Raw genomic sequence first — 284,006 nt, 5'->3', positions numbered from 1 at the left:
AGCATTTAAAAATAAAATCTGTTTTCATGCAGCAAAAAGCTGCTCAGACACATTTTTAACTGCAAATCTTTCAAATTCAGAAATCTAATCTTTTCTCATGTTCTGTATTTTGTTCAGCTCTAAATCACCTTCAAGTCTTCATCACATCAAGCTTTTATCCACCTTTCCTATTTGAAACACTCTGACTTTTGAGACTTTTAACCCCCCCCCCGAGATTAATTAGAAATGTCACAAGCATGCAGAAAAGACAACATGAAAGGTGAGGATGGTAAACAGGTAAAGTTCAGTACAGGTGCAGGAAGCTAACGGAGCCACTGGACAAGAGGAGTAAGGAAAGAAGGTACAGTACCTGTAGGAAAGCTGCTCTGCCTTCTTGGTGAAGGTCTCCTGTTTAAGAGCTTTTCACTCTCCTCTCACAGGGGGATCCACCCCCCCACCCCCCACGTGGGATTAAAAACTGGTGGCCAATGGTAAGTTCAGACAGAAACCCTGATCAACCAATGGAGAGCCACAACAGCACCGACCGCTCCAGCTGAGCCATGATTAACCATGACCACCGAGGGTCCAATATCAGCGACCAGTTTGACCTTGATATATTCAACTGCAGCCACACACACACACACACACACTCACACACACACACACACACACACACACACACACAATCTCTTCCTAATACTCTACTACTGACACACACACTCATACTGTAAGTTTCTGTCAGACAACAAAATACAGACAAAACAAACGAAATGCAGACAAAACCGACAACAGCCAAAATCTTGGTATTTGGTTGTTTGTCTGTATTTCTGTATTTTGTTGTCTGTGTTTGTTTGTGTTGTTTGTTTTGTCCATATTTGGCTGTGTTTGGTTCTGTTGTCTGTATTTGGTTGTTTTGTCTGTATTTGGTTGTTTGTCTGTATTTGGTTGTTTGTCTGTATTTGGTTGTTTTGTCTGTATTTGGTTGTTTGTCTGTATTTGGTTGTTTGTCTGTATTTGGTTGTTTTGTCTGTATTTGGTTGTTTTGTCTGTATTTGGTTGTTTCCCTGTATTTGGTTGCATTTTGTTGTGTTTCCTGTCTTTTGTTATATTCGGCTGTGTATTTGTTTGCATCGTGTGTATGTGTGTGCATCGTCTGTATTTGAGGCACACCTCTGCAGGTGCTTGTTTTCTGCATTTGCTTGATCAGCTTGTTCATTTGCTTCCACTGCTTTTCCTGACACTCTGTGCATGCTGGGAAATTGGTGAATGTGTTTTCTTCATTTGTTTGTCGTCATTTATTTGCACATTTTATGGAGTGGCGGTGTGTCATCTGCCATAAAAACAATTTGCAACTGCATTACAATTCACACTTTTCGCTTTTATTGTGTGTAATTATCTGTACATTGCACAGAGAATGAATGCATGGAAAGTACAACAGCAATGTCAAATGATACAAAGCAGGGTCTTCTACACTAAAGGGTTTCAGATGTGAGGATTCCTGTGTCAAAGAAAACGAATGAACCTAATTAAACTTATTGACAGTCAACTACAAGGTTAACAGCAACGTCAGGGATGGGACATCATGCTAAAATCATGCTATCAAGTTTAGAGTCTAGAGACATTCTTTACAAATCAATAGTGCAAATATATCCACTAATACAGTCGATAGGGTTTAAAACATGAGCATGATTAAATAACCACATTGACGAGGAACTAATAATAATAATAATAATAGTAAAAGATGTGAAAGAAGCTGAACTGTCGGATTTGTAGCGTGTACGAAACCTTTTAGGCTGATTCTCTTTAAAAAGAGCCGAAACAAAGATGATGGAAAATCAGAATGTTTTGTACAAAATGAAAATTTAAAAAACTGAAACGACATCATTCATAGCAGAAACACTTCGACTGTCAAGAAAGATGAACAAAACCATACTTTGAATTTGCAGTAAGCATATTTTCAGATGTGGAACGCGTGTAAACGATACAGATCGTTGCTGCAACATGCAAACGCAACAAAAGAATCAATAATAAACAGAAACCTTTAGTGTCAGCAGACGTGAAAATGACCAAGTGGAGCTCGAGCAGATGTGTGAGCATCAACGCCACCGACACACAGCCGAGCCAGGAAGTGGAAGATAACGTGAGCGGAGCTGCAGCCATTCAGGAGTGTGCCCTCACACACACACACACACACACACACACACACACACACACACACATCACACACTCACACACTCACACACACATTACCGACCAGGCCAGCTGGGAAACTTCCCCGGAGCTGCCAAATGCTTCAGGTTCACTGCGTGGAAATCAGCTTCTGGCGATCACTGAAATTTGTTTGGGATCACGTACGACTAAAGCTCAACGTCAGCTGACGTAACAGGGCCTTTAAGATACTCCCCCACCTGATCCACCTGTTGAAGACGTCCCTCGAGACGTGCTAACACTCACAGCTCAGGTTAGAGCAGAAAAAGTTCAATCCATCCCTCTTAGGTTTGCTCATAGACGTGAAAAAGAGCATCTCTCCTCATGATCGCCACATCAACATGCAGAGACGTGCAAAGCTCGACAGCTCGCCAGTCACAGATGCTAAGCTCTGATTGGACAGCGGCTGTACGGAGGAGGGGTTTAGCGAAGGGTCGATGGTTTTGGTTTTACAGCCCTACATCTTCACACAGCAAACCCGCGGCTCAGCTTAGCCTCCGGGGAGCCCGAACAGGTCAATCGTACAGTAATGTAAATCTGACAGCGTTTATGTGCAAGACTACAGAGGCAGAGCGTTTGGTGTTTACAGAGTGATAGCAGCAGCAGCAGGTTACGCTCCAGAGCCATGCTCACAAGCTAACATGGCTGTTTCCAGTCATACCTGTACGATCGTATGGCAGAGTCGCGTTCGTCACACGGCTCATTCTGTTCACCAAACATACACGAGATGTTCATCCAAGGCACGTTTTCTCCTGAGCGTCCTCGGCGCGAACACGGGCTTTGCTTCATCAAACAACCCGTTTCATGACGGAAGAATCTCAAGGTGTGTTTAATCACGATTAACGCTGGAAGATAGAAAATGTGCGTGTGTTGGTTGGAATTAACCGGGTGGTACTCGGGGTTCGATCTTCAGCGAGAGCTCATAGAGGGTGTCTTCGTCCATCACTAGTGTCTTATCCAGGAGGAACTGAGTCACCTGCAGGGGCGGGACCACAGAGAAGACATTTCACATTTTAACAGCTTCTTATTGCAGAATTGATTTAAAGGTGCAGCAGCAGAGTGAACTCTGAGACACACCTTGGGCTGGTGCTCTATCCTGTAAGGTGCTTGCTGGAACTGGCGAATCTCACGGATGATATGAGAAATCTGAAAGAGCAGAGACAGAGCTGAACATGGACGTGGTCCACGGGCCGTCCGCTAGTCACTTAGCATTCTCGCACATACGCAGCTACAGTGACAGATTTATATTGAAAATTTGTGGTCATTTTTAACACAAAAGGTCATAGTTTTGAAGCAGATGCAGACAAAATGTCCCACCAAGATTTCAGCTATAGTGAGCTAGCTTATGATGTACGCTTGGTGACTACATACATGATATATAAGCTGAAGGCTAAAGCTAACAGGTCCCAGACAGAAAGACAGGAAGTGAAAGAGGAGGAGAACGCCGACACCAACAGCCAACTTCCTGTGAGTCAGGCTAAGAAAAACGTAAAGTCAGATTGTTATTTCTCTGTAGCTTATCTGTTTGGATGCTTCACGTCCATAAATGTTCTTTTTGTGATGTTTTCACGATGACTAAATGACGTATTTGTCAAACCTAATGCTACAGCAATGCTAGCTGGAGCTGTTGTTGTGTAAACGTAACCAAATCCAATAGGACAGACGTGCTAACGTTAGCAACAGAGCTGCTAACAAACACAGAGTGGGGATGTGGAGGTGCTCACTGTGAATCAAGCCATTTCTTTAAAGTAACCTCATGTAGCTCTAGTTAATGATGTGCTGTCTGTCCTTGGAAGTAAAGCTTGGTTACTGCTGCATGTAGGAGGCTAGTTAGCCTGACAAGCTAATGGCGGCAGTTTGTGCTTTTAATAAAAGACATGGAGCAGGGAAAGTTTTTATCTTTACCATCCTCATCTTGGAGAAGTTAACCAGGCCCTCCTCCGTGAAGTTGGGCGTCCCCTCCTCAATGAAAGCCAGGTCGGTGAGGTACATGCCCAGGTACGGGACACAGGGAGGGTTACAGCTGCACACATGAACACAGTTCAAGCATGAGACAGTTTGTAAACACTAACCACCCCATGTGTCTCTTTTAATGAGCGGTTCTTACTTTTTCAGAGTCTCTCGGAGATTCTTGAACCTCCCCTCTGAGGACACCGTCTTCTGCAGCCTGTCCATGAGTGCCTTCGTCTAAAAAACACACAGAAAAACCATCAGGAAGGTTTTGTGTGCAGAGAAAAGCTTTTCTTTCCCACGGCAGTGAAACGGATTCCCACCTGTTTGCAGACTTTGGCCCAGGTCTTCTTCAGCCTGTAGATGGCGCTGCGGTTCAGAGCGGACGTGATCTCCAGCACTCCGTTGTAGTTGTTGAGGCAGCGGCAGATATCGGCCACCGCGAGCCACTTCTCTATGGAGCTGGCCCTGGAGCCCACGTCAGTGTGGGTCATTATCTGAGACGCCACCAGGTTGCTCATCTGTGGCGAGAGGACGAAAGGGAGACGTCCACGTCACGTCAAACTGGGCTTTTTCATCTTGTAAGAAGATGTTCCAAACTTTATTAGGCACGCCTTGTTAATGGCGAAGCAACAGAACACGTCTCTATCAGGTTCAACACAAACTGGACATTTCAACCTTCATGAAGGACATCGACACCTGACACCTTTGCCTGTTAAAATCAATCACGTAAATGAATTCTGTTGACGGATTAACTGATTAATTCTTTCATTAGTCTGAGGTTTAACAAGGCAACATGATGGAGAGGCTGCTGGGTCTCACGTCATTGAAATGCTGGCTGGTTTTCATGATGTACGGCGTCCTCTCTGACTTGTCGACCTTCATCCAGCCCTGACCGAGGAACTCCCTGCAGGATCAGAGACAGAGTGAGACACACAGTACAGCCTGTCCACATGTCCTCACCTGCACTGACCAGCAGCTACACTTCAGTCTCTTCACTGCACAGCGGTGGAGGGTAACTAAGGACCATTTACTCAAGTACTACACTTTGTGTAAAAGCAATTTTGGGGTACAGATTAAAATACACAACAGTATATAAGGTACTTAAAATGAGCTGCACTTCAATCAAGTACAGCAACAACACAATGCTTCTGATACATTAAAGTACATTTGGCGATAACATTCTGAATGCAGGACTTTTACTTCCATTGGAGTACTTTTATATTGCATTACTGCTACTTTTACAATAGATACATAACTGGAGGTAGAGGTTGTGAGTACTTCCTTCACCACAGTCAAAGTGCCTGTTCAGCTGTAGCTGCAGTGTGATCTTTGGTAAATAAATAACAAATAGAGGAAGGTTGGTGATGTTTGATTTTACAGGAACTTAATTATTGACTAATTTAATAATTTAAGGAATAAAAATGTAATTCAGTACTGGAATATACTCAAAAAACATACAATGTAAACTCAGGTAATTATTCTTTTATAATTGGGAAGTTTATGCTTCATATGTTGAATAGCATGTTTGCCCTTTAGCACAGGACAGTGGGTGCTGTAGGGGCTGCAGCTCCCCCTGCTGGCCACAGTGGAAACAATCATTCTGCCCTGTTAAATGATCTCTGATAGAAATAATGTGAACAGTTTGGTTTCAGCTGTTTATTCTGTTGTGATTCAAGGATCATGAACAGAGTGTTTATTCTCTCAGTGATCATCATTTAATTCTATTGTTCTTTCTTTAGGTGGAAATAGTCTCTCGGCTGCTTCTTGTGATGCCGTGTGGGCGTGCGAGGTGAATACTGCGCTGGATGAAGTACTCACTCATAGGGAATACTCCTGAACACGATGTGATCCAGCAGCGTGATCTGTTCTGCCAGCTCCATGGCTGAGAGCGACTCGAAGCACTCAGCCTTTGGACTCTCTGCCTGGAAACACACGGCGACAGTTCGTCGGACAGAGTTTCAAAACGCCGTTTCAAAGATCCACACAGACACCGAGTCAAGCCCACAAACTGGGAATCCGCCTACGACTGTAAGACTGGGCCATCACAGAATTCACCACAACACACAGCAGCTACTGGTGGGCTCCATGTGAGCGTTACTCTTACCACGATGAAGTGCAGCAGGGGACAGCTTTTCTGTTCCACAACCAGGAGACACATTATTTCAACGACTGCTGACAATCTACACCAAAATCCTTCCTGTTAACTACTTTGTGATGGTAACAGCTGGAGGTACTGACCATCTGCAGTATGTCCTCTATCTTCAGCTGAGCGTCGTCTTGTTCTTCTTGAGAAAGGGCACTGAGGAGCAAATCAGACATGAACAAACATTTAATACACGATTTCTAACACGTTTCAGTGTTTAGAACAGTGTCGACAATCTAACTTCTCCTATGAAGACGGATTTATTTATGGATGTACTTGTGGAGAAATGTGCTCCATTATTGTGTATTTCATATGAAAAGTTCCAGGTATGACTGGACTTTTTATTTATTGAACTTTTTGGACTAACGTTCATGAATTCAACTCCTCCAGGATTAATGGATCACAATAATATCTGTTAAAGCCCAGTAAATCTGACGAGCCTCCATCAGATTTTATACCATAAAATATGTTTATACAGTATTATAGCATACTACTTATAGTATTATAATATACTATTTATAGTACTGTAATCACCTCCCAACAAATTAGCAAGTGATATACAGCAAGAGAAAAAGCATAATGTGGACAACTGATATTAAATACGTGGGATGTGTAACAAGTGACAGTAAACAAGAGATATGTCAATAATTAACTAATTAATTAATTAAATGGATGAATCTTTAACATTAACTTGACATAGAAAATGAATCTTGTTTAAGACTGTGGCTCCCAAAGTTTCTATTTTTATTTTCTTTAATTCACAGATCAATGGATGGATGGATGATGAATGGATGATGTTTTGGTGCAGGGACTCTCTGCACCTTAATATGTTGGTCGTTGCTTTCCTCTCCTGGGGCAGCAGGTCTGGATCTCGTAGCACCTCCTCCAGGAGACCGATGACGCCCATCTTCAGCTCCCCGTTCGTGTCAAAGTCCTGATGGATGAACACATTCAACACGTTTACAGCTGAGCCACAGCTAGAGATTATATTCAGAGTATTTCTGGTATAACAGGATCAATGTGGAGGAAAAAAAACACAGAAACTTGATCTGTTTGTTTTTATAGACAGATAGAGCTCCTTTTTCTTTGTCAGATAATAGAGATTTTCCTGATTTTAAATGAAGTTTCTCATAGGTTTTTAATTTTCTTTCTTAAAGAATATCAAGGGTTTTGTTATCAAACTAACTGCTGTTGAGCCCAAATGGACTCAGAGGAGTGTTTATCAATAGAAGTAAATACTAAAGTTCACTTTTCAGGCTACAGCGCCCAAAAATAGCATCTTATATAATCTTAAATGAAAACGTTCGTCCTTTTAGCGTCCCTGGGGAGGAGGCTGACCTTTCTGCATGCTTCCTGGGTGGGAGAAAAGACATGCAGAGCAAAGAGCACGTCCATCAGGGGAAGGAGTGACAGGAGAGGAGACACACAGGAGGCGACGGCAATGAAAACACACAAACAACACACTCTGTCAGGAGTCCTGTCCAGGTTCAGGTCTTCTGGAAACCTTGCAGGCTGCTGGGTGCAGGTAAAGACTTGCTCAGGAAGTCTTAAGGTGGTTTTGGACAGTATGGAAATGGTCCCACTCATCAAGTGGTAAGGATTTTAAGATACATGAGATTTCGCAGGTACTGGACTCACCTGGGAGTGCTTGGAGACCCAGTGTCGCAGCACGTTGAGGACTCTGTTGGTAGCAGCTCTCCGGATGATGAATTCTTTGTCGCAGGCTTTCTCTGAGTTACTAAACCCTGGGAGATGAGATGAAGGTTTAAGCCAACAATTTTACAACGTCTGAGGTCATCCTTGCCCTTTAGCTACCCGTGAAAAGCAATCACAACAGTTCCCTCCCACAGCTGTGCGCCCTTTGACCTTCGTGGCTTGCCGTGCTCACCCTGGGAGCTGCTATGTCCAGCAGCAGCGGTGGCGATCGCAAATGCTGAAGCTGGCGACATTGTGCAGCGAGAGTTCTCCCCCGATGTCACTGAGGGAACCAGAGATTTAAAAAATCAGCGTGAAACACGACGAAGAGGAACTGCAGCACATGCCGGCTCTGTGCGCTCACGCTGTACCTCCTGTCTGTCTGTAGCGGAGATGCCTCGGCGTCGAAGGCGAGCGGCAGGGAGACATGTCGCTCGGCTCGCTGATGGATGGTGACTCAGGAATGAATTTGTCCAGAGATACTGACTCCAGGACAGCTGTTAGAGGGAAGACAGACATGGCTTCTGTGACATGATGCAACATAAGTTCTCACTCTTCCTCTTTTACTGCTTTTCTGTGTGGTCAAGTGTCCCAACTCAAATTCTGTTACCAGGACAAACTTGTTGTAAATCCCTTGTTTCAGCCTGATGAGAGTCACCTGTTCGTGAGCAGGTGAGATTTGAGCATAATCTCAGCCCTAAAAGAGCTGCATAAGGCTGCCTGCTCTGCTCTGTTTGTGTGTTTCACTCACATAAAATGATACTTAAGAATAAAAAGAGGACTTTCACACCAATGTTAGAAATCAGTAAACAAAGCGAGCAGTGTCAGTATGGCGGTGTCAGAGGGCCTGAATACAGCGGACGCCGACGTGTCATCACAGCAGAGCTGCACTGTGTGTCAAAGTGAGATGCTGTAAAACGTTTTCCAGCAGAGGGAAGGTGACAGTCATGGAGGTAAAAGAAAGTATCAGGCTGGACTGATGTTTATCTGTCTGCACAGTGAACGATGTGTCCTGTAAGCTGCCATGCCAAAAACACGACAGGAAATCATCAAACTGTTGTCAAATCTCTCTGTAAATTAGCAGGCCAGGATAAGAATGATGTGGTGAGCAGGATATTCATTTAGCATTAAGAGTATTTTAGTTACGTATTTTGAGAGATGAGAGTGAAACAGGACAGTCAAGTTATGGACCATGAAGCCAAAACAACGAGCAGAAAGATGCTAAAGCGCTCAGCATGGCTGAGAGTCATGTGATCCATTCTCCCATCCATCCATACATCCATGATCCATACATCCATGACAGCTGAGTACAAAATAACACACAACACATATATATCTGTGACCTATACATACTGCGTCTGGATAAAAAGGAGCTGTCTAACCTGTGAAAGAGCGTTCATGCTGTTCATGTCTTTGGCTGTCGGGGTCACAGGTTGCTGTGTTTTGGTGTTTTTTGGAGGGCTCATTCAATATGTCGCTTCCCTCTTAGGAGGCGCTCCTGCTGCCGTGTAAGAGCTCCATTTATCTCTTCATTTTCTTTCTCTCCTCCCCAATTTGCTGCCTGTGATTTTCTGACCTAGTGCTCCGCCGCTGTTTTTATAGTGAACAAGCTGTCAGCTGGAGCCAGATGGTGATCTAAGAGCACGATTATACCTCCGTTGGGTAATGGTGACCCATTTATGCGTCTCACTCCCTCGTCTGTTTGGGTTGGCGGGCCACGATCAGTGATGTGTTGGAGTCGAGGATAATATTGGTGATGAATAAATCGTGTTCATGCGAGAGGAGTCTGAAGGCACTTAGCAGCACAGCTAATGCTCAGCATAAAGAGAAAGAAAAAAGCTTCCTAAACTCGGCGTGTTTTTAAAGCACATTTCATAACACTACAGCAGAGTGTGAGTCGACGCTGAGGCGTGTGCCCACACATGTGCTGATGTTCATACGGGCCTGACAGAGTGTGAATCATATGCTTTTGTGTTCAGCTACATACCCCTGCGGATGCTGCGCCTCAGCTTCCCACAGAAGGCGTCGAGGCGAGGCAGCTCCCCGCTGACGTCCTCCCCTGCAGCTGGGCTCAGCTCTGGGGAGCTGGGACCACGGCTGAGGTCCAGCGGGGCCTTGGTGCAGATGGGGGGCGGCGAGGACACCCCGGAGGCCTGGGGGAGGCTGGGGGAGCGCGTGGCGGTGGGTGGAGGGGAGGAGAAGCCAGAGGGGGGCCTGGTGGAGCCAGGAGGAGGGGAGGAGATGGAGGGACTGTGGCTGGAGGTGGGGGAGTTGGCTGCAGAAGAGGAGGGGGTGGTGGACAGGTCCAGGGCTCCTGCTTTCCCACTGATCGGGGAACTGAGGGAGAGCTTGCGGCAGTGGACAGGGGAGGAGGTGCGAGAGGGGATGGAGAGAGGAGGAGGTGAGGAAAACTTGCGGCACAGCCTGGGGGATTTGTTGTTCAGGGGGTCGGTTCCCCACGAGCCCTGGTTGGTGGCGAAGAAGAGCTCCAGAGACCTGAGAGACAGGAGAAGAGTTAATGTGCAGATCTGTCTCTGACAAACGTGGCTGCAAGTGAATCAGCTGTCCTGCTGCTGCCGGTGTTTACTTGGACTGGTCCAGTGCAAGCTGTGTGATCTTCAGACTGTAGTCAGGACAGAGGGACATGATGGACAGACGATCGCATGAATGTTGCTCAATCCTGGTGCAGTGACAGGAGGAGGAGGAAGAGGAGCGCGTGGCAGGGGTGAAGAAAGGAGGCGAAGAGCGAGGGGAGCAACAGAAAATGTGAAAATGGAAAGATGAGTGAAAACAGGAGCCATGAATGAGTGGGTTACACGAGGAGAGGGACGATGACGGTTCAGGAACGTACCCAGGTGGGACACTTAGTGACACGTACCTGACAGGTATGGAGGTGAACGGCTTCTTGTAGATGTCAGCCAGCTTGTCGATGACCACGGCAGCGGTGGTGAAGATCCTGTACGTGTGGAGGAAGGTGTTGAGGAAGTCGATGGAGAGGAAGCGCAGGTCTGTCAGGCGCTCCAGCAGACGCTCCACGCTGGCGTATCGGATCTGTGGGACCTTGCAGGAGTTGAGTGTCTTGCTGAAGCAAATGTCGACGTCGTCTTTGTGCAGTCGAGCATCGGACCTTAAAGAACAAATAACACGTTAAATCAATGTTCAGTCAAAGAAAAAGGCTGCCAGTGACTAAAACCAACAACGTCTGACTTCCTGTCTGTGGCTCTCAGCTCCAAGCTCATTGGCTCCTACTCCATAATTTCTTAAAACAGCTGCCCACTGTAGGACGGTGTGTGTGTGTGTGTGTGTGTGTGTGTGTGTGTGTGTGTGTGTGTGTGTGTGTGTGTGTGTGTGTGTTCATGGTGATGAAGGAACATGTCAGCCAGTGGAAGAGTGAGGCTCACTGATTTGTGTTTAATAGTTTTTGGACAACGATGGAGCTCTACAGCTCAGAGGAGGAAGCTCTATCAGACTGTGATGCACAGATCAAACGTGTTCGTGGAGCTACATTACACCTGTTACCTGTCCTATAATCATCAGTGCTTCAGTCTGAAATCTTGCTTTTTTATACACTCAGATCACCAGCAATCCTCTTTTCTTACTTGATCATGTGTGGCACAGAAACTTTGGAGTTCTCTTCAAACACGCTGGTCATCAGGCCGTTGCATCGGATGTTATCGATGCACTGAAGCAGAGAGCAGAGAAACATTCAGTTCACTTCAAATCGCCTCACCGAGCCTCTGATGCAGCATCAAACGGTCGCGCTCACCTGGCTGATATCGCTGGTCCACGCAGCCTTTTCCTGGCGAGACGGAGCCAAGAGGACAACGGAGAAGGACTGACCGTCAGGAGGCTCCACCACTATTTTAAACTCCAGGTGGCTGAAGCCCTGACCTGCGGCGTTGTCTGCAACGGTAAACACACGGTCCACGGCTCAGTCAGCAGGAAATGTTAAGGAGCAGGACATCTGGGTTTGATCTGGTGCAAAGATACTCACAGTCCTCATCGCTGGCGTCCAGTTCTTCAATGAGAGTGCACTCGATCAGAGACAACGTTCCTCCTTGCTGTTGGGGAAGTCAGATTTTTATTTGACTTATTTTATTATTCAGGTGAAGCACTTGGTGCATCTCTCTTTCATAACGTTTACGTCTTTTCGTGGATGTTTTGGCATGAACTGAATAAGTCGAGATTTGTTTTATGTGATGAAGAGTGAAGCAGAACTTGCATTGATGTAAGTTAAACAGCTTAATTGAACAGCCTGTCCGGATGCTTATTACTCCACTGTGGACAGGTGGGGCTGACCTTGAGCAAGTGAAGCTTTCCTCCAGATGTTCGAGTACAGATGAGGAAGTGTTTGGTAAACAGGAAACACTGTCGCTCTCCTTCCTTCCTCAGCGAGAGGGAGCCCAGGCGGACCTTGCTGAGCATGCCGCGCTCGCTGCTGGACGGCAGCTGGATGAGGGAGCCTGTCCGTGGAGTCACAGCGAGAGTGAGAGAAAGTGACGGAGCAGAGGAGGCAGGCAGGCAGGCAGGTGTGGAGGAGGAGGCTCACCTTGTCTGATGAAGGTCTGACTCGTGTCAAGCAGGATGTCGCAGCCCTCCACGATCATCCTCTCTATGGCCAGATTCTTCCTGATGTTCTCGGTGTCACTCACTTCGTCGTGCATCATCCTGACAACATGGCCAATCATCGTTAGCGTCGACAGCACCGCCATCTTTCGCCACACATCAATGAAACGTGCACACACTCACTTCGACAGCTCCTCCAGCTTGGACTTGGCAAATTCCAGACTCTTACGCTCCACATGCTCGTGAGGCGTGTGTGCCAGCAGCTCATGGAGAGTGATGATGTATCGTGGAATCTAAAATGCAGAATAAGAAGTTTACACATTTCTAAAAACATCACAATGAGACGTTTATCTGAAGCTGCTTTCTCTTAACATCAGCGGATGTGAAGCAGGAACGTGACCTGGAACATGGGATACGTGAGGAACGTCTCCAACATCCGGCCCTCACATGCAGCGTTGGACTCGTACTGTTTCAGCAGTTTGTCGAAGTCTCTGTTCTGCTTACAGTTTGCCAGAACCTGCAGGCTGTACTGGTGGTTACGCACAAACTCCTGGTAAATGTTCAGCATGGGCAGCAGGATGTCAAACAGGTCGGCTGGGCGAGAAAAAAGAAAACCTTGAGATGATGAAGCAAAGCAATGGGCGACCATTAGCATTCAGCTCAAAGCACCACTACTTTACAAAGATATCATAAGGTGAGGTGGTCATTAGGTGACCTGCCCCGCCTACCTTCACCCACTTTTCCCATCAGCCCTGAGTCTGGGTTCAAACCTGTTTCCCTAAAATCATTTTAAAAAGATCTGCAGTGACATAATATATAAAATAATCAGCAGAAACATGCAAACCTTATGAGCAGATGTGACTGTCAGCTCTGCAGTACTCACCCAGAACTAGCGTGGGCCAATTAGCAATCCGAGCTTTAAGACCTTGATGGAAGATCTCATGGAGAAACATGATGGTCTCACTGGAGAGACAGAGGAGTGGTCTCAAATCACTCCGAATGTGTTTCTTGCTGCAGGAAATTCATAGTTAAGCACACTGAGAAGAAGATGATTGTACCTGTTGAGGAATATGCTGCTGACGTCATCGTGGCTGATGGGAGGTTTCTTGGAGCTAGCGGCCATACGGAGCGGCCTGAGGAAACAGTTCACCAGGATGGAGAGCTGGTGGACATATTCTGTCTCTGCTTCTACCATGTTGAAGACAATCTGGTTCCGTTTTCTCATACTTTCAGCATGAGGGGAACAGATGTAGTCCTGGACGATGATCTTCCACTTCCTCCGGCACAGCCAGCCACGCATGAAGCTTTGCACCTGCACAGCCAGAGCACAATAGGCGTCTCTCTTTGGTCTTTTTTTCTTTGTTTCATGTTATTATGTGAAACCAACGTTTACCTTTTTGATCTTTTTTATATCTGGGTCTTCCTCCTCTTGGTTGCTCTGGTGAGGCTGCATCCTCTCCTTGGTTTTGTTCAACACTACAATCTGACACAACAACAGTCTCCGCGTGTTTACACTGGCACAGAGGTTACAATATTCATGACACCACTTTGGAGGTTCAGAAAAACAAACATCACATGATAAGGAAGTAAAGGTCTGGAGTCACTGGAGCCCTGCTGTGCTTTAAGTTAAGAGACACATGCGCTCTAAAGTGTATTCCCATCATGCCAGATGCATTTGCATGCTTTGATCTGCATGAGCTCCATCTGAGCGCCTGTCTGCGACAGTACGTGGATTTATGTATGCATGCACACGCAGATGTGGATGCACTCATGCATACCTCAGCTTTAAGTCTCTCGATCTCAGTGTCCTGGTCCTCCAGCTGAGTGCGAAGCTGATTGGCTGCAACCTTCTCAGTCTCCATGATCTGGACCAGGTGGATGTACTTCTGCATCAGGATCTCACGCTCGATGACGATGTCAGAGTAACTAACGGGACCATGGGAGAGGAGGACAGGAACAGCATTTGAAGTCGAGTGGGCGAGGTGCTCAGCACAAACACTGAGCTTCATCTGACCATCAGAGAGCTTCACAAACTGGGCCTCAATAAACAACCTGACGTCGTGTGTACATGCATACAGCACACAGTAAAATGTTATCATGCAAGAATAAACAGGTGGTTTGATGAGCATCGTGTTTACTGACGAAGGCTCGGATGAAAAAAAAGGAAAAACAGCAACAGAGAGGGAGAGAGCAGAGGAATGGAGGTCGAGTGGCGAGATCAAGTCTGTGATGTAACCAGTGCAGCAATACAGCTCCAGTGTGACCTAAATGTGAACCGCTGCGAGCAAAACACGTCCACACGCACACGCACACATTAAACAAATATGGGATAACACGTGGTAGTTATGTCAAAAAGCAGAAGCAGTTTGAGTCTCCAGCAGGTTATTAATTCATGAGTGTAGAATTACTGTACGTTGAACATGCAGGACTCTCAACTGCACGTTAGAAAATGAGAGGCTGTATTCACAAAGATCAAACCGACAGAGGTGGAAGAAGGATTCATATCCCAGTTGAGTACAAGAATCAGCAGTAAAAGTACCGTCAGTGCAGTAAAACGTCTCCTGTGACTGATCTCTGATTCGATGTGACATTGTTAATTTGTTCATACTGAAGCATCGATGTTAGAGCTGCTGCAGGTGGAGCTACTTTCAGCTGCTTCATATACAGTTAGCTAGTTTAGTCCAGTGTTGCCCAACGTCTTTCCTACCTGGCCTGCTGGATGAACTCCACCCACTCATTGCAGTCCGACTCCTCCTCTGTCCGGAGCTCCAGGGGTTTCTGTCCATCGTGGCCAAAAACGACCAGGAAGTAGTGCTGCGGCAGAGAAAAGAGACGCAAACATTCACTCCACTACATTTATCTTTAGTTAGAGGATTCAGATTAATAATACAAAACATAATCAACAAAGAAATGATGACAGAGTAAGATAACTCTTTATTGACCCCTGAGGGGAAATCCTCAAACTATCCAGCAGGATATAATCAAAATGAGCTCCACCTTTAGCTGCTGCAACATCAAATTGATGAATGGAGGCAGAGCCCAAAGGCACTACAACAGCAAACAAGAAAACTAACCCAAACCATGTAATCCTATGAGAAAAGCTGATTATTGAGAGATTAGATTGACAGATATCTTTTTCAAAATAACAGAGTGTAAATGATGTTTCCCAAAGCTCTGAAAAGCAGGACGTATTGTCACTGACTATTCAAGTATTAATACCATAATAAAGCAGTGGGATTACATCTTTTTATATACAATGTTTTATTAAATAGTCATACATTTTAAACACTGTCACATCAGATATACATAATGAGATGAGGTCTAATTCAGCAGCCTGACTTATTAAAGGGAAAATGAAGCATCGAGTGTCATTTATCCATCCTCACTTTAACGGTCAGTCATGTCTTACAGTATTCCTCCATCACTCAGTCGAGTCCATTTAGACACTAAACAATCAGAACAGAAGCATAAACGTCCACATCACCAACATAAACACACAAATCGATGCTACAAGTTCTGACTCAACCTCAAACTTAGTGCTCAGGACAGCATGTGGAGCCACGGCACTAACAGTCAAAGCAGCGCTGATGCCAACGTTTCAATCATGGCTTTGTTGTGAGCTCTGAGAGGATCAGTGCTTCTTGCCGCCATCATAGCTGCTGCAGCAGTAATGCTGTTGCATTATACTGCATTACTCTGCTCTCTTTGAGCTGTTGCAGTAACTCGATCCTTGCAGATCTGCATGTGACCAGATCGAGACGTGCAGAACTTTTGTTGTTCGTATGTGTACCAAAAAACACTCAGCAGCTATTAGCTTTTAGCTTTTAGCTGTGGAGCTCCTCGCTGGTGACTGACCGCACTGCCATCGGCTCAGCTGTGACTCACGGTTCATTACTCTCCCCTTAAAGGTGCACGAACATAATCCGGTCATAGTCTGATAACTCTGTCACACATAGCTGCCTGCTGGGCTGTTTGTACAGGCCTAGTTTAGTACCGTGCTGAACCTGAACGTAAGAGACTGAATGTACTACTGAGCAGAAATCAGTTCAAACATCTTGGCAGCTTCAGGTAGGTACTGGTACTCTACTGAACCCTGTTTCTGGCCTATATTTATATATATATATATATATATATATATATATATATATATATATATATATATATATATATATATTTAAATTGGTCTGGTGAATCTGGTGAGTCTGGTGAATTAGCCATTAGCAGATTGCAGCGCACCCATTCAGACAACCATCACTCAATTAACACTGAAGAAAACTTAAAAACTTCTTTTTTCTCTCATTTTTAAGCAGATTTCTGCACGTCGTTCTTGATGAACATCAGAGATAATGATATCCTCAGGAAGTGTAAGTCACACTGACTCTAAAAATACATGTTTCATGTCTGTGTGGTGCGATTTGACTGAGTTATGACTGAGAAGGAGATCGGTTTCTGACTCAAGTTCACCTCACGCAGTGTCTTTGCTTCCCCTTCAACTCTCCCCAAGTCCTTGGGAGGCTTCTGGCTTTCTCTTTTGACTGCTGAATGTCAGTGTCTACACCACATAGGATAGCTTCTCAATGGTTAAAATGCCCTCCTGAAGTTAAATAACAGAGAATATTTCATTACCCACCTCCCCAATCCCATCCAAACGAGGTGTCAGTCTGATTATCAGACTAATTTATTAGCTGGAGTGGATCACCTGGCTCAAAAGACAAAGACAGGTTGGTTTTCATACTGAATTATAATGAATAGAAAAGAGACACTCTGGAAAAAAAGGCTTTGGCTAATATTCAGCGGATCAGCGCTGACTGTTAACTTCCGGTGGACTGCTCCTGATCAGGAGGTGCGAGTACTCCTGCAGCTCTGCGAAAGGTCCGCGAGGCCATGATGCATCTGGGTCATTAACCCACATGGCCACCATGTCTTCATCGCACCATGTCCTACCACTCTGTCAAAACACATTAAGAGCAACGAGCCGTCATGTCACAGCAAGTCAGATCACCTCCAGCATCGCCGCACCAATATCAATGATCTAATTAAGTGGTTTACATGAGTGGCTCTGACAAGTCTTTGGATAGTAAAATGATAACGTTGACAGATGTCATCACCTTACTAACAAACGTGAAGCAATCACAGCAACGCGCCCTCACAGAAATACTTTTGAAATTTAACGGCAGGAAAACATAAACATGTATCTCCAAGACGCTGCGACGCAAAGCATCGAGACAACCTGCCACTTTTCTTCTCAAGACCGCAAATCCACCGGGCGAGTTTCAGAAGTGCAGAGTCTGTCTGTGAAGGACGACGCTTCATTCTGCACAGAGCAGATCGAGCCAAACAGGAAGTCAGAATAAAACACCCTGTGCAGACTCCCAATCATAAAACCAGCTAAACCATGGAACTACAAAGCCTACTTAACCACGGCAGAGGCACAACTGTCAAGGAAAAATGACCAAATCAGCAAAATTAGAGCAAGTGAACAAAATCAGGCAGGCAAATAAAGCACCCATAGCGTGACAGAAAGGTCCCAACGGGAACGAGAAACCTGCATCACAAACTTCATACACAACGATTAACGGACGACAAAGTTGAATTGGAAATTTTCATGCAATGCAAAATACTGTTAAGTTTTAATAAGCCAGTAAAACATTTGCCAAAGGTCACTGAAACTTGCAGGACTTGTTTTAAAGAAATGAAGTTATCATGATTAACAGCTCCTGCTGCAGTATTTAGGTTCAGAGACGTCAGTCATCTTAATCATCCATCCATCTTTTACATCCGCTCAACCTGTTCAGGACCTCTTGGACATCATGATCAGGGTATACATCATTTAAACAGTACATACATGCATGTGTAAATCTCCTGAACACACTGCCTTTTGATTTGCATGTGTTTATGCATGAATACCTTCCTACAGCCTGTATGTTACAGCGACAACGCAAATGGATGTTTTCAACCGTCTGTGCTCATTTCTGACTTTCAGAGTTCAAGTAAAGTACAACAGCTGCGTGAGTAAACATGAAGCAGTGCATAAACCATTCAAACACGGACCCACCCCTCACTTTGGGACACTTGTTAAACGGCCTGAAGACCGAGCCGCGTCCAGTTTAGCAGATACATGCTGTTAAATGGACATTTTCAGACCTTTGCTGAAGTAAAACAAAGACATACATCGCAGCGGTACCTCGCTGCATATTTATTTTTACATCATATCATAACATCTGAAAATATATGTGGCTTTGTGGCTGCCTGGGGGAGAAAGTAGGGCTGTATAGTAATGATGTAACGATAAGCGGGTGAGAGACACTTGCTAGCGTGTGCCGGCTACGGACCAGAGAGAGGCTTAAGGGCTTGTGTGTGTGTGTGTGTGTGTGTGTGTGTGTGTGTGTGTGTGTGTGTGCGTGTGTGTGTGTGTTGGGGGTTTACATAACCATGGAGGCTTGTACGGCTCCTCACATTGCTAATGCGGCTTCCCCAGCCACAAGCCTGCTTTAAGCTGGAGGATAACAATGAGAGACAGGCAGACATGGAGACAGACAGGCAGGGGGACAGACAGGCAGAGGCAGCTTTGAGGCCGGTCACTACGTCCAGCCGCTGAGCTCGGCTCGTCTGTCCGCCGCGCACAGACGCCAACATGAGAGCTGTTACCTGCAGCCAGCTCTCAGCGGCTGAGGCTCAGCATCGCTTACACAACAACACGGCTCGCAGGACGATGCTGCTGCACTTGAATCATCCGCTTCATGGACTTCACGGACAGCGTGGACTCGCTCGGTTGGCCCACTGTTAATTCCAGCAGCTTCTGCCACAGTGAATCTGTACTTTGTTTGTGTTAGACCCTGATTCTTCTCATCCTCCTTTATCTTATTTCAGTCAAGCAGCACACTGACATTTTCCTTCTTCCAGTCGAACAAACCAGCAGTCTGTTGCTTTTTCATCCACCTGCTGTTACGCTCATTTTCAATTTAAGCTTTAAAAAACCCGGTAGAAACAAACATTTCCATTGTTTTCTACACTTTTCTGCCACAGTTTTAGGTTTGACTGGCACTCTTTTACTCTTCTACAATGATACGACGGCCCCACCAGCTCTTTATCTCCATGAACCTGACATTCACAGTCGTGGTGAAATATCTTCTTTGATGAGATTCTGTTAAAAATGTGGTTTAGTTTTCATTTCTCCAGTTATTTTGCTGCACGTGTTGTTGGACTGGATGGCAGCACTGATTTCCTTTAACGCCATCAGCAGATGAACGTTTCCACTGATCAAATGAAACGTCTCAACGTTTCCTGGAAGGATTAACACAGAAATTAACACAGATGTTCATGGTCTCCAGAGGATGAACTCTAATAACTCTGGTGATCCCCTGACTTTTAATCTTTGTTGCTCTCGGTCAGTTTGTAAAACAGACGACATATCTTGGATCTCCTGTGCAGATTACATGAACTCACTGAGGGTTCACACCTTCAAAACACAGTTTGGTGAAAAGGACGTAAAGTGTTTTGTTCCACTCAGGTGGAAAAACCTGCAGCAGGACATGAAGATGGAGCGCCTCATTTCTCTGGCTGCAGTATTAAATGTGAAAGTGTACATCTTTAAGGTTAACCAGGTGTGTCACAGCACAGCACTGTGAATGAAGCATTGTGGCGCTGCAGAGACGCTCAGGCCTACAAACCATATTCTCCTGACAGGGGGGACACGCTTGTTTCCAAACTCCAGCTAAAAATACCATTTGCACTAAAATCACGACTCACATCACAGTAACTGTTAAATAATCACAACAGTATGGACATCATTCAGCCTGTTCAAAGTTTATCCAGTGCATCCACTGGATCATCCTCTCACCACTTTCATTTGCGGTTTTGTAAGTTTTAAAAGTTTAGCTGAATGTTTTGTTTTTGTTTTCATTGACCTACACACACACAGAATAAATGGCTGTTGCTAAACCACCATAACCACACAGTTTCCCCGACGTATGACTGTAAATTGGCTGTGAATGCTTTTAATTTATTGATTGTTTTGCTCTTATGTAACTCGACAGTTACATGCACTGTGCTGCTTAACAATGCATTTCTTCATCCTAATGAGGTCAGTGTATAGCACTGCACTCAGAGACAGACAGACAGACAGACAGACAGACAGACAGACAGACAGACAGACAGACAGACAGACAGACAGACAGACCCCATTCAGTACAGTAAAAGGCAGGCCGCAAATAGCACAGGTAGCAGCAGTGTGTAGTAGAGTCTGTGGGTGAGGTGCACTTGTGTTGACTTGGTATTCAGACAGTGACTGCAGGCAAAAGGACCAGCAAGGATGCTATTCTTAGCCGAGCACAGCAGCATCCCAGAGCACCGCCACATGTTAGCCACAAACACAGATACAGGCAGTACTACATGCTCACAGTCAACAATACAGAATCCTGCTTTAATACTCAGGAACACCTTAACGAGAGTTGTCACATTAATCCTTGATTTTAAATGAATTATTCTCATTTCAATACACATTTAAGAACTTGTTATCCCTGCTGTTTCTACCAGATTTTAATATTTCTCCATAAATCTGCTCTCACCTCATATCTGTGTTTGTACCGCGTTCAACTTCCTGTATGTACTTCCTGAACTGTCAACCCTCATCACCATGGACACACATCAGTCAGGTGGTGCCTGGGTGAGGATGGTGGCCTGTAGTGGGCAACACTGAAGCAGCCATTAGCCTGGATCTGTTAGCGAAACGGTGCTTGGTTGGGGTTGTACGCAGCGGTCTCTCATACTTTACGTGTCATGAATTATTAGACAAAAACTCAATTTGAGCAGATTTGAACAACAGAAGCTGTTAATCTACTCTCATCATCGCTTCCATGTCAGTAGGCCGCAACTAAACTGGAAAAATCTCTTCACAGACCGACCATGTCTGAAGATTAACACGTGTAGATTTGTGCACGGCTGATTTCTCTTGTAAGCTACAAATCAGACATTTGTTTCTCTTTGAAATAACCGACTCAGCACGATACAAGTGAATGCACAATAACCACAATTCACTGAGCTGCATCAGCTTTTAGCACGGCTTACTGTACATTTCCACTTCATTAGGCAGCAAACCACAGCAGTACATGTTATTATCACTCAGTCCTGTTCACATTTAATAGCCTGTTTAACTAATCCTAGACTCTAATAAAGGGGGGGACGTTACAAACAGCGTGTCCACAGGTTACACACAGGCTGTCCAGGTCGGCTCTGGCAGAAACTTCTATTATTTATTGTGACATGCACATTCAATTGCAGAGCCCATATTGACTAATATGATGCCAAAAATAAAGCCGCAGCAGTGAAACACTCTTCTGACAATTTATATTCCAGTTATTATAATTATATTCCAGTACGTAAAACGTTCCTACACTTTCATGAACGAAAATTTCTTTTCACAATCATTCAACCAGAGGACAGAGTTGTCCTTAAATCATCCTGTAACTGACGTGAACTTAACCAGAAAGGCATTTAACCACACAAAAGAGCAGTGAGTTAAACGGCAATGACGGACTAAAACTTCCTGTTGCATAATGAGGGTTAAACTAATATGGAAGCAAATAACAGCAAAAATAATTTACACTAGCAGCAAAGATTTTTTTGGGTTTACTATCCAAAAATGAGAAGCTGAAATTAAGCAAGTTAAGCGTAGTTTTTAGAAACTAGAGAAGAAATTATGCAAGGCAAAACTGGAACGATACAGTTTAAGGAGACGAGACTGTGCTCAGCAGAACAAAAGAACATCGAAGCATATTCAGTCTACTGAGATCAACATACTGATCACAGCCATGTTAATGAAGAAGGTTATTATGACCACACTCAATAATTAATGCTGCAGAGTATCTGTGAAGAGAGTGGACATCAAATGATCTGCGTTATCAGTTGCACCCGAGTGCTTTGATGCTCTCTGATGTTTTAGCCTGACTTTAATGTCGCTCCATTAAAAACCTGCCGTACACTCAGCCGGCCATCACAATCACAGCCTTCACCGGCTGGACATCAAACGATGACCGTCTGTGTAACAGCACCGCCGCTCACTGGAAACGTGCATGTTGTGTCTGCAACTACTTTCAGAATCGAAAGGATTTTTCAGGTAAAAATGTCGAGATTTGATGATTCAAGCTTCGAAAAAAAAAAAAAAAAGAATTTCTGATTTTGAATTCTTCAAAAAGTGCAAAACTAATGACATTCGCACCACTCTGGGTCGAGCATGCCGATGTTAGCATGTAGCTCAAAGCACAGCTACGCCTGATACCACGTTCATGTCTAATCTAAACTGTAATTACGAGCAGCCGAGTCTCCCACTGGGTGAAAGGAATCAAATATTAAAAAAATCAAATATAAAATCAAATATTAATACTATCGATTCAGCTCATTTCATAGGAACGATACGCTGCTTGTATCAGGTTTCACTAAAATGCAGAACACAACAAAAGCAGCTAATTTAGCCTCTTCACACCTTCGAGTGTGGCCACTGAGATCAACGACAAACTCTTCAAGGATGGTTGGACAACACTTCACTCAACTATATCCTCTACCAAAGCCCAGCCCTCAGTCTTATTCACTGAGTTCTTTGGAGGATGTTGAACGCAGCTTGACTGTCCTGTCCAGTCTGCTGACTGAGGACTAAACAGCAGCTACAGACAGGCCTGCAGCCCCCTGTGGCTCGAATGCCAAGCTGTCGTACCGCATGGTCGCAGCTTAACAGCACTGTCCTCTTCACCGTCCTTAGCTTCAGTTTGTGTGTGTGTGTGTGTGTGTGTGTGTGTGTGTGTGTGTGTGAAAGAGATGATTGACTGAATGTTCGTCCATGGAAATGTGTCCGTATGAAGGAGAAACAGCTGGTGAGTTAGATAAGCTAATCATGTTGATCACCCAAATAAAATGAACTACTGTATCAATGAAAGTATTTTAAAAGTGCAGGTAATATGGCAAAAAAAGTAAAAATGATTGTCCTGAAATGATCAATGAACTCATTAAAACCAACATGTTTTCTTGCCTCCAGCTTCTCCAGCGTTTAGGAATGAAGGTCCAACAAAAACACATATTTTGAGGACTTATGGCTCTTGGAACTTGTGTAAAGCAAAATTTTGCTATACTCTCACATTTCATAGACGGAACAAATGATCAATTGATCATAAAAATAATGGACTGAAGAACAGATCATTACAATAATCGCCAGTTTCAGTCCTGAATGAATCTAAGTCAATCATCTGGACTGGTATAAAAATGGTTTATATTTTGTTATTGTGGGTAAACCACTATAGATACAGGTCAGCTGACAAATGACTGCAATACAGAACCTCTTCTGTAAAAACGCTTTCTACAAACATCATGTCTGTCACTCAGTCTTTAAGCCTCAGTCTTTTCTTTTGCGGCACTTTGAATTTTTGTCACTTCTCCAGCAGATTGTTTCACTTGTTATAAGAAAAAAGGACCGTAGAGCTCTGCATCATCACATCGTTGCATTTTACAATCAAACTGACAGATTCTGCTCATTCTCTGAACGTCTGAGCTACGACACAAACAAACTGCTCTGTGGATGTGTGAAAGTGTAAACGCCAGATTACAGACTTACGTCCTCCTCTGCATCCTGATACCAACAACTTTATGTTTGACAATGGGATTCACCACACAGGTGAAATGTTCAGTAAATACACAGGGAGAGTGCACTTTAAAGGCCAGTAAATAATGAAAACAATGAAAAGTCATTTTGCATACAGGACAATGTGAAAGGCAAACTGCTCCTTAAAATTAGAGGTATCATTATGTAGTGTGGTTTTGGAGTAATGGCTGCCCTCCAGGCACGCTCCTCATTGAAATGACTGAAAAACCAATCATCTGCAAACAAGCAACCATGTGAGCGTTGGTGTTGGCTGCTGGGAAACGGCAAAAGTCAAAACAGTCAAATACCATCTCTGCTGATAGTACAGCGATTGCTTTCAACTGGGACTGATGGGAGTGCACAGACGTACAGAAGAGCAAAGGAAATTCAGTCAAACTGAATTTCTAAAGATAAAAATGACGGGGCACAAGTATCATTTGCAAGACCTCAGGATTAGCCTCTTATCTTACATGACGCTGACAGACTGGAGACAGGCTGAACCGAAAACATCAGGGTGGGGACGGAGGCTTAACTTGGTTTCACTTTCTAAAACAGCAAAGCCCTCCACGGGATTATTTGTTTTTCTCTGAACCTGCCCTTGTCTGCAGCCATGCTCTGGGGGAACTCCTGCATACCTATGTGACAAAGAGCTGTATGAACCTTTAGTGGAGTGAGCTGAGCAGACATCAGCAGCCGCTACGAGCATGACACACCTCAGTCTCCAACATGACCGCAGATGCTCGAGGTGCATAATGGGTGATAGAGGCGCCAGGTTTTGACAAGAATAAAGGATTTGTGGACTAAAAAAGACGATATCTCCGCATCAATTTTGATCATTTTCTTCTGAACTGTGCAGTGCTAAACCTGTGAGGTGCTCTTGCGTTGAGCTAACATGTTTAACAGGCATAATGTTTATCGTGCTAATGTTTATGAATTGGCTTTAAACACAAGGTACAGCTGAGGATGATGGGAATGTCGTTAGCTTTAAATCTTTAACTGTCAGACAAATTAAAAAGTTGACAAAGGCTTTAGGTGGAAAGTCAGAGGATCATCTGACTCAGCAGCAGAACGAGTTCACATGTGACCTGAAATTTGAGTTACAGAAGAACTTAATGACACATTTCAAGGCCCAGAAAACTTATGGATTTGGGCTGAGCTGGAAAAATGTGATGACACTATGTCCTAACAGGATTTAGACAGATTCGAATTATACTTTCGTACAAATATTGTACATAAGAAAAATCAGGCCTCCCTTTCTCTGACACCCTCTGCCTCCTGATCTTCATATGGTCTTTGCAACAGAAATGTCAAAACACAAACTCACAATAAAACTGATGGAGCGACAAAGAGACCAAAGCCCCAAACAATCGGACGGCAACACTTCAAAATTTAGCCTCAGCAATCGTCGAGTCAGCGCGTGTTCCCACGATCGTCGCCCCACCGAAGCGCGTGAGCAGATTAATTGTGACCACACTAAAACTGCGAATACACACGTCTGTGTTTTCTGCCTCTTCACACACAGCATGTGAAGTCATGACTGAGTCAGGGCGTCACAGGTAGCAAGCGTCCAACCGGGCGTGACAGATTACCTGCGTATCAATGAGAAGATTAAACTGATATAATCCAGCATGAATGAAGAGTGAAATAAACTGTGAGCAGAGAGGATCTGTGGGCCCAATGTGTAAAAGAGAACAAGCCTTTAACCACTGGAGTGCATTATGGGATGAAACACATCTTCACACCCTGCAGCAGCAAAACTGGAATATGGGTCATTTAAAATTAGCATTAGCTTTCGCAGAACAAATATTTTCATGAGGGCTAACTCTCTTTAAAACTAAATTATCAACAGAAACCTTCATGTCATTGCAGAGGACTCTGCTGTATGAGAGACGGAGCAGATGATGGGACGAGAGAAGAAAAGTTTCTGCTGCAAAACGTTAAGCTTTGTACATCAGACAAGTTCAGACGACGTCAGTAACTCGCACACGTTAACAGCAACGGTTTCAGGCTGAAGCTTCCAGCAAAGAGGATGAACGATAAGAAAAATAGAACAAGTGGAGCTCGAGTTTAGAGCGGAGAAGATTATTTGGTTAAAAAGCAAATATTTTGATCATCTTCTGTTATTTTTAAGCAGAAATGGAAAACATTCACTCATCCCAGCTTCTCAGATTTGAATATATCCTGATTTTCTTTATCCTCTGTGATGATAAACTTCATATTTTTGTGTTTAAGACTGTTAATCAGGCAAAACAAGACATGAAGATGACACAGATGGTCTTTCTTCTCTATTTTCTGACACTTTAACAATCAGATGACAAATCAAGAAAATAACCTGCAGACAAATGGATAATAAAAATAACAGTTAGTTGTAGCCCTGCATGAGTGGAGATTATCATAGATGAATGCTCACTGGACGTTGTGTTTAAGGACATCTTTGAGTGTCCAACAGAAACAGAAAGAGTATAGAGCGGCATAGAGTGTAAAATCCTTATTTCCATTAGTGACCAATCACACAATTTTTTCCTTGATTCATTCATGAATCATTTAGCCTAGAAAATGTCCATCCCAGTTCTCAGAGTACAAGGTAAAGTCTTGTTTTGTCCAGCCAAATGTCAAAAACCCAAAAGTTTTTCAGTTTACAATCATATAAAACAGAGAACAACTGAAAATCTTCATATTTGAGTCAGAAACAATCACTGTTGTCTTTTCTTGATTGAAAACTTACATCAGCATTAATCAATTATCAAAACAGTTGCCAGTTAATGTTCCGTCAACTAATAAATTAATCAAAATATTGATTCAGCGGGATTATTTCAGAAGGTGGTCTGCAGTTCCTCCACATACTGAGCAGGTTTTATACTAACTTTGCTCATATATCATGTACAGACAAACTTTGTTAGAACTGTGAATTATTCATATTTTCAGTGATTTACTTTGGCAGACTTAATTAAAAAGGCCCCAAAAGGAGTCAGGATAAATGACTGTAAACAGATGGATTCACAGGGTTATTTCTGACATTTTCTGATGTATAAATAGCAAACAGATATTTCTGACAACATTGAACTGTTCTACAATAACATTTTCAGTGATTATTACCAAATATTTATTTTTCTTGTATTTTGGGGTCCTGGTAGCTTTATACTTTGTTAAATTGATAAAATGTGAAGTCAGACTTGCAGCTGAGTTGGTGTCTGAAGAGTAAAGACTGTTTAAAAGACGAAACAAAGACGGAAATGAATGTAAGTCCAACCTGAGACTGGACTCCACATGTAATTAATGACAAATGAGGAAACATTATTTTTCAGCCGCCACCGTTTAATTAACCCCCCTCCTCTACCGGTACAGTCGCGCGGGACGCACCTGCTGTTTCTCCATGGGCTCCTTGCTGATGGCGGAGACCTTGGGCGCAGGTGCCCGCTCGCATGTGCATCCCTCCAGCAGGTATATACCGGAGGGCCTCGTGCTCTGGTCGTTCTCGAAGTAGAAGAGCACGTTCTGGTAGAGAGCGAAGTACTTCTCGGTCCAGCGGCTGTTCTCCGTGGTCTTCTTGCTCAGGAAGCCGCGCTTGGTTCCCTCTTTACGCGCAACCACCGACAGATACAGAGCGTGGCCCTCATTGTACCGCACGCCCTTCTGCATTTTATGTTCACCCGGATTTTGTTTTTATTTCGGTGCCAACTTCAAACAGTAACCCGGAGCATCACATCACATCACTGCCGGGCTGTCACTGCCGTTATTTTCAGCGGAGGCGGACCAGAGAGAAAGCGGTCAATGTCTCGGCTTGCAGGGAGAGTAATCCAGGCTTACCATGGCAGAAAAAGTTGGAGCGTCCGCGGCGCAGCGCACATCGCGCTCACCAGCTCGCCTCAGCGGGGCTTTAGCGCGGGCTTTCCTTCCGAGCACAGCCGCGGAAAACACTTCACGCTGCTTCCATGATGCTCCAAACTTTGGCGAGGAGTTACCGAGCGGTTTTCTGTCCGGGCGGTAAAAACGTATCAAAGCTTATCGTTCCGTCAGCAGCGCCAAACAAAAATAGATTCAGGGAACAGACGGTGAAAACAGAATCACGACGGAGATCAGCGGTAATCGGCTTTGACACCAACTTAAAGAGACAGGTCGCCGCAGCCCGCCGCGCCCCGCAGGAGCGCACGAGCCCAGGAACGCCCAGAGTGCAGGTGCGCAGGAGCGCGTGAGGGAGCCAGAAGTTTACCGGACAGGTGTACTTTGGTCAGCTGACCTCCAGTCCACCGCAGCAGATTTAAAGGGCATGTTCTCATTTTTCCAATTCCGTCTTAAAACAAAACTCATGTTTGTTTGTTTGTTTGTTTTAAGAGCTGAGAGGAAATGACTGGTTCACCGCTCCTCAGCTGTCCAAACTGGACACATAGAGAGCGCGGTGTGGGGTCGCAGGTTCTGGTCCAGCAGAGAGAGTCAAAACATTCAGAAGATGAGTGAAAACACAGTGTCTGCACAGCTGGACCATGACACTGGAATCACTTTGGGACGCTTAATCCACATTAACCACCTCATCCACAGTGTCAGGACAGGCCAGAGCTGGTTCATGATTTTACCATAAAGGATATTTAAGATTCAGCTGTAGATTTCAGATTTTGGCTAAAGAACCTGCGTCTCTCTCTGAAATTTAACAAATTAATCTTTCAAAATAAAAGCCTGTGCGGACCAATTCCGTTCACAATGAAATCATCATAGGGCTTGGCTGTGAAAACATACAAATATCACGTATTTCTACCTGCGATTTTCGACGAACTGTGGTGTTAAACACACACACACACACACACACACACACACACACACACACACACACACACACACACACACACACACACACACACACACACACACACACACACACACACACACACACTTGAAAGGTGGGCAAAAGCAGAAGTTTCTATTTTGGTAGATTGGTGTTATGCTTCAGATGATGGGTGTTTCTTTTGCAACGGTCATTCAGCCTGAAAGCACAAACAGATGTAGTGCTTTAACAGACACTCTGTGTGTGTGTGTGTGTGTGTGTGTGTGTGTGTGTGTGTGTGTGTGTGTGTGTGTGTGTGTGTGTGTGTGTGTGTGTGTGTGCGCGCGCGCGCGCGCATGGAGACAGATGTTACAGTATGCGTGTGTGCAGATACGTGTGTTTCTGAGCTAAGCTGCCACAGTGTTTGCCTTCACTTGTGTTCACATCCTGCAGGCGGCTGTATGTGATGTAGTGGTTGTGCATGGGGAGGGAGGGGTATTAAGCCTGTGTGCCCCCCCCCAGTCAAAGGGTCGGGTCAAGGTCCGGCTGTGGTCGGGGTCAGAAACATGCAAAAGTTCACGGCCTGCGGTCATCATGTAACAGATAACACACACACTCACACCATCAAAAGCCACAGTTTGACACACACACCATGCCAGTTTAATCTGTTAGGAAGCTTAGTATCAGTTTACTGTGATGAAGTCTAACCCGACTCTGTAAAGACACTGCTGGAATGTAACTAAGTACATTTACTCAAATACTACAAGTACTTGAGGAAGTAAAAGCACAACGTTAAAGCAGTACTGCAGGACTTTTACACGTAAATGAACGTCCGCTAGCCAGGTGGAGGAAGGTGTTTTAAATGAAGACTGCCAACTGAATATACAAGAGGACATTTATTTCAGTGCAGATGTGGCTAAAACACGCAGCCGCAGGCTAAGCTAGCAGCCCGCAGGTGGACCATGGGAGAATTTATGCGTCCAGCCTGTTGACACACCTACCTCCATGTTTACACTCATATTACAGACTGTTAGAAAGCTAAAATTCACGTGAACCCGCTGCTGCAAATTAATTTCGAGATGCAGTCACAACAGGAGGCACAATAAAGGCTAACAACAAACAAACAACCATTTTTAAATGACGCAACATTAGGCAACTCACCAGTTAGGCGTAGATCCATAACACTCCGACAAAAACGGTCTGGAAACATCCGCAAAGGTCCAGACAATCAACTGCAGTAAAGATATTTAGTCCAAAACATGATAATAATCCACAGAGAGGTAAACTAGTAGGCGATATGTCTGTCGTCTAAGTTTTTGTGGGTTTAATTTCTGGAAACTTCACAAACTGGCGCCATTTTTCCTCCAGTTACTTGGAGTTTTTACAGCTCACCGGACCAATCACGATCCACCATTTGAAGCCTACGAACAAGAGAAGCCAATAGCATTCTGAGTTGAATAGAAGGGCCGCCTTCTCTTATTTTGTATGAATATGAAACAACCGTTTTACAGAAGACTGACGCTTTGAATAGCCAATTAAATTCTACACACGCCAAAATGCCATTCAGCGTGTCATTTACAGCGCCAGCACCTCAAATCAATGATTTCAGTGCATGCATGTAGTCCATATAGTTCAAGAACAGCTGTCAAGTTACTTTGGTTATTCCTTGGTTTGGCATTTTAGGCTAATTTTGCTAATTATTTTCTCCATTAACCGATTGATTGATTGTTTGGTTTGTTAAGTAATGACACGTCACCATGTTAGTTTAGTCCAACCAACAGTCCAAACCTTCAAGTTATACATAAATTAAAATAATTAATAATCATCTGAGAACTTCAGCTCTACTTGTATATATTGTTCATTTAAACAAAATATCACATTATATGAGCTCTTCGTAAGTTCTGCATGTAAAAATCTTAATTCTTAGGATAAATAGTATCTGTATTTCCCTGTGTACTTAAGTACACTACTTGAGTAAAGTACTTAGATATGCTCCTGTTATTAACCATAGCCACAGTCTCTCTTTCTGTATTGGAGATGTGCACCATCATGAATGTATTCCAGGGTTTTGTGGACAAACAGGTTCCTCTAAAGTCTAAACCAAAGGGTTCACCACTGAGGTAGATTAACCTCATCCTGTCGTGTCCCATCAGTTCCAGAGCTTTAAAGGCCACATCTGATGTCCACAGGCAAACGGTGGAAATGCTGACAGATGAAAAAGTCTCATTGCAGCTTAATATCATCAGTGGGGCAGAGGAGGAGGAGGAGGAGGAGGAGCGCAGGGAGGAAAAATCCTGTGAGGTTAAAGAGAGGACAAGGACACGTTGCATCACAGCCAGACTCACATTGCTCACTTTCCACCGTTTCAGTCTGACAACCTGCACGTTTACAGAGCAGCGCGATCGCTCCGCCAGCTGTCGACAGCAGCATCCACCAAATACTCCAGCTGCTCCTTCCCAGAGCAAGAGGAGGTGCTCAGCGCTGAGGGAGCACTGTCTTTCTTCATTTAGTCTATTAAATAAGCAACTAAAGGGGAACTTTGTGAAGAATTGTCCTTTAAAACATGTTGGATAAGATGATGAACTGCGAGACAAGGCAGACATCTTTACAGCTGATGTCTCCAGAGCTCTGCAACCCACATCAAAGCAATCCAGATTTAAAGCAGAAAGATTTTTTGGCCACTTGAGGGCAGCAAACACAACACAGGCGTACTAATAGCTCATAAAGTTGCTGTGGAGAACATGTTTATCACAGCCTGCTGCTGCTAACGACGCTGATGAGAGACTAAACCAAAGCAAAGAGCTGAAGGAGATAAAAAACTCTTTAACACTGATTCACTGAGGATTCATCACAACCAGCGACAAATTAAACTTTGAGTTTGAAGCCAAATAACAAGTTTTAGTGTTTATAATGTTCACTTTAATAAACATTAGGTTCTTTTTCCAGATTTCAGTGCGATGGAGCAAATCTGAATCTGCGGCAGTGAAGACATGAACAGTTTTATTTGATTATGAGCGAGCGATGGGGCGCAGTGGGTGGTCTATGTGGACATAAGGGGCTTTAACAACAGCACTCTCATCTGTAGATATAGCCAGCACCGGATTATAGAGGATTACTATTACTGCGTGTCTGCCACCATGACCGCTGCACATAAATCACCAAACATCACTGATCAGGATCTGCATTGTTGGACTGCTTTTCTCTGCTGGTGTTCAGAAAATTTGAAATGCAGTTTTAATCAGAGTCTGTTGCAGCTTTTCTTATTCTGCACTTTAAACTCACAGCTGTTTCTGCATCTGTTGATGCGATCTGCTGCTCTGTCACATTAACGCTGCAGTCCTTCAGTCTGGGGGTCTGCAGGTGGAGTTATTGTCATTTTTCTGGGGCATTCATGAGAATAGGATTATTTCTCTGAGCAGTGTCCTCTTTGTCCTCGTGTGTTTCACTTCAACGTCGTGTCCCAGGACGCGTGATGCTGAAGCTGAGACGAATCTACACATCAGCAAATGAGGGAATGTCTCACAACAACAGTTCAGACCACAAACTAAATATGCAAATGAGCCGTTAAAGTGTCTCTAACTAATCTTTTCATATTAACAATTGATCACTTGATTTTACTAAAGTGTCAGCTTCACAATATGCTTGAAGTACAAGAAGTAAAAGCACCAATTTTTCAGTCCGTTTCAGAATAACAGATACTGTATTATTGGATTGTAATTATTGATGCATTCATGTGTGCATTCATTATCATAATGTCATAGTGGAATAGAAAGTAGAAACATAAGCCGAAAAAGGACATTTTCAAGTGCAAGTACCTCAAAATTTAACTACAGTACTGCAGTGATGTACATAGTTACTTTAGATAAAACCCTGCTTTTGCATTAGTGCGCGAGTAATGGTAATCTAAAATAAATGGTGCATTAATGGGTAAATATGTTAATAATTCCACCTGTTTCAATCAGACAAACCTGTTGTTTGGGGGTGGTTTGGGTCTTTTTGGGGGGACTTCTGCCTCCTGTGTTTCCCCTGTGATTCAAATAAGTTTCAGGTTATTTCAAGGAGAAGCTCACAGAAGCAAAAATGTTAAATAACTGTTCTGAAAAGCATCAGAAACAGGATATTGTTAGCTTAACTTCATGCAGCTTCTTCCTGATAAGCATCTGAAGCCAAATAGTCTCGGCCGGTGTTTCTAATGGCAACTGTGTCAGATGCCTCTCAGCGTGAAGTCCAACCTTCATGCTCTCTTACTGCTATGAATCAGCAAAAATGTTGTTTTAAATCCACAACGGAGTGTGTCTGCATGAATATTCTAATAACTAAACACATCACAGAGCTTCCATAAAGATGCTGGAGGAGCTGAGGACTCTTCATGTCCCGCTTTGTTCACGGGAAACTGGTCTCTTTGTCAAAGCAGGAAGCCGCTTTAGATCTGCAGCTCTGAGCACCGAATCTATAAAAAATCTCCAAATACAAAACTCTAAGTGTTCTTTTCCTGAGAGGGCAATCAAGCAGGTGCCTGGTTAGTCATGATGGCTAAACATACAGTCCCGTGGGTGTCTCCTGTTTCCAGCTGAGAGTACTTGATTTACATGAGAACAGAGAGAGTGCAGGTAATGGCTGTTGGTTTCGCTTCACATTCAGGACTCGAACGCTCTGCAGGGCTGAGCTGGGCAGCAGCTCTCAGCTTTTTATACCACAGAGGATCGTCTGCGGAAACAAAGAGCAAACACATGAATCATTAACTGCAGCTGTCACTCATTTGGCAAGAAAAGCAGCTTCTCCCAAGAAGCCCTGAAGATGAAGCAAGAAATAAGAGGATATGAAGAGACTTTCAGGCAGATGCAACGTTTCCAAAGCTGAGCAACAGGCAGCGACGAAGAACCGTTCAGATCCTTCACTAAGGTGAAAGCAGCACTGCATTCAGTATTATTAGTACTCAGAATCAGCAGTAAAAGTACTCGTTCTGCAGTAAAATGTCTCCTGTGTCTGATCTCTGATTCTATGTGACGTCATTGGTTTGTTCACACTGAAGCATCGATGTTAGAGCAGCATTTACTGTTGCAGCTGCTGCAGGTGGAGCTGCTTTCAGCTACTTCACATACAGTTAGCTAGTTTAGGCCAGTGGGGCCCAACCTAGGGGTCGGCCCCCTCCAAAGGGCCACCAGCTGAGGGGCCGTCAGATGATTAATGGGAAAGAAGACACACAAATCTGTTTCCTGTTTTTTGTGAAATACTGGATTATTTAGTTATTTCAATGAAACCATCTGAAAAGTTCTGAAAAGTGGAACCAACATTCCTCCATTTCCTGTCTGGCAAAAATGGCCAAAGAAGAAGAAAAAACAACTCATAGACATCTGAAACATGACAAGGAGTCCCAACTCGCATAATGTTATTATTGTTTTTAATCATAACATGAAAAGTAACAAATGACTAAAGATGACAGACAAATGTAATGGTTAAAAAGTACAATGTTTCCCTCTGAGTGGAAGAAATGTGTAAAACAGGATAAAAGTACCCCAAAATTGTATTTAAGTATAGCATTTGAGTAAATGTACTTAGTTACATTCCATCAGAGGTAACAGGTGATAACACCTACAGTAGTGCCTTTGACAAAATGATAAACAAATGTTCACAATGTTTACAAATGAGCACACGGTTGAATGAACTGCAGCAGTTTGAACCTTCATGAAGGAGGATTCAGTGCTGGACTGTCGTATTAGACTGTAGCAGGTTTACCGAGGTGTACCTAATAAACTGGCCACTCAGGCAAACCTTCCGTCATGGACATCACACTGTCCGACGCTGACATCTTGTGGTGGACGTATGAACTGCGCCGTGAAGTCAGTGTTTCTATGGCTACAGAAAAGTGATGGAAACCCCGTTTCATGGTGTGGACAGTTAACAGCTGGGTTAGAGACAGTCTGGACAGACGAGACGAGGAACACTGTTTTTTAATCATGCACCAAAGCATTTCATTCCTGCAGTTTAATTAAAGATCATCCGTCAGGTTCAGTTCACTTCCATGATCTGATGTCTGCTCTGCTCGGACTAACAAAGTGATGATTGATACTGCAGCAATTAAACCCTGTGCATGCGAAGCACACGCGCAGGATCTCATTCACACACAGGTGCACACACACTCCCACACAGACACGAAGCACAGTTACAACATGTGCCGTCACTCGGCATCCTTGATGGTTGTCATGGGGATGTCATTGATAAGGTGGACGAAATAATTTTCCTTTCTGCGCCTGATAACCAAAGAAAGTCCTGAGAGGCGGCTTCACAGCGAACAGGCCTTTGCTGAATCAGACCTTTAATGGAAAGACAAATGAGGCGCTGGGTTGCCATAGTGCCTCACCTTGTGCTTCTTCTGTCAACCTTCCTGTTCTACGTCTCTTTAACCCTCCACAGCTCGGCTGCTGCTGCTGCTGCTGCTGCTGCTGCTGCTGCTGATGATGATGATGATGATGATGATGATGGATTAACTGTTTCTGAGACCTGCCTGACGACAAGCCTGGATCACTCTCTCTCTCACACACACACACACACATACTTTGTCTGAGGAGCGAACACAATCTGAAAAACCTTGACTGCTGCAGCTTCTGCCTCCTCTGATTCACTGCCACACACACACACACACACACACACACACACACACACACACACACACACACACACACACATCTACTCCACACTGCCTGGTCACAGAGGACGTCAGTCGTAGATCTGCAACAGGGGAGTAAATGTCTGCAAGAGAGGACTGATCGCAGCTGACGGCCGGTGAGTAGTGCAGACGCACAGCAGGAAATTTATCACCAACATTTCTTCAACTCTCGTTTTTCTTATCGTCGCTCATCTTTTTGGTTTCTAACTCTGAACACATGGATGCTTTTAAGCTTTGTGGTGGCTGAAGAAGTGATATTTAACCCTGATGCATTGTGCTGTTTTTAATCATTTCTAACACATTTTGTGTCTTGGAGAGAGTGTTACACAGCTCTGACATGTGCACCCTAACACACGCTGGCAATGAGCATACATGCACACACACACACACACACACACACGCAGAGTGATGTCAGCGGGCTCTTATAGAGGATGAGTGTTGAGCTGAGCTTGTTCAGGTGAAGTGGAGTTCGGTATCCTCAGCAGGTTCGCAGTCTGCAGGCAGGGTGCAAACCAAACACTGCATCATACTGCACAAGTGTGGTGTGTGTGTGTGTGTGTGTGTGTGTGTGTGTGTGTGTGTGTGTGTGTGTGTGCGGTGCAGCTTTTAAGTGTTAGTGTGGAGGACAGAGTGTTTTTAATCATGCAGTACCACATGTCAGCAGAGCCGAACCAAAGTACACCTGAATGTGTTTTCTGTCACGGTTACTTCATGCATTGAATATCGACCACAGGGCTGATTCCAGATCTGACATTTGCGTTAGAGTCTGTTCTTGTTTCCCAGCAGGAAAATTAGAATAAATAAATTAGAGCAAAAACAGGAGAAGAGCTGAAATCAATTCTGTCGTATTTTACCTGAGTATTCACATTTTATGCTCATCTCCTCCCAACAAGAGGGAAGCATTATATTTTTACTGCACTGCATTTATCTGACATTTACTTTGCAGAGTAGTATTTTAAAACCTAAACAAATACTGAATGAAACAGCTCTAATCTGTTCCACCTCAAACAACTGCAGCATTAAACCGCTGTTGACATGCATCAGTAATGTGGGTTAGATTACATGTATGCTTTAAGTTAAGTTTGGTGATAAAATGTCAGAATTTTTTTGCAAAAGTACAGTTTTGAATGCAGCACTTTTACCTGGAATGGAGTTTTTGTAGTATCTAAAACTGCTTGGTTCACTGTTACGAGGTGAGATGCACTGATGAGGAAAAGCACAGAAGAAGAACCTCTCTGGATGACGCTATGTGGAAATCACATAACTTAAAACAATTCATCCTGAGGGGAACGTGAATGCATGAATCCATTCGACAGCGTGAGATTCATCCTCTGTGAACGACGAACATTTGAGTTTTATCCAAATACATGAAGTAAATGTTGAGGCGTGACACAGGATGAGTGAAAATTTTGACCAAAAAGACAAGAATGCAGCAGAGTTTACCAAGACACAACCAAAGTGTTTCAGTGACTGCAGCTCAAAGACGGCAACAGCATGACCGAATGCACACCACCTCCACGTCATCTGTCAAACACGGTGCAGGTGGTGTTTTGTCTTGGACATGTGTGCAAAGAGCTCAGTTTGTAGTCACTGCTGACGGAGCTGCAGGAAGAAGCAGAAGAAGCCAGAGCGCCTGACCGAGGACGGACGGCTGCAAACATGGCAGAACGTCTCAAGGCCAGGCGTGATTGATCATTGGATGCCTGGTCCCTGCGGTCCAAAACATCGCTGAGTGAATGTGTGTGTGAATGGGTGAATGCTGCCTTGTGTTTTAAAAGTGTTTTGAGCTGGCATACTTTTACCCATACTGAACATAAAAATAATTTTACCTTGCTGCAGTGGTGTAGACGTGCACTCCAGAGGGTGTCAGTCTCGTGGTGCGTTCCATTTGAACTGGGAAGTAGGAATTTTTTACCTAGAGGTCGGATTTCTGACTCAGAAAGTTGGAAGAATTTTACCAACACCAAGCTCAAAATCCAAGATGGCTGCTTCACGCGGGACTGAAAGCTGTAGTAATCTGTGTGTGAGTGTCAGCGCTCCTGTCTTATGTGGGTCTCAGTACAATCAGTTACTGCTGCGTTGTCATCAACTTGTTTTGCTAACGACGGCTAATGGTGGCTAAACTGGCTAGAAGTGGTCAGAGCAGGCACAGCAGAGGTTTACCTGGAGGCGGCCATCTTGGTTTTCTGACTTCTTGTGCTTGAACAGCTCAGGTGTGACATCATTGCCAGGTCTGATTTTCAAGGTGACGCAGCATTGGTACACAGTGACATCACTGCTGGGTGTGTGCAGCAAAACAACACTCATTAATTTTAAAAGGCTCCATAATTTCCCAAAACAGCTGCTCACTGTAGTTTTTATCAAACAAACGGGGGAAACAGTGCATTTGATTGGGACTAGTTTCAGTGGCGGATAAATCCACATTTGCCGTTTGTGAGTCAGAATAAATAAGTGTGTGTGTAGTTTTTGGACAAAAATGGAGCTCTATGGCTCAGTTCTTGTTTGTACAATTAATTTGTTGTTTGTTTTGATCTTTTATTTATCAAATTTACGGACAAAAAAAACAGAATATCACTTTAACCTTATTGTTTTTCCTTTAAATCAGATGTACTGGAGAACAGATGCTGGTTAAAAAACATAAAGCTGTGTGTTTTGTCATTTATTACCAGGTGGAAACTGAAGCATTGCTAATAGCAACACGTGCTATAAATACATGCTGAGTGATGCAGGCCAGTGATCATCACGTGATTTCAGCCAGTGCGGACTGAAGGCCACACATGTAATGAAGTAACATGCAGACGTACAGTATAGGATGCATTTCAACATGTATAGTCGGACATATTGTAGACATGATCTGTCTGTGTAATGTTTGATTGACGTGAAAAACTGAGTATTTTATATTATATTGTATTTTTCTAGCTTTTGAATCATTTTAAAAACCCTCCCAAAAGATGTGTTTTTCAGACTTGAGTTGAGACAAAGATGGCTACAACTCTTCTTATGATACTTCGTGTTCAGAGTGTAATTCGTCGTCATTACGGCACCATTTTGGTTGCTGCAGCAGATATAGTTATGCCCCCACACGAACGCACAAGCGACTACTTTGCATACCGCTGCAACATACAAAATAATACCTTTCCTTTTCAGATGTAAATCCTCGCCGTGCTTCAGTTTCATGAGCTGTGACTCATGCAGGAAAATGTCATGTCACTGTCTGAGACACTGCTAACTGCCACCTTATGTGGCCTAATAGAGAGAAGCAAGGACAAACAGTACAAAGGCTGATAGAAAGTGGTTGCCTCTGCTTGTGCTGCGGAGGATGAGCGCATGAAAAGGAGCCGCTGAATGGATCCAATATGCAAGCAAAAAGGACAAGAGCTCCATATGTTCTGCTTTCCCAAACCCCAAATTCACATACAAGTAGATTTATTGGTAAAGAAAACGGAATATAGAGCATATTTTTTATTTGAATCAAAATTCATTTGTTTTGAAACTGAAGCAATATCAGAATTGGTTGATGCACAGCAGAAATTCATGTACAGTATGGGTGTGTGCGTGTGATTTAGGAGAGGACATGGGATTTTCGTTTGTGTTTGTGTGTATGAGGCAGATTCATATTTCTTTTTAAGGAAAAAACATTCATGCACAAACAATGCATATTGTGTAACAGGCAGATAAAGGGTCAAAAAAGGAAAAAGGTCTGAAACAGTCCACACACTCAACACAGCCCTCCAGAGCAAGCTAACAATGTCAGGCTAACATCTACCTGCTGCTACTTGTGCTACCAGAAGGCTAGAATCTCAAAGACATGGCTTTGGTATGGCACAGGCTAATTTAGCCAAGTTAGCTTGCCTGGCTAAGCTAGCCCTGCTGAGCTTAGTAGCATCTCACGGGCACTGGCACCAGACAAGCACCCTCAACTCCTGTTGTCATTGCTGGCGTCATCATCAGCCACCCCAGAATGGCAGTGGACTTAAATTGAGTAAACATGCAGAAGAAATTTAGCAAAGGAAAAGAAAGCAAAAAGAACAAAGACAGGAGATAACACGTGGAAAAAAGAGAATAATAAGTAGGAAAGGAAGCTGTTGTGTTTGACCTGAGTATACACGTTTGCCTGATATAGAACTTTTCAAAGGTTGATTTTCTTATGCAGAATTTTAAAAGTATCTGTGTTTTCCACAGAAACCTGTCCTACTGTCTCCAAAACTGCCAGCAGGGACCAAGAGGGATGGAGGGAGAAGGCTGTAATCCCGGGGTAGCTATGGATTCCGGTAACCCCTTGCTAAGAGCGGTCTTCCTCCGTCGTCTGCGACTGACGCGACTGCTCCTGGAGGGAGGCGCTTACATCAATGAGAGCGACAGCCAAGGCCAGACGCCCCTGATGGTGGCCTGCAGGACCCAGCATATTGACGCCCAGAGCGCCAGCAGGGACAAGCTGGTCCAGTTTCTTCTGGAGAAAGGAGCAGACCCCAACATCCAGGACAAGGACGGTCGCTCTGCACTGATGCACGCCTGCCGGGAGCAGGCCGGCACTGAGGTGGTGTCTCTGCTCCTGGCCAGTGGGGCGGACATTAGCCTGGAGGATCAGTCTGGGACGTCAGCGCTGGTCTACGCAGTCATGGCAGGAGACTGGAAGGTTCTGAAGCTGTTGCTCGACACATGCAAGGCTAAGGGGAAGGAGGTGATCATCATAACCACAGACAAATTTCCATGTGGGAAACTGCAAGCCAAGCAGTACCTCAGCATGCCTCCTCTCAGTCCTATTGATCAGACGGACAAAACAACATCAGCAGCTCCTGCATCTCCCTCTGAAATTCAGCTTATCACCTCCCCTCAGTGCACCTCCTCTTCCTTACGTCCCCCAAAGCCTGTATTCTCCTTTAAAGAAGCCCAGTCCTGTGGTGTAAACTCACATCCATGTTCCCCGTCGAGGCTCCAAAGGCTGGGCCAGGCGGCGCCTTACGGACTGCAGCAGCACCTCCTGAGGTTGAACTCTGAGCCCTGGTTAAAGATCCCAGCGTCTCTGCTCGCCCAGCAGCCTCACATAGCCTCGTCTCAAGAAAACAGCGAAGACCTGGACCAAACTGAGGACCTCTGTCTCAGAATTCCCAAACTGGATGGGGACAGCAGCACAACTGGCACCTTCAAATGGCATGAAGGAAGACTGGCAAGGGACAAAGAACGAGAGGGAAATGAAAAGAACGAATGTGTCAAACACGCAGGACAAAAGATGTCCTTGCCAGGTCTCCTATCATCCCACTCTGCCTCCCACCCTAACCTCCATTCTGCAAACCTCGGAACAGATTCAATCACCTCCTCTTCCTCCTTTCCTGGTGGCAAAAATCTTGGCCCACCACTTCACAGCATGGCTTCGTCCAGCCTTCATAATATAATCCAGAGACGCAAGCTTGGGGCAGACATCTACAGCTCTGACCCCCAGCTAGCTGTGGACGTCCAGCATCTCCCTGAGGACTCCCAGCAGAGAGTAAGAGACCTTACAGATGGTAAGAGGCTGGCACCGCTGCGCTGCTCCAGCACTCTGGGCTCCAGAGAGTCACCATTGACCTCAGGCCCAAACAGGAGAGTTCTGTCGGGGTTCGAACGCAGAGGGTCTGGAGCCTTCTTGCTGGACCACAGCTCCCAGGCCCGACCTAGATCTCTGCCACCTCTGACCCTCAACTCTGCCAACTCCCCCGTCCTTAATGTTTATAGCTCCAGTGCTGGAGGTAGTTTCTGTGAGAAAGATCCTGGCCTAAAAGCGTTCCTTCCCTCTGCACCTCCTGGGCATCCCAAAGAGCTAACAAGGAGGATGCTGCTGAGGAGACACTCGATCCAGACTGAACAGTTCAAAACCACAGCTTGAAATTCAAGAGAAGTTCATTAGTGTGTTTCAGTGTGAAATGTTTTGTCGTGTGATGTGATGCAACCAAAGAAGAAAACAGAATATCTTCATTGATGTAACATGAAATCTGCAGGTACCTTCCTCTGCTTTGGTGTGCTGTGTGTTGTCACTGTGCATGTAGCTTCAATGTGTGAGTGTGTTTTACACCTCCTTAAAGCTGCTTTAAGAGGTTTTGGCCACTTGGGGGCAGCAGAGCAAACTGACAACACAACATCTGATACAGTCTCACCATATTAAGTCCTTTCAGATAACATGTCGACAAACAGTTTACGACTCTGGTCTCCTAAGAAAAATACTCTTCAGCTGCTAAATGTTCCTCCAGCTAGTCTCTGCTGAGTTTACTCAGTGCCATGCTGGACACATACGGACACGGAAAACAGGGTTGATGAGAGCAGAATTCAGGTTGACAAGCTACAGTAAGCTAAAGCTAAAGAGCGAAATCAAGGGGTTGGTAATTCTCTGTGGATTCATTTGACATTATCATGACCATTTGATCCATTGTTACTATAATAAACATTGATTAGTGCAGCTTTAAAGACACTATCTGCATGATTTTACAGTCTCTGGCACTGGCGCCCCCCAGTGGTAATATCAAAAAGTCACTGTGGAAGACATCAACAACACTGCTTCATTTTCTACGTCCTGCCATCAGAAGGTTTTGAAAGATGCTGCACTCAGAGAGGTTCAGCATTTTTTATTGTTAATTGTTTTTAACGCTCATTATTTGCACAAGTCGAGTCCCAAATACACGTCTGTGAAAATTCAATGTCAGCCACAATGTTTACTGTGTAAGAACAGCAACAAGATTGTGTAATAAATGAATTTATTATAATAAAAAGGCATCACAACGTAATGGATTCACTTTGTAAAAGCACATTTGAAGGTGTTTGTCCGTTATACAATTGATAAAGAAACACACCAGAACACACACGAGAACTTACTTCAATAAACTGCTAAAAACATTAAAAACATCAGTGATTCCCACATATTTACATGCTTATATTAAAAAGGAGGATTAAAAGATGGTAAAATACAAGCGTTTCGTGTCATTGTAGAAAGAGCTATTAAAAACAAACGGGGTTACGCATCAACGTGTATTCACTCCACGACCGAGTGGCTCAACTCCTGAACGATTTCAGATCGCAAAATAAATACATCTAACAGCGTCTGTGGCAGTGAAATACAAACAGAGGTACAATACAAAACAGACGTTGTTTTCTTTGCCATGTGTCTCATCAGCTCAGACGGGCTGCTTCCTTTTCTACAGTCTGTCGCGTCAGCCTCACACAGCAGCCAATCAGATTGAGTCCCCTCCGTCACCTGTTGGACAGGCGTCGGATCCTGGTGGAGCTGCTCAGGCCCTGCGGTCGTAGTCGCTGACCATCTTCTTGATGTGGTTCAGTTTGGACTTCAGGTATTTACACCTGCGCTTCTTCACCTGGTAATCTGGAGTCTGCGGCGATGACGAGAAGTTCATGAGCACAAAAAATAAGACGCAACGAGTACGAGTTAAAAATAATGTGCTGGAAAGTGAGTATATTTACTCAAGTACTGCAATGAGGTACTTTTACTTAAGGTGGGTATTTCCATCCTCTGTTACTTTATACGTTCACTCCACTTCATTTATCTGATACCTTGACTATGTGTTGTATTATTAATCAGCAAAGAAACTGATAAATATGATAAATTTACACATTACAGGTAAGAAAAGATCAACTTTATTGATACCGGGGGAATATTGAAGTTACTCAGCAGTATTTAAAGTAAAAAAACAGCTTTAACCTTTACCAGCTGAAAGTGATGAACACAATAATGCATCAATAATTATAATACAATAATAAACATTATTCGGAAAAATGAGCACTTTGACTTCCAGTAATTTAAGTATATTTTGATGCTGATACTGCTGATTTGTACTTAATTAAGTTTTTGAATGCAGGACTTCTACTAGTAAAAGAGTATTTTTACACTGTATTTCTACTTGAAGTTAAGAAAAGGACTGAGTACTTCTTCCACTAACCTTTTTCATGTTCTTCAGCCTGTTGTATTCATCCAAAGCATCCTGTTAAAGAAAGCATCGACAGTTTATCAGACACACAGTTCAGCATGGAAGTGGAACATCAAAATCTCACATTTTACAATATTTTTTATCTTTAAAGAGATTATATTTTTATCTTTAAAACTTAAAACTTTTGGCCACTTTGGGGTGAGAAGAATAAGCGTAACATATTGTCGCCTAATAAAGTTGTGATTGGAGACACAATCATTAATTTGGACTCATTGATTCTCTCTTTTAGCTCTGTTTTTGGTCTCCACCAGCTCTTCAGCTGCTTATTTGTGGGCCGTAAAACCAAAATAATGAGTTGAAGATGCTGAAATGCTCTGTGGAGCTGAGGCTGATCATCCTCTGTACAAACAGCTCCTTTCACTTCGCTCTCACCAGGTACTGTGGGCTGCCCTCCTGCAGATCGTCCAGCTCTCTGTCCACCTGGGACAGGTTCTTATTGAGGGCGTCCAGCTCCGCCTGCAGGTCTTTGTACTCCTGGTGTTCGCGGTCAAACTCACGCTTGTAGTCGCTGCGCTCCTGCTCGTTTGCTATGGGAGGAAATTCACTGTAGAAACACGAGAGGACAAAGAGAAATCAGAAAGAACACCTCTTTATGAATCTTTCTGGACTCTAAAGCAGCGTTCCTTTTCTGTCAGAAACACGCTGAAATAAATGATTTTGTGAAAAAGACTTTTAACTAATTAATATTTTTCCACAATGCAAAACACAATGTGGTCGTCAGAAAATATTCCAAATCAGCTCCACTTTGAACGCTGCCTACATGTTGATGCATAGGAGATAATTATTCAGTAATATGTTAAATACTTCTGATACTTCTGAGCTTTTAACTGTAAACTTGTAATAGAGTATTTTCACTGTGGTATTCCTACTGCAGCTGAGATGTGCGTCTTTCACTTCCCCCCACCTGTCAAAGTCGTTGTCGTCCAGCTCGTCTCCTGACGAGTTATAGTCGGTGTCGTAGTCTTGTCCGTCAGCGCGACGCGGCCGGCCTGCACGTCTCTTTTTGGGCCTTCCGGCCGAGCTGGCCACCTCCGAGTTGGTGCTGTAGGTTGGCGCCCCGTTCCGCAAAGGCAGGTGCTCTTCCACTGCAGGCCTGGGGGGCAGCAGCAGCCACAGGATTAATATTAGATTAATTCAACAGAACCAATTCATTACTGACACGAGGAAGACCTCACAATGATCGTAATTTTACCCAAAGGCAAAATAAATTCTGCAAAAAACTGCTGTATGTCTGGCAGATCTGCCCTCTCTTCACTTCCTGATGAGACGCAGCAGGAAGTAAAACACAGATACGGTGATTTATGATCGGCGGTTCATCTCGGATGATTAAACAGGCCAACAATGACTTCCTGTTTCCCCTCATTGTACTTTGTTCCCTAATCAGCACAAAAGTATGTCACTTCATTCCAGTGATGCAGGAAAAAGTGATTCATGAATTTCTTAATGAAACTGGGAACATTAATGACGGCATGAGAATAAACTTAAAACAAAAAACAGTCTGCTGAACTCTCCTGGTATCCGTCTTCTCCTTATAGAAAAACGCATAATAACCTGCTCCACATTTCTGCATGACAACAAGTTCCAGCAAGTTCTCTGACAGCAGCGATCCGAAGATCAGCCGAAAGCTGTGCCGCCTCTCCAAATTACAACTCCATACAGCATGTCCTGTACACTAATGGACCCAAAATCAGCTAAAAGAGAGAGAACACTGACTCCAAATAAACCTGTGTTTCCTGAGTGTAACTCTCTCTGCTGCCATCTGCTGTGCACTGATACACAGTACACACAGTACACACAGTACACACAGTACACACCGTCACTGCAGTTCATCACAGTAGCAGCTGCGCTCAGAATACTCACGGCAGCGTGTAGCTGTAGGGGGGTTTGTCGTAGTTTGTGCTTTCGTCGTCCAGGTGACTCCTGGAGCCCCTCAGCTTCTCGGGGTAGTCTGACATCGGGAGCACTTCAGGGGCAGCGGACACATCGTTCACCTTTGGGAGGTAATTCACACACATTTAGCACTCGAGTGTGTTAGAGCTGCAAGCAGATTAGCTGGCAGCTATTTCTATAATCAAATTTTAAAGTAAAAATGCCAAATATTTGCTGGTTCCAGGTACTGTGAGGCTTCTCTTTGTCAGACATGCTGGTAAACTGTTTGGGTTTTCAATTGTTGGTCGGACAAAACAAGACGTTTAAGAACTTAAAAGACAATTTCCACCATTTTCCCACATTTCATAGACCAAACTATCCATCAGTAATGAAAATAATGTTTAGCTGCAGCACTAAAACATATGACTTCCAATATCTGTTGTACCACAACAGAAATCTGATCCTTGTATAAGATACAGCTGCACACAAATAATGCAGAGTAAGTCGACGGGCGACTCCCTCCAAACAAACCTGCTGGATCTCTTCCAGCTCTGGTATGATAAGCCTGCATGGACTTGTCCTCGAAAATGTGAGACCTAATCAAGCTACGCCCTGCTGCACGCCTCCAAAACAGCATGTCTGTGCTGCAGGTGGCTGCAGAAACACAGACAGAATCCCACAAGCTCCAGTGAAAGAAATGCCTCTGGTTCCCAGTATCATGTTGCTCCTCTGCTGACTGGTGGGTTTCACGTTTAGAGCTCTGGTCCGACCTGTTCTTCCTCTTCATCGCTGCAGTGAACTCAGCTGAGAGGACTTTTGCTGTTCTGAATGTCATCATGACTTCCAGCTATTAACAAAATGAGTCACCTCCTCATCGCGACTCAAATATGTAAAACACTCCTGAAAATAGCTTCAGAAAGGATGATTCAGCGGGAAATAAAGCCTCAAGTTCGAACTGACAGGCAGGATTCTTAATTCTTTCGATTACACGACATGAAACTGTCATCTGTGCCACACCTTGAAACCAAGCATGCTGGGAAGGAGGCGCTCTTTGCTCCACACTTCCCCTCCCCCGCTCATAAACAAGCGACAGCAACCAAACAGGCTGAACCACTTCAGCTGATGCACACTCGAAGGCTGCACAGGTAAGCGCCTCACCTGAGGGAAGCTTTGAGGTTCAGCTCTCAGGTCTGGAGCTGCTTAATCAACAAGTCTGCCCACATTTAAATAACTGGCAACTATCTGACAGTGTAAGCTGCAAATAACGATCACCTCCTGATGATTTTTCTTCTCATTGATGCATTTTTTTGTCTATAAGGTGCCAGAAAGTAGTGAAAAACACCTGATATGATTCCACACACTATCATATCTGCCAAATACGAGCATCAGATCCTCCTGTAGGAGCAGCAACTGTGAGGCAAATCTGCCTTAAAATCATTATTTGACCATCAACACTGTCGCAGATGAATTTCCTGCCAATCACTGTGGCAGCTCTGCGAGTGTTAGAGTGAATCACGGAGCAAAAATGACAAATATTTCCAAGTGTGAGCTTCACAACTTCCATCGCTGAGTGTAAGATACAATCTGAAAGAACACAATAATCAGAAAAAGGAGAAGAAGAAGTCTTATATTATTCACTTCCTCATCAAAACCAGACACATGAATATTAAATCTGGAAGCATGATGGGCTTCAGGAAGGTGGTACATCTTCAGACTGAACGGTTCATTAATCGATTAAGAGAACCACATGAACGAAATAAAGCTGTTTGGTCTGTGAAATGTCAGAAAACCTTAAAAAAAATGGCAGAGGTGACGTATTTTTCAAGCAATGGCTGATCAATGAAAGGACTGATCGCTTCCTCTCCACGCCTCCGTCACTCACCCACGCCTCCACATCCCGCGGCGGCTCCATCTCGTCGATGACCTTCACTTTCTTCCACAAAATGTTGCTCTTGCCGTAGCTTTGGATTTTCTGGCGAGTCTTCAGAGCGAAGACGAGCATGATGATGAGAGCGATGCTGACCAGGAAGCCGAACACCACGGCGACGGCCTGAAAGGAGAGATGAGCAGCAGAGTCACCGTTAGAACAGCAGGTAAGAGGCGGCAGGAATAAAGAGGAAGTCGAGCGAGTGTGTTCACCTCCTGGGGCTCCACCACACAGTAGTGGTAAAGGTACTGGTTGACGAACACCCCTGAAGTCTGTGGTCGTTGGTACTGAGCGCACAGACCAGCAATCTGGCTGCCGTAGCCGGATCCAGAGGACTGAGCCATGGGGTTCACCGCTACCAGGTACACTATGGTGGCTATTAGCGTTAGCACCGCTAGGATGGCGCAGATGATCACCACAGCTAGGTAGAACCTCCTGCTTTCTGATAGGCTCTGGTGAGACACGATGATGATGAAGATGGCCAGGGATGCGATGAAGGTGATGGCTGCCATGGCAATCATGAACCCTTTGCCCTTCCGGGGGTCATTGTAGTTCCCTCCAATTCCTCCGTAGCCGTAGCTGTTTCCAGGTCCAAACGCATTGCCGTAGCCGGCGCCGTAGCCGGCGCCGTAGCCGGCGCCATAGCCATAGCCTCCTCCCCCAAAGTTACCCAGAGCTCCCTGGTTGTCCCACGCCAGCGTGGAGGCAACACAAGCAAATATGGCCACGCACATCACGATGACCATGATGGCCATGATCTTGAGGATGCCCGGTGGAGACGCCCAGCGGTAGAAGTGCTGGAACTCGTCGTCCGGGTAGTAGGAATAGGCCGGCTGGGGAGGAACGTTACTGCGAAGAGAGAGACAAGACAGGAAAAACATACTGAGACTGTTTCAGATGTCAAAAACATGAGTTCAGCAAAGGCCACGAGGACTCTCATCTTACACACAACTGAATACGGAACGGTGGAATTAAAAAAAAACACTGAAATTTTTCACTTTGAAAAACATTCTGTCGACTTTTAAGAGATCTGAGTTACATAAAAGTCTAAAATTTTGATTTTCAGAGCTATTTTGATCAGCTACAGGTAGAAAATTCAAGTGGCTGAAAGTCAAGTTGACCAATCAAGCCTGAATGGAATCCATCAATCCTACTGGATTAAAGCTGAAAACCCGAAACACTGAATTCGTGTAGACGGTTTTCAAAGCAAAATAAAATAAATGTATTTAAATTTGCAACATAAAGAATTCAGTAATGGCTACATTTCAATCAAATTCTCATGAATGTGGCCTTCCTGAGCTTCCGTATCAAGGGTGTTATCGTCACATGGGCAAACAAATCAAAGGTTTACTCACTATCCATCGGACTCGTAGGGAGGTGGACTCCCGTTGGGCCTGGAGGACATGTCTGCTGGATCTGCTGGATCTGCTCTGTGAGAAGAATCTGCAAGACTTCTGCTGTTAGGACGGATTTACTCATTGAGACATATTCAAAACTGATGATTATCTTCATTAATCTGCTGTTTATTTGTCTATAAAACATCAAAACATGGTGAAAAATGATCATCACGGTTTCACAGTTTAAGAAACGACTTCAGCCATGAATCCATTACACACAAAAGAATAAGTTCCTGTTTATTTTTTCACAGATCAATAAGTCGATTTATAGTTTCGGCTTTATTTGGAAGTCACAGCACAGCCACCATAAACCACTGTGACCTTTCAAAAGGCCATTTTCAGCAGCTGACAGCAGCCGGACAGAAACGTCTCTCCGCTTCAGGTTTGAGTCATAAAGTCTGAATTTTCCTGTTTCTTCCACTTTGAGAGACAGCCAACACGTCTCATTCATTATAATCCCGCAAATCTCACGCATTTTTCCTCTTTATTCTGACGGCATGGCAGCCGAGATGCTGTTGAGGAGATCAGTGGTTTAAATCCGACAGCTCACCTGTCTGTTCACAGGTAAAAAGTTATTCAGGATTCAGAACCAGAAACAGAAAGAAGACTCACCTGTCGCTCTCCTCTGCGCCAACTGTTTCACCTGAAACTGCTGCTGCTGATAAAAACAGAGCAGGCCACACCCAGGTGAGCTCCGGGCTCCGTCAACACGGCCCCGCCCCCGCACAGGTGTCACGTTACCGAACAACACCGGAAGTCCTCCGTCTTCAGAGAAATGCCTTGAATGCTTCAGTGAGTGAAGACGACAGACATTTAATGGGACAATCAGGGATTTTCAGGTGATTTTCTGATTCTGTCAAAGAAAACAGCAGCGAATTAATCAATCAATGGATTGATTGAAGGCTGAATCAATAACCCACAAATAGTTCATATTTAGTATTGAACTCAAAGTGTTTTAACACCTCAGGAAGGCTTTTCTCTGCATTAGTACGGCGTCCTGAGAGTGCCAAAGTGTAGTAAAGCTGACCAGACAACTCAAAAACATAAGTCAATACACTGATCAATAATATCGTTGATAAAATATTGACACAGAGGGAGGTGTCCGGAGAAATAAAACTGTTCGCACTTTGTACTTCAGTTGTCTTGTAACCTTCATCAGTCATTAGTTTCATTAGTCATCGCACTGCCTCTATGGATCGGCTGGATTTGATGGTTTTATTTATTTATCTATTTTAGTTTTATTATCTTGAACTGAAACGTTTGGATTCGTTAGTTTTTGCCTGTTAAAAGTTATTTTCTCTGAGAACACAAAGAGTCTGCTGCAGGGTCCTGTTCTATAACAGCTTTAATGTATTATATGATTTTAAATCAAGAGCACAAATCACTAAAATCACGTGCAAATGTATTTTGGTGGTTTTCTTCATTTCACCTCCTGACTTCTGTATAATGAAACTGGAGCATTTAAAGAAAATATAATAATATAGTTCTAAATATAGTTATATAATATTGATGATGTTGATGATGATGATATTATTTATTGACATCTTTTTTAACGTGTGCACAGACCAAGTAATATGTTTTCATTTATTAACTGATGGATGGTGAAGAAAAATATTCTCTTAACCAACTGGTTTGGAAATTAAAGTTTAACACTTTATTTTCCTTTTGAGTTATTCAACTAAATATTTATTGTGGCATCTTATTTCCTGATAACCCTAACCCTTTTTACTACATTTTTTTGAGTTTGGGAGTCTGAACTCAGATCAATATCAGTATTCAGAACTAAAAGTGAAATATTAAAAGTTTTGTCCCATCAAAAGTCCAAAACACAAATATTTATTTTTTTATTGTATGAAGATGAAGAAAAGCAGCAAATCTTCACATTTGAAAGTCTGGAACACGAAATGTTTTGGAACATTTCCTCTGCTGGTTTTAGCTCTGAGGCATTTTTTCCTCTCTGGAGTTTCATTTTACTTTATTCTGCTCAGTTTCACACAGCACAGCTGGCATTTCTTCCTCTTTTCCAGGAAAAGAGAAGTGTGAGTGTTGATGAGCGAAGGAAAGTGGGACCACAGACAGTCAGTACAAGCAGAACTGTATTCTGAGGACAGAAAGCACCAACTGATCACTTAAATTATGAAAGAATACGGACATTTACAGCGACATATTTACAATTACACTCGATGGCATTAGAAGAACGCAGAGCTCTTGATATCATTTCCATTCAATCCAAAGGTCCAGTGGTGTAAAGCAGATAAAATGGAGATATTTAGGCACTTTGGTTATTTCAGTGACTATAAAATACATTTAATCTATGAAATGGCAGAACAGTGTTAACACAAAACATGCGACATTACAAACAAACAGTGCTACAGGACATGCTTATATCCAGATTGAGACTTTTATCAAACAGTTAACGCACATAAAAAAGTGTGCAATTAAAACAATGCAAACAATCGTCACAGCAGTCCAAGAAACGGCGAGGAGGAGGAGGAGGAGGAGGAGGAGGAGGAGGAGGAGGAAGAGGAGGATTGGTCCACATGAGGCTGTGAAATGATCACGACTGACAGCAGGAACACAGCATCGTCTCTCCCACATTCACAGCGGATACCAGCGTCATTCTGAAATTACAGTGGTAAGGCCTCGAAAACAATCACAGTCACAGTATCTCTCACACACACACACACACACACACACACACACACACACACACACACACACTGTGTACGTTCAGCTCTTTGCATATTCAGACCATTTTAAAGGAGCAGTTTGACATGTTCACAAACGCGCTTTGTGGAGGATACGATGAGCTCGATTCCACTGAACGAACACAAAGCTGCAGCCGGGACACAGTTAGCTTAGCATAAAGACTGGAAACGAGGGGAAACAGCTAGCCGGGCTGTGCCTAACACACAGTAAAAACATGCATGCATGCCAATTAAAATTTGTCTTTCATTGGATGGAGCAGGCTAGGAGCTTCCCCTGCTATGCTAAGCTACCTGGCTAACGGACGTAGCTGCATCGTTATCCTGCAGACATCAGAGCGGTTTCGATTCCCTCGTCTCTCAGACAAGCGAATTTCACAAAATCTCAAATTATTCCTGTAAGTAGTGTAAAAACATGTTTCCCCTTTGCTTGTACTTTAAAACCACAAACAAACCGCTGACAGACGTCTGCTGCACAGATTTAACCGACGCAGCAGGCTGGAAATCCCAGTCTGGTCCTGACTGGAGCTTAAACGTCATGCTGATCTCCAGCTCTGCTGCGCTGTCAGTCACAGTTCTGTATTCGCGGCGTTCCCGGCGTGGAGTCCCGTGTTTAGCTGTATCCGTCGTTCCACTCCATGACTTTATCGTATTCTTGGATCTTCTGTTTGATGTGCGACAGTTTGCTCTTCAGGTACTCGCAGCGCTCCTTCTTCTCGAGGAAGGTGGGGTCCTGGAGCAGAGGGGAAAGATGAGATGAAGGTTTTACTCTCAGGCAAAAACGGCACTTTATTTTCAACTGTTCATTCCAAAAAATCTACTGAAAACACGTCAGCGAGCCTCGCTGCTGCTCTGGTTGACACGTTCTTCATCACCATGAACACACACACTGGAGTTTATTCCACACACACCGTCCTGCTGCCACAAACACTCAATACAGCACCAAATGAGGATTAATCCGCCGCTGAAAATAGTCCCAGCAGATGCTCTATTTCCAAATGTTTGAGTAACAGCTGCTGAAAACTAAAATGAAATATATAGTATAGTGCTTTTAAAGATTTGTCTTCAGTAAGAACCACTGAGAGCCACAGAACCACGAAGCAGGAACACGACAGACAACGCATGGACGGACGGCGGCCTCACGTTTTTCTTCCTCTGGTATTCCTGAAGGATTCTGTGGATGCGATCGACCTCCTGGAAAAAGACAAAGAGACGATATTAAACTCAACACGAGCACGAGCCGCAGTGATGCTGTCACGTCCACCTCCTGGATGGAGCAGAGGGGGAATGTGAGGGTGGAGGGGAAGTTCAGCAGGAAGCAGGAAGTGCAAACACAGGAAGTTACCAGACGGGAAACGAACAACAACAAGAGCGGGCGCAACAGATGAGCGATCAGTCTCTGTCTAAGAGGCGTCCTCAGGTTACGCTGATGGACTCACTGCACCATGTGATATGAACATATACGACAAGAGCGAGTGTGAAACAGATAAATATTTACAGATTAATATAAATGATGAGGTTAAAATGGTCCCGCAGCTCTGCAGAGACTCAGCATAAAGACGAGAGTGACCAATCACCATCTGGCTGGACGGGTGCTGGGGCAGCGTGCGCATCATGGCGTCCATCTCGTCAAACTTCTTGAGGGTCGCCTGCACCTCGGCGTGGAGCTCTTTGTACTCTGCGTACTGGTCGTTGAACACGGCTCGGTACTGGTCCCGCTCCTCGTCGGACCGGATGGTCGGGTACTTCCTGCAGAGAGGAGGTGGAGAATCACGCTTCAGTGACGGCGAGCAGTACTGCAGGTACTCGCTACTTCATACAATATACCATGAAAAGCAGTCAAAGACACGTATGTTTATTTCATGATCGAATGTAGGAATTAAAGCTGAATCGATCACAATCATTGATTTATTCTCAATTTCTGGTCAAAAGCGTCAAAGATTCGCTGGTTCCAGCTGCTCAGATGAAAGAATTCATGTTTTCTTTCCTTCACGCTGAATCTGCTGCCGACTGTTCAAACAAACTCGGGTGTGTTTGCCTGTTTCAGTGCGGCTTCGTTATCAGCTGAGACCGACCAATCACAGAGGAAGCAGCCAGCGATCAACACTCACGCGATGTAGTCAGGCAGGATGACGGGTTTGGGGATGTGTCCTGATGGGATGGTTCCCTGCAAAACCTTCGGTGGAACGGCTTTGGGAGCCGCCTGGATGGGAACGACCGAGGAGCCCTGAACCCGTTCTGGACCTTTGGCTGCAGGAGCCGAATCTGGAACCACCTGCAGAGACACGGAGACACAGAGAGGACGTCTGAGTGACTGCAGTTTGAGCCACGAGTGAAATGAAGAGCATCACAGGTCACTCACCAAAGACTGCGCAGCTCGCAGGCCGGACGGATGCATCTGCGCATACAGAGCAGACAAACATTTAGCATCTATTACACAGACTGGACATCATGTTTCTAACTCACTGGACGGGCTGCACAGTCTCTTTGCATATGCACCACACGGACGTTTGTGGGCTTAGTAAATGAACACATGAATGAATTAGCTTCATTTACGTTGAGCTCTTTACAGCAGAGTCATAAGACACAATGCAAACACACCAAAGCAGGCAGCTTCATACGAGGAAGATGTCGGTGAGCCTCGGCCTCACGCTTTGTTTTACAGTTTAACGACACTTTGCATCATGTGCCAGAGACCAATCATGCAAACTGAGGTCAGATGCATGTTTTAAAAATAACACATGATGTAACAGAGCTTCCTGCAGGAATATAGATGATCTAGTTTTCCACGTCATGAATTTTATTTCAGTCTGGAACAGGCGTGGTTTTAAAGAAAAGTCCTTGTGGAAGGTCCCGGTTCATAGCTGCAGTCTGATTTTCAGTCATCAAAGTGAAAGACATCCTCAGCCTCTCAGGACCAAACAGAGGACACTGAGGACACCGCAGCCGGCTGAGGTCTTACCTCCTGGCAGTACCTCTCCCTGTGCCTGCGAGCGGCTTCGTGCCTCCACATCTTCAGGCACACCATGGCTCCGATCAGATACACGACCATGGTGACGAAGAGGAAGATGATGGCTGCGGTCTGGCCGGCCTCGGTTCTGCAGAACGCACCGTTGATGCCATTGTTGAAGACAGGGAAGGAGCAGAGCCCTCCGCGGGTCGTGTCTCGCACGTAGACGATGCCTGGGAAACAAAAAGCATCGTTTTGGTCTGATATGTTAAAGATGTTTGTCTTTCAAATTTCTGATGCTTTCTATTCAAAAACAGAAGAAGAAGAAGAAGAAGAAGTAAACCTGAAGCTGCCTCTGAAGCGTGGTGCCGTTTAAAGCTGCGTGAAACTGAACAAACACAATAAATTTACTGGATTTAAAGGTTCTTCCTGTTCATTTTGGCCCTGAAGAGATCTGTTCCCAGATCAGTTTCACTGACAACAAACTCTCCGGCATCAGGAAGAGGTTCAAAGGTCAGTTTACACAGGAGGTTATGAAGAGAGCAAACGAAGCGCCTGGCTGCTGTTTGAAGACAGAAACCATCATTTTACGCAGCTCATGATTCTTTCCCTCGCGTCCTTTTGTTCTGCATGTCAGGTTTTAATAAACAAAAAACAGCTCAGTATCACGAGGATGCTGCACAAACAGCGTCTGAGCTGCTTCCTCTGGCACCCGACGTATGAGACGTCGCCACCCTTCCATCGCTCTGCACCGAGGCGGCGAGGACTCAGACGACGGAGCAGCAGCCCTGAAGCCAAAGTTAAGTCTCCGCTGAGTCTGCGGGTTTTTGCTCTGGAAACAAACAGCGAAGCCTTGATCTAAACCGGCTGCTAACGGTTAACTTGTGAATAAAGCCGAGCTCTCTGCGCGGACGCGGGGTGAATGAGTGTGTTTGCAGCTCTACCTGCCGCCATGTAGAGCACCGCCAGCACCAGGTTTATGGTGAACTCCGTCAGAGGCCACCAGGAGGAGTCCAGCAGGATGGTGCGGTAGTACATGGTCATCCCCAGCACCAGCACTATGACCGTCACCAGCCAGGCCAGCCCCGCCACCACCAGCACGAACGGGGTCTTGGGGCCGGTGTAGTAGCTCCCGCTCATGCCGGCGCCGTAGATACCCGGTCCAGGAGACGAGTAGCCAAACATGTTGAACCACTCGTTGTCTTTGTGGATGTAAGCGCAGACGCAGGCAAACACCGCCGCCCCCAGCAGGAGCTCCACACATCCCAGAATCCTCAGCAGCCCGGGCCAGGACTTCATGTAGGCGTAGCGCTGATGGTACTCCTCCACCCGCTCGCTGTAGGTCAGACCTGTGTGGTAGGTGCGTCCCGACACGGACTCGTGGGCGTCCCGCGGTTCCAGGAGCTCCTTGCGTGAGTTGTAGCTGCCGTTTGAGCCGCCATAAGGGTCGCGGTACGATCCAGGGACGGAGGGAGAGTGCGGAGGGGAGCAGCGCACCCCCTTGGTGGTGCTGTTGTTGTTGTTGTTGGAGGAGGAGGAGGCAGACATGGACCAGGGCTTCTTACTGCTGTGGTTACTCCCTCTGAAGAAGTTCTTCCACGAGTCTGGGATGAAGCGGTGGACCGGCTTGATGTCGAGGGCGGGGTCGTGGTCCGGGTCCGGGTCGGCCTCGCTGCCGCTGGGATCGAACTCGGGGCCCACGGGAGGCTGGTCCGGCAGAGGCGGAGGAGGGAGGGGGTCGGCGCTCTGAGCGTGGTGAGCCGCTCGCTGGTTGCTCAGCGGCCGCAGGTCATCGGAGTCGGTTCGCCGCAAAGAGCCCTGAGGAACCTGGTCATAGTGGGGCCCCTGGTGGACGCGCTCAGTGCGCCCGTAAAAGCCTCCTCCATAGGACATGAGGATGGTGATGGTCCCTGAGCGTCCGCACACACACACACACACACACACACACACACACACACACACACACACACACACACACACACACACACACACACACACACACACACACAGCAGTATTAAACCACAGCTTCGCTCCTCGACAGGAAACTGAAACTGAAGTCATTTTTCAAGCAGAAATGCGAAACATTTGCTGGTTCCAGCGGTTAAAAACGAGGATCTGTTGCTTCATAACATTAGAAATGAAGTTCGGTTGAACTTTTAAATACCAGACCAGACCAGCAGAGGTCATCAATAATGGAAACAACCTATTATATCTGATAATCTGTGACTGGACTCATGTTTCAGCTCTGGGTTAGATCATCTGCACACATCAGGATTATTTCCATATTGATGAATCCGCTTCCTTAATTCATCGTTTGGCATAAAATGTCAGGAAACAGAGTGAAAACAGTCCAAAATCCAAAGATTTTCCATTAACTCCCCCGTCAGACAGAAGCAACAGAACCTGCAGAAAATGTTTGAGTTTCTGCCTGAAAACGGACGATTCATCCAAAATCACCTCGTCATATGATCACCAGCTCTGACCAACAACGGCACTGAGAAGGCGAAGAAAGAGGAAAAACCAGAAGACAAAAACAAGTCCCCGACCCAGGAGACACTGGACAATATTCATGCAGCTGTGGCCGAACAATGAAAGCGAAGCACCCGAAGACACCAGAGAAAAGACGTTACCCAGCGTCCTCCATGCAAGCCCGGTCCAGAATGCATTTCTGTGCCGTGAGCCAATCAGAAGCTCAGACTCTGTCGACTCATCGAGCACAAAAACACACTCTGGACCTCAAATCAGCACGTCTCATTAAGGGGACGTGATCTGGAGAGGTAGAAGGTAAAATAACGGAGCCTGGATACCTTTCACACGCAGTCACTCAACAGCACTTACATGGGCCTGCAGGTCACAATCAAACCTGGTATGAACGCACGCGTCGACGGCTCACCTGCGAAGACAAAGGTGTGCAGAGCAGGTGAGTGTGTGCGTGTGTGTGTGTGCGTGTGTGTGAGACAACAACAACAAGGAGAAAAAGTGACGTTTTCATTGTTTAACTTCATTATTTAAAAGCTCAAAACCCAAATCAATTCAATTCACAGCGACATGAAAGTGTGAAAAGCAGCAAATCTTTACATGCAACAAACGACTTTAATGGTTCATCAATAATCAGATTGATTGATTGATTAAGGAGCTTTCATCCCGGAAAATAAAAGTAAACATGCACCGAATGCTCCATTGATTACTGATTTTCTAGCTGATCGATTGATCGCAGGATTCTGGATTCAGGACTTCTACTTCTCCTGGAGTACTTTCACATCACTGTACTGGTACTTTTACTTAAGTATTAGGATCTGAGTACTTCTTCCTCCACTGCTGCCGGCTCTGTCTGTACCAATGCATTATGATAATATGATAATATGATAATATTATTAAAATAAATATGATAATAATGTGAACGTTTACTAAAACATGTTTTATCTTAATAACATGAGTCTGTCCTGTAATAACACGCAGTTTTCTTGTATTCACACGCAGTATTCTTGTAATAACACGCAGTTTTCTCGTGTTTTCCGCGGCTTTCCGTCGTGGCGCAGCGTCCTCCGCAGCACCGGAGCGCTGCACTGAAGGAGGCCTCGCATGAGCGCTTCCTCCCCGCGGACCTGCAGCGGGCACACGGCCAAACACTGGCTCCAGGAAAGGTCTGCTGCCCGCTCTGAGCTGCCTGCTGTTCAGTCTTTACGGATCCTCAGCTCGTTTTGTGGACGTCAAACAGGCTGTAAGTCCGTTAAAGCTCCTCCTGAATGACTTTTGTCAAGTTGAAGCTCGTTACGGTGACGGAGGTAAACTTCACTGTTAGCGAACTCACCGGTCACTTTAGCTCCTTCCCCGCTTCAAAAGTTCACTTTCCACCGATCAATCGGCTCCTGATCGATTTCTAACGTGGCGCATTGATTAGCTGCTGTTTTTAGGATGGAAGAGAGGTCTGTGGTGGGCTCACCTCGCTCGCTCTTCTTCCTTCTCCTCTTCTTCTTTCTCCCGTTTCGGTAATATTAAACCACAGGTTTCCATCGGACGCGACCACGTGACCTGCCCATCCCTGTGACGTCAGCCCGTGGGAGGGGAAATTTACCTGTTTTCAAACAGAGTCTGAGCAGCTCACCTGAGGCAGACAACACCTGACGACCTGACTGTGCTAACCTGGGCCGGAAGTAACCAAGTACATTTACTCAAGTACTGCCCTTCAGTACAGCTCTGAGGTACTTTACTCACTGTACAAGGTACAGGTTTAGTTACTTGTTACTTTGCACATTTACAGTTAATCCACAATATAAATAAACTAACAAATGATGATGTATTATTACAGGTTAAGTAACGAGTGGTGGGACAAATATTCAGATCGTTTACTGAAGTAAAAGTAGTACTACACTATGAAAATACTCCAAGTTAAAGTCCATGTATTTAAGATCATTCCGAAGTAAAAGTACTTGAGTATTATCTGCAAAATGTACTGATGTGTCAAATATAAATACTCATTATGCCAAAAAAATGGTTCATTTGATGGTTTTAAGGACTCAGTGATCAATCAATCAATCAATCAATCAATCAATCAATCAATCAATCAATCAATCAATCAATCAATCAATCAATCAATCAATCAATCAGCAGATTTTGCATCATTTTCCTCTAACTGATCACGTTTGGAAGAATGAGAATGGTAAAGAATGAGAGGTACATTTGATCTTCTACAGATTAAACAAACGAGGTAAAACATGTTGACTGGCGAGCTTTAAAGCTGCTGGTTGGCCGTTTTTTGGACACAGGCTAGGCTAGCTGCTCCTGCTGGTTTCCACCCCTCATGCTAAGCTAAGCTAAGCTAAGCTAACTGGCTGCTGGTGCAGCCTCATATCTGGTCGATCGATCAGTCCTGTCAAAGTGTTTCTTTAATAATCAGCTGTGACTGACGAAGCGTTTGACGCATCGTTTAGTTCAACCAGCAGTGATTTGTTGTCGAGCTCGTTAAAGTAATGTTCACACCTGAAGGCGAAAACACTCACCTGCCTGCCTCACCTGTCCAACGCTGCGCTGTTTCACATGGAGGCTGCTGGAATCTCTATTATCACACATCAGCAGCTAAAATGACCTTAAAATGTGTGTTAAACACTTTCAGGAGCAGCTTTCAGATTTTAGATCCTTTCCACAGAGTATACACAAGAACACTTTACTACAACACGAGTACTTTTACTTGAAGTACTTTCTGCTGATAAATTACATACTTTTACTAATGCAGGATTTTTACTTGCAGCAGAGTATTTTCACTGTGTGGTACTTTTACTTCAGTGAAGGATCTGAATGCTCCTCCACCATCGATCATCTGTGGCGAGCGTCATGTCGGCCTGCTGAGCACTAGGTGGCGCTGTGTGGCTAAAAAAGGCAGCTGAGACATGACAGGATGACGGAAAAAGGTGAGTTTGAAGTATCAAAGTATTTCAGTTGTTACACCTTCCAGCATGTTAGCATTGACACTGTGAGCTCGTTAGCATGCTAACATCAGGTTAGCCTCTGAGCACGGCTGCAGCTTTAAGTCCAGACTGCAGACTCTTCGTCTCGTTGGTTGATTCATGGACTTCAGGTGTTTTCATGCGAGCTGATTGGATCCTTGTTTTTAAAAGCTGATTGTTTCCCTAACACGGGGGAGGGACTGTCCCCAGACCCCGGGGTCCCTGCAGAGCAGCACAGCGATGAAGAGGAGGGTGAGGCCTTTGTGCTCACGTCAAAGCTTCACTCCCACTGCTTTGTGCTGGAGGCATAAATTTAGTCCTCAGCGGCGTCCTGCTCGACAAACGTAGAAGAGAAATATTTTCCTCCTCCTGACGTCGACTGACTGGAACACCAGCTTCTAAGTTTTATTTCAGTCAGATTCGTCCTGATTAGATCAACCAGCTCCTCCATCAAACACGCGGCGTCCTCGTCTGTGTGAAGCTTTTAAGGCTCCGTCTGTGCGGCGTCACAGAGGTCAGAGGTCAGCGCGACTGGCTGCGTTCCCATAGACCTCCTCTTCCTTTGTTCACAGAGACGATGGACGGGGCAGAGCTTCAGCTGCTCAGGCTCCTTCAAAGTACCAGCACCAAAACATGCTCGAAGTACTAAAAGTAAAAGTATTCATGATGCAGAAAGGCCCATTTCAGAGTGTTAGATATATCTGAGATTAGAATTATTGATGATTCATGTGTTCATCATGAGTTCATGAAGCTGGAGCTCATTTTAACTTCTTCCAGCTGTCATCTTAATCCAGAATGATAAATGTAATTTCTATTAATATTCATAATCTGCAGAGTAACAAGTAACTAAAGCTTTCAGATCAATGCAAACACGCAAGTGAAGTACAAGTTCCTCAAAACTGTACTCGTGTAAAGCACTTATTGTTATTATCTCTGTTTTTGTTGGTTTGTTTTTGTTACATTATTGTTTCAGTTGTTGTTTTATTCATGTTGTTTTTCTGAGTTGATGCATAATTTTAAAAGTTCTTTTACTCAGAAATCAAAGATGTTAATGATTGTTGTTACTGAAAAGCTTAAAAGCGTTTTGAAATTTAAGTTACAGCCGACAAAATTTAGAATAAAAAACACTTTTTAATTGCAAAAAATAACATTTCTGGAGATATTTTCTGCTTCTGAATCAACTCTTAAAGACATTTCAGCCACTTTTCAGCCTCTCAACATTTTATTTTTTATTATTTTCAGGTTTCTCACTCGGCTGTTAAATAAGCTGAAAGGCTTTTTTTGCTAACTTTTACTGCTTCTTCGTCTCATCTTTATGCTATTTTCTCACTTTTTTTTTGGTTCATAAAGTCAGCTGGTGATATTTTTAATTAATCTTTTGTTTTTCCTGCTTAAAAACTGAAAGAAAACAAGAAAGAAGACAAGAACAAAAGAAGGAAAAGAAGAAGGTAAAAATCAAACACATCAGTCGTCTGACGCTCGTGAAATGTTCCCACATTTAATCTGAAATAAGAAGTTTCACACGTCATCAGAATAACACGTGACCTTAATCTGAAGTGTGAGCAAATACAGCAAGTACAGACAAAAACCGTGCACACACTCACTCACACACACACACACACTCACAGTACACATCTATTACCCGCTGACCGTCACCTGTGGTTCACAGGCGTCGGCGGACAGAAGGGGTGACGAACACACGTGAACGGCGTAAAATGCACCACGTTAAAATGGCTTTGAGGAGCGCTGATGTTCTTACGAGCCACTGAAGGAGTAACTCTGTGTACTTTTACACTTCAGCCCCCCCTCAGTCATTTAAAGACAGTAGCTGCGACATAAAACACGGGTCACAAGGGGATGGAGGGAATCGAAGCGAACTCATTTGTTGATCACGACACACGAACACAGTATCAATATACAGGATATATTGCATAAAGTTTGTCAAGTATTACTACAGCTGTGTTTCTACCGAGGGTAGGAGAAATGGCTTTTTAGGTAAAATCATCATCTGCATCCGTAACAGCGAGATCATCCAGCACGAGCCGAACCCACGAGATCCAGAGGAATGATTTCAAACAGGTTACACACTGGAAAGGTACGCCGACATGGAGAACACCTGCGTCCCGACACACCGGATCAGACAGGACGGAGGACGGATGTCTCTGAGACATGCACGCTGGTCCGCCTGTGTGCTGAGCCAGCGCCTCCTGTTCGCCGTTTCCACTACAGGAAGCCAACAAGTCGCCGCCGTCTCGGGCTCTGCTCTTATTTCCACTGTCCTCCGGCCTGGAGCTACATCAGCAGGCGACACTGACGCTGACCCTCAGAGCGACAGTGAGACGCAGCGGCTGTTGAAGGGAAACGCCAACGTATCGCTGTGGCCAATCAGTGAAAAGCACTTTTCCGAATGCAGGCTTCTTCCTCGTCAGTTATTAATCGTCTTTGAACACGTTGCTACATGACAGCGAAGAGGCTAAAACTGGAGTTGAAACAGCTCTTCACTTCATTAACGCTCTGCTGCTTCTCTTCCAGTTTCATGGACGTTTTCTTGAAAACTGTTTGTTTCTCGTCTGCTCTGAGAGCAGTTTCTCGTTGAGTTTTGTGTTTTTGTGTAAATCCCATCCAGGGATGAAGATGGTGAACTAGCGGAGGCTAAAAAGGCTGAGCAGCCCCAGTTTGTGCCTGTAATGTAACAACATTTCATCACATCAACACGGTGATACAACAAAGAAGTCTGGACTCTGTAAAACGGAATGAAGCTCAGAATCAATCATCAATAATCAAACTGTTCACTGACATCAGTTTCCTGAAGCGTCTCTGAGTCCATGTGTTCACAAAGAGGTGAACTCACTCCATCCTCTATGAACGTCTGAGCCTTTCCAGGACGCCCCTTTCATCACAGTCATGACGCTCTCACCTGTCACCAATCAGCCTGTTTACCTGTGGAACGTTCCAAACAGGTGTTTTAAACGTGCTGCTGCGTCTGATTCACAGTAAGCAGATATTTACAGAAACCAGTGAAGCTGATGAGGACAGAGAGTAAAAATCTGGTCTTTGTGCTGTCTTCAGCTGATCTTATGGATCAGCAGGCGATCACATTCTCCAGAGTCCAAACTTCAGATCTGAGCTGTACTTGAAGACATAAGCTGGGGCCGCATCGTTCCCCGAGTCACACATTAAAATGTCGTTACCCAAAAAAAAAACCCGTCCAGTGAGTCAAAGGCAGTGGAAACACGAGGCAGAGGTGAACAGCAGGTTCAGGTCAGAGGTCGCCGGCTTCCTGTAGTGAAAAGCTGCGTCTAAACATCCACGTTGAGCGAAACGGCGACATGACGAGGCGCGATATGACCGACTTTGACGAGAAGCATCAAAGTGAAGAGCTTTTAAAATCTGATAAATATGTTCTTCACATCTAACTCTAAAGATCCACATGAACTGATGTGTCTACAGTAAAGATACTACAGTAAGTACTACAGCATTACTACATCTGCTCCTCTACACACCTTAAGACTACGGCTAAGACTACTGATTGATCGTTGCATTGATTTCTGATCTCTACCGACGCCGGCTCGTGTTCTACGACATCAAAAATACTGCGATTGTATTGATCAGCTGATTAAGCTGCCGGCGGTTTTAATCTCTGTTTAAAGTCTGGATCACAGGCAGGTGAAGCCAATGAAATACTCTGATCTATAAAGTGCATTAAAGTGGAAAACAGCATAGAAAGAAACTGGTAACGATGATGAAAACAGCTGCTTTGACAAACATGGCTCCTCTCATGGCCGTCTTCCTCTAGTTTGACGGTGAAATAACAGCATCAAGAAGAAAATACTTAAAGGGTGATTCAGATTCCTCTTTAGGGAAAAGTCTTACTTTGTTCTTTCTCCTCCAGTTAAATAAAACACTAAAACTCACGTGTACATTATAAAACTTACAGCATACTGAATAAAACCGGAGCATCGGATCAAAGTGCCAGTGTTGTTGTTGTTGTTGTTGTTGTTGGTCAGGAGCAGAGACGTCTGCACCCGCCTCCTCATTAAACCAGCTGATGGAGGCTTTGCATTGCTTGCGTGGAGTCGTTTGGTGCGGCGGGGGTCCGGCAGATCCTCAGTAAGGGATCTGGTTCTGGTAATACTGCAGCATGTCGTACGTCTTGCTCCTGTGGGACACAAGAGGACGAGGACGAGTTAAACGGCAGCTTAAACGTCTCGTCCTGAGTGACGATCGGCTGCAGGTGTGCGGCTTCTCTCACCTGCTGCTGAGGAAACAGCTTTGGATGACTTTGATGATGAACGCCGCCGCTTCTTTCTCGCTCATCTGAGGATTAAACCGTCCTCTGGGAGAAAAAATGAAGCCCATTAACGTTCAAAGCGAAGGCAGGCGACGTTAAAATGGTACATGTGAACATTTAGAAGCATTTTCTGCCCTGTTTGCTGCTTATAGACTCCTCAGCTTCACCTGAACTCGTGTTTGTGACAGGCGTCTGCTGGACTTACTTGAGGAGTTTAATGGTTTGTCCTCTGAAGCAGGGCAGTCCAGTGTCCAGCATGAGGGTCACCAGAGAAACCACCGAGTCCATGTAGGGTCTTTGAGATCAGAGAGGAAGCAAATGACAGGAGAAGTGAGTGAGAAGCATTAGCCGGCTCTTTAAAAGCCCACCGCAGGCCTCTCTTACCGTACAGCCAGATATCCCCTGACGCACATCTCCATGAACCACTTGAAAGGCGTGGCCTCCATCTTGCCTCCCATGATCATCACCATCTCGTCCGTCAGCTTGATGTCGGGCTCCCAGCCCAGGTTACCGCCGGGGGAGCTCTCGAACATGAAGCCGAAGTCTGGAGGAAAGGCGGCACACGTGAGCACAGCGGGACTTTTTAACTGAGGCTAACGATTAGCGGCTAGGCGGCCTGCGTCTGTGCGTACCGATGTGGATGAGGTGGCCCTTGCTGTCCAGCATGATGTTGCCGTTGTGCCTGTCTTTGATCTGCAGCAGGAACAGCAGCAGGCTGTAGGCGGCCATGCTGCGGATGAAGTTATACCGAGCCTGTGGAGGGAAGAGAAGGACGTCACGGAAGCCTGATGAGAGGGCGAGCCTGACGAGCAAAAGGCTTAAAACCGTCAATCAGGAAGCTTTACGTCAACACGTCTGTCAGCGTGTCCGTCCTTTGAAAGACGGCTGACAGCGGACCCTCGCTCTGACAAACAGAAGTAAAAGGAGGACAGTGAAACCTTCTGGAAGGCGAGGGTGGACTCGTCTCCGTACTGGTTGCGGAAGTAATCGTACATCCCGAAGTCCGTCTGTCTGCCCAGCTGGTCTCTGGACTTGCAGTCCGGGATGCACTCGATCACGCCGCACTGAGGAAAGACGAGGACCCGGGTCAGAAAGGCGTGAACTTTAGAAATGGAGTATTATTAATATGAGGGAGTGATTGTCCAAACTACAAAAGTGAGGTGCAGGCTGTGAAAGAAGCTCATTGAACTGGACTCTGGAGGTGTGGATGACAGCAGGACTCACCCCCGGCGCAGTGGCCACCACCCTGTAGGGGAAGACGAACAGGTCCAGGCCGACCAGCTGGAAGATGTTCTTAAACAGGCCGATGATCTGCAGGGCGAGCATGTCCTGGAGGCAGAGACACAGGAGGGTCACGGGAGAATCTCAGACAGCAAACGAGCTGAGAGCAGCCGTCAGCGCTACCTGTCTGCAGTCATCGCCCACTTTAAAGATGGCCGCCTGCCAGCAAACCCTGCGCGACCCGTCTGGGTTGTCCTCCCCGTCTTCCAGAGAGTCGGAGGGGCAGCGGAGACCCTCCCTTTCCAGCTCACTCACCCCACAGCGCTTTACCTTGAACTTGGCCAGATACGGCGCCTTGGCAGCACTGTGAGAGACAGAGAAGATGTCCGTGAGACAAAGACGACGGGAGGACGGACGAGGCCTCGAGATGCACGAATGAAAACCGCCGTTACCTCTGCATGGGCGTTCCAGACTTGTAGTCGATGTCCAGCACGATGGCTTCAGGGTTACTGGGTAGATAACAGCCTAAAGACAGCAGGAGGAGGACAGAGGACAAAGGACAGAGGACGGAGGACAGAGGACAGAGGAGTCACTTCGATGTTGATTTTTTTTGTTTTAAAGAAGGAAATACTCACAAATTCAGGTTTTGTACTCAAGTACTGTGCTTCACTCTTTCTTCTTATGTTATTGTTTACTACTACTACAACTACTACTACTACTGTTTCTACTACTACTACTGCATTTCACTACAAATTAAAGAGTTTATAAAATATGTCTTATTTTAAAAAGTGAGGATAATCACTCAAATAATTTGAGATGATTTTCTCTTTCACTCGTTTACTGGTGTTTTTGTCTGTCTTTGGTCTCCTTGTTTTTGTTATCTAATGTTTTATAATGTCAAAATGCTGCACTGAGAGGCTGAAAAGCTCCCTCAGACCAGAGGAGGTTACCTGGCTGCACTTTGATATCCGACAGAGCTTTGAGACACGCCCGTTTCCTCTCCTCTCCCTTTGGAACGGGCCTGAAAATCAAAAACCAATCAGGATTTCCACGAAACCAAAACACTTCGCTGTTTGCTGACGATCTGTGGAGTAAGAGCGGAGGACGTACTTGAGGATGGCGGACACGTTGGTGATCTTGTTGAAGAAGTCGAACTCCCTCTGGTAGAAATCTTTGGCCGGACCCGACAGAGAACCCGTGATCTCCTCCACCATCTGCTCCAACAGCTCCCCGATGTCGGCTACGCAGATTAACGAGGCGTGAATAAATGTGATTACATCAGCTTCTTCGACTTAATTAGGCCTAATGAGGGTTTTCCCATCGGACAGGCAGAATAATTACACGTTAATCTGAACAGATACCACATGAACGCAGAGCAGCCAGAGATACGGCGAGCGGGAAACAGCCAATCAGCTCGTTTCATGTCAGGTTGTTTATATCAGTGATGACTGGATCTAACTGCAGTTTTAGAGTTTTGCTGCGCTGAGCGTCAGGGAGGGAACATACAGCCGTTCGGCTCCTGGATGTTTGCTCGGTTTAAAGCCGCTCTGCGTGTCCGATCGAGCCCCGCGCTGAGTTTTCATCACAGGCTTTGGACTCTGCTTCGCGGAGTCTGTACTCACGGTCTTTGTGGTGTCCCTCTTCGTCCATGAAGATGTTGGTCTTCATGTTCCAGATGAACTGGTGGGCGAGCAGCTGAGACTTCTGGGCCGCCCACAGGATGTACTCTCGCACATAACCCATCTGAGGAGGAGCGAGCATCGGTTCATCACGGCTGCTTCATATACGACGGCGAGAACATCATCGATCATGTGATCCTTTTCTTAAAGTCCCTCGTCTTCACTGGCATGTGTGTGTGTGTGCATGTGTCGTGTTTACCTTGTCGTAACGAAGAGCCTGAACGATCTGAGGAATGTAGAACAAGATGGCGTCCTGAGAGGAGAGAGGAGCAAACGTGAGTTTAACGGATTCTCCTGAAGATGCATTTCTCCTCAGCTGTTTGATGAGCGTGCGACTTACTGGAGGGAAGGAGCGCAGCACCTTCACCCCGTACTGAGCGGTGAGAGGATGAGGAGGGTACATGCTGCTGAAGTAGGACAGGCCGGTGGGCGGGTCCGCCGGAGCCCAGCACAGGATGTGGCTCAGCTCCGGAGAGTCGGCGTCGATGGTGTGCCACGTCACCAGGAACTGGGAGGCGAAACAGGCGAAGACTTACTCACTTCCACCAAAACTCGCCAGCCGAGCTTTACTGGACTCAGTGATCTCACCTTGACGGCCTCAGGTACATCGCTGACAGCGCCGGGGTCCAGCCTCACCAGCCGGGTCACTTCAGCAACAATGGCGTCGTTCTTAAACCTGAAGACGAAGCAGTGAAACGTAAACAAGGGAAGAATCGACAGTCTGAGGAGCCGCAGCTTCCAGGTTCAGTCCCACAGTAAGAAAACGTTTAGGCTAACAAAAGATGGCTGTTCAGCTAACGTTAGCTAACATTAGCCACCGCTTCTTCATCTTCTTCACACGGTGTCACTTTAAAGGGTGTTTCAGTGTGAAGGACCACCTCGTCGGTAGCTGCATGGCCAGGTAGGGTGCGATGCCCCAGGCCAGGTTGACGTTGTCCTTCCACTGCTTCTCCGTCAGACTGATGTATTTGGACCTCCAGTTGGCGATGCTGGTCTCCACAGACTGCTCCGTGGCGATGGCCAGCTCCTGGGTGGAAAGCGGGTTGTACCACGTCGTCAAGCGTTCGATCTCGCTGGCCTGGAAAAGACAGAGCAAGCAGCGCGGAGAGAGGTTGATCACGAGCAGCAGTGTTAAAACCAGAGACAGACGAGCCATTGTCAGCCCTCACCAGTAAGGCCAGCAGCAGAGTCCTGCGCTTCATGTAGTATTTGTGAAGCTGCGTCCCTCTGTTGCTCTTCTTGGACGTGCCTACGAGGAGGAGACAATGTTAAAACCAGTTTTTAGGCCTCAGTCTGCGTTCTGGTCTGTGTTTCTGAGCAGCTACTGCTCCAGTTCAAGGAGAAGTTTCTTTGTGTAAACGTTGTTCACATGCTGAACGTGAGCGGCACCTGATTTCTTGGATGCGGTGGACATGCCGCTGGACAGCGGGTAGGTGTTGATCCATCCCTGGCCGCTCTGCTGCGAGCGAGAGCTGGAGTCAATGTTGCTCCGGAGGTCGGCAGCGTTCATCACCGACAGGCTGTTCAAGGACGGGTCCTGGTTATCTGTTCACACGCAAACAGGTTCAGTGCGAGCACATCCAAACTGTAACTGCACTCTTTATTAACCAGTCTGAGTTTCTTAGAGTCACCGCTTCGACACAGAGAAAAACATCAACAGTATGATCGATGAAGAGCGAGATGAGCGGCGTCAGTTAGTCCTCTGCTGCTGTGATGGTCATGCAGGGAAACCCAGCGGGATTTACATGTAGGTAGAAGTTGCCTTGAACCACTGATACTGGGTCAGATATTATTTTGTCTTGTTAATGCGCGGGGGCTGGTAGATTAATCTGATCCAGGATCAGCAGTTAGAGGACCGGTCTACCTGAAGCGATTCGATGTGTATGAGAATGAGACCAAGTCTTTCTCTGGGTCATCGGGGATGAAGAGGAGAGGATTCTCTGGGGTGGAAGAAAAAACATTTTTCATTTGTAGTTTCTTCTTTTGAGGCGGATTGTTCGAGGAGAGGGGCAGACGGGTGGGCTGACATGATGAAGAATCATGCATCTTAACGCAGCTGACAGATTTGCGCTTTTCCTCACAGCTGCTAAACTTTAAGGGTGAAAAACAGATCGACTGTAAGAGTGTCAGGAGTAAGATGCTGAGACGTGGGAGAAAGAGGAAGAGCAAAGGCAGAAAGGAAACAAGAGAAGAAAGCTATAGACATAAAAAGCCAGGCTGGTGTCACAGATAGATGCCGGGATCTATCAGCAGCATCGTGAGGACAAAGCGTCAAATCTGACAGGCGTAATGAAACATGCCCCTGCTGCAGCGCAGCCCGAGCTCCACCGCTTTAGGCTTACTTAAGATCGATATCGGAGAAGTGCTGGACACGATAAGCGATCCAAATATCCCGGCAGAGAGCGTGCTCGGGGCTGGGGTAGTACCAAGCTCACCGGGTGGGACCAGGTGGCACGCTGCCAGGTACTTCTTGTCGGAGAGGATGCTGGCGTAGAAGCGGATCATGATGCTGATGTCCTCGCGGAGATGTTTGTCGCCTTGGGTGGGAAACTTCGGAGCCACGCTGCAGAGACAGAAAACAGAAAGATCACGTTTGATTTGCTTTCATGGTCCGTGTTTTTACTAAACCTTTGTGCATTTCAGATATTCTTTGTGAGATTTTAAGCGTTTGAACTGAAACGAGCCACGTCAGCGGCTCAGCGAGGCTGTACCTGACTGCTTTGAGCTAAATGCTAAAGTCAATATGCTAACATTGAGCATGCTAACGCTAATTAGCAGTACTGCAGCTTTCTATCAAACAAGCAGCATGAAGACGTCATGTTTTGTGACACTCAAATTATTAACTGATTAATTAAAGAAATACTCAGATTAAACGATGGGTTGCGTGAACAGAGTGTGTGTAGGTACCTGAAGTAATCAAAGGCTGTAGAATAGATCTTCTCTCGCAGCACATTTCTTACAGTTGCATTGGTGAGGACGTCAGAGTGGAGCAGAGCCAGACCGAGAGTCAGCAGCCTGAGGACAGAGACACCCTCACCATGAAGACACCTGCATCTTCCTTCAAAGAGAGCTTATTGTTAAGACCCTAAGACAGACGTGTGTTTACCTGAAACGAGGTCCGATGGCAGCTACGTGGCGGTTGAGGCTACTCTTAGCCCCGCCGACGTTGAGGGACAGCGAGCGCTGCAGCAAGCTGCCAAAGATCTCCACCTGATCTGCGCTGGAATACTTAGCGATCTCGAACCTCTGGACGAGAAACTAGAGGAGGCAGACACGAGAGGCAATAAGCTGAAGGGGAGAGGACATGTCGTAACAACCCAAGCAGAGAGTCTTTCGTCTGACCTCGATCCATATTTGGTGAGGGGTCACATCTGGAGGGCAGGGGATCGGCTGGCTCTCCTCTGACGCCGCCAGAGGATCAGCCTCCACCTGAGCGTCGGAGAACAAGCCCATCTTCAGCTCCACGGTCATCTGCCACGCTCCCGCCATCTCCCGCATGAACTAGGAAGCCAGACAGGAGATGGACAGCGTGAGTACAACACAAGTGTACTGAGAAGACAGAGACATGGACAGGAAGTGATGAAACACATCTACGTACCGGTACTTCCACTCCGACGCGAGCTGCCAGCAGCCACTCCCAGCAGGCGATGGCCGTCTCCATGCCGTGCGCCGTAAACATCTTCAGAGGAGACCAGCAGAGGTGGTGCAGGAGCTGAGGATCGCAGTCTAGAGTCAAGACAAAACAACGGTCAGACAACCAATCCAGAGCCCAGCGTTTGCTATAAAACACCATCAGGGACAAACACGGGGAGAGAGCGAGACCTTTGGTGCTGATGAGCAGGGCGGCCAGTTTGAACATGGCCTCGGTGAACGCCTCGGGCTGTGCTGAGTCTAAAGCTTCTCCCATCTGTTTGATCATCAGCCGGCCCAGATCAGACTGTCCTCGAACCGCCTGGGCGAAGTGGATCATACCTGACACCTGCAGGCAAGAGGAGAGACACGATCACAGTGTTTTATCTGGAGCTCAGAGCTCCCGTCCACAGGATCCGGCTGCATCTGCAGCTCCATTATCAGGTTTTAAATGAGCACCAGAAAACTCTCAGAAATGAAGAATCTGCAGCTTTCTAATTCTGTGGACATACAGCTGGTGGGATCTGGTGGTTTTACCTCTCCGGCGTATCTGTTCCTGAGGTTGAGGGAGGCCATGAAGTTGGAGTAGTCCTTCTTCACACAGGCGGGTCTCTCAGTCAGCTGAGTGGACTACAGGTGAAAGCATGGGAGTTGGAGAAAGAATGCAAAATGTCTAAAGCACGAACATCTTCATTTAGCCCTTTTCAGACATGGACTGTAGGTGTCATGATGTGTGATATCTGGCAGCTGGCGTGCAAGAGGCAGCGTGTCATCGCCGTCCTGCAGCGGTGAGTCGTGACCTACCCCCAGTGTGGTGCTCTGTCTGTTGTAGCCGGCGAAGTGCAGGATGCTTTCTGTAGCCATGGCCAGGCCTGTGTGCTGGGAGAGACCCGACACCCAGTTCTGATGTTTGTTCAGATACTCCTGAAAGAGACCGCATCGAGCACCGTGAGTTCAGCCACGAGGCCGCCCTGTGAGCTGTGTTCACCAGGTGTGTGTTGGAGTGTGTGTGTGTACCTGGAGGTGTGATTTGGTCACAGACGGCGCCCACTTCATAGCTTCTTTCAGGATCTCTCCACAGCGTGCTGCGAAATCCTTCACTATGCTCTGCAATTAAAGGCAGCACATGTCTCGTATATGCGTGACACATTTAAAGCTTTTGTGAAACGATGAAGAGCGGCTTCTCAGCTCTTACCTCTCTGGCTTCATACGTGTCCGGGACGGTGATTCTGTGCGGCGTGTCCGGGATGTCGTAGTAAGGTTGGTCTTTATGAATGTCCTGCAGGACAGAATAGACACGATCAGTGACCTCCGTAAAGCACAAAGACAGGCTGACAGACTGAGGACGAGTCGTCCATCACTTACTGCACTGAGCGAGAGCGAAAGTGTCTGCAGGATGTCCAACATGGTCCTCAGCACACGGCCACTCCACAACAAGTGTGGGAACCTGAGGAGACAAAGCACTGCTGACAACCTGCATCCTGAAGAGCTCACAGAGGAGTCAGTGCGGGATTGTGGGTAAATGTGCATGCGAATCGCTGCATTCTCACGTTTCGGCCAAGCCGGACAAATATTTGTCAGCCACTCTGCGGATCCTCTTGTGGATGTGGTTGAAGTTGACCAGCAGGAACTGAGCGTGGCGTTCCAGCTCCTCCTCATGGGCTTTGGTTTTTGGCTGAAAGTATGACGCTGAAATGTCAGAAAGCGCTGCGAGATGCCAGAACTTCAATTTCTAAAATGTTGTTTTTGGAGGTTATTCAAAGCTCGTCTGATTGAAGGTAAGTAAGACCTGCATGTGCCTGGAGAGCAGCGAAGTGCACAGAAAGTGTTTCTACGCTCGACTGAGAGCTATTTATCAGGCACTGTGTGCACATTTTACACCTGCTTTCACCAGACGGTTCGCTATGGACACAGTGTCCTCTGCTGCAGTCATCGGTCAGCAGCGATAAATCAAGTGTGGCAGCTACTTGGATTAACGTTCACACATTAACGCAATTTGTTTGTTTAAAAGGGACTCAGATGAAATGTGTGATGGAAACACTCGAAACTGAGCTTCAGCTCTTCATCTTTTACCTTTTCAGCCATCATTTGCAGGAAGACCTCAAAAACCTTGTCGCTAACGGCAATCACACACTGCATCATGCCTGGAAATGCATAAAATAAATAAAGAAACAAGTCGCATGTTTTGTTTTTTGAGAAAGTTTCGTGTCTTTTCTCCTCTGCTCACCAGATTTGTCCTTCTGTATCGCTCTGTCTTCAAAGTATCGAAACATGACCTGAAAGCGGTCGGAGTCCAGAGAGCGCAGCATCCTGTCAGTGATGAGAAAACATCGCAGAAGACAAATCAAAAATAAAATCATGAGCTGACGTACATGATGTAGAAACGCTGCATACCTCATGTATTCCAGTCTGTACACAGACAGCAAATAGGTGGACATGGCGAAGTCCAGTTTGTTGATGAGCGCGGCCACCTCGGGAGGAGGATCCAGCAGGTTGATGATGGTGCTGCGCAGATCGTTCAGCTCCGCCTGCCACGCAACAACGAGCCATAACTCAGGCATTCTTTAGTATATGAGCATACGTGTGCGTGAGTGCGCGCTCTCATACCGGAGTGACGGTGTCGTTCTTCAGTGCAGAGTTGTACTGCAGCTCCGAGCGTAGAGGCTCCCCGCTGGGGAACGTGAGCAGCGGTGATTTGGTCGCGATCTCACAGACTCCTTCGTACCACTCCTCCGGCCACAGACCTGAACGTTCAACAGAAGCAAATCAAGGCTGAATATGAAACTCTGCATCATGTTAGGTGTTTTGTTGATTGAGCTCCTCAGGATAAATAAAAATGTCTAAAGGCACCGACCTGAGCCTTCCACAGCAAACCCCATGACAACAGAGTAGAGCCAAAAGTCCCTGAAGAGCTTCTGCAGACGCGGCTTTGCTTCTTTAATCGGCGGCAACCTCTTAGTCAGCTAACAGCAGAAGAAGAGAGTTAAGACACCACAGTAGATTAAAAACGATCTACCTGTACCTTCACAGGCCTTTGTGCAGCACGTTTACATTTGTTAGCTTTCCACTGACCTGATTCAACAAGCTACATGATGGAGCTGAAAATGCTGTAAACATGCGAAACACTCACCACTGCAATAACTGGAATTAGGACTCCGAGGTTTCCTGCACTGCTTGACGCCTGGAGAGACAAACGAGGACAGCAGATCCGGGAGTCAGTATGATCATTCAGTTCATTTCAAGTATACTGAGCCATTAACCCACAGTGACAAAACCACTGCGTCAAACCGAGAAGTTCCCGAGCTGGAGGTGAACTGGGGATGTTCATGGCGTCTTACACCCACTGAGCCACCAGGGATCCACCAGCCGCAATAATGCGCTGCTCCTTCCCGCCTTTTGAGGCGAAATGTACACTCTACAAGCTCGCATGCTTTCAATTGGCCCACACAGGTGAAGCTGCGCTGCGCCAACCTTGTTAGCATACCTTGAGGGCCGGCCCTTTGTCCGAGGCTCTCTCGCTGGCTCTCTTCCCCTCTAAGCCCAGCTGAACAAAAAGCTCCAGCAGGTTGACCAGCAGCTCGTCGACCATCTGCTCAGCCTGCAGGTTGGCTGCTATGTTACCCAGAGCGTTTATCACAGCCAAGGAACAGTGCCTACACGCAGAGGAGGGAACATCACCAGAAACTGTGAGCAACAGCATATTCTCGCACCTTTCCGTGCGCTCCACAAAGACCTGCGACTGCAGCATTTCACCTGTATCCATGGTCCTTGTAGTCTTTGGTGGAGTAGACCATGGAGCTGGCTTTGACACTGATCTGCTGGAACAAATTCCACACTTCCTGGTAGATGTATTGCTGAGGGAGAGACAGAGAAGTTACGACGCTCGATTTTCTGCAGATGAACAACAGAGAAGGCTGAGATGTTCACGCTTACGTTGCCTGTGATGACCATGCAGCCCAGCTGGTCTATGATGAGCACGTCGAGCTGGGACGGAGGCTGGCAGAACTTCTGCTGGAGGATCTGGAGGATGGGCTCCATTACTCTGGGGGTGTCCCGTAAGGCCACAGCAATGTGACCCAGAGCCCTGATGGTGTGGTCTGGGATCAGGTGGGCGTCCCTGTGGAGGAGCGGGACCACATGTAAATACACACTCAAAGGAAGACCCTCAGTGGAATATGACCTCTGACCTACTTATCGTTCTCCTGATAGATGTAGAGACGGTTGGACAGACTGGCGAGAAAAGCCTCGACAATCACGTTATCCATGGTCAGTCCGGCTTTCAGGCACCTGAGGGAGACAGTGGAGAGTGAAGGCCGTGCTGGTAGAGTGTATATGTTGTACGAGCGTGCATGTGGGGAACTCACCTGCAGATGTTATCGATGGAGATGTCCCGCAGCTGCTCGTACATGGACGGCTGGCTCTTCTTGCTCGAATGGGTACTGAGGGTTGACTGGGAATGTTCATTGGTCACGTGGATCTTTATCTCACCGCCTCCTTAAAAACAAAAATTTGTTGAGAAAACACTGAGCTGGAGATAAAAGTGCGCTCTGCTGCGGAGTGCTCTGCTGGTACCTGGCGTGTACTGGCTGTGGTATTTGTACAGCTTCACCAGAACGGGAGAGGGCACCACTAAGAAGTCTCTCAGGGACATGGTGACAGAGTGAGCCACCACGGGAAAGCGCTCACACAGACGACCCAAACCCTGAAGACACAAACACAAATGAGTGACGATGGCCGCGATCCATCCAGGCTTTCAGAAAACAAACACCTGCAGCTGCAACGGCAGCATCAGCGAATCAGAACAGGTCGTACCACGAACTGGTTCTTACATAGAGAGCAGCTCAATATTTACCACCACAACCTGCCAGGTGCTACTGTTTTGCAGCTAGCTAAACCAAGTGACAAAGCTAACGTTAGCATGCATGCAACACATATCACATCTGACCATTTCAGAGATTCCTTCGTCTTTGTGTGCTTCTTAAAGCAGAAGGAAGGTGGATCACAGATGAAGCAGATCACTGTTACCTGTAAGCAGCAGATGAGGAGGGGCATGTGAGCGATGATGACTTTACTGGATGTCTTGGACTGCAGCTTCTCGGATAGCTTGGTGCAAAGGTTCTCAGCTCCTGGTGGAAACATAAAGAGAAGATTTTGCAGAGACGGCCTCTGAGACAGATTCTTCCTGTCTGAAGGAAGCGATTGCTCACCCTGCTCCTCAGTCACAGCCCACACCATGAGGTCCACGCAGGCGGCGTTGGCCTGGCAGCGCAGCTTGAGCGGGCTCAGCTCGCTCTGGAGGTACTCCACATCATGAAGGATCCTCTGCAGCTCCGACTGGCTGCTGCTGAACTGCTCCAGCACAAAGTCATGAACCTCCTTCACGTAGTCTGTCTGAAGGTCTGGTGAACACAGACAATACACCATCAATGCTCCGTCTTGGAAGATTTTGAGAGAGAGGAAAACTGAGTTCTTTACCTTTTAAATTGTACAGGGTGTCTCTCAGCATTTTAAATATGGCGACGTACAGAGGGTCGCTGAAGGTTTTGTAGTAGAGATGAAGACCAGGACTCGACTGCCAAGACGGAAGCAGAAATATTTCAATGAAACATCGTGTCAAAGAAAGAGAAGACAAACATCTACAGTGACAATTCAAGAGTCATACCTCCAGAAGTTCTGCCAAGGAGTCATCCAGAGTTTTTAAAAACGACTCCGAGACAAACGTTTCAACCTATTTGAGGGAAACAAACAAATACATTTTCACTTCTTATGCATGAAATTTGCATATTGCATTAAATTCTCTTCATCAAACGCTTCAAGTGTTCTGCTGCACAGGCGACACACCATGTGGAGGAGCTGTCTGAGCATATCCAGAGGGACGTGAAACTCTCCAGAGCTGCTTCCAGTGAAAAGAGGGGAGACGGAGAAGCTGGAGCTGATGGTGGAGAAGTAGTAATCAGGGTCCACGGCGCTGCCATCGGGGAGGTATGAACCTGAAGACAGACAGCAGAGTTATCTGAAGCATGTTCCTCGCTGATGTTTCCTGAAAGCCCGACATTTACTTCAGCTCGGCTACTGACCTTCAAAGTACTGTGCAGAGGGATCGGCAGGTGAGCTGGGGGTCAGACAGGCCCTCTCTGGGCTGGCCTGAACACAGAAACACAGGTAAACACATGCATGTGATAACACAGGTCAGGTCTGTCATCTCTTCCCTGATCTTCTCTACCTGCTGTGACACACTGGACAGAGAGGAGCCTTTACGCCTCAGAGTGTCTCCCTGACACACTGTGAGCAAAGAGCTCGGCAGGATGGAGCGGAAGTCGTTGAAGGACCGGCGGTGCACCGCGTCGCCTTCATCGCCCGTAGGCAGCACGGGAGCAACCGGTCGAGGGAACAGCTTGGACAGCAGCGGCTCATCGGTGTTGCTGTATCGGCCGAACGCTCGGGCGACACCAAGCAAGGTGGGCACAGTGTACCTGCACAGGTAATCTGTGCAGAAAAGCTAGTTAGCAGTTGAAAATATGAACAGTGAAGTAACAAACAAAGGAAGCGTGACGTGTGATTATGTACCTTTATCATGAGCCTCTGGGCTCTTGCAGATGTCTTGCAGGACCTGCATGATGTCCATGATCGCCTCCAGGATCTGACAAAGAGGATCACACACTCAACATCCAGTTCAGTGAGACAATGCTTAAAGGACACACACACGCGCGCGCACACACACACACCTGTCCTCGTAAGGTCTCATCACGTTGGGCAACATCTGAGAGTAGTGTTACAAGAGAAAAGCTGAAGTTCTCTGCGACAGGAAGAGTCTCTGCAGGTGAGGAAGGGCAAATATTAAAAAACAGCATGTTAATCAAACTGAATAACAGACAATATCATAACTTAACGTTGTTAAAAACATAATAACGGGGTGGCAGATGTACAGTTACCCCTTCCTTTGCGTTCTGAGCTTTCTTCAATCCACTGAACTTTAGGAAGTCCTTTGAGCAGCCCGAGAAGGTAGGGGACGATCGCATCTTTGTGCTGCAACAGAAGTGTCCCGTGGTCACTTACACAGGGTTACCACGGCGATATCAACATCCTGGAAAGTGAATGTGAGTGCAAAAGCATCGTGGAGCAGAGAGGTAAGTAGGTACGACATTAACCTGCAGGTTTGACTCTACTAGAAAGATGCCCAGCGCGATGACGGCGTCTCTCCGCCTCTCGTCCAGCTGGAAGACGCCTCTGAAGTCCACGGGACACATGCATTGTAGCTTCTGCACCTGTGAGAGGACGAAACGTGGCTCATGTCCACTGCTGCTGGATAGCACAACCTTTTTTAAAAGCACAGAAATCACCCGGCCGCAGGGCTTCAGCACACATCGTTCATTTCTGCTTCCATTAGCGATAACGAGGCTGTTGGCCTAAATGTGCCAAACGGCCTAATTAGCCTAACGCTAAAGGGCCAGACTTAAAAGCAGAGAGGGATTTAAACACAGACAGTGAGATCATAAGTTCTTATATGTCTCATCCGTTCTCAATGCAGAGGATCTGTGACACTGATCAAGCTGCTGAAGGACGAGGATATTTGCTGTAGAGGATATTAACAGTGGATTTTAAAAGCTGAATAACTCAACTGTGTCGCGTTCGTCAGTGCCAAAACAGTAATGAAATGCAAAAAAAAGGGATTTGGGTTTTCAGCTGGTTGTATTCCAAAGCTCAGCCGGCTGTGCTTAAACGCCAGCTAAGCCCTTCATCGATGCAGGAAAAACACGTTTTAATGAAAAAACTGGAGAATACTTTCATCACACCAACTGATTTTTAAGCCTTGAAAACCAAACAATATGTTGTTCAGTACCAAAGGCTGTTCTGACGCCCACTGAAAGGATGTTACTGTACAAACAATGAGGCCTGTGTGAGGAAGCAGCCCCCCCCCCGGGCTTTCCCACTCACACTAAACTGTGCAGACAGTCATAGATCCAGAACACAAACGGTTCATCGACTGAAAATCAATTGGTTTAACTATTCTGATCAATGCCAAACAGCTGTCGGTGCAGGTGCTGATCTGTGAGGGTTTGCTGCTGATCTCTTTCATATCTGATAGCTAACTGAATATTTGGTGGTTTTTGATTGTTGCTACAATAAAACAAGTCATTATTCACAATTTTCTGATATTTCATCGACTTAACGATGAGAGCTGCAGCAGGAAGAACCTCGTGCCTCTCTCTCTGCAGCCTCATCACACTCTGCTAAGCTTTGTGTGGAGCTGCGATGTGTTCATGCATAAAGAAGAGAGGGTCACGCTCAACAATGCATCGATGAATCAGTTCCCTCATCAGCCAACGAAGGCAGAAAACATTTGGGCTGTCTTCAGGGACGTTGGACGGTGGCTATCTTTGATTCACTTAGAGTGAACGGATTCTACGTTCTTCTCCACTGAGACAGAAATGGACTGCCAATCTACAAAACGTGTTTATGCAAAGACTGTTTACTGCAGGACAAGCTCAACATTTCTAAACACCCTGAACGTGTTTGTGGAGGAACTCGGCCGGCCTGCACAGAGTCTGAACCTCAAACCGCTGAACGCTGACTGGAAGCCTGGCTTTTCTGTCCGTCCTCAGTGCCTGACCTCAAAAATGACCTTTTGGCTGAATGAACACAAATTCTCACAGACACACTCCAAAATCTTGTGGAAAGCCTTCCCGGAAAAGTGGCGGCTTTAGCCTATAACTCCATATTGATCCCCAGCAAACTGGTTTAAGAGGGACGGTCGGCCGTCGAAGAGATGGTTGATGCTTCTAGCTGCACGTCTTCGCTTATACAGTCGTTCATAACAAGCACGTTTCAAATGCATGAAAAGGCAGAAGGACATTTCTGCTCAATGCCAGCTCCACAAACTAACAGCCCGCTTACACAACACTTCAGGGGCCTGACTGCTCAGTAAATTATTGCTACCACAGCTCTTTCATCATGGCACAGACTTCCTGTTAAGCACGGCTAATATTTCCTCATTTTGAATCTCAGTGCTTGTGTTGGTTTATCACTTCAAACTCCTTTAAAGCATTTAAAGAAGCTGCTGTCTAGCCTGCTGTTATCCCTCACCGCAAACCCTAACCTCCTGAGTGAGTAACTCACAAGTCAACAACTTAACTCCCAGAAGAACTTCAACGCCATTTAACACTGAATTCAATCTAATAAACATTTGACTTTTGCGAGATGCAGCATTGTGTTTGTTGCCTCCATTTCTCTGTGATCCATTTAACTGCCTGTCATGACTTGTACCTGCTTAATAATAAATCTAAAGGGGAACCTGGAGTGAATACTTCCTCCTTTTCAAAGCCAGATTAACCAGTTTGGGGTTCCTGTGGCCTCCAGGTTCCCATCGGGCACAGAGCACTTGTACGATATAGATTAGATCAGGTTTTTCTGTGTGTGTTTTTGGTTATTCAGCCTGCTCTCACTTCCTATTGATTGCTTCTGCCAGAGACATCAATTCAACTGTTAATCAAAAATGCTGCGATTAGTTCAGTGATGCATCGATGGTCCTCGTGTCGCCACGCAGCACGTTATAATTTAGCACTGAATGCTTCGCTGTTTGGGGACGGGATGTGAATTTATGGATCCCAGCATTATTCTGAGTAAGAGTCACCAATGAAGTAAAAGCTGCTTGTGTGACTGACTCAACTGGCTTTTCTATGAAGAACATGATTTAAAGACAGTATGTGAAGAGTGAAGAATCAATAATCAAAAATATCTTCTATCCCAAGGTAACTTCATTAGATGCCTTGTTTTGTCCAACCAACAGTCCAAACTCCACAAATACTTCATTTACTTTAATGCAGGAGCAGGAAAGACGGACGTTAGAGAACATCGATTGATCGAATTATCGAAATATTTGTCAATTAATCGTCGATCGTGCAGCATTTTAACTCTACGTGTAATTACATTACAAGGGGATGTGGTCAGGGGTTAATTACATAATTGTCCGACTTTGGATTGCAGCAGTTATTGGTCGTTTCTCTTCGTCTTATTGGTGTCTTTCAAGTGTTTTTTAAAACACGGAGGTGTGAGTTATCATCTTGGGTTGATCGTTACGCACTGACCGGTTAAGTTTGCTGTGCCATCCTGAATGAATGACAAGCTACTATGAAAACCATTTATGTTTAAAAAGAGGAAACCGTGCACGTTTAGGGACGTGATTGCAGCTTTCTGTCATTTAACATCATCAGGTATTTACCCTGAAGGAAGATTAACGACAGGTTCAAAACAGCTAACGTTAGCCGACGTTAGCCAGCGCTGAAGTCTGTCACGGACGCTGCTGTGTTGCGCCATAAATCCCCAAATGACGACGTAATTCATACATTGGCAAACTCATACACATGTTTACTGCTTTTTCAAATCAATAACACGGAACACACCGGCGAAGAAGCCAAGTTACGGCCGGGCCTTAATGTCAAAGACTCTTTGACAGGTACTAGCTTGTCGTTAGCCGTCGCCACGTATATCCTCACCTTGTCTATGGGCGCCTGCGGGTGAGCTGCCAGAGATCGCGCCAGAGACAGGACGGTGTTGAAATAAAATCCTCTGCTTTCCCCTCCATTTACAGACATGTTTAAAGACGCCTTAATACTGTCACACCAACGCAAACATCTCCTCTCATTCGCCCCGAGCAGCAGGAAAAGTCCGCACTGACAACTACGGCGAGCGCACGGTCCAAACAACGGACAGAAAGGTCATAACGCGAGAGGCTGAGAACAAACACTGCAAAGCTTAAAGTGCAGGGACATGAGAGCAGGGTGATAGAAATGAACACCACAGCATGACTTAACAGTCTGATCCAAGGTTTATTTGGGAGCATACATGTTGGAATTAATTAGACTGAAGGCACAATACTTGGTGTGAACTACTCGAAATGTTTCATGAGTTAATATGAAAACTATTTAAATAGCTATGACACAAGTCTACATGTATGCAAGGTCAGGGTCAAGCTGAAGCTGAAAAAGGTCGCTCATAGTAAACATCTGCAGACCAGTTAATTACATTGCACGTAAACATGCCAGACTCACAAGCTACAAACGTCAGTCTAACCATGGCATCATGTGAGCAGCAGTTGGCACATTGGGTCATCAGTCGACGTGGAACGTAAAGGCAATGAATGTTACGCAGTTAGAAATTAAACACAGCATCTGAAAATCTGCAATCAAAGCTACTCTAAAATCACTCGTCCTCCATGGAATGAGATGGAAGGCACTATTCATGGCATTTCTCAAACAGGCATGTCTATGCAAAAAAAAAAGGCAATTTCCAATTTAAAAGGCAAAAATTCATCAAACTAACAGTCACGATGAAGTGAGATGAGATGAGCACCTCAGAGATACCTCAGAAACTGCCTGGAATTAAACATCTGGCAACACTGCAGTGTGTGCAACTGAGTGCATTAAAAAAGAAAATCTGTAGTGAACGAGAACATTCAATCATTCTTAATCTGAAAAGATCTCAAAATGAATCACACGACATGTAGGCACTTTGTTTAGCATTACTCTAGCAAGTTAACTGATTTAAAACATTTCTACATCTTAAAGAGGACACTGCTTTGCACCACCTCAACCATCACTTAGTGGAAATGTGGATTTCTAAATATACATACATACATACATATGCAACATAATAAAAAACTGCATCTGCATGGGTCCTACAATCTGGATCAATCTGATGATGAATGTGATTTAAGGCATTTATGTTTTAATATACCTGTAGCTTCCGCAGCATGTCACAGCTGAACTTAAATTATTTCAAGTACTGAATGAAATAACGTTTTTTAACAAGTGTTATTAAAAAAAGAGAGAGAAAAAAAATCAGAATACTTGCATAAAAGGGCTTTAAAATGTTTGATCTCTGGTAAAATCTCTAATTTCAAGTATAATTATTTTTCTGCTGAGCCTAAATCACATTATGTTGGGTTGGGTGTTGACTCCTCTGATTAAGCACATACAGAATTAGTATAACTCAACTCAAAGCTCTGCAGGAGAGACTTGCTGCTCTGTGCTGACTGTTCCCATTTCTCAGCTCAATCAGATCTAAATAAACGCCCTGTTCCTTTCCCTGAGCTCGTAAGGAACTTCCCCTTCTGGATTTTAAGAAAAGAGAGCAGGTGTAAGCACTGACTGCAGTCTGGAGCCTTCTTTCATGCAGGCAATGCCTCCACCTGTAGTAGCTGTGTTACAAATAAAGTCGAGAACAGACTGATCCCTTTCGGTCTTTCTGGAAATCACTTGGAGGTAGATATTAGAACCTTGAAGCAGGGTTTAAGGAGATCGGTTTGGACCCGGCCTGGGTAATAATGTGGACGGCCGGTCCCAACAGTCCCGCTTGTGTAGCACCGGGGTGTCCTTTTCAGTCCGTCTTCCAAACCATGTTCAGGACCTTGACGACTTCCTCGTAGATAATAAAGACTATGGCCACGTCCATGCACACCCGACCCAGCCGAGGAACAGTACCTTTGTAGAACCTGAATGGGACGAAGGAGGAAAAAGACTTCAAACACTACAGCAGCTTAGAGAGGTTTTCTAGAAACACACTCGCCTATCTGTGCAACACACCGCTACACTGATACCTCCGATAACAGGGTGCTGACAGGCAGGTTCTTCCACCTTCAGTCAGACCCAGGTGAGCCGTTTCCACTCTTTATGCTAAGCTAAGCTAAGCTAAGCTAACTGTTCCCTGGCCACAATCTGCCAAACTACTGCTTCCATCCATACTAGCCAGAGTGAAAGACGACGCACACCCTTCAAATATACGAAGCCAAATCTAACCGTCGGTGCTACCAGGCAGACTCAGTCATTCTCCGTCAAACTTACGCCATTGGTCCCTCGTGCTTCATGATCTTGACGGCGCAGTCCAACGTGCTCTTGTACTTGTGCGCTTCGAGACCCTGCGAAATCACATACGTACGTGTTGGTCACTCTGCTTGGGGCTAATTTAGGAGATTTTTAAAAGGGTGAAGGTGTCACAACCAACCTGCATCCTGGTCTTAATGACATCCAGGGGAGTGTTTCCGAACACACTGACGGCACCGGCCACAGCTCCAAACAGTCCAGTTACCAAAGGGTTGATGGCTTTGTTGGGGTCATCACCTTAGGTTTCCAAAAAAAGCAAAAGGTGATTCTTTGGCTGCATCTTGGGTTGCATGTGGTGGGCGCTGCATTGTGCATTCACTCACACACCTTTGTACCAGTTCCTCAGTGAAGTCATGACGTAGAAGCGGATGGCCTGGTTGGAGCCTTGCTTCAACACGGTGGCCGTCAGGCCCTGATAGGTCCCCTTCAGGCCTGGAGGCACATCAGCACCATCAGAACAAACCTTCTTGACACTAAATTAATTCACTTTTCAGGGGTAAAGAAGAAGAACATCATCCTCTAAATAACACATGAGATGACTGAGGAGTAAGCGTCCTGCATGGTAACATGTTTGAACAGCAGGGGGCAGCAACAGACGACAGATGAAGAATGCCTCCTCACCTTCAGATCTAACAATCTCCCTCACGCCGTGGAAAAATCCCCTGTACTTTGGGTTCGCTGAGGTCTGATCGTGGATGAATTTAACCTACAATGAAAGCATAACAATAATTAATGAATCTGGCAACCGAAGTGTCACATGGAGCAGTTTGTTCATGTTGACATTTGTCACATAATCAACACCTTCTGATAAGCAGGAGACATTTTTGAAAGTGCTGTTTTCAATAAATTCTTTGAATTGAATTGAATTGAATTGATGGTGTTGGTGATGGTGTGTCCCCTCAGCTGATGTATTATTACATATGATATAACTGGATAATTATTACTGATGTAAACAGCTTCTTACTGTTATATCTACTGGAGGTGGAGTTAATTTTACATACATACAGTAAAAACCCAAAATCTTCATATACAGATCAGTTCAGTCCAGTGACGCCAACCTCAAGAAGAATTTTCTCCTAGAAACAGCATTAAATTTAGTCTTTTCTTGACTTTTCTCTCATCTTTTTGGGAATTGGATAATTTTACCACCTTTGTCTTCAGATAGATGTTTAATGAAATAAGTGGAGGTGAAATGTCTCTTTAACCTCAGCCGGTTTCATGTTATCAAGCCAGGAGCTACACGTGTCAGAAGTAGAAGAATAAAGTGGCAGATTTTAGTGTCTTTCAGCTCCTTGTTTTGGGTTTTAGCTTTGCTGATGTGGTCACCTTCACTGCTCTCATCACTCTCTTTCCTAGCAGCTAACAAAGTTAGCACCTAGCAGCTAAAGGCTGGGTTTTTCCCTCAGGAGCTGGTGGAGACCAAAACAGAGTTACAGTTAGCTTCCACTCATCAGGCTGACGCAGTAACAAACTCTGAATAAATGATGGTGTTGCTCTGCGGGGCAGCTGCTTGCTAACACATTAGCCATATGAACTGTACAAGTTTGGTTACGTCAGCGTTGCGTTTACAGTGGCCAAAAAATAAATCAATGCACATTTAATGATGCCTTTTTGTTTTTTTACCTTAACAGTCTCCATCGGACAGACGACCACCACAGCTTCAGCGACTCCAGCCCCGAGGCCACAGAGGAATCCTCGCTTACTGTCTAATTTACCACTTTCATCACGCATCTTATTACTGAGGAACTCAAACATCCCAAATCTGCAGACGTTAAAGAAACGGACAATAAAGAAGATTAACGACAAAAAAAACCCAGAAAATAAATTAGCAGCACTTTCTAACAGGGCCGCCTTGCTGTCGTCGCTATAATAATGATTCATAAATGACTGATGAGGACTCATTGATCAGTTATGAACCACTAATAACAACGACATTTGGGTTGCCAGGTTGTGATGGCAAACTGGCAACTATATAAACAGAGAAAAGCAAATATGACTAATCAATTAATCAAATAGCTTAGAACTTATAAACACTTCATATGGGTGCCGTCACACCGGATGTCATCATGGAGGTATATTAGAAACAAGCTGTGTGTGTGTGTGTGTGTGTGTGTGTGTGTGTGTGTGTGTGTGTGTGTGTGTGTGTGTGTGTGTGCGTGTGTGTGTGTGTGCGCGCACAGGGCTGTAGGTACCTGACAGCTGCTTTAGGTATAGAGCCGTACAGCAGAGAGCTGAGACCTCTGTAGAGACCCCTCACCCCATGACTGTTCACTGTCTGCTTCACACAGTCCACTGTAGCCGGCAGAGGGGGGGGGGGGGGGGGGGGGCAGGGGGGAGCTTATAAAACACCAGAATCCACAAACAGCCAGAAAAATCTTCCTGCGTTCACACGATCAGCAGCTGCTTTGCTCTCGAAATCTCACTGCAGCAGTCGCGTCGTCAAAAGACGAGAACAGTCGATTTGTGGGTTCCACAGTTTCCACAGACAAACACGGTCTGAGCCAAAGTTCAGCAGATAACAAAGACTAACTGACTGCTCAAATATGAATCTGAACGTTTGTGTTTGCACTCAGATCTGCAAGAACGCAGTGTGCAAACCCTGAGAGCATCAAGACAACGGCTGATCAGATCAACATCAATCATTAATCAACAACCTCTGTGACCTGCTGGAGGAGCTGCAGATGCCATTTAGACTCCAAATCTAACGTCCGAGTCACAGTGGAGGTTTATACGGCAACTCAGACATGAATGATGGTTATTTTACTGGTTTGCTTTGGTTGAATGGCCAGAAAGCATTCACTGTCTCTATCAGGTTAGATTTTGCAGGCGTACCTAATAAAGTGGCCACTGAGCGTAGCTGTATTGTCACCACACACGACAATGAAAGTTACACGCGAGTCTGGAAACAAATGGAGGAGTGGGAACGCACCGATGCCTCTGTACTTGGGAGGGTTTGCCTTCTCGTCCAGCTGCAGCTGTGTTTTCACGTACTCTGTGGGGAAGGTGATGCAGATCTCGATGCCTCCCGCGATCCCGCCTGAAACGACAGGAGAAACACTGAGCACGAGCTGATTTCAATGAGCGAGATGAAAACAGGTTTTTCTGTCACACACGTGCATTTCAAAGGGAAACAAGCGTTAATGTGCAAAACATCAACACACCAAACCATTAACGGCAGCAGGTACAACCAGTTACTGATTATAGAAATGTGGTTTATCTTTGCAGAATCTACTGAACACACACAAACATTTGCTTTGTTGAACACAATAATTCGTCATCTATTTGCAGTGTTGTGCTCCCCTAGACTTCAAGATTTTATACTTTTACACTCGAGCAATAAAGCTTGATTTGGTTTGAGTTCAACAAATTCATTTTCCCATGTTTTATATGGAAGTGACTGACGAGGACAAGCGTTTTTGGACTTGCTCCAGTACTCAGTGAGAGAGCTGCAGCTGTGAAACAGGCTGCAGTGTAATCCCTCCGGGCGTCTGCGCACCCACTGACGGCCTCAGGTTGTTATTCTGAGCGTCTGACAACATTATGGGAAGGATCCCTGAAAGCCACCAGACTCCATTTATGAAAACAGTAATTTCATCATTATGAATACTTCCTTTCTTTACAGAAACAGAATAAAACAGTCTTGTTTTGTCTTTCCACTGTCCAAACAAACACAACCAACTGTAATTTGATTAAATGAACTCTTAATCCACAGCGACAGATGTGAAAATATTCTGGGTTCACACGCCGTTTCCCCGCCGCTGCCTCTCTGATGTCCCTTTCAGTCCTCTCCTGATATTTTCACGGCGAACTCTGTGAACGAGGGTTTAATTTGAGCGAACCAGGAGTTGATGATTGATGGAAGAGCGAAAGATGAACCAAAAAGGTTTTGATGAGTTTCATTTTGTTTTTGTTGGATTTGAATGAAGTGATGGTAAAATCGCTGTTTCTGTAAATGGAGTCTGGTGGACACTTTTTGTCCACAGTCAATAATGATATGGTCTGCGGGGCTGTGCAAGCTCTGAGGGGGACGGAAGAAGACAGATCAAACTGGTCAGGAGAGCTGGTTCTGTCCTGTACCGTCCTCTGGACCCCATCGAGGGGGGGTTAGAAGAGGATGTTAGCCAAGCTGCCATCAATCATTGACCACCCATCCCACCCCCTGCATGAGGCCGTGGGGGCCCTAAGCAGCGCCTTTAGCAGCAGACTGCTGCATCCACCATATAAGCAGGAACGCTACCGCTCCCTGCGATGTCTCTATATTCCTGATACTATTGCTGCTGCCTGTAACTCCATAATTTCCCCTGTGGGGGATTAATAAAGTGTTACCTAATCTTATCCTAAAACTTTATTTATACAGCATATTTCAGACAACATGATGCCATCCAATGTGCTGAATGCAAGTAAAAACACATATGAATTAAATAGGATGAGTAAAACCAAAGCAGAGAGGATCGTTTGAAAGGAGATAAAACAATACAAAAAATTAACTGTGAAGGTGAAACACAGTTAAAGTTTCTGGACAAAAGTTTAAAGCTTGAAAAAGTTTTCCTTTCATAGTGAGTGAGTAAGATGCACATTAGGAATCACTGGAGGAGACTGCTGATGTGTGTTCAACGTCATCATCGTCATCATCGACAGTAAACCAGCTCCACCTTAAAACCCTGGATGTCACATCTGCCGTTCAACAGCAAACACGCTGCCGGCAGCTGATTGGCTCGGCTGATCTCACTTTGATTCTGCCCTGGGTTACTCCCCCTGGCCTGAGTCCAGCTCAGGGGGGTGTGTAGCCTTCAGAGCACATACTGTACACCACATCCCCCTTCAGCAGCTCCGGTGGGCGCACAAGTGGCAGCTTTGGGTGAAATGCAGTGAAGGAAACTTTGTCGTTAAGCGAACTCCTAAACAAGTCCGACAAGTTATTCTGCCGAGAGCTGAGAAACATGAAGGACAAAGGTTGATGCTTTAAACATGCATTCCTGCCACCAAAATGCCATGCAGAGAAATCCAGCCTTCACGCACATGCACGTCAGGCAATCACAAGATTACAGCTTGAGAAATCACTGGTTTCACTAAAGCATCAAATGCGCTTTGGAAGCTCTAAAAGTGCTGGTAATGACACACCCAGGCATTCTTTCGGTTAGAGACGGGCTTCGCGGCTGGAGCTGTACCCACAAATTAAGCCTGCATCAAGAACACAGTCCACATCATCGTCTGTGAACCAGTACCTGCTTCACGTCGCCGACTTTAAGCTGGAAAAAGACGTAGAACCAGTTTATGAGTCCGACATGGAGACCAGCATACTTGAACAGGTTTGTTGAAACGGTGGCTTTGCATTAAAGAAACTGGCAGAACACTCTGAAAATGCCGCCTGTGGTTCTTCAGACAAAGATGGCCGTGTGTTCGGCGGTACCTGACCAGGTGTGACTGACGAGTCAGAATGTCTACCGGGAAAAAGATGCCTCCATCACCGGCCATCTTTAACGTTTAGCTTCGTAACATTCAGGAGAAAACTCGACTTCTATGTAACACTTGTTCGTTTACATTCTGATAATTAAGGCTAGAAGAGCACGTTAATCGCACAGGATGACGCTACGCTAGCACAAAGGATTAGGTACTCACTGGACGTTACCCATAATTCAGTTTAACATTATCTCTTGCTATCTCATGTGTTGTTACACATTTCTACATCAAATATGAAGCAACAGCCAGGAGTTCACTTAGCTTAGCTTAGCTTAGCACAGCAACTGGAAACAGGGGGAAGCAGCTAGCCTGGCTCTTACCGAATGTAACAAAATCCTCCAATCAGAGCTCACGGGCTAACAGGGTGTATTTTAAATTAAGCGTAAAAAGTACAAGTTGTGGTTTTACGGGACGTTATTCGCCAAATTCACTCGTAGCTACCAGTGACTTCATGAGACAGAGCCAGGCTAGCCGCTTCCCCTGGCTTCCAGTCTGTATGCTAAGCTACGCTAACCATTTCCTGAACTACTTCACTCTTGCTCATCATCTTCCTCTCTCAGGTCAGATAGGTTAGTTTGCTGTCAGTGGTGGTCCGAGCTGAAGGAGTCTGCACCTTTACGGTCTGCTGATTCTGTGGAGTCTTTGACAGGCGGCTGAGGACATACCTGTTGAGACAGGTGTTAGGGTGACCTGTACACACCTGAATATTTGTGTTATTCCTGTATTCGTGCCGTTGTAAAGCACTTTCTGACATCAGTGTTTGAATACATTTTACTCACTGTATTGATCTTTTAGCAGAGGTGGGTGAGGACGGAGCTGGAGGCTCGCCAGCATGCGTCAGTTTGTGTATTTCCCCAAACATCAAAGCAATTCCTTCAAACTTTGTGTTTTCGTGCACTGAGGCAAAGATGTGTCAGACCAAAACGAATAAGTTTACCCACAGACTGACACGGACGCTGTCTGTTTCAGAGGGGATTAGTGGTCGTAGAGATCCCTGACATGTGATCTCATTATTTTCTCATGACTTCCTGATAAATGCTTCATCATCCTATTAGTTCAAAGAAAACGAGCCGCTCTGTTCATCTGACTGAGGTCCATCCTTACATGTGATGCCCACCTTCCTCTGTACAAGGACTGTAATACATAATATTTAATGGCAACCCTTCTTACACTAGTTTTAACTTTAAATAAGACACAGCACTGACAATCATCTTGACCTTTCGCGTCTCTTTGTGAGTTGAGTGCTGTAACCCTGGTGAAAGTGTGCTGAGGCTGACAGAGCAATGTGCTTTGTCATCGTGGCTCATGAAACATGGAGACCTGGGGCCTCCGAGCAAACGCTGCAAGGCCACCGGGTCAACAGAAAACACCGGCCGCTCTCCTGACAGTCATGTGCGCAAAGTTTCATGAGCCAACAGTTTTTCTTTTGAACTTCTGAGGCTCAAACATGATCCGCAGCACAGGCTCGGCCGTGGTTTGGCTTTCTTACACCTCACTGTTGTTACCAGTAATGTCTGTAGGCTGAGCTGAGGTTTGAGCATCTGTCACTGATTGACTAATAAGACAGGCCCGCAGTCAGAGTCCATGTTAGTCAAGGCTCTGTGAACAGGATGCGTGGCTGCAGTTTAAAGGTCCCTGAACGCAGCAGGGCGTCCAAACTCCAGCCCCAAAACAAGCTGCAAGTGTTGCTGCTGTGTGCAGAGATAATCTGCCTGGAGTTCAGCCTTGAATCTGCTCTCAAATGAAAGCATTGTCTGCTGTGCATGACTCTCACACTGATCCACATTCACTGCTCCTTAGTTTTCAGAGCTGGGGGCTTTAAGAGGAGCTCAGTGCGGTGAAACTGCACATGAAGCCCGCTTTCTGCAGCCCGCAGCTCAGCGCACAGCGCACCTTTCCTGAGCGTTTATCGGTCATTATCAGTCAAACAGCGCAGCAGCAAAGGCCTCTGGTCACATCTGCACAGCAGCTTCAGCGCTACAACTTGTAAACAACTTTCAGAGGCTGAGTGCGGAGGAACTCGCTGCTGCGCTCCAACTTTCTTACCTGCCAGGATCGCCTTTCCGGGGTGCGTGAGCTTGGCTTTCCCCGCCGGAGCTGCAGCAGCCAAACACTGCGGTCTGGAAAACGGACTCACAAATCTAGGCTGTCCGGACATGACTGCGATACACCGGCCTAACTTTTTTCTTTCTGTCAACACGGATGTGCTCGATTGCCGCGAACCCAGTCAGCCTTCAAGCCCTCACGCGCTCCGGGTGCTTTGTGCAGGAGTCCCGACGCGGACACTGACCATTGGACTCCTGGAGTTGTTAATGTCAGTGGACTTTCACGGCGGAGTTCCCTCCGTGGCACACGGACGGGCTGATAGCGTCGAGTCAGTGTTCACTCAGGGCGGGGCAGGGCTCGACACGGCCCCCCCCCCCGACACGGAGGAACGCCATGTTTGTCACAAACATTTAAGGAGGACCGGAGAGATGCCTGCAAAGCGCTCCAACGCGCGCCTCATTGGCCAGTTTGTCACCGAAACGTTTCGGCCCACTTTAAGTGCGGCGGGCCGCCTGCAGGGGGCGATGTTTCTCACTATATAACATATACTATAGTTAAATGAGCAAATAATAAACAAATACACCATTAATAACGCTTAAATAAGAAGTGAATGGTTAAACAATAAAAACAATCCACATTAACCTCAGCTTACAGCAACTTACATTTACTCAAGTACTGTATTTAAGTACAACTTTGAGGTACTGTAATTAACCGTTCCCATTTGCTGCCATTTTCTACATCTGAAATGGACACACTGTAGTTTTTACACAACTACATAAATCAACAGCTTTAATTACTACTGTACTTATTCTACAGCAGTAGTGGAAGAAGTAAAAAGAAGAAATACAGTGTATACAAGTATAAGCAAAAAATATACACAAAGTACCAAATGTAAAAGTACTAAAGTAAAAGTATTATGTTATTTGTACTATAATAATTGATGCATTGATGTTAATGATACTCTAATGTTGCAGCTGGTAAAGGTGGAGCTTGTTTTAATCACTTTAGAGTACATTTTGATGATAATAGTTTTGTGCTTTTACTTCAGGAAGCTGCTGAATGCAGGACTTATTTTTGAGTAGGATGTATTTTTATGTTGCGGTTTTGCAGATGCAAATTTTAAGTGTTGCTCTGAACCCTTTTTCCACTTCTCACTTCACTTGACTGCTGTTTGTTACCACCTGGTGGTTAATGGGAGGCAGCTGATCTTTGGGCTGTGTTGTATTTAAAGGTTGACACAACAGTAGCTTGCACTTCATTGCAGTGGTTCCTGACGTTTGTGGCTTGTGGCCCCTTAAAACCAAGAATGAAAAAATGTCTTCTAGTGACAGCCTAACTATGGGACATGGCCTTTGTTGTGGACAGTTAAACCAAAGAGCAATTCCAACTGCTTCATTTGAAGGATTTTTAGTATCTGGGATTTCACCAGGAAAAAGGAGCAAAGGGTCCTGACCCTCTCCGGCCTGCAATAATAACATTATTTACTTTTCACACTGAACTACATTCATTCACCGTTTGATTTATGATATTTCGCCCTGTGCCACATACCATCCCCCATCGGGTCGGCCATAAATGTGGGGGCAGAGAGGTCAGGGGCCCCTATGTTTGGCCCTAATGGACAAAGGCTTCATGTGAATTCAAGAAAACGTTTCTGTATCCCCGATAAACGTTTGTTAATAACTTTCTCTGTTACTAACTCCGTTTCTCACTCGTGTCAAACTGGAGGAGGTTGTGGTCGATGGACGATTATCTTGCTTTCGCACCGACTCTTTGTTCGCTGCGATAGCGATACTGCGCATGCTCCGTATGTCTCCTTCATTGTGCCCTGTTCCCCTTATAGACAGTGCTAAGCTAAGCTAGCTGTCAATCCAGTGAGCAGCATCACGCCAGGGACACTCCAGGCTCTGCAGACTCCCCTTCCAAACACCTTTGTACTGGTAAGGAGAACAAACAGAGCTCATTCATCTCTAATTATTCAGCTTCATAACACTTATATGATGATTTACGTTAATAACTGCATCGTAACAGCACGTTTATCTCCAAGGTTAGCCGCACATCTTAGCATGTAGAGCGATTTAGCTAGCTAACAGTGGGTCTGTTATGTAATGATGTTTAGCCTTGTAATGGACAGTTTAATCCGTGGATGATAGGTTTCCCGTGTGATAGCAGAGATTCAAACTAACGTTAGCTACGCGTTTATTAACCTTATCGGCCGGGTTTGAGGCTGTCTGGGTGTGAGGGGGTGTGTGTGTCTGTGCGTGTGTGTTTTGGGGGATGGACAGAGTACAATGAACCAATATTAACCAGTTAGCTGCATCTTTTATCTTGCTAGTTAGCTAGCTTGTCACTGCAGCTCGCAGAGCAGCTAGCTAGCTGTCAACCCCCCACACACACCTCTTTCCACGGCCCATCTGTTGTCCTTTGTCCCAACCTAAGATGAAGCGAGCAGCACCCTCACTCCGGCAGTGAATGTAGGCCAGCTGCTCAGCCGTGGACACATCTCCAGGAATTGTGTGGGTTTGTCCTCACAGCAGCATCAGGATCAGGGCCCTCATTACAGCCTGGAGATACGCTGAGAGCTTTTGTTCTGGTGCTGAGCAGTTCATCTGTGTCTGTGTACGTGTGTCCATTTGTGGGGTTAAAGGGGTTTTTACTGATGCAGTTCTGGCCCCAGTAGCTCCTCGCTTCGGACGGATGCAGGACCAGCTGCCTCTGAAGGAACATCTTGTTCCCTCCTGCTGCAGCTCACGGGGACACCTCACTGTTTGATTATATGACACTTACTGCATTGTTTGGACACAAGACAAATCCCCATTGACCGTGTTAACCGCAGCCTGCCTTCATGCGGGATTAGCTTCGCCTGTGGTGCACCGTCACGGAGGACTCAAATGTGACTCTCCTCCCTGATGGTGGTCAGGCCTGCGTAGAAAAGAAAATGTGTGTTTCAACCTGCTTTTCACTTCCTGGTAAAATATGTGGCTTAAGCAGAGTCAGCGGCACTGATCACATTATTGACTTTGTCTTCTATCTTTGTCTCCAGCACAATGGCTGTCCCTCCTTCATACTCAGACCTGGGCAAAGCTGCCAAGGATATATTCAGCAAGGGCTATGGTGAGTGCTGCTTTAGGCCGGAGAGCAAATGATCAGCTGTTAGGACTTCCTGAAACACAGAACCTGTGTTTTGGTGAGTCTGCCTGTCAGTCTCCAGCATGTGGATAATAAAAATCAGCTGATGAAAAGCATTTAATATTAGCGGCTGTGTGATAATCTGCAAAAAAAACAAATAAAACCAAAACAAGCTGACAATCAAGGGTGAAATGAAGTGGATAAAATGACATGAAATGTTAAAGCACAGTACCTAGATGAACTATAATTGGATATAATTTCCTGGAAAATCAATCGTGTGATCTTTAATTGGTAGAAACCAATATAAAAATCAAGTATTGCCATAAATTCTCATTATTCCGCTCAATGATTTATGACCCAAACTGCTCCTTTAATTCTTGTATTTGACTCATTTGCTTGATCATCAGGCTTTGGTGTCGTGAAGCTGGACCTCAAGACCAAATCACAAAGTGGAGTGGTGAGGACGCTTTTTTCCTTTCCAATAATAACCTGTTGTCATTCTCCTGACTCCGCCCCTCGCACCTTTACCTGAGCTGAACCCTGTAACCTGTAACTGGAGCTTGAAGGTTTCCAGGTGGCCGAGCGGTGCTGATGCAGACCTGCTTGGCTGAACGTGCGCTCAGTCGTAGAGAAACATGGCGAGCCGTGTTTGTTGAGTGGCCTGTCTGTCTCTCTCTCTGCCCGCCTTTCCTAACGCTGCTCTGTCTCCATGCTGCTGCCGTCTGCGCCGGACTGCTCGCGCTCTCGCGTAGATGGTAAGATCGGAGTCAGAGCCGACAGCTGTTCATTCATGTGCTCACCACCGCCATCACGTTGTTCACTGGCACGTTGTTTTTCTGTTCTCGTGGTCTCGGTGTTTTTTCTTACTCTTTGTGGTTATTTGCTGTTTACGTTCATCACTCTCAGCCTGACTGACCTTTTCCTTTTGATCTTCATTTCTTTATGGAGAATGTTTTTATGTGTTTGTCACCTTAACTTCAGTTAATCTGCCCGTTATTGTCTTGATTAATCAGTTGATCTTTTGGTCTATAAAATGTCAGAAAATAGCAAAAACCCCAAACTGATGTCTTCAGATGTGTTGTTGACCAACAGTGCAGAAACCACATTTATTACCTTAATATTTCCTAATAAATTAGATGAAGTTTGTCCATTTAAATGAGCTTTTTCCCTTTTGCAGCCTCAGAGTTCAATCAGCTTTTTAGACCCTTTCACTGCAGGTCTGCACGACAGCTTTTGGCCATGCTGGCAGCTGTAGGGATGAGACATCAATGCTGGTCTAGAGTCTGACTCAAATTTCTTGACCCCTGTTAGATGGATCGCCATCCTGATCCCCCGAGGACGAATCCTCATGGCGATCCCCTGACTTTAGCGCCTCCATGACGCTGACGTTTCAGGTTCAGAGGGAAATATCTCCTCAATTATTCGACAGAGTGTCATGAAATTTACAATCGACGTTCAGGGTCCCAAGAGGATGCACCCCATAGATTTAAGTGATCCTTTGACTTTTCCTCTAGCGCCACCAGGAGGTGGATTTTGTAGTTGCTTGTTGCTGTGAAACACATTCATGTTTCAAAAATGACTTTTTTCAAACAAATACCAAACCGCTGACGTTCCCATGAGCCTCTGCTGCACTTTTAATGCTAATCAGCGAACGCTTGCGGGCTAAAACAACACGGTGAGCATGATAAACACTGTACCTGCTGAACATCAGCATGCTAGCAGTGTCACTGTAAGCGTGTTAGCATGCTGATGCTAACATTCGGCTCAGGCACGGCCTCACAGAGCAGCCGGGCTGAAGACTCGCAGCCTTGTTGTCGAGTTGTTCACGAAGCTCTCAGACTGTCAGAGTTTGATCAACGGAGTCTGAAAGACAGAAATATTTTTTTTGTGGTTAGCTTGATGCTAAAAAGAGGCTGCAGACTGTTTGGCCTCGTCCACAGGTATGAAAGCTTTTTCAGACCTTCAGGTGATGCACTGCCCACTCACTCATTCACAGGACTGATCGATCAGACCCGATCGAAGTCATTAATCTCGATGTTAGCTTAGCTGCACGGCTCCATACCTGACGTCAAGACGAAGAGCAGGACAGCGCTCCACGTAAATGATTGATTTCTGTACGAATGAATGATTTATTCAGAGGACTGTCGCAGCCGTGATTTTCAGTACTTTTGGGATGTTTTCATGACGTTATCAGAGAGACACAGAGAGAGAGGAAGAAAAGGTCCAAGGCTGGACATGAAGTTCATGTGTCAGGTCGTGGCTCGGAGCCCCTCGGCCTCATGGGAGTTCTGCTTTTTGCTTTTGAGGATTCAATGTGTTTCTATTATAAAGACATGCAGTGTGACTTATTAGAAACCTCTAGCTGTGTCTTCACACGGCTCACTCTTTCTCTAATTGTCTCACTGAGGGTGAGGAGCTGCCTTCATCTTTATTTTCAGAGTTCATGTCCAGATCAGGTGAATCTTTGAGGACCTGTAGCTCCGTCATTGACGTCCTGCGCTGCCCAAACCTCTCATTCACTCCTTCACGACTCCCTACGCAATGAATCATTATCTTACTCAGCAGTTTTGCATTGCCACCAAATCTAGAAAGTGTAACGCACTGCATTGTGGGATTGTTATCAGGAAGCAGCGTGCATGCTGTGGACGCCGCTTCCTTGTGGAGTTTTGTCACTGAAGTTTAAAAAGATGACTTTCTTGTAGTTGTGTCATACTTCTAATCAATATTCATCAAACGTCTCAGTGTCTTTCTGCCCGTCTTCTGTCCCTCTGGTGTCTCTGGTGTCTTGCATGGACTAACATCGGGGCTGTCCGGTCGTCTCTCAGTTGTCTGTCAGCTGTTCTGTCTGATGTTCATGATTTTCCTTCGTTTCTTCCTCTGTGGTGTAATATCGACTCTGCTGCACTGATGCTCTGTCCTCCTGGTCCTCCTGGCAGGAGTTCAACACATCTGGCTCCAGTAACACAGACACAGGGAAGGCCTCAGGGAGCCTGGAGACCAAATACAAGATGAAGGAGCTCGGCCTGAGCTTCAACCAGAAGTGGAACACAGACAACACGCTGGCGACCGAGGTCACTGTGGAGGACCAGGTACGTGAGCGCGGGGACGTTACGTGTCCAGACGCTTTCGCAACTGATAAAATGACATTGTTGAAGTCTCGCAGTGGTTTGAAAACTGTTGACACAAGGCTTTGCTTCACCTGCAGCTGGCTCAAGGGCTGAAGGTCGCCTTGGATACGTCTTTTGTACCAAACACAGGGTGAGATGGCGTTTGTTTGTGTGAATCGGTGAAACCGTGTTTTGTGGGATTATGTGAAACTGTGTGCAGTCAGTTGAAACTGTGGGTGAGGCCTGGCAGCACGGAGAGCAGTGAGGTCAGAGCGGGAGTTTAACCTGCGTTTAAAGTCAGAAAGGGCCTCATTCACTTCCTCAAACATCTCAACATCCCCAAACAACTTCTTATCAGACAAACAGCAGGAAGTAAAATGTTTTTTGGGACTATTTTCAGCGGCGGATTAATCCACATTTGTTGCTGTAGTGAGTGTGTGTGGCAGCCGGACGGTGTGTGTGTTCATGGTGATGAAGAGTGAAGCTTTCCACACGGATCCTTTAAAGTGTCAGAGATGAACTAACCTTTCATCCTGTCAACCCTCCTTCAGTAAGAAGAGCGGAAAGCTGAAGACGGGCTACAAGCGCGACTTCGTGAACCTGGGCTGCGACGTCGACTTCGAGGGTCCCATCATCCACGCCGCCGCCGTGCTGGGCTACGAGGGCTGGCTGGCTGGCTACCAGATGGCCTTCGACACGGCCAAGTCCAAACTGGCCCAGAACAACTTCGCCCTGGGGTACAGGGCCGGCGACTTCCAGCTGCACACCAACGTGTGAGTACTGCTGTGACTTTACACTGCAGGTTCAGTCTGCTCGTCACAGCGGGGACATTTCCCCTCAGTAATGGACGCACTGCATCAACGTCTCGTTCTCCATTGTCTGTCTTTTCCCTCTCAGTAACGACGGGACCGAGTTCGGCGGCTCCATCTACCAGAAGGTGAACGACGAGCTGGAGACGGCGGTGACTCTGGCCTGGACCGCCGGCAGTAACAACACTCGCTTCGGCATCGCTGCCAAATACAAGCTGGACAAAGACGCGTCTCTGTCTGTGAGTGCCGAGCTGCTGTTCAGGCAGATTCTCCTGAAACCGTTCGGCTGATTCACTCGGTTTCATCGTTTCTCCACAGGCCAAAGTGAACAATGCCAGTCTGATTGGAGTCGGCTACACCCAGAGTCTTCGACCAGGTAGGCTCCCACCCCCGACCGCGAAGCTCTCCTCCACCCTGAGAGCACGTGTCCATCTTCACCACCAGGGGTCCCTCTCTGCTCTTAGCTGCTTCCTTTTCACAGAGCGGCAACTTTTCCTAAGAACCTGACGGTTGAGCTCTTTGCTGTGGACGACGTGGTGTTTCATAAATGAATTTTCTCACAGTGATTGGCTGACAGGTGACAGTGACATCATTATGGATGCATGGCAGTTTTCATACAGGAAACAAAGCAACATTATAATCAAACACCGTCTACGTGACACACAGGTTGATGGGAAAAGGCACTAGTTTTACCCAGATATCCAGAGATGACCATGAAATCAGCTTTAGTTATGATGTAATGTACATATGTGTAAGCATAAAAGGCTCAACCAATCAGGAGCTACTGTTAGCTTCAGGTGTTTTGTCGATTCAGCTCCAGACGTTTGGAAAGAAAGTATGTGGTGAAAATGTGCGTTACAAAGCTTTTGAATGAATTTAGGTGTTAAGTCTTAAATTCAGCTTCTTTAAATATTGTTCTTGCTCATAGACTGCAGCACGAATTAGAAAAGCATCACACCTGCAGCAAACACTCTTTAGGAAGCTGACTGACTCATAATAGAGTGCATCTTCTGCTGCTTCCCTGATTACCTTCATTAATGAATTATTTAATTCTGCTGCAAAGTGTTGAAAGAGACATGACATGAAGTCAGTAATTGACGGCCGCGTCGTCCCTGCTGCTTTCCCTTGGTGCTCTTCTTACCTTGACCATAAACCCTGTTTGCATCTCTGCAGGTGTGAAGGTCACCCTGTCGGCCCTGATCGACGGGAAGAACTTCAACGCCGGCGGACACAAAGTCGGCATGGGCTTCGAGCTGGAGGCGTAAAGGAGACCTCAGACCCAGAAACAAAGAAAAAATCCCCTGAACCACGTCAGCACACACTCCTCTGCCCCCCCTCCCTCACACAGTCCACCACCATCATGTAGCGTCTTCTGGACCCTCACACGCCCCCGTTCACACGGCTCATGAGCGTCTCTGACAGTAATCGTCGCGTCTCAGCATCATGGAGAGGAGCACTGAGGCTGCGTGTGGATCCTGAAGCGACGCCGCGTAGTCGTGGATTCTTACCGTTCTTATGCTCGTTGAAGTGATTTATTTATTTCCCTGTAGCTCTTGGATGAAGTAGTCGTCGGTGTAAACGTGTAGCTCGTCGAGGCTTCTGTGCTCAGCTGATCCCGCCTTCCTGAAAGCATGCGAGAAGGGAAACGCGGATGCGGAGCTGAAGGCGTATTTGCTTGGTTAAAAAAGGTGCTGAGTGTCTTTTCTTTCTTTTTTCTTTGTATTGGTTTGAAGACTTTGGGCCATGTCGTTGCAGTCAGCGGACTGTTTAATCCACGTACGTGTTTTGATGCAGCACATTTGGTGACTTATTGAAGTCGCGGCGGTCGAAGCCGAGAGCCAAAGACTCCGGCATCGCCTGATTGGATGAAGGATATTTAAAAGTGTGGCTCTCAGGAACATGAAGTCTCTTCGGTGCGGATGCTCTGAAATGATCTTTAATGCTTTGTGACTTCTCGCTCTGGTAGGTGAAAGCGATGCAGTGGAATCTTCTGGTAGCTTCTGTAGTTAGTTTGCATTTCTACAACATTGTTTTCATCTGTCTGCCTCAGCAGTCACAAAGAAGCGAGGATCGTCGGTATCTGAGCGGCTCAGCGGCGCCGGGCGTCTTAACTCGACGACCAGCTGTTTCCTCGTGTTGCTCGCGGGCTGCGCTCTTTGCTGTCAGTGCTCTCTTCTCACAACCATCCCACGCTCCCCAGATGTGTACGCAGCCGATCGTCCTCCAGTCAAAACGCGTCATAGCATCGTGTAAGAGGTCGTCGTGTCCCACGTGGCTGTCCCGGTACTTTATTTTGAAATCACGCATCGAAATGTGGCTTTTCCATCGGATTTTGTTGCCATGGTTATAAGGCTCATTTTTCTTTGTCACGTAGACACAGTACCTCATTTTTTCCAATGTGAATTATGGGAATTCTAATAATAAAAAAGTAAATAAAAAACACTGAAACTCTGGTTCCTCTCTCGTCCGGATCATCACTTTGAAGTTATCATGTAGCAAACGTTTGGTCTGGAGTTGTGGTTCTTATCTGGAGCTTTAACCACATCTCAACGTCTTCCTTTGACTTCAACAAACGCCATCAGCAGAAAAACTGAACTTAAAACAGGAGTTTAATTTTAGGAAATCTGCTTTTTCGCTTTCGTGCTGAAAGTTAGAGAAGAAAGAAAATATAACTCTGATGTCTGTTTGCAGAACCGGAAGCTACAGCCGGCAGCTGCGTTGGTTAGCTTAGCAGAAAGAGTGGAAACACGGAAAAAGCTGTTGATCATTGATTATCAGTGAAGTACAAATGGGATTTATTGTTGGTTCAGACATCAGGGCTCAGTGGTGTTACGTTGGCACATTAGTGTTATTGGACTGACATTGAATGCAGCTGCAGTAGCATCATATATCTCCAGACACACGATAATTAAAAAGACGATCATGTTTCTAACATTTTAACTGGCTTACTTCTGACTTTTATCTCAGTTAGCAGTTTTAGAAGTAGTAGGAAGTCATTTTTCTTAAAAGTAGCAGTACTTTCACTTTGAACTTTTACTTGAGTATAATGATCTTTCAAAGTCTGTCTGAAAGTAGCATGAAGAGGATAGCGAGCACATTGAAAAGAACATCAATAATAAACAAACCCTCCAACACACCAAAAACAAACAAACAAACAAAACACAGAAACGGACAGGACTCATTCTTCCTGGATTCTGATTGGACAGGAGTGAAAATCCACTTCCTCGTCTCTTCCTCGACATTAAATTCACTTAACTCGGATGTGAACGTGCAGCGTGTCCACGAGAAAATATCCATAAATAAACCCGTCAGGGAGCAGGACGCCCTGTGTGCAGGTCAGATTCACCAGCTACAGGCTTCACAGCTAAATCCAATGATTCGCAACAAGCTGCAGAGTCGAGCGCTTAAATCTTATCACACTTTTTACAGCGTGCATTGTTGAAGTTAAGGATAACACACTGACAAAAAAAAACCTTCCAAAGTGTGTGTTAGTAACTGAAACGCTATAAATATCTGAACTTCCCCAGTGAATGAATGAATATTGGTGTGACTGAGCTGCCTGATAAAGTTGCTGTGAAGTAAAAGAGGTTAAAGGGGACACAGGGCCAGTTCACCCCAATCTTAAAAATACCTCTGATACCTCTGATGGTGTCTCATTTCTGTTAGTCGAGGGCTCGTCTGCAGCCACGCTAGCAGCTTCGTGAGGCTGCACAGACGCTGACAGCAGACCGTATTTTCTAGCTGCTGACAGCGACGCTTATCTCAAAGTCGGGTCTCATCAAACAAACTATCTGAATGGGCAGATACTGCGAGATGTTTTTCATAAACTGAAGCGACCCTTGAAGGACTGTTTGTGGACTTGGCCTTTTCAAACCTCTTCACAGGATTTACACAATTTCCCACAACAGAGCTCAACGTCTTGAGCGACCTTTGACTGTGGACAGACTTCTCTTTTTCTCAGCCTGAAAAAAACTGCTCTTGAAACTCTGGGTCTGAGTTGTGTCATTCAAGTTTCATAAGCGCTCGCTCACTTCTCGCTGCACGGTTTCTTCATGGTTGAAAGAATGTGAAACATCCAAACACTTCCTGCGAGGGGATTCACAGCAGATTGACTTTAGCCACCACTTGCTTGCAGCCTGTCTGGGAATATTCGTGCCCCCCCACCACGGGGTAATATTCGATCTCCCCTGCGAGACGCTCGATGTTGGTATGATCCGGGTAGAACCCCTCTCGAGTCATTTCATCCAGGAAGCACTCCATCACGTGACCTTTCTCCAGAAGGCCCAGAGGTAAGATGTCCGCCTCTGTCCACAGTACGTGAAGCTTCTCCAGAGTGCCGCGCAGTACTGGAGTCAGCTCTTTCACGAGGTTAGTGTGACGAGCAGATGCCGACAGCGCCATAGAAACACTGGAGGAGTTGTGCAGCATGTGTTTGGTGATGTGCGCGTGACCCAGATTGCTCAGGAACAGGTAGATAGCGTTCAGGTATTCATTGGACTGCTTGGAGGCCACGAGATGCCACAGCGCGTCCAGGATCTCGTCGTGCATGTGCTCGGCCTCGTCGAAGATGAAGAGCGGGATCTTCTCCTCCTCCTCGGCTCGTTCCACCATCTCGGAGATGATGGCGGAGAGGTTGCTGGCGCAGTGCAGGGCGTTGGTCTCCTGGGGACAGTGGTGGAGGACGTAGTACTGCAGCACCAGCGTCTCACCGACCACGGAGCGGAAGTGTCCGGCCAGGAGGCGTCCCAGGTGGCTCTTGCCCACACCGCTGGGGCCGTGCAGGGACACCACCAGGGGCTTGTTGTGGACGTAGGTGGACAGGTAGTCCTTCAGGTGGGACAGCAGACCTTCCACCGCTCCCTGCTGCCCAAACACCTCCCTCCTCAGCGTCTTCTCCAGCCCCTCCAGGTCATACCGGAGAACGTGGTCGTCCAGATTCTCAATGGCATTGTACACCTGGAAAGAAACAAGTCACAGATATTAAGAATGAGACGAGTCTCAATTCAATACAACACAGTAACTGCACACAGTATAGACTGATCTGTACAGAGAACAGAACATACACAGAACACTGCACACTGTTTCCAGTCTGTGTCGCGCTTCCATTGAGAGCAGATTAAAAATTCAAAACCTGTACTTTGAGCTAAATGCTAACATTAGCAACGAAATGCTCATAACGGCAACGGCAGCATGACAGTGTTTTCCTGCTGGTGGCGCCAGTATTCATCTAGTATCTAGTACTAGTATTCATCATCTGGGCACAATGATTATCTACGCGATTTTGCAGAAATCCAGATTTCCCTCAAGAGTCACGACAAACTGATGGATGCACGCAGAGAAACCGCAAAATGACCTCATGTTACCCTGAAGGAACCATTGCAGTAACTTAAAGGCCCCTAAACATCTTGTTTTTGCTGGATTCCAGTGATTGACGCAGCGATGTAACCTGTACTCCAGGGTACACCGTGACATCACTGTGAGGGCGGGCACAGGTGCACTGTACTCACTAAATTAGCTGTCACTCAAACAGCCTGAAGAAGCTTCTCGGTTATTGTTACCTGGACGAAGACGATGGCAAAGAGCAGGTAAAGGCAGTACTTGGCTCGGCTGGGCGCCTGCTTCGGAGGGGCCCTGCACCCCCCGCTGTTGGGAAACAGCACCCGTTTCCTCCTCCTCCTCTTTTTCTTCTGAGGACCGGAGGACGTCAGGGTGGGGAAGGCAGAGGGGGTGAGCCCGTCGAAGGTGAAGATCTTGGGGCTGGTTCGCGTCGGGGCTCCCGTGAGGGCCCCCACTCCCCCCAGCCCCATGGCCAGCTCCTGGCGCCGCCTCTTCATGGCCTGGTACTTCTGTTTGATGCGTACGACGGCGCGCAGAGACGAGGAGAAGTTGGACAGACTGGGCGCCGAACTGTCGCTGTGTCTGTCCTCTTTTTTCTCTTCGCTGTCCACCTCTCCGTCCATCTCTTCATCCACCTCTCCATCAAACTCTCCCTCCGTTTGAGAGGCCGAGGCGCTGCTGTCCCGGTCGCTCATCTGCAGAGAGAGACGAGGACTTTAAAGCAGCTCGCATCAACGCAGATTCCTGAAGAGATGGGACGCTGTGACACATTTCACCAAAACAACATGAACTCATTTTATCACTTTAATATTTACTTAATATTGTCGCAGTTCAATGAATGCAGCTTTATTTTGAACATGGATGCCAAGAAGAGAAGTTTGACTCAGCAGCTTCACTGAAAAGACATTTTCTGGCCTCGACATCCTTCCTGTCTGTTATCAAACCATTCGTTTCTCAACATCAGCAACGCCAATGAGGCCGGAGCTAGAACCACAAACTGATGTTAGATACCGACTTGCTCAGTCGTGCTATAATTTAAAAAGGGCAGTTTCTCATATATTCAGACGTGTATTGGGACCAATAGCTGCATGTGTTATATAGATGTCTGTTGGAAAGGCAGGGTGTCTCTGACAGTAAGACGAGAGGAATGTGTGAAATAGTTGAAGGTGCAATTTTACACTCAGATATTTCCTGCTGCCTGACGGGAAGACCGACGCTGTGGCTGCTTAAAGAGTTATATAAGCTCAAAATCAAAAAATGAGGGCAAAGGAAAGCTGGATGCTAGAACAGGTTGAGATTTATTAGATAAACCCAGCCATGACGAAATGTGATGCAGTTTGGGTGGATTGTGGGTGGATTGCGGGTGTTGCTGCAAAATCTAATTTCAAAACAGAAACCTGATAAGATATCTCTAAAAGGAAGGAACTCACTCTGCACGATCTGTTTGATAGCATCTATTAGCTTCCATTTCTCTGCGTTATCAGCTGAAATGAGCCTTGTTTTGTTAGTCATGCCTTTATCACTTCATGTATTCACACCTGGACAGAGCGCAGGTTTCCAGGTGCAGAGCTGCTGACTTCTCCTTCAAATGTGATATTCAAATCAGGTGAAAAATGCTTCACAGAAAGAAGGAAGTTCAGTCCCTTCAGGGACATTTGCTGGTGGGTGCTGCATAGAAACGGCCTGTTTAAGTGAGCTCTGAAGCAGCTGTTGCATGGATGGTACACTGCATGACAGCGACTTTACGATTAAAAGCAACTCTGACTTGGTTTGCTTTGATCACTGCAGTTTTAGAGTGAAGTTGTAACTTTAATTGATCTTCAAATGATTCACAATCTTCAGCTAAGTCTGCAGAAACAGTCACAATTGTATAATCAGTCTGCAAAATTCAAGAATAAAAATACTCTGCATGTGAAACCATGCTGGTTACACCCTCTACTTGGTGTGCAGTGTGACTCTCTGGGGGGATTTTTTTTTTTCTTACTCAGAGAAAAGGAGGAACTATCAGTTACACCCAGACGAGGTCGGGTCAGCAACAAAATGTGCCTCATAGAAATGAACACAATCGATACTCAATACTGACAATAATTCATCTGCTGCTGGCACAGCAGGGAGGAAGCACAGCACCAGGCCGATGAAGAATGAGCACAGTGTTTGTGTTGTGCAACTGTGATTAGAGTCGAATATCAAACTTGGCACAGAGGCAGCGTCATTTCTGTTAACGTTCTTAGCACTGGTGTCCAAGCCTCTTTTACTTCAGCACAAAAGAATTCTGCAAAGCTCACAGGGGAGAGGAAGAGAGGCAGTATCAGTGATTTATCAGGCTTTTCACATGCAGGGACCTGAAACAACCTGCTGCATGCCAGGCATTTCAGAGCTCCTGTCCACGCTGATGATGTTTGCTTTGTGAAAAATCCCTCAGATTGAGCCTGTCTGTCCTGAATTCTGTCTGACGCTTGGCTGCAGAGACATGCACATACTTAAAGCTGAGAAAACACACAATCAGACACAGTTTGTAAGCTAGCAGGTTTCTAAAAACTTGTGTTTCTTTGTGTAGAGTTTCACAGATTTTCCACTGAAATACTAACTGACACCCAGCTGCACAAAGAATGAAGAGAGGAAGTCAAAACATGCAAGAAAAAAGCTGCTTTCTTACCTCCATTGTGGCTCAGATGAATCTTTAGAGGACTGAGTCTGGAGTGGGTTTAGTCCATAGTTTGGGAGTGGAAGAACAAGCCCCACACAGCCAGCAGCTCGACTCAGGAAGAGCCCTCCTATCGGCCTATCTTACCTCCAAATCCTGTTCTCAACCATCTGCTGGCTCCTCCTCCTTCATGCTCTCATTTTCTGTCCAGTTTCTCCTTCGTTTGACACGTTACACCACACTGGGTTCATTGAACAGCTCTTAACTTTCACTCGTGTCTGTTCAAACAGATCCAGTTAAAGCGCTTTGTTTGGCTTCTTTTTAATGATCTTTACGGGTAGAAATCAAACCTGTATATTAATATGTAGACACAAAGGAGGATACAGTCGTTTTCTGAGATCTGGTTTTGGCTAATTCTACTCAGAATTTGATGATAAAATGAGGTACTTGTATTTAATTTGAGTTTTTTCACTTGTACTTTTTACTTGGCTACACTGATCTGACAGCTTTAGTTACTTTATAGATTGAGATTGGACAAACAAAACATGATCAGCTAATAAAATGTGATGCATAGATACAGATTCAGATTTAGTTAAATTAGCTATAGCTCAAGCTGCTACTACATTAAAATGCTTTGTATGCGTTCATGCATTAATAGGTTGTTTACAGGTGACGTCACATCACTCTTCTGTTGTGGCCTGAACTGCAGATGGAGGGCAGGAAGTGATTTTCTGCAAAGGAAGCATTAAAACAGTGCAAAATCGTGTTATTCATAAGGGTGAAAAATGCAAGAAATTGACTGAAAAATGTCACCAGGTATAACATTTTTTTAACACTTAATTAGCATGTTAGCATGTCAAAATGCCAAACGTTTGCCGGCTTCTCAAATGTGAGGATTTGCTGTGTTAATTGTTTTCTCTTACATGACCGGAACGTGAATGTATTTGACTTTGTATTTGACTTTTGGACAGTTGATTGGACAAAAATGTTTGTTTTTTTTGTTGCCTCTGGGAATTTATGATCATGGCATTGTTGAAATTGTTGTCATATTGAGGATCTTGTGTGGGTGTGCAGATGTAAAAGGTCATACCTTGGATATAAATAGAAAATCGACAGGTGTGGAAAATGTCTGCATACTTGTGACAAACACCTGTCGGGGTGCATTCCTCGGTTACCTTGTCAGGTTACAAAGGATACTAATAGAGGACCCACCTCAACCACAGCCGGTTCACCCTGCTGTCAGCTGGCAAGCAGTACAGAAGTATCCACTGAGTACCCCTAGACCAGATGCAGCTTGTTTCCTCGACTCATCCTCAAAACTCGACGCTAGAACGATGAACAAATGAATCTTGTGGACTTCAGGAGCAGATTTCTTTAGGTGGTACCCAACCTTCACTGAGTGTTACCACCTTTAACCACCACACTCTGCAGCTGGTGGGCTGGCGGTGGTCACTTCCTATGCAGCAGGAGGCTCGATATGCCTCCTCCTCCATCCTCCTTTCATTCAGAGCTGAATGAACAACCACCGTGAGGATCTGGAAGCGTCTGCAGCTGATCTCCACAGGGAACCATCATGCCTGCCGTCCCTGCTTGAACTCGGCTGCTGCTTAAGGCCTTTCTCTCATGACGGTCAGCTCAACCAGAATGATGGTTGATGGTTGACCACAATACAATGTCAGGACGGAGCGTTTGTCACCTCTGAGAACCAAACCCACGTTGACCTTCATCTTCCAGGACCTGGCAGTTTGCAGCAGATTGGGGTTTGGTCGTTTGGTTGAGAAAGGCCTGGTTCCCTCCTTGATTAAGTTGGTGGCCTTCGTCAAGTCCATGCTGGCTGACCTTGTCTTGCATCTGTCCTGCTCCAGTGAGTCAGCAAGAGACAGAAGTACCTCATCCAGGTGCAGGAAACATGGTGAATAGCTTCCTTGCACGCTTATTTGAAGGCGTTTACTTGTGCTCTGCTTTGTCTTCACGTGTCTGCCAGATGTCTTGGAGGCCTCGTCCACACATACGTGGGTATTTCTTAAAACATAGCTGAGTTTTAGGTCACTGCAAATGGATCTTTGGAAAACTCCTTCCAGCGTGAAGACGTTCAGAAACTGTTACCAGTGCTGACGTGTACACAGGGAATTTTTGGGTTTTTGATGTCGCACTGTGCACCGTTGACTCCTTCAATGTCCGAGGAGGCAAAATTTTGTGCAAAAGAGTGACGAAGTCGGCGTACTTGGACTGGCAGTCCGTGCTTTCCTGACTTTTGCCATCTTTACATATTAGTGTGGTATTGAGGAGTAACTCCACTGTGCTATCAGTCCACACATGATACCCCCCTTCCTCAATGCGCCATTGCAGGTAGCCTACTGGTAATAGCTTTTTCTGCAGGCCTCTGATTGGCTAACATGGCTTTAGGGTTGTACCGTCACGAGCTGTCAATCATGACGCCCCACCTCCTTTTTATGGCATCAAATGAACTAATAAAACCAAACTTATCAGAAAACGAACTCTTGAACAAACATCAGCGTGATAAGAACTACCTAAAATGACAGAAACCATCTTTGGGAAAAATTTGACGTGAACTTTAATGTTGTTAGCTTACGTTCCATCCGCTAACATCTTTAGAGGTCGTCTTCAATGGATGGATGACCTTGCCCTGAACCAACATTCAAGAAGGAAATATTGTACTTTTTACTCCATGACATTACTGATAGTCTTATTAATATCTTAATAAGGGCCCTTATGCATATTTAGTACTTTAACTTGCGATAGGTTAAATATATTTCAATGCTTTTGTACTTCAATAAGATACCGACTGCACAATTTAAACTTTAAGAGTATTTTATAATATTACTACTTTTAACCAAGTAAAACATCTGAATACTTCTTCCATCACTGTGACTGTGAGCAGTCTACCTCACATTTGGTCACTTCATACAGTATTTCACAGTTTGTGGATGTTCTGCTCTACAGGAAGATGATGGTGTGAAGAGGAAGCTCTCAGACTCTGCAGTCTGAGCTCGTATCATGCTTCAGTCCGGCCTCTGTACACAGTTTACTTTCAACAAGCTGCTGCTGGTAAATTGTTAATGTTGCAGTGGGGAGGAGGGATTAGTCATCCTCAGAGTTACAACACTGACAGTGAAAGCTGCACTTTGATGCTGCAGATGAGGACATTTTTATTCCAGGATGACACACAGGGCGGCATCATCAGACTGACACGTTGAGCACAAACTTATTTTCTGCTGAGTCACGTTCATTTAAAGGGACAGTTCAGCATTTTGGGAAACTTATTCCAATCAGGGGCTCTCAGGTTGGGCTCGTCAGTGAACAGAGCTGCTTCATGACCTCCTGCTTTGTCTAAACGCTGACATCGTGGTCTTTCCTCCCCTGAGGGTCTCACCTGTGAGGCCGCAGATCACTGCAGTGTTTTCAAAACACCTGCTGTGTTGTGATTGGTGCTTTGTGAACAGGACAGGTGTACAGGCTCATCGTACACAAGGAAAGGTCAGAAAACAGGTTTCCACACTTTATGCCGGCCTGCGATGAAGTATTCACAACCTTCAGTGAAAGTAGCAGTAATAAGGAGTAAAAATACTCCACAAGTGAAGTCCTGCACCCAGAATCTTACTTTAGCATGAAAGTATTTGCAGTACATGTCGAAGTAAAAGTACACGTCCCTTTCTGAGCACTCATTGGTCAATAACTGATTCATTAACAACAGCTGATCAACATGGAGCTAATTTCAAGTTTAACTAAATAATACATCCAATAATAACGAGGACTGCAACTATTGATTACTTCCATAATTGATTAATCAGCAGATTATTAAAAATATATTCAGTTTAAGGTTCTTTCAAGTCAGATTTTCACTTTTAAGCTGAAACAAAATGAGCGTTTGGATTATTTTCACCTAGAAATAGTTGACTGTTCATTTCCTGTCAGTTCACTGATTGTTGCAGCTGTAATTATGATCACGCATCGTATAAGATGAACGTATGTTTTGTATTTTAAATAGAAATCTGTAAAGTAACACCGGCTGTCAGATAAACTCAGTGGAGTGAAAATCTGTTTCCTCCTGAAATGTAGCAGCAAAAATGGAAATACTCAAGTAGCAAACAGTAAATAGTACTTCAGTATGTGTGAATGGCAGTACACGTTCAGCTGGCTGGACTCCTGCAGTCAGCTGATAGCTCATCGGTTATTGTGACCATAAATATGATGAAGGTCTGCCTCCATTTGCAAACCAAATTGTGTTTATTTGTCTAAAATGCAAATCTCTGGGTTTCGATTTTTTTTTTTTTACTGATTCATAACTTCTATTTTTTTCAGTTCAGCGGAGCTACTTCACAATCCTGTGAGGTACCTCCTCACACATGCAGTAGTACTCCTGGTGGTACGCGTACCCTGGCTGGGGCTCACTGACCTTGGGGGGAAACGGAGAGCAAAGCTTCAGAAACAGCAGCAGAACGAGCGTTTGACCTCCGTCTCCTCTGAGTCGCTTTCGGCATCAGTTTAGAAACTATTAAGAAATAAATGCTCAAAAAAACATTTCAGCATTTTACTTAAGAACAGACAGAAAGTCCAGCCTAAAGGATTCAGGAAACATGACAAAACAAAGAAAGGACCGAACCATCTGCACATTAAAACAAGTCTAACATGTCAAGCAGACTTTGATAAGAAGAGCTACGACAGGGAATCAGACCGAAGAGCAGAAGTTTGATCAAATAAATTAAATTATGACCAAAATAGATTCTCTTTTTAGATTTTGGAGAAAGCAGAACAGATTTACATCACATGAAGGTTTCTGTGCTTCATGGACTCCCACGTTTTCCTCGTTCCTTCTCGTGGTTGAAGTTGAATGTGGGATTGTGCAGATAAGGATCATCTCTGTTTACTTGAGCGTCCACTGTGAGGTCTTCATTTGTCCCCAGAGCTTTCCGGGGAACCACAGTGACGAAGACACGTTAACGAAAGGACAGCCATGAACGTGCGTCCACACTTCAGTCTCTGGCAGGAGTTAGCCGCCTCACTTCCTCTTCCTGCCCCGGCCTCTCCTGCCTCTGCCGGAGGAGGGTCCCGCCCCGGCCGAGCCCGGAGCACCGTCCGTCGGGCTGGCCGCGATGTTGATCTGCCCCTCCTGGATTTCGCTGCGAGCCTCCGGAGACAGGTGTTCAATCTGCTGCTGCGTTTCCAGGTAAAACATCACGTCCCTCAGCTGCTCCTGAAGCTCTCCGATGGCCACATCCTTACGATCGCCTGCAGCGAAACCCCAGAGGACAGACAGACACATGAGTCGCTCACCAGCTCTGAACACAACGCTGACGCCTCATCACCTCTGAGTTAATGTGTGGACCTGTTACCAAACAGCTTCTTATCCACATCCAGCAGTTACACAGAAACACAATCCATCGTTCATTCGGCGTCATCTTTGTGTCAGCTGATACAGATGTTCCCTCTGTTTTAGCTTAGCTTTGGTCTCCACCAGCTCCGTCTGTCTCTTAGCAGGTGGAGTACAGTGGCTTTTCGATGAAAACAGCTGCCTGCTGCAGCCAAAAACATCATCGTGAGGGTGAAGCAGAGCATAAAGTTACAGCTGGACGGGCTGAAACGATATAGTCGATTTATGGATGGACGGATGGACGGATGTGTGGCTCCACTGACCTTTAAATCCTACATAAAGTGCTTGACATACTTCACACTGTGTGATATGCTATAGATGGTATACAAGCCTCACTGCTGACCACACAGCTGTGTGAACTTCCTGTCTGCACAAGAGACTCAAATAAACGCATGAACTTTAGAACAGCTGTGCAGAGAGCGAAGAAACCTACACAAGCTAACGAAGGAAGCATTGCCTTGACCAGAAATAATTAAGAAATGTGGGATAAATAAAAAGCATCAGTCAGATGAGCTGGTGGATGGTGGAAGTGGCTTAAACTTTCACATCTCACAGGGAAACGCTTCACAACAGATAAACAGAAGCTGGGGAAGCAAACGATGGAAACCTCAGGACTGCCAGATCCCGACTTTTCCTCTAGCGCCATCATCAGGACAAAGTTTCAATTTGTCCTGTAATTTGGTTTAAGTTCCTAAAAAATGAGCAACATCGGCCTCAGCTGTGCTTTATGTTCACTGCTAACGTTAGCATGCTAACATAAACACACTAAGTGGGGAACATTACACCTGCTAAACCTCAGCATGCTAACACCGGCATTGTGAGCATGTTAGCATGCTGATGTTAGCATTTAGCTCACCGCTGCTATCATGGCTGTAGATCGTATCTTCTGCTTTATCAATAATGTTTTAACTCTCAAATACTGATATCTGTGTCCACCTCAAAACCACGATGTGTCTAATCACAAAGAAACTGCAGAGAAAAACCCACTCGGCTAACATCTGATGTGACGGTGAAGCTAAACACAAGAAAAATGAGCTGAATTCTTCCAAAACCCAGAAATCTGCTCAACTGTACAACATAAATGTGTGAATGATGTCTGGAAAAAAAAAAAAAAAAAAAAAATCACTGTGGATGTGTTTTCAAGCTCGAGTCATGAAAGCCAGCGAGTGTAAACATGACATCACAGGACTGAGGTCACCTCAAACACACATCAGCCAGGACGGCAGGAAGTGGAAAGTTGTGGTAATTAAAGAGCTTAAATCAACTCCGACAGGAAACGCACATCCCACTGGAATCCCACTCATCAGCGTGTGTGTGCGTGTGCGTGTGCGTGTGCGCGCGTGTGTGCGTGCGCACGCGTGTGTGTGGGGTCCACATAAACACAGAGCACCTGCAGTGGGAACGTCTGTTTAAATCATTGTGTAATACAGGTATGTTTAAACCGCTGACCCTGAATCAGTGTTTAAAGGTCGAACCTGAGGTAAACGCCGCTCGCATGATCCAAACACTGAGAAGAGGACGGCCTGTTAGCGGCCTGCTGGGTGGACTGGGTGGACTGAACCCACCCCCTGTGCAAACACGCTGCTTTTCCTTTTCCTGGGCACTTCCTGTCTACCTGCACGGCGCGTCGCGCTCCGCCGCAGGCTCAGCTCTGTCCAGACTATTTGCTTATGATTTGCAAACGCTGCCGTTTGAATGAGGAAGTGCTCTCGGACCGCCGGGCCCAGAACAAAAATAACCCGGCGAGCTTCAAGCACACGTGACCTTTTCTCAGTTGGTGTGCTGCCATGATCCAGGCGTGTGCCAGCCAAACATTGTGTCCCTAACGAGGTCCTGTTGCTCTGGATTCTTCAGTCTGACATGAACTAACTGTTTACTTACAGCAGAGCAGAGGTGTGTGGATGGAGCAGCGGCCACAGCAAACACGGCAAAGTACTCTGCAGAGTACTGCTGAGTACTACACAGTACTACAGAGGACGCTTAAATACTGTGAGATTTTTTACTATGAACTAAAGAGTACATGAGGTGGGTGAATATTTCAGTGAGCAAACACTGGACGCTATTCTGGCACAAGTATCCCACAATGCCTTGCAGCCTCCAGTAATTCAAGCATCATTAATACAACACGATGGCACAAAACACTCAGGTTTCGGCCAATCGCGCCGCCTCCTCACTCACCGCTCTCTTTGCCTTTGCGCTCCTCCTCGGCCAGCTGGGTCTGCAGGACGGCCTGATTGGCTCTCAGACAGCGGTTCATCTCCTGCTCCTCCTTCAGCTCTTGGCTCAGCTTCACCACTCGGTTGCTCAGCTGAGTGCACCTGAACACAGAGGAGGCGCTTAAAGGAAAACCTTTATTTCTCTGATTTCTGTGTTGTGACCTGTCGTGACAGGAAAAGCAAAGGTGGAACCAATCACGTTAACGATGAGAGCCAGCCCAGGAACTGACACACCTCATTAACGTTATTAATTACACCTGAGCTGTTCCTGTTTTCACATGTCAAACTGTCGGCTGGGGAAGACGAAAAGGTCAACAGCTGCACTCGTGACCAGAGCCGGTCGATAAAAACTGACTCCATTTTAAACTTTTAACCCACGTTAGGACCAAAAGCTTCACTGTCCTGATTAAAAAGCACAAGTGGTTCATAAATCACGCAGCGCTCTGAAACAGGGTCGAAACTCGCCATTGAGACCCGGTTCTTCCAGGTGATTCAACTGTTAAGGTTTCCGGGGTGAAACACCTGTGGAGTCTGGAGAGAAGGGTGTGTGTTTGGATATCGTACAGAGCTATAATCTGACTTTAAGTGTGTTATTACAGTAAAATAACCCTTTCAATGGCAGTTTAAGCTTTGATTGTGGCTTTTAATATTAAAATAATGGAAAAGCTTCAGCTGAAGCGGCACCTCGATTCAAACACTGAAAGAGCTCATGAATTAACCACAGTGACAACAAACCAAACCAACACGATGCTGCGTCAGTCTTCACATACTTCTTCTCTAAGCTCTGCTTCTCTTTGCCGATCTCTCCGAACCGCCGCTCCAGGTTGTCACAGCGCTCCAGGGTCTCCTTGAATTTCGCCTTCATGTTGTTTATCTGGAAGAGCGAGACAACACGTTTGTGGACAGAGCGATGGGAAAAACAGACGCACGGTCGGCGAGCCTGAACGTCTCAGTACCTCCTCGGCCGTCTCCTTCTCCAGGTGGACGATCTTGTTCTCCCAGTAAATCCTCTGCGACTCCAGCTGGCTCGTCAGCAGGTACGAGTACTGCAGACACGGAGGACTCGACGTTATGATGCTTCTCAGCTGGTTCAGTAAACGTAAAACAAAGCGGCGCTCACCTCGAGCTGAAGGGCGTCGATCTTTTCAGCGTGGCAGGTGTCTCCCTCACACTCATACTGCACCATCTTCCCGTCGGTCTTGCTGGCCACCAGCCGATGGACGTAGTTATCTACAACCACAGAGGCAGAATTTAAAAGCTGGTCCGGCAGCTTTCGTCATTTATTTCAGCACAACTGTCAAACATTCGCTGGTTCCAGCTGCTCGACTTTAAACTTCATGTGACTGTAAACTGAACGTCTTTGGGTTTGGACTGTTGGTCAGACTGGACGAGCTATCTGAAGACATCTGAGACATTAAGACGGTAATGTGATAACTGCTGGCTGCAGCTCTACATTGGATCCAGTTCAGCTTGAAAACAGGATTTCTGGCTGAGAGAAATGATTTACCAGTACTGTAAGTCTTGCTCTAGATGTTGCATTAATCAGTGTTTTTTACAGCGTTATTTTAAACATCTTCATGTGATGGAACAGTGACGATTCGACTGATAATCATCACCAAACCTCTGCAGGTTTCTGTCCTTCTACAGCTCAGAGTTTTGGTTTTATGGCACATTTGCTGTTTCGTGAGGCTCGTTTCCAGCAGCCGCTCAGATAAACCTGGACACTCCCTGCCAGCATCAGCAGAGCCAGTTTTCAGATGGACAACAAAACAGAGGAAGGGAAACTGAAACATCCACATTTCCATCACAACTGAGCAACTCTAAACTCATCTAAACGGCTACTGAATGGACCGTGTGGTGGGACTGGTCTGGGACTGGTCCGGGACTGGTCTGCTGGATGTGCTGGATGTGCTGATCGGCATCTGTTTGGTAAAAAACTTGATGGGGTTCTGCCCTCTAGTGGCCAAAAGTGATTCAAGCAGCTTTAAGAGCCAGAGGATTTATTATCACCATGTGCCACACACGCACGCACGCACGCACGCACGCACGCACGCACGCACGCACGCACGCACGCACGCACGCACGCACGCACGCACGCACACACACACACCGTACCTCCTGCGTAGTCCCACACGCGGTGGTTGGTGAGCTGCATGGCGTACGTGTGCTGTGTTTCCTCAAAGTGCTTGTAGGCGTGTCGGCTAACGTAGCGACCGCAGCCGATGTGGCCGCAGATCAAACAGATCCACAGGTTCTACGGAGAAGAGAGCGGCGAGGAAAGGTTCAGAACTAAAGCTGGAGAGAGTTCAAAGAGGATCCAGAAGAAGATCCAGACCAGTGTGAGTTACCTCCTGCACCCCACACTCAAAGCACTTGTTCTCCTCCACCGGTTCAGGGGTTTGACAGTACCTGCAGACGGGACACCTGCAAACAGAACACACATTCATCTCCTGTCACGTGTGTGTGTGTGTGTGTGTGTGTGTGTGTGTGTGTGTGTGTGTGCGTGTGTGTGTGTGTGTGTGTGTGTGTGTGTGCAGCAGAATTCATGCAAAGAGGAGGACGAACACAAACGTCGCATGACAGGAAGGCGGCACAAAGAGCATGTGATCAGGGAGAAGCTTCCTTTATTTACACGGCTGTTAATCAGCTGATGTAAAGGTCAACACACCAGTAAGCCAATAGAAATCCAGGAGAGCAAATATGTGGGGTTGTGTGTGTGTTTGTGTGTGTGCGTCTACTCACGAGGCGTCTTCCCACCGCTGCAGACACTGGCTGTGGAAGCTGTGGTTGCAGAGAGTCGTGAGGATGCCGTTAACCGACTCGTCCATCCTCTCCAGGCACACGGTGCACTTCGGCAGCTCGGTCAGCTCCATCACCGGCAGGCTGGCTCCCTGAGGAGGAGGAGGAGGAGGAGGAGGAGGAGGAGGAGGAGGAGGAGGAGGAGATCAGAGAACGTAAACACAAGTCTGCAGGTTTTCAACCCTGTTGATCTGATTTCCTTCCTTTGTTCTGGCTGGAAACGATCAATGAGATGTGCTGCATCAGGTTACAGCGAGACGAGCAGGCGGCAACAGACGATGACTTTCATCGTCCGCTGACTGCTTTTTAGTCAACTGACTTCCTGCTGACTCAAGAAGCTGCAGACAAACGATGAAGTCAGGAACTGTACCAGCCTGAGTTAATAGTTCAGTTTATTTGGGAATCCTGTGAAGAGAGAACGCGACTGTTTACCTCCTCAGACTTTATGACCTCCGCCCGCTCCACGTAGATCAGCTGACACACTGCGTCCTCTATGGAGTTGAACTGGCGGCCATTGCACGCTGTGTAGAAACTGTCTGCGTCTGCCTGAAGAAACACAGAAGAAGAGCAACTCAGAGAGCAACTCAAATACACACAGATGCTATGAGGCATCAGAGGCACAAACGTCCACATTGATTTCAAAGACTCCAAAGAATAAAAGCTGCAAACTGTTTGCTGGTCTCATGTCTGAGAAAACCATGAATATGAAGGTACCAAACAACCAAAGGGGAAGTCCTGACCTTCCCCAGAACTTGAACTCAGCACAGTCACAGAAAACTCAGAGCTGAATAAATACCAAAATCTGATGAAAACACAGAGTAACCTCCTAAAAAACCCTCTAATCACGATCAGAGATCTCACCTGTGTACAGAACTTAATGAGAACCATGTACTGGTTCGGCGTCGAGTCCCGTATGATCTTCATGTGCTCCATGACGTCATTAAACGGTGCCAGTAGCTTCATGAGGTCATGGCTAGTCATGGTTGCGGGGACGGTGAGGATGCACACCATCGCGCTGCGTCTTACGTCTTCAGTCAGCGACGTCATTTTACTGCGGCGAGACAAAAACGGCTCAGACGCTGTAATAAAAGAGCAGATGAGCTCTGAGGAAACACGTCAGCAGTGACTCACTTGGTCTTGTAGAGGTGCATGATGCCGTGGATGATCTCCACTGAGGGGTTCCCGCTGAAGAAGGAGATCTGGTCTGGCAGCTGCTTGGAGGGGGAGTCAGGAGCAGCGCCCGTGGCCTCGTCGCCGTCCTGTGAAGCCTCGGTTTCCTGCCGACCGTCCGCTTCAGCCTTGTCAGGTTCACTGCTCTGCTCTGCTGAACCGCCTCCTCCTTTATCTACAGGGGAAACGCAGCTGCTTCAAAGCCCAAAACTGACGATGGGCCACTGACATCTACGTACTTTTAGTCTAAAATACATTGTAGTTTTTAGCAAACATACTGAAGAAAAAGGAGGAAATTTGGCCACTACTTTCAGCCACAGATATTGTTGTTTTTGGTCTTTTCATGTTCCACACTTTAAGAGCAGCACACAGGCCTGTCCATTGTGAGCAACATCACCACAGACTCTGATCTAATGATGAACTCTTCTTGAAACCATGAAGGACGACACAATCATTGATCCTCATGTTCTTACCTGGGCTGGGCTCGAAGGTTTCTATCACCATGTCCCCCATGGCTCTGCTTCCGATGTGCTGGTGGAGGACAGCAGCTCTCTCCAGATCCGTCTTCCCACTCAGGGTGTGTTTGGCTAAACCCAGAGCTTTCTCCTGCAGCTCCTCATCTGACATGCCCTCAACTGGAGAGGACAGAAGGAGGCCAGAGAGCCGGTGAGCTCGGACTCGGACTCAACCACTGACTCAACACATAAATCACATTTGCTGTAATTCAGTAAAAAATGTCTGCAGCTGTCCACTCATACAAACAACGAACTAGCAAACGGAAGACAGAAGGATCACTTGTCACTGCTAGTTAGCTTCCCGGCTAACTAACAAAAGCAGTGACTTTAACGCTGAGAAACTTCACTCACCAGCTGAATACTGGAAACCTCGAGGAGAAGGAGACTGGTCGGCTAATTCCAGACGGATAACGACCAAAGATACACTCATGTGTTATAAAAGAGACGGCTTTTCCTTACAAAAAAAATAAACAAAAACAAAACAACCCGGTGCACTGCTAGCTAAACCAGCTACACGCCTAGCTATCCTGAAGACTAGCTAATACGCTAACTGCTAAATATAACTAGCCGTTAAGACAGTCAGAGTAAATGTCTTTTAGCTCAGCTACACCCGCGTGTTAGTCATACTGTGTTTGTCTTCGCGGACCATAAACACAAAAATAACATTTGTGTTTTGATAACTAATTCACTGTAACTGTGCGACACTTAAGCTAGCAGCCCTGTCTCTGTATTCACAGCTGTTTCTAGCATGCCGCTCTTCTTCGTGCTCAAAATGAATCAGCGATAATTAACCTCAGCTGTATTGCTGCCACCCACAGGACGAACAGCGCACTGCACCCGGTGGAGATCCAACAGAGAGTTGAAGGCCTTAAAAAATAAGTATTTGAATCTTATGAACAACTGAGTACCCAACTGTGAAATTTGAACATATAATACTGAAATACTTAATGTATGTTATTTTTATTGCCTGAAATTTCCAGCGGTGATTTACTGCTTCTAATCAAACCACTATATCTTCACTGGAGACAATACTGCAGTATTATTTGAAGGACACTGGTTATGGGTAGAGTGTGTATGTACACTACTGCATTAATATTTTGATTTTAATTGTTCTTGTACAGTTTCTATTTTTATTTCTACACTTATTTTTAATTTGTATTCAAATTATTTATCTTTTTTATTTGGCTTTACTTCCTTTTGTCTGATCTTGAAATTCAATCTCGAAAGAATTGTTTAGTTGAAAATATTAAAAGCAAGCTTGATTTCAAGGATGTTTTTTTCACAAATTCAACAAGAAAATTCAAATATCAAATATCCAATGAAAGTTGGAAGAAGCTCCAGGAGAATTCAAAGAGTAGAAAATACAAATTGATAGATGGGTTTAGACAAATACAACATTAAGAGCTGAGTAATGATTAAATTTAAACAGAATCAGAGCAAATCCTTATAATGTAAGAGCTGGAAACAGTTGAAAAGATGAATAAAAGATCAACACAGTTTATTTTCTGTCCATAAACTGATCGCTGCAGCTCCGCAGCTCCTCGATGAAAAAACAGGTCGAGACATTTCACAACCAGCTTCTCACATTTACTCTTTATTTAAAAAAGCTTGACATTCCAGTGTTTCTGTTTTCCATTTTCTAACAAAAGGGGGTGAGATGACGCTGCAGATTGTCAACCATTATTCTGAACCTCAACAACAGCAACATGAAGTCTGATCACAAACACTTTCCCTCCAGCCGGATCCTTTCCGCCACAGACAGGCTCCAGTCGTCAAAAAAAAAAAAAAAAAAAAAAGGCATTTCTTAGCAGACGTGCGTGATTTTATGTGTCTACGAGACGAACAGGAAGGGGCGGAGCCAGCGTTTCGTCACGCCGCTGAAACAGGATCCTACAGGCTCCCTGCAGCCGTCCATCAGCGCTCCTCCTGTAAACTGTCAGCTCATTTTCACTCTGGTTAGACGAAGACGCTCGCTGTTCAGAGGATGATGACATTGTTTGGTTCATTTGTTTTTTTGGGGGGGGGGGTCTTCAGTGGGAATGACAAAAACATCAACACAGAGTGAATATCTACTGCAGCGGCTTTAAAAACACACTAACGTCCTTTCACACCATTCTTCAAAAAGGCTGCCTCCACTTTTATTTACAGTTAGGTCCAACGTTTGTCAGCCGTCAGCTGCTCATTCAGCTGAAAATAACCGCCTGTACAGTCACATCTGGGTCAAAGGAAGCAAAATGTTCTGGTCTAGACTGAACTGGAACACACCGTGGGCCAAAACCTGCCGTCCAGCATCTGATGACCTGCGCCGCTCTCAGCGCCGCGTGTTCGTCAACATGGTCTCTTAAATACGAAGAATCAGTCCAGTCTGATCGTGATCCATGCCTGAATTTGTTTTTTGTGCTGGAACAACCCGATTCCACAACAGACACGTTTACAAGCACCACTTCAACTAGAAATAAACAAAATAAAGAAGGAAGGAAATAAAGAAACAACAGCGGCTTCTTTAAAAAAAACTTCCCGGTGATTGAACTCATCCCACCGCTGCTCTTTACAATACTGCGACTACAGAGGGGCTCCGCTGTCGGCACCAAGGCGACACACGGGATACACAAAGCAAAAAAATAAAATTAGAAGAAGAAGAAACGAGGGCGAGAAAAAAAAAGGATTCTTCAGTCTGCAGGTCGTCACGAGTCCACGCTTCCACAGTTCAATGCAAAGTTTGCTCCTGATGGAGAAGCAGCTTTCCTCGGTAGTGTTAACAGTCCCTGTGTGTGTGTGTTTGTGCGCGTGTGTGTGCACGTGTGTGAGGAATAAAGAGGAAACATAACTGACAAACAGAATAGTGGTTTATTGTCTTATATTGTTGTGGTAGTTGCTCTTTACTATGTACAATAATTTATTAGATTAGTTCATCTAAAACTGCTTATTTCATTTTTCCTAATTTGCTCTATTTTTTATTTTATTTAAAAGGAGCACGTCTTTTTTTTTTCCCCTCTTTTTCACTGCTGTATAAATTCATGAGTTTACTTACAAGCTCGTGTGCTATAAGAGTTGCAAATGTCCCAGAGGTGTGTCGGAGAAAGAAAAGAAAAATCCAGATGAGAGCTCACAAACGGCGAGGAGGAGGAGGGGGGGGTCAGTAACGAGTGTGTGCTCGGGCGGGTCGGTGGGACCGGCGGGGGGCTGATGGTGGGAGTACAGTCGTCTTTGTTTGGGGTGTGCGGTGGCGGTCAGATCTTGAGGTTCTTTATAGTTTCCGCTCTCTTCTTGAGCAGATCTCCGACCTCCTGCAGCGAGCGCAGGTAACTGCTCTGCACCTTGTCCATAGCAGCCTTCATGAACGCGGCTTCCTCCTGAAACGCACAGAGGACGGACAGGCCGTCAGTTAACTGTGTCCCTCTTTACTGCCGCTGCCCTTTCAGCTTCTGGAAGCTACTGTCTGACTGAGAGGAAGACACGAACGCGTCCTCAAACGTCAGCCCGCCGTCACTCTTTGCTAAAACAAGTCAACCTCTGAGCCTGATCACAGCATGATGTTTGACAACAGCGCCCCCCCTCGTCTGCTGCTCATCAGTTCACCATGCAGTCACACAACACTCGGTGTCTCCACCGTCCACCTGACTGGACCCCGGCGACTTTATGGTCTCAGTAACAAATAAACCTCAGGGGGTGAAATCTGTCTGAGCAGGCTCAGTGCGCTGCAGCTGGATGCATGCACACCTGTAGCAGCACACCTGCCTGTCAGCATGTGACAGATGTTTGTATGAAGTCACCTCCCTGAACACATCTGTATACGACTGACACATCAAATGCAGCAGAGAAGAAGAGGCTTCCAAAGTGACCCAGAGGCGAACAACATGAAGACGAAGAGACAAACAAGTCATCTGTAGCTTCGGCAGAAATGTAATGAATTGGCCAGAAAATCGCAGATGAACAGAGTTTATGTGAAGCTCTAATAAACGAATGGACGTGTTCATGAACACTGACCTGTGGGTATCCGTCCAGGCTTAAACTGGCCAGTTTGAGGGCCGTCATGCTGGTCTCTTGCTCCTTTATATGCTCCACAGCCTGGGTAAGCAGGTCCTGCAAGCTCCCCGTCAGCTCCTGGAAGCCACACACCACCGCTGGCTGCAAGAGACGCCAATCATCAGCGACCATAGAGATCGACAGCGCTGCGTTTGAAACAGGACAAATATGTGAGGACGCTTAATGAAACTGCACCAGAGCTGTGTTTGCATCCTTTTTCTTCTTCTTCTTCTTCTTCTGTAGACTAGTCTTGAGAGGTCGGAGGATCTTGGCACAGTGACTGGCCATCCACAGCGCTATGCAGACCGTCTGCGGAGCGACAGCAGTGAGTTAGTATGAAGTATGAAATCACGTCTGTATGTGTGGAAGCGCCGACGTCTCACCTCCACGAAGAAGACGAGGGTTTCTAATAAGGAGGGCGAGGTTTTTAATTTGCTGTCTTTCATTTCCAATAAATCTCCTTTGCATTTATTCAGTATGTCTGTGGGCAGAAGGAGGAAACATGAAGCTCCAGGACTTGGAGGACACCTGCAGCGTCCAGTGCAGAGCAGCTGCTACTCACCTTGAAGCTGAACTACTAATGATTTGAACCCGTTACAGATCTGCGTCTGAAGCTCCGTCGACTCGTCTGAGAGGGCAAAAAGAGAAGAGCGTCAGAACAGAAGCACGAGGACGGAGGACGGAGGCTCCCGGTGCGCTCTGCGTCCCCTCTTACCGAGTCCGAGCGTCTCCAGCTCCTGCAGGTGGACCGACAGCTGCAGGGCGGCGGCCTGACACTGACAGCTCCCGCTGGACAGGGCCGGGGCCAGGCGGGTGGAGGGCGGTCCCAGGAATGGATACTGCAACACAGCACAAGCATCAGTACAGCAGAGCGCTCCACGCCGGGCCGACTCTTCACACGGACTGCAAAGACATCGTCTTTTTTATCCTCTCTTGATTTTACTGTTTATGTTTAGGATGGACGCACGCTCGTGCTCGTCACGCCTGCGTGTCACACCGACCTGTACGCGTTTCTCGGCTATCTGAGCCGCCGTCTGCAGAGTCTGGTTGAGCTGGGACAGCAGGCTGCTCAGGATCGAGGTCTTGTCCCCGACCCCGTTCTCGTTGGCCATCTCGGAGTTCTGCTGCGACGGCGAGTGTCCGAGGCCGGCCAGAGAGGCGAGGAGGCGAAGGGTTAGAGAGCGTATTCTCAGCCAGACAGACTCCTCCTCCAGAGAGCGACGCCGGTGTTCGTCAGTTAGCTGTCTGTGAGAGGACGAGAGACGCAGCCGGACCGGTCACTGATGGACTCTATCATTCAAAGATCTGCCTTCATCTGTGGACGTCTCAGCGTTCAGAGGCTGATTCAGAGGCTCAACCTGACGCAGCACTTCAACAACACGAGGTCTCCGCCAGTAATGTAAGCTAATGCTAACAGCTAGCTAATGTTACATGACCACGTATGATGATGATGATGATGATGATGATGATGATGATGATGATGATGATGACAAACCTCTCGTTTGGGTCCCAGCTGGTGAAGACAGTAAGGTCCCTGTTGTCCCTCATGTTGTCCCAGGGGATGTCGTCCTCCTCCGCAGACAAAGACATGGCCTTCACGCTCTCCTCCAGACTCAACACGCTGGAAGACAAATGAAGAAAAGACGACATCTACATGAAGAGTGAGCTCCGCAGCAGAAGACGCTGGACGTTCGTGTGTGTGTGTGTGTGTGCGCAGTGTTTCCTCACATGTCGGCCTCGAGGAACAGGTCCAGCAGCATCCTCTCCGTGCGGACTTGAGCAAAGTGCAGCGATTGGTTCAACCTGTTCCTGAGAGCAATGAACTCTGGGATCTTCTCAAACGCTCCGTACTTGTACGCCTGGATGATGTACTCTGAGGTCTGTGAGAGAGGGGGAGACGGTCAGGAAGCGCTCGAACGTCTCGCTCTGGCTCTGATCGGCCGAAGCGTCACCGTGGACGGACTTACATCTTTCTGGTTCGAGTGGAAAAACCTGAGGGAGAAGTTACAGGACTGGGAGGCTGCAGCGAACTGACCCAACGACTCAGCATAGCGAGTCAACAGGAACCTGGAAATGAAACAGAAAGAAGCATTTCTACACAAATCACATTTTCAGGCCTCGTCTCTGGTAAAAACATTCAATCCACTCTGTTAACTGATGCTGTGGAGCTGCCAGGCAGTCAGCTTTCTGTCATTATTTATCTGCTTTCATGTGCAGACATCTGTAAACAGATCACATGAAACGTCCTCTTTGCATCTCAAGTTGCTCATCGGACTTTGGTGGCACTTCCGTGACCTCCCCAGTCGACCTGGGTTCCCTGGCGCAGTTCGCCAAACCCACTGTTAATAATCTGGGGGTAAAAGTGGACGCGGAACTAAAGTTCGACAGCCAGATTAAAGCTGTGGTAAAAACCAGCTTCTTCCAGCTAAGACAACTTGCTAAAATTAAACCCTTTCTGCACAGACAGCACTTTGAAACAGTAATACATGCCTTTGTAACCACTCGGCTTGATTACTGCAATGCACTTTACATGGGGGTCAGCGGGTCCTCCATTGCACGTCTGCAACTAGTGCAGAATGCAGCTGCACGTCTCTTAACTGGCACTCGAAAGTCTGAGCACATTACACCGATTTTAGCTTCACTTCACTGGCTACCCGTCCATTTTAGAATTCATTTTAAAATTCTTTTATTTGCTTTTAAAGCCCAAAATGGCCTTGCCCCAGTGTACCTCTCTGAGCTTCTGCACCCTTACGCACCTACTCGATCCCTCAGGTCAGCTGACCAGCTGCTCCTGAGGGTTCCCAAAACAAGGCGGAAGCTCAGAGGGGACCGAGCGTTTGCTACTGCCGCCCCTAAGCTTTGGAATGAACTGCCGTTGCACATCAGGCAGTCCTCTTCCGTGGCCACTTTTAAATCTCTTCTTAAAACGCACCTCTTTTCCTTGGCTTTTAACACCACCTAGACTGTTTATTTTATGTGCACAGGTTTTTTACCCTTTATTTATTATGTTTTCTGTTTCAATGTCTATTTTATTGTTTATTTTATTGTTTTTTTTTGTTTGTTTGTTTTTTGTTTGTTTGTTTGTTTTTTAATGTACAGCACTTTGGAAACCTTGAGTTTATTTAAACTGTGCTTTATAAATAAAGATGGATTGGATTGGATTGGACATAAACAAAGACAAAGTCTCCGTCTGCATGTGGAAACCCCCAAACACCGGCTGCTGCCCCCAGAGGCTAAATCAGCATCAGTGAAAGCGACGGGCTCCAAGACCAAAGCAAACGTCCCGTATTTAACATCATTAAAGCATTTCTTTTTGCAATTTTAATCTCACCATCATCCACAACAATTAGGGAGACTGGACTGTTTTAATCCATTTTATTCATCTGTCCATTGATCTATAAAGGTGCCAGTATCATCTGTTGTCCTTGAGCAGATGCTCAACTAGAACTTAAGAAAACAATCAGAGAGTTTTCAGTGACGTCACGTTCAGTCCTTCAGCTGAAAGTCAACACAGGCTTCGATCTCTCGAGGTCAGAGCGTTTCAGTCCGTTTGTCTTTCTGAGACACAGATAAACTCAGGTGTGATTGAAGGTAAGTGAGCTCATGTACTGACCCTATGGTGTCGTGCTGCACGTGCTTGGCGTCCAGGCTGGAGTAAAGGTCCACTACAGGCTCGAATGCTCCCAGGTGACAGAAGAGGAGCAGCAGCAGCAGCTTGAACTGGGCGTTGGAGGGACTGTGAGACAGACCCTCCTGCAGGACGCCCAAACCCTGCCACACCATGTTCTCATCGCCTGCAGGACACAGAGACACGTTTAGAGACGGCACCGCTGAAGCGCAGACGCACCCGGAATAAGACAGAAAAACTCACCTGTCTCCGTCCACAAGTCGACGTACACGTGAGCCGCCATGAGGCAGTACATGTCAGAGAACTGCAGCTCCGTCTTCAGAGCGTTCATCCCTGTTAGACACACAGATCGACAGGCCGAGGCAGAAAGTGATCAGCGCCGACACCGAGGTGATGAGGAAGATAAACGTCCTTTAACAGGAAGCAGTTCAACAAAACGATGAGTTCAATGAGGAAACAGCATTCAGAGACTCTCTGAGCATCAGCGCTGCTGGCTGCTGCAGACATCACTGCAGTTTGATACTGAGAAGTACTCTTTGAAACAAGACATCCAGAATTCACTTGACTTAAAATCCTGCTGGACTGTTTCACCTGAACTACAACAATCGATCCATCACACCAGCCCTAAACTTAACCAGCGAGCCTCGACCCTCTGAACGAACTGCCAACCCTGTGTGTAACAGTTTAAGGTTCAGGCCTTGAAGTGTGGTATTAATACAAGCACACACACATCCTGACAACAGCAGCCAGATTCTGAGGTGCATGAAACTCCATTAACACCTGAAGACCAACACCTTGATGCCAGCAGACCCGCTGCATCGACCCTCCACAGTCTGCTGATGCTCCAATCCCATGAACACCTCTACACGGTCACTTTTAACACAAAGGTTTGGTGCACAAGCTCTGGAACTCACATTTTGGGATGGAAAACTTCAAAATCTACTTCATCACATGCAGAATGTCCCTGCTCCAGTCTGCAGCACTGAATGCTCACACACAAGCTTCAGCTTTAATTAGCATGATTAGCAAGCAGGGGTCGGCTGTAGTGTCAACATGAGGGCTGTGGACGGGCTTGTTATGGTTTATAGATGTTTAAATGAGATTAATCTCTATTCATTTTAGAAAAGTGAGATAGAGGGTGGTCAAACACGTGAGAGGAAGCAGCGACGGAGAGAGCGAGCGAGAAAGATAACTGGAAAACACAGCACAGGACGTGGCAGGAAGGCATCTTCAGTCGCCTCGTCTATGTTTCAGCGGAGACATTCAGTCGCTCAGCAGATCACAGAGAGCAAAGTGTTGACTGAGCCGTCGTCTCATCACAAGCAAAAACAGCGCGTCCAACAGAGGCCATTTCTTTATATTACTTACTGTAATTTTCTGAAACTTCACAGCTCTCCAACAAAAGCTCTCAGAGTGAATCAAGGTGTTCTTACCAAACTTGAGCCCGTGACGATAGTGAGCTTTGAGCTCGGCGATGAGGCGCAGTTTTCCCTCCACGTCGAGCGAGTGATGCAGCCCGAGCGCTCGACTCAGCTGGCACACACACAGGTGCCTCTGCAGCGCCTTGGTGTCCTCTGGAAAGGCGAATCCGTCGTCTCCCGGCTCGCCCAGCGGAACCGCTTCACTCAGACGGTTAATGAACTGAAAGGTTGGAGAGAGAAACGTGTTTCACAGCTCAGACCTCCGCTTAACGACGAGAGTCAGAGTCAGCGCGCCGTCGGTCGGTCTCACCTGAATGTGCTGGTCAGGAGAAAGCAGGTGGAGGTATAGTTTTAGGTCGGTGATGCAGCACGGTTTGTCTCCAAACTTCCCAAAGAATTGCACCATTAGCTCTAAAGGCTCACCTGTTTGAAGCCACACAGGTGACGTTAAAGCAGGGCGACACTGACGAACAGGGCAAAAGCGACTGTTTATATGATCCATGAGTTTTACCTAACAGGCTTTCTTCAGGACAGCCCCGCTCCCTCAGTCTGTGCATCAGTTCCAGCCGAGCTAAATAGGGTCCTCTGAGCGAGCGAGACTCTTTGCCGTCCTCCCCTTTAATCCTCTCCTCCACAAACCTCACCACCTCGGCCACAGTGTGATGAACCGAGCCCTCCGAACAGCTGCAGGCAGACGGACACACGGGTTTAGCTAACGTGTCATCATCACCTCCTGCAGCAGCCTCTGCGGTACACGTTAGTTTACTGCATCATCACAGACGGCCTGACGTTAACAGGCATTTTCAGTCATCAAGCTGACAAACAAAGCGGCATTTGTTAGAAAATGGCTTCAAAATGACGAGCGGTTTGCACTCACTGTTCACCGTCTTCTGGCGGACTCCACGACTGATCGATCAGGTGGAAGAGAGAGTCAAAGTAGGAGGGGTAGAACTGCCAGTCGTCAGGACTAGAAACAGAGAGCGCAGGTTTGTAACTCGAGTTCTGATCGGTGGTTTGAGTCTGAAAGGCCGACGTGAGCTTCTACTCACTTCTTGAGCAGCAGCTTGTGGGCCAAGGCGTTGCACTCAGGCCAGCGCTGTAGCCTCTGATAGAGCATCATGCATTTGTTTTCTCTGCTCTGCAGCTCACTGGTCAGCTTCTCTGTGGCGACAAACAGACTTTCACTCATTTCAAACGACACTTAAAAACACTGAACAGTTTTATTCATGCATCAGTGTTTTGCTGCTTTTTGATCTGTGCACCATCCTGACAAAGCTAGCGCTAACGCTATTGAAATTTCCACATCTTACTGTCCAACGTTTGCATTTCTGAAGCTTCTACTTCACTGATTTTACATCAACATCTCGCCAAAGGGCTGCAGCGTTAGCCAGCTGGCTCACACCGACACATTTACAGGGACGTTGATGAATGTGTCTCCTTAGAAATGAAGAAAGTGAACTGAGAACGCATATAAAGGACACGCTAACACACCCTGTGAGCGAGGACACCTGGAGGGACCTGACACACACTTTGATGATCTTTACATACATACCCCCCAGCGGGCCCCTGATCACGTCCAGAGCCTCCACGCACTTTCCCAAACGCTCCAGGATCATAAAGTACAGCTGCACCTGCAGTCACACACAAGAAGCCAAAGACAGTTTTAAATAGGACCATCAGGTCAACACAGACGGGAATTTACCTTTACAGGTACGACTGCAGCTTGAACTGCTGAACTTCTAAGGCTCCGACCGAATTACTCGCATCCAAAAATTCCTTTCATTCGGTGCCAAATTTCGATATTTAAAGAGTAAATCTCGTCTGTGTCAGTGAGCCAATAAGCACGCAGCACGCTCACTGATTTGCTGTTGAATGTCACACGTCGTAACAGGAACTGGAAACCGCATATCAAACCCACTCACCTCTGCTTCAGCTTCAATCTTCTCCTCCTTCACCATCTTCTCCACCATGCGTTCAGCCAGAGGCAGAAACATGGTCTGGGCCAGTTTCTCGTCTTGTGCTGAGATGGCCTAAACACCGAAAACACAGCACACACGTTATTTCCAGAACAGTGGACACCTCTGAGCGGTGGGCGTGAAGGTGTCGTAAAAGCCGTCGCACCTGCATCACCAGACTCATGACAGACCAGAAGTAGTACGGGTTCTTGGGGACGATTTTATACAAGGCCATCCCCGCCTGCAAAGACGAGACACAGCGGTCAAAATCCTCTTCATTACTCTGACTTTTTTGGTCATGTCTACGTGCAGGTGTGGACGTGAGCTTCCTCACCTGCTGCATCTTCTTGTACTCGCCCACCCGAGCGTAGGCCATGAAGAGGTGAGAGTGATACTCCTCGCTGAGAGGAACCTTCTTCACTGCAGCTTCGTACAGTTTGGCAACCAGCTCGGCTGTGAACGACAGGCACAGTGTCCAACACGCAGCCCTCATCACTGGCCCACCTGTGTGTGTGTGTGTGTGTGTGTGTGTGTGTGTGTGCGCGCGCGTGTGCGTGTGCGTGTGTGTGTACTCACGGCGATGCATCTCTCTGTACAGTATAGTCAGAGCTTGCAGTGAGTTGTCGTCGGTGGGCTCCAGCGTGGCCACCTCCTGGGCCAAAGTGAAAGCTTCATCCTGCTTTCCGGTCCTCTGAAGACCGATCGCTTTCAGGACCTGAAGGGAGGAGGACAGACGAGGACGAGGAGACACACGCAGAGCAGCAGAGTAAAGACGCGTTCACGACATGTTTACCAACAGCCGGACGTCCCCTGAGGACGCAGCTCGCGTAGGATGTTTGACAGCGAGGTGAATTCGGTTGCTCGTCCCTGATTGGCCACCTAATTATCTAAAACATTCCACATCATCAGTGTTTTCACAGGTAAGACGGATGCTTCTGCGGTCTGATGGGCCGCATTGGAAATCAATCCCACGATTGATCGTCTCACTTGCCTCTAATTAATTCTTTGTACTGAACAATAAACAGAAACTCCTGGACTGACTGAGTAAGATGATTTGAACATATTCCTCAGTTAAGAATTAATATTTGTTTGCTAAATCAGTAAAATGTTCACGTTTATCGTCAGCTGGCTTCTGTTATCTGATTGCATCTGCAGCCGTTGGAGGTTTGGACTGACCTCAGCTTGTGTAACAGACGTGAAGACAGATGTGTTCAGTTGTACTTAGATTGAAGGAGTAAGTCTGAGGAGAGGGATTAACTTCTGCTCTTGTGCAGGTTTATCCCAGTCGGGCTTTTAGGGTTAGACTTGAAACTGGTCTCAAAACGCCTAAATATGATATTGTATATTTTCTATCGCCTGATCTCTCCATCCTGTCCCTGAAACGCTCAGTAGTTTCACCTTTCAGGTGTCCTTCTTTAACAAATCCAGCTTTGGTTGAACTAATCTCAGACATGCAACCCAAACATTGATCATGTTTGAAAAGAGACCACTGGACCTTGATAAAAGGAGGACATTGAAAGAAAAAGTGCATTCATTCTAATAATCATCCCTTTTCGGAGAGCTAACACAGCAGGTTAAACGTCCATGTGACTGATGGTAGAATAATACAGTCTGGATGTGAGCACTTTTGGCTGCCTTTAGCTCATGACGCTTCCAGATGTTGAACAAACAGCCCCCCCAGATACACCAAGGATGAATACCCATTTTAAAACGTCTACAACGAGCAGTCTAATACGTTTGGAGGCACTGCTGGCAGCAGGGCGGCCTCGTCATCACAGTCTGGCAGCCATCAGGTCGCAGCTTTGACCCCTGCAGCACCAGCATGTGCTCATCGCTGCCACATCGTCCTTGAGCAAACTGCTGTGCTCTTACCAGTCTGTTGAAATGTGTGCTTTTCTTGTACTGTGTGTTATACAACAGCTGAAGCGCCCTATAATAATACACGGAGACATGCAGCAGGTGGTATCTGTGCACTGGTGACTGTTTTAAATGCACAGGAATCTGTGTTTTCTCAGAGCCATGACGACTCCGAGGCTTCGCAGAAAACACACACACACACACACACACACACACACACACACACACACACACACACACACACACACACACACACAGACACACAGACACACAGACACACCCCCTTCCTTAGTCACCCACCTTGGCACAGTGCAGGTCCTTATGTTTCTTCAGCAGCTTGTCTGCCTGCTGTATCGCCATTTTATTGTTGCCATTATCAAGGTAATCTGCAGAAAACACAAGAAATCACCATTACATTAGTGATATCAGACCAGAACTCATCATGCACATGAGTTTCAACGCCAAGCAATCAGCCTACAAACTGAGGAACTGATCGTGGACTGATGGATACTGAAAACAGCTGGGAGCTGAAGTCCCGGGAACGCCGCCACCGAACCCAAACATGTCTTTGAGGGTGATTGGTGGATGCTGAGGTATGTGCATGCAGTCACACACAGACACCTCAGTTCAGCCTCTTCAGGACAGCTGGGTGCCAAAATTAACCGTGCCAGACAGTACACGGTGATTATGTCATGTCTATTCTCTGTGCTCAAACTGTCACCACAGAAGAGCCAGGAGTGGACGAAAGCCGACAGAAACTTGGGGAACATGAACGCATCACTTCATCACAACCTCACGGTGTGCTGCCAAACTAAGCAGCCCTGAAGCTCCAAACAGGGGTGAAAAAGACAGTTCTCGTAGACAGAACAACTGACTTATTTATGGTTTGCAAACTACATTTTAATTTCAGTGCAGCTGCAGAGTCCAAACCTCACTGCCGTAGTTCTTCAGTCTCACTTTAGGTTTGTGAAATACGGATAATTCAATGCTATACCATGCTAACATTAAACAGCAAGAAAGTATAATACAACTGCTAAACGTGTGGGACTAATGGCAGTTTGGTTTCTTACTCACACTGTGGATGTTAATTATTTCCGTTATTTAGCGGCGCGCTGTCAGCTCTCTACCGGGGCTGTCCGTTAGCTCTGACAGGTCCCTGCTAGCTAGCTGCCTAGCTAGCGAGCAAGCTAGCTACCACTCATGCACGGGAGCTAGCTTGGAGCTTTGTCCTTACACTATTATGAGCCGAATGCTAGCTGGAAGCTACCCGTGTAACAGTTAAATACCTATACTGCGGCTACAGATTCAGACTGGACACGGACAGCTAACCGCGGCGGAGACATCCGTCGACCTGAGGCACACAACCGGCACTCAAAGAAAACTTTTCTTTTTAACGTGCAGCTGCTGCTTGTCCATGGACTGACTGGCTAGCTGACACGTTAGCACGCTAGCTAGCTGTCAAATAGCGAGCGTTAGCAAAGGAGAAAGCACTTCGACTTTGAGAATGAGCCCAACCAGGCGACAAAATGTCCGGACCGTTCAGCGCTGAAACACCACCGAAAATGACCACAGGTACAACGCAGTGACACACGGACTCATCCAGAGACCCGGGGCTGTCGTGTCCTACCCCGGCTAAGTGGCAGACCGGGTAAGGTGCACTGTCATTGGGCGCTGCAGACAGCAGAGACCGTGGTTGGAGCTGGAGGGGCCGCATCGCTGCCCCCCGACTCCAGCACCCTCTCCTTCACACACATGCACCGGGACAGAAAACAAGGGTGTCTACAGAGTCTGCAAACACGCAGAAATATACAACTCTCCAATGAGTCCTTACCGTAAATGGGTCTGAGCCTCCTGTCGTTAGGATCCTGCACATGGCCTCTCGCCGCCATGGTGGAGTTTACCTGCTGGGTAAATGTTCACGCATGCGCACTGGGAGCTGCCTCTGCGAGCGATTAAAGGATTTTTTTTTTCTCGCTGAAAGCGCAATAAGCTGTCAGCGTGCACAGGCTGGAGGTGTGCATGAAGTGTGCAGGATATTCAGATCCTTTACTAAAGGAAAAGCACCAATGCCACGTTGGGAAAATACTCCATCACATGTAAAAGTCCTGCACTGAAAATACTAAAGTATGTAGAGTAAGAGGTGTATGAATATTAAACTTTTTAACTGCCATTTCAGTGACAGCTAGTTACTTTGCAGATTCAGATTAATATGAAATATACAATAAAATGATAATAGATATCTGTATTCAGTACGCAGTCGTTAAAATTAGTCCCACCTTTACCTGCTGCAACATGAATTATGCTTATGAATGCATCAATACTCCAATAATACACTATTCTGAAATGAGCCATTCTGCATGGAAATACTTTTACCTTTGGTACTTCAAGTATGTTACTGTGATACTGCTACTTTTACTTAAGATCTGTGTACTTCTTCCAATGCCAGAAGATGAATTTGCAAATAATCTATCCAAAGTTTAATACTGGACACGTTGCCTTCACCACTGAGGTCCATTCTCATGCAGTGAATGTGCACTGGTGCAGACTGGAACACGACTGGCTTCCAATCCAGTTTTCGTGAATCAAAATCAAGCTTGTATTTACACAAATTAAAACAGAGAAACTTCAGGCCTTCAGCAGACGACAGTGAAGACTTTGAGTCAAACTAAACTATTTGAAAAACATGTGTCTTGAGTGAAGATTGAAGAGAAATGTTCTTCCAGAGGACGAGACATCGAGGCTTGACTGAAACAGGAAACATCCACGTAAAGGTCAAACTGGGAGACGATTGTAGCACACGTGGAAAATGTAATGGTGTCAGTCCAGTTTGTTATGACTTTAGATTGAAGTGTTGGAAGTCTGATTATGGTTTCTCTTTTTTTCCAAGAGTATTTAGGTCAAATTCAATTTCAAAATTAAAAATTCTAATCAGGAACAATGATTCTTATTTTACAATGAAGCAATTTTTCCATATTTTCAGAGAGTGAAGAGTTTAAAACCCAAAATAAAACGCTCACAATGAGAAACATGACAAACACAGAAACAGGAAGCAGCACATGGATTCTCTTATTTGTTCAAATTTATTAGATATTCTGTTATGTTCCATTGTCTAGACCTTCTGTCACAGCTGGAAAGCCGTGAAAAGAAAAAAGGAACTAATTGTATTACATTCACTACTAATTCCCCTGAATTTTGCCTTATCAGAAAAGAGAAAATTGAATACATCGTGAATCTTTGTCTTTCAAAAACAAAAACAAAAAGAAAACATGAAAGAAAAAAAAAAACAGTAGATTTTGCAAGTGCTTATTTATGATTACAATAAAGAAAACAGTATTTTGGACTCCATCTGTTCCCTAAGCTTCTATCCCTCCCCTCACAGTCATACCCTGACTGGCATCACTGGCAATGCTACAAAACTGTACATCACACAGCCTATTCTAGTCTGCAGGGCGACTCCCCTTCATCGTCAAACTCAGCCGAGCTTCTCACTCCTCGTCGCTGATCTGAGGTCGAGCCGAGTGCAGCTTGACTTTGAGGAGGAGCCGCCCCTTTAAAGGATTTCCCTTCTTGTCTGATGCAGTTCAAGAGCTTCTCCAAAGCGCCGATCAAACGGAGGATAGTCGAGACAAAAGAAAGGAAAACGTAAAGAAGAAAAAGTGTTGAGCATGCAGATCCGAATCTGGAGTTGTTTTAGTAAATCCCTCCTCGCGTGTCGGTGATATAACGGCTCCGTGTCATGCTTGTACAGGTGTGAAACGTGGCAGCGTCCCTGCGTACTGACACACCTGTCTCCTGGCTGTACATTCATAAGCACGGATGAGGTACAGTGAAACTACAGTATGAGCAACAACAACACGAGGACAGTCTGTTGACACGCAGCACACCGTCCACAGAGCTGACATCACCTGCTCTGACATCACGTGAACGCACCTTCAGCAGTACAGTACTGAATGATAGACCTGACGATGCTTCGTAGCTGTGAATGTTCCATTCAAGTCAGCGTAAGTATGTACAGTTTGTCCACTTCTATGATGGGCCTATGATAAAGTACACTTATAAATCTCTTGAAACCTGTCCAACACTAACCACGCACAGATAGGTAACAACAACACCTACACGCCCACACCTGATCCACCCAACAAATCATAGCTGTGTAACGGCGCTAAGCTACGTCATGATCGTGGAAAACATCACAAAATATTTCACCTGCAGCCCGACTGGATCTGCATGACGCTCAAAATGAAGAGTGAGCTCCTGCTGTGACCAAGGGCTGCCACCTGGAGCCCACGCAGCCAAAACAAAGAAAAGGTAGTGACGCAGGGAAGAGGGCGGGACAAAGACGCCACCTGTGTTCAGATCAAGGTCCGACTAGATCATCCACCACCAGTTCAAACTGTGGGGTTTCTAACCTTCGCCAAAATGACTCCATCCTTAACAACAGTCCCGAAAGGTTCACGGACCAAGTCAAACTGTCTTAGCTCGAGTCGATGAAAAGCTTTTTAAAAACGACTATACATGGTGAAAATAAAAAAACTATACACCCAGACTGCTTGTCACTGCAACAAACATCGCACATCTGCCTGGACCCATTTGCTCAGTCAGCTGAGAGGAAGCGGTAGTTTGAGAGAGATATAAAAAAAAAAACTACCTTGATTCATGCACGCAGCTTCACACAGACTCTCATCCTCATTTGTTTTAGTTAAAAAAAAAAAAGCTTCTGTGGAGGCCGCGGGGGCGTCCAGTTAAAGCCCTAGCCGAAGAGAAAGGACATGCAGCGACAGCATGAGGCAAGTTCAACGGGCTGGTCGAGGAGCGAGAGCACGGCCGTGTGCCGAGGCCGCTCGCATGATGACGGGGAGCTGAGCGGCGTCCATCCCAGCTCGAGAGGGACAGTCCTTTAAGAGCGAAGGCAGTCGATAACACGCAGGAGCACACAATGCACACACTGACACACAGGTGTTCTGTACAGACTCTCCTGAGGGGCGCCGACCCTCTCGCTAATCAACACAAACAATCCACTTGAGCGAAGCTGCATTGCAGCGACTGTACACATGCAATGACAGTTTAGTGAGGAGTTTTCGTTGTCCACATGCACTTGTGACGGGGACGGGGGGGACGGGGGGGGACGGGCGGTGTGCACGTTGTAATGTGGGACATGTGAGGGGAAAACAACTGCTGAGGTTTAGCGATCATGCAGGAGCATTTAGTTTGCTTTGAACCATTAACGGGCGTGGATCAGCCTCCAAATTAAAACTAGAAAACAAAGAAAATAAAAACATCAGTATTCCCGAACAACTGCCAGACAGAGGGGACAGTGAGACAGGGGGACAGGGGGAGGAGATCCAGACAAGTTTTATCAGGACAAGAATACAGACAATATTGAGGGGAGAGACAAGGATTAAAGTAGAGACAGACAGTTATAATACAAGGGGGGGTGGGGGATAAATGGTCCAATACCTGCTAATAATCTGATACCAATTTCTGTGGGAACCTGTCGACTAAAAACATTCTACTTAATTTAAAAGGCTTGACTTTCTGAGTCACGGTGTACACACCTGGATAAAAACAAAGCCCATTGTAATAATCAACTAACAATTACATATCAGGCAAGTTACGTTCTGTGCAAAGAGTTTTTTTTTTCTTTTTATATGTATGCAAAACCATGTTTTTTGTTTTCTGAGTGAACAGGAGGCTTGTGATTGGGGAAGGGTCTGTACAGTACTGTTAACCAATCTTGTCAAACCCCCCAATGAATCATGTGAGACAGGAAGAGAAGAGGCGACGTCAGGGCCACTTCCTCATCGTGGTGGACGTGTCTCTGATGACATCATCATGACAGGGTTTGGTTGATTTGCCTCATTGCTCATGAGCAGCACTGGTGCCTCGAATCGGACCTTTACTACGCAGCTGAGGGAGAGGAGACAGAAGGTTTGTGTTCAGTTTGGTGACAAAACGCCGCAGAGACGCTAAAATCTGCTCGCAATAAAGCGTGCAACATGCAGGAGAGATCAGAGGGAAAAGGCTTCGCAAGGTTAGCGCTTCTCCTCATTCCCACCATCGCAAAACATCAGCAGGAAAACAAACAGAGCACAGAGTGACGCGTTGGAGACGAGTGAACGAGCTGTAAGAGAACGTTAAAAGGTGAGAGGTGACGAAGGTGAGTCGGTGAGAGGCAGGCAGAAGGAAAACGACTCAAACACGAGAGAGTGCGGCCCCGTTCTTCACCTGTGGCTAACAAGGTTAGCTGGGTCGGTTACTTTAGCATCCAGATGAAATCCCATACATGAAGCCATTCTCAGACCTACATTGACCTTTGACCCCCAAAATCTCATCAGTTCATCCTCGAGTCTGAGTGAACGTCAGTGCCAAATTTGAGGAAATTCCCTCAAAGCATTCACAGATGTCACGTCCAAAGGTATGAGACAGACGGACGACCTGAGAGCGTAACACAGCCACAAAAATCATCTGTCCAACCGCCTCCAAAGAACCAAATCAGCCGGCTGAGAAACAACAAGCTGCTTTCAGCGAGCTAACCGGATGCTAACAGGACGCTAGCCTGGATTAGTTCAGCCACATTTGTAGAACGGAGCCCATGAGATGGAAACAGAGGAAGATGAGAAGAGAAGCTGAAAAGATGTCGAGCACAAAAGATCTGAAAACAAACGGGTGAGTTAACAGCAGGACGATCCATGCAGCGCCACCACCTCTCCTTTGACTTACTCAGCCTGCCTCTAGTCTAGAGCGACGGGCCTCTATTCGTCTGTCGCAGAGGTCCCTCGCACATCTCCCTTCTGACGCATCTGATGTGAAATTCAGGAGTAAACGGGTTAAATCAGGTACGTTCAGTATGTTGTGTTGTCTCCAGCAGTCTGTTGATCAGTCACACCATCATCATCATCATCATCATCATCATCATCATCATCATTTCGTGTGTGAGCTCCTCGGCTTTAAGATCATCTTAAAGAGGACAGGTCTCAGTCTGAGAGGACAGTGGGTCAATTACCTCCTCAAGCTCTTTTTGGGTCTCCTCCTCCATCCGCCTGATGTCCTCCATGGTCAAACCCATCCATCGGTCAATCCAGCAGAACAGCTGGCGGTGGAAGTTGGTGAAAATACGCTTTTCTTGCTGTGGAAGGAAGGAAAAGGAATTGAAATGAAGTCAATTTGAGCTCTAAAATAAATGTCCTGGAGTGAGAAATATGACATCTGCATCCAAAGTGTCAACACTCCTGCAAAGATCTCACGTGTCAGACATTACTCATCATCACCTTGTGGATGAAGTTTTCCACTTTGGTCTGCAGACCCCACCATCTGAACTTGACGGTGACCAGTTTGTATGCACACATGTAAGGACAATCTGTCTTCAGCTCGTTCTGTGAATGAACACAAGAGAAAACAGGTCATTAAGCAGAGACGTGACAGAGGGCAGACGGCGAACTTCAACAATGGCTGCTGTCGGGTACCTTCCATTCAGGGCTCAGAGGTCCTCTGCCTGTCTTGGCAGAGTGGAAAAGAGCAGGATCTTCTTCTGGCTTATAGTCCTGAAAGAGAACAAAACGTTAAGATCCTTCAGGAAACAGACCTGAGTGACACCTGCCGACACAGAAACTACTGAGTGAAGACAAACAGAGCGATGTCAGAGTTCAGACACTGACGGTGTGTCTGAAAGTTAAACATGGCCGACGTGATTTTCCCTGAAACCCTGCACAGAAAAGATGAAGTGAAGGGAAGTATGAGCCTTTTAAAAAGAAACCGCTCTAAACCACAAACCTCCAAAGTTGGTGATTTAGATTTGCCAGTAAAACGGAGGGATTAAAGACGTCCTGCAGAGTTTTCTGCTAGACGAACAAAAGCGCTTTATATTCAGAGTTTCTCACCAACGTGCAGCGTGTGCATCTCTGAGGTCCAACAAGCATGTTGAGTGCAGTTTATGAAATGTTTGTGCTTCAGAAACACTGCAGTCTGATCATATCAGGTCTCATTCAGGCCACGTCCCTGCTGATCAAACGACGTCTAAATCTCCAGCGTGACACCAAAAGTCAACGCTGCCTCTTCATTTCAACCACACCACGAGCTAAACCTAAACCTAACCAAGTGGCTTTGGTGCCTGAAACTGACCAAACTGTGACCGCTTCACAACGCTAACCACATGTGAGAAAGGTCGCCTGCCTTCTGCAAATCGACAAATATTTACTTAAGCCTCGTGCAATATTTGCAAGGCCAGATTTGAGATCATGCAATGTTTGCACGCAGCACATGATTGCTAGCTTGCGGTCATCTTCTGCAGCCTTTTGTTGGCACGTTGCTTCTCTTCTTTGGAGGTTACTGTCACCAGCTGTTGATCAGTGGAACAGCACGAAGCTGCCACCAGGATTTAATCATGTCTCCCAGATACAAACAAGACGAAAGGTACCTTTGAGGATACAGAAAAATATTCTGCTTGAAATAATGATTCATGTCTGTGAACACGGAAATACTGCACATATTCCAAACTCACTGCACTCGTACTCAGAGTGACACTGAGACTTAAGCTGAGCTCTGAGAGACCGAAGCTGAAGGTTTGTGCAGCGACCCTCACCGTCCCCCGACCTGAACATCATCACAAATCTGTGGGTAGACCTCAAGAGAGCAGCGCAGGCAAGAGCACCTGACAACCTCACAGCTAGAGGCCTTTTACAGGAAGAATGGGCGAAACTCCCCCAAACAAAAACCGAAAGTTTCCACCGGTCACAATGAGGCTGTTCAGCCAGAGGAGTCAGAGACAGCAGGACTGTATTTTCACTGCATCCCAACCCCCGAGCTCAAGGCTCAGTGTGCTGTTTTAATCCATCAGGTCTGCAGGGAAAGAGTGGAGAAGGCTCTGAGCAGATGGACATTCAGACTAAGCCTCGGCCTCAACACTGATCCACTTAAGTCATTATAGTACAGGAGCCAGTGTAAGAAACACTGGGGCAACTTTGACCCACCTGGATGAAGAGTGGCTCCTTAATGCCTCCTTCAAGACGTTAAACCTCGTGCAGTGTGATGGTTTGGGTATTACTGACTGACAGGTGCCACAAAGGACTCATGAGACTGATATCTAACAGTGGTCTCATGCTAAAAACCACAGTGTGAGAGTCTGAATGCTGCGCTTCCTGTTTGAGCTCCAAATCTATTTCAAATGAAACCAAATGTGGCCGAAGAACTGATCAGCCGTCACGGTGCTTTTCCTTTCGTTTGAGAAACGCAGTCCAGCTGAATTAACGCAATACTGGACAACTCCGACACAGGATGCAGGCACATTTTCAGAGTCACGCTTGCAAAGCTGAAGGAGCTCTTCTTGCAAAGCCTGTGCGATGCATCAGAACCGTTCACTGATTCGACGTCACTGATTCAGGACTAGACTATAACATGACGTCCTTGAACGCGATGTTAAACCGGCTCAAATCGGCTCCTCCGGTCTATCATCTGTGAGTCAGGCAGCGTCCGGCGGGGAAACAATGCAGCCCTCATTCATTTGATTGAGGCCGGTCTGGCGGCGCAGCGGGGGTGCCAACAGGGAGCATATCAAACTGGCAAGACGCTGAGCTGGCCAATCACACACAGGCAAGCACTCCTGGTAAATGACACCGTGAACAGTGTATTTCTACCGCTGTGAGACAAAGATAAAATAAGTGCCCCTGTAATAACAGAGAGGGCCCCTCCATCACCTGATTGCTGCTCTGACAAACTGGCGGGAAGCCACGCTTTAGGAAGGAGCGGCTAACTAGACTGAAAAACACGACGAGTGCGACGATCAGCGTGAAAAACTTAAATCAGTGGGGACACGTGAGCGATATGAGATGTGATACTGAGAGACTCGCTCAGTACTCACTCACACTGATTGAAAAACATCATGGACTGTAATTAAACTGGCCTCCAGCTGCTAACGATGCCGAGGCGTAACTGCATCATCAGGCTGAGGCCATTCACGGCTGCCGCTGAGGACGACGACGGTCGATGACCAAAGCCTGATCAGGATATTGATCGCTGCACAGTGAAACGTGTGTTTCCCTTCATGCACTTTCAGGAGTGACGCTGACGTGTACGCACCTTTAACCACCGTTCACCTTTGCTCAATGCAGGTGTTGATGACAGAGAACTGGAGACAGACTATCGATGCAGGCAGAGGTAGATTTTGTCTCCTGCGATCAGTCAACAGTCCGTCCTTTGTCAATATCCACTGAACAGCGGTGGATAAATGAATACAGCGGCTGTGTCTCAGCTCCTTCACCTCAACCTGTGTGACCACGCTCTTCCTCAGGGTGGAGACATCCTGCAGGGACTCAACACCTCCGGCTGTGTGACGCCTGGTTACAAAACATTTTCTGCTTCGTGCTTAAAGACCACCAGCATGGCGGCACTCAAACTCACCCCGGGGGCCACTTCTTCTTTGTTTGAAATATCTATGGGAACCACCTCCACAGTCCTCCACGTCTGCTCGTCCAGGTCATGGACCTGGCACCAAAGACAAAGACAGGAAAGTTAAACTCAGCTCAGCACGCGGGCAACAAGCGACACTGTGCTCCTTATTCAAATCTGTGCAAATCTGATGAGATTCAAATCAGAGCCACGCTGATGGTTTGTACCTTGGAGCCTCTCGTCTGGAGTTTTTAAGTTTAGGAGAATAACCAGCACTGCGCTATAAACTGGAGGCTTATAGTTTCAGGCAGGGAGGTTCTAACAGAAGATGCTCCCATGTTGCATGATGGGAAATGTGGGATAAAGCGTTTTGGGGACATCTCGGCCTGCCGCTTCAATTTACTTACGTTCTCTATTGTTCCCATGTCAGGTTTGTGCCACGTCTCGATCTGGATCATGAAGTCGTCCTTCATGTACTCGTTCTGAAAAGAGGAGGAAACACAGACGTCACAGGGGGAGGGGCAATAAATATCTGAATCAGGAACTACTGCGACAGGTGACGACAGGTGCAGCTGATCCCGGGCAGCACCATGAATGGAGGATACAAAGAGATGTACTTAACCCTACAGCTAAATCCAATTAGCTAATCAGACATTTAGACTGAAACAGTAGAGATGCTGCGTTCCTCAGCTCACATCTATCTTTAGCCCGCACAGCAGTGCTTAGCTTGAAGATAACGTACAGCGATTTTGGCCAGAGAAAGCATCAAAGTCTGGCATCAAACATCTGTGCTGTGAAGAGGCAGGAGTCTCAAACTAAAGGGCCAATCACACCAGTGTGGAAAACTGCCAAAGTTTCACAGAAAACCATCAATTAAGAACTTTTCACACTTCCATTTAGCCTCCTCTGTGGGGGAATAAACCGCTCCACGGTCAAATGACAGGACTCGTTGGTACAAACACGTCTCTTAAATAAATCCTGTGTTGACTGCTGTCCTGCTGGAACTCCTCAGAGAGCCTTTTCCTCCTTCCAACAACTCTTTATTGGATGAAATGATGTACAGCCATCAGAAGAAAACACCAGGGGCGACTGTTCCCACGCTCCCTTGTAAGCGGTTAGCTTGTCAGCTTCAGTAATTCACTAACTAGACCTGTGAGCAGTCCCATTTCAGCGAGACATGCAGAGGAACTTTGCCGTCTCACTTCCTGGTGTGATCAGACCTTTAAGGATTTAAAAAGTTTGACGAGCAACTCACCGTCACAACTGCAGAGGGAGGAGGCGAAGGGAGGAGGCGGAGGGGAAAAAAAAGAAGAAATGAGCATCAGTATCACCACATACAGAACAAACTTCATTTAAACGAGGCCTCGACTGCACGCAGCGATGACCTTTCATGTTCACGGTATCACGCGGGCACACGGCAGAGAAAAGGCGGCGAGCGCGAACTTACTGGTGCGACAGTACGGGTAGGCGTTCCAGGCCTTTTCGTGAAAAACTAACGCTCCCTCTGGCGCAATCATCTTCACAAAAGCCGGGACTTTACTGCAGAGGGAGAAAAAGAAGGCACACAGTCAAGTCTGTAGTAAAACAGTACAAATTCTATGATTCGACTGGAAATGAATCTTTCTTTTGTTGTTGGTGGCACAGGGTCAAAGGCCTAAAGCACTTGTCCAAAAAACATCTTTTCCATGCAGTATCAAAGAGCCAATCACACAAAACGCAGAGGGTGGACAGAATAAGTGGAACACCTGGAAGACGCTGTCCTCAGAGCCTCATAGAAACTCTGTATGTAGCGGAGTTATTACACATTTGACCGATGAAGGCCGACTATCAGCTGAGGGATGAAGAGAATCGACTTCGCACCAGATGCCAGATTCTCCTCGCAGTGACTCCTGCTCTCCGCTGACGGGTGAGGCCCTGAATCGAGCCTGACTTCATGAAACTCTTCAGTCTGCTTGGCAGAGTGTGCGGAGATACGATCGTCGTGAAATAAGGAGAACATCACGCAGGAACGGTGCGCGTGCTGTAAGGCTGGTTCGGGAAAATGGCTGCTCGTTTTGGCCGCTGCACAACCACGCAGGGTCGTCAAACACCTAACGTCTCCCCTAAGACGGCTGCCAGCACAGTTCTACCATCAGACCTAACAGCTGTTAGCGGTTTCCTGCGATCCAAACAAACACATCCAGATGGAGCATGAGGTCAGATCGTGCTGCCGCTGCCAGCTCTCCAGCTTTTACACGCCTTACTTACGGAGGGAACTCGTTTGTCAAAGGTGATAAATGATAAATATTTCTGTGAACTCATATTGGAAAACTTGAATTCATGGCCGTCATCTCAGTTATGTGCTAAATCGTTCATCTTAGCTGTTTCTATATGTGCGAGTGTCAGTGAAAGCTCTCTCTCCACAGTGTTTCCATTATTTTGTCCACCCTGTGTTATCCAGTGACTTCAGACAGAAATGCAAACACGTTCTCTGAGATGAAGCCGGGGTTATTTGGGGGCCTTGCCTCTTTAGATGGTATATTTTATGCGTGTATTGTCCCTTCTCGCCATCCTTCTCGTAGGGCTCGTTCTTCAGCACCTCGATGCCTTCTCCTCCTCCTGTCTCGTTCTTGCTGGCCTCAGCCACAGAGTACAGCTGCCCGACTTGATACTGTGAGATGGGAAGAGACAAGAAGACACAGACTGAAGATCTTAGAGTAAACAGCCTTAAACAACACAAACAAATCCTGCCATGATTTGCTAGAACAGACAACAGCCGAGGCCGAGGCAGGAGCTCTGAGGATGCAGTACCACTGACGTCCACTAGAGGCTACACAGGCAATTCCTAGACTGTGATTAAGTTTATAATGACAATAATAATAAACTTTATTTAAATGGCACAATTCATGCATTAAATCCATCACAAAGTGCTTAACATAAAAGCAAATGATCACATGTGTAGTAAAACAATAAAAACAAGGAAAATAAAAACAACATGAAGCAGAATTAAAAAGAGACAAGCCCCCCCCATTCATTTTTAATACATTTTATTGATTGATTTATTGATTTTGAGGCTCTGTGAGAGTTATGCTGGGGTGGATGTTGACTCTTCGCCTCTCAGCTGTGGTGTCTGTGCTGCTTCACGTCTGTTAATCTAATATTTCTATTCAGACGGCAGCGAGCTACAAACTCAAACTGCTTCGAGCATCCTCTTATCAACCTTTGCTAACCCCACAAACATCCGTGATCTTCCGCAGTCTGTAGGACAGACATCCTCATCGATCTTTCAAATAAACTTTGGAGCCTAATTACGCCTCAGAGGCCTTAGTTTTGATGTGCATGTGGAATATTTACAGCATTTGTCAGGATGTTACTGCAGCAACAATTACTGAGACTAAGGAACAAGAACCCAGGCTCGTCTGGTTGGTTTACTCTACCAAAAAGCCTGGATTAAAAAACAAAACAAGCATTTCTCATAGAACCGAGATGCTCTAACTGCCAGCCACAATGTATTTTCCCCTGTGAGTCGAGAAGTTTGTGAAGTGGGGCCAACGTGTGATGTCACTGGATATCACAATGGGCTCTGGGCTCATTTTTTCAGAGTACAATTACACAAAAAGCTAAGCACAAAAAAAGTGATTTATATTAAGAGCAAGATGACAAAGAGATTGCAGTTTTAAAGGCTGAGCTCACACCACGAGCAGCCCGTCACACCAACACCAGCGCTCGCTAACAAAGGCTATTCTGTCTTAGCATGTGTCCCAGCAGAAGCATTCTGTGTATTGCAGAAATAAATACTGAAGCATGACCACTCCGGCATCGGCAGCTCTCTGGGCTTCCAAGGATATGAGCTCATGTAATATCAAAGAGGACACTCACCTCTTCCACAGAGACTGGCAACACTACACGGCTGAAAGAGAGGAAACAAGGGAGAGGTGGGGCAGGAAATGGAGAGAGAAACAAACAAGTTAAATATATTTGTGTGTCTGTAGAGGGACAAAACACTGCAGGAGATGTTTAAACAGTCCACGGTCGAGCCGGAGCAGACCTTACTGGTATTTTGTATCAGTACTGCAAATGCTCGATCACCAAGATACTACGCAGAGTCAGTTTTATTTATACAGCAACAAATCATAAGAGAAGTTATCTCAGGTCATACAGAGCAGGTCTATGCTAGATTATTTACAGAGTCCAGACCACATCAGTGTGGACGCACAGTGGGACCCAGTGACCTGACAAAAATGGAAAAGCATGAAGTTGTGGGTAAATTTTACTCTGCCCATCTTTGGGGAAAAACATGAAGTGGCCCTGTGCTAAAAGAGGACAATCTGTCTCCCAGTCTGAATGCCGAAACTCTGCTTCAGTCCCCAAAAATGTCTGATGTGGCTGCAGCCTGAGGGCCAGCAAGACGAGACAATAATGAAGAAATATGAACTGATTATCTGTATTAATTGCAAAAACAGAGTTATCAGGACAATCACGACAAACAGTTGATTCAGAAGGGATTTCATTTGAGCCGTCACGAGTGGAGGAGTGGGACATGATGCTCCTGTTAGTTTTGGGTGGTCGCTGTAGTTTTTACTGACTGATTATGTGATTATCAAGGACATAAATCATTTTTACAACAGTCGAATTTACGCAGTGAAAATAAATTAACAAAAGAGAGCAGCAGCACGATCCAGTGGCAGAGAAAATGATCTGCAGATAATTAGTCCTGAAAAAATAATTGTTAGTTTCACCGAAAAAACATCCAAAACAGCTGCACCTGTCGGCCACACGCCGATCACCATCTGTAATCTTTAAGAAAGAAACTTTAACCTCTGCACCTCTGACAAAAGAGCAGAAAACATACTAAACGTATTCCAAAGCAAATTATTATATAACTGCATGTTAAGCAGGTTTCAGACAGACAGGTGTAGGAGTGCTAACTGCTGCGGCAGCTCATTCCATGTTTTTGAAAGATTGAACAAACCAAGTGCACAGCAATGCAATTTTAACCAGCAGTAAGTGGATCTTTATACACGAGTTCAATGAGAGAGCTCTGTTTGGAGGTTTGGCTCGTAGCAAAATGTACGAATGCGTCCACTGCAGGAGACGGTGAGGTGGCTCATGGAGCACGGAGGGGTTTTAATCCTGTGAGCTTTCACTCTGAAGTCTGCACACCTGTTATTAATTTCCCTGAATATCTTAGATTAGATTTCAGCCCGAGATGAGAAATGAATCAGTGATATATTTGCTTCCACGGAGGTGTTTTCCAAACAAACTGTCATTTCACTGGCAAAAAGGGGAAGGATTACTCATCCGAACCATTTGTGTTTTGCTCCTACATGCAATTTAGTGACCATTACAAATGCAAATGTGAAGCATCACTAACCCCACCTACTGCAATGACACCAGGAAGACTCCAGTTCAGCTTACAGCCAGGTCTGTTAATGATTAATCAGTTATTGATTATTCCCTGTTAAGTTAAGAAACGGACTGTGCTGTGCTAGGAAAATGGTCCCTGACAACTGTTTAAACCTCCATTGAGGAAAAACATGCATAATGTGGATAGAGGCAAAAATTACTGGCAAACTGCAGCCTTAGTATTCAGCCTCATGCATTCATTACATACCCAAATTGACAGTGTTTACACAGGCAAACACTCAGGGATACAGAGCAGTGACAATAGCAGCAGAGAGAAGGTCTGCACCGGAAATAGCTCTGATGGATTACACAGAGCAAAACAATTTGAATGATTGGACAAAGGCCGACCAGTCGTAGCTGTAGTGGTCTTGTAGTTGTGGCACATCCAGTGTAAGGCCTCTATGTGTCTTTGCAGACATCACACACACCTGCAGCACAGTGCTGTGATGCTTCGACAGAGAGAGACTCTGTCAAAGTTTGAATATTGAGCTGCCTGATTAAGTTTCTCTTTGCTATCAAAACTACAACCCAAATCGTTCAATTTATCTAGAGCTGAAATCGATTAGTCCATCAACAGAAAACGTGACAATCTGCTGACTTTGTGGCCACAAACAAAAGTGATCTCAATATACTTGGGCTCTGGATTTTAATGACAAAATTACAATGAGACAATTTTCTGACATTTTACAGAGGTCATTTCATCGCATTACCCGCAGGCCTAATGCACCTACATCTATAGCATAGTGTGTCCAAAGCTGAGTTTCACAACTCTCATTACGTTATTATGCAAGTGGTGAAGTTTGCAGTACAGGTATCGAGGTTAAGCAGGCTGCAGGACGTCCAAATTGGCCTTATTGTACATGTTGTTTTTTGGGCAACAAATACATGTTTTAATATGTGATCACAAGTAAACACACGTAAGGGTTAAGATTGTTTAAAGATACGGCCGATAAAATGCTACTAAGGCATCACTAATAACAAGCATGGTGGTGTGACGGAGCGCTCTCCTTTTGATAATTCACCTCCATGTGTGTGCAGTAAGGAAATGAACTGGTAGCGCTAACAGTAGTGAACTTTCTCTTGCAGGTCTACACATTTATATATACAGGTAAACCTGATTCTCATTTTTCCATTTATAGTATTATCTTCTGTATATGCTAAGCTCCTTTTAACAAGACGCCTGCAATGAGAGGATCTTTATTAATGAGTTACAACAGAACATCTGTTTGTTTGCTGATTATATTGTGAGCAGAACGGTTCATATATTGTTCAGAGAGATTAGAGAGCAGACTGTGGGCAAATTATACTACAGCAGATCTTTAAACTGCATTTTAGCTGATAGAGCATATACCTGTGACTATTTCTTTTATTTCACTCTTCTGGTAATTATTATCATCACCTGTAGCCTGTTACAGCTACACATGTTTCATAAAGCAGAATTAACAGTGTGGAAATGACCTCACATTAAACTCACACCAAAACTTTGGTCCATCCACCTGATGTTTGAAAATCATTTAGCTTTGAGCAAACTGTCCCTGCTCTGATTCACGTTAGCATTACTGCTGAGTGTACATTAGGGACCACACGGGGTTAAGAGTGTGCTAGCTTAACATGCCATGGCTACAACAGGTACCGTTATCTGGAGCGGAAATAGGTTTGCAATAAGTAAAACTAGCTGTGCTGAGGACAAAGTGGACAATAGCGACCATCGCACTGTCCCAATGCAATACAGTTACAGGCAGCATCCTGGTTATTGAGCATATTAAACAGGTAGCTTTACTCGTGTGTTAATATTAGCCGCCCAGTTAAAGGGCTAACTCTGTAATGCTAGCGCCAACAAAGTAACAGCAAAGTAGTTAGTCCTTCCACAACCTCAAGCTAGCTTGAAGGGTAACTCAGCAGTGCTATGTGGTATGAGCCAGCATTGGAGGATTAGTCCTCCCGAGCTCTTTGTTATCGCTAAGGTTATGTCTGATACACCGTTATAACTGAGCGGTTACCTAACGTTGGATGTGTGCTATACAATTGAATTCCGTTGTCAGAAAATTGTCATGCTAGCAGCTAGCCGGCTGCTACAGCTAACTTAGCCAGCTAGCATTAATGGTAAATCCGACGGAGAAGGAACCCTAATCTGTCACTCACGGGACCAAAGCTTAACATTACGGCACTTTAGCGATATAACAGCTGCTAGCTGCTAACGGGCTAACTAATGTTGGCGATATATTCAACTATATAAGTCATCTTAACTGACTGAATGTGAATATTATTTGTGTGTATCCAGTGCAGCCGCTTTATGTAACTCATTTTCATTAAGAAGCTAATTATCCCCTCTGCCGTTACAACTCAGCAGCTACCGTTAGCTCGCACTAGCAACGCCTAAAAAAGACCGGTGTGTCCGCTTGTCCACGTCCTGATCCACCCTGCTCAAAGATGGCTTTTCACTGGCTACATGGCCACAAAATCCATCGAACGACATCGATAAACTGTGCACACATATCCCCCCTTCAGCAATAAGCTCTTGGGCAAATAAAAAATACCCTCTTAATGCGCCAAAAGACATTTTTTAAAAACACTCCAGACTCACTATTCCTTGATGAGCACCATCTTCGTCACCCGGGCTGCGCCTGCGCACTGAGGGTCGACATCAGATAGAATTATCAACAAGTTAGTTCCGCCCTCCAGAAAAACTGTGATTGGCTGAAAAATGCACACCATTCCTCATATACTGTACTGACATGTATTCTAACATGTTCATTTAAACGCTGTGATTGGCTGAAATAATGATAATGATACAATGAAACATGTATCAATGATAATAACATGATTACTACACATTTTGCAAGAAAGAAGAACTATAAGTCACTATTAATGCATTATTATCCATCCATCCATTTTCTATGCCGCTTATCCCTTTCGGGGTCGCGGGGGGGGGGGGGGGGGCCGGAGCCTATCTCGGCTGTCAACGGGCGAGAGGCAGGGTACACCCTGGACCGGTCGCCAGCCGATCGCAGGGCACATACACACACCATTCACACTCACACTCACACCTAGGGGCAATTTAGAGTCACCAATCAACCTAATGAGCATGTTTTTGGTCTGTGGGAGGAAGCCCGGAGAGAACCCACGCATGCACGGGAAGAACATGCAAACTTCACACAGAAAGGCCCGACCCGGGAATCGAACCTGCGACCTTCTTGCTGTGAGGCACGCGCACTACCTGCTGCGCCACCGTGCAGTAACTGTGAATGTAAGCTGATGTTTTGAAAACATTTAGAAGAATATTTCTGTGATTAACAAAGACACTGTTGCTTTGTTTGTAACTCTGTCACTCCAAGAGATATTACTGATTCATTGATTGATTATGCAAATTCTATATATGTAAAAATTTTCAAATTCTTCCTCAAATTTCTAAGCGTTTGAATTAGACAAAGATTCATGGAGCGCAGCAACTGATGTCTAAAACACGTGGAAATAATGGCGTCAAACATCACATGCAGCACCTTATTTATTCATGTATTCTTGTGTATTTACTTATCTCTTTATTATAAACTACATATTTGTTTTATTGATAGCGCTCTTATTGTAGTTTGTACTGTTTAAGCCTTCTTCGTGCACATGGTTGTATTCACTGTATTTTAGAAGTTGCTCTGACATCTTTTTGTATTTCCCAGACACAGGAAAGAACGAATCTCAGAGATGTGTCCAATAGTCCACAAAGGCACCCTGAACAAAAACACTAAGGAGTGTATAATGACCCTGTTTTATGGATTATCCCCCTACAAACAAACAAGTCCTACAGCGAACACTAATATACTACAGATACAGCAGGAAATTAAAAGAGCACCATTAAGCATAATGAGTTGTCTGACTTTTAACTATCATAAAGGATCATAAATATCACTGTAGAGGTCTACTGTGGTGAGATTGGAGCAGTGGTGGAGGAAGTATTCAGATCACATACATAAGTAAACGGAGCCATACCACACGATAAAAATGGAGCTTATTTAACTGCTTCATAGACTGTGTGGTAGCTTAATCCATGCAATGAAATCTATTTTAGAAAGTGATCAGATATTTTGAAAATCTGACGTACATTTCCCTCTGAAATGCAGTATGCACGAAGTAACTTAAAACGGAAATACTCAAGAAATGTACAAGTACTGCACAATTGCTCTTAAGTTATTTACTTGAGTTAATGTACTGACTCTCCACCAGTGGTTCAGAGTGAGTTTATAGAGGATGGAGATATTATTTCTCCAGTCTAATCTAAAATTTACTCTTTCATGTCTCTTGCAAGTGGAAAGACGCAGATTTTTTCCTTCGGAACTGATTTCCGTCATGAAAGCAAGACAAGAAAATGAATGTTTTTATTTGTCAGCTTCTTGACAATCAGGATATCTTTAAGTGGGAGTCTGGCACCGCTGCAAAATTGTACATTAGAAAGTCACTGACACACCGAACAGCAAGAGGTCCCATGCTGACAATCACACAGAAAATCAAATCTCCATAAAAAATATCAAAATGTCTTCTTCACTTCTTCCTTGGTTTAATCGTCTTTATAAAATGTATAATAATGACTGGAAAACACAGTTTACTTTACAAGATAAAAGACCACAGTAAGCATCGATAATGACATTTAACAATAATCATTACACATTAAATCAAGGGCAGATTCGGGTCAACTTACACAAATATAGCGAGCATTGACATAAATTCTCAGGCATTCAGTCAACAGGCCGTGGGTACAGTACATGGAGGCATTGAGACACATGCTCTCTCGTCGGTCATGAAAACACAATTAAAGCCAGAGACTCGACGCTCGTCTTCCAGTCATTTTGTCCTTCCAGCTCTCTCCAGAAGAAGGCACAGTCATCACATTCAAAACATCAACATCCCTTCACAAAAAGTTACGACGTGTGAAACCGCTGTCAGTACGAAACAGTACTTTCATCCTCGTATTCAGCAGGTATTGCTAAAAATGTGGTAGTATTCAGTCGGCAAACGAACAGCTTCTGTCATAGTACAAACACCTAAAAATGAGACAGAGCTCAGCAGGGCAAATATCCCAAATCTCAACATTTCGACGATGGAAAAAAATGTCCCGCTGAGAGGAACTTGTAGCCGTTCCCAGAGGGCAGTTTGATGCCTCCTTTGGAGTTTGTGGGAGGATTAGAAGAAGGAGCTGGAGGCGGTTTAGCCTCCAGTTTTTGGTGACCATTTGGTCTGTCGCCAGTGTTGCGCTCCTCAGATCCTTCAACGTTTTTGCTGACAGACTCATGTCTCGGTGAGAGGTTAAGCAAGCCCAAAACATCTTTCTGAACTGTACTCATCTTTTTATTCCCTCCTCGGAGTAAACTGGCGGGGCAGGGCACCTCGTGTTTCTGGCCCGCGTTGGCCCAGAAGGTCTTTAGATTATGAATGGCCTGGACTTTATGATCCTGTTTTGGCTGGTTCAGGTCGGGGGTGTTCGCTGGGCTGCAGGAGGCTGAAACGGATCCTGTGGAGGAATAGGAAAGGGCCGGCGATGGGGCGCTGTCAGCAGGAGAGTGGGAAGGTGAGATGTGGGCGGTGTAAGGTGAGGTAGGGTATTTCAGTTTGAGCTGAGCCTGCAAATGCACGTCTGTGGTGAAAGGCGAGCCCTGCTCTTTCACAGAGAGAGATAAAGAAGGAGAGGAAGGAGCCGGGCTGCTGTAGCCGGAGCTGATTTTCTGAAGCGATGAGGAGCGGGACGGAGGTTTAGGCCGCGTTGGAGGAGGCGTGGAAGCAGAGGTGGAGAGGGGTGAAAGATGACTGGAGGGGGAAAGAGGAGAGGAGCAAGCCTTCAGACTCGCTCTGCTGGGCGGCCTGCTGAATGCGCTGGTCTCAGAGGGCTGAAACCCTCGTGCACCTCCTGCGGGAGTCAAAGTCGGGGTTGTGGGCATCGACAGAGAAGCCTGCCTGGCATGTGGCTCCTCTCTCCCCTCAGGCCCCCTCAGCATCTTCCCTCTTATGTTTGCTTTCTGCAGGCTCTCCACAGCTTGCATGTGGCTCTGGGTCTCCTCCAGAATCTTCTGGGCCAGCTCCTGGGGGTCCAGCTGTCCCGCAGGTACCGTCCTCTCCTCCTGGGACTTGACCGTGCTGTCTGTCTCAGTGCTCGACTGGTCCGACTCGGAGCTGCTAACCTTCCCTTTCCCAGTCTTCTGAGGAGACGAGCTGGAGAAAAAGGAGGAAAAAACAGCTGAATTTGCAGTTACGTAAAAATGAACTCATCAGGCAGAAGGAACAAGAGCTGCGAATTAGCTTAGCCTATAGATGCTACGATGTGTAGCCTCTGTAACTGCCACATCAGCACATGATTAAGTGCATAAAATAACAGAAAGGCCAAAAGATGGAGAGCTGCAAAGTTGCGGAGTTATTTCAGGCATCCGAAAAAAGTCCCACATGTCTTCTGCAGAAGACATTGGAGAGTTTTAAGGTTTGAACAGAAATAATTCTGCTCATTCCAGATGCAAATCAGCTTGTTTCAGACTTCATTTTGTAAAATTAGACTTGCCTCATTCTGGAAAATTGTCAATAAAAGCTGATTTCTACTGGCTTGAAAAACAGGCAGATTCTTTCACTTGTTTCAGGAAAATAGATTTTTAGGTCTCTTACGGGAAAAGCTTGAAAAGACAGAGATTACACAGAAGAAAGTGTGTTGGGATGACTGGCTGCTGTTGAGCTGCTGCTAAGCTGCGCTGCTGGACGGACAGCCGGGAGCTAAACTACACTGCCTGAAAAGCTGGAAGCTGGACTGTGCTGCTTTATGTGCAGCTGGGAGCTAAACTGCACTGTTGGCTTAACGCTGTATGAAGGAGCAGCTGAAGGAGGAAGAGTTGAAACAATAGGAAAAGTTAAAAAAATATAAAGTAAGCAGTGAAAGGTGCACCTGTTGCTTTTTGGGGCTTTTATTTTGAAAATTAATCTTACTCACCACCCCCCACCCCCCAGTAAGGCCTAGTTTCTATATGAATGCTTTTATTTTGAAAATCCAGCCATTCCAGTGCTCTCTGGCAGAGCATGCTGCTGTTACAGTTTGGTGGCTTTTATTTTAAAAAATGCACCTTCCTCCTTCTCCAGAGACCTGCTGAGCTCCAGCTACCTGGGCGGGACTCCGTCTTACGTCTTTTCTTACCATGGACACATGTAAACGTTATGATCTTTGCGTCCTGCTGTACGATGCAAACTGCTGTTACACCGCAGAGATCAGAGCAGCTTATCGTGGTGACAGTAACCGCTGAGCGTCTCCTGCTCAGGCTGTTAATTTAATAGAGATTAACCTGCTCAAGGTCTCAGCTAACATCAGGCAGCTTGACGGCACTGCTGTCGCTGTGAGGCGCAGCGTGGAGGTCTGTCTGATTAGACCGAAGAGTGAAAACTGGGAGTGAAAGGAGGATGAAGATCATGTTTTAAGAAGGTTAACATCTTAACTCCACTCTCGAACGGGTAAAAAAATTCTTAGAAAAGATACGAACACGAGAGGTAATTATGACGTCTCTACACTGAATGCTGTTCGACGCTGCTGCCAGTCATCCAACAGAAAGACTGAGGAGGAGTTTCTATCAGCCTGCTGGTGGCGCTAGAGGGAAAGTCTGGGTGCTTCCTCGTCACGTCAGTCCCTGAGCTGCAGTGTCTGCTCAGGTATTTCAGTCTGCACAGCGCAGACATGCTGCTAACGTTCAGACAACCTTCACATCACAGCAGCTCGTCCCTCCTCTTCATCATTTTGTCTGACTGGACTTACACTTCCTGCTTGTGTTTGGAGCTGGTGGGAGGTTTCGGGGGCAGCGGTGGAGCTTTTATTGGCGACGTAGGCGTGCTGAAGCTCCCCTTGGAGGAAACTGAAACAGGGTACCCGTGACCCCCGGCGGACCCTCTCCCAGCGCTGCCTCTGCCTTGTCTGTGTCCTGCAGGGAGGGGCAGCGTGTCACAGTCCCTCCTCCCTCGCCCCAGCGGCTCACTGCTTATAATGGAGTACCCCTCATACTCCTCTTCCTCCCCTTCTCCCGCTGGCCCTCCTCCATGATTGGTCAGCCGGCCTCTTGGCAGGCCGCCTGAATGGCGGTGCGAAGTGTAGAGGCCCCCGCCCCCGCGAGGTCTCTCTAGCTCCTGCTGATGTGAGCGCTGGCTGATGATGTCACTTCCTGCAGGCTCAGGGCGGGACAGGAAGCTGAGGGAGGAGGCAAGGGAGCTGAGGCTGTAGACGGAGATGGCGTCGCAGGAGAGGTTGTCGGGGCAGACCGGGGGTAAGAAGGAGGGCTGGGGGGGGTAGCAGCCGGACAGCGGTAAGGAGTGCGGCTGGGACGCCGACTGGGAGGACGACAGAGACTCCAGGGAGGACGAACTGTCCATGCTCAGTCGCTTGGGAAGCTCTGTGGAGTCTGAAAGAAGAGAGGAAGACTTCAGGAATGAGGCTGGAGGAGAGAAAGAGATGAAGTCTAGTTTCATCCTCGTTTTTCTCACCAAAGAGCGCCAGAAGAGACTGAAGGGCGAAGTGCATGATGCGCCTGCTGGCCTGCTTTCCGGTCTTCAGCAGGACCTCCTCCTGACCCACCTCACACAGGTCGAACCCTGAGGGACACAGAGGAGGTACGTCTACTCAAGTACTGCACTCGGGTACAAATTGGAGGTACTTTCATGAGGAACATCCATTTGAGAGCTGCAGAAACTTTACAGATTAGGACAAAAATATGATGACTACTATAAATTGCTGCCTTTATGACTAATCTGTGTTCAGATGTCTTATTATTCATCACCTTATTAATCACCTGGAAGTCAAGACTCTGTAACCTCGCTGCTTGATGCCACTGAGCGCTGGACCGTTAAGTAAACGACATTTCGTCTCATTCTGACTACGTGTGGCGTTATCTCGTCTGAGCTGTTCGCAGCAGGTTTCTACTGGTGACTCACCGAGCGCAGCCAGGAACTCGTGACAGCCCGGAAGCCTCCAGAGCTGCACGCTTATCGACACCTGAATGGGAGCCAGAGAGAAGTCCTGCTCTTTGTCGCCTGACTGCAGCTGCACCAGCACCTGGTGAAGCTTTGGAGAGGAGAGAGGCAACGATGAGTCACACCGAACATCTCAGCGCTCTTCTCTCTGAGCGCCTGCTTTGACCGGCCTCAACGTTTCCCTGATCTCAGACCAGCAGCGTCGTCAGGAGACACTTACCGTTCCCACCATGCCTTTCACCGCCTCTCAGAGGTGGGTATGAGAGAAGAGGAAACAGAGCTTTAGTGGTTTGTTCCTGCGTAACTGTTTGAGTCACTGCTCATGTCAGATGACCTGCTGACGACACCTGGTGACCCCCCCGCCCCCCGTGCGGAGGAGCTCAGGTGACGTGAGCAGGTCACCACCAGGTGTGAAAAACGAGTGAATCATCTCAAGACGTTTCAATGCTCGCTGAATGCTTTTCAGCCAATCAGGAGCAGGATGAAGATGAGACCAGAGCAGAGCGTCTCATGTCAGACACACACACACGCACACACACACACACACACACACACACACACACACACACACACACACACACACACACACACACACACACACACACTGTTTACATGTTAATATACTGCCATGAACCAGCGGCGGAAAGTAAGTTCACTCAAAGCTGAGTGAACAGCTTTGAAGCTGAGAATACTGCTATACTTTTACTGCATGAAGCTGAGAATACTATTGTACATTTACTGCATGAAACTGAGAATACTGCTGTACCTTTACTGCATGAAGCTGAGAATACTATTGTACATTTACTGCATGAAGCTGAGAATACTGCTGTACCTTTACTGCATGAAGCTGAGAATACTGTACTGGTACTTTTACTTAGATATTGTGAGTACTCGTTCCACCGCCGGTGCGGCTGACTGAGACAGCGCAGTACCTGTGCCTGTACCTGTACCTGTACCTGTACCTGTAGCGTCAGTACCTTGTGAATGAGCTGCTCTCCGGCCTCAGACGAGGTGACCAGTTTGCAGAGAGCCTGCAGCGCTGGAGGAGTCAGACCTGCGGACGTTCAGGAGCTTAATTAGACGTCACATTTATTTACCTTTTTTAATTACAGCTGATATCGTCAGACTTTGGAAGTACTTCCAAATACTCCCCAGCTGATTTAAAACACACAGAGTAAATGTCATTTCACAGCAGGCTGCTCACACTTCTTGTAGTCTGGATCCTGGAGGGACCAGACAGACTGTTTACCAGTGAGACTGACATGAGGGACGCTTTGAATAAAGGAAAGCTGTGGTACCGAGCAGGGACTGCAGGGTGGTGCTGCACTGCTGCAGCCGGTCTCCAGGGTCTGAGGTCGGGAAGAAAACCGCCGCCGGGAGTCCAGCACCGCTACCGGAGAAGTCCAACCTGAAGCCCACCGCAGACAGGAGGGCCTGCCACCCGGGGACCCCACCCACCTGAGACAGGAGGGGAGACAGAAGGACACAGTGAGGACACAAGAGGAGGAAAGAGTACTTTTACTCAAACACTTAATTGACATACCTGCACTGGAGTATTTATGCTTCTACATCACTTCGTTTCAGAGGGAAAAACTCTACTTTCACTCCACTACATTCATAATTAATGACACAAAACATGATTACTGCTACGATGAATTATTACAGATGAGACAAAACTTCACCAGCTAGCCAGCAGCAAATAAAGTAATTAAAATCAGCTCCACCTGCTGCAACATTAAAGTGATGAACACATGAATGCATCAATAACTTTTAACTTTTACTTGTACTTAGAGAGTATTTCTACACTGTGTTTTTTTAGTACTTTTACTGAAGTCAGAGATCAGAGGAGGCTCGAGGCCGACGTCTGAACACACAGACCTTGTTCTCGACGCTTTGTTGCGACGTGTACATCGGGTTACACTGGCCGCTCTGAATACGCTGCAAAGACTTCTCCACCTGTGGACGGAGAAACCTTCATTAGTCACTGAGAGATTTTAGGATGCGGAGAGATGAACTGCCTCATAATTTCAGATCCGTATAGAAAATCATGAAATCATGAAGTCATATTTATGTGATTGATTCTGAGGCTCAAATTCATCTTAAGGCGTCACTGTTAATGTCCTCAGAGGTGTGCAGGTGCCTCACCAGGTGTAGCAGCACTCTGAGGGCGTCCCGGGCCCTCTCTGGGTACTGCAGGATCTCTGCCAGGGCCTGGCCAACCAGCGACATCGGGCTGTTCAGCTTCACATCGCTGCCAATCAGCATGTAGCCTGAAGGAAAACACACACTGACGTATTAAACACACCGCATGAGGCTGCTTCCTGTGTGATTTATATAAAATACATTTCACATACATTTATCTGAAAAACACTGAACTACACTGCTACACAAGCCATTTATTTTTTATTTACAGATAATATCCTTGAACATAATCGAAATATATGATAGTAAAGATGCAAATACAACATTATGCATCAGAAAGTAAGAATTATTTTGAGTAGGGTCGATGCGTCATACTGCTATTATTGTATTTTTCTTTTATTTTTTAACATAATTATATCTGAAACCAAATCAGCGCCTGCAACTAAAGCTGAAATGGCCATGTTTGGGATCTGATATAATATATTTGACATTGTATATAACATTTGGTCACATGATAAAAAACTGAGCCTGCTCCATCAGCTGATGAAGACTGTGAGATGTGGCTGAAAGTGGACGTTGAGCGTTTGCTCACCAGCCCAGTTGGACGGGTGTGAGAAGTGCTTGCTGCTCTGCAGCGTCTTCATGGCCTCCGTCAGAGCAGCGCTGGCTTTGGTGCCGTTCAGGAGCGCCGTGTAGAAGGTGTGCGTGAACAGTTTGGAGGCGGCGACCGGCACAGGCCACAGAGAGACGCACACACACTGGACCCCCGCCGCCAAGAAGGCCCGGGTCAGACCCACCACCCCGTCAGCCGTCACCCTGCTGCTGGACTCCGGGTACAACCTGAGGTGGAGAGTCAGAGGTCAGGCGGGTCACAGCTGACGGGCTCTGTAAAACACTGGATCTGTGAGCAGTTATACCTCAGAACCACCAGTTTGACGGTCAAGCACAGGTCCAGGATGTCCGCAGCTGTGAGGAGGAAGTCGTGGAGCGGCGGACTGTCGCACACACTCTCCACTTCACACACGCTTTCTCCGTCCTCGCTCGCCTCATCGGCTCCTCTGAGTCTCTCCGGGCTGCCATGACTCCTCAGTGAACCCCTGATCTTTCCGTCCCGACCTGCAGTCTCACCTGAGCTCGACGCTCCACACGGCGATTTCTCCCGGGGTCGCCCACCGGCCCCCTCGCCTCCGCCGTGCTCTTGGCTGGGGGTGAGAATCAAGGCGGCGAGCTTAAAGGAGATATGAGTGGCAAAGTGAACGCACTCCGCCTGACTCAGAGCCGCTAAAACACGCTCCTTTGTGGCGTTTGCTCCAGAGAGGGGGTGACATCCCAGCTGCTCCCCCAGCCAGAGAGCTTCTTCCTGGGCTGAAGGCAGGGGGCCCCACAGCCAGCGGCCCATCACAGAGGGGGGCAGGCGAGGAGCTCCAACCACGGCGGCCACCGAACCTCCGTCTGAGCAAAGCAAGGGACCGCCGCGACGGGGATGAGGCTGTGGGTTGAACAGGTGATCAGATGAGTGCTTTTAAGAGATTTCCAGTTTAAGGAGAAAACCTGTCGTTCCTACCTTGACTGCGGCTCCCAGGCTGCTCAAAGACGGGACGGAAATGAGGCTGAACCTCTCGTAGAGGTACTCATTGGACGAGCTGCCTTTGAGCAAGGCGAATGGGATCAGGTACAGCTCTCCCTCCAGCACTAAGACGAGCTGCCTGTGTCTGCCCACGGGGCCGCTGCTGTGCATCAGGCCCTGCAGGGCCAACCAGACACAAGAGTCAGCTAACAACATGAGAGGCACAAACACACAGTCTGCTGAAACACACACACACACACCCCTTCCATCGGTGCGATGAGTAAGTCATAGAGGGCTCGTAGGGGAGGTTTGCTGATGTTACTCGGTCGGCTGAGAGGCGACGATGAGCTGTCCTTCACCGGAGACACCGTGGCGCTGTACAGGCTCGTCATGCTCTGACAGCTCCTGTTAGAGCCACAAACACACACATATAACACACACGCTGACCCTGCTGAGAGCCAGTAAACAACAAGACTGACACCGAGAGCCACAGAGCTACATGCTAACGCGCAGACATGCTCATGATGACATGTTGACACATAATGCTGACCAGGCTCACTGTCTTATGCTAACATTAGCCAACTAGCACTAGAAACAGAGTCCAGCTGAGGCTGATAAGAGTTAAGATATAACTAGCTGGGGAAACTACATATGCACATTATACACAAAAAGAGTATAAAAACAATTTTGCCTTGAATATTTGAACTGCACAGATAGCATATGTTTAATAAAACACAGTGTTCTGCATTATCACACAACATTACACCTGTTAAAGAGGTTATTTCTGGACACCATGCGGAGGTAGCCTGTGGGGTCGGTGGCCGAGGTGAGCTTGTTGTTCAGCTCCTCAAACTGTTGCTCTAACAGATCTCCGGCTTCGCTCTCCGTCTCGCTGCTGGAGCAAACTCTGCGAACAGACGGGCAGAAAGCGTCATCGCTGCCGCCATCGACACGATAATCAAGCTCCACCGAGCAACAGCGCCAGCTAGTTTTCTTCATTATTAGTGGTCACATATGAGCTTAGCTTAGAAGACCTGTGCTACTTGTGTTATGTTAATTTTAACATTAATGAGCTTAACTTTTGCTGAACAGCGCCCCCTGTGGCCACATATATGAGTCACATGATGATGCCAAAAGCTAAAATATAATCTAACCGTTAGAGCCGTGTTATTCATTATTAAAGTCTTGTTCATGGTGAGTTTGCTGCACAAACATAGAAGATTCATAAAGCTGTGGAACACGCTCAGGGTCGATTTAAAGGTTGCTAACATTAGCAAACATTAGCTACCGTAAGCTAGTGGTCATACCAGACCAAGGAAGTGTGTAACAACAAAAGCTTTCAGTGTGCTGAATGAAGTCAGGGTGCGTTTAAGTGCTTATGAATCAACTTTTCACCGTAAAAAGAGGAACTTGTCACATAAACTCACTTTAAACGATGCTTTCAGGGAACATTTTAATTTTTAGGATCAAACGGGATGCAGGAAACAACTTCAGTAATAATGTCCTGCTTATGAAATCATACGTGATGTTTTTGCCATCCTTGTGCTGCTGCTGTCATCTATTAAAGCCAATGAGTTTTTACAACAGTTAATCACCAGACTGAGGCTTTATGTACCGGACGGACGGCGCTCACACTCTTCCAATAGCAAACGCCATTACTTTTTATGGAATCCTCTGGCTGCACTTTTCACAGCTCAAGGAGGTTTGATTTGTGTTAAAACAGCAGTTTCTGCTGCCTGGATGGATGCTGGAGGGCAGTAAAACTCCACTGGTGGGTTGGAAAGCATTTTAATGCTGCATATGTGCAAATACTTTTCACGCTATGGATGAGCAGGATCCACAACCCTCACACATAGATGGAGGGAAGGCTGGAAAACACACACACAAGACAAACACACACGACAGGCATAACCTCACTGCAGCGGTTTCACAGAAAGTTGAGACGCACTTGAACGTTTGCTGACATGACACATGGTTGTGATTTACAAAGTCGTCTGGTTGTGCCAACCGAGGCCGAAGCTGCGGGCCGGATAATTGAGAGTAAAGAAATATGGCAGGAGAGAGCAGGAGGAAAGGAAGACGGATGACATGCAGCATTCGGCTCCTCGATCTTGTTTTAATGAACGATGACTCGCAGCGAGATGAGCTGGAGGCTGCGGGCCTGCCAACGGCTCCGCGAGGTTCAACGCGAGCACAGCGGCGCCTGAGCTGAAAGCATTAGTCAGCACGCTAATGCTAACATGCTAATGTTTAGCATGTCTGTTTAGCATGTTCAACATCTGAGTGAAGTGTGTTTTCATGCTTAATTCAATTATCAATTGATGAAAGATATTGGATGAAGTTATGATAACTCATCCTGAGGGGAACATGAATGCAACACATGCAACACAAAAACCACAAAAGTGAAGCTCAAGGTGGCGCTAACGGAAAAGTCAGGCGATCACCAAAGTCACTGTTTGTTCAGGACAGAATCAAAGCCCCTGACAGAGAAAAAGAGAAACCTGCTGTAATGGCTGTCCACTCCCAGAGCCTCTCTAGCATTGCAGATGTACTGCTCCAGAGACAGAGGACCTCCGCCTGCTCCTCCTCCTCCACCCTGTGGGCCCCAACCAGCGTCCTGGAGCTCAGGCACCTCCGCCCCGGCCTCTCCAAGATACACCTCGTTAAACTTCACGATACCTGTTTCAGGAAGAAGATGAGGGAATTAGCCTGCTCTGCTTGCGTTTGCCTGCAGGAGGATGTGGGTTGCACTGTGTGCTGGTGAGGCTCGGTGGGGCTGATGAGGGGTGTTACTGACTAAAAAAACTGGGACAGGATCTGTTTTGAGCCTGGTCTTACAGCTGTCTGCATACAAATTGCTCCAAACTCAGTATGCAGGGCAGATTTGGGGAAATATCTTAATTATTAACAAGGCTAAAAGTCTAAAGCCCGAGAAGCAATGGGATCTCTGAGGCTCCAATGTTGCTGCAAAACCCCAAATACAAACGTGAACGAGCACGATGAGGCTGCTAATGTGAAGATCCCCTGAGGTCGGCCTTAGAGGAAAGGTCATGTGGTCATTAAGGTCAAAGAGTGATTAAAATCCAAAGGTTTACTCCCTTCTGTCCTCAAATGTCATGATAATTAAATTATGAGATATATGCACACATGGCTGACATTTCAGCCTGAAGGTGGCGCAAGAGGACAGACCACAGAGAGTCACAAATGAAAGGGTTCATCCACTGAGGAGAATGAGCGCGGTCTGTAAATGTCGATCGTCTCATCAGATTCTGGCTCAGGTCCAGCATTCAGCACTGAGCGCCGTCCTGCTGTGAAAATGTCTGAATGCTTTAAGCCACAGCTGCGGGCGGGGGGGTGGGTTTCAGGTTTGAGACCCCTCAAAATATCCCACACATATTATTGAGCATGAGTACAGTCAGCCCGACAGTCAAATGTGCAGCCTGTGCTGTGAATCCATCATTAATATTCAACATTTAATCATCCTGTTTGTCGTCCGCCTGCTAACTTTGTAAGCACGTTTTAATTTGACCTGCCAGCTGCTTCTTAGAGCGACCAATCAGAATGAAGTAACGCTGTGAATGACAGTGTGGGTCTCACTCAGGCTCACTTCATTCTGGATGGATGCAGAAAATAAAGTCTTCAGATTACGAACGAAGCAGCAGAGGAAACAGCGCTAACGGGATGCTAATGCTAACTGGAAATGATGCTACGGATGCATCAGGGCTGATTGAAGGCGACTTCAGAGGCATTAAGAGAATCACAGCGGAGTGAAAGCTGAGGACAAGTCAAAGAAAACAAGGAAAGAGTGAAACTGAAACTGTAACATCTGGCAGCCGACACGGTTCTGGATAATTCCAGCTCGAATAAAAGGCGAAGGCGGGACCTCGAGTCATTACGAATCAAGGTTTTCACATCATTCTGTGTGAATGTGTGTGTGTTTGAGCTCCGTTACTGCACAGTCAGGGGATTTTTCTGCTGCTAATAAGCGTTGGTAAACCAAACTATAAAAATAACCGCTCAGAGTTTTTTTACAAATCCCATTGTGAAATAAGTCGGCCTCCTCTGGGAACCCCCCGGAGCGGATTCCTGGTTTCTCCACTGGTCGGCTCTGCATACTTCTCTCAGTCTGCAGACTTTCTCAGAATGACTCGACAGCTTTCTGATGTCAGAAACAACGACAGGCGACGACTGAAATCAGCGTGTGGAGGCCTGAACACTGATCACTGTGGAGGTTAACAGGAAGGCGACGACAGAAGGTGTGTTTCATGCGTGACTGTGTGGTGCGTTCAAGGTACCTGCTCCTGGAGATATGAGCCAGCTGTACAGGAAACCTCCAGCCAGAGAATAGTAGAGGACCACGGCCCTCTGACCATTGACCGTCTCCAGGATGTGCTCCACGGTCACCGGGATGTACGGGTCAGTGCTCGCCGCTTGCTGACTTCCTCTCTGGCGTTCGACCAGCAGGTCTGCAAAGGCGCGTGTCCGCCCTCGCTCGGCTATGGCCAGCGCCTCGTCGTGCCGGCCTGAGGTGTCACACAGACGGTAAACGTGAGGAAGGCAGGTGAGAAAGACGCCTCGGACACAGAGCCAGGCTCAGCGATTGACACCGAACAAGCAGGTGACTCACCGAGGCTGACGAGGACCCTCTGGAGCGCCTGGTACGAGCTGGTTTGCAGGTCGAACAGAGAGAGCTTGTAATCTGTGCTGTGCTGCGTCTCGTGACGAATCATCTCAAACAGCGCGGACGCTCTGTACAACTGAAGGACAGCAAACACATCACATCAACACAAACCCTACAAACACAAACAGTGTCCGGTCGAGTGGAGACGACCGTGAGGACATTTTCATCTGTGAGGCGTCTCCACTCATTTCAGGACTGTCCTTACATGTCGCCTGAAGTCCCTGCTGTTACAGTCCTAACCACTGGGGGGCAGTACAAACACACAGCAGTCTGAAGAGTCGGGACTTTTCTTCTGAACTGAGCTTCTCAGAAACTCCAGCAGACATCTGAGCAGTGATCATGTTGCCTTTGAAAGTACTTTGAAAGTACTGCATCACCCTCTGGATCACTCTGCACGCATTCTATGTGAGAAAGTACTTCATATGAAAGTACTCAAAACAAATAATCCACTACAAGAATACACTAAAAGAAACAGTATTCATAATGAAAACAGTCGATTTTCTATTATCAGACTGTATTTATTAATCAATGGAGACTGATTTTAACTGTTTTATCACTGTTTGGTCTTTTCATCTCTATCAGTGCGTCACATTTCACGAACAGATGACGTTTTTATGACAAATCTGCAAAGTAACGAGTACAACGATGAGCCGACGTGTCCGGTGGTGTGAGATCAACCTACAGAGAATAAACTATGACAGTTTGACCTCTGACCTCTCAAGGCTTTACTTCTGCTCTGTGATTCTTTTCTGAAGCCTTTAAACTTCCTGGTTCATGCTGATGTCACACGGCTCATCTTTCACGATTTTCTGCCCCGCTTTTGTCTTTACAGGCTCCCTGATCTCGATCCCGTCTTCACACCACACCTGCCGAGCAGCTTCTGAGGAAAGTTACGCTGCTGTAGACACACACGCGCACACACACACGCACACACACACCTGGTGCTGCGCCTCCTCCAGGTTTCCGCCGGCCCACAGGGACAGACCCAGGCGGTGGCGTATCTTCGCTTCGTCTTCCCTCCGTCCTAACTGCTCCGCCAGACGCAGACCTGAGGAGGAAGAGGAGGAGGGACGGACAGACAGACGGAGAGGAGATCAGACGCCGGCTCCTGGAGGCTGATCTGAAATCAGCTCTTTGAAAGCGCTTTGAACCTGAACCTGAGCTGAGCCCAGGGCGCTCGCACTTCCCTCTCTGTCTCGCTGCTCCTTTTGTCTTTCTGTGTCTTCTTATCAGGCTGATGCAAATTCAAAGCTGTCGTAGCTGCTCCTCAGTTTGTCTCTGATATGTTTCGTCTCCCCCGCTGAGCCCCAGCAGACAGTCGCGGCAGGTTGTAATTAGTCCTCGTTAGACTCTCCGACTGAGCAGAATCTCATCAGAAATCAGCTTTTGATTCTGTCTGTTTGTGTCTGTCTGGGCTTGTGATGTTCTGCGTCTGTGCTTCTTTCCATCGGTTTGGGAGGTTAATTGGAGGCGCTGGCGTGAATGTTTCGGCGCCTCCGTCCTCACTTCAACTCTGCGTCGGATTCCTCGCTGCTTGTTGAGTTAATGATCAATTAAAATCCAGAGGAAGCGTGAGCGAAGTGACAAAGCGTGACCGTGTCTTACAGGCCCGGCGAAGCCTGAGGGAGCGCGTAAACGACGCCTTCAGGTGTTTTCACCGTCTCGGCTTTAGTTTGCTTTTTCATACATCAGAACTCCAGCAGGATTATTTCCAACACGAATGTTTTAAACCTGACGAGCGTGCGTGTTTGTAGGAGCGGCCTAGTTAGAGAAGAAGTTCAATCAAAGCGGATTATTGACAACAACGCGCCTGAAGGAAAACACACTGCGGTGCTGATCTTCTATTAGAGGCTGCATCGCCTTTCATGCTTCAGACGGCTTCAGAAACACAAATTCACAATGTTGTCGGGCCTAAACAACTTCAAAGATCGCCTCCAGACACGTTTTACCGCGTCTGGAAAATACTTTGGATCATAATTTGTGTCCTTTTCCCTCATTTAAACTCCCAGAAGCTATAAATATGTTTTCATTTCCAAAGTTTAACTTGTTTCACTTGAATTTTGGACCAGATTTGGCTTCCACGCGAGTTGTGATGTCACAAATCACGCTCGTGGGCCCGCCCCCTGAACTCAACGAGCGCCGAAAAAACTCTCCCATGCGTCATTCTGCCTGAACGATGTGTGCGGCTGCAGGGGAAGGTAAAACTGTGACTAACTTTTCCCTCGCCTTTCATCGAGGTCCAGTTTGTTGATAGAAAAACAGACTTTTTTTTTTTGAACATTGAGGAAACGCTGAAAACAGGAAGTCCTGTCAGACACAAGGTGCATCTTCAGGTTTATCCACAGCACAGTGATGAGGAAGCACTCATGAGGAAGAGGAAGATCCTTCACTGAGGTAAAAGTACTGAAACAACACGCTAAAATACTCATATGTGAGTACAATCAGGAAATGTACTTAGCCTAGCCTTAGCTCCTTACCTTCCTGCAGGTACATCACAGCCTGTGCGTAGTTCTGCAGGCCGTGGTGTATCCTCCCCAGGCTCCCGTAGGCCAGAGTTTTAGCGATCAGGTCGTTGGTCTGCGCCGCCACGCTCAGGTGCTGCTCCTGGAAGACCACGGCCCGCTCGTGGTTTCCCAAAGCTTCGTAGGTCAGACCCAGGTTGCCGTAGGCTCGACCTTGACTCCTCACGCATCCCGTCTGCTCTGATATGTCCAAAGCCCTTTGGTGCCACTGCGACGGGAGAGCTTGGTTAGCTTAGCTAGCCTGAACAAAACGCACCAACCAGCATCTCCGAAGCTTTTCAATTAACACTTTACATCACGTTTGTTTGAGGCCAAAGTGTAAAGCTGTGTTGATGTGTGGGACTATTTCTCTGCAGGGTGAGCCCAGCCTGGCTGACTACGTCCCCCTGTCTTCAGTCTTAATGCTGAGCTAAGCTAATTTGCTGCTGGCTGTGGGTTTATATTTAGACATGAGAGCGGTATCTAACTTATCTAACTCTGGGTAAAAAGTGCATCTCACAAAACGTCAAACTGCTCCTCTAAGCTGTGAAACACTGAGTCATGATGTGCTGTGAATGTGCACAAACCTGTAGCGCTGTCTCGTTGTCTGCCATCAGCTGATAAACGCCTCCGAGTGCATCGCTCGCCTCCGCTTCCAAGGATTTATCCTGCCAGGTAAAGCAGGATTTACTACATTTTTCTGTGCACAATGTACTCCTCGTGGAAAAAAAAAGGATAATTCGATATTCAGCAGGACAAGAGGAGAAATGTGCAGCTGAAACAAGAACCCTCTGCAGGTAAAGCCTCACCCCTGCTGTGCGTGCGATGTTAAGCTGGTGTTCCAGGCAGGAGAGGGCCTGCTCGTAGTTTCCCAGCTGGCTGTGCAAGGTTCCCAGCTCCCAGTAAGCCTGAGCCTTACCCCCGCCTTCTCCACCCAGCTCATGGGCCACCACCAGCCGCTTCTCGAAGCACACCAAGGCCTGCTGCAGACTACCCATGGACCTGAGGAGGAGGAGGAGGAGGGGAGGAAACACACCTGTAGTTTAACAAAAACGACATAGTACAGCTTCCACTATCAGAGCCGTCTGCATTGCACACGAGCAATTTAAGGAAACAAAGAAGAAAGCAAACAGATCCTCAGTAAGACGACATTTTCAGTTTGAGCCCTGAAACACAGGCTGTGCATCTGCAGAGAGAGACAGGAAAAGAGGAAACGTCTACAAATCAGCGCCTCTGCTCTCATTTCAATCTGATTCTCACTCCAGAGAGCAGAAACAGATGGATGAAGCCCATCATTACGCCTCGCTCTGCTGTCGGTGAACATTACTTGTATGCTTTCATATGTGGGGATGCGCTCGCTGCTCATCACCATTATTACTGTAACCGAATTCTGATTATTCTTTTCATTATAGTTATGACTCTAATTTGAAATGTGTTCGCTTGAGGCAAGAAAAGCTGCTTTGGGATTCTTGCATGAAAGTCGTCCTGCGTTGCGAAAGCATATCAGAGCTAATGGGAGCAGAAAAACGTACATGACATAAATATTAAGACGAACGCAAACAAAGGCGAGGCGCTCTGAAACTGGAAACAACAGAACCAAGAGACCTTTGGAAAGCGCACGTTAGAAACTTGCTCACGTGGCTTTTTAAAGGCATCAAACCCACGTCTTTCTCCTTGCTCGCTGTTTTCTAGCCTGTAATTGAGTACATAATCCAGTTTCCATGTTCAGCATTAATTTGAAAGCTGTAATAAATGCAAATCATGTGCGACAGCTGAGTGCAGTCACAGAGGAAATGCAGAGGAGAGCTGAAAATACAAAACTGAATTAGTCTGACGTTTTGGGAAATGCACTCGTTTGCCTTCTTGTTGGGAGTTAGACGAGGAGATCGACGCCAGCGGCTAGCTTAGCTTAGCACAGAAATGTTTTGTCCAAAGTTCATTAATTAACATTAAATTTGTTTCATTTGTACATGAACATAAACTTAGCATAAAATGCTAATTAGTTAGCTTTAAAGGTGCTGCTAGAGTTGATGTCTGTAGCGAAGCAGGCTAGCTGCTTCTCATTATTTCCAGTCTTTATGCTAAGCTAAGCTAATCACTGGCTGCCTCTAGCATCATTTAGATGTCAGAGTGATTTTCATCTTCTCATCTAACTTTTTCATATTTCCCAAAATGTTGAACTGCCCCTTCAAGCTTCAGCTTGCTTACCTGTGTGCATTGCCGAGGCCTCTGTAGGCCTTCTCCTGGTCCTGAACGTGGTTGAGACTCTGAGCCATCGTCAGGTACTTCTCGTAGTACTGAATGGCCTCCTCGTAGTCGCCCAGAGCATCGTAGCAGTCGGCCAGGTTCCCGTAGGCCCGGCCTCGGTCCAGCATGCTCTCGGTGCCGCTCAGCTGCTGCAGCATGGCCAGCTGCTGCTCAAAGTAGCCGATAGCTTCCTCAAACACCCCCATGTTCATTTTGGTGATGCCCATGTTCCCGTGGACCTGGGCCTCCAGACGGGCGTCCCGGAGTCCCTGCGCCAGGCCCAGCTGCGCCTCGTAACACTGGAAGGTCGTGGCGTAGTCGCCCAGGGCCATGTGCACCGCCGCCAGGTGGCCGAGGGCGCGGCACTCCCCCTGCTGATCGCCCAGGTCCTTTCGCACGGTCAGCTCCTGGCTGTGGAAGGACAAGGCCGTGTCCAGCTGGCGGAGCAGCCTGAAGTGGGAGGAAAAGCGAGAGGTCAGAGAAGAAGAATGAAGCAGAGCGGAGAAATCAAGTGGTTTAAACTCCTCGTCGACCTGTGGACTGATCCCAGCGCCGAGTAGGCGTCGGCCTCCATTTTCTGGTCGTTGACCTTCTGAGCCAGAGTTAACTGCTGCTGGTAGAACCTCACCGCTGCTGGATGATCTCCCCGACACACACACACATCGCCCAGGTTCCCAAAGGCCCTGAAAACTGCCTGTGGACAAATATCACACGGACGCTGATTAACAACCACTTCCTGCGTAATGGACGAGTTTTCATGGTTTATCGACTGAACGCGGCGGCGGCGGCAGCGGCAGGCGACCTGTGTGTTGTCCAGGGCTTGAGCCAGAGAAAGCAGGTATCTCTGACACTCCTCTGCTTTGCTGAACTCCCCCAGCGCTTTGTGGGCCAGACCAAGGTTACAATAGGCTTTTGCCTGCGCTAATTTGTCTTGGAGGTCCTTCGCCAAAGCCAGGTCCTGCTCGTAATACCTGGGAAACGGATGAAAAACGCAAAGTGTAATAAGTTTCATGGGTTTGTTACGACTCACCTGAGGTTAAGACAAGGAATATCTCTCTGAAAACATCATATGAAGTTTGTGCTGTGTGATGTTCAGCCTCTGACCTGACGGCGTCTCGGTACTGTCCAAGGCAGTAGTGGGCGTAGCCGAGGTTGTGGCAAACCTTCCCCTCTCCCTCCAGGTCCTGCAGGCCTGGAGCCAGAGCCAGGTACTGCTGGTAGTACGGCAAAGCCTGAGCGTATTCACCTCTCCAGCTGTGGAAGTTTCCCAAGTTTGCTGCAAAAGGAAAGATTAGAGTACATTATATTTCTCAATCCAACCAAAGTCCCACTGGTTCGGTGCATCTGTCCTCGTCTGGCTTGCCTAGCGCTCTGGCTTCGCTCTGAGTGTCTCGGAGCTCTCGTGCGATGGTCAGGTGGTGCAGGTAGTGCTGCAGAGCTCGGTCGTGAGCACCCAGCGCCTGGTAGGCCACCGCCAGGTTACCATGCGTGGAGGCCTGGGACGGACGATCATTCACCTGCAACAGGAAGAGCTTTCACATTTCAGTTTTTCCACACGAGAGTCTGAACGCTGCACCTGAAGCGCGCAGGACTTCACCTCCAGCGAGATCTGCAGTTCCTGCCGGTGATACCGGACGGCTTGGTCGTAGATGCCCAGAGCGTGATAGGCGTTGCCCATGTTGCCGTAGGCCCGCCCCTGGGCGGCGTAATCACTCAGCTCCTGGACGAAGGACAGGTGAGCTTTGTGGAGCTTCAGCGCCGCCTCGTACTCCCCCTTCATCTGGTGAATGATGCCTGGTGGAGGAAGAGGAGGGCAGATGCACCTTATTTGTAAACAGCGTTAACAAAATCTAAATGAGGATGCACATGAGTTCCTTTTCAGAAGTCTGAGTAATCACAGGCAGATGTGAGCGCAGTGATTAGCAGAGCTGTCAGCGTTCACAGACCATTTTTAAATCTGCTGAGACTTCACGTCTGACTGGCATCCATCTCTGAAGTCTGCTGACTAATTCATCCAGCAGCCGACATCAAACACAGCCTGCTGCACGTCGTCACGATCACGCTACATTCCCGAAATGACAGGCAGAAAAACCCAACAAGCAAAGAAACATACGTGTGTGTGCATGTGAACATGTGTGCACGCACGCTTTCCACGAGCCTGAAGAAGATGTGAGCGCAGAGCAGTAAATAATTAAAAAGCTACAGAGCAGAAATTCAACAAATCTAATAATATCTGCTGCTGTGGATCTTCAAACTTCATTACTGCATATGCAGAGATCCAGAGGAGAGTCGCTCACTTCACACTTCATCTTCCTCCGTCCCGGGAAAAGGAAGTGGAAAACTTCGGTCCCCGCGGCCTTCCTCGCTTTCCGTGTGATGATGTGTCTTCCACGCTATCAACAACCCAGTTTACAGAGCCGAAGTCGACAAAAGTCGGAAAAGAAGTTAAGGAAGAAGCTTGGGACGCAGGAGAGGAAGAGGAAGAGGAGAGGAAGGCAGCACATGCGGGAAAGCTGAACACGAGGGGTTTTCAGGAGGCAACTAAACGCTGAGTCGCTGCTGCTGCACGACACAGGACGCATGAAACGCTGAATCCTCCACCCGTCTGCCCATCAGAGGCGACTTAACTGCAACCTCCCTCACCATGCCACCATGTTACCATGCTTACATTCACTCCAATAACTCCATTACAGCCAGTTTGAGGCAAAACTGGGATTATTGCAGCTCTACCGCAAACATCATAACTGGGTTATCTCAGTCTAATTAAGGTCCAAATCAGAGCAACAGCTGGACGTGTAATCCAATCAGATCACAGCTCCACCTTTCAAATCACTGCTGCACTCTGAAGCTCGTGTGTGTTACATCAGACGCGGTCATCCAGGTGACAAAAACAAACTCCACAGACCGCGGCGGCTTTTGTTGGCTGGAAATCGACTGCGGCTCACGAGCTAACGCTAACTCTGAGAGCTGGCTGAAAACTTTTCAGTGTCTCCATCTGATTTGTTTCGAAATGTCTTGGATGCACACTTGATGGATCAATATGTGATGAAATCAAGCTAAAGGTGTCCAAAGCTAAGCTTGCTTGAAACGTTAGCATCCTCACCAGCTGCTGCATGAACATGGACAGAGAGAAGGAGCGTCGTTTAGCATTACAGTGCCGAGCTGCACAGCAGTGGTGGTTTCCATTGTTCCAGTGTTCCAGTTCACCTCAACAAGCTCGACAGGCCTCCTATAAACAGTGACATGACGTTATGATTTGACAGCTGCTGAAACGAGTTGCTGTGAACCGTTATGTGCTCAAACAGAACAATGGCGTCCACCTTGTTGTTCACAGCGCTCAGCTTGTGCTGCGGAAACGTACTTGAAACCTAAAACCAGCCGTTACAGATAAAACTCTCTCGTATGCTGAAGACACTAACTTTCTAACTGCGCTGCATCAAATTTTACTGCTGAGGCCGTAAATATCAAATACATATTATTTCTGCAGTAAAGACACGGAGGAGGACAGATGAGAGGGGGGCTACGAGAGGGGACGCAGGGACGCGGGGGGTGTCGAGACACCAGATGGAAGAGGATGCATGTGGCTTTCATGTCAGACTGTGTGGAGGAGACAGAGTGAGGACAGAGTCTGTGGTCTGATTCACTGTCGACTGAGAGGCCTTGGCACAGCTCCAGCTCCGTCGTTCTGGTGGCGCTGCAGACTTTCTGTTTTCTTATTGTAACAAATCCAGAGAAAACACCGAAACCAGCGCCGATCTGATCCCACTGACCAGTATCAGCCAGCCAATCCAAAGCTCCTGCAGTACAAACATCAGCGAGCCTCACTGCTGCACCACCAACACACACTCCGTCCTGCATCCTGACTTCACGACAGCACCAGATGTGGATTCATCCGCCGCTGAAAATAGTCCCCAACAGATGCACTACTTCCTCCTGTTCAGTCAGCAGCTGATCAAACTGTATGTTTGTGATGTTTTTAAAGATTTTCGTCTTCAGGAGGAACCAAAAGTCCCACAGATCCTTCAAATCTGAGGCCAGGAGGATAAAACTCACAGCAAAGCAGAAATATTCATATTCATTCAGTGAAGTTGTGTGCACGTGCACGTGCACGAGCCTGGTTTCCACAACCACAGCGAGCGACATGTCGACGAAGACGCCGCCAAGTTTGAATGTGAACACCTGAGAAGACGAACACGACGCTGTTTGTGTCGCAGTCTGCCATGAAAGTGAGAGCAGCCGTCCTTAAACGAGACTTTTACACATGCCGTGGCTTTTTATAGCCAATAGCATCGCGAGTTCAATTCATTCAAGATTCACCTGTAAACCGCCATCACCTGCGCCGTCTCGTCACCAAGCCCGGGAAAGCTAATCGATTCAGTTTACACGTCACAATGAAAGCACAAACGCGTGGAAGTCAAACCGAACAAAAGCAGACAGAACAAAAGAATAATAACACCAGGCGGACAAAAGCAATTAATTAAAATTAAACTAATTACTGCATCTCTAATTGACATTTTATAGACGCCGTGTGACTGTGGAGAAAAAAGTCATCCACGCTTGAAACTGGCTGACAAGCTAAAAGACTAATGATGCATGTTTGATTGTTTCTCTTTATTTTTCATTTCCACTTCATCGTATCAGACTGCAGAAAGTGTGTGACAGTGACTTAGAGTGTGCACACATCACACAGCACGACAACGGCTGCGTGCGACACACGGCGCCTGGTCACATATGGAGCTGCACCTACGACACTGTTTCTGGACTCACACCAGCTCCATCTGGAAGGAAGCAGGGCTACGTGAGGAAGAGGAGGGGGTTGCTGATAAGGAAAGGGAGACCTTGTTCATTGGGGTCTCGCGCTAAGAGGATTACAGAGAAGCCTGCAGAGTTGGCTGAAGAGCTGCTTCGAGTTCCACCCCTCCTCTTAAACATGTGCAGATACACAGATACCGAATCTCCCTCAAGGCCAAACCCGTACTCCTGCGAGGCGTGAGGCTTCCAGCGATCTGTCGCTATCCTGCAGCGCGCAGGGATTCCCCAGCGTGGGGGGGGGGGGGGTGAGGATTAGAGGTGTGGAAAATTAGGTGAGATCTGATGACGGCGTTTTGGGCTGAGGCAGCACAGAGCGATTAGAGGAGGGGGGCGGTGATGCCCTTCCTGCCACAGAGGGAGGGAAAAGGCTCCGTCATCAGTTAGCCGAAGCAGCCCGAGACACTCAGTCTGTGATTTGTCATATTTTGATTTAAAGCTGCAATGATGAAACAGTTACACATGCTGTATAACACGGAAGTGCAGGACATTTCAGCTCCTTTCGACTCTTGGTCAGCTGTGTTGTTTCCTGCTGCATCAGGAAGCTGTTTTCAGTGGAAAAACTATAGCTGGAGAACGTAATGTTGGACTTAGATTCATCTGGAGGCCTGCGAATGAACGCCAGTGAAGGCTGCTGTGTAGAAAGGCAATGGGTTGTTTGCACACGTCACTCTTGTTGTGGCGTGAGCTGCAGATGGAGGGCAGGAAGTGATTTTCTGCACAGGAAGCTCTATAAAACATATTCAAAATGCCTACGTTTGCTCAAATCAATCAAACAGAGAAAACAGGAGGAGCTTCGATCGAGTACCAAGAATTGTTGTTCATAACGGTGAAAAATGCAAGAAAAAAATGACTCGCTAACCGTCTCAGTAAGAACTTTCCTCCACTGCATCCATTTTCAGTTTTCACTTCCTGCCGTCCATCTGGATTTAACGTCACATGACTGCAAACAACCTACTGCTGCTAACAAAGCATTAAAACAGCTAACAGCTAACACGCTCGGCTTGAGCTGATGATATGCCGTTGCATCTACAGCTTCTTCCACTGGCAGCTTTAATCTGATCATAAATGAAAACCATCGTCCTAAATCTGTATAAGTTAACGGAGCAAGTCTCATAACTAAACTAAATTTATTGCCATTCCTGGTTGTTGCGTACGTTCCTGAGAAGGACTTCAACGTCCCGGCGTGGATTTTGCACAAAGAGGTGGATGAGCACGTCCGAAACAGAGCTGGAGGACTTTTATCTTGAGGTTGGACACAACAGGAGGCCATTCGGCCCGACGTGCCAGACTTCGGTGTCGCATTTCAAGGCTTCAATCCACACAGATCAGGGGTTCCCCAAAGGTGGTGAGTTTTTAAGCAAAAGGCTTTAAATCTTCTATCAGTCAGAAGTGCAGAACAGTCACAGTAAGACTTGCATCATGCGGTATCAGCTAGCACACGTGCTAAGAAAAGCGCCTCAGTGATGCTGAATCGTGAACTGTGTGATGTCTCTTCCCTTTGCTGGAGATGAAATGGCTGCATGCAAGGTAAAAGAAAACAGCCATTAGAGCGGGAGTTCTGTCATTAGTGGAATGTGGTGCAAGAAGAGGGGTAATTAAGCTTTAAATGGAAGCATCACAAATCACGAAGGAGGTCCACGGCAAGTCAACGCCCCTGCTGAGATATTTCTGGAGCAAAGTCTGACAGAGGAGAGGAGAGGAGGAAACGAGGGAGGAAAGAAGAGGAGACGAGGAAACGAGCATGAGTAGTAAAAGAGAAAGACGCATGGGTAGAAAGGACAAAGAGGGACAAAAGAGGAGGAGAGGAAACGAGAGAAGAGAGGACAAGGGAGGAAAGAGGAGAGAAGGGAAGGAGGGGGAGAGAAGGGGAGGAGAAACAGGGTGGAAGGAGAAGAGAGGAGAGGAGGAAACAAGGGACAAGAAAAGGAGAAAAATGACAAAGGAGAAGACACAAGGAAATGAGAGGAGGAAACAAGGGTGGAAATGAGAGGGAAGAGGAGAGAAGCAAACAAGGAAGGACAGGAGAGGAGAGGAGGAAACAAGGGACAAGAGGAGAAGAGAAGCAAATGACAAAGGAGAGAAGAAGAGAGGAGGAAACAACAGACGAGAGAAAGGGAGATCAGGAAACAAGAGAGGAGGAAACAAGGGTGGAAATGAGAGGAGCAACCAATGAAGGAGAGGAGAGGGCAAGAGAGGGAAGAGGAGAGAGGGGGAGGAGAAATCCTCTAGAAAAGAGAGGAGAGGAAGAAACGAGGGTGGAAGGAGAGGAGCAAACGAGGAAGGACAGGAGAGACGAGGAGGAAACAAGAGGCAAGAAACGAAGAGGAGAAAAACGACAATGGAGAGAAAGGAGAGGAGGAAACATGAGAGGAGGAAACAAGGGCAGAAATGAAAGGAAAGGAGAAAACAATGAAGGACAGGAGAGGAGAGGAGGAAACAAGGGACACGAAAAGAAGAGAAGCAAATGACAAAGCAGAGAAGAAGAGAGGAGCAGACAACAGAGGAGAGGAGAATGAAGGGTTGTCAAGTCAGCATTCAGCGTCAGAGAAAAGTATCATCCATAAATGATGATGTGAATCATTGATCTGAACCACAGACTGCAGCTCGTCTGTCAGGAGGGTGTCAGCAACTTCAGCAATCGCCTATTAGTCTCACATCAAAGCCTCGGCTGACTTCTGATTATTCCAGACGCCAAATAACAGACACTGAACTCTGGACTCTGCTGGATTCAAGCCGGCTCTGTGGTGACACGCTCAGAGGGAGGCTGCACGAACCGCCGCCGCCGCCGCCGCCGCCGCCTGACAACAGACGTCTTCATTTCTAATTGTGCTCGATGCTGAAGCGTTCAGAGCGACTGAAGGGAAGCTCATGTTACCTGTGACACACACACACACACACACAGAGCGGCGAGTTGTCCACTCAGCGGTGGAGTCGGGTTCACCGGCTCTCCGATATCACTGCGGCCGCAGAACACAAAACCCGGTTAATAAAACATGAGCGCCCATTGGCCAGAGAGGCATCCTGCGCTCATGTGATAGGGCCTTGAAAGGCAGATAAGGTGACGGGGGAGCAGCACACGACAGAAGCCGCAGCTCCGATCCACCATTTCTGACCAATGAGCCGCAGCGTTTCACAAAGCCTCATCCAGAACGAGTCGCATTCATCATATCACTGGATTATAATCAGGATTAATCACGTTTAATTACTGTATTAGCAGTAAAGTGCAGAGTAGTGTGAGTATGTGCAGTGGAGCTGACAGCAGAGGTGCACTGTGAAGTAACACAGCTGAAGTATAAGTACATGAAAACTGTGAGTACAGTGAAGAGTCCATCGTCTGTGGACTCGATGCTGCCGATCGATCCACATCGAGTCGGTCCGGGTCGAGAACTCGCTTGGCGGCGAGAGAGGACGCCTCAGCAGGACGGAGCGTCCCCTCAGAGGGAACAATGAGACGTCTGCATCTGCTCAGACTCCTTCAGGGGAAACGGTGAAGAGCGTTTATCACCTTTATCTAAAACTGCATCAAATCTTCCACTTTGTGAGAACGACATTGACGCAGAAAACAATAAAAGACCGACGGCGTTTGCTTTTAAGTCTGCAGAGTGAAGTCGCTTCAAACGCAGAGACGGCTACTTCCTGCGTTTAGAGACATTTGACATTCTCACAAATAAAACACTGACGTGATGAAAGCTGCTGACTGTTCCTTCCAGAGTAACGCTGATATTAGTGCGTCAGGGTCTGTGCAGGTTCAGAACAATCATTTCTACTGATATAATCAATGAAATCTACTCTAACCTGGACCTGGACACGCGGCAGAGAATGGACGGACGGATTAATCGATTTAAAGTGATGAATTAAATTAAGTTTTTTCTCAGACTGACTGAGCTGCTGCAGCCGTGTACTGCAGGTCTGATGGTGCGGTCGTACGTAACCTGTGAGGCAGAACTCAGGGCAAACCGGCAAACCACACTCCTGCTGCTCCCATGTGGCGTGCATTACGCCACCGTGCTCGAGCTTATTTCAGCCATCATTCTGTGTTTTTATGAAACTTTTCAAACAGCAAACTGTCTGGACTGAACTGAAGATGAACCAGCTGTTTCAGGCTGCCGCTCCAGTCTTTCCTGCGTCACGCAGCAGATGCACAGACCCTCCACTCTGTTATGTGTGATGTTTATCCTCCTCCACAAAGCGCAGAAGAAGAAATCCGCCACCCTCCTCCTCCTCGAGCCTCCGGGGCGACTGTGCAGCTTGATGAGAGTTATGCTGCCTTCGTCTTCTCCTCATCAGTACTAGCTTTAAACTAATAAGGTAATACCTGCTCGGACTGGTCCCTCATATCTGAAACCCCACCCCTCCTCGTCGTGATTGGCTGGTTGGGATCAGGTATAACTGCTGTGTTTGGATGAAATGTCACTCTAAAGTCTAAATTAAATGACATGAGGAGGCATTCAGGGTTCTTCCCAGCTGAGAGGACTGTGAACGCTCGCAGCGGTGGAATGTAACTGAGTACATTTACTCAAATATTGTACTTAAGTACAAACTCGATGTACCTGTACTTCACTGGAGTATTTCCATTTTCTGCAACTTTATACTTCTACTCTACTACATCTCAGAGCTACATAAACTCATAAAGTAAACACCCCAGTGCAGAGAAACCAGAGAGACGCTTGGAGAGCGTCTCTCTGGTTGTGACCTGGTTGTGACCGGCTAGCATGAGCATGCTCCCGGCTGGCTAATGTGTTAGCAGCTAGCAGCTAGCTTCGCGACTTGCAACCAGGTCTCTGCAAACACACGTTTGATTTGCTTCCACTGCATTATTCTACTGCCTGTGCACTAGTTAGTTACATTATGCTAAGTATTTGTAATTTAAGCCATCAAACAAACACTAAGACAGCGACATCTCATAGCTCTCGCAGGTTGACCTCCATCCTACGTATCTGTGGTCAGACAAACGTACCCAGGTTGGAGGAGGCTCGGCCCTGAGCTGCTCTGTCCTGCAGCTCCTCAGCTATTTCCAGCTGGTGTTGGTGGTACTGATGCGCCCTCTCCAGGTCCTGAGGACGGCGGGAAACAAACATTATTCGTGGTTATTTGTCACATTATCAGCGGCATATAGAAGATAAGGAAAAGCAGTGATTTATGAGGCAGGTGACCTTGTTTTTAAACGGTTTCATACTGACCTGCATGCATCGGGCAGCGTGCCCCAGACCAGCGTACGCCCTCATCTCGATGGCTCTGTCGCCCTGCTCCTGCGCCAGCTCCAGCACTCGTGTATGGTAAGATATGGCCTTGTCGAAGTCCCGTTGAGAGTGGTAGGCACTGCCCAGGTTGCTGTAGGCTCGCGCCTCCTCACGCCGGTTCTCCAAAGTCTGCCGAAGACATCATTTAATCGCCACTATTTCACTGCATGTAGAGCAATTTCACATATCTGTTAGTGAGTGAGTGTCGCAGGTCCTCGAAGATCAGCCATAACTAATGCAAAAAAAATCTCTTTAACAGTAGGAAAACATGACTGGGAATAATTCAAAGAAGGACAATTAAGCTTGAAATTAATTTCAGCTAATAAAATTCAGCTTAAAAAAAAAAGATCTCTGCAAAAGAGTAAAAAACTAGATTTTCTGTTTAGGAAGATGAAGCCTGCACATATCAAACAGATGTTTTATGTTACAAGCTGCAACATTTCCAGCTAAAGAGAGCGAAGCTGTCAAAATAAACTCCGGCCAGGCAGAGATTTTAATTAGGGAACCTTTATTCTGGTACAAATCTCGCTGTCAACAGATGGTCAATTAGTATGTTAAGAGAGGAGGCTGCAAAGAGCGAGATGATGTTGGCTCTGTGGCGACTGTGCACTTTATCCACAAAAACAAACAGAAAGAGTGAAATGTGGACACGTTATTGTCTTCTGTTCGTTCGTGTAACATTTGCATGGAGAGCTGCACGGCGCTGCTTCGAATATCATCCTGAATACACGTGACGCTCTCTGGGAAATGCAGTTACTTCGTATGAGAGACGGCACTCTGCGATGACAGATGGGTTAAAATGGAAAAACTCCTGAACGATCCAGAAGATCCAAACTGCCTCCTGCTTGAATTTATCACCGTCCTGAAATACAAACTATACTTCTCTGCATAATGAGCCTACATGAAATTACTGGATGGCTTCACGTTGAGTTTGAGCCTCCAGCTGGGTGATGTGAGACAGGCCGACATCCATTTTCAGCCTGTTTGTGAGACGACACCTTACCTGAGAACATAAGGCTGCTCTGCCACATGCTCGTCTACGGGTTAAGACATTATGATGTTAAGTTAAGCGGTGGTTTTCTGTATTTCTGTTACCTGTTCTGTTCTTATAATGCATTAGTCCATCTCTAAACACTTCCTCTCTGCTATATACATCTGGTGCTCTGGTGAGTGTTTGCAGCAGCAGGACAGACATGTAAACAAACTTAACCCCATCAGAAACATGACAGATCATAGATGTAGAACTGTACCTTTGCGATGTCCAAGTGCTGCTCGTGGCACTGAACGGCGTTGCTGAAGTCTCCTAGTGCTGTGTACACGGCGCCCATGTTGCCCAGCTGGCGGGCCTCAGAGAGCTGGCACTGGGTTTGTCGCGCCAGCAGCACGCACTGTTTATGGCTCGCCAGCGCGTTGGGGTAGTCGCCGATGGCGGTGTACACGTGGCCCAGACTGCTGAGCGCGTCGGACGCAGCCTGAAATCACATGGACATAAACTGTTTGGTATCCCAGCAACGAAAACCATCCACCGAGTCCCAGTAAACAACAAGAACAAACACACACAGACACCAAAACGAGGGGCGGAGCTTTGATTTCAGGGTTTAAAGACCCAAAACCAAATAATACATAATGCTGCTGTATTTACTTAGTTACCATGTATAAGAAGTACTCACATCATTTACTTCAGTAAAAGTAGCAATGGGGAGGACTAGTCTACTCAGCCTGTTGCCACCTCGCCTCAAACAGCTGCAGTTCCTCCAGTGGCCACTTGAGGCTCCAAACGTGAGTGAATCCCCACAGAGCCCCATATTAAAAAGCTCAGCTGTGCATCAGATATAAACACGTTTAGAGCCGTGAACAAAAACCGGTTTTGGTCTCCGTACAGGAATGAATTTCTATATAACTCACTGGTTTAAAAGAAATCAAGATGCAAAGTTAAAACAGGCACGGCTGCACTGAGTGACAGCTAGCTGCTGGAGTTCATCAACCAGGCGTCACTCAGCCTCAGCTCCACCCACGCTCCACCTCTTACCGGGGTTTAATGGAGTCAGATGGTGACAGCCGGGGCCGCTGTCACTGAGCTTCAGGAGGGGCCCCGTCACATCCCAACAGCCCAAATGGAATACATTCACACAAACTGGAGGCTACAGGAGCGAAAGCTAATCCTTCACATCTGATCAGAGCGTACCTCGAGCCACCAGCACTCAGGTTCTCACAGTTCTATTATTACTCTGTTTTAGCTGGCGCATAAGACACTTTTATAGCACCTCTTTGAGCCGCCTAATGATTTCTAGCACCGCTCTTCCTGCTAATTACAGGGCCTCTTCAGGCATAATACCATGCAAATCACAACGAGGGTTTCACACTTGTTCACACCGTCGTTGTCTTTAAACGCGCACATGTGCAGCAAAAAACAGGGCTGTGAACTCACACACACACACACACACACACACACACACACACACACACACACACACACACACACACACAGTGTGTGTTCCTTCTTGTACACACTGTTTCTCTAATTAGACAGAGGGAGAAATGAGGAATGGTCGTCGCGCTCCTGCTCTGGCTTTGGTAATCTGAAACCTGCCCACTCATTCGCTAACTAATCTTAAGGTTGTTGGTATTGATCAGTGCTCCGTCAGAGGAGTCATGGGAAATATTCATCAGGTCTGAGGAAGTCTGTTTCAAGACAGATGAAGACAAAAGCAGCCCAGTCTCTATTGATGCGTCTCCCATCCATCGCTGTCCATTAGTGTGTCCACAAAAGTCCTTTCAGATCAGCAGATACACAAACAAACAACAACAACTAATCTGCTGATTGATCAATAAATCCACTCAGGTAACATTTTGGAAGATGAGCATTTTAATAAAACGTAATTGATCACAAGGCTTTTCTGGAATCTAATAAATGTGATTGGATGATGGATTTCTGCATCATGTGCAATAAGACACATGAACGCGGTGCTTCAGGCTGCTCTGATGAGGCGTTCACTGGCAAAGGAACAAACGCCACATTTTCACGTCCATTACATGCATCTCTGTCTTCACTGCTGCAGGATGTTGACACTTCAGTCTCACCGTCATCACTTAAAGAAGTGTCCATCTGCATTTGAAGTCAAAAGAGCGGCTGTGGGAAACCATCTTTTCAGCCACGTTAGCGGTGAGGCTCCAGAGGGTCAGCTGGTCGGCCACTGTGGTCCAGACCAGAGTGTCTCAAGATCGACTGGATGGACTGCCGTGAAGTTTGGTCCACACGTCCATATTCCCCTCAGGAACCCCTCTGACCTCTCCGCTTCCCATCAGCCTCAGCTGTACTTTCTGTTTTGTGCTAATTAGCAAATGCTAGCATGTTATCATAAACTAACATGGTGAGAACTTAAAATCAGCATGTTAGCACAGTCTCTGTTAGCGTTAGCTCTAAGCTCAAAGCAGTGCTGCGGCCTCAGAGCTGCTAGCATGGCTGCAAAGACAACGCTCGCTAACAGTCTGCAGTGTGCAAGCGTGTCCCAGAAACAAACACCTCCTGCAGCCTTCACAGGAAACATGGCACCCGCGGTAATGATCCTCATCTGTTGAACACACACTTTATATGTGTGAACACACAGCGTGACGCAATCATCAATACAGCCTGTCCTGAGGTATAGACCCTCACTGCAAGGATGAGCCCTCTGATGCAATCACAGCGACAATAATGGAGTTAGAGGCCTCCTGAACAGCAGTCAAAGTGTGTGTGAGTGTGTCACCGCTCACACACACACACACACCTGACCTTTCAGAGCACACGGTGAAGGACAGCAAAGAAGAAGTCCGAGGCTGTAATGAAATGTTTGCAAGTTTAAAGAACGTGACGGAGACGAGGAGGAGAAGCTATGAATTATTAACGAGGGGTTATTAGCATGTTCCTTCCTCATTTATATCCCACACACACTTTCTCTCGAACGAGCGAGCCTTCAACTTCCAGAAGACAAGCGAACTCACAGAAGAGCAGGAAGTAAAGGAAGAGCAGAATTAGAGAAAAATGCGTCCTGGCAGGAAAAGGTGGGACGAGCCGCATGCAAATTCAACGTTTTACTACCTCATGTACAGTTACCGAGTTCAGTGCAGCGGTTCTTAACCGAGGATGAGGCCCCTCCAAAGGGTCACCAGGTAAATCGGAGGGGTCGTCAGATGATTGACAGGAGAGCAAAGAAGAAGAAGTTCTGATACATATTCATGTTTCATACTGCATAAATCCATCTCATTAAGAGTTCTATAAAAGAAAAGTGGAAACGTTTTTCTGGTCAAAATGCAGATAAACGAGAGACGTCTGAAACACGACGCTGTGAAGAGGTCACGCTTCTTCAGCAATGCATCATCAAATATGAAGAAGAAGAAGAAGAAGAAGACGTCCTTTATTGTCACACCACACAGTACATGCACACACGCCATGCTTGGTGAAATTTCTTCTTCGCGTTTGACCCATCCTGGTCGTCCTTCCTCCACGGCGGACCAGGAGCGGCGGGCTGCCAGCTGACCGGCGCCGGGGACCCAGTTTCCTTTTCGTCACCGTTGGTCAGGTGGTGATCTTCATGCATGTTTTTTCGAGGGTTTATGGAGGATCCCCAGGTGAACATGCAAACTCCACACAGAAAGGCCCCTTTCCTCTCGAGACAGTGGAGGACACTCCCTCAGCGCCCACAGCGGGAATCGAACCTGGGACCTTCTAGCTGTGAGGCAACAGTGTTGCCACTGTCCACCGTGCCACTAAGCCTTTCATATGTTTCAGTAGTAAAATCTGATAAGTAACTGAAGCTGTGAGAGAAATGTAATGTAGCAAAAAGTACAATATTTACCTACAGTGAAGTATAAAGCAGAAATACTGAAGTAGAATTACCTCAAATTGTACTCAGTTACTGGAAACTGCAGTGTGGACGTGAATGTTTGTTCGCGCTGACGTTTGGGGGGAAACTGACCTTTCAGTTCAAAGGCCTGCGAGCTGATAAGACACATACTAACACCACGCGGCTTTAAAGCAGAGCCCTAACGAAGGCTAACGAGCGTCACTGAAAACAGCCAAACTGACCTTTAGCAGAATTTACCGGCTCTCATTAACAGCGGGACGCTCGGCTCTTCCTCTCTGCTCGTGTGTGTTCACGGCAGACGACGGCACGCGCCGGCTCAAATCCCAATTCCCAGCGAAGTGATGAGTGTAAACACATAAAATCCAGTTGACACATCTCCGAGGCAGAAAGGGAGATTTAATAAATGACGAGGGGGCCGCTGTGTGTACAGTCGACCGGCCAGACGACTGTTTGATTTCCCTCAAGGACGCAATGTTTCCCCCGCACCAGAAAACACACAAAAAATCCAATCATGTTGTGTCTGGGACTGTCAGCCGCTACACAGCGAGCGTGTTGTTTATGTCTGTGTTTATACGAAAAAAGATGGAGAGACTGACAACCGCTGGCATTTCCCAGAGAAAGAAAATCAAAGAATCATAATATGCAACCTGTCATTACACTGTGCTTTTCTAACATGTTGCAGGAAGGCAGCAAATCTCATTAGGAGAGATTGTGTGAGGGGAAAAGAAAAAGCATGTGAGAGGAAAGGAAAAGATGGATCCCCGAGTCTAATGAGAGAAACTACAAGAGCGACGGGGAAGGATTAGCGGCGTCTCCTGCTTGATAAACCGGCCGAGAGAGACGGAGGAGGTTTCAGAAAGGACGCTCAATCAGCCTGAAAATATGGGCTTTTAACCCTCAGCATGGGCTGAAGGCAGAAATGGGCTCTCCTGCTGCGTCAGGGGGAAATGACAGATCTGACTTAACTTCACGTCGGCCTGATGCTGAGCAACCAAAAGTCTGCACGTCCAGAGGCAAGAGAGGACAGAGGGACGCAGAGAGACAGCAGCCGAACGAGGAGCTGAGCTCACTGCGAGGAATCCTCCGTGCTTCATCATTACGAACGACGTCCTCCCATTCTGTCCACTCTGTCATTAACTGGAATTAATCATCATTGGTGTGATAAAAATATTGATCACAGCCGCAGAACGAGCACAGAGCGTGATTTATAGCAGCACGATGCTAACAGAGAAGCTAACCACCTGCAGCGTCGCGCTTATCTTCATTATTAATATTTATGTGAAGGCAAATTAACTGTAGGGAGTTAGAAATCTTATTTTTATCTTATTGTCAGAGGAGATGTCCACATCCGCTCTGCAGCGCCCCCTGCAGGCGGATCGCTCGGGTTCTGCTCGGTCTTTGGTCGACACGCTGCAGAGTCTCAATCAGAAGAAGAGGATTTAATGTTTAGATGAAACTTTCATTTTAATAACATTTGATGGCTGTTTGTTTGGCATTTCCTGGACACGAAACAGGAAGAAGTGAAGTCCTTTAAATACATTTTCTGTGCAGGTTCTGGAAAGTTTGAGATTTCAGCTTGAAAAATGTCTTAAAGCTGTTTAAGTTAGCTCTGAATGCTAAGCAGCTGTGCTGGTCGATGAGGTAAAGGTGTCCACCCTGTGGGTTAAACACGGTCCCTCTGCAGGCGGCGTCTCCGTTTGGACGCTCGCTGTCTGCAAACACACACAAACAAACGTGTGACGCAGCAGAGCAAACACACGGTGCGAGCGATGGATTTCAGCTGATGACCGTGTTTCAGGCGCCTCAGGCTGCGGAGGGGAAGCTCAATAACGTCCGTCGACCGACGCAGACATTCGACTCCGTCTCCGCACACAGGAAACACACACACGAGCTCGGCCGGAGAATCTCTGCCGTCTGGGTTCGATCCTGAGCTTCTGTCAGGTGTGCGTCCAAAATGAAGCAGACTCAACTGATCGCCGGTCAGAGGAGACAAACAGGAAGATGCATGGACACAAATATGAGCGCTGGACTCCTGTTAGTCTCTCACTGCTTTCATTAGCACCAAGCTGCTCGTTCGTCTCACTGACAGCTGTCCAATCGCTCCTATGTTTTGCTTTATAGCAAGTTAGTTATCATTTAAAGCCAAATTAAAAGACATGTGGGGAAATGCACTGCACACTGCACACAAGGCTGCAGCATATACCTGCAAAATGACAGTGAATGATGGGACACGTCATCTGTCACCCACCACTAACAACATGCATTCAACGACTCAGACCTCACAGGACAAAGGCATCCTGTGGTAAACCTAACAAACCCGACTGATCTCTGAGTGCACGTGAAAGCCCCTCAGCGGACACACAGGGGAGTGTCGCAGGCAGGACAGAAGATCAGTCCACGCTGGCAGCGTTCATCGAGCCGACAGCAGAGCTGCTCACAGCAGTCACAGATATTTACGTCCAAACCAAAACTCTGCGCACGCCAGATTATCTGCAAATACAGCAGATATGACAGCGAAGTAATCGAAGAACAGCCAACATCCAACGCTATTGATTGACAAACACACACACAAACACACACACACGTCAGATTTCTTGTACAATATTAATGAGACAATGAAATATTCCACATGAGAGACACGAGGAATAAAGTAACTAAAACATTAAATCCAGTCTGACTTAATTGCATCTGCAATGACACAATGTTGCGTCTTCACACAGCATCACACAAATGAACACACACACACACACGCACACACACACACACACTCACAAGCATATGGGAGTAGTTGGACAAAGGTAAACACACACAAACAAGCTGACAGCTCCACTCTGCGTTTGGAGACATAAAGAGGCCAAAGTCTAATCTGTAACAGCAATCTAATTAACTATGGTTCTCACAACTGTCCAAAGTGTTTCAGAAGAGAGCCGGTGAGTTTCGCTGTGGCCTGAGGCGAAGAAAAACCGATTTCGAGAAAACACGAGGGAGACGGCGAGCAGCTCAGGAAGAAGACGGAAATGTTCCAAAAAGGAACGGGAACAAGTCTGGAGGATGTTTTCCTGTTTGTTTGGGTTGTGATGACTGTGATCTCTGGAGATGTACAGCAGTGGACAAACTGCTGATGATATCACATCACATCGACTGAACGCTGACGGGTACGGCTCCTCAGTGAAGCATAATGGAAAGCAACACTGTACAACATGTCCTACGGAGGAATCATCAGCTGCTCCCTGATTGGACAGACTCTCTTTTCAGGAAGTATTTCTTGGTGAAGCTCTGATCCTGCCTCTGCGTCTACACCTGGTATTTTTCTCGTTCTTGTGATCCTCGTTGAGATCAGATCTCTGTCGTCCTGCCTTTGAGGAAAATGAGGCCAAATCAGCCCCAGACTCCATTAAAAAATCACACATTTTCAGGGAAATTTTATGCACTTTCTCTCGTGTAAATTCAGCAAATGTAACACAGTTATTCCTTTCTTTGCGTCAGTTTACAGGCTGATCACGCTCCGTTAACGTTCTGAACAACAAGCCCTGACACAGATGACATTTTCATACCAGGTGTGAACGAGCGAGACGTCTTCCCTCTCTTCAGGTGTTCTCCAGGTAACTTTTCATTCCTATCAGATCAGTGATTGAACCTGGAGCTCCAGCGTTTGGATCAAATAGCTCATTAACAGTGAGGTGGGTCAGATCCAGCAGCTGCAGCTCAACATTAAGGTAAATATAAGTGTGTGTCAGCAGATTAAAAGGCTCAGATTGGGATTGAGGCCAATAAAACTGGACTGAGACGTCCCTCTTTTGAACCTTATTGGTAAGATCTCGTCCCTGCTGGGAACTTGGCTGCATGTGCCACTCAAACACTTGTTTACCTTCATCCTGTGGACGTGTTCAGGGCACTAAAATCACCCGATCGAGTCTGACCAGGAAGAGGGCGCCGCACCTGAACCGCGACTGAGAATCTATACAACACTGAGTTAAGGTATGAACACACATGAGCACACACACACACACACACACACACACACAGTCGTACCTCTCGGTCCTTGAGCTTCATGGCCAGCACTAGCTGGTTCCTGTGATTGGCCAAAGCTTCTCTGTAGCTGCCTTTGGAGAAGAGGGCAGAGCCGAGGTTCCCGTGAGCCCGACATTCACCTGACTGGTCACCTGTGGACGAGACATTCATTACAGCTGTTTCGCTTCCTCACAGTCGGCTCACACTGCAGCTTCCTCCTCATCCATACCTAAAGTCTTGGTCACCTCCAGGTCCTGCTGCATGTAGGCCATACTCTTCTCTGTGTTACCTAACGACCAGAAGGCGGAGCTCAGGGCCGAGAAGACGGATCCACGCAGCTTCAGCGAGCACGTGCCGATCTTCAGCCCCGCCTCCAGCACCACGACCGAGGCTCCGTGGAAGCCGTGGGTCAGCAGCTCCTGCCCGATGACCGACACCACCACGAACGGACTCTTGTCCAGCTTCATCTTCTGGAGCTGCTGGTAGGTGGGCTCAAGGGAGTCTGAGAGGGTTTAAGCACACGTACAGAGAAACCGGTGAGGAATGACACGAAGCAGCTGACCGTGGTCACGTTTCCTACAATGTTCAAACCCAGAAAGTCGAGGCTTGAACATGTGAGTCACGGTCATTTGGTCGCTTCCAGAGGGAACACCGTGAGCAGCAGGTGATGTTCAGACAGTCAGGAAGGAAGGCAAACACGGCGAACACGAACAAGTCGATGATACGTGACCTCGTCCTTCAGTCCTGTTGTTTCACAATGAATGCAACATCTGGCATAATCCCACGCTACGAGACCTTTCAAAGTAAAATGACCTTTGAGTTTTCTGAGATACTGATTTGATTTGCACACAGTTTATTCACCATAAGTGTCTTTACAGTCTTCATTGAGAAGAGCAGCACCACTGTACTCATGTAGATTACATTGGCACAATTTAGGCATTTCCAATTTAAATAGGTCACATGGAAGCTTCCTGTCTCTCGGTGCGTTAATCCCTCTCTGTCACTCGTCACGATAAACATGTCTCCAGCCATAAACGTGCTTTTCCCGTGCTAATTCTGTGTGATTATGTTGTTTAATATTAAAACTGGGGGGATATTCAGAGCATGATTTTGTTAGTGAAAGCGGACTTATTTCATCAAGGTACATCATTTCTACCTGTCATGAAGATTCATTGATGAGTGAGCATTTTTTAATTACATTTTCTGATGAGATTAACACACAGTTAACAGGCGTGAAACTTGTTGTGAAACTCTCAGAAGACGACATCAAACTGAGATTATGGACTGTGGTGGTGTGGCGGGTTTGAAGGATTCAAGTCTGCGTGATGCATATGTTCTCAGGTATTTTTGGGCAGGAAGTGATCAGCAGAGACACCAGAGAGGAGGTGATGGCCGGCAGCGTGGCTCACCTTCATCCACGTGTCAGCCACGACGGACGGCCATTTAAACTGGTTCAGGCATTCATGCTCCCCAGAGGACGAACGGTCTTCTCATGGAGTGCCTCACCATCATCATCATCATCATCACTGCTGACTGATCACAAACGTTTTCATTTGCTTTCCATGCAGCACGTTAGCGTTAGCTGCACTTTGTGCAAATGAGCTAAACTGCCGCTTGCCTCATCTGCGCTGCAGTCTTAGTGAACACTGGAAAAATGTCATGCTGATTTGAGGCAGGTGTGGAAAACACCCTCACAGATAAGAAGCGGGAGAAACGCCTCGACCTTTTAACAGCTCGCCTGGCTGACGTCCAACAGCACAACATCCTATGAAAAAAAGACATCGGTGAACCCAAAAGGAGACAGATAACCCAGAGGAGGCCCCCTCTTCCCTGCAGCCCCCCCCGCCCCCCGGGCTGCCTGCATATCGGCCTTCTTCGCGGCCCAGCTCGCTGTCCTTCCTCCTGCTTACTCCAGCATGACAACTCCTGGTCACACTCGACAGTGTGCCTCTTAGCTTTGAGCCTCGCTCGCTTTGAAGCTTATGGGAGATCAAGTTTTGGAGGTCGCAGCCTCTGCACAGCAAAACAACCTCCCACAGCGCATCAGATGTGCACCGCGCAGCAGCAGCCCAGGCAGGACTCTGTTCAGTGCCATGTGTCACTGATCACGATCAGGAGCTGATAACAAATCATTCTTTTTGCTGCTGACTGAACCTTTTGTTTGTAGAGCGCTGCTCATTTGGTCAGTGTGCAGCCTTGTCCTCAATCTTTGTGGATCAGCTCGCTCTACCTCAAAGGGAAATGTTATGAATACTCAGCCAGATACGCTCTCCAGCGTAAGAGGAGATGCAAAATACCACGTGCACACACATTTGCTGGAGCTTGCCAAGTAGAAGGCTATTCCCAAGAAGCCTCGCTCTCATTCTGATACAGCTGAAGGGCAAAAACATAATCCTGTGCCAGCTCCAGCCTGCGAACCCTTCGTCATCGTATGCACTCTTCCTTTATCTTCTTATGCTGTTGAAACCTGCACATAAAAGTGCGCTGAGAACTGCGGGGCAGACAGATCAATGACACACAAGAAACTACCTTGTAAATATTTCATCGTGAGCGCCACGAGAAGCCATTCATGCTAATAAACAGGCAAAACGAACCACCGTTCCCAGCTCTTTGCAGCGAGCAAGCATGCTGGTACGATTCTTGAAAATGGAAATTGACCTCATCAGAATTTATCAGTAAACTTCTGGATATTTGTGCATCATTAAGACAGCAGCTAACGTTTTAGTGCCCTGCTGCTGTTTTTCTAGCGTCGACATCGGACACCACTGTCCACATCCTGTCTTCTGTCCGTATACCAACATCAAATACAGAGCTGGAGTCAGGATGGTTAGCTTAGCTTAGCTTAAAGACTGCGGCCAACAGCTAGTCTGACTTACGCAAACAGGAACGTAAAAACGTGGTTGTAGGGGAAGTTCTGTGCTGAACAACTGGGAACAGACACTTCCTGGAGTCTCCACTGGGATCTTAGCAAGCTACCAGTGAAAACTCAGCCGGACTTCAACAGGTGGATGCTGGAGTCCGATCTCTGCGCCGCTCCATCACATCTGGCTGTTTTCAGATTCAGCCTCCATGTGTTTCTCTGCGTTTCATCTGACTCTCTTGTTTTATTTATTTTCTCCGCGTCACTTTTCTCTGTGTCTCTTTCTCTTATCCCTCTCTTTGTCACATCAAATGTGCATCCATTTCTTTGTGAGATCTGAATCATCAGAGGCGACTTTTTGCTTTTTGGCATCGCGGTCTCAGGGGAGGGCTGCTGAATAAAAGAACAAAGGAAACGCGGTAACTTCGCTTTCCCCGGCGCTTACAACCAACTCTCCTCTGCTACAACTTCCACACACAGAGCTGTCGTTGATGAGGACGCAAACAAATGTTCGTTTGCTTATGTCTGTGTAAATCTGCCTGTTGATGTACAGCGAGTGGGCTGGAAGATGAGATGAAGGAGGCGACAGACAGACAGACAGACAGACAGACAGACAGACAGCGTGCGAAGCTGCTGTTGTTACCTCTGAGGGGCGACTTCATGGCGGCCTCCACCATGCCGACCAGCAGCTGGAGACTCTTGGGGTCCTGCGCGAGGCCGGAGGCGAATGCTGCCAGGGCGTCGGCATGACGGCCCAGGTACTGCAGGGCAACCCCTTGACGAAAGTAGGCCTGCAAGGAAAAGAGGGAACGTCAACACTTGGGTCGGGAGAAGGCAACCTGACGCTCTGACTTTACATCCAACATTCTGCACATTCATGGTCCCCAGAGAACGAAAAGTCGGCATCATTTGAGTCCGCAGGATTCATCTTAGGGGAAACAAGAACATCTGTGCAAAATCTCAGAGAAATAAATGAAGCAGATGTTGAGTTATTTCAGCCTGGACCAAAGCGGCGATCCGGGCGATTGGCCGACTGAAACGCCATCTGCGGCGTCGCTAACACGGCGTTCGGTTTTAAGACGTTCTCCTCAAGAGCTTCCTTTCAATGAAAAGCATCTCGTTTAATAGTTTGAGAGGCGTCCACACCTGTGACACCTGCAAAGCACTGATACGACACAGTGCGCGCACACACACACACACACACACACACACACACACACACACACACACACACACACACACACACACACCGCTCTTCTTCTCTCGCTGCCGACCAGGCTGTAACTTAATTGTCCTGTCTCCCTCTCTCCCCCCCTTCATGCCTCCCCCCTCTTCCCTCTCATTCATCATCCCGCCCTCCCTCCTCCCATTGAAGCATAATCTGTCATGACAGTGAATGAATGAAGACAAAGAGGAGAGGAATTAGATTACATGGCAGCTCCTGTCCGGCTCGCCACTCGCCGCTGCCGCGCCGTCTTTGTCCCGTCCTCGTCCGCGGACAGCTTCATTGAAGCGAATGGCGCCGGGGGTCACGTCTAATCTAATGCATTAAGCGTTGGTTCGGTCGGCGTGTCGCTGCCGGAGCGGCATGTGAACAGGCCGCGGTGTCGTTTCACTGCTGATTAACACAAAGTGGGATAAATGGTTGGTAATTACAGCTGGGGCCACGTCCCTTAAATAACTCGCCCCAGCTGCAGTGATGCTATAATGATGTCATAATCTTAACTCATCGCTCTCTTTTTTCCCACATCCAGTTTCGACTTTTAACCTCTAGTTGCTGTTGCGAAAGTTTCAGCCGTGACCATGATATTGACCTTTCAACCTGCATTTGGAGTTGTGTTTCAGGCCTATATTTTCCCATCTTTTAGCTCTGCTTTGGCCTCCACCAGCAGCTGAGGGAAATATCAGGCTCTTTAGCTGCTAAATGCTCCACTGCGTTCACCAGCTACATGCTAACTGTGTGTCTGCTGTCAGCTGCTGAGCAGAGGATGATGACGCTATGAAAACAGGGCGTCTTCATGACCCACAATGCACCTTGAGTGCAGACGGTTCAACTGGAGATTGGGGAGTGTTGTGCCAGCGGGGGCTAATGTAGCCTGTAGCCTTCAGCCTGCAGCAGAGACGAGGAGCAGCTGCAGAGGTCTGCTAAACTGCCTTCTTCCTAACTCCGACAGACTCTTTAAATTTTCAACCTTGACTTGAGTGACATCACTTGAGGACATTTATGGGATGGCTCCCTCTGAAGCAGCAGCATTCATGGTTTTCTCCACGCATGCAGTAATCCTCCGATGTGTAAAATCAGACTCAGACTCTTCCACCTGACAGACAGACAACGCGTTCAGAGCGGCAGCAGATGAATCGGTGGCTGAAATACAGGATCTGTTTTAGCTGCCAGCATCGATGCCAAGCGACCATGCTGAGGAGAGAGAGACGGCAGCCTGCCCTCTGACCCTCGTCCAGGCTGGAGAGGAGAGCGGCCAGGCTGGACGGCGGCGAGGAGCCGGGCCGGTGGCTGCGGCGGCATATGGACGGCCCACCTGTCTGCTACCTCTACTTATCGCTGCCCCTCAAATCTGTCGCTTTCACACTGATTTGGCTGCAGTGTTTCTCATTTTGCCGTTCGTCCTGTTCTTGACTGCGTTTTTCCATTTACCTTGATTGGGAGGATAATTTCAGTCAGATGAGGGTGATTATATGAAAGGAGAAGTTATAATCATAGCAAGATGGCCATTATCTCTGCATGAGTGTGTGTGTGTGCGTGTGTGTGTGTGTGTGTGTGTAGATGTCTGCAGGTGTGTGTGTGCCAGAGCTTTCTATCCCCATCAAGGGTGTAAACATGCCAGAGTCAGACAGAAAGTGACAGCAGGAAGCGTCTGCCTCCACCACCACCTCCAGCCTCCTGCTCACACACATCCTGCCTATTAGCTCAGGCTGGCTACGCTGCCCGCTAAGCACATACAGGGGGTACAGTCCAGACAGCCCGACACACACACGCACGCACACACACACACACACACACACACACACACACACACACACACACACACACACACACACACACACCACATATAAACACGGCTTCCATCTCGTTTTTGTTATCTGTGTCTCAGCAGGCTTCTGCAGCATCTCAGGAAAGCCTCGTCAGGTCGGAGCGTCTTCACAGACCGATCCGGCTCGTCTGGCTCGTCTGGTCTGCAGGTATCTCACGCTGATTCCCAGTCGAGCACTTAGACAGCCTCTTCACCGTCAGCTGACAGCTCTGTGTCCGTTAAAGCCAAGTGATCAATAAAAGGGACTAATGCAGGCGCTGTGTGTGTGGGTGTGTCTGCACCTGCAGTTTTATATTTGTGTGTGTTTGTTCTTTGTGTTCACTCGAAGCACCGTGGGAGCTCTTGATGCCGCGTTTACGGAGGAAACAAAACCGAGGTTTGACTTTTAAGCAGCTGCAATCGATATTTTAACAATAACAATGTGTTAAATGGCAGCATGGAAACAATACGATGATGATGATGAAGCTACAGAGGATCATCACCTGAACCTGCAGCTGCAGTTTTCAGCTCATTGTTCTGACATGGCCATCCAGTCATGTCCATCAGAGACAGTTTTTTCCCGTGTGGCATCATACAACCATCACTGGATTGTGGTATGACTTGGCAGTAACATATACATCTTGCTCTGTATCGGTTATCGCCTTCTGCCTCTGGCGAGGGTCTTTGAGACTGTACGTACAGTCGCCATCGCTCGACTCGTTTCTGGTTTCTCCGGCTGCCTCACTCGGACGCCAAACCAGCAGCTGAACCCAACAAAGATGTGCTGTTGTCGAGTGAAGCAGCTTCTTTCTACAAAGACACCAATCAGCGAGTCTTTGTTGGTAATTTTACCATCTTTGGTGCAACCAAAGTTCTCCCGTACGCTCCGCTGCAGCAGCGTGAGAGGTCAATCAGCCGAGCAGAGCGCCCTCTGTTGGACCAAAGGAAACTGCTTCTAAACATGAACACACGAACATTCAATTTATTCCCACAATCAAACCAAAGCGATTCAAGTAAACAATGACAGCCCACCTCTAAACTAGCTGCTCAACACCAAACAGCAGTGCAGCTAGCAGCTAGCTGGTGAACACAGTGCAGCACTAAAGCAGCTGAAGAGGCTGATGGGACTCATTAATGGTATGCTGCTCACGTTCCATGACTCTTACTCATATATGCTAACACATGCTAAGCTGTGCGCACGTTAAACACAGCACATCGCCTCTCTTAACCGGCAGACACGGCTGTCCACTGATAGGAACTTGGTCGATATTTAGCGGTATGCCACTCGACCAGCTTACGGCAACCCTGAGGGAGATATGAACGTCGAGGGAATCCACCCAAAACGACTGCAGCAGCTCGAGAAGTGTGTGTTTATGAGCGACCTCACGGCAAACGAAGTGAAGGAGGGAGCGAGCGGTATAGTGAGAGGGTGTTATACATCGGCGTGTCAGAGCGAAGGATGCTCACCGGATGAACAGATGCTTCAATTACTGCTCGTAACTCACATTAATCGAGAACAGATGGCAGCACAAGTGGCGGCGGAGAGAGAGGGCGAGAGCGAGCGAGAGAGGATCACATAAAGCAGACGTGATAGAGATTGATGTCTCCGCAAATAAGAGAATCTGCCTCAAAACACACAGAGCAAACCTTCGCCCCCGTTTCATCTGGACACAAAGTGGATTGAACCTCGTTTTTTTTCCACCGGGTGGCTCGGAGGACGTGGACGAGGCGGCCTTGAGTAATTTGTTAGAGATGGAGGAAGCAGAGAGGAAAGAGGGGACACACCTGGAGCAGCTCTGACTGCCTCACCAGAGACACACAACAAACAGTAAACTACACCGCACCCGACAAATGAACACCCAGCGTCCACAGCATCATATGATTCTCCCAGATTTACCCAAAATCATCAATAACAGCTCAGCGTCGCCTTTAAAGGATCATTCTGGACTGTCAGAGCCTGGCTCTTGTTCCTGTGGGGTTGACTTTGCTTAACGCTGGTGACGATGATAACAGAAAGAAGCGACATGAGAACATGTCAGACGATCACATCGAGCGTTTCAAACCAGAAGCATCAAAACGCTGCGTATGAGGGTACAAAAGGTCAAAGCTGGAGCAGGAAGTAACCTGAAAACGCAGAGTTTGGGTCGGCCTCCGTTTGGTCCTTCCAATAAATCTGGCTAGTTTTAAAATGAGCAAGACATAAACATTAAAAAGATGGCATTCGTGCTAACCAGCTAACAGCAGCTGCTACAGGTAACCTGACGAGTTGAAGTCGTCCGGGGAAACCGTTCAGAGGAGGGCAGGTGCGTTCAAATACCTGCAGGTGATTGGATGAACCATCTATCGCAGGCTAGCTTCAACCAATCAGACCAGATTAAACCGTCTGAGCAGCGAGTGAAAGTTATCAAAGCTGATAGAAATGATGGCCAGAACTACAAAGATAAAGATCTTTGAATTCTTAGGAAAGAAATAATAATTTGTGGAAGAACGCAGATGCAGGGGTGTGACGTTACCTGGCCAACACTTAAAAACAGGTTCCACTCTGCCAACAGCGCACTTATCCCACGCTGGATGACATAACGACATGCTGCGGGAGTTGTGAGCTGTAAACCTCAGAGAGTGAGATCATTATTTAAGGGTCTGGGGGAGTCATTAAACACAGCAATCTGTATTGTGAGGACGCCTCTTTGTAGAACAGAATGCACCTTATTACCAGGATAAAGTATGATCAAACCCAGCGAATGCAAACCAGCAGATCTCCACAGCAGCGCCGTTACTCACAGTCTGGGAATTAACAGGCCTCTCATCTCGCAGGGCGGCGGGACTCAAACAGGTTCTTCTAATAGACCAGTCAGCCTGTAAAGCACCGTGGCCGAGAAATAATGCTGCTGAGCAAGCAGCTCCACACAAAACACACAAAACTGGAAACACAGAATCAAACACCAACAGGAGACGAACGGCCTCATCTGAGGCTGTGAAATGAGTCAGTACGTCGAACAACAACAGGGAGGTGCGTCCACATACACACAGGAAGTCAAGGAGGTGAAAGAAGTACTTATGCTTTACTTTAGTACCAGTACGTGAATGTACAAATACTCCATTACAAGTACAAGGCCTTCACTCAAAACCCTATTTGTGTATTATTGAACTACATGTACTTAGTTATTTAAAAAACATGAGGCATCCATCCTGTTCACTGACACACACACACATGCACGCACGCACGCACGCTCTCACACACACGCACGCACGCACGCACGCACGCACGCACGCACGCACGCACGCACGCACGCACGCACGCACGCACGCACGCACGCACGCACGCACGCACGTGTCCAATCTAAGGATTCACATTCTGGAGATGTGAAGGAAGGAAGGTGAGTCCCCACAACATGAGTAATACATGGCCACACACACACACGCACGCACGCACACACACACACACACACACACACACACACACACACACACACACACACACACACACACCGACTGCTCTCTGGTTAATCAGCATGAATATTTATCATTGTTTCACTGGGACACGAGCTAAGATGCAATAATTGAGCTGGAGTGGCCATAACCAGTGTTTCCACTGGGACCAATAAAGATGTTACACGACCAGCTGTGGGCTCTCTCACACACTATAATGGCTTCACACGTTCTGCAGCGGGGAAGTTACAGAGGCAGAGGCGCATCCAAGGACTTATATTTGGTAAAAAAAAAAAAAAATCTTTATGTAAAACTGCTTCATCAAGGACGGCGTGCGTCTCCTCAGTGTGTGCTTCTGAGTGTGTATCAGCGCGTCTAAGCGCTTGTAGACGTACGCGACCATATGCAGGGTGATCAGTGACGCCCCCGGCAACATATGTTGAGGGACCACAAAATTTATCTGGAGCCAATCGATTAGGCGTCGCCGTCTGTCTGATGTAAGCGGACCACGGCGGCTCTTTGCACTAACCAACGACATGACTCGACTGCCATCAGCGCTCAGTGGACGCAGCGACGAGCGTTAGTGGGACTTAAATGTGAGTAATTATACAAGTGTTGTGAGGCTGTTTTGGAGAGGCGGATGGAAGGAGGAAAAGAAAACGAAGAACTGGAAAAATATCCCTGCAGTAACACTCAAAGTGACAGGATGCAACTACATGAAAGGAAGGAAATTCTGCTCAAATACACGTTGATAACATTTGTAAACACAGAAGCTGTCGGACCCACAGCGCTGCCAATAAACACACCGAGTCTTTTATCCAGGCCAGACATCAGTCAGGATGACGGAGGCGGACTCGTCTTATGAAAGCGCCCCCACAACTTTAAGATAAGATAACCTGCACGCTAATAAAGAGCTTCGTGTCGCGTTCACGGTTCTCGGAATCGCCAGTTTCTAACTTGTTAACGGCGCTCGTGTCTTAATCACAACTGGGAAAGCTTCAATATATCCAACTTGACTACTCGTCAGCCAAAGCTTTTCAGCAATTAAACCCAAATTTAATGGATATAGTTTGAGTATGTTTAGCCACACTGTGGCTGTAGGGATCAGTGAATGCAGCTTTAAAGAGGAAACAGGAAGTGGCGAACGGGTTCGTCGGTGCAGCAGAACGTAAAGAAGTGATGTGAACGTTGATGAGGGATCAAATCTGTTTTATTTGGAGGGCAAAACCCACTGCAGGTCATAAAAGAAGCAGCGGCTCGTTTTCCACATCGGTCAGGGCCAGGGGATCAAAGTTGAGGGTCGATGATGCGTTTAAGTGTCAGTCGGCACTCGAGGAGCGGACAGAAGAAAGCATTTTTCAGCCTCCTTTGAAACGTGATGTCTGGAGGTCAACGTAAAGGGCCAGCTGACACATCTTTCTCTTTTTATCTCCTCTTAAAGTGCACAGCATCTCACGTCGCTGCAGCTGTTCCAACACCTGATCCAAACCTCCCTCAGCTCCCAGTAAAAAGCACCTCGAACACACCAGTTTGATTCCACTCAGGCTGAAAGTCCGCGTGGATAACCCGAGCGGGACGCCGGCTCGGACGTTTAACCTTGGCGTGCAGAGTGAATTACTCTGAACTGAGAGCTCTGAATTAAAGAAAGCATTTTCTCTGTCGCACACACACACAAGTAATCCTTGTTAACCTCGACACACGAGGTTTATTCCCCGGGTGACCGAAAGCAATTCCCTTCTTCTTCTCCCTCTACTCCACTTTATCTGCAGACCCGGACCCCGAGTCAGTCCCTCGACCCTTTCATGTATGTGGATACGCTATCAGCCGCCATCTTTGGAGCAATCTGCTTCCCTCTGTACTGCACACACACATAAACACACACACATCGCAGCGCTCACGAGCAAAATATGCATAAGGGGGAGAGCGGAGGACAAGTGGCCTTCTGATCCTGTTAACTGCAGCACAGCGGAGGGGTTTGGTTTTCTTACGCTGGGTAATTAGGCTGTCACTCAACCGGCCGCCGCCGCCTTCATGTGTGCGCGCGCGCTCGCGTCTCGGGCCGGCCGGTCGTTTGATTGCCTCGGTGACCTTTGACCCCGAGGGAGCAGCTATACCTGCTGGGAAAACGAGTGAGAGGTCGATGTGAAGAGCTAAGAGAACAGAAGAGTAAAACTGAGAGAGGGTCGCAGGGGAGAGAGGGAGAAAGTAGAGAAACACAGCTCGATAGAAGCTGGCTGACAATGATTCGCTCCACCGCTTCACACCAAGCGCTCGTTACCGTGACAAACTGTGCACAGGAAGATGTAAATGAACCCGTGAGGAAGACGAAGGAGTAAATGAGGCAGAAGAGCAACAATAAAAATGTGTAAAAATAAAGGAAAACCAGCAACGTGACGAAGAATGAACAAATGTGTCCGCGGGCCGCTGGTGGACGGATGAAGGGTTAAACAGGAACCACAATGTCCCCGGCGGGTGCACGACCGGGGACCTTTGCTGCATGTTGTTCCCCAACTCTCTGCCCTCATTTACGGTCATCTCTCCATGGGAATCCAGACTGAAGCAAAGCAGTGGACCAACCGACCAACCAACCAACAAACAGGCTGACATTAGCATCCCGGAGGCCACGAGCATGGCTGAAAAGGTTCCTGTTGTATGGAAGCGGATTCAAAGAGGATGAAAAGCTCCAACCGATGAGTCAAACACCCACAGTTTAAGCTTTAGAAAGACTGCAGGCTGTGAACATGTGGTCTAAAGAGCAGAGAGACTATGTTGAGTTAAAATAGGTTGTTCTTTACCAGTGATGAGACTGCAATGAATGCTTTTCATAAAAACATCAACAATTATTCTCAATTTGATCCCTTTCTCGTTTGCTCTCAGCCTGCTCTGCTTCTCCATCTCAGCGTCCTTCTCCTCTTCCTCTTACACCTCTAACGCCGAAACTGAAAGCAGGGTCAACACCCTCGTCCTCCTCTGTGGTGCGCCGTCTTAATTAGAGCCAAATCATCCAGGGAGAGCCGAGGAGAGGTGGAGGACGGGAGGCGAGAGACGGAAGCAGCACAGAGACCAGTGATTACTCGGGGGAAGACGCCACGCATGCGGTTCCCACTCAGCGAATCAGGGCAAGGAGGGAACACACTCCTAATGATTCCCTGCAAAGCTAATTAGCCCGCTCTGTGTTTCACATCCAGCCTCACAGGTCGTGAGCCGCTACCTAGCAAAGAGCATTCAGTCACAGATCCACCGCGCCTTCACTTTCAACGCTCCTGTTATCCCGGAGCGCATTCCTGTCCCGCATGCTTCGCTCAACACGATACACGTAAACAGATTTCATTGGCCGTGGTCCCAGCGCATGCGTGCACATGTGTGTATTCGTCCCCGGTGTAATTGATTCACATTCAGCTCTTTTGTTCGGCCTGACTAATGCAGCGAGTGGATTATCAGTTCAGAATACAGCACGTGTCAGTGGAGGGGGAGGAAATGTACACGGCAGTAACGCAAAAACATACATGTTTATTTTCAGCTGGCTCTTTGCTAACCCCGCCCCCAGAGCGGCGGTTGTCCAATCAAAGGGCACCAAGGTCCGCATTTGAAAAATGTTGAATCAGGGTACACGAGGCCTTTTAGCCTTTTCAAAGAATGGGTTAAACTGCATACATGAGCATGCGATCATTAGCATGCTTGGCTAACGATGCTTAGCGGTCACTCACATTATGTCCAAGGCCTAACGAGCACAACGTTACAGGTTACGATTCAGTTCATGACTAGCATAGCATTTAGCTGGTCGTGGATGCTATCAGAGTGCAGGCTAATGTTAGCTAACGTTCCCAGAGGTACGTCCGGCTAGCCCTCATCCTACAACAGTTTTGTCTTGCACTGTAAAGTTAACGTTAAACACGTTGTTTGAATGCATGAACAAGTCTGTAGGCAAGTCAAACAGAGAGGATTCAGAGTGCGATCTTATGTTTTTCTTTGCCATATTTCTAATACCGGCACTAACTAGCTTTACGCTGCAATACAAGAAAACTGGTGTTTCTTCATGTGCATGTCTTCTGCAGAGCAGAACGGGATGCTAACTTCTGCTGGGACCATTTAGCTTCAGTGTTTTAGCATGACAAGCAGTCATCAACTGAATATTTAAGAAAAAATACAGCCAGAGAGCATTTTCAACCGAGCTAACATTAGCCTAATTAGCTAATATGAAAGTGCTTTTATTTACTTCTGTGTTGATGTCAAAGACCAAAAACTATTCAAAAATACTACGAATTTCTGCAGTAAATCCGTCACCATTATCGGTGTAAACTGCATATTTGCTGAAATGGAAGCCTGAGAGATGTGTTGACAGGCTTCTTTGGCAATTTAATGAGAAAATGGGGCATATTATGGGTGTGAAGCTGAAGCGGACCTGGTTAAAGAGGGATTTAATGGCATTTGAAAGGGTGAAAATACCTTTACCTTTAGCTCTGTCAGCGCGCAGCTTCTCACATAACGCCGACGAGACTGAAGTCGATTCTCAGAGCTTTCTTTTTCAGATATTTTCTCTCTTTTGACATTTGACTCCTTTTCTTTGCTCACAGATTTTTCTCTTCTCCCCTCTGTCTCTGTCAGAAAGTCTGAACACAGCCCCTCTAACCTTTACAAGGAAGAAATAAATGAATCTTTGAGACAAAACCTCATTTTAAATTGTTACAGGAAGAAAATGATCAGTTCTGGTGGTGAAACAGCAAAAGCTGATTTCACTAAACAGGCATCATGTGTAAAATTATGCAGAAAAATGAAGTATGAACATAAGAAATACATCATTTTATTCAAGAAAATGGTTGGTTGCTATAGTTGTTTCCAAGTGAAAGATTATACATCAAATCCATTTGACTTCTGTTCTTTAAAACATTTAAATGAATAGAAACTTAAATCTCAGGTGATTTGTGCTTGACTGCGACATGTTAAACAGCGTGTGTTGTTGTTAGTGTAAGAATTAGGATTGATGGCATTTCACTGAATCCCAGTCCAGTATTGAATCAACTTATTGAAACCGAATCCTTTTAAATCCCTCATTGAATCTAATTACGTTCAGCCTGCAACATTTGCAAGTCATTTATTTTGGAAATACTCAAAACTCAAAGATTTGTAATCAGGCTTTTCTGGCTGAGGAGGCAGAAAGCTTAATTAATGTTGACAATGTGCAGCTCCAACCTGAGCACCAGGCAGGCAGCAGAGAGGATGAAATGTTGGTTAAACGTATGTGACACATTAAAGGTGAAACCCACTTACTTTGACAAGCTATTTTATTTATAAGGTATTTAATGAATGAGCCTAAAACAGTGATTTATGCATCAAAGTTTGATGTCTTCCACCACCACGAGGTTCACATTTGTGGGTCGCAGTGAACTTTCTCTGCAGGTGTCGGATGGACTGCTATGAAATTTGGTTCAGACATTCAACTGTTCTTTGTCTTTGTGCTAATTAGCAAATGTTAGCACAGTGCATGTGGTAAACTTTAGACCCGTTAGCATGCTGACGTTAGCACCGCAGAGAGTCAGTCGCACGGCTGCAGACAGTTTTTTAATCGACCCTATCGATGCACGCATCAATATCGTCTTAGTGTTGGAGCACCGATACTTCACACACCGGCAGGCAACGAGCTCATTAACCAGCCAACACAAAAAAAGCTTCATTAAGTGTCACAGCTGACAAAATCTGGCAAAAGAGAGAAGCACAAATGCAAAGCATGCTTTTAAATATTTTCCACATGGCTAATAAAAAAGATTAAGGAGAGATAAACAGTCTGACGTAAGATTTGTTGTAGTACATACGCCATAATGTGTCATGTGACCTCATAAAAATACAGGTGTGACCGAGAATGACAAACAAGGAGGCAGAAAGAAGAGGAGGAGATGGACTCCGCTAATCCAAACATTATTTATGTCCTTTCCTTTGAGTAAAAGCTCCATTATTCCAGGAGGGATCACTCAGGTGTCGAAGAAGTCAACGTTCTGCTGCCGCTGCTGTCACACGCCATAATTATTAACGGCGTCGCTCCCAAAGGCCAATTAATTTTCAGAGTTAGTGCACCCCCCTTTCTGCTCTTTGCCTCCGTGTTTCCTATACGTGCTCTGCTCTCTGCTCCTTCACTCTTTCATTAACGCTCCGGGCTCATCAGCAAGCGTGGCCCACTTCTGGCTCAATTTAGACGCCCTGCTTCTATACGAGCCAGCCGGCGAATTGTGATGTCACGGCCATTGTCTGCCAATTACAATTCAATTTAGCACAAGAAACGCTCTGGAATGTGATTATAGGCAATATGCGGTGTCTGCGCGTGCGTGTGTGTGTGTGTGTGTGTGTGCGTGTGTGCGTGAGGGACAGAGCGTGTTAGCCAGCGCTCGTTGTGTGAAGACGTTTTTGCTGTTTTCCACCTTTCACTCAGCACTTTCATATTCTGAAGTGGCTCCCAGTTCGTCTTCCTCCTCCCAGTCCTCCTGAGACTCTCCACGCTCAGCTGGCTTAGCTTTTTTCAGACAGCGTGACATTTGCACCTCCCCGCCGCCTCGCTAAGCCGAAGCAGTGAATACAGCAGGCGGCGACGCACACAAACTACCGTAAAGACGCGCACGCACGAGCTTCAGGACGAGAGTCTGATAATACGCATTGGAAACCTGTCTGAAGAGGTGAATATGTCATGTTTTCAGAGGCTTATTATCTGCAGTCTTTACAGCCAGCATCCCTCCACCGCCTCTGCTGCTCTGCACAAATAATTCATAATATTGTTCCATCACAACTCTACACGTCAGCTCTGGTGGTTATTGGCTTTTCTTTCACAAACGAGGACTTAAAGCGCCATGAAAACTTATTTTCTGAATCAGCGTCTTGGTATGAGTGAAGGGTTCCTGCGTGAACACACACATTTTCGCCAGTTTTTCAGAGAGATTTCAGTTTTTGTGCTTCTTCTCGCTGCTCTACAGTGGGCGGGGCTCCGCTGAGGAAAGGCGACGTCACGTACTTCGGTGCACCAATCAGAATTTAGCAGCATTTGAGGTCGCTGTCAATCATATCTGATCAAGCCACGCCCATTCCGGCCTGAAACAAACAATTTTACGTAGACAGCAATATTTATTGTTCTAGTCTTTCCAAAAGTTAAAAACTGATCGCAACAAGCCCCTCAAAGCCCTCTGAACACCACCTGCTCAGCAGCAGACAGCAGACAAGCTCAATTAGAGACCAGCAGGTGAGCAAAGTGCAGCAGCAGTTAGCAGCTAAAGAGGCAGATTGTCCCTCAGGAGCTGGTGGAGACCGAAAACTGAGCTAAAAGAGAGAAAATATTGGACTTACAGTCTTCAGGGGGACAGAAACACGACTCCAAACAGATGCTGATGTTCCTCCATAACTGCCCAACGTGTACATAAGCAGCACTTTCAGCAGATCATCAGCATCGTGTTGATGCCAAGTGGATAAAAAATCAGTTAATGCAGGTTTAAGCAAAAACTCTTAAACCTTACAGACATATTTATCTGTTACAGGACAAGAAACTGAATATTTCTGACTGCAGAAGCGTTGAGATGTTCATCTTTTACTATCTTCATGAATGTTTTAGGTAGTGTTCCTTCGATGCTCTAAAAGTTGGACATTAAGGTTTCAAAGGCCGCAGTCCAAACTTCCAGTCGTCACATCACAGTTTCTCCTCCTGCTTTCTGAAGTTCTCCATCCTCCCTCTCGTCCTCTGGTGCAGAGCTTTGTTTGCTGTCTCCGGAGGAGCGTGAAGAACTTTGTGCACCAGCGAGTCAGGATTCACAGAAAGGATCAAAAAACAATCAGGCGCCTGGAACTACATGAGTTTTCACAAAGTTGTGTTTTCAGGGGCTGATAGAGCGGCTCAGCGGGGACGCAGGCTCCAAACCACAAAATGCAAGTGTGTACGCACCAACACACACACACACACACACACAGACAGGGTGAAACGGTGGTGTACCAGCGCTGTGGGGTGAGCTCCACTGAGACCTGAAGCAGGTATGATAGCCTCACTATAAATAGGTCCGGCTACCAAACACACACACACTAGCCCTGTTCTGTTATTCCCATCATGCCTCAGCCCAGTCTTTCCCTCTTTCACCTTCTCTTCTGTTATTTACCTCCTCCTCTCACTCCTTTAGCGAGCAGAGATCTTGGCTGTAGGTGCTTCTCTGTGACCAGCGGTCCAGGTCTCATGTACGCTGAGATCAGTCCAGTCCACCGTCTTCTTCGTGTTTAGTTTAGCGTAAAGGCAGTTGGAGGTTCCTGCATGTTTGAGAGCTGAAAGCGAATCCTACAAGCAGCACAATCCTACAAAGTCCATGATAAGACGAGCGCGGGCAAATAGACGCTCGGTGAAGCGAAGACGCACCCGGGAAGCTGAAAATGTTCCAACATGAGCAGAAAATTGGTGTTTATCTCAGAGCTTTATGACTTCATTAGAGAAAATCATTGTGGCTTGTTGAGGTTTGAGGTCCATGAGAGTCTGAGCTAACACGCAGAGGATGCTAATGCTAACGTTGGTGCATAGACTTCACAGGAGGTCCAGTGATGGGGGGCCCCTATAGCTCAGCTGGTAGGGTGTGCACCCCATGTATCGAGGCTGTCATTCCTCTGCAGTGGCCACAGGTTTGACTCCCACCTGCAGCGTGCCGTCCCCTCTCTCTCTGCCCACCCCCCCCCCCCCCCCATCACACCCTCAGCTGTCTCTATAATGAAGGATAGAAAAACCCAAAAAAATAATTAAAGGTGAAGTGGCTTTAAAGGTGAAGTCTGACATTTTGGGAAACACACTCGAGAAGGTCGATCCCACTTTCATATCTGCATGCTAACATGCTAAGCTACAGCCAGCGGCACGCTAACTTAGCCTCATGGCGGGAAACCAGGGGAACAGCTAGCACGGCTCTGTAACCAAACTCACCTATCAGCACCTGCAAAGCTCACAATTTAACACGAAGAAAGCAAAAAAGACATATCAGCATTTTAAAAGGGTCTTATGTGCTGGACTACTGGGAATAGTGGACAAAATGGACAGAATTTTGACAATAACTGCTAGTTTCATAACTTCCCTTCAGGATAATCACCCACAAACAAACATGAACAAAACGGAAGCTCAGTCCAAACAGCAGCAAACAACGTGCGCACAAAACACACACTTCCAGCGAGCAGGAGGCCGTTAAGTGTGTTTCACCGCCAAAATAATGACTGCAGCTTATCTTTCACGCCAGCGCCACACGGCTCATTTAAATAAGTCATTGTAAAGGAGTTCTCACGCTTCAAACCCATTTGTTTGCCATAAAGCAACACAGAATACACACCAGCTTTTCCCACCTGACGCTGCTCAGGGACGCCGCGCTTGCCAACATTACAGGTAAAAGAGTCACATTTACTCTCCGTGGCAGGTACACGACCATTTGTGGGCTGCTGACGTAAAGACAAAGCGGCATCGCTTCGTATTCATCAGGTGTCCTCGACGAGGCGGCTTGAACTGCAGCACAGACAAACCTTTCCTCTCATGAAAGAAGGCACAGTTGAAGAGTTTAGAAAAAGCTCCAGCGCTTGGAAAAAAGCCCAGCGGACACACGTTTTAAACACATTCAGCCATAAAGTGAGTCATTACAGACAGATGAAGTGAGACCGGGCTGATGTTCCTGCACATCTGTTCTGCTTCAGTGGGTGTAAAGTGCCGTCGAAGAGCGACAGAGGGAGTGTGCGCTGATGTGTGACAGCAATATCTCATTCAGTCCAGGTTACAGACAGACCTAATGACAAAAGGCAAGAAAACACAGGAGGAGCCCAGCAGCAGGAGGAGGAGGAGGAGGAGGAGGTGATGAGGCAGGGTGCAGTCACGCACACACTGTCCTCCTCTTGTCTTTACTCTGCTTACATGAAAGAAAAACTCTTTCACTCGTGCTCCTCCTCTCCCGAGAGCCGGAAAAGGATGAAGGGAGGAGCGGCTGAAACGAGAAGCGCTGATATCATCGTTGGGACAGATTAGAGTTCAGAATCTGTGCGAGGAGACGCGGCGTGAAATAAACGCAGGAGGAAGCGTGTCCCGAGGACGCCGCCGCCGCCGTGCAGCTGGGGGAGCGATGTCCTCTCAGCCCGGAGATGCACCGCGTTTCTGAGGGAAAGTCTAGCTTTGGTCACCACTGAGGGAATTCCTTTATGCATATTCTGCTCCTGAAACTCAAAGAGGGAAGAGAGGCGGCAGACAAGGACGCTCTTTAAAACCCACTCATTGCTGAACTTCTCCTGCGCTCAGCACGCATCCATTCAGAGCCTTTTCACTGCTGCGCACGTTAAATATCTGGTCTGCTGTGAATATTCAGAGTTGAGCAGCAGGTCTGAATACCAATAACCGCGATCAGAAGGACAACCTTGTTTAAAAAGCAGCCTGTTTTTAATTGCATCCAGTACAAAGACTGAATACTAAATGTGATACTGATCACGTCCTCTCTGAGTTCACACTGGGGGAGAAAACTCTTCTCACTCCCCGCATGAACACACTGATGACACGCTGATAACGCAGGCGGCTCAGAAACGCCCCCCTTTAGCATACAGGTGGTATTTTAAGTGTTCCTGGACAGTTTTCATCAACACGAAGTGTCTTTGGATGGAAAGAGAAATCAGTTTTTACATGTTTTTATGTTTGGCTGAGGCGGAACAGTTGTTGTATCACTAAAAGCAAAAGTGTGATGGACGTGTGAAATCCAGTAAGGAGTTCTTCAAATGAACACATGAAACACATGAATGTCATATCTTTTAACAACGCCCTATTCTTCTTCTGCAGTGGTTTAACGACACCGGACTGCAGACTGAGCGCCACCACCTGTTCATCTTGTGATTCACATGACAGAAGTGGATGGAAACGTGGGTTCATTCACGTTTTCTGTAAGATTTGAGCCACAATTGGTTGAAAATGTGACCAGTTTTCCAGGAAAGTCAGGATGAACTGATGCTGTGAAACAGCCAATTAGCCGAACCTGCTGGACAGTGGGAGGAAAAACCCACACAGGCACTGGGAGAACACGCAAACTCCACACAAAGCCACTGGTCGACTGGTTTATTCTCTGGGGATAAATATGACTTCAGTCGCTGCCACCAAGGATCCCATCATGCTTTGGGATCTGAAGTATGGCTGCCAAGATTACTGACCTCATTCAGGGGGTTTTGCCCACATTTGATTGATCAGGTGAAATGCTGTTACATAAATGAGGCTGAAATCAGTGAGTAGCCCTGATGTAGTCAGACGCCACCTATCTTTTATTTCCTCTGAGCTTTAATCATCACATGCTGCAGCGCTCAATCAGCAGCTTCACACTCGATAGCCTGCGGTGCATCTTCTGCTGGATTACAGAAGACTGTGGCGATTATTTGGCAGACGCATTCAGACTGTACGTGTGACTGCGCCCGCGCGCAAACAGGGGTTTTAGTAGCACGGCTAAGTCTTAAATCAGAGGCAGGGGTGTAGCTTTAAGCAGCTTAGCTGCATTGTAAGTAAACACATTACGCTCAGCGCAGCGCCAACCCCGGCGAGCGGAGTCGCATATGAAATGTTTCATGAACTCCTGTCGGGTAAACAGCAATGCCTCAGAGGGAGAGAGAAACTTCTCATTTTACAGAGTGAAAAAACAAAGCGAGTCAGCCTGCAGTGCTGCTCAGGGGAGCTTCACCGACTGTCAACAACTCATGAAAGTAATATTTAATACACCTCAGCTGAGTGTAAACACACACACGTACAGTACAAGCTACACTCACGCTGGATAACACGCAGCATCAGGCATTAATTATTGACCTGCTCAAATGTGATTAAACTTAAATATCAGTCGAGTCAACCAGCTGCCATCACCTCCATCCTGTGCTGATACTCTTCTCATTTACTCTGCTAAGTGTGTTTGGAGGGAAACGTGAGCGCTGCCAGGATCATGTGCAGTGGAAATGTTTTTTTTTAGCAGAGGAAGAAGATGTGTTTTTCCACTGCACCAACTTGCAGGGTGGAGGATGCATTATGGGGGATGAAGTGCAGGATCCAGCATTTTTGGAGCTTGACGTAGGGACTCAAAGTCAGGACATCACTGCCTCTGCTGGTTCCATTATGACTCTTCTCTTTATAATTCATCTCTCAGCTTTATTAAAAATCACAGCAGCGACCATTTAAAGCGTATTCACACATCTGGCAGACACACAGGAGCACTCGCTCCCCTTTTAGCTGTTCAGGTCTGCATTTCCTCAGGGAAAAAATATCTCACATGTTAGCTGCTAAATGCTGCGCTGTGTTCACCGGTTAGCATCTAACTGTGTCTGTTTACTGCTGGACACGTATGTGCAGCGGGTTTTTAAGGGTTTTTATTAAAAACAGCTGCTGGACGCGGGGTCGATGAGAGCCGTGGGACTGAACCAGAACAGGTAAGATGCCGAACGAGTGACAGCTTTCGCATCATATTTACTTATTTTTTATGGTAAAATACTGATTAGATCAGCTTTAAGAGAACATTATGTGAGGCAAATGAACTCTGAGTTGTGCTTACACACCTTCTACAGCCATAGTGTTCACAGATATACCCACGTTAGTTTAAGACTAAATGGGTCAAGGAAGGATAAATGGTCATAAATCAGCTGCTAATGAGGACAAATGTGAGCACACATCTGCTCACTGAGGATGAAACACTGAATATATGAACATCTAATTGAGGCCATCTTACTGTTTCAAACCATATATCGCTCCTCCTTCACCTCGCTACTCCTTCATCCCTCCTCTTCCTCCGTTAAACTGATATTGGTAGATTTCAGTCCAGGGTCGGGCTGGATCAAAGAGGAGAGACCCCTTCTCGGACCGGGCTGGGTGACAGGTCCCCGAGCGCCCGTCTCCTCTGACTTCCACTGCAAATTCCTCGTCCTGTCGTCTTACTGCTCGTCTCTGTGGCTTCCAGACTCTTCCACACCGTGTCTGTCCTCTCAGTCCTTCCCTCATGTCCGCCCGTCCTGATCCTAATAGACTTTAATTTCATTCTTCAGATGACCCAGAAGCAAAAGCTCACACCAGCAAACTACAGGCATGAAAAGGCATCTGCACAGGTGTATGTGTGTGTGTGTGTGTGTGTGTGTGTGTGTGTGTGTGTGTGTGTGTGTGTGTGTGTGTGTGTGTGTGCATGCACCAGGTCTCATTTGTGGTACATGGCACTGAGCAGAAAGGGAATATTGATTTTAGAGCATCTTCCATCATTAAATAACAGTCTGATTGGAGGTAACAGATTGCAGCTCGTCTCGCAGTGACTGCCCTCATTCACTCTGCTTTCTGTGGGAAAATACCAGCTTGAAGACATAAATGTCTTCATTCTGAGGCTTCAAAATAAAAGCCTGCTTTAAAATGAGCGTCTATTAATATTCATCCCCGCAACAAGTGTTGAAAGGAAGTATTGCAGATTTTCAAAGCCTTGGAGAGGCTGATCACAGTCGTACAATATATCCGCAGCTACAAAACACACACAGCTACGCGAGGTCCACTGAGTCTCTTTCAGAGGCTTTCGTCACCCTGTGAGGATCCTGAGGCAGTTCAGCACATAAACCAGAGCGAGGTGTCAGGTCAACACGGAGTCCTCGCAGAGAAAACACGTGTCTTCTCTTAAAGACAACACTGTCTGAATGCAGGAAACTCAAGCCATGGACCAGGACTCAGATTCACAGTCTGAAGGTCTGAACCTTACAGACAGTTTGGACATCACTGGTTCTTGTCCCACCTGCTACTGCTAGCATGATGTCTCAAGTGTTTGAGACAATGAAAGCAGTTAAATGATAATTAGCTGTAGCAGCCTGTGGTTTCAGTATAGAAACATCTGATCACGCTGACATTTAAAAGTCACGTTTCATGTGAAAATCAATTGATTTTGACAGAATTGCTGCCATTTGTGGATTCAATCACGTAGGAGAAAGTTTTCTGCTCTGGTGAACTCTGACCTGCAAATTCAAACCGCCAACAGCAAACTGCACCGAGAGCCCGAGAAGGAGGAAGCTGTCGTAGTTAATTACTTAATCAGCACACGTTGCATCATTCAGTTTGATTTAACCTCTGAGTCAACTGCAAAAAAAAAGCCTTTTGAATAAACTGTGTGAGGTAGCCAACTAACAAATCAACAGTTGGCTAACTGCTCGCTAACAGTTAGCTTACAGACCTTTTAACCGTCTTCAAACATCTTTAATGAATAAAATGTTGAACGAGCCTGAAAACAAAATGCCAGGGAGGAAGAAACGGTCCAGCACAGAGAAAACAGAAACGAGCTAAAGAGCTACTGTGACGGACTGGTGTGTTCCTAGCATGCTAGCAGTTAGCTTTTCCTATGTACCTGTCAATCAGGTGAAATCAACCAGGTAACCGAACTTTCTCCTTGCAAGAAAAAGCTGAAGACAAACAACCCAAACGTCCAAACGACTGGTGGTGTTTCCAGTGGATTATACAGGATAAATGTGCGGCTCCTCTCCCCCTCTCATCGCTGCCATTAGCAGCGTAGCAGCTGACAGCCTGGCCTATCAGTTACCACAGTCCACTGGGAGCTCTGCTGTCATTACAGCTCCATCCAGCACTTCAGGACCAGGGCTCGCGCTGCTTCCAGAGGAGCCGTGTCGCTCCCTGTGATCTTTGAGCCAGAAACAAATTTGGTTAGGCATCAAATCCCAGCTCACACTACCCACTCAATAGTTGGAGGAGGTTTTAAAATATCACCAAATGCCTTCTCAAGCGCTCTCCTACACAGTGAGATGCGCAGCAGCTATAGGTGCTTTGAGCTAAATGCTAATGTCAGCATGCTAAACAGTGGAGTTCATTTACTCAAATAATAATAATACTAATGATAAAGAGCTTTATTTATAGAGCACTACGAAGTACTTCACAATAAACAGTTTAAAAACACATAAAGGTAAAAACTGAAAAAAAAAAAAAGCATAACTTGTACTGCAGTATTTCTGATTTCTGCTACTTTATACTTGGTAGTAATAATGCAATAATATAGCAGAGATATACCACTTTATCATAATCAGTACTTGTTTTTGAAGTATTTTGCTGACTTATGTACTATTTCATTGTAAATTTTTTCTCATAATTAAGAAAAGTTATGTTGTGCTAGGCTAATACTGATGCTAATATGCTCACAATGCTAACATGCTAATGCAGATGAGGCACAGAGCGCAGCAGAGGCTGATGGGAAAATTGCCAGTTGGTATTTGGTCATAAGTGATAAAACCTGATGACGCACGAGATGAAACGTTAAGGGATCGGCAAAGTTATTTCAGTTCCTCCTCTGGGGAGCGATCGTCTGCACCAAGCTTCACGACAAACCATCCAAACATTTATTGAGACAGTTCCCCCCAAAAAAACAAAATGTGAGCGCCATGACGACACTAGACGAAAAGTCTGAGGGTGACAGTTTTTAGGATTCATCCTCTGAACAAAATAATGTTGGATGAGCTTAAAATTAAAGCACAGACGAACGATTATTTACACTTTCGTTCAATCTGATTTCTGCCCGAGTCTAAAAAAATGCTAAAATAATAGAATTAGCTCAAAATGTACATTAAATACAGCAACAAATGCTTGCATTAGAGAGGCTGCAGTCAGTAAAGGTTAGAAATGATTAATCAAATATCAGAACTGTTGATTGTTGATTCACTGTCTGTTTGTTTCAGTGGATGAATGCATTAACTGCATGGTGCATGTGTGTCATCTGTGGATCATCTGCAGTATTCAACAGAGTTTACTATGACTTTCTGATACTTCTGGCCTAAATGTCAGTCACTCACGGCCTCTGTAATCCACCCTGTGGCCGCGCATGGCTTCCACTGTTCCTGGTGGTGAATAGTGAGTTTAAAGCGACTTTCTACAGCTTTATGGAATTTTTCATCTCCCGTATAATCCTCCAATAATCCTACACAGACATGTTGCTGCAGTGTCTTTGTGAAATGCGGGCTATTAACGGATTATCCTTAATAAAGTGTCCGTGACTGCGCGCTCTCACAGGGTTTAAATAGCCCTGTTGATCCCAAACGGTGCCAGTCACCCATCCGCCACATTCCGCTGCAACTTTGGAGGCGACTCAGCAGCCGCGCGCAGCTCACTCACCTTCTTCCGGGGCTGCCATTTCATCATATTTGTAAACCCGATATGTGCAGCATCAAAGTGTCACAACAGCCGGTGCGGAGCGATGGGGACGCGGCGGCAGAAGCATCTCACACCCGACGTTCAAGCTGCCTCCGCCGGCTTGTCGGAGACGCGCAGGAGGGAGTGGAGTGGAGGAGACGCGCCCGGTGCCGGAGTTTGTTTGTTATAATCCCGTTTTAAACGCAGCGGAAGCCGCCGGGTCACAGCGAGCACAGCGCGGCCGTCCTGACGTCCAGGAGCCGGTGAGCGCCGAGCATCATCCGTCCGCTCCGGCAGACTGAGCGGCTGTGAGGAGCCCAGAGCTCCGAGAGGAGAGACGGTAATCCTACGCTGCTGCCCCCCACCTCCCCCCACCTCCCTCTACCTCCCTCTCTCTACCTCTCTCTCTCTAACACACACTTTCTCCCCCCCTTTACCTCCCTCCCTCTACCTCTCTCTTCCTCCCTCTCACACACACTTTCTCTCCCCCTCCCTCTACCTCCATCTCTCTACCTCCATCTCTCTCACACACACTTTCTCCCCCCCTTTACCTCCCTCCCTCTACCTCTCTACTGTACCTCCCTCTCACACACCTTCTCTCTCTCTCTCTCTCTCTCTGTCTCCCTCCCTCCCATCTTACATGTAGTTTATAGCTAATAAGTAAAAATACCACAATGTGTTCTGCACTAATTTAAGAAACATTATTCTGAAATGTGCCATTCAGCAAAATTAGTACTTTTACTTCTGATTCTGAGTGCAGGAGTATTTCTGTGGTACTGCTATTTACTCCTTCCTTATGTTAAGTATTTAAGTCCTTCGTCCATCACTGCACTGAATATTCTGTCGTTGGGATAAAGAATTTAAAATGCCACAAAGGTGTCTGTAAGCTTCATGAAGCAATAATATCCTGTCAGTTTTATAAAGATATACAACACCAAAAAGTCTCAAAGTCATTTTAAAGTCACGGCTGAATGCTGCATATCTGCACAAAGTCAGAAAATGTAAAGTAATGAAAGGATTTCTGCAGTCAGCAGTCTGCCTGTTTCACAAAACAGAAATATTGGTAATATCATTGCAGATTCATGCACTCAAAACCTTAAAAGTACACAAGTATTACCAGCAAAGTGTACTTCAAGTATGAAAAGAAAGAAATGCGCTCATATGATGAGATAACACTTTAACTTGTCATCTATTAGTATATAAATAAGTTGTTTCGAACACATTATAATGAAATTATATGTAACAACATTTAAGTGTTTCTTCATGTCCAGCAGAGTCAAAGACTACAAAAAGGACTTTTTGAGGACGCAGTTAGATAAAATAAATAAAGTCAAAGATGTCTGCCGTCTGGGGGAGCACGAGGAGAACCCTGCACCTCCCTCTGCGTGTCTGCACCCGGGGAGGGAGGGCTGGCTTCAAAGCAGAGCTGAGGGTGATGCGATCGGGGATGAGGGAGGCTGAGAGGACAGCGACCGTGGGTCTCAGAGAAGAGCCTTCAGGATCCTTTAGCCTCCATAAATGAAGGCAGAGGGCAGCGCTAACAGCCACAGGCCTGCAGAGCAAAGCAGCGAGATGCTGATAAAAGGCTGCGCAGGTATGTGGAGGATGAAACAGGTGTCACATAATGAGTGCTTTATCTCTCAGGCTTTCCTCACAGACAATGGACGCTCCGCTTCCACGTGTGCACACCTGAACACCCACTGAAAATGTTTATTACAGCACATCTGATCAAAGGTTGCATGTATGCATGTGTGTGTGTGCGTTTAATGTGCATGTGTGCAAGATAACAAGGGAAGACTGAAAAGGAGCCAATCACACGACAGCTGACGGGATAATAGGCACCTATAGGACGTGGTGCGATAATGAATGTGCCAACAGAGGGAGTGTGTCTGCACAAAGACTGAGCTGAGCGCACACACACACACACGGACACACACACACAGCGCAGGAGGGTCTTAAAGGAATAGTTCGATACCACACTCATTTCTGTACGCTAAGTTTGAAGATACAGCCACAAACCAGTTAGCTTAGCTTAGCATAAAGACTGGAAACAGGTGGAAACGGTCTGAATCTGTTCAGATTTTTAGGCACTGCATTAAAAACGGTTTATGGAAATGGTAGAATGAAAAAAAATGTCCTTGATTTTGGAAAAAAGTTCTCAGACTCACTAGAGGTGGAGGAGAAGAAGAAGAAGAAGAAGAAGAAGAAGAAGAAGAAGAAGAAGAAGAAGAAGAAGAAGAAGAAGAAGGAGGAGGAGGAGGAGGAGGAGGAGGAGGAGGAGGCGGCCAGCTACTTCTTTCCCCTGCTAAGCTAAGCTAACTGACTGTAGCTACATATTCACCATACTGACATGGTGGTTCTTGTATCTTCATCACTCACATACTTCCTCGTCATCAGCGCTGAAGCAGGTCTCCTGAAGTGAGACGAAAGGTCAAACTCGAGGCCTGCGTGTCCTTTCAGGGTTTAAGTGGACGGCCGCTGGACTGAAGTGTGATTGTAACGGCTTCCTCCAATCAATAGCAGAGATGAACTTCACACAGTGACAGTGAGAGTAAATCATGCTGAAGGATGAAGATCACTAACCTGATTTCCAATAACAGGAACACACACGCACACACACACAGTCGGAGCTGTCCACTTGTGTGTGACCGTCAGCCATTTAAAGAACAACCTAATCTCCAGAAATAAACGACTGAGGCCAAATGAGTTTTAGAGGAGAATTACACTTGGAGCTGCGTGCGAAGCCTCGCTGTGGCTTCGCTCATCAGCTGAGCGATGACCCCGCCTCCATCACCTCCAGCCATCCGACTGACATCAGCTGCTGCTGTGTCTCAGTGCCGATAACGCGTGGTGTGGAGCCTTCAGCAGATCTCAGTGGTTCTTGGCTGCTTTGCCTCTTCGTGGCACGCGTGCAGTTCACAGCGATAACGGCGGCAGATTTAGCCTGGAATTTCCTGATGACTCTTCAAACAACGGCTCTCTGATTTCACGCTGATGTAAACAAAAGCAGCTTCCTGACGGCCGCTGCCAGCAGGTTTTATCAGCTGGAGCTAAAGCTAACTAGCTGCTTAACGCTAACTACATATTAAAACTTGGTTTCCAAGTGAAGTCTGGAAAATCTGCATTTGGATCTGCAAAGAGGTTTTAATATAAACTTGACTGATAATGTGAAAGTGAAATCTGTCACTGGAGTTCAAACTAAATCCAAAAGAGGGCAGGACATATGCGCTAACATTAGCCTGAACTGACAGCATCCAGGACCAGATCTACATGTTCCAGTCCTGAATGGGGCTTTTAAACGTAGCCTGTAACATAATAATGTCATAAACACAGCTTGTTTTACCCTCCATGGCTCTGGAACTAAAGCTTGATTGTAAGCTAGTTAGCAGCCATGCTAACAATTGCATCTTACATTACAGCAGATAAGCACACTGCTTAGCTCTCTCGTTTCTTGGGAGTTAATGAGTTGACCTCCAGACTCTCTGTGTACCGAGCATCTCGTGGACTACAGCCTCGTGCTCACAGACTCAGCTTGTATGACGCTGTGAACAGCTGGTTTGACAAAGTGCTCCTCACACCAATGAAGGCCGACGCAGATGTGATGAAAACTGGTGGGTTCATGACCGATCTGAACTGAGCTCCAGTACTCTCTAAAGACCACCATTCTTCTTCTTCTTCTTCTTCTTGAGCTCTCAGTTGAGCGGGTGTTCAAAAATAAATGAGACACCAGTTGCATTAGCGCTTGTGAGGAGGAGCACAATATGCCCAGAAGATGAAGGCGGGTGGTTATGATGTAACATGAGGGTAACGAGTTGGTTGAATAATAGGATAAGGCAGCAGACAACAAGCCCCCCACCCCCACCTCCCACCCCCCAGCTGTCGCTCTCCTGCTTATGAAAGCTTAATACTGACCAGACAGAGACTTTTACACAACGTGATATTGAAATCGATCTGCTGGGGTAAGGAGACTTTGTCCTTAAACGGTTTCTTTTTTGTGTGTTTTAATTTTATTTTATTTTGAAAATTTACCGAATTCTCTACACCATTCCTGTGTCTGACTTCCTGTTTGGCTCGATCTTTGTTTAAGGTATATGAATGTATTGGCTCTAAGAGGTCTGTTGGCTGATCTGTCCATCAAGTTTTGTTCTAGACTAAAAGCACTTCAACAGTTACCTGATGAATTAGCATCAGATTTGTTGATTGTACAGCAGAAGCGCCGCCGGGTCTGTGTGGTACTCATGTGGTACTCTTTGGACACTTCAGGTGTGCTGTGCTCATTCTGTCCTCTGAGGGCCTCACTGCCTGGGTGGAATATGGAACTTATGAAAAGACGGGATGATGGATCACTTCCTTGTTTCTGACCAAAAGGCCTGCACACTGACGGGGAACCATCCTCCCACTCAGCTCATTACTGTTACACAACTCAGGCCTGTAAGCTGCTGAGCTACTGCTGACAATGAAGACCTACGTCAGTCCCAACGTGTTGACTATTTTGGTGCCTCCATCAGGCCAAATTTTCAACGTCTCATACTTTGTTTTGACCAAATTCCTGCAGAACTAATGACACTTTTATCATCTTCAGCCGTACTTGTCTGTGGTGCTAATTGCTTGCTAACTTGTTATTAAGGTGTGAACATGGCAATCGTTGCACCTTACACAAAAATGAGCACCTTTCCATTGTTATTCTGAGCATGTTGGCACGATGATGTCAGTATTTAGCTCAAAGCACTGCTGTGCCACAGTGCAGCCTCACAGAGCAGCTAATGAGGCTGCAGACTGTTGACTTGACATTCAGGAAGAGCTCGGCTGTGTAACTCATCAGAAAAAGTACCTTTGAAACGGCACAGACGCTCAATAAAACACTCGTCCACCGGTCTGATCAGCTGAGACGGACTGACACTGACCTGATACGGACAAACAAAGAGCTCCCGGGCTCTGCCTTTATGTTCATCTGTGGTGGTCTACCAAACACACCTTCAACACCTGGGTCACTCTAGAAGTCCTTACATCAGCAGAAACTGCGTTCAATGAGCTGAAACATCGCATCCTATTTATGATCTAACAGAGCATCAGATAATGTTTAATTTAAATTGTTAGAAAACCTCCAGACACAAACAGACAGGTGGGCACAGAGAGAGCAGAGAAACCATGAAACAAACCCACAAAAAGCACTTAAAGAGAAGAAAGGGGCTTCGATCACAGTCACATGATCATCACAACTCATCGAGCAACAAGAGGACAGCGCCAACAATTAAAAATCAACCATGGCAGTGTGTGTGTGTGTGTGTGTAACTGCAGTAAAACACACACAGGAAACTTACACAGAGGGACTCACTGAGAGAAAAATATTAGTAGCGAGCACACCACCCTGAGATCTGATGATTGATATGAGGTGTGACAGCCACCTGCATGAGTGTGTGTGTGTGTGTGTGTGTGTGTGTGTGTGTGTGTGTGTGTGTGTTTTTTGGGATAGACAGTGAAGGATTAGAGAGGGCTTAAAAAGCAGATTTTATTGCATTTCTTCCCGTCGTACTCTGTCTTTGCCATCTAGAGCTGCAACGATTAATCGATTAGTTGTCAACGATCAAAATAATCACCGACTATTTCCTTAATCAATCAGAAAAAAATGTCAAAATCTGATTCCAGCTTCTTAATGTGGATGTTTTCTGTTTTATCCACTCCTCTGTGACAATAAACTGAATATGTGGCCGCCATCTTGGCCTTTGTGAAACACTGATCAACATGTTTCAAACCAAACAACTGATCAATTAATGGAGAAAATGAGATTAATAATCATGAGCTGCAGCCTGTCTGTCATCTGCACCCAAGCATTAAACAGCAGGGTGGGGGGGTGGGGGGGGTGCACAATGCATGGAGTCTCCCAGAAATAGGACCCAGCATGTATGTAAATAAACAGATGAATAAAATATTTTGTCACGGATTTGAACAAAACTGTTGTGTATGCATATGAGCGGAGTGTGTCAGTAACATGTTCACAGAGGCTGCTTAGGCTCGGGTCCGTTGTGTGGGGTGAAAGCCTTTGGGGGGGGGGGCTGCGCTGATACGAACATCAAAGACTGAGTGACTGCTTCAGAAGACTGACAGTTTCATGTGTGTGAAAGACGCCCACTTTCAGCTTTTTTAGCTCACCACGCTAACGGCTGACTCTGGAAGCTGAAGCTGCTGCTGCGGGTACAGCTACCACATATGCCACACACCACATATGCTAAGCTAGGCTAACCACGTCCCGGTCCTCGTCCCATACTCAATGCACGGTCATGACACTGATATTTAGCTTTAAATCCAACTCTGCAAAATAAGCATGTTTCCCAACATGTCAAGTAATTCCTGTGACGTCTCTGCTTGTGTGCGAAGCTGCAAATCAGTGATCGGAAGGTTTGGATCTCACCCGTGTCTTTATCTCTTACGTCATGTGATGTTCACATGCAGCCCGCAGCAGAACGCAGCGTCTACAGGTATGACAGCTGCAGGTTTTCAGCATGTAAACACCTGAGCAGGAGCGGTACAGCGGACATGTGCGTGCGCACTGACCAGGTGCGTCGCTTCCATCCTTCGATACGGCGCTCGGCGGCTAACGACGCCACTGCAGGACCTCCACTGGAGCAAACCATCGCCGCTCACTGCTTCTATGTGAAGGTTTTCAGAGCTACACCGAGGAGGAGGACAATCACAGCAGAATCAAACAAAGAACAACTTTTCCACTTCCTCTGATCTGCTGTGCGAGCGCTCCACGCTGCACTCATGGTGGAAAAATGATCGGAAACGTGAGGGCGTGTTCTGTTCGCACGAGCCCGTCCTTCCATGTTAGACAACCACGGCTGATCTTAAATCACAAACCCCTCAGATGCCATCAATAATGCAGCAGCTGTTTTTATTTGAGATAGTGTGTGTGTGTGCATGTGTGTGTGTGTGTGATTTGTTTATGCTCTCGGCTGGTGCCGGCCTCATTGTTTTTTCATGAAAACTGTAAACTGCATATTTACAACCTGTTACAAGGAGCAAACAAAGGGAACAGGGAGGCGTGCGGGTTGCAAACAGCACTGCGGTCTGCAGCCGCTCAGGCCGTTCACACACTTCAGCTGTGCTGTGAGGCTCGTACACCTCTGTGCTTCACCGCAGCACCTTCACAGCGCCACGCCGGCTGGACCGCCTGACGGAGTTTCTGTGATGAGATAATAAAGTCAACCTTGACCTTTGAACTTTGACCCTTCGGTCAGAGGATGGAGGACGTGCTGGTCATCGGGGCTGAGAGACGAGGCCGGCTGCATATCTTTGTCATATCGAATATCGGGCGTATTCATCTCTGTGACCGGCATCATCACTCTGCCTCCACACACACACACACACACACACACACACACACACACACACACATCGCTGATAAACACACAGCAAATGAACACACAGATACACACACCATATGTCAGGACAGTCAGTTTGATGGAGCACTTTCCGCGGCCAACATGGCGACTAAACACACACCTTGGCAGTGATGAATGTAGTGGCTCAGTGTGTGTGTGTGTGTGTGTGTGTGTGTGTGTGTGTGTGTGTGTGTGTGTGTGTGTGTGTGTGTGTGTGTGTGTGTGTGTGTGTGTGTGTGTGTGTGTGCGTGCGTGTGCGTGTGCGCACCAGACTGGGAGATACAGATTGAGCGTGTGTGTGTGTGTGTTTATAGTCTCTGTTCTGTTCTGCTGCATTACTGACAAATGTATTGCTGCAGTTTCAGAATGAAACTTCGCTGCTGGATGCAGTTCTAATTATGATGCACTGCAGTCTGTGCAATTAAAGACATAAAACACTGAACACCAGCGCAGCTTAACGCCATCTTCAGAAAGAAGTAAACCTGTCGTGACCCAGTGACAGTTTCTCATGTCTCAGTGTAAATCTGGCCATAAGAAAACACTCTAAAGTAATAAATGTAACCTTTAAAATGTCACAGATGCTAAAGTTTTAACCTCCTGAGGCTGATGCTGAATCTGCTGGTGCTGTAGACAGTTAGCATTTAGCATTTAGCTGATGCAAACACAGCCACACCCGCCTACAGTCCAATGAATGCTGGGTTGGCCCTGAAGCCGACGACCTTCTGTTCCAGGTCTTTCCTCTTTCTCTCTTATTTCCTGTCGCTGCTTAGAGTCAACAAGCTAATGAAGCTCCAGGTAGAACTCAGACGTTTCCTGTTGAGGTTCTCCAGCAGCTGCACCTGAAATATCACCTCCAGAAGCGGCGTCAGGATCTTTCAACACACACACTCTCACACACAAAGTGTACACACCCATTCATTCAACCAAAAATCAATAAGCTTTTTCTGTGGCAAATGAGGAAATGATATAAGAAGGAAGGAAGGAAGGAAGGAAGGAAGGAAGGAAGGAAGGAAGGAAGGAAGGAAGGAAGGAAGGAAGGAAGGACTGCACAAGAAGTTGTTCAGTGTTCAGTGTACTGTACTCTGTGTGTGTGTGTGTGTGTGTGAGAGAGAGAGAGAGAGAGAGAGAGAGAGAGAGAGAGAGAGAGAGAGAGAGAGAGAGAGAGAGAGAGAGAGAGAGAGAGAGAGAGAGAGAGAGAGAGAGAGATCTTGTGCAGTAGCCATTAAAGTCAACTTCAAGGTTCTCAATCAGAGAGCGCAACTACCAGTAACTACCAGCAGCTACAGGCTGCTGCTGTATGAACTCATCATGCAGATAAACATCAGGTTGTACCAATGTGATATGATTTCTTATTGGTCCAGACTGGAGCATCAAACTTTAAAGACGCCGCTCTCATCGTCTCTCTTCATTGACGTCTGATCTCTGCTGGTGTGGAGAAACAAGATACCAGTAAAACCAGCTCATGTACTGCTTTCCTCCAGTTAAAAAAGTCTTTCTGTGAGTCCACCCAGAAGAGGAAGTCAGCTGCTTGAATTACTGCAGTTTTGGAAGGCGAAGACAAATGATGTCGTCCTGTCTGTGTTTTGTTGTTTAATTTGGAGGATTTCCTCCATTTCTGTTCCACATGAAGCACAAACAAAGAAAAAACACGAGAAAACTGACATCGGACAGAAAACAAAGGAGGAAATTAAAGACGCTGAAGTCTCTTTCGATTGTTGTGACTCAGGACAAACTGAAAGCGTGAGCGTGAGCCGAACACACGAGAGGTGTTTGGAAATCTATCAGCGTTTAGCGTGGACACGGTCTGAGTGTGAGATCAGGCCTGCAGGAGCCCGCTACATCAGTCTGTGTGGCCTCCAGGCGCCCGCCACAAATGAGTCCATTCATCTCTGCTAGCATGGATGGCCGCTAGCGCACGCACACACACACACACACACACGCACACACACACAGCTGTCTAATCCGCTCATTCGTCTCTGCAGCCACAGCAGGTATTTCACCTGCTGTTACTTCTCCTCTTCACTCTCAGACAGCATCCACTCTCCGATCGCAGCCGCCGCTCATTATCTGCTTTGTCCCGGTTTGACCAAATGCTGTCGCTACGAGGCCGAACGTGTCTCCTAGAAATCACATTTATACCGTACGACTGATCTGCTTCCTTCGTTTGTGAGCAAAGCAACAAGTCCTTTGATTTAAGTGAGAAATTACGATGTTTATCGGCGCGTAGAAGTGTTTGTCTGCACCTTCAAACACTGCTGGAAAAGTAAAGGGAAAGATCACGGTCACCTGAACGCAAACTCGCTGTCATGACTGATACTCTCCTTTTCATTGGACAGTTTCTATGACACAGCTGCATCCCATTGGTTCAGTTAAGTCTTAAGTTTCTGTTCGAGTAGTCGGGAAGTGTTCAGGTTTCACATCCTGCACGTGTCTCCACGCTAACAAAGAAAACAGCTGTGTTCCTCAGTGTCAAAGGAATTTGAAGAAAACTTTTGACATGTTGCAAAAAAAGGTTTTGTCAGAAGGTGGCGCTACAGGCGACGTTACGCTTCGTAAGCAGAGCTGAAGAAGAAGAGGTCACAAACTGGAAATGAAGCCAGCTGCAAGTAAACCTCAAAGAAGAAGAAGGAACAAAACCTGTCGCCAACCTACGAGAGAAAAACAGCTTCTTCTTCTTCTTCTTCTTCTTCTTCTTCTTCTTCTTCTTCTTCTCATTACACTGACAGCATTCAGACCGTTTACCTCCCTTTCTAAACGTGTTTGCTGTAACAAATTAAAGGTCTTTGAACTGAATTTCGAGGAGGGTAAATGATGACAGGAGCGTCATAATCTCCAGCCGGCTTCCTGCTTCCTTCTTCTTCGTTTAGTCTTTGTGTCTCGGACGCCTGCCAGAGCGGAGGCTTGAATCATTTGTTCACTGTTTTTCTGTAAGTGAGGAGACATCCTCGAGTCCGTCCGCTGATAGCGCTGAAGTCCGCGCTGAGTCTCTGATAATTAACCAGCGTCCGACCTTTCCACGCTGTCGAGTTCAGGTGGGGAGAACGAGCAAGCGTGGAATTTATCCCAGCGCTCGATGAGCTTCAGCCGAAGTTCTCTGATGGGGGGGGGGGTGAAGGAGCCCCTCATCTTACTGCTATCTGAACAGAACATTTTAGAGTCTAACAGCTCCTTCTGTGGGTTTTATGACCCTGCTGACAGACAGTTAGCACTGATGCTAACATTCATCGGGCGACGCAAACACGACTTCAGTTAAATGTTAACGCTGACCCTGAATGTGTAACTGCTAACGTTCAGGAGATGAAGAGAAACGACTGACGCGGCTTTAAATCATCACGTAAACGCTGATGTTTGAGTTTTTAGACTTTTTGATGACGTTGAATCAAACCCAGAAGCATCTGTGGTAACGAGTGGTAACGAGTACCAAAACATGTTTATCGTCCTCAAACAGTCACGATTCTGGCTTCAGGAGAAAAATTCACAGGTCTGTACACACACACACACACACACACACACACACACACACACACACACACACACACACATCCTTGGCTGTGAATCACACAAGTGCAGGTCAAGAGTTCAGAGGTCAAAGGTCGGGGCGTTGCTGTTGGAGAGCGTGGTCACATGAGGGTCAAAGTGGAGGCTAATCAAACGGGACCGGGGGGGGGGGGGGGGGTGTTTGCTTATCAGATCTGTCCAGCTGCGTGTGTGTGTGTGTGTGTGTGTGTGATGTACTTATCTGCTCGAGCTGTTAGGAAAAAAAACTTGTATTGATTTCGTAACATATCCGAAAGCTTTTGACATTGATCTCTTCCCGTTGAGGATTGGGTGAGAACAGGAGGGATGGGGGGGCAACACCTCTGCTCCTCTGGCAGTATTGAGCTGTGATTGGCTAAAAAAGCCCTCAGGTTATAGATCCAGGGTCATACATATTCAACATCAGCTCTATAGGAAATTATAGAAATATCAAAGAGTGCTCAGGTGTTTACAACACCTCAAATTTGGGTTTAAGAATCAGAAATAAATCTGTTTCAGTCACATTGTGGGGACTCCCCCACCTTATGGGGACACACCAACAAGCCCCTACAGCATAAATCATTACATGTTAGCGTGAAGCTAGTGGTGATTATGGTTACGATAGTCAATGCAATGTCCCCAAAAGTGATGGAAAAGACTCTGTGTGTGTGTGTGTGTGTATGCGTGTGTGTGTGTGTGTGTGTGTGTGTGTGTGTGTGTGTGTGTGTGTGTGTGTGTGTGTGATGTGAATGTCTGGAGATGATTGTCCTTTAAATGTTGGCGTCTCATCATACGCAGGTCATCCTGGAGTCAACAACATCACTGTTATCACCCTGCACAGATTATATTGATCCTGTGCACCAAACACACACACACACACACACACACACACACACACACACACAATAATTACACCACTATGAGGGGGTGAAAATCATTTTAAAATAACAGACTGACACCGTCCAGGCCTGTGTGTGTCCAAGAGAAAATAGATTACAGCGTGTAGTCAACGGAAAAGATACGAGAGGTCAGAGTGTGTGTGTGTGTGTGTGTGTGTGTGTGTGTGTGTGTGTGTGTGTGTGTGTGTGTGTGAGTGTGTGCTGCCTGTTCTGTTTATGCCTCCATGCTACAATTCCTCGACTAACTAATAGCTAATTTGATCCGTTTGTGCCTTTTGGCAAGGTTGTATTAAAGTGTGCACATTAGGCTCTTTAACACACACACACATACACACACACACACACACACACACACACACACACACACACACACTGAAGAGTGATACTCCACTGAATTACCTGACAGGCGTGTTAGCAGGTTCGGTACGCTGAGCCTGCTCCGGCCCCTCGGGACTCTGGTGAAGGTCACATTTCCCCTCCTCTGCCTCCTCTGGAGGTAACGAGGAGGCGCTCACACCTCTGGCAGAACGGCTGTTATTCGCCAATTAACCGGCGGTACCAAACATCCAGTCCTGCTCTGACGCTCTGAGTCTGTTCTTATTGGTTTCTTCCATTTACATTAATTGTTTTGTCTCAAAATCAAACATTTTACTGATTTAAAACAGAGAAAGCAGAGCAGCAAACGCTCACATTCGAGAAGCTGGAACCACGTTTGCTTCATTCATGACTTGATTTTCTACCGATCTGTAAACTGTTTCCTTTTTAACAAACGCATCATTAAATGGATATTCTGCTCTATTATTCCATTATTATAGACATGTCATGCATCAAACACTAAACTTCTGAGATACTGAGCAACGAGGGATCATTTTCCTCATCGACTGATCGTTTGCTTTAGAAATGTCAGATAATTAGACTTTGTCGTTTCCTAAAGAACAAAGTGATTAATCTAGAAAATATATGAACATACAGGAAACATGCCAACACAACGAGAAGATCCCACTGTAAGAAAACGTAAACACTGGCTCGTTCTGCAGTGCATTCTGGGTGATGAGGCTTCAGCTCGGAGGAGAGCTCCACATGTAAAAGCTGCATAGTTGATTCCACATTTCAGGCAGATTATTCTCTCTGCACACGCAGCTTTCGAGAGTTTCATTTAAAACCATGAATATGTCATTTCATTCTGAGGTTGAAGATAAGCCGGAACATACGAGAGAGACTGAACTCGATCTGATTGTGAACTGCTGAGTGCTGCGTTCATGAACGCTTCGCCGCGGCTCCCCTAAAGACGACGAGTAAACGTCTTTTTGGGGGCCGGGTGGTGTTTTTTTTTTTGCTGTTGCTGTTTGTGGATGCTCGCTCCACAGCTCGGCCGGACAGTTGGAGGCACATATGCCCGGTGGAGCTGGCGTGGCCGGCAGCCTGGCACGGCGTCACGGGGGCGCCGCCAAACAGATGAGCCTGTAATTGTGTTTGGTTTAACGGTCGGGAGAGCTTCGGCGGGTTTTTACACGTCGGTTGACTTTGATATGAAGGCTTTGGATGTGTTTCTTCATGGGAGGACGTATTTCAGGTCCCACTCGTTCAACATGTTCGTGACTCTCAGCTGGAGCTTTGATCTGAACCATCAGGACGAATGAGACGAAGGTACAAATCATGGTTCACAACCGTGACTCCAAACATCCCATCAGCACCGTTTGAAGGCATGTCAGCACATTCAGTCAAGTACTGCGCTCAAGTACAACTCTGAGGTACTTGTACTTGACCTGAGCATTTTCATTTTGCTGTTTTATACTTCTACTTCATTTTACAGCTTTTCAAAATAAAGTTTTACATTAAAAACATCTTATAAAATACAGTTTGTTAGAGATTAAAGCAGCGGCTGGTCTGGTTTGTTAAACGACGGCTTGAATACTAAAAAATATCAGATTATGTTGAGCACACTACAAAACATGACCCCTCTGATTTACTGTGGGACCCTTTGGAGGGGCCCGACCCACAGGTTGGACAGCACTGGATTCAAATCTTGACTCTATGAGGAAGTTAAAGCCACAGACGGCCACCTCAGTATTGATTAATCAGTATTAATTATCTAATAATGTATAATAATATATAGTTTGTATAATAAACTTTATTTTGAAACTTGATGTTTTATTTATAATACTTATGTAACAAACATGAGTTCCTGAAAACTGATCAGTCTACAGATTGAATCAATACTTGTTTTTGGGTCAATCGCGTCTTCTTGCCACTGACCTGCTTCGACATGCCAACAGCAGCTGAGGCTCATGGGTATTGTAGTCTTTACAGTCGTCCACCAAACTGACGGACAGAACGGACGCGTCCGAGGACGTCGCTGACAGACAGGAGCCAAGAACAAAAATAAAAACTGGATAAAAGAGTTTTTACTGCAGAAACCAAATCAGAGCCACATCCCCTGAGAAGCAGCTGAGTCCACAGTCCGACCTCTGAACTTCACACACACACACACACACACACACACGCACGCACGCGTCTGAGCTCACACACCCTCAGAACAATTCCACACAAGAAAAGATAATCCATAATTTGATCCACTGTTGCCATGGCGACGGGCCGCACCACTCAGCCACCGTGACATGAGCCAGTCAGCTCAACGCAGAGCGGCGTGGAGGCGGGGCCACGCTGACGACGCTCTGACAGCGGATCTCTTTGAGGAGCACGAGAACCGGCTCGGTCAAAGGAGCGTCGGCGATAACCAACCCAGAAAGCCTGTCTCCTCGTTCGTGTCTCAGCAGGATGTTCCTGTTGGAGTCGGTTGAGGTGGAGCTCAAACTAATGATTCTCTTCATTCTGGATCAATCTGCTGATCATTTTCTCCATTGATCGATCGATCGATCGATCCTTCGGTTTGGAAACATTGTGAAAACAGTGAGAAATGTGGTCACAGTGAGGCCAAAGTGACGCCTTCACCATGTTTGTTCGGTCCAAAGCTCCACGTTACTACAAACACATTCAGGTGATTCGAAGGAAAAACAGCAAATCAAACACCTGAGAAGCTGAAACATCCAATGATGAAGCGACACCTGCGTCAGCCTTTTCATGTTAGCATGCTGCTGTTAGCATTTAGCTCCAGCTGCGCACAGAGCTGCTAGCTAGCTGCTGTGGACTCTCAGTCTGCACTGACGCTAACAGCAAAGACTTCCTCGACGCAGTGCAGTTTGTAGAACTTAATTCAGGACCCCCCCCCACACACACACAGAATGAGACGGGGACACAGTCCAGCGCTCTCATCTTGATGTTTTTACACCATCGAGATGAGATAAGGAGTCCACTGGATGGGCTGGCTGCTCTGATTTACGCTGCTGTTTGATTCCTTTAAGTGTACCTCATAAAAAGGAGGCCAGCAGCCCGGATGTGAGCCCTGCTTGTGTTACACACACTCCCATCACATTCCCAAAAAGCGCTCTCTTTGAAGCTCAAACCTGACGCCGCCCGCCTCCACAGACATCACAGGAGTCCCAAATATGTGATTGTTCATTAACCTCGACCCCCGTCTGCAAATAGCACCGCGCAGCCCGTTATTAGCCAGTCGCTCTCCTCAATGTTTATCTCTCCTCTCGGTTTTCTCTTTCAGCTCTGTTCCAAACATTTAGAGGCAACCAGAAATCCTGAGATCCATGACGAGGACGAGGACTCCCACAGCAGGGCCTGGAGCTCCAGTCCAAACAGTCCCGAGGGTCCAGTGTTCCCAGTGAAAACATAACTCTGCTTCATCACAGCTCACGCTCCAACACTTTGAAATACAACTGAAATATCCATTCAGTTCTCTTCCTGCAGCGACTGAATGGAGCTCCATCCTGACAGTCTTGTTCCGTTTTGCCTGATGACCTCCTGCTCCACCATGAGGCGGAGCTGAGCTGAGGTGAAGCCGTGACCTTTGGTGCAGACGCTCATGACCTCCAGAGGATGAATCATGACACCTTCAGTAATCCTTCCTGTCCTGCTACTTTACGGCGGCGGACAAAATCAGCAAAACAACGGCGTTCCCATGAGTCTCAGCTGTACTTTGAGTTTAGCGCTAACAAGCAAATGTTAGCATGCTAACATGCTAAGCACACATAGTGAAGGCAGAACAGGATTTAACCTGTGAAACATTCACGTGTCGAAGGCACTGTGTGGAGTTTTTCACCACTCGTGGCACAATGAAGAGGTCGTGTGTGGTCACGAGAACACACACATGTGACTCCTGATGATGGTTTCACGCTGAACGACAAACATCGGTGACGTCCCCGAGACGTGGGATCAATAACGTGTTATGCCGAGAAGGTAGCAACACACTGACAGCAGAGAGGATGAGGACTGCAAAATGTTCAGTTTTGAAAGAGAAAACTCAGTTTTGCTTTCAGCACATTCGTCAGGACAAACACAACGCGTAAACTATCTCCTGGCCTCCACACGGCGCCTTTAACATCGTTACCGGGAACTTGATGCAAGCATTTATAGCTCAAAGCCACTCAGAGAAGCTAGCTTGGCATCTGGCTCTTAGTTTCTGTAGATATGGATTCATTTCTACCTTGAGTTTGACAAAGCAACTGCAGAAAACTGCAAAATCACTTCAACAAAGTCCAAAAAGAGTGAGCGCAGATGTGAAAGAGGGGACACCCTGCCTGCACAGGAAGTCCACAGTACGCACCGTCAGTCAGTCTGTCACAGGAAGTTGAGCTGTGGATGTTTGTGGATAACAAGCTTCTCCTTTGACTTCATCCTCCAAACAGTTTCTGTATTTTCAGAGCTGTGTGATCACCTGACTGACGTCACCCTTTAACCTGCTCAGCTGTTGTTTCTGCTGTTTACTGTCAGAAAAAAGGAGCTGAATCTTCATCATTTCACTCATTCACACTCAAGTCCGACCGAGTCACTCCTTTGTTATCTCCCACTGCTCTTATCTTTCTCCTTCCTCTGCAGTTCTCTTTGCACAGCCAGCTCAGGCGCCCGGCTGTGAGAGATGAGCGCAGAGCGAGGATGAGGAGCGGCTGAAAGGATTGCGGCGGCTCGGGATTGGCTGCTGAGGCAGCACAGTTTGGCGAGTGTGGCTGTGTGTGAGCAGATGTTTTACAGCAGCAGACGAAGCAGCACCGCGAGCAGGAAAGCAGGAGCGTATCTCCCGATTAATAGCAGACAATTAGGCCCAGACAAAATCAAAACTCATTACAGTGCAGGAAGAGGTGGAGGAAGTCTGGCTGAGCGAGGAAGAGCGAGCAGCAGGTTATTTTCTGCTTTCCCCAAACATGTTATCACAGTGATCACAGAGGGTGCAGCAGCTTGTTCAGGCCCTGCTGCTGCTAAAGGGAGCGATAAGGTGTAAGAAAGGCAGGGAGGGAGGAGAAAAGGTGACTATTTAAACTTAAAGCATCATTTCTGCCTCCAGCAGGTGATGGATCAGCTTCGAAAGCAGGCGCCCGCTCTGAGGCGCTGCGCCGCCTGCTCGCCCCGGCTGGATTACATGATCCCTGCATGTTTGTGAGCTGCAAAGCCTCATGTGATGCGTGTCATGAGAGGCTGCTGACAGGCTCAAACAAAGGGAAAGTTGTGTTTGAGCTCGCTGAGGTTGTGACCAAGCAGTGCTTCAGTGCTGCCCTCTAGTGGTCACATCCTTCAGTTTCCACATGACACGAAGCAGCAGGTTGAGTACTTTGTGGGTCCTTCACGTCCTCAGAAGCCTCCTGGAAAGAAGTGTGTCATTCGGAGCTGATTATAGGGTGTGATGTGAGGATCAGCTGAACACAGAGCAGCTGATCCACCTTCAATCATTTGATTCCGACAAAGGGTGAAATGTCCACGAGGGGAAAACACGACAGGCTCATCCATCAAAACTTTCAGTTTGAGCTGCTCATTGAAATCTGTTCTGTCCTCCAGAGCAGAAGAGAGGAGTTCATGTGTTCATCTCGGTTTTCCAGCCTGAACGTGCTGTCAGTATTCACACTTTACAAGAAACAAAGCGATCTGATACCTGCAGACACAACTCAGGGCTGTAAAACCCTGGAGCGGTGTTAGTGTATTAATACTCCCACAGTTTACATGGATTTTATTATTCTATAACATGCTATTTGCTAGTTTGATATCATTTCAGTTTTCTCGTTTTGTTGAAGAATCTCTGACTTCACACAAACCAAACTTAGACCTTTAATTCCAACTAATTCACACATCAGCAGCAGGTCAGCGGAAATGAGACTGCAGGAAAACACACAATCACGAAAAACTGCATATGAAGTCAAATATGTGGTTTCCAATGCGAATGAATAATAAACGGATATTTACTTGAATATGAAATTCTCACACACAACATTGCGTGAATGATCTCTGCCTCCTGTCTGATCATCAGATGAGGAGACATTGATCACATATCGCTGATGCTTTAGTTCAGTTATAGACACAGAAACTGATTATTGGCAGACTGGGTGATGAAAGAAGGAAATTTAAAGCCAAAAAGTGTTTTTTATTACCTTTTGTTCTTGATTTATTGTGACGAGGGAGCAGCTAATGCATCACGTCTACATGTGGTTTATATCACGTGGCCCTGAGGTGGAGCTCTTCCTCATTTACTGATGGAAATAAGTCTTCTTCACTTGCCTTTTTCCCCTTTCTGCTTCAAGTTTTGAGATTAAAGTAATAAATTAATATTTAAGCAAATGAAAACATCTGTCCTGAAGCTCCTTCCCTGCACCTCATATGACCGTCTCAAGGTTGTTTATGTTGTCTGATAAACAGTCAAAAACCCTGAAAAGACTCCGTTTACGAAACTATAACCCAAAAAAACATGATATAATCACATTTAAGAAGCCTGCTGGAGACGGACTCGATCCTCCTCCTCACACCGTGTGCAGTTCGTCCTGGACTACCCTGCAGACTCAGACCGAGTCCTCCATGTTTTCAGAAACTGCATGAACAGAGGACATCGCAGCGCGGCGGCGCGGTGAGGTCACGGGACGGACCGGGGAGGAACCCGAACACGAGGAGCTGAGACGTCTCCTTATATACCCCGCTGAAGCCTGTCATGTGGGGAAACCTTCCTAAACAGGCCCGTTTTAGGCCTGCGCTCCCTCTGCACGTATGTCGGTAATATTTTTGCAGCGTGCGGTCGGAGAGTAGTTTCTTAATGACAGGGGAAGCCTGAGCGGCCTCCTGCGTAAACAGGCGTAGCTGGCTGCCATCTGGTTGGCTTCCACTTCAGAGCAGAGCCAACGCTCGCTGATGATCGCCGCTGATTCCAGCTACGACTCCCCGAGCGGAGCTTTTAGGAAACTCACTTCGACCCACGAGATTAAAGGCTCCGTCCACCAAATCACAAAAACACCGTTTGTCTCTTCTGAAGGTGTTCAGTCCTGCAAACGCTTCTTCCTGCCTCTGCTCCAGGAGTGTGAAGAGTCTGCATGTGGTGCTCTCAGCTTCGACAAACTGATCAACTGACAAGCTGCAGGAAAAACTTCTCACAGCGAGGAGCAACCAAAAACTGCAATTACTTCTATTATCTGTTAATGTGATTGATTATTCTCTGGATCAATCTGTAAAACATCAGGAAAGAGTTCAAAAAATCCCACAGACGCAGTTTACGCCGAATAACACCGTTCAAATGCTGCAGGACTAAAGCAATGAATCGATTATCGAAGCCATTTCTGTTGATTGTGCCCAAAATCATCAGTAACTGCAGGCTTTAATCATTAAAAATGACTCAAAACACAGGCGTAAGTATGTTCACTGTCGATTAATCGATCAGCTGTTAGGTCTATAAAATGTCAGAAATCGATGAAAAGTGTTGATCGATGTTTCACAAAGCCTGAGATCACGTCCTCAAATGTCTCGTTTTGTCCACAACACAAAGATATTCAGTTTACTGTCACAGAGGAAGCAAAGCAACCAGAAAATATTCAGGTTTAAGAAGTTTTAATCAGAGAATTTTAACTGTTTTCTTTAGAAAATGATCAAAATAGTCAGTGATTAATTTAAAAAACTAGTCTGAAGCCTCCGTCATCCAGCTGATTGATCACATGACGTCAGAGGCTGCGATTACTCCCCGAACAACAGACTAACCTGCAGTAAAATATAGTTTTCACCAAAATGCATCACTTTCAATCACGTGACCTTTACGTCACCTGAGTGCTTCCTGGTCACAGACGTCGGAGCTGATTGGCTGATTTGTTGAAGCGGGCAGATGATGGACATGCGGGAGGATGAATCTTTCTATCCCTCAGCGGCATCGTCGCCTCGGCTGACCTGAGAACAGCCCATGCTGCGCGTCCTCAGACCTGCCGCAGAGCCGCCTCCTCTTCTCTGAGCCACACTGACGTCTTTATTCGCGAGACGAAAGTTTCCCAGGCCGCCGTGAGCTTAAAGATGTGAATGAACGCACCTGAGCGGAGGAGAAAGCCTCTTTGAAAGAAGCAAAGCGAAGCAGAGCGAGCGTGAGGATGACAGCAAACACTCACACACAAAAAAGCCGAGGAAACTGTGAAACAAGCCAAAAGAAAGGCTTTCGCTCCGGCAGCACTTTCACTTCTGTGATGTGACTTCATTTGAATCACAAAGAAACAAAAAGGCTTTCTCACGGCTTCGCGCTGAATGCGCCAACAAAAAAAAAAGATAAAGCCGCACAAGAAACAACATTAAAATGCAAAGAAGTTGTGTTACTCCGCGCTGTGCCGTTATCCAGATAACACGGCAACACACGCCGCTCCTGACCGGTTACACCCCACGGTTCCCATGACCGAGGCGCCTTTCTGCGTGTGCGCGAGACGCAGCGAGCGCGTGTGTGAGCCCGTTGTGCCAACAGAGAAGTCGACGGGGGCGGCGGCGGGACGAACTGAGGGAGGCGAACGGAGGAGAAGAAAAGAAAAGGCCGAGCGGCCGAAGAGCAGAAAGAGAGAACTCAAGCAGAAGTAAACGTCCCGCTCACAGAGACGCGCTCTCATTGGCAGTTCATTAGTCGTGACCTTGCCTTTGACCCACAGCGAATGCAGCAGCAAGCCCACTGCTATGACACCGGCGCTATACAAACCCCACACACACACACACACGCACACACACACACACACACACACACACACACACACAAAGGAATGCTGCTTCTGTTATTGTCTTTAAGTGCCAAACTCGGGCCAAGGCCTAGCCAGGGTTTGGAAAAACAAAATAACAGCCGTGCAAAGCGCGCACACACACACACACACTCGCTCACTCACACACTCGCTCACACACACACCCAAACACCACTTCCGTCCATTCTCTCTCAGAGAGAGGGGAAGTGGAGTGGGGCTGGCCCGGCCCCAGCTGTCCAGACAGAGGTAACCTGGCAAACAGTCTCCTGCCGGCCTCCTTCCCCCTCTGAATGGCTTTCAAAGACTCCCCGAGCCCTCGCCGGCCTGCACTTCCTCGCTCTGTTGGTCGATGTAAAGAGCCACTTCAAGCGCTTGATGCTGTTTCCAGCCGCTGGTTTCTTCTCTGCTAAACATGCTGGAAATGCGAAACGCTGCACATTTTAATCACGCTCGTTCTGTCTCACACGTCACTGGACGTGCCACGTCGAGCTGGAAATTAAAAATACGACGGCGGTTGATGTGATGTCACTGCCTCACGGCTCAAATCCATCACAGCAGATGTGATTTAACATACGTATACATCATGTTTGCTGAGCAACAGCTGAGCAGGAGGCGGCCGGTGCCTCGTCCACGTTCATCTTTTAGAAAAGAGGATTCTGGGATAGCGAGGCTGCACCTTAAGTTCATGCAAGTGAGGGTGAAATTCAACTTCTGTGGCTCCAAAAGACAGAGCTGAACACTTTATCTATCTACAGCTCTTTCTGAGGTTCAAATCTCAGAGGAAGTCGATATGCACACAGCGTTTGCTGACGAGCTAGTGAGCTTTAAAGCGTTAAATTCCCACTAAGGTTGCCATTTTGCCAAGTCAAGCTACAAATTACACGTAATTTGCTCTAATTCATTCAGAAACAAACCACGCAGCCTTAATTTTGTTTTAAATTTGTAGTTTTGTTCATTTCACAGAGCCCCGGCGGCCTCACGAGCTAATGTTACAAAACAAATGTCCTCATGTGATAGCAGGCGCTACAGGCTTGCTCACGTAGCCGCCAATCGGAGGGCTAGTTCCTGCGCAGCTAGCGGTTACATGCTAACAAAACACGCTGTCAGTCGCAGTGACTTCAGTCTCTCTGTAGTGTGCTGTGTGTCAATCATAGCGACTGAGGAGGGAAAAAACGTTCCACGCTCGCTAGCTCGGTCGCTAACAGGACGTTAGCTGTCCAACCCTCCATCTGAACTTCACTGTTTTCCTTCCTCTGATGATGCACCGCTGGAAAAAGCAGCGATATCACACACAGTCTGTCTCTTTGTTCGTCATCGTCACATGTGGACACCAGGAACAACCAACTCTACAGCAAAACAGGCTGCTGACGGGATGCAAAGGAGGAAATGAGGATTCACTGAGCAGCCAATGAAAGTCTGACCGGGCCGACAGCAGAACACATCCAGCAACTGGTGATCCACGATACTTTCAAACCTGTACATGAACTCCTGACGACGAGAGGGAGACGTCAGGACTGAGTCTCCACAGCGGGAAGCTTATTGATCATAAGGGTTTATAATTAGCTGCATGTCCGCTGCTCCATAAATACATAAAAACAGCATCACTGCCACGATCCTGAGCGGCGGGAAACCATGCAACCCCCACCCAACCATCTGCCTGATGGATGCATCCACTCTCTGCCACATAAAAGCCATTCCCCGCTCTTAGCTGCTCTCACTTGGAGAGTGTGACTGAGCGGCAGGGGTCACCGGGGGTCAAACCTCTTACCTTGGGCCATTTGGGGTTGATGAGACGTGCTTTGATGGCGTCGTCCAGCGCCGTGCTGTACTGGCCCAGTCGCAGATAGGCTGCGGAGCGGTTGCTGTACAGGATGCAGTTCTGGGGGTCGGCGGTCAGGGCCTCGCTGTAGAGACGGACGGCCAGAGCGTACTCCCCCTGCTGGCAGGCCTGGTTACTGCGGCGCACGCGCTCCAAGAATTCGGCTTTGCTCAGGCCGGGGGCGCCGCAGCAGGGCGGCCGGTCCGCCCGCTTCACCGCTGGGGCCGCGGGGGTCACAGGAGAGGAAGAGGAGGAGGAAGAAGAGGGAGGGTTGGTGGTCCTGCTGGTGGAGCGAGAACCGAACAGAGAGAACTGAGGAGCAGAGGGGGAAGAGGGAGGACAAGAGGACAGGAGGACAAGAGGAGAAGACACAGATTATTCTGTTGACCTGCTCTGTGATAAACTTCAAACACACTCAGACATTAATCTCTGCAGCGGTCGATCTGACGGACTGAAGGCCTCGTGCCCGCAGTGTCGTCGACATCTCAAAAGCTTCAAAAAGACAAACAGTAAACGTGCTTTTGGCTGCTGTCACACATCATAAACAGTGAGTTATTACCCAGAAGTGCAGCAGCCTCATCTGCATGATGCGATTCTGCAGTTTCTGGCAGACTGGACTCAAACTGCTGCACGCACTTTTCTCATCTGCTCGTCTTGTCTTCTCAGAGACGCAGAGGGACGGACGAGGCTGCTGCTCGTCTCTCTGGCTTCATCACAGCCGCTGAAGCTCGCTGAGGTTTGCTGTCTGTAGCTTTAACGTTGAAACGCTGCCTCCCTCCCTGATCTGGTGTTTCCAAATTTGTCCTTTTACCAGAGCCTTACACCAAGGCCTTCATTACCTCTCTGTTGCCCTCTCTCTCTCTCTCTCTCTCTCTCTCTCTCTCACACACACACACACACACACACACACACACACACACACACACAATTGTTCAGATACACGCTCAAAATATGCAGACTGGAGGGATTCCTGAAACTCGTGAATGTGTCTCCAAACGGCTTTGAGTGAGGACTTTAGGACAGCAGAGACACAGAGGGGCTGATGCAGAGGACAGCGGGCCACCAGCAGCCCTGTGAGCGGACGCTGGACAGGTGGACGGACGCAGAAACACAGAGTCTCGAGTCTCCTCTGATGATACTTTCAACCTTCGTTCGTGTCCTCAGAGAATTTAAATGAGCACGTTTGAACATGTAGTTACTGTAAAACCTGCTTCACGCTCAAACTCAGCGCTTCAGCACTGCTCTGTGTCTGGACTCTGCGGGACAACAAGACTCTGTCCCCCCAACTCAGGACAGACCCCCTCCTGTGCGCATGGGGGGCTGTTCTGGACGGGATCTGACCTTTGACCTCCTACAGACCTAAAGCAGAGGAGGGAAGGACGAAAAGGAAAAACAAACAAAACAAATGAAACCAAGATGGATCAATAAATAAAAACCCTGTCCCCACCGGTCCTGGTCCCACCCCCACGCCTCACTGTCCCCGGGGTCCAGTCTCACCAGTTAATGACCAAATAATAAAAAATAAGGGCAAAACTGGAACATTTTGTGCATGTAAACATCAAAAAAATAGTTTTATTATTTAAGTTTTCGAATGTTTTAACACAAAAAATTATGACAAACAACCATCAAGAAACTCATTACAAAAGTCAATAACTGTAATTCTAAATTATTATAATTAAATTTAACAGATTAAAAAATGCTAAAATGTACCCACAGGTCTTCCATAGATGAGCAGCAGTCAGTCTCTTCCTAAATACAAATATTTTTCTAGACATTTGTCCCACCTGCTGGACTTTACTGGTCTCACTGAACTGGTCCTGAAGGGACGGCTCCCAGGTGTCTCCCAGGCCCCCATTAAAACCTGTCTGTCCACCATCATGTGAGTCAAAACCCAATCAGACGCACGACTGAGGATCCAGTCTGCGAAGTCCAGAAGACGTCCAGTAAAATGGGGTGAAAGCGTCCGTCCCCGGCTGACAAATGACTCCAGCAGGCGGCTTTTAATTAAGAGCTGTTTAACATTCAGTCCTGCACCACCTGAAGCGTTTCTTTCAGGGGTTAAAGTGCAGAACAAATCACTGAGGAGCACTTTCAGCACACAGCTGAGCTCTGTGAGTTTAAAATAAAAGAGTTTTCTGGAGCAAGAACACACTTGGCATCGAGCGTCTCCAGTTTGGCTCACCGGCCTCGAAAATCAAGATTCATCTCTGGAGCTCCGGTTCGCTCCGAGGCCTCGACGAGCTTCTCTGCTCGCTCTTTAGTTTACGGCGGCTTTAATTAAGGCTCCCGTGATTAATATGGAATCAAACTCAACCAGGACGTTAGAGGCGTAACTGTACGTGGTTTCACACGCTGTCCAGGAGTCCAGGACCAGGACTTCAGAGACACTGAGCCCCCCCCCCCCCCCCCCCCCCCCCATCCCCCAAACACCACGAAAACTCATTCAAATATGTTTAATCATTACAATATTTGGATTTTCCACAGATGATTATCTTTGTTTTGGACTCTCGGTCCAACAAAACAGGCCAGTTAAAAACAGCTGAGGGACGTTTGCGCTTCTTTCTTTTCATAGACCAAACAGTTCGTAGATTTATGGAGAAAATAATCGGCAGATGAGCGACAATGAAAGGAATCATCAGCTGCAGCTCAGAAACAGCAAAACTGCTCATGAACTGAGCTCTTGGTGGAATTACTGTCAGAACTTTAATAAGCTCGTAAAATCAAGTGTTTATTTGCTTCTGGAGTTCTTCTTTTTTCTTTCCTCTGACAGTTTCAGAAGCTCGTTTATGCATCTTCACTGTCTGTTTCATGCTCTTCTCTCTAGAAACTCCCATTTTAATCTCAACAGGACTTCCACCTGATGAATAAAGGAAATTGAGACACTGAACGCTGTTTTCTGCTGCCAGGGATGAAATTCTGAGGGAAGAAACACCGAATCCCGGCTAAAAGTCCCAGACTGACAGAGGAGGTCATGAAGGACGTGACCTCGGCGCCCTGAGCAGCGTCACATGGTCAAACTCCTCTGACAGCGCCCGCTGCTCACGGTGCCATCACAGTCCATGAATGCAGCACGCCGTTAGAAAACTGTGATATGAAGCTGAGGCCGGACGGGTTTCCAGGGCGTTGTTTGCTGGAATAAACACAGCGGGCCACACATCATGTGTGGAACTAAGACGTAAATCTCTAAGCCTATTACAGCCCGACCAGAGTACAGTTACTCGAGCGAGAGAGGAGCTGTGTGGACCTTTCAATCACACAGTTTACATTAGTGCGTCGGCTGTGTACACTGTTGTGTTACCGTGTTTTTAAACAGAACTCTGGCGGCGCGGCGAGCGCTCTGCGGTGGCGTGTGGGCGCACCTGTGCACGAACTGCTCGAGCGGTTTGTTTGGCCGTGCAGACGGCTGTTCCCTCCGTCCAGGTGCCTCCAGTCACCTGATGGCCTCACTCACCAGCACACCTGTTCCCCATTCCCTCATTCGCTCCCCGCACATGCACCCGCCCTCCTTCCCAATCATCTGCCAGATCATAATGCTCTACCCGCTTCCAGCCTTCGTCCCAGCTCCTGGCGGCCTCGTTTGGCCTCGCTGACTGATTACCTGCCGCCGAACCGCCTTGAACTTCTTACCAAGCAAACGACTGATTGTTTTTAAGATCTGCGCCTCTGAGTGCAGAACTGGAACTGATCCATCGCATGTTTGACTGACCTCTCAGCGGCCTCAGTCCAGCCTGGAAGGTTTTCTTCACTTTAAAGTCATAATCTTGAAGATTTTTGTGTAAATAAATGTCTGTTCAGACTCCATCTATCACAGAATGAGGTAACACGATGGTGATGAAGGCCACCGATGAAAGCTCGTCCATTTGCAGTGTAATGAACGGGTGTCTGCGGCGACATTACCGGGAAAAATCAAGAGCGGCGCACGGTCACTCAGCGGTGGTTGGTACGCCAGAGAGGGCAGAGCCAACGCAACAGACTCGCTCTTCAACTCACATGAGTGTGAGGAGGCGTGCTTGATGATTACAGACAATGAAACTTCAAAATAAAGCGCAAATCCAAAAAACCTCACACAGAGTGGTTTGATCTGTGGGAGGTCCAAAAACACACCTGCAGTTACCGCTTCACGCCAGAGGTGGCGCCAAAGAGAACAAAACGGAGATCTTTGACGGCGTTGCTTTGAACGACACGCTCACATGCTGAATTTTCACACTCTAAGTCAATTCTTGGCTACGTCTAGGTGCAAAAAACTATAAATGAATGAAATTATAATTACTATTATAGCAACACCATTACTATTTTATTACTATTTACTATCCACTATTACTATGTTACTATATTGATATCTATATAAAACTTGGTTTAATAAATCATAATATGTAGATACCCACATATCTAACTATTTATATATTTAAATACGCATGTATGCATGTATAGAACGAATTCACTAAGATAAAAATTATAATAATAACAAAATAGGGATGGGTAGGATTAAATAAGTTTTTTACTTCTTCCTACTCCTTTTCGAGCATGTTGGACTCATTACTTTGTTTGTTCCTTTTGTTTTTTGTTTTTTTTTTGTTTTGTTTTCTTTATTTCTTTATCTATTGCGTTATTCATTATTATTATTGTTACTTTATTCATTGTTGTCTCATGCTTCATATCCATGACCATGCTCGAAATAAAAGACTTCATTCATTCATGAGGTGAACTTCAGACCCCTCCTCTCCGGCGTCACATTTTGTCTGAGCATTTCTGTTATTTCCGAAACCTCGACGATCCCGCGTTCGCCCCCGCCTCGTGCTGTGATTGGCCAGCTGTGTGGAGGTGAGAGCGTCAGCAGGCCTCGAGCTCCTCTTTGTTCTTTCTTTACAGTCAACTATTTGTGTCGCACTAAACACTACGAATGTCTTCCAGGAGAGACTGTGTGAGAACGGCCATTGTTCCTGCATTCAAACACCACCTCGTCTCCCCCCTCTGCCACGGCCGGCTCTCCACCGCGCCCTCCACGGCGAGCTCTCACATCAGATACTGTGTAAACACTTTTCATTGATGGAGCAGCATTAGCCGTTTTTCAGCCCTGCTCTCAGTCTCCATTAACTCTGAGTGAAACATCTCTTCAGCTGCTAAATGCTCACTGCGTCTGCTGCTGCTGCGGGACACAAAGACAGTCAAGTTTCTGGCTGTAGAGCCAAAACAATGAGCTGAAAGACACCGTAAACATCCGAGGGCAGCTGCAGAGTGCGGCGATAATTCACTGAATGCTTCACACCCAAGCAGTCATTAGACTCGTATAAAAACACTCATTAAAGCTGCTTGAAAGCACCTCTGCTCTCACGCAGAGCTTCAGAAGCTCCGTGGAAAACGTTCACATTCATGCGTCCATAAACAAACACGCAGAGCAGAATATTGATCTGAAGCGTTTGGCGTAAACAGACTGTTGGTTTGCTGCTTCCAGCTTTGTGGATTTGTTCTTTTTCAGCAGTTTATGTCATTTCAAACTGAAAACATTGAGTTTGAGGTTTAGACTGTTGGGCTCGTGGTGGGTTTTCTGACGTTTTTGATATTGTGACTGAAAAATGATCCGTTCAGTCCTTCAGATGTTGCTGCACTGATGTGGACTGTGAGCTATCTGCCTCAGGACGTCATCTGCTGCATCACGTGTCGTTCCTAAAACGGCTGATTAAAGGGGCCGCCGCTCTGCTGTGCAGAGCAGTCACATGCACACACCCACACACACACACACACACGTGCACAAACACACATGCAAAAGAGTTGACAAGCTGTCAGCAGCACTGAGTCAGTCAGCGACATTTCCACTGACATTTCATGAGGTGTCACCGCTGGTGTGCAGCGCTGCCGGAAGTACTCAGATCAGCGTACAAATACTGTAAAGGTATAAAGGTATTCGCATCAAAATATACTTAAAGTACTGCAAGTAAATGTACTGATTTTGCACATTTCAGAATAATGTGGATTATTATTATGACAGTTATTGATGCATTAATGTGTTCATCACTTTAATGTTGCAGCTGCTTCATTTTCATAACTTCATGTTCTGCTTGGTAGTTTTTGAATTTCCCCATCAGGATCAATAAAGTCATAATTTGTTAGGTGATTATATTTTGTAATACTAATCTGGATATTAACTATCACATAAGTGTAATGTAGTAAAAAGTATAAAAACTGCATGTGAAATGCAGTGAAGTAGAAGTACGAAGTATCAGAAAGTGGAAGTTAGCAAGTAAAGTACCTCAGTGTACTTGAGTAAATGCAGTGAAAGTACAGTTAAAATGTTTGTTTCTGAACAGGAGTTTGTACAGGAAAGAGTTCAAGCTGGAGGAGCAACACACACACACACACACACACACACACTTCCATGTCTCCTGTCTCGGTCCTCCCTGCCTTGTTCGAGTCCAGGTCACAGGGAGGACATTCCTGGAGATCAGCACAGAGACAGACAGAAAGTGAGGGCCTGAATACCTGACACACACACACACACACACACACACACACACACACACACACACACACACACACACACACACACACACACACACACAGAGCAGGTGAGGCAGGTAGCACCTGACCTGAAAACGAACGGTGTGATTTTGTTGGTGGCGGATGAAGGTTAAAGTTCATCACTGATGGAGCCTCATTCTCTGCTTCCTGTCGCTCACGTGATGCGTTCGTGTGTTTCTTCATCATTAACACAAACACTTGACTCGGTCGCTGTTGTTTTTCGTATATTTATTTATACATACTTCTAGTTCTTCACCTACTTGTACATAATAGTTGTGTGTTTATTTTGAACTCTCTTTGTTGAGCCTTGCTGTTTTTCAGCTGCATCTATTTTTGTCTCTCTGTAAACGGTCCTGAGTCAAATCTCTTTCGTGTGGACACAATAAAGCTGATTCTGAGTCAGATTTGTGCCATGTGTGACAGCAAACTGAGCATTTTGGGGTTCTGGACGGCTCATTCAGGCCTTCAGCCCTTTTTTCAGAGATTTTACATCCGGCAGACAGTCAGATTTATTCACTAAGAGAGACAACAAGTGTTTTTTTTATGTTTGTAAACGCTCAGCAGGGGCTTCAACATGAATACTACTGGAAGGTAATTCATCATGAGATGAGAGCTGGTGGAAAGTAACTAAGTACACAGGTACATTTTTGAGGTATTTGTACTTTACTTGGCCATTTTCAAGTTTTTCCTTCACTACATTTATTTTGACAGCTTTGGTAACTTATACAAAGATAAATCACATGATCAATAAAACGTTATTGATCACCGGGTTAAATCCACTCAGCTGTAGAGTAATAGTAATGTAAGAGTAATCCCAGATGCAACACTGAACTCGTGAACACGTGAACGCATCACTAATTATAATCAGTCCGTTAATGATGGGCTCGTCTGCAAAGTGAGTACTTTTACTTTTAGTACTTAATATTTTGATTGTTCTTCTTCTGTACTTTGACTTGAGTACTTCTACACTGTGGTACTTGTACTACTCCTTCACGGCTCAATTCGTCCGTTCAAACTGTCACTTTCTGTACAAACGACGTTTCTTTCCGCTCCAGGCTCCGGCGGATCCACCCAGAGCCGAACCTGCAGCCATTTAACGGTGAAACCACGAAATAAACCATCTTCCAGTGTTTCCATTGCAGCCTTACCTTTTCTTTCCTGGTTCTTTGCTTTTCCATCCTGCTCTCTGCTAAATCCGGCAGCTCCAAACTTTCATCCCACAGCAGCGGTGAGGCAGGTCGGGAAAACACACCATCCGAAACGGGTCGAGCCCCGCGGTGCTGCTTCTGTCCGCGGTCCGCCGCGCTTTCGCTTATCGGTAAGATGCGGGGAGCTGTGCGCTATGTCGCGGTCGTCCAAAGTTTGTCCTGGGAAAAGTTAATCCGGAGGAACTGCGCCATGTTCCCACAGCCGATCTTCTCCCCATAGCGGAATTTTTGTCCGGTGAGAGGCGGGGATCCGGTCGGCTCCATGGCTGCAGCCTTCAGCAAGGTTTCAATTACTCTCATGACATCAGAGAGGAGTTGAGTTACCTGACAGATATTCATTACAGCAGGCCGCTGGTGCGTGAGAAGACATTAAAAGTGATGATGCCTCATGAGCCTTTCAAGCCATCACAGTTCATTGTGTTTTTTATTTTAAACTTTATTAGTTTACCCCAAAACAGACAAACACCAACGAAACAAAATACGGAACATGTAGAACAGTTGTGGTCTAGCTAGCAGGATAAGCTAGCAGTGTCCCCCCCCCAACAGTTTAAATAAATAGTTCAGCATTTTTGGAAAGCATATTAGTTCACTTTCTCAGGTGACACGACTGGTCCCGCTCGTATTTATCTGTGAAGCATGAAGCTAAAGTTAGGAGATGTTAGCTTAGCTTAGCATAAAGATCGGAAATAAGGGAAAACTGCTAGCTTAGCTCTGTCCAAAGGTAACAAAACCACCTTCAAGACCAGCAACTCTAAAGCTCAAGAGTTATCACGTTATATCTCCTTATATCTCATTTACAGTATACAAAACCAAACTTTAAAAAGCAATTTTGTAGTTTTATGGGGGTGTTATGTTTGGGAGAACACTGGTTGCCTGGCAACCTCACAACGTCAGAAAGTTACCTTCAGACAGGCTGTTTAACATGGCTTCCAGTCTGTCTCTAGGCTAAGCTCGGCTAAGTTGTTGCTATCTGTTGGCTTTCAAAGCTATAGCCTGGAGACAGATTAGCATAGCATAAAGACTGGAACAGCTAGATGTCCAGTGATTTAAAAAAAAAAAACCATACACATCAGCACCTCTAAATCTCATCTTTGGTTAATCTGTACAAAGCCAAAGAATAAAAAACACAATTTACCTAGGCTCATTTTCCACCACTTTCGAGTGTTTTTGCTAAGCTAAGCTAAGCTAACCTAAGCGTCTCCTGGCTGGCTTCAGTCTTCTCTTCAAATTCTCTGCAATAAGCATGTTTGCCAAAATGTCAAACTAGTCATGTAAATTCATAAATCAAATATTTTACATTTTTTGCTCTGATATTTACAGAATTGTTTTTCTCACGTTGACCTTTTTAGTAACTCAGCTAACAACATAATTCACATCAACTCATACAACACAGTACAAATATTTATACACTGAGAGCTGAAACCTCAATAAGGAACTGCAGGGCTTTTATCAAACTATTACTTCCTTTTTATTTTCATCTCAAGGAAAACTGGCACCGATGTACAGCATCAAACTCAACAGACCTTTTTCATGGCGGACATTTTGACTTCTAGCAAATCAGCAGTTTGCAGCCATGCTAGCGGCTATGAGGCTGTCCTTTGGCAAGGTGGAGGTTTAAGCTAAATGGTAACAACATGCTCACAATTGTAACGCTAACATGTTTAGCAGGCATAATTACCACATTCACCATAGCATGATAACACTTGCTAATTGGCACTAAGTAATAAGTATAGCTGAGGCTAATGGGAATAATTGGTCATAAAAAGGTGGGAACTGCTAAGTGGACAATAAATTAAGCGTACACTAAAGTTCTTATGGTCATTCTGAGGGGGCCACAGACGTATGTACAAAATTTCATGGCAGTCCATCCAATAGTTGTTGAGATATTTGAGTCTGGACCACAGTAGTGGACTGACCAACCTGTCACAGGTGTAGTTAATCACTTTAGTGATGGCTCAGATGTATTAAGTGTCCCAGTAATTAATTCCAGTGAGCTAGCATGCGTGATAGCAGGGCTCTTGAACTGGCACACCTGAATGAATGCAGGCAACGTTAATCTTATCAGTCACACCTGTGCTGTTACTCCAACAACATGTCAGAACACCTGCTGTGAAAAGGGTTTGTTACGCTTACGGAAAGGTTTTGTCCCAACAGTTTGGTCGAAACAAGAGACGTTGTGAGATAAAAAACAGACTTTGGAGGAAGGGAACTTTGACGTAAAAGGTGCATGAATGAATGAATGGAAGAGAACATTAGATTACCTGTCCGTTTGACTAAATGATGTCTAATTATCTATTTATTGAACACTTTGACCCTCCATAATATTCACACCAGCCGAGCGCTCCTCATCCCACTGCAGGCCGGTGTGCGTCTGTCCTGTTGAGTTTGGGCCGGAGCATCCTGAGACACAGTTTGTGAAGCCTGACAGCTCTTTCTTTCCTCTTAGCTCTCCTGCTGTTTGGCCTCCTGACCTTCAGTTTGACAGCCTGTAGATGGCGCTGCTCCTCCACGTCTGCACTGCTGCTCTGGTCCAGCTGAGGAAGCTCCGCTGTCACCACAACTGCTGGGCAGCTGTTCAACAAAGAGAAGCAATGGCACTTTCAGATTTCAGCAAAGAAACAGAGATAATAATAGAGAAAAGTACAAAAAAATGAATGTAAATGAGTGTAAAAGAAGAAGAGTGTTGTTATTCTTTCTCCTCCCATTAATGGCAGTTAACTGGAGGGAGCCTGGTACACTGGTTGATCCCAAGGTTGGACGTCACTGACCTAAACTAGCTAACTGTATATGAAGTATTTGAAAGTATCTCCACCTGCAGCAGCTCCAACAGTAAAATGCTGCTTCAACATTGATGCTTCAGTTTGAACAATAATAATGACACAGAATCTGCGATCAGGTGACATTTTACTGCACATCAAGTACTTTCACTTTGATATCTCATGTCCATTTTGCTGAGAGTACTTGTGTACTTTTATGTATGGTAAGTAGGATCTTGCATAGATGACTTTTACTCATATTTTTACACTGTCTTCAAGGATCTGAATACTTCATCATCCTATTATACAAAGAGGTTTCAGGCCATGTGGACACGTCTATGTGTGTATTTGTACACTTACATTTTGCCTGCTGTGCAGTCCTGTGGCAGGAAGCAGGACTGAGACACATGTCCCAGCAGAAGAGCCTGCACTTTGGTCAGTTGTCTCTGTTTAGCCAAAGTCTGGAATAATCTGGCAGGACAGACGAGTACGTAAGAGACAGACAGACGTGCCAAAAACGAAGAAAACCAAACACAGCAGATGAACAGACCAGCACAGCAGAAAGAGAACCAGACAGCCGGGCTGCGTGTGCAAACAGGAGATTATGATAATGTCCAGGACCATAACATCATTTCTGTGCACATTCAGAGAACTGCTACACCTTATGTAACTGTGTGACTCGTGTATGTGTGAGAGCGCTGCTTATGGCCTACTTTTGTGTTATGAAACATCATTCCACGTCTGCCTTGTCTTACTGTCCACACACAGAAATAAAGGTGAGTGCATCATTATCACAGTGTCTGCATATAACCTGCAAATAGTACTGTAAGTATTTCCTGTGGGAGTTAAGTCCATTTGTGTACATTGTGGTTTACTCACCTGGCGGTGCAGTTGCAGTGGTACAGCGTTGTGACCTCCGGGTTGTGGAGGCCATATCTCCTCTGCTGGGGAAGGATCTTGCTCTTGCACTGATCCAGATCCTTGTAGACGGCACATGACAGCTGCTCCTCTGTGGAGGGGAAGCATCGGCGTGAGCGATCATTTGTGTTACTGCAGAGGTTTGAGCTGATGCTGGAGAGATGCGAACGATAATGAATACCTGTGATTTCGGCATCCAGCTCAGTCAGAGTCGGCTTTCTGGTAGATAGGGTGCTCTCCAGACTGTCTCCACTCTCTGGTACTGGTCCTGCAGGTTCCTCTGGTGCGTTAGAGACCGTGGAGGTGGTGACGTTCGTATCAGGAGTGATGGAGGCAGAGGTGGGACTCGCTGAAGATGCAGGGACAGTGGATGCTGCAGCAGTGATGGAGAAGAGCTGTGGGCCTGCTGTGCTGCTCTCCTGTAGCTCTGTGGGTGTGGTGGTGTTTGTGATGAAGCTGGTGCTGTTCATGCTGACCTCGGTTGGATTGGGAGACTCGTACAGCGTCGGTGGATGGACCTCAGCGTACAGAGCCATTTTAGTCTCTTTACACCTGCAAGTCACAACAGAGGGTGAAATGTTTTCAATTAGTATTTAGAGAAAATAGTTTATTATATATATCTTATTTGCTTTCTTGTCAGGAGTTGAGAAGATTGATGCCACTCTCATGGGTCAAGGGTCGAATTAAAGCGAACAACGTCTAATCAAGGTGAACTGAATTTCCTTTGTGGCTCTCACAGCATTGAAGAACTACATTTAAACAAGACTAAAAGTTAGCTAGCAGGCTTTTAACCCCCAAATACTGGATCCTACATTTCCCATAATACAAATCAAAGCCACTCAAGTGATGTCGCTTAAAGGTGCTCCATCAAGTTTTCTTGTAAACAATCGTTGTGTTTACATTCAGTGTTTATCACCAAGAATCACTGTGTGGATCCTTGCTAACACGCTCTCAATGGCAATGCTAAGACACCAGTGTTTAGCAGGTAATGTTTACTGTATGTACCATCTAAACTTGATGTTTTAAGATGCTAACATTTGGTAATTGGCACTAAACACATAGTACAGCTCAGACTGTAGGTGTTCACAAACCATCAGAGTGTTGGGAAAGTTTTAGAAAATGAAGGGATCATCAAAGTTGTCACAATTCTTCGTGAACATGAATGTCTGAACCAAACAACCAAACAAATTTATATCGGGTCACCGTGGGGGGTCGGGAACCTCCAGGTCAGGAATTGATAAACTGGAGGAAAAGTCAAGGTCACCAAAGAAAAGGAATTCCTGTAAAATCATTGAATATTTGTCGAGACATTTCACCCTGGATCAAAGTGCTGATGGTGAGCACTTTGATCCAAAAAGCAGTGTTACCAAATAAATCAGCACTTCACTCACATTCCAAACCAGTTTCTCTGTGTACACTGGAGCCGGTGGGCGAACTTGAAGCAGTGCATCTTCAGCAGGTTAAAGAAGGTATATCCCACCACATCAGATATGCTGTCTTTGGCCTCCTTCAGGCAGCTGTGAAACCTGTTAGCATGTGGCATTTTAGTTCCATCACTTAAAGAAGCATCAAAGCAAACACCGTGAATCAGCTGATACAGACTGGACGTCGCTGAGCGGAGGGCCAGTTAAAAGTATGAATCCTCACTTGTTGTCGCAGTCACAGTGAGACATGGTGAAGATGTTGCTGTTGAAGACACCGAACTCTGAGTGAAAGGACAGGATGGTGTTTTTGCACTGGTCGTGTTCACGGCAGCAGCTGTCTGTGTCTGTAAAGACTCCTGCAAGAGACCAGGTGAGAGGAATCACAACTTTATTGACACAACTTCACCCCAACTCCACTCCAGTCTCATGAAAAGTTCCTGCATGGCGAGTCATTTACCAACATTTCTGAATGTGTTTACATAGACTGACAGAGAGCTGCATTATGCAAGCATGACCTACTAAGGACTACTTGTCAGGATATCTCTGTTAATGCAGTGTGAACATACAGTATAATATCAGCTTTAGTGCCTCTAAACACTATGAGGCTTTTGCATTATTTTAAAATACTCTGTGGTTAAAAATAAAATAAAACTGCGTCTTGTGACCTTCTAACAGGTAATAAAAGAAGAAAAATCTGTATGTTTTTGTGTTCTTATCCCTTTAACAATCTGGTGACTCTTCAGCTTTTTCGTGGGTACCACTAATTAATAAAAGTACGGAGCCAGCCTACCTAAATCTGCGTATGATGGCGCCTTGTTGCCAGAGCCGCACCAGAGAGTCCCTGGTACAATGAAACCGCGCTTCACACGCTGATGGGTGCTGACATCTGACCTTTCAGCTTGACCTGGATGATTCTCAGGCGGTGAAGCTGCCGTGAGACCACCGACGCTCCGCACCGGCCTCTTCCCTGTGCGCTCCGCGCGCCCGCCGACCGCTGGGGAGGCCGCAGAGACGCACAGATCCTCCTCCTCAAACAGGGACTCTACATCGAAATTTTCATCTGGATGACGGGAAAACTCGTGCGTGCGCTCCCGGCATAGGGACAAATAGTCCTGAACCACTGCTGCGTCGTCGATCCAAGCGCAGCTGAGCAGAGTGCGCTGCCCGGACCAGGAGCTGTGGTACAGCCGCAGAGCTGAAGAGGCCTGCGGGTCGCTTCGGAGAAAACTGTAGTGTACTTCATCCCCAGGCAAAACTTTGGTCCAGGAGCAGAGGATCGAAGCTTCTGCCGCCGCCCGTGCCAGGAGTGATGATGTTAAAATGATAGTAACCAGCGGAGTGATGTGCGCCATGATGGCACGCCGCGCACAGCTGAATGAAGACTGTTGCTTCACTCACTGAGGGATCTGTGACAGATTGACAGACTTCAGGCCGGTTTTAAATGAGAGGGAGAGGAGGCGCGCGGGGGCTTTCCAGAGGATCAAACACAACATCCAAGTCAGCCTGAATCACGAGTCATGTGACCTGTCAGCGCAGTTCAACATCACTCTCTCCCTCCCTGTCTCCCTCTGTCTCGCGCACATCAGTGACAGTGACCCTGACACATTGATCAACACACACACACACACACACACACACACACACACACACACACACACACACACACACACACACACACACACACACACACACACCAAAGCTAAATAGGTTTATCAATCTGTGCATGTGAGCAGCAGGGATTCAGGGTTTGTATATAAGCCTACTCAATTTTTGTGGTCAGGGTTTCGGTTGAGCAGGAAAAAATAATGCAGAAAATAATAATTTTGGCATTTATTTTTCATACTGTCAATAAATAACTGGATATTTAGTGAAGGGCCAGTTAAAGGTATAAACCCCCACTTGGTGTCACTGTCACTGTCAGACGTGGTAAAGCTGGTGTGTTTGCACTCCAAAACTCCACTTTAAGTGCAAGTGCCTGCCAAGTAAGACATGAGAGGAGAGCTTTCTTATGCAACAACAGCAGCAGAAGAAGAGCAAATATTTATCCATTTACTGAGTCAATTAATCTTTTGGCAAAATGCCACTAATGCTCCACATCAGACTCTGACCTGCATTTGCATGAATGCAAGTGACTCCTTTTATACACAGTCAGGGAGCCATACAGTGGATCTCATGGGAGTAATTAACAGATATTACAGATGCTGAACTTTCAGTAGAAGTATGGAACTTCTGCCAGCAGCTGGCTAACTTAGCTTAGCACAAACAATGATTGACAATGCATTTAGCAGAAGACAACAGTTCTGCCTCTATATCTGTTTCCTGAATGTGTGCATAGAGTCAGTAGCACACATTAAAAGTTAAGATATTAAGGTGCCATTTTAACACTGTTAGCTAAATCTATTATATGCTGGTATATTGATTGATAAGTCGAGGAGATGCTCACAGAAAACATAAGAATGCAGGGAGAGTGTTGCTTTTTACGAAGTGAAACATGAAATTCAATCTCAGTCATGTTTGCACAGACAATTTATTTAAAAACCATGAGTGAGTTTTGATGTAAACCACTAAAGAGAAAACTTCAGCTGCAGGGTCATTACTGCAGAGCATGTTCATGTGGATTTACTGAGCACGACTGAGGATAAAAATGGTATCAAATGCTTCCTTTTTTATGCACGATGCTACTCCCCTAAAGGGAAACATCAGCTGTAATTATATTAATGATTAATCTTGTGACATGTTGCCTCCATTGACAGGGAGGCTGGCAGGAGAGAGAGGAAAAGTGTGGGATGACGAGCCGTGAAGGTCGCTTATCAAACCTGAAGCCGAGAGGAGTTTGGCCTTTTAAAGGGGAACGCTGAGCTAAAATAAAGTCAGTGTATAGTACTACTGGAGTACTACTGCAAAGGTGAAACATATATAAAGTATTTTTGCCTCCAGAGGGAGCCGTGCAACGTCTGACAGGCTGCCTCGAGTGATGTCACGTGAGTCAGCTTGGTCTGAAGACGACAAGTTTGAAAAAGAGAAAAATCTGTTGGTGTAGCTGCTCTGACCGGACTGTTGAGTTGCACTGTGGGTAATGTAGGCACTAAGTTTGGACAAGAAGAAGAATATGTGGAACAGAAAGGTGAGTCCAGGGTTCTAAAGTGAAATGTTAAATTGGTGGAGTATTGTTTTAAGATGATGTGCTTCAGGTCTGTGCTTTCCATCTTTCTACCTATTGACCTCTAATCACAGGTTGTGGCCTCAGTGAAGGCATGACCATCTCCTTCCTGAGCGTCTCTTCACTTTAACTGGATGTTTTTGACAGAAATTAAAGTACAAAGGTCGACTTCCTGCTGACAGTCAGTAAAGTATTGATTTCCATTACATTTCGCACGTTTTCTTTGACCAAATGAGGCGCAGACGTGAGTTTTACAGCCACATCTCTGACCTGATTCTGCACATTAAAGTTGGTTATTGCTGTTCTGCTGTCTGGAGGTCTTGGGGTTAAGTCCGATCATCTGTATTAATTGTAAACGTTTGGCTTCCTGTCAGGCCTATCTTTTGATTTATCTTCATGTGCAACTTCACCACCGATGAGAAAGGAAGATTAATCGAACTTAATTTCAAGGGCAGACTATTCAGAGTGTAATAAGTCCATAAACTTTTACCTACGTGGACAGAAGGCGAGTTTTATCAAGAGAAGTCAAAGTTCACAAAATCCTGAGCCGCGTGTCGGCCTGTGCTGATTGGCTCAAACCTCGCCTGATTCTGACAAAGTTTTCTGCCATGTCACAACACCAGGCAAGCACAGGAGCAAAGGATGTGCCATGATGTCTTTATTTATTAGCCACGTGTATGCTACAATATGAGTTCACACATGCATCAATATGAAGACAGGCAGCAACATGTAGCTGGAAACACACGTGCAGATCTGATAAGCTGGATTTAAATTTTATCAGTCAGATCTCTGCAGGAATATTACACGAATCCTCTGTGACTTACGCTTACGTTGCATAATCAAATTTATTCTTCATCATGTCATGCAGAAGCATTTTGGGCCTTTGAGTTTCTGTAGAAGACACAGAGCTGACACATGCACAGGTAAAGGTGAGACAGTGACAGCAAAGAGAGAGTGGTAAAGAGAGCAACATGTTATCTGTGACAAAAAGCAAATGCATTTCACATCAACAACAAAAGAGTTTGATCACATTATTCCAGCAACTAAACAAGTAAGAGTCTCATTTCATATTGAACATATGCATGATGCACAGTAATTATTATAAGGACACAACTGAAACGAATGTTTTGATGATGCAAGCACTCAAACAACGTGGTCACACAGATCAGCTGATAACACATTACATGAGTTCATAGGACTGGAGCATAGATCAACACGAGGAAGAGAGGTCAGCGACGGAAAACTGGGAATCCCATCGGCGGTCTGAACAAGGAGGCACACTGTTTACAAAATACTGCCCCAACGATGGCGATTACAAGGGTTTTATCTGCTCCGTAAAACATGCTGATAACGCTGTCATTACTGCATGTCAGGTAAGATTATTTACTGTATGATACAGTTTATGATATGAAAATGGCGAAAAGGAGAGTTATATGGTTTTGTTTAATGGTCGCTCCTTACTATAAAGAGCCCCGAGGTCAACATCCATGTTGGTCACCTGAAAACTGTTGAATGTAGCTCGCACATGTAGCACTTTTGGACAGACTACATAAAAGCAGGAGGGTAATACGAATCTACCTGTGCGCACTGGAAGACGATATTCTACAGGGAGAACGACAGAAGAAGAAAATACATCGAAGAGAGGGCCGAGTTTTAATCCTCAAACTGGGCCGTGTTTTCATTCAGCAGAACATGCCAGCGCTCAATCTTCTTGTCTTTGTTCTTGAGGCATTCGTACCAGTGCTTCAGACACTCTCCTTTAGCCTGGATGCCTAACTGACATCCTCCTGGAGGCAGAGAGGAAAATAAACATGGATAGAAGACATGGCAGAACGTGCTAGCAGCCCTGTGAGGCTGCCTTCAGGCACAGTGGTGTCAGTGATGTCAACATGCTAACATGTCCACAATGACAATGCTAAGACGTTTAGCAGGTAGAGAGTGAACCGTGTTCACCATTGTAGTTTAGTGTGTTGCATGCTAACAGTTTCTAATCAGCACCAAACACAAAGTACAGCAGAGTTTGATGGGAATAAAATTAATTAGGCACGTATTTGGCCATGAACCATCAATAAAACATCAAGGGATCACCAGAGTTATCACATCCAACAACCAAACGACAACGCGGTCCCTAAGGCCAAGCAGCACAGAGCTAGCATGGCTGGAGACTCGTAGTCTTGTACATTATTAGCCATGCTAGTAGCATGTAGGCACAGTGGTGCTTCAAGCTAAATGCTAACATCCACATGCTAATATACTTAAAGGTACAATGCTAACATGCTGATGTGCAGCATCAGTATAATTAACAGGCATGTTAGCCATCTTAGCTTACGCTGATGGTATGCTAACGTTTGCTAATTTGCACTGAACACAAAGCTGAAGCTGATGGTAATGTCATTAATCTTGTGCGTATTTAGTGATCAACTAAAGTATTAGATGAGTTTAAACTATGATGGCGCATGATGGAAAGTTAAGTTAAAGGGATCAGTTACTGAAGTGATCCCAGGGGAGAAAATAAATGTACCAAATTTCATGCTAATTCATCCAATTGCTGTTGAGATATTTCACTCAAAACCACGATGTGACCCTCATGGTGGTGCTAGAGAAAAATCAGGATACGTTATTAGGAAACCACAAAAATTTGGAGCAATCCAGCTGATAGATAATAAATCCATCTCTGGAGGCAAACTGCTAGCATGGCTAAACATGAGAAACCTGGATGGATGAGGAAATGTGATGTTCACACTTACCAATGAAATCATTGGATTTTCCCATGTCGTAGTCCCAGACTGAGATGTTCAGTGTTTTCTTGGCCAGTTCACCGTGTTTTATTTCATAACTGAATTCCTGAAACACAGTGAAATCACACAGTTTATTGCAAAATCTAGGACTAAGACTGTTTAAAGTTCAGGTTGTGCAAATTGAAAGCAAAAGTTCAGAAAAAACTGACCTCATTAAACTCTGGATTGAGGGTCTTCTTTTTTATCTGCGTCTTGTTTTTGGCTTTCTTCCCCATATCTGGCTTCAGAAATCTATGGCACAAAGATGATGGTTACATTATTAAACTTGTTATATTTAAAATGTGTGATGTTTGTAGTCTACACAACTAGGCTGACACAACTCTCAAGTCTGTCCATTAAACAAGCAAAGAGACAGTTTAGCACAAAGACTGGAAACAGGGGGAGAATCTAGCCTGGTGCTGTCCAAAGGTGAAAAGAAAATATTCAACATTATCCAACTTCATGCAAACATTTTGAGGCGCTGGAGGTAAATCCTTATATCACTGGACAGAACCAGGCTAGCTGTTTCCCCCTGTTTCCAGTCTTTGTGCTAAGCTAAGCTAACCATCTCCTGATTGAGCAGAATCAATAATCAATCATCTCATCCAACTCTCTGTAAGAAAGCGAATGACCACATTTCCCAAAATATTTGAATTTTCCTTTAACCGCAATCTGGCAAGCCTTCATCGGGGCTGCACAGGCGAGGATGAGGAGGACTCAGCTGAAGGGAGGACGTACACTTTGACGAACGGGTCCGAGTATCCGTTGGAGTCCATGGCAGCCAGGTGAGCACAGCGGACCACGCCCACGATCAGACGGCCCTGCTGACTGTTGTACATCAGAGATACCAGGATGCGACCCCTCTCCTCCGAATCCTCACCTTCGTTCAGCTGCACACACACACACACACACACACACACACACACACACACACACACACACACACACACACACACACACACATGCACACACACAGATATATGCATACACATATTCTACAGAGTATTTCATTCAGCTCATCCTAATGGTCCTTTGCCTCATGCACATATCTGCAGGGATTACACAGTGATTATCATAATATCTATTAATGCAGGATAATGTATGCGCTTAGGCACAAAATTATCTGCATGTACATGATTACACAATAGAGTTAATTCCATTCATATTCACATGAAGACCAAAACCGACAATGTGTCAGTCTGTCTCTAAATACTCTGTCTGTGGCTCTCAGTCCTGAGCTGATTGGTTCCTGCTGAGGACATAAATCTTAAAAACGGGTCATGACAATTATACTTTCATTTTTAAAAAAAGGCTCAGCTATCTCCTCAAACAGCTGCTCTCTGTCGTCTTCATCAAACGTTACTCAAACGGGAACAAATAGTGCATTTGTTCAGGACTACTTTAAGCTGCGGATTAATCCACGTTTGGTGTTCCAGTGAGTTTTTTTTTTTCATGTGAGATTAACTGCACCCAGCGCAGTGCAGTGGATGTAGAATGTAACCGATAGCGGAAACAGTGAATATTTTAAAGATATTGACGAGGGCCAATGTGGATCGATCATGTCTGGTTGATACCTGATCTGCTTATAAAGGTCAGTATCAGATCGGTGCTTCGCAGCGTGGAGGGAGATATATCAGAGATGTTTTTTGTCGGTAAGTAAATGTAGAAAATCATCAGACTTATCCTTCAACTTATGTAACATTTACACAAGACATGATCTGCTGCTCCCTTTAAGCTTATATTTTATATATCTTTTTGAGTGCAGCAGAAAAGCCGTCCTGTCCAATGCATGTAAGAGGGTGGGGGTCTTACGTCATCTTCATAGAGAGCCATGCCGCGGGCTGGTCCTCCGACGGCCTTCTTCACCTGCGAGGAGAGAAAACCAGGAATAACCATCATCGTCATCATCATTATCATCATCATGAGCGCTAAAGCAGAACTGGGAAATTGAACACATGCAAGGAATCAACCCAGCTAAGCCGATGAAAAGACAGTGTAGTTCAACATTTAGGGAAAAACGCTGCTTCAATTTATTGTTTCATATTTGTAATATGAGGGTACAGCCAGCAGCCGGTTAGCTTAGCTTAGCTTAGCTTAGCTTAGCTTAGCTTAGCATAAAGACTGGAAATACCTTGTCTGGCTCTGTCAAAAAGGTACAAAAATCCACCTACCAGCTCCTCCAAAGCTCAATGATTAACACTTTTTCTCAAGTTTATTTAATCCCTAAAAACATAAAACACAGACAGAACAGTAAGCGTGTTTTTGGAGTGAGTGTCGGTGCTGGACTACGACAGACTCACGATATCGGCCAGCTGAGAAAGCTTTAGAGGTGCTAACAGGTGGATTTTTATGCTAAGCTAAGCTAAGCTAAGCTAACTGGAACAGAATGAAATTTAAAAGTGCAGTTTTGGTTTTATTTTTGCAGGTTTTGAGAACTAAATTACACTGAAAGTTCAAATTAAATGTGAACTGACCCTTTCATTTAGCTGTTTTTGGTAGCGCTGCTTACCGGGATCACTCGCTCTAAACAAACACTGAAGTTCTTCTTCTGGTTGAACTTGAGTTTCTTCAGGGCGACTCGCGTCTCTCCGATGAATTCGTTGTGTCCAAACTTGTCCTCGTCGCTCACCGAAAGCCTGAAGACAGACGACCACAGTGCGTCTGATGAAGCTGAAGATGAAGATGAAGCTCTTTGGCTGTGACAGCATGCAGCAGGCGGTTGGTGCGTATCTTACCGGAGAGTCTTGCGAGACATTTCCTCATCGGTGATGCCGTGGTAGACCAGCGTCTCGTTCCACACCGGATTCAGGGTGGTTTTAAGAGTCTTGGTGCGAAGCTTGTTAGACTGAGGAAGAGTAACACAAGACAAACGTGACCTTCGAGCAATAAAGCTGCTCTGTGAGCGAGATGTCCGCTCCAGAGAATAAGACAATGAAGGAAAGTCATAAATTTGACTTCACCCCGATTGAATAAACACGCCTCTGCAGCTTCTGCACAGTTCAGTGAAGGTGGTCGTACCTTGCTGGCTCCAGGTAACAGGTGCAGCTTCACATACGGGTCAGCGAGACCGTTTGAGTCCATCGGCTTTAGCCCCTGAGACACACGAAGAAAAACGTCCTAGTTTGCGTGTTTCCCTGAACGTCGCACACATTTGATGCTGTAATGGTTTTATGTTGGATTCACTCATTAAAACGTTTCTACAAATCTCATTTACACTTTTTGTCTCGTCTCATTTTGTCTTGGTCCGTTTTGTCTTGCCTTTTCCTGTCTTACCTTGTTTCATGTTGTCTTGGTCCGTTTTGTCTTGGCTCACCTCATCCAATCTTGTGCTGTCTTGTTTTAACCTCTTGTTTAGTCCCTTTCTCATCCCGTCCTGCCGTGTCTTGTCCTGTCTTATCTTGTTTCATCTTCTTTTCCTTGTCCTGTGTAGGTTTGTCTTATCCCGTCTTGTCTTGTCTAATCTTTTCTAGCATTGTCCTACCCTATTTTTGTCGTCTTGTTTTGTCTTTGCAAATTCTGTCTTGTCTTGTCTTTTCTGGTATTGGTATCTTATTTTGTCTTGTCCCATCTTGTCTTGTCTTGTCCCATCTTGTCTTAACCTTTCCTGGTTAGTCCTGTCTTGCTTTACCTTGTCCTGTCTCATTTTGTCTTGTTGTGTTTTCGTTTCCCTGTGTAGGCTTGTCTTACCACACCTTGTCTTGCCTTGGATTGTCCTATCTTGTCTTGTCTTCCCATACGTCCATCTCGTCTCAACTTTTCTTGTATTGTCCTGTCCTATTTTGTCATGTCTTGTCCCGTCTTCTCTTAACCCATCTCGCTTTGTCTTTTCTTGTATTGTCTTGTCTTTTCTTGTTTTGCCCCCTCTTGTCTCATCTGTTCTTCTATTGTCCCATCTTGTTTTGTCTCACCTTTTCTTGTCCTGTCCCGGCCTGTCTTATTTTGTCCCATCTGGTCTTGTCATAGGTTTGTCTTGTCTCAACTTTTCTTGTATTGTCCTATCCTATTTTGTCTTGCCTTTTCTGTCATGTCTTGTCTCATCCCGTCTTGTTTTGTCCCTTCTCGCCTCGTCTTTTCTTGCCTCGTTTTGTCCCCTCTCGTCTCTTCTCTGTCCATGTGTGCTCACCTTAGCTTTGACGATGCAGCAGTGCAGGGCGTGATTCTCCTGCTCGTAGAGCAGACTGAACTCCAGACATCCCAGAGTGGCTGCAGGAGCAAAACATGGGAACACGTCAGACATGGGAGAGAAAAGGAATCGGAGCTTTTCCTGTTAGACAAACCAGTTTCCCTCTAAAACAGATAAACATTGATTTGTTGCTCCGCTGGGAAATTCTCTCACAGCCGTAGGCTCAGCCAGGATTTCCTGTCACTCAGCATGTGGTATTAGCAAAGACCCCTCCAGGTTTGGTCTGAGAGGATCGATCAGGCTTACTGGCATCGTCGGAGTCGTAGTCGTTGTCCTCGTCCTCTGTTCGATCCGGTGGGGGTCGCGGGGGAGCGGGGCTGCTGACCGCTGGAGCAACAGGTGGAGTAATTCTGGCCGCAGGAACATGTGAGCTGGAGACAACAGGTTGTCTTTTCTCCTCCACGGCTGGAGGAGACGCTATCTCTTCCCTCCCGGAGCGTTGGTTTTCCACATTCGCAGCAGGAGCTGACGACACAACACAAAGCCAGTAACGAATGACTGAAGCGTCTTTTTATATGTTTGTCTTTCGAATGCGGCCCTGAAGCGTTGGGTTTATTCTCAGAAGGATCAGCGTTGCTTTACCTGAGGTGGCGGCGGCCTGCTGTGCGTTTGCTCGAGGAGGTTTGGAGGCTAACACATGTCTCTCAGTCTTCATTACAGCTGCTGGAGAGGACTGAGTGTCATTACGGCTGTCAGCTGTTGTTCTTGCTGTCTGCTCCCATTGTTCTGATCCACAGGGCGGCTGCTGCTGCTGCTGCTGCTGCTGCTGCTGCTGCTGCTGCTGCTGCTGCTGCTGCTCTGCACTGAGCTCTGAGGAGACAAAAGACGAACATCAGCTGCTGTTACTGCTGCTGCCACTAACGCACACACACCGATAACCCAGTGATGTACTGTCACTCCCACAGAGGTCACTCTGCTTAATGAGTGCCTTTACATTCATTACTTTAATGCATTTAGCTGCTAATACTTCTGCACTTCTACTTAAGCAAGACTTTTACTTGTAGTAGAGTAACTTTGACTGGAGGTACTTCTACTTTTACTGCAGTATACTGTGATTTTCAACAAGGTGATTTACTTTTTTGGCGAAAAACATTCAGCGTAAAGTCTGATGGTGCCAGTTCATGCAGTGGATAAGTGGAGGACTTTCTGGAGCGTTGTGACTGACAAAAGGTGTTTTTGTGTTGAGTAAATGCAGTACTGTAGTACTGTATTAGTGTACTAACAGCTGAGGCAGGTGTAAACAGAGCAGACAGCGGAAAGAGACAAAAGCTCCAATGATTTCCTCCCTATCGCTGAATGACAGGATGGATGCTGACATTATGTTCATGGAAAACAGGCATTTGTGTGATTTTCAAATTTGAGAACGGAGGCTGAACGTGACAGCAGCGTTTACAGCAGCCGGTTTGTTATCAGGAGCTGACAGACGACGGTCGATTCTGTGACAGCATCAGACGCTCGTGTCCTGTGGCGAGTGCGTCAGTGATTGTGCTGTAATGAAACACGAACGCCATCATTTGCCTTTTAGATGTGTGTTTTGTCTTTCTACCGGTTCTACTAATGCAGTACTACAACTTTACTGTGTGTACTTAAACTGTACTGAAGCAAAGCACCAACTACTTTTTAAGTATACTAATATATTACAGCATATTTTCTGTTTAACTGGGTACTATTGTAGTAAAAATACTCATGTATTGATACATATTTCCATTTTTTTTAAATGTTTGGTGTGTTTGCAAATCCAAGTCTGAAACTTAATCTCTTCGAATAATCACCATATTTCTGATGATCTGTTGTAGGCTCCTGTGCTCCATCATGGCCTCTAGGACCAGAACTGCTCTCTGTGCTGGACTGTCGAGGTCTGGACAGAGGGAGGGGGGCAGGCAGACCCTGCTGGTCTCTTCCCTTGAAGAACCAAGCTCCTGAACGCTTCTGTACCTGCAGGGATACGGACGAAAAATAAGAACGGAAACTCACTGCATTCACTGATTTTATGACCACATGGGGGCAGCAGAACGAGCTGGAAACACAGCGGTTAATATGTTAATATGGCTAACGCTAACTCGTTAGCATCAGTCACACATGAAGCCGACATGGTGCCCCATTAGCATCCATTTGGGGTCAGGTTTCAGGCCGCCTGTTGACCCCAAATGAATGAAAATGTTTGTTTCTGCTGCCCCCAAGTGGCAAAAATATCAGTTAATGCAGGTTTAGCACATATTCAAAGAGAGTATTTCAAAATCGCTGCATGAAAAGACATGAAACGAGGTCAGCACTGAGCATCTTCACCTGCAGTCAAAGCGTGTCAACATGTTGACGCCGCCGTAGCCTCTAGTGGCCAAAACTGGAACTGCAGCCTCTCTATCCCCCTCCTCAGTGGAAACATAAAGGTGGTGTGTGTTTCTTTGTATGCTGATGTGTGAATTTGTGTGATTGTTCATGTTGAAATAGACTGAAAGACTAATAGATAATAACTGAGTGATTAATAGTTTGATTTGACGGGGAAAGAAACTGTTTATGTCTCCATTCCTTTATTTTTTGGAGCAGACAGTGATGAGTTGGTATTTTCAGAGTAGTTATTCTGTGCATGACTGACAGGAGGGAGCATTTATTTAAAGAGTCTGGGCTCCCCGAGGCAGAGACCTCAACAAACACAGTGCCATCATAAACACTGCATTATTCATCTTTCCGTTAATCAAATACTGTTTTTAAAAATTGAATAACTGCTGCGGAAATAAATCATTACCTATTACTCATTTTGGATATTGAGGGAGTATCAGTGGAAGGTAATTTTCCAGGTCACTGGACGGCGAAATACAATTCTGTGCGAGTCTAAAAGCTAGAAAATGGTTCATATCATGACAAATCTCCTGTTCTGGCGGCAGAAGACTGACATAACAGCATAATTTGGCCCCATGATTTTGTTAAACCCACTCTGTTCTCCATCCTTCCTTCCCCTCACCTCTTGGTGTTCATTGCAGATTCTGCACAGCCACACAGGACACGTCCTGCTGTTGCTCCAAATCCCACATTTGTTGCACATGTGCTGCACAGAGACGAATCCATACAGATTGGGTTCTTGATGGCAGGTGCACAGAGCGCATATATTCTCACAGTTCAGAGAGCATTAACCTCTATTCTTACTTATTGAGAGCAACAAGAAACAGAATGTGATGCATGAGAACCAGGAAATACACAGTGTATGTCAGAACAAGTTAGCATACGGCCCACTGGGTGCTTATCGCCATAGGAAACCTCTCAGGATCTACACAACACCGAAGGAAACACTGTAAACAGATATCCTGTCCACGCAGAGGAGTCTCTGCGTCCTCTGGGAACCAGTGCAGTATCTGCTTTCCTTCCTCATCCAAGCAGAAAGAAAACAGATATCCACCTACTTTCTTGCACTGCACACAGAGGACAGCCGTGACCCCCTGAGCTGCGAAAGACGCCCCACACAGCAGACAGCGCGACTGTCCGTCACCGCACGCCGTCTTCTTGATGCTGTCCAGGTGAGAGGAGAGACGCCTGCGAACGCACAGACAGACACAAACTTTCACAGGTTTTCCACCAAAAACATCATCTGAGTCAGCGAGCATCAGCGTATTAACCGATTTCATCTCACTCGATCCTCTGCTGCTCCATGGTCTCGATCATGGCCGCTCGAGCCAGCACGCTGTTGATGATCTCCTTCTCCTCATCCGTGAGTTCCTCCCCTGGGGGGCCGCCAGACACATTCATCATCCACCTAATCCTGAACCCAAAACACACAAACACACGCAGAGTGTTTAGGTGGCATGCAAAGAGAAAACGCAGCTCAGACAAAAGGCCAGCAACTCCAAAAAGTGCATCATTAAGGAGAGCGAGACGCTAAAATCTGCAGACAGGAGCACAGCTGGAGACATCTGAGACACACCGAGTGTCCCACACAGCAGCACACAACATGATGACCTTACTTAATCACACATTTCTGAGCTGTAACCATCTGACAGCCATTCATAAGACCCCACACGCTGTCGGCTACAGCTGAACGTTGAAATTAAGGCAAAACAAACTTCAGATTATCTTCAAAAAGTTTTGGTTTTGAGTTTGGAGTCAAAGCCAAATATCAGCTGTTCACCTTCAGTCTATGAATGATTTGTCATGTGGTTCCTCAGTATGACTCCTGTGACCTCTGAGCCTTTCGCAGTCACAGTGCAGAGTGGATGAAGTGCAGACTGATCTTCATCATGGTTTCATTTCAATCAGAGAGGAGACCATGTGAAAGAAGGATCTCTGCAGGGTTTTAGCCTCACTGCCTGTCTGCAGATGCACGATCACGTGAACGATTCATCGGACGTTTAGTCGAGTCGTGATTATAAGTTATGAAAGAGATCTGATCAATTTAAACCTGAAGCCAATCAGTTTATCTAATCACACTAATGAGAGGATTTAATGTAATGATAATGAGATTTTACAGTGCAAACTTTGGTATAAACAGCGGCTTTAGTCATGAATGTTTTTCCCACATTTAGATTTTTCCCATTTCATCTCAAAGTAATCACTTTTTTTTAGCAGGGCTGCAAAATCAGAGCATAAAAACTGCCTTCAATTTCCATTTAAAGGAGCCGAGACATGAACACATTTGCTCAGAACGGCAGCGCTGGGATTTGCTTCTCCTTTATAAAGCCAAGCTACAAGTGTTGCTGGTGGTTTGGAAAGCCTCCAAAAAACTGCCTTAAAGATTTAAAATCACTGGTGGCCGACCGACAGAGCAGAGGCCAAACTTCTTGCCAGTGCAAATCAAATGCAGCCGCTTCTTAACTGAGGGCAAATGTTGTTGTTTTTCCCTCCAGTGTGTCTGTCTGATCATCTGTTAGCTTCTCACGACGTCTAAATGAGCAGAAACAAGCACGAGCAGAGACTGTCCATGAAACGGTGGCTTCACCTGGAGATACAGACGATCTGTTCTGAGATCATTTATTTGCACCAACATAAAGCTCCAAACATGACACCAGGTGCGTTCAACAGAGCACCTCTTTTAGGGGTGCCGTGCCTGTTTACTACAAAAGCAGTTAATAACAGACTTAATGTAACCTTTAACGAGAAATTCTGCAGTGATGTCACGGCGCACCGACGCTCCTCAGAGTACACTCTGACATCACTGCAGCAGCATTAAACCATGAAGAGCAGCAGAAACACAACCTCAACAAAATAAAGGAAAAACATCTGCATGCGCACAGTAATGCAGCTTTTATCAGAGCATTGAATAAGACAATGAATTAATCTATTTAAGTCTTTTTTTTTTTTTTAATTTATGGAACAAAATGTACTGTGGCCACTATCTTCATTACCTCCCTGCTGTACCTCCCTAATTAAAATTCTGCTGTGTGCATCAAGTTCCATTTTCGGATGTATTTAGAGACGCTGTAAAGAGGCCTGTGTACTATTTTTGAAAAAAAAAAAAGAGAAAGAATTAGGTTATATAAGATTTGATCAAGGTGGCTCTATGTGTTGCATGCATAATTACAAGCCGCAGGCCTTAAGGTGACAGATGGAACTTGAATAGCTGCTCTGCTGCTTTGGGATGAGTTGAAGGATTCCTTCTATCCTGCAGAGGGTCCGTGCACGTCACTGCAGGCACGTGCTCAGCTTGACCACCGCCCATGAAATGCTACTGACCATTTCATCTTTTACTGAAGGGAACAGCCTCTTTGTAATCCTCAGCGTTACACAGATGTGGTTTTCTGTCCTCTTGAAAGTCTCACTGATGTGTGTTAAATCGGTTTCAGCCACATTAGCGGACGACTGTAGAGGTCGTAATGTCGGTCGGTCGTCCCACAAGTTTGTGCAGGCTGAGCCATGACGTTCACATTATTGGGTTTTAGACAATAGTATGAACTCCTTCATCTTACGCCATCATCAGGTCAAAACATTAATAGGTCCAACTTTGGTTTATTACCAAATACCTGCAAGACTAATGACATTCACATCAGCCGCAGCCTTGTGTTTTGTGCTAATCTGCAACTGTTAGCATGCTAAGATGCTAAGCTAAAATAACGAGTGTTGTAAACGTTATGTCTGCTAAACATCAAAATCATCATTGTGACCATGTTAGCATTTAGCTCAAAGCACCACTGTGTCTGAGTGCAGCTCAAATGGCAGATTGGGCGAGTTCAGTGAGGGGCAGCAGGAAACCATCATCTGAGGTGAAGCAGGCGTGGGAGGGTCTTAGCATGAAAATGTGCACTAATGTGACTTCATGCTCCTCATTTTTATACAGGGAATGTTTCCTACTCTGCAGATTATTTTTCTTATTTTTCATGTAAATCTCATGTTGGAAGTGTACTAAAATGATTGAAAAAATTAAAAACAACACAACAAAGTTAAAACTACAAATTGGCATAAAATTCATGTGCATTAAATTGGACAGAATAAAATCAGTGACTGAGTCAGTGCCCCAAAATAAACCCGTGCAAGCTGTTCATGCATTATTCTGTTTGGACGAGGCTGCAGAGATTTCATTGTCCATTCAGCTGTCAGTGTGCCACGGCTGGAGAGGCACTCATTTTAAAAGGTCTGAGGGGAGATAATTGGATTAGCCATAATTTATTTCAGCTCTACCACACCTACCGCTGCACCTCTGGCCGTTAAATTCCCAAACATCTGCCGGTCATGTTGACGTGCCCACACGCCATGTTCCTGTGCAGCTGCTTGAAAGCAGGCCGTTAATTGAGCCTGACTGCTGACGATGGAAAGTGAACTGCTGGCCGTAATGTGTTATTGAAGTCTGGTCTGCAGTGTGCATGCCTGGAGACACTCTGACTGCAGAGAAGCACACTCATTATCTTCTGACAACAACATTGTTAAGAGGAACGACCTCGACTTCTCGCCTCTGGTCCGAACGGGATGCTGAAACTGACGCCACCTCCCTGACTGACTGATCCCTGACTGAAAATACTGCACTTATTAGGTTTTTCTCCTCATAGTAAGCACATTTTCACTACGAAATCAAAGGTTATGAAGGTGGCCAGCCCTGAAATGATCAGCCTGATCGGTCGCCTTCCTGATCTGTCAGTGTCAGCATTCCACTCTTCATCATAGAGTCACAGTGTAGGAACGAGCCGTCATAAGCCTGTGTCCAGCATTAACCATCACAAGAGACGAGGCAGGAGCTGCTGAGTAAGAATATTTTAATGCCTCACTTACTGAACGGCTCAGTGCCCTTTATCTTCTTCATCCGGTGCTTTTCCTCCCTGTTCTGTTCCCTGAAAAACGTCCCCAACTCATGTAAATGTCAGGGGTCGCTATCACCGTGGACAATGTGACAACCTGACAGAGAGATGCCAGCAAGTGTGTCAGCGTGTGTGTGTCAGAGTGTGTGTGTCAGAGTGTGTGTGTCAGAGTGTGTGTGTGTGTTAAGGCCGAGAGAGAAAGGTGGGGTCAGAAAGAAAGGAAATGTTCAGAAATGGCAGACACTTTCAGCCCGTGAGTCACTCCTCATTGGATTAAACACGCACACACACACACACACACACACACACACACACACACACACACACACACACACACACACACACACACACACTCTGTCATTATGCATCAAATCACTGCAGTTACAGCCACGTGAAAATGACAACTCGGTATACTGTGAAAAAACAATAATTTGCTTACATTTAAGTACCAATACCACAGTATAAAAACACTATTACAAGTAAAAGTATTGGCATCAAACTCACATGTGTGCTGTAGACCTGAGGCTACATCCAGGAAACGGTTAGCTTAGCATAAACACTGCAGGCAGGGGGAGCATCTCGCCCAGCTCTGACCAAAGTAAAACAAACCCACCTACGAGTGCGTCTGACGCTCACTGATCAACACGCTATGTATGGGCGGTTAGCGTGTTTCTTGGCCGGGTGCAGTAACTTCCTGCCAGGCTAGCTGTTTCCCACTGTTTCCACTCTTTGTGCTAAGCTAAGCTAACCGGCTGTTGGTTTGAGCTTCACATTCAACATACAGACATGAGAGTGGTATCAATCGTCTCGCTGAACGAAAGCAAGCGTTGAAGAAAGCGAATAGACATGTTTCCAAAAATTTAAAGTGGAAATATTCTTTCAAGGTGCCAAAAGTAAAAGTACTCGTTGTGCAGATTTTGTGTCTCCTGTCATTGTTCTGTTCTGTCATATTAATGTTACAGATGGTTGAAGTGGTCGTTTCAAGTGAACTGATCATCTGTTTTGCATTTAATCTAAAAGTACAATATTTCCAGTGGTACGTTTACTCAAGTACTGTACTGTTTTTTGAGGTACTTGTACTTTACAAGGGTATTTCCATTCTACGTTATCTTATTCTTCTACATTTCAGAGGGGAATGTTGTACTTTTTACTTCATTTCATTTATCTGACGGCTGTAGTTACTAGTTTTACAAACAAAACATGTCAGTTTAACATATGACACATGCGTATAAATAAACTACTCTACAGTGTGCAAAGCAGTTAAAATCAGCTCCACGCTGACATATATGTGGATGGTAATTTCAAATATAACATGTACATATATTAAAAATGATTATGAAATATATATACAGTATCTAAAGTCACAAAAATAGGACTGCCTTGCTGTAGACGACTGTAATTCATGTATCATTAACTGTGAATTATAGTCAGGGTCAGTTATTTCTCTCTCTCACAGTCACATGCACACACACACACACACACACACACACACACACACACACACACACACACACACACACACACACACACACACACACACACACACACACACACACACACACACACACACACACACACACACACATGCAGCATGAATTGATTATTGACCGTAGTCGCTGCCTTACAGCAGATCAATGTGCAGTGGAGCTCTGCAGGACATGACACTCGTATCTGATTCTCAATGTCATCCAGTGAAGAGGCAGAAAGTGCTGACACGCATCAATATCAGTCCTCTTTTCACCTCATGACCACTCAATGTGTCTCATGTGCAGCATGTTGGAGAAGCTCATACACAGCAGAGCTGGTCTCATTACTGAGGGGTGATGGAGCCCAAATGCATTATGGGCCGGCAGCACCACAGACACTCCATTGATTCTGTTTGAGCATCTTGTTTTTTTGTGGGCGACGATAAAAAGGATCAGGAGATTACATGATAACTGGAGGCATCCGCTGCACTCATTCAGGCTTTTTATTGGACCAATGTGGTGACAAGAGAGCTGAGCTCAGCAGGACGAGAGCGGAGGAATGAGCCTGAAACAGCAGAGAAAGTCGTCTCAGCTGCGTCTGACTTCAGCTCTTCCATCAGCTCAGCACAGCGATCTGGACGCTGACGACACGCTGCTCATTCGTACTGACAGGGACCAGCAGAGGCAGCAGGTGAGGCGCCTGCTGGTGATGCTTGTGGGGCCAGGGGGCCCGACGAGCCTCCCACCACTGCATGATTGAGGCAAACCACAGATTACGTCTCTCGGTGATCGACAGATCGATAACAGAAGATCCACAGCAGTAAAAATATTTAGTCCAAAACATGAATAATCCGCAGAAAGACGTTTTCTCCTCTCAAATTAGCAGGCGATGTGCTCGTCTTCTGGAAACAAACACAGTTACTCAGCGAAGTCTCAAATGACACCTCACTCGACCAATCAGGACCAATCCACATGAAGCCTATCAACCGCAGAAGCCAATGGCAGTCTGAATTGTACAGAAGGGCCTCGTTCTCTTCTTCCGTGTGAGGATCAAACCAATCGCAGCTGATTTGTAGATGACTGACGCTTTGAATGGCCAATGAAATTCTGAAAAACCCAATATTCCCCTTCGGTGGCTGATTTAAAGCTTCAACCTCAAATCAAGGAAATCAGCGCTAATATTACACACAGTTTGAAGTGATAGTAAATGGCCTCAATGATTTATTACTGTTGCATCTAAGATCTTATGCAGCCACCACTAGGTGGGGTTGCAGCCCCCCCACCAATGCTAATAGTTGTCTTTGTATTCCTTTGATCACGTTGGTACGAGCTCAGCATGTTCTTTGTTCTGTCTGCTTATTGAAAATGAATGTGCTGAACTGTGGCCCTTCAAGATTTGGAAAATGCTTCAATAAAAATGTTCACATGAACACGGTGTCAAGCTGAATAAAGTGACATGAAATGACAGTTTGACCTGATTATCAGGCTACGCAGGCACTTCCCCAGAGGGAAGCTGCAGCCCATAATAACCCATAATATTGCTTCGCCCACACTCGTGGTTACATCCATGTAACAGCTGTAATGAATTAGCTGCTTAATATTACTGGTGGGCTTTATTTTCAGCACTATAATCTGACTGTTTGATAGTATAAAATAAAATAAAATTACAGCCAGGGTGTCTTTGCATCATGGCGTGTTACTGTTGCTATAAACACATTTCTATAGACTTCGCGGTTGATGTGCTGGAGTGTGGTTACTCCAAAATGGTTTTCAATTTGAGCTTCCTGTCAAACCCAGTATGAAAGTGTGTGTTGACCTTAAGCCTGTGTGACATAAATGCTCTGATACTACTGGGCAGCATCTACTGGCCTAACTATGCTCATGATGTGGGGGATGATGCAGTTTCCTGCAAGCATCACTTGAGAAGGCCACACCAAGGACACACGTCGTCACATGAAGCCGGCCTTGATTTACACCTGTTTTATAGCGTGAGGTGACTGTTGGGCGGAACGACCTCCAGGGAGAAGGGGTACCTATATGAGTGTGTGTGTATGTGTGTGTGCATCCATCTGAGATTATGGGTCATAATTTGTGAGGTGAACTGGGTGTTAACCACTCCGCGATGATGAGAGCGCTAACAGAGCAATTTTCATCTACACACTCGCAGCTGTCTTCATACACGTCTCAGAGGGATTCAGGTTGTCATAACCAAGGAATTACACCTGAGAGTCTAACCTTTAATATCTGAGCGTGTACATACAAGATGTGTTTTTAGCACATTAGCTGCTAGCAATGCTATGCCTGTGAGACGGACCACTTCTTTAAACCAGAAGGAAATATCTCAGCAACTCTTAAATGACTTTCATGGTTCCCGGAGGATGAATCCTCCTGACTTTGATTATCTCCTGACTTTCCCTCAGGAGGAACTGTCAGACCTTCAGTTATCCCTCAACTTCTTATCAAGCACCATCATCAGCGACAAAATTAGTTAATAATTAGTTAATAATCAGTAATTAGTCTTAACTTTAAGAACAAATACCTGCACAACTAATGACATTTCCATCAAGCTTTGTATGAGCATGCTAACATGCTAAACAGTCAACACGGTAAACAAACCTGCTAAACTTCAATATGTGAGCATTATCGCTGTGAGCATGTTAGCATGATGACATTAGCATTTAGCTCAAAGCACCTCTGTGCATAAGAACAGCCTCACAGAGCTGCTGGCATTGTTCTGTTCCATCAAACACAACGTTTCTTCCTCTCTTACGTCAGATTAGCATCATTTGACGTGCAGTGACATGTTCTTTAATATTTGCTCTTACGGCTTATCACTCTTCTTCTGTCCATCTGTCCATCTGTCCGTCTGTCCGTCTGTCTGTCTGTCTGTCTGTCTCTTTGTCTGTCCATCTGTCCGTCTGTCTGTCTTTCTGTCTGTCTGTCCGTCTGTCTGTCTGTCTGTCTGTCTTTGTCTCCCGCTCACCCCGACTGTCCGTCCCTCAGCTGCTGCAGAGTGCAGTGAAGTAGGTCTTCTGTAATTAAGACCTTCACCAACCTGGCATTAACATTAGCACAAATTGACATGCAAAAAGGGGCACGCACGCACGCACACACACACACACACACACACACACACACACACACACACACACACACACACACACACTCTTCTCCACGGCACACACACACATGCACACGCACACAGACTGTGTGTGCAGGGAGAGAACCTGTCACACAAGGTCAGCGGCCCACAGAAAAGCACTGCAATTTGACGTGAAGTAAAAGGAAACCAAGGCATTTTAGCTCCATGAGACTGTGTGGGCTGACTAAGAGCTGCAGGGCTTCACACACACACACACACACACACACACACACACACACACACACACACACACGCAAACACAAGTTCTACACGTCAGCACACAAACAAACACACATTGTGTCAGAGTGTGTGTGAGCGCTGCAGGGAGGAAAACTCTGACAGACTGCGTCATCCTCCTCCTCCTCCTCTTCCTCCTCCTCCTCCTCCTCCTGTGTTTCCTGTGACGCCGACAGGCCTCCCTACTTCAGGCTGGGTTTACTGCTTTTCATCTTTCATATTCATGTTTTAGGGACACACAGGGAAAAATGTGCTTACTCTTAATAAATACATATTAAACACTGATCCTATTGTAGAGTATTAATTCAAGATGGAAATTTAAAAAAAAGTTTTTTAATGTGTTGTTCATCACATGTTAAAATAAATTCAGGTTTATTATGATTTATTTTCATAGTTTTGGGCATAACTTCCATCGGTAATGATAACTTTGTACTCATCAAAGGAATTAATGTGATCTGGAAACATCATCACTGCCTGACAAGAGAGGAAAGAGTTGCAAACTGTGTAAACTTCTTCATTTGGAGATAAAAATCCAAATAAAGCTCATCCAACATATTGGAAACGTGTGAACTTGGATGGATGTTTACAACACAGAAACATTTTTACTGTTTGCCTTCGTTTTCTCCTTCGATTGAGAATAAGTTTTGTGTTTTTGCGTGTAGAGGATAAAAAATTAGCTTTGAGAAAACGATGATGCAAACCTGCACAGATCGCAGACTGTGCAGCTGTTTGTCACTCTAAACTGTGTCGATTGGGTCAGTATGAAACCGTGCTGTGAGCAGGCGGCTTTGCAGGAATAGCTGGTCACTTGGGTAACAGGTAGGACTCACGATCAAACTCCTGTTTTTCCTCGTTTAGTTGTCTGACTGTTGGCTACCTCGAGCCAGGACCTTCTGCATGCGCTGGGGCGGTTCGCAGCCGAGTGTGAAGCAGCTGGGATGAGAGTCAGCACCTCCAAGTCCGAGGCCATGGTTCTCGACCGGAAAAAGGTGGCTTGCTCCCTTCAGGTTGGGGGAGAGTTCCTGCCTCAAGTGGAGGAGTTTAAGTATCTTGGGATCCTGTTCACGAGTGAGGGAAGGATGGAGCGTGAGATTGACAGGCGGATCGGTGCAGCGGCTGCAGTAATGCGGTCGCTGTATCGGTCTGTCATGGTAAAGAAGGAGCTGAGCCGTTCCTAATCTACGTTCCTACCCTCACCTATGGTCATGAACTTTGGGTCATGACCGAAAGAACGAGGTCCCGGATACAAGCGGCTGAAATGAGTTTCCTCCGCAGGGTGGCGGGGCGCTCCCTTAGAGATAGGGTGAGGAGCTCTGTCACCCGGGAGGAGCTCAGAGTAGAGTCGCTGCTCCTCCACATCGAGAGGAGTCAGCTGAGGTGGCTCGGGCATCTCTATCGGATGCCCCCTGGACGCCTCCCTAGGGAGGTGTTCCAGGCATGTCCCACCGGGAGGAGGCCCCGCGGAAGACCCAGGACACGCTGGGGTGACTATGTCACTCGGCTGGCCTGGGAACGCCTCGGGATCCCCCCGGAAGAGCTGGAGGAAGTGTCCAGGGAGAGTCTGGGCGTCCCTGCTCAGACTGCTTCCTCCGCAACCCGACCCCGGGTAAGCGGAAGACAATGGATGGATGGATGGATGGATGGATAGTTGTCTGACAACAAGAGAGCAGGACAGAACCAAATGCTGTCTGTCCTCAGCTGATGAGGGCGGCGACTGTTTGTTATTTGTAAGCTAAAAACAGAGAAGACGAGATTTACTGAGATGTTTCAGTGTGAATGCAGATCTTTAAGAAAACGACCTGAAACACATTGTAGGTTGTGTGTGGATAAAATTAAGTGGAGGCGACAACTTACGTACTTATTGTTTGATCCCTTACATCTCCGCAAGTTAACTGGTGAGTACACTGTTATCACTGAGAGGAATGATGGCCAGAACCACAGCATGAACCCCAATCATCCACCGAAAGTGCTGAGACAAAATAGGTGGGACAGACCAAATGTTGCTGGAGGGTATTGGATCAGAGCTTGGACCTTAAATGAGGTTAGTCATCTCGGGGAACCAGGTTCATCCAGGATAAGAGCAACATCCCAGTTATTTACGGTACACAGAACATTCCCCACGGAGTCCGAACACTCCCATCTGAATTAGACTGGAACATTTCAGCACTCCTACAAACATACACACTCACACACACACCCTCGTCTATTCAACACACTCATCCAAACTCCCTGACTCCTCTCCCCACAGCTGTCACTCCACCATCATCCATTCATCATCATGCATCCATCCATCCATTCATGCACTCTGCTGTCTCGCCCCCCATACGTCTCTAAACTCCTCCACTGAGGCTTGACGGACTAGTGAGGAAGCAGCTTATAGAGCTTAGTTCTGTAAAGACGCATCACTGCCTGCTTTATCCCCTGTCTGATGACTCTGTGGGGTCGTCAACCCCTGCATAAACATACACATACGTGCACACCGGCCCCCTTTCTGATGACTCGTGGGTAAAGCCCAGCATAGATACGAGAATAATCTGGTCTTCAATCCCATCATGGGTGGCTGAAAGCTTTGACGTCACAGAGTTTTCTGTGCAGTGGAGGAGGTGGCAGGACAACAAAACATATGTGGAAGACTTTCAGAGCACATCACAGATACAGAGGCTGAGGGAAAGAAAAACTGGTGTCACTCATAAGCTAGCAGCGAGGTTCAAGGGATGGCGCTGGCAGCTGGTCCACCCAAACTTTGGTCCACGCTGAAATATCTCCACAGTGATTCGATGGATGCCATGAAACTTTGTCCAGACGTTCCCATCCTGCTCAGGATGAACTGTCATAGCTTTCACCCAGTGCCAGCACGAGGTTTTAATTTGTCCTTTATGACCAAAAAACCCCAAATTACTTTGTGCTAAGTGCTAATTAGCAAGTGTTAGCATAACTTGCTAAAAGAAGACGATAAATGGTTAATAGTATCCTGCTGAGCATCAGCATGTTAGCATTGTTATTGGTCATTATAAGCTTGTTAGCATATCGACATTAGCATTGAGCTCATGGTACTGCTGCGCCTCACCGATTTGCTAGCATGGCTGCAGACTCTTGTTAAAATCTGCATTAAAAACTGCTTGGATCCGTCTGGATTTGGGGCGCCCTGGTTGCCTTGGGGTTGAGGCACTGACCATGAACTGCTGAGGACATTTGTTGCATGTAATCCTCCATCTCTCTCTCATTCCTCATTTTCTGTCCTCTGTCTACTGCCGGCTCTAATGTAGACATAAAATGCTAAAAAAAAAAATTTGTTCGGATTTCAACGATGATCTGCAAAATTAGACTATTATGAAAGGACAAATAAACGTAACAGCAGTTATAGTTAGCAGCTTGCGGTCATTTGCATGTGTATGCTGAGGACAGGAGCGCTCTGCATGGCAAGTTTAATACGAGAGCAAACAGCCATATGGTGGAAATCACAGATTCTGTGTGCGTGTGTGAATACACCAGAGGCCACACTGAAGCCACTAAACTGAGCAAAACAAAGCGCAAACCTCAGGCTAACTGTCTCTCTCTCTGTGTGGGGCTTCGTGCGTTGACTGACTGTACGACGAGGAAGACTGAGGTGGAATAATGAGGAGAATGAGGCCGACAGTATGTCCTGTGAGAGGAGTCATCGCGTCAGTCAACATTCAACCTCGCATCCAAACAGAGTGCGTGAACATCATCGCTGTCCGTGTCGTTGCCGCTGAGTGCTGCCAGAAACAAGACCAAGTGTCTCATGTTCAGACTGCGGGTTGTTTTTGTCTGTTAGGATGGTCACTGTGTCAGAGCAGGACATCACAGACACACAGATTTTGCTTTGGGTGAAGAGACGTGACAAACTACATGTTGGTCCCTGACCAATCACAGCTTGCCCTCTTTCACGACCTGCGCTGATGTCATCAGTAAAGAGGTGCTAAGGACTGATTCTGACACGCTCGTCTTTCTGTTGGGATGTTGTGATGTGTCCCTGATGTGGTGTCAGTTGTCGTCTGATTTGCAAGATCACACGATGCAAGAATCCATCTTGCCAGGCTTCAAGTTCTGCACCTGTGGCCGAACCAGGTGTGACGACGGCAAGAGGAGCTCCTGTTTGTTTGAAAACAAAGATGGCGGCCCCTGAAGAGGTTAGCGTAGCGCTGCTGTAGAAGCAGAGAGAGAAAAGCACTGACGACTTTTCTTCTGCAAGGGTCTTACATCATATGGTCCATTGATCTGATTGGTTGAAGTGAGCCCCTAGACGGTTCATCCAATCACGGCCAAGTATTTTTTCCTCAGTGTCCTTTTCCAAATGGTTTCCATGGACAACTTCCCAGATGGTTCCACGGAACAAACCATCTGGTGCGTCAGGTCAGATTTTATGCAAACGTGAAACCTTTTGACAGAATAATCTCACCATTTAGATCCATTTAGTCGCAGCTCTGGAGCTTTTGATCATATCACACGATCAAAGCTTGGAGCATTTTCAGCTCAGCGTTTAAGCCAATATGGACGAGAAATCCACGAGAAAGCGCTCAAGGGGGAAAAAATGGAAATTTGAGCTTCTACAATTCCAGGACGGCTCGACAAACTCCATCTGCTGATGAAGATCATGTGATATGATGGAAAGCTCCAGAACAACAAACTGAACTGTCAAATAAACTTTTAAGCTCATTGGAAGTTTTGTTTTTCTTTAAATTATGAAAAGTGCTCTGAAGCCCGTTTCAGCTCTGATTTCAAAATGAATCATGAAGGGCCCCAACGTCCGTTCTGACATCACCGTATCAGGCCCTGAACACCATTATTGTCTGGATTTTCTAATGGGTTCAAGTGGGGCATCTGTGGAGGCCACGTAAGGACATTTTTCTGCAAATAAGGACCAAAATGCGACTGTGATGGTTGATCCACGTATGGCTGCTGGTGGCGCGTGTCAGACATTTTTGCCTGAGGCCCCTACAGAGCCTGTATGTGGGTCATGTGGGAGAGATCCACACACAGCGGCATGTTGAAGTGCCACAAAGCTGCGTTTCTGTGACACGCACACATAAATTCACATCTGCCCCCCCGCCATCCTTCATGGCTGTGAACAATTCAAGTGTGCTCGTGATCTACAGCTAATCAAACACTTCGGGCCGCAGTGGATTCGTGCAGCACATCTGCTGCTCCCGCTGCACTGAGAGAATTCCTGAACGCTGAGGACGATAATGCCTCAGCTGCAGATCTGAGGAGGACCAAAGTCAATTACTGTACATTTCAACCATCCAGATTGCTAAACGCTCCAGTGAATGAGCTCATGTGGAAGAGTCCTCGTAGGAAGCAACGGGAAAATGGGAAAATTCATGAATTTCAATGGATTGCTTGTGTGAATTAGTTCAGAATGAACTTGACCCCAACTCTGACACTCTTTTATGGCCAAAGAGGCAATTTCATCCACTTAAAGATTGTCAGATTGTCCCATCTGTCAATATCACAGTCGCTGTGTGTTAAATAATGGCTTCTCCCCGACAATTAAAAGTCTTAAACCTTACTTAAGAATCAAGAGAAAGTATTCATGTTCATGCAGCAAAGTGTTCCTGTCAGTGTGTTTGTGGATTCATGTTCCTGCTGTAGATGTTTCAGCTGGAGCTCACTGAACTCCTTTATATCCATCCATCCATTTTCTATGCCGCTTATCCCTTTCGGGGTCGCGGGGGGGGGGGGGGGGCTGGAGCCTATCTCGGCTGTCAACGGGCAGGAGGCGGGGTACACCCTGGACCGGTTGCCAGCTGATCGCAGGGCAACATATATACACAAACAACCATTCACGCTCACACTCACACCTAGGGGCAATTTAGAGTCACCAATCAACCTAATGAGCATGTTTTTGGTCTGTGGGAGGAAGCCCGGAGAGAACCCACGCATGCACGGGACGAACATGCAAACTTCACACAGAAAGGCCCGACCCGGGAATCGAACTGGCGACCTACTTGCTGCGAGGCACGCGCACTACCTGCTGCGCCACCATGCAGCCTCCTTTATATCCTGTTGGTGTTTTAATCTACATCAATGCATCATATTCTATAACATCATCACATGTTTGCAGCGCGGCCGTCCTGTGAGAACCACGCATCTCCAAAAAGTTTGACGAGCTCAGAAAAACAGGCTGTTTTCAGCTTTGTGACGACGCATTTTCAGCTGATCCGAGAGGCTTTTAAAGAGTTTATTCAGCTGAAGAAGGAGGACGGTACGTTACGGTATTGACCTGTTTTGCAGATTAAACCTGGCATCAATAGGATTGATGTCAACTAAAATAAATATGTTAGACCACGTTCTTCTTCATGCATAAATTATTGGCTTCTCTGCTGCTCCGCTAACACCTGATTAGTTCAGAGAATTCATCAGACATTTTTGTTATTCACAAATAAAAACTTTTGCTATTTGTACCAATATTAGTGATTCTGGTCCTGGCTTGGCCTGGTGTCAGATTATGTGGTAATGGTGAAGGTGTGGTTGGAGTAAAGATCGAGGAAAGAACATGGTTATGGGTAAAAAGTCAAGCGTTAATTGCAGGTGTGTGACAGGATGCTGGGCTATCCTTGCAACATATATATATATTTTTATAAATTGGGTGAACCTACCCTTTAACAGACTGGGTGCTTTGCTACTAAAGCAGCACTAAAGACAATTAAGTCTTCAATGCCAACACGTCGAAAAGCACAAGGAAAAAAAGCCCTGCTGTAGGAAATATTTCCCCTGAGTTCAGCAGGCAGGGGGTGTTGAATTGGCGTGAACCGTTTCTGTTCAAGCACATTAGCCACATCCGTCAGCACCTGAGCGCTCAGCAGCATCCATAATCCACCAGCACCCCCCTCACACACACAGCGGTCAATACAGCTGATTGGGGGTCAAAAGGGGCATTCAGCCAGGATTACAGGAGCATGGGAAAGAAGAGGGGGCTCAATAAACTCAACTGTGGCTGGGGATGGTAAACAAAATAAAAAAGTGAGTGTTATAGTATTGCAAATCGATTTCACGCACACTCTGAGGAAATGCATGCTTCCTTTCATCCTCTTCCCTCCTCATCCCCTCCTTCTCAGCTTTGACATCACTGCTGCCACTACATGTTAGGCAGGGAGCTGCCGGCTCCTTCATCCTCTGGAGCTGACCAGTGAATATAACAGGAGACAGAGCGCCTCCTCATCTGCTTTTACCGTCCACTTTGACAATCAGTCCTAATCGCTATTGAAAGAAATAGGTTGATATTTTGGGTAATGCACTTCTTCACTTTCTAGCCGAGATTTAGATGACAGTATTAATACCACTGTCATATCGAAGTGTTAGATATGAAGGCACAGCTAAGAGATGGTTAGCTTAGCTTAGCATAAAGTCTGAAAACGGAGACTGGCTTTGTCAGAAAGTACACTGAAATCAACCTACCATTTTTTGTAGAGACTTAGCAAAGAAGCTCAATACCGCTAGCTACATATTTAGCGTACAGACATGAGCTGTACGCTAAATATGTAGCTATTCAATCTGTACAAAAAGCTGAAACCCCTGTTGTTGTTTTTGTTGTTTTTACACAAATTAGACATAATGTGTTGTTTTGTCAGCATATGTTTAAAATGAAGCTCGGGCCAGCAGGTGATTATCTTAGCTTTAGCTTTAGCTTTAGCAGGGCAAACAGCTAGTTGTCCAAATGTAACACATTCACCTAAAATTCATTAGCTAACGTGTTAAATCTTGTGTGTGTTTGTACAGAAACCTAAACCCCAGTAAAAAAAAGTTTCTCCGTAAACAAGATATTGATTAGTGAGCTTGATATGCTAAATATGAAGCCAACAGGTGATTAGCTTAGTTTAAGCTAACCAGCAGCTAGCTCTAGCTGCATAATTAGCGCACTCCTGAGAGAGTGGAATAAATCTCTCAGCAGTAAAGCGAATTAGCATGTTTCTCTGAATGTTGAACGTTCCCTTTGATATTAAAGAAAATACAAACACTTCACAAAGTACAAGGCTGCTTCTGTCTCAATACTGTCTGATGTAAACAGCCTGCTGATGTGTTTGTCTTTCATTAGCATACATTAAAGTTAAAGGATACTTCTCCTCACTCCGATGAGCTTTTTATGCTTAATGATAGAGACTGAGTCATACATCTGCATGATTTCACCTTATTCATTTGGTGGGTTTATAACATGCATTAAAAGCACAGTATAAGTACAGTTATTAGCCAAAATTAAGAGTTCTTTATCAAAAATGTTTGTGTATGTAATGCTACTGTGGATAAAGATTATTTGAACTTGGCCCAACAAACTGATAAAGGACAAAATTAATTCCGACCACATATAAAAACATCTATAAGTAATAATAATAAACAAATATAATATGACATGATTTGAATGTATAGATAATTTGTTCAGTTGTACATAACATATTTTACCACTTAGTACACACAAATTAGAGAAATAAAATAAAGAAAAAATATCATTGTAAGACTTTTAAATATCTCAAACAGCCCAAAATCCAGGATCAGTTGTGCTGTACTTGATAATAAGGTCAAAGCTCACCTGTGTTGTTAAGATGAACATAAACTGACAACGTGTTCATAGTATGGCATCAGCTACTGTATCTGTGAATATGGTATTTTGAGGATATAATAAACATCAAATGTATCTGAACACGACATAAATCACCATCAGTCATCTGTCTTGCAGTCAAAAATCATGTCAAAGTCAGTTTTACATTTAAATATTAAACAGTTTTTTTTTTAATAATTCAAAGAAAGAAAAAGGGGTCTTATACTATAATACTACAATATGAGAAATGTTCCTTGAACTTAAGCTATTTTCATTCTATTTGTTGATAATCGTTAGACATTTTAATGAATCTAAACAACTGATTAATTGACATTTTCAGGGTGTATACTGCCGTGACCCAGCGTGAGATAAAAAAAAGTTGACTAAAAGCCATTCAAGGACATTTTTCCCCATACAAACGACATTTTTTGCAGCTGAAACTCTTCAATCCAGACTGATAATCTGAAATAAAAGTCTGCGTCTGAAGCTCGGACGCGTCGTCTTACCTGAGCTTTTCCAGCAGATGTGGTGTTGCTCTTTTTGTCCTGTCGGGATGAGAGCAGCTTCAGCGTGACACAGAGTGGAAAGCCGGCAGCTCCGTCTCAGCATCCAGCATCCTCTCCTCCTCACTGCCAGCCTCCTCAACACACACAGTGGAGTAAGAGCCTCGCTCCGCCTCCCTCCCTCCCTCCATCACTCCCTCCCTCCCTCCATCACTCCCTCCCTCTCTCTCCCTCCCTCCATCACTCCCTCCCTCTCTCTCTGTGTCTCTCTCAGTTTAACAAAAGCCGTCGACTTTCATCTCATCAGCAGAAGACAAAATGGTGAAGTCACTATCACTGGCAAAGTGAACTATAAGAGAAGAGGAAACAGTCAATACAGCTCTTCTAGTGGTGGACACATTTACTCAGGAGCTGCATTTAAGTAAGAAATGTTTGATAAGCTTATAAAACACAATGAAAGTCCCCTGGTTGGGTCACCTTGTCTCATTTCTGATGTCTGAGAGTGAACCTGAGCTGATTTTTCTATTTAAAAAAAGTTGCATGAAGGCTGTTGAGTCTCCAGAGGGAGCTGCACAAAGTCTGATAAATGTCCTCATGACACTCAGGTTGGTTGAAAATGGAGACCAACTGTACATAAAGTAGTTAAAAGTATCTCCACCTGCAGTAAATGCTGCTCTAACATCGATGCTTCAGTATGAACAAACTAATTAAGTCACACAGAATCAGAGATCAGTCACAGGAGACATTTTACTGCACAATGTGTACTTTTACTTCCAAACTTTATGAATATTTTGCTGATAATATGTGTGCAGTTTTAATTAAGCGGGATTTTGATTTAAGCTTTTACTTCTAATGGAGTATTTTTACACTATTGTACTTTAAAGGATCTTAATTCTTCATTATAATCTTCTCCAATCACCAATTAGATCATTACATTTCCTTTTCTGCTACAGCTTGATAGATCAAACCCACCGCAGCCCGTTTACTTCACTCTCTCTGACTGTATACATGTACTACAAAAGGCTTGTACTCGTGCACCATATGGGAATACTTTCTAATAGATCTATTTTTGGTCCTTTATTCTCCCTCGAGCTAAACAGCTGCACTTATTATGTGCAATACAACAGAAATCCAATAGGCCCGCTGCACTGTGCAATTAGAGACTATAATGATTATGTAATTCTATTATTCAGCAAACATAGCTGAGAGTTAACCTTAAGCCATTTCACAGGAAGCATCACTGCAGCAACAAACGCTGAGAGCGTCACACTTGGGATGTTACTCTCACATGTGTAATGCTTCCTCGTGTCAGGGCATTGAAATAAACCTCCTGGTCGGTGGAAACACTGTGATGTATTGAGCTGTTGTTAGTGTGTCCCAGAGGGCCACTTTCTGCCCTCTGAGGGTTCAGCTAAAATTTAACAGCTACCAGCCATCCAAACTGTGCAGCGTGGTCGGCCTGCTGTTGCCCTCTTGTGGTTCCTTCATTGCAAATGTGTAATGATTTGCCACCGGCGTCCCCCTCTTCCTCTGCTCTGTAATTACGCTTCATTGCACACTTAATTGGGCAAACGTTTCACCGGCTAAGAGATTTGCACAAAATTTAGTGTTAAACCAACCTTGAAAATGTGCCAAAACAGGCTCCTGGTGAGCCAGGAGGTGTGAGGAGAGTCATTCCACTACTTCTGTGACATGTTTTAGATGAAATGATTAATCAGATAATGGAGGAATATTGAATAGATTAATCAACAATGGTAGTAATCATTGGCCGCATTACAAAACTTTACTTTAACCTTCCTATTTAGCATTCCCAAGCAGTCTATTAACACTTAATAAACAGCGTTTAGCATACTATAATGTAGTTGTAATCAGTGTTTATTAAGGGAGCTGTCAACAACTACAACTCTGAGTTAATGACAATGTAGTGAAACATGTATAATCATAGAAAATATGTCCTTATAGGAGAAATTATAATTGTTGACAAATGGTTAACATTCATAAACACTCGAATTGTCCTTATAGCTGCTTATAACTACATTATAATGTGTTATAAACCAACCAGCTCGAGGTGTTTAAGGTCTGATTCCTCACTCACATATTTACATATTTAAGCATCAGATCTGCAAACACATCATTAATTACACGAGCCAAAGAGGAGACCCCAGCACCTCAGCACTGTGTGTCCGCCTGCATTAACCTGAGCGTGATTTACTGCTCTGAGAACAGTTTGATGGATGGATGATGTGATGGAAGCAGATCTGCAAATGGTGCAGAAGTGCCTGAGGGATAAAACTAGAGTTGTGTTTGCGCAGCGGTCAGTAAAGTGATGGCCAAAGAGCGGCCGTGGGCAGGTGATCCTGAACGCTGCACAGATATGAGGGTGTAAATATAGAGACGAACATGGCAGGCGTGCTCGTCACGAGGGGAAATCAAGTTAGATTAACCAACATGCAAACAGGAGAAGATGTCAGGAAGCTTCTTTAATCACCCTTAAAGTCATTTTCTCAGTTTTATAACATCAAAAAGGTTTTTACTGCCCTGCAAAGTCTGCAGCCAAGCTAACATGCTAACAGCTCTGTGAGGCCACACTGCTTTCAGCCAAATGCTAACATCAGCCTGCGAACATGCTAAAAATGATCATGCTTGCATGTTGATGTTGAGCAGGTGTAATCTTTACCACCTTAGTTTTGCATATTAGCATGCTAAACCAAACTGCTAGCACTCTGGACGTCACTGAACATGTGATTTGGTGCCAATCCACCAAGTACAACACAAGCTGACATCGTTCACAGAATAAGTGAAAGATTTGACCTGCTGGTGGCGCTAGAGGACGAATCAGAGGATCAAAGTCAGTAGGAGTCGTCCTTTTTGGGAATTTGAATATCTGAAGCAAATTTCATGGCAATCCATCTGACAAGTGTCCAAATATTTCAGTTTTACCCAAAACGGTGGATCGACCAACCAAAGCCAAAGACCAACATGGCCATTTTTCAGAGAGTCCAGTGAGCTTTTAAGTCTTTCTTTCATCCTAAAAAACACTTCACACAGGAACATTTAATCCCTCAGACGAATTTGGAGATACGTGGTTTTCACCAGGCAGGTCGAGATGCAGGCAGTTTGCCAAAGAAAAGAAAAAATGAGAGGAATAAAAGAGCAGCGGGACAGAAAGGAAACATAGTTAATGACAAGGTTAACGATCTGTGGATTGTGTGTGTGTGTGTGAGAGAGAGAGAGAGAGAGAGAGAGAGAGACTACACACACACACACACACACACACACACACGTCTCTGTGAAGTAATGTCATTAATAACCCTGGGTATGAAATCCTTCAGAGAAACTGTCCAGATGCTGCGTGTTCGCTCTTTTGTGTGTGTGTGTGTGTGTGTGTGTGTGTGTGTGTGTGTGTGTGTGTGTGTGTGTGTGTGTGTGTGTGTTTGTCCACTGCAGATATGTCATAACCCATCAACGTGTATCTGTTGGTGGCATGAAACAAACCCGTGCAGCGGTTTGAGAGTCTTGTGAGCGAGCGGTTGCCATCTGAAAGGACGTCCTGTGGCGAACCTCAAACTGTCCCTCAGGTCTTTTTGTGTCTCTGACAGGAAGACACAGAGAGAAGAAGAGTGAGAGCAGGCAGACAGAGTGATGAGAGGGATTCATGAAGAAAGGAAGACAAAGACACAAGAATTAAAGCTGCATTCATTGATTTTTTGTTTTGTTTTGTTTTTTGAAAACAGGCCGGAAACAAACAGCAACGAGTCAAATTAAATTAAACAGCTAAAAATGTTGCAATGCTGAGCTGCTGAGGTGCCCAGTTCAAGAAGTTCAATGAATTTTCCCCATAAACAAATACGACATGACTCACAGCTGCAGCAGCAAACGTCCCCGTTCAATCAGCAATAGGACAGATTAACACATTAAAAAATATCTGCTTATTTGATAAAAAATCGAAGGGATACGAGTCTGTTTGCATGAAAACG

The 284,006-nt window shown here is 46.2% G+C and overlaps 14 protein-coding genes across 22 annotated transcripts in view; 2 read left to right on the top strand and 12 right to left on the bottom strand.

Annotated features, from left to right (window-relative positions):
• Window positions 1-404, bottom strand: part of ckmt2a (creatine kinase, mitochondrial 2a (sarcomeric)) — a 7,532-nt gene extending 7,128 nt beyond the window's left edge. For both annotated transcript variants that reach the window (XM_070989191.1, XM_070989190.1), the window contains exon 1: window positions 350-404. The gene's annotated coding sequence lies outside the window, so the exon portion shown is untranslated. The remainder of the gene's footprint in view (window positions 1-349) is intronic.
• A 933-nt stretch (window positions 405-1,337) lies between these two features.
• Window positions 1,338-28,258, bottom strand: rasgrf2a (Ras protein-specific guanine nucleotide-releasing factor 2a). 4 transcript variants are annotated; one of them, XM_070989354.1, is made up of 29 exons: window positions 27,531-28,258; window positions 15,252-15,358; window positions 14,323-14,470; window positions 13,938-14,027; window positions 13,603-13,856; window positions 13,428-13,507; window positions 12,945-13,138; window positions 12,728-12,837; window positions 12,528-12,646; window positions 12,278-12,441; window positions 11,973-12,039; window positions 11,745-11,881; window positions 11,578-11,660; window positions 10,857-11,105; window positions 10,566-10,658; window positions 9,966-10,474; window positions 8,350-8,475; window positions 8,172-8,261; window positions 7,922-8,028; window positions 7,105-7,217; window positions 6,379-6,439; window positions 6,245-6,274; window positions 5,959-6,062; window positions 4,960-5,044; window positions 4,461-4,658; window positions 4,295-4,374; window positions 4,093-4,210; window positions 3,265-3,333; window positions 1,338-3,163 (listed from the first exon to the last, which is right to left on the bottom strand). In XM_070989354.1, the coding sequence occupies exons 1-29, from the start codon at window positions 27,807-27,809 to the stop codon at window positions 3,068-3,070; spliced, it is 3,960 nt and encodes a 1,319-aa protein (XP_070845455.1). In that variant the 5' UTR covers window positions 27,810-28,258; the 3' UTR covers window positions 1,338-3,067. The 4 variants fall into 4 exon arrangements, with proteins under 4 accessions (XP_070845455.1, XP_070845456.1, XP_070845457.1 ...); XM_070989355.1 differs by lacking the exon at window positions 6,245-6,274; XM_070989356.1 differs by lacking the exon at window positions 10,566-10,658.
• A 7,302-nt stretch (window positions 28,259-35,560) lies between these two features.
• ankrd34ba (ankyrin repeat domain 34Ba) lies at window positions 35,561-42,421 on the top strand. Its single transcript, XM_070989312.1, has 2 exons — window positions 35,561-35,709; window positions 39,776-42,421. Exon 2 carries the CDS (start codon window positions 39,822-39,824, stop codon window positions 41,454-41,456), a length of 1,635 nt encoding a protein of 544 aa, XP_070845413.1. The 5' UTR covers window positions 35,561-35,709; window positions 39,776-39,821; the 3' UTR covers window positions 41,457-42,421.
• Window positions 42,303-58,418, bottom strand: marveld2a (MARVEL domain containing 2a). Its single transcript, XM_070989419.1, has 17 exons — window positions 58,356-58,418; window positions 57,251-57,305; window positions 55,356-56,321; window positions 54,424-54,644; window positions 53,824-53,859; window positions 53,573-53,736; window positions 53,039-53,210; window positions 52,605-52,655; window positions 52,076-52,194; window positions 48,715-48,816; window positions 47,572-48,208; window positions 47,315-47,482; window positions 45,424-45,554; window positions 44,468-44,656; window positions 43,936-44,107; window positions 43,516-43,557; window positions 42,303-42,948 (listed from the first exon to the last, which is right to left on the bottom strand). Exons 3-17 carry the CDS (start codon window positions 56,302-56,304, stop codon window positions 42,850-42,852), a joined length of 3,252 nt encoding a protein of 1,083 aa, XP_070845520.1. The 5' UTR covers window positions 56,305-56,321; window positions 57,251-57,305; window positions 58,356-58,418; the 3' UTR covers window positions 42,303-42,849.
• Window positions 58,419-61,793: 3,375 nt separating this feature from the next.
• Window positions 61,794-81,353, bottom strand: pi4kaa (phosphatidylinositol 4-kinase, catalytic, alpha a). Of its 2 annotated transcripts, none has more exons than XM_070988639.1 (54): window positions 81,171-81,353; window positions 77,826-77,942; window positions 77,610-77,703; window positions 77,403-77,491; window positions 77,245-77,317; window positions 76,901-77,163; window positions 76,755-76,821; window positions 76,519-76,667; window positions 76,340-76,405; window positions 76,153-76,249; window positions 75,885-76,076; window positions 75,703-75,803; window positions 75,250-75,379; window positions 75,042-75,171; window positions 74,869-74,964; window positions 74,611-74,794; window positions 74,431-74,531; window positions 74,162-74,330; window positions 73,808-73,858; window positions 73,532-73,640; window positions 73,285-73,421; window positions 73,072-73,205; window positions 72,905-72,987; window positions 72,751-72,821; window positions 72,228-72,352; window positions 72,043-72,124; window positions 71,873-71,956; window positions 71,695-71,784; window positions 71,482-71,601; window positions 71,215-71,307; window positions 70,870-71,026; window positions 70,646-70,773; window positions 70,390-70,548; window positions 70,154-70,305; window positions 69,955-70,062; window positions 69,390-69,610; window positions 68,437-68,592; window positions 68,217-68,296; window positions 67,926-68,125; window positions 67,636-67,723; window positions 67,388-67,555; window positions 67,247-67,300; window positions 66,991-67,111; window positions 66,479-66,608; window positions 66,319-66,389; window positions 65,821-65,893; window positions 65,552-65,732; window positions 65,372-65,476; window positions 65,086-65,211; window positions 64,780-64,900; window positions 64,532-64,691; window positions 64,353-64,442; window positions 64,109-64,192; window positions 61,794-64,015 (listed from the first exon to the last, which is right to left on the bottom strand). In XM_070988639.1, exons 1-54 carry the CDS (start codon window positions 81,267-81,269, stop codon window positions 63,964-63,966), a joined length of 6,381 nt encoding a protein of 2,126 aa, XP_070844740.1. In that variant the 5' UTR covers window positions 81,270-81,353; the 3' UTR covers window positions 61,794-63,963. The 2 variants fall into 2 exon arrangements, with proteins under 2 accessions (XP_070844740.1, XP_070844741.1); XM_070988640.1 differs by having other exon boundaries at window positions 69,483-69,610.
• Window positions 81,354-81,483: 130 nt separating this feature from the next.
• Window positions 81,484-91,392, bottom strand: slc25a1b (slc25a1 solute carrier family 25 member 1b). The gene is made up of 9 exons (XM_070989819.1): window positions 91,062-91,392; window positions 86,485-86,592; window positions 85,748-85,847; window positions 85,179-85,317; window positions 84,177-84,261; window positions 83,883-83,987; window positions 83,677-83,792; window positions 83,517-83,590; window positions 81,484-83,167 (listed from the first exon to the last, which is right to left on the bottom strand). Exons 1-9 carry the CDS (start codon window positions 91,171-91,173, stop codon window positions 83,053-83,055), a joined length of 954 nt encoding a protein of 317 aa, XP_070845920.1. The 5' UTR covers window positions 91,174-91,392; the 3' UTR covers window positions 81,484-83,052.
• Window positions 91,393-92,883: 1,491 nt separating this feature from the next.
• Window positions 92,884-100,545, top strand: LOC139348333 (voltage-dependent anion-selective channel protein 2). Of its 2 annotated transcripts, none has more exons than XM_070988313.1 (9): window positions 92,884-92,998; window positions 94,102-94,172; window positions 94,595-94,644; window positions 97,124-97,276; window positions 97,393-97,445; window positions 97,846-98,067; window positions 98,192-98,342; window positions 98,422-98,479; window positions 99,277-100,545. In XM_070988313.1, the coding sequence occupies exons 2-9, from the start codon at window positions 94,106-94,108 to the stop codon at window positions 99,366-99,368; spliced, it is 846 nt and encodes a 281-aa protein (XP_070844414.1). In that variant the 5' UTR covers window positions 92,884-92,998; window positions 94,102-94,105; the 3' UTR covers window positions 99,369-100,545. The 2 variants fall into 2 exon arrangements, with proteins under 2 accessions (XP_070844414.1, XP_070844415.1); XM_070988314.1 differs by having other exon boundaries at window positions 92,904-92,998; window positions 94,595-94,942.
• Window positions 100,546-100,876: 331 nt separating this feature from the next.
• On the bottom strand, window positions 100,877-106,201 carry tor4aa (torsin family 4, member Aa). The gene is made up of 3 exons (XM_070988310.1): window positions 106,097-106,201; window positions 103,662-104,135; window positions 100,877-103,059 (listed from the first exon to the last, which is right to left on the bottom strand). Exons 1-3 carry the CDS (start codon window positions 106,100-106,102, stop codon window positions 102,202-102,204), a joined length of 1,338 nt encoding a protein of 445 aa, XP_070844411.1. The 5' UTR covers window positions 106,103-106,201; the 3' UTR covers window positions 100,877-102,201.
• A 4,421-nt stretch (window positions 106,202-110,622) lies between these two features.
• On the bottom strand, window positions 110,623-118,929 carry brap (BRCA1 associated protein). Its single transcript, XM_070988847.1, has 13 exons — window positions 118,528-118,929; window positions 118,135-118,296; window positions 117,623-117,836; window positions 117,353-117,542; window positions 116,924-117,037; window positions 116,435-116,583; window positions 116,041-116,116; window positions 115,808-115,946; window positions 114,813-114,922; window positions 114,649-114,738; window positions 114,463-114,566; window positions 113,655-113,794; window positions 110,623-111,334 (listed from the first exon to the last, which is right to left on the bottom strand). Exons 1-13 carry the CDS (start codon window positions 118,604-118,606, stop codon window positions 111,105-111,107), a joined length of 1,797 nt encoding a protein of 598 aa, XP_070844948.1. The 5' UTR covers window positions 118,607-118,929; the 3' UTR covers window positions 110,623-111,104.
• An 823-nt stretch (window positions 118,930-119,752) lies between these two features.
• On the bottom strand, window positions 119,753-132,991 carry naa25 (N-alpha-acetyltransferase 25, NatB auxiliary subunit). Its single transcript, XM_070988846.1, has 24 exons — window positions 132,895-132,991; window positions 131,364-131,449; window positions 129,783-129,921; window positions 129,541-129,659; window positions 129,373-129,447; window positions 129,174-129,281; window positions 128,804-128,882; window positions 128,301-128,412; window positions 128,129-128,218; window positions 127,763-127,935; window positions 127,562-127,674; window positions 127,264-127,471; window positions 126,074-126,163; window positions 125,816-125,996; window positions 124,170-124,269; window positions 123,931-124,082; window positions 123,698-123,823; window positions 123,204-123,447; window positions 122,918-123,041; window positions 122,765-122,830; window positions 122,586-122,683; window positions 122,398-122,511; window positions 122,164-122,304; window positions 119,753-121,529 (listed from the first exon to the last, which is right to left on the bottom strand). The coding sequence occupies exons 1-24, from the start codon at window positions 132,950-132,952 to the stop codon at window positions 121,407-121,409; spliced, it is 2,919 nt and encodes a 972-aa protein (XP_070844947.1). The 5' UTR covers window positions 132,953-132,991; the 3' UTR covers window positions 119,753-121,406.
• A 1,136-nt stretch (window positions 132,992-134,127) lies between these two features.
• Window positions 134,128-149,451, bottom strand: pitpnb (phosphatidylinositol transfer protein, beta). Its single transcript, XM_070989054.1, has 10 exons — window positions 149,413-149,451; window positions 145,302-145,332; window positions 143,948-144,093; window positions 142,880-142,982; window positions 141,851-141,922; window positions 141,456-141,539; window positions 138,527-138,604; window positions 138,332-138,436; window positions 138,067-138,189; window positions 134,128-136,970 (listed from the first exon to the last, which is right to left on the bottom strand). The coding sequence occupies exons 1-10, from the start codon at window positions 149,430-149,432 to the stop codon at window positions 136,920-136,922; spliced, it is 813 nt and encodes a 270-aa protein (XP_070845155.1). The 5' UTR covers window positions 149,433-149,451; the 3' UTR covers window positions 134,128-136,919.
• Window positions 149,452-151,157: 1,706 nt separating this feature from the next.
• On the bottom strand, window positions 151,158-243,898 carry ttc28 (tetratricopeptide repeat domain 28). 2 transcript variants are annotated; one of them, XM_070988349.1, is made up of 34 exons: window positions 243,639-243,898; window positions 235,924-236,286; window positions 191,344-191,491; window positions 188,070-188,342; window positions 187,862-187,992; window positions 180,236-180,457; window positions 178,926-179,114; window positions 178,703-178,799; window positions 170,531-170,727; window positions 170,297-170,450; window positions 170,038-170,209; window positions 169,736-169,904; window positions 169,467-169,627; window positions 168,895-169,383; window positions 167,496-167,688; window positions 167,274-167,354; window positions 166,663-166,915; window positions 165,124-165,233; window positions 164,132-164,261; window positions 163,800-164,027; window positions 162,006-162,183; window positions 160,271-160,411; window positions 159,765-159,909; window positions 159,502-159,681; window positions 158,855-159,426; window positions 158,530-158,777; window positions 157,941-158,065; window positions 157,674-157,751; window positions 157,094-157,253; window positions 156,773-156,849; window positions 155,757-155,886; window positions 155,310-155,417; window positions 154,591-155,227; window positions 151,158-153,020 (listed from the first exon to the last, which is right to left on the bottom strand). In XM_070988349.1, the coding sequence occupies exons 1-34, from the start codon at window positions 243,666-243,668 to the stop codon at window positions 151,901-151,903; spliced, it is 7,689 nt and encodes a 2,562-aa protein (XP_070844450.1). In that variant the 5' UTR covers window positions 243,669-243,898; the 3' UTR covers window positions 151,158-151,900. The 2 variants fall into 2 exon arrangements, with proteins under 2 accessions (XP_070844450.1, XP_070844451.1); XM_070988350.1 differs by lacking the exons at window positions 235,924-236,286; window positions 243,639-243,898 and adding an exon at window positions 213,270-213,416.
• A 1,565-nt stretch (window positions 243,899-245,463) lies between these two features.
• On the bottom strand, window positions 245,464-250,148 carry pla2g3 (phospholipase A2 group III). The gene is made up of 7 exons (XM_070989276.1): window positions 249,587-250,148; window positions 249,020-249,152; window positions 248,764-248,898; window positions 247,554-247,924; window positions 247,334-247,463; window positions 246,815-246,925; window positions 245,464-246,269 (listed from the first exon to the last, which is right to left on the bottom strand). Exons 1-7 carry the CDS (start codon window positions 250,146-250,148, stop codon window positions 246,044-246,046), a joined length of 1,668 nt encoding a protein of 555 aa, XP_070845377.1. The 3' UTR covers window positions 245,464-246,043.
• Window positions 250,149-252,599: 2,451 nt separating this feature from the next.
• Window positions 252,600-280,181, bottom strand: rph3aa (rabphilin 3A homolog (mouse), a). 2 transcript variants are annotated; one of them, XM_070989630.1, is made up of 17 exons: window positions 280,033-280,161; window positions 262,539-262,667; window positions 262,312-262,441; window positions 261,876-261,959; window positions 260,689-260,851; window positions 259,699-259,726; window positions 259,499-259,656; window positions 259,163-259,381; window positions 258,857-258,936; window positions 257,752-257,826; window positions 257,469-257,578; window positions 257,243-257,369; window positions 256,546-256,599; window positions 255,472-255,623; window positions 254,904-254,985; window positions 254,704-254,800; window positions 252,600-253,743 (listed from the first exon to the last, which is right to left on the bottom strand). In XM_070989630.1, the coding sequence occupies exons 2-17, from the start codon at window positions 262,655-262,657 to the stop codon at window positions 253,610-253,612; spliced, it is 1,812 nt and encodes a 603-aa protein (XP_070845731.1). In that variant the 5' UTR covers window positions 262,658-262,667; window positions 280,033-280,161; the 3' UTR covers window positions 252,600-253,609. The 2 variants fall into 2 exon arrangements, with proteins under 2 accessions (XP_070845731.1, XP_070845730.1); XM_070989629.1 differs by having other exon boundaries at window positions 259,499-259,726; window positions 280,033-280,181.
• Window positions 280,182-284,006: the final 3,825 nt, after the last annotated feature.

This window comes from Chaetodon trifascialis, chromosome 20 (assembly GCF_039877785.1).
Source record: "Chaetodon trifascialis isolate fChaTrf1 chromosome 20, fChaTrf1.hap1, whole genome shotgun sequence".
Classification (NCBI taxonomy): Eukaryota; Metazoa; Chordata; class Actinopteri; order Chaetodontiformes; family Chaetodontidae; genus Chaetodon; species Chaetodon trifascialis.
Note: the sequence above shows the minus strand (reverse complement) of the source record. Positions and strands in the feature narration are given on the sequence as shown.

What these genes read in the sequence shown, in the direction of transcription:
- rasgrf2a (XM_070989354.1), bottom strand. Translation starts at nt 27,809, where the DNA reads ATGCAGAAGGGCGTGCGGTACAATGAGGGCCACGCTCTGTATCTGTCG. An exon ending in TCGAGAGACTTAAAGCTGAG is followed by an intron (nt 14,028 to 14,322) that starts GTATGCATGAGT and finishes TTGTTGTGTCAG; the next exon opens with ATTGTAGTGTTGAACAAAAC. An exon ending in GGGTCTCCAAGCACTCCCAG is followed by an intron (nt 7,218 to 7,921) that starts GTGAGTCCAGTA and finishes TTCATCCATCAG; the next exon opens with GACTTTGACACGAACGGGGA.
- ankrd34ba (XM_070989312.1), top strand. Translation starts at nt 39,822, where the DNA reads ATGGAGGGAGAAGGCTGTAATCCCGGGGTAGCTATGGATTCCGGTAAC.
- marveld2a (XM_070989419.1), bottom strand. Translation starts at nt 56,304, where the DNA reads ATGTCCTATGGAGGAGGCTTTTACGGGCGCACTGAGCGCGTCCACCAG. An exon ending in ATCCTGCCTGACTACATCGC is followed by an intron (nt 53,211 to 53,572) that starts GTGAGTGTTGAT and finishes TCCTCTCTGCAG; the next exon opens with GAAGTACCCGACCATCCGGT. An exon ending in CGCGGGATGTGGAGGCGTGG is followed by an intron (nt 45,555 to 47,314) that starts GTGAGTGACGGA and finishes TACCTCCCAAAG; the next exon opens with GTGAACGATGTGTCCGCTGC.
- pi4kaa (XM_070988639.1), bottom strand. Translation starts at nt 81,269, where the DNA reads ATGTCTGTAAATGGAGGGGAAAGCAGAGGATTTTATTTCAACACCGTC. An exon ending in GACAGAGCACCACACTGGGG is followed by an intron (nt 71,308 to 71,481) that starts GTAGGTCACGAC and finishes TTTCACCTGTAG; the next exon opens with TCCACTCAGCTGACTGAGAG. An exon ending in TGCTGCGCTCCTTCCCTCCA is followed by an intron (nt 67,301 to 67,387) that starts GTAAGTCGCACG and finishes CTCTCCTCTCAG; the next exon opens with GACGCCATCTTGTTCTACAT.
- slc25a1b (XM_070989819.1), bottom strand. Translation starts at nt 91,173, where the DNA reads ATGTCCGGACAGCCTAGATTTGTGAGTCCGTTTTCCAGACCGCAGTGT. An exon ending in CGGAAAGGCGATCCTGGCAG is followed by an intron (nt 86,593 to 91,061) that starts GTAAGAAAGTTG and finishes CTGTCGTTTCAG; the next exon opens with GCGGGATCGCGGGAGGCATC. An exon ending in TCCCAAGTACAGAGGCATCG is followed by an intron (nt 85,848 to 86,484) that starts GTGCGTTCCCAC and finishes TGCCGGCTACAG; the next exon opens with TGGACTGTGTGAAGCAGACA.
- LOC139348333 (XM_070988313.1), top strand. Translation starts at nt 94,106, where the DNA reads ATGGCTGTCCCTCCTTCATACTCAGACCTGGGCAAAGCTGCCAAGGAT. An exon ending in ACAAAGACGCGTCTCTGTCT is followed by an intron (nt 98,343 to 98,421) that starts GTGAGTGCCGAG and finishes GTTTCTCCACAG; the next exon opens with GCCAAAGTGAACAATGCCAG. An exon ending in CACCCAGAGTCTTCGACCAG is followed by an intron (nt 98,480 to 99,276) that starts GTAGGCTCCCAC and finishes GCATCTCTGCAG; the next exon opens with GTGTGAAGGTCACCCTGTCG.
- tor4aa (XM_070988310.1), bottom strand. An exon ending in TTGCCATCGTCTTCGTCCAG is followed by an intron (nt 103,060 to 103,661) that starts GTAACAATAACC and finishes GTTTCTTTCCAG; the next exon opens with GTGTACAATGCCATTGAGAA.
- brap (XM_070988847.1), bottom strand. Translation starts at nt 118,606, where the DNA reads ATGAGTGTATCTTTGGTCGTTATCCGTCTGGAATTAGCCGACCAGTCT. An exon ending in TCATTAAGTTCTGTACACAG is followed by an intron (nt 117,038 to 117,352) that starts GTGAGATCTCTG and finishes GTGTTTCTTCAG; the next exon opens with GCAGACGCAGACAGTTTCTA. An exon ending in AGGTCATAAAGTCTGAGGAG is followed by an intron (nt 116,584 to 116,923) that starts GTAAACAGTCGC and finishes CCTCCTCCTCAG; the next exon opens with GGAGCCAGCCTGCCGGTGAT.
- naa25 (XM_070988846.1), bottom strand. Translation starts at nt 132,952, where the DNA reads ATGGCGGCGAGAGGCCATGTGCAGGATCCTAACGACAGGAGGCTCAGA. An exon ending in CCGCCAGAAGACGGTGAACA is followed by an intron (nt 127,936 to 128,128) that starts GTGAGTGCAAAC and finishes GTCTGCCTGCAG; the next exon opens with CTGTTCGGAGGGCTCGGTTC. An exon ending in CGACTTGTGGACGGAGACAG is followed by an intron (nt 125,997 to 126,073) that starts GTGAGTTTTTCT and finishes TGTGTCCTGCAG; the next exon opens with GCGATGAGAACATGGTGTGG.
- pitpnb (XM_070989054.1), bottom strand. Translation starts at nt 149,432, where the DNA reads ATGGTGCTCATCAAGGAATA. An exon ending in GTCGCACCAGTAAGTTCGCG is followed by an intron (nt 141,923 to 142,879) that starts CTCGCCGCCTTT and finishes TCTTTTCAGAAC; the next exon opens with GAGTACATGAAGGACGACTT. An exon ending in AAGAAGAAGTGGCCCCCGGG is followed by an intron (nt 138,605 to 141,455) that starts GTGAGTTTGAGT and finishes GTTCTCTTTCAG; the next exon opens with GACTATAAGCCAGAAGAAGA.
- ttc28 (XM_070988349.1), bottom strand. Translation starts at nt 243,668, where the DNA reads ATGGAAAAGCAAAGAACCAGGAAAGAAAAG. An exon ending in AACTGCAGATCTCGCTGGAG is followed by an intron (nt 170,451 to 170,530) that starts GTGAAGTCCTGC and finishes TTCCTGTTGCAG; the next exon opens with GTGAATGATCGTCCGTCCCA. An exon ending in AACAAAGCGTCGAGAACAAG is followed by an intron (nt 157,254 to 157,673) that starts GTCTGTGTGTTC and finishes CTCCTGTCTCAG; the next exon opens with GTGGGTGGGGTCCCCGGGTG.
- pla2g3 (XM_070989276.1), bottom strand. Translation starts at nt 250,148, where the DNA reads ATGGCGCACATCACTCCGCTGGTTACTATCATTTTAACATCATCACTC. An exon ending in GCCATCATACGCAGATTTAG is followed by an intron (nt 249,153 to 249,586) that starts GTAGGCTGGCTC and finishes GGTCTCTTGCAG; the next exon opens with GAGTCTTTACAGACACAGAC. An exon ending in GACTGCACAGCAGGCAAAAT is followed by an intron (nt 246,270 to 246,814) that starts GTAAGTGTACAA and finishes TTTGTTGAACAG; the next exon opens with CTGCCCAGCAGTTGTGGTGA.
- rph3aa (XM_070989629.1), bottom strand. Translation starts at nt 262,657, where the DNA reads ATGATGAATGTGTCTGGCGGCCCCCCAGGGGAGGAACTCACGGATGAG. An exon ending in ATGGAGCAGCAGAGGATCGA is followed by an intron (nt 262,442 to 262,538) that starts GTGAGATGAAAT and finishes GTGCGTTCGCAG; the next exon opens with GCGTCTCTCCTCTCACCTGG. An exon ending in AAAATCCAATGATTTCATTG is followed by an intron (nt 253,744 to 254,703) that starts GTAAGTGTGAAC and finishes CTCTGCCTCCAG; the next exon opens with GAGGATGTCAGTTAGGCATC.